This window comes from Dermacentor variabilis, chromosome 11 (genome assembly GCF_050947875.1).
Source record: "Dermacentor variabilis isolate Ectoservices chromosome 11, ASM5094787v1, whole genome shotgun sequence".
Taxonomy (NCBI): domain Eukaryota; kingdom Metazoa; phylum Arthropoda; class Arachnida; order Ixodida; family Ixodidae; genus Dermacentor; species Dermacentor variabilis.
Window position 1 is genome coordinate 47159834 of NC_134578.1, and position 236179 is coordinate 47396012.

At 45.8% G+C, this 236179-nt stretch overlaps 11 protein-coding genes and 1 non-coding gene across 14 annotated transcripts; 8 read left to right on the forward strand and 4 right to left on the reverse strand.

The window, feature by feature from the left end:
- Positions 1-13870: 13870 nt before the first annotated feature.
- On the reverse strand, positions 13871-20259 carry LOC142563237 (phosphate-regulating neutral endopeptidase PHEX-like). The gene is made up of 3 exons (XM_075673789.1): positions 20053-20259; positions 17829-18102; positions 13871-15693 (listed from the first exon to the last, which is right to left on the reverse strand). Exons 1-3 carry the CDS (start codon positions 20257-20259, stop codon positions 13871-13873), a joined length of 2304 nt encoding a protein of 767 aa, XP_075529904.1.
- Positions 20260-25234: 4975 nt separating this feature from the next.
- Positions 25235-25306, forward strand: TRNAA-CGC (transfer RNA alanine (anticodon CGC)). The gene has a single exon. It is a non-coding gene; the product is annotated as a tRNA-Ala (tRNA).
- A 1736-nt stretch (positions 25307-27042) lies between these two features.
- Positions 27043-86402, forward strand: LOC142563914 (gamma-tubulin complex component 2-like). Its single transcript, XM_075674619.1, has 23 exons — positions 27043-27159; positions 28028-28068; positions 33887-34117; positions 35078-35186; positions 36944-37038; positions 37535-37609; positions 39989-40070; positions 42752-42829; positions 43819-44027; positions 49518-49579; positions 52706-52748; positions 53055-53126; positions 55750-55811; positions 58338-58450; positions 62042-62195; positions 63500-63679; positions 65968-66029; positions 67242-67336; positions 69383-69453; positions 75019-75184; positions 75985-76128; positions 78513-78664; positions 83826-86402. The coding sequence occupies exons 2-23, from the start codon at positions 28033-28035 to the stop codon at positions 83863-83865; spliced, it is 2331 nt and encodes a 776-aa protein (XP_075530734.1). The 5' UTR covers positions 27043-27159; positions 28028-28032; the 3' UTR covers positions 83866-86402.
- Positions 86403-95393: 8991 nt separating this feature from the next.
- On the reverse strand, positions 95394-117396 carry LOC142563917 (fibronectin-like). Of its 3 annotated transcripts, XM_075674633.1 has the most exons (7): positions 117195-117396; positions 113875-113957; positions 111465-111685; positions 108052-108348; positions 102548-103819; positions 99112-100137; positions 95394-96688 (listed from the first exon to the last, which is right to left on the reverse strand). In XM_075674633.1, exons 1-7 carry the CDS (start codon positions 117270-117272, stop codon positions 96351-96353), a joined length of 3315 nt encoding a protein of 1104 aa, XP_075530748.1. In that variant the 5' UTR covers positions 117273-117396; the 3' UTR covers positions 95394-96350. The 3 variants fall into 3 exon arrangements, with proteins under 3 accessions (XP_075530748.1, XP_075530749.1, XP_075530750.1); XM_075674634.1 differs by lacking the exon at positions 108052-108348 and having other exon boundaries at positions 117195-117395; XM_075674635.1 differs by lacking the exon at positions 111465-111685 and having other exon boundaries at positions 117195-117284.
- Positions 117397-122320: 4924 nt separating this feature from the next.
- On the reverse strand, positions 122321-143589 carry LOC142563918 (uncharacterized). The gene is made up of 6 exons (XM_075674636.1): positions 143218-143589; positions 136969-137073; positions 135040-135159; positions 133793-133974; positions 127164-127239; positions 122321-125996 (listed from the first exon to the last, which is right to left on the reverse strand). The coding sequence occupies exons 1-6, from the start codon at positions 143528-143530 to the stop codon at positions 123913-123915; spliced, it is 2880 nt and encodes a 959-aa protein (XP_075530751.1). The 5' UTR covers positions 143531-143589; the 3' UTR covers positions 122321-123912.
- A 5367-nt stretch (positions 143590-148956) lies between these two features.
- On the reverse strand, positions 148957-168285 carry LOC142563920 (uncharacterized). The gene is made up of 6 exons (XM_075674645.1): positions 167894-168285; positions 164744-164848; positions 163957-164076; positions 157683-157864; positions 155024-155096; positions 148957-151692 (listed from the first exon to the last, which is right to left on the reverse strand). The coding sequence occupies exons 1-6, from the start codon at positions 168198-168200 to the stop codon at positions 149609-149611; spliced, it is 2871 nt and encodes a 956-aa protein (XP_075530760.1). The 5' UTR covers positions 168201-168285; the 3' UTR covers positions 148957-149608.
- Positions 168286-170597: 2312 nt separating this feature from the next.
- Positions 170598-171674, forward strand: LOC142563238 (dnaJ protein homolog 1-like). The gene has a single exon (XM_075673790.1). The coding sequence runs from the start codon at positions 170598-170600 to the stop codon at positions 171672-171674; it is 1077 nt and encodes a 358-aa protein (XP_075529905.1).
- A 15661-nt stretch (positions 171675-187335) lies between these two features.
- On the forward strand, positions 187336-189535 carry LOC142563923 (uncharacterized). Its single transcript, XM_075674651.1, has 2 exons — positions 187336-187400; positions 188807-189535. The coding sequence occupies exons 1-2, from the start codon at positions 187395-187397 to the stop codon at positions 189491-189493; spliced, it is 693 nt and encodes a 230-aa protein (XP_075530766.1). The 5' UTR covers positions 187336-187394; the 3' UTR covers positions 189494-189535.
- Positions 189536-200784: 11249 nt separating this feature from the next.
- On the forward strand, positions 200785-202585 carry LOC142563924 (uncharacterized). Its single transcript, XM_075674652.1, has 2 exons — positions 200785-200850; positions 201921-202585. The coding sequence occupies exons 1-2, from the start codon at positions 200846-200848 to the stop codon at positions 202552-202554; spliced, it is 639 nt and encodes a 212-aa protein (XP_075530767.1). The 5' UTR covers positions 200785-200845; the 3' UTR covers positions 202555-202585.
- Positions 202586-208617: 6032 nt separating this feature from the next.
- LOC142564909 (uncharacterized) lies at positions 208618-210122 on the forward strand. The gene is made up of 2 exons (XM_075676110.1): positions 208618-208701; positions 209459-210122. The coding sequence occupies exons 1-2, from the start codon at positions 208696-208698 to the stop codon at positions 210089-210091; spliced, it is 639 nt and encodes a 212-aa protein (XP_075532225.1). The 5' UTR covers positions 208618-208695; the 3' UTR covers positions 210092-210122.
- A 5824-nt stretch (positions 210123-215946) lies between these two features.
- On the forward strand, positions 215947-217517 carry LOC142563925 (uncharacterized). Its single transcript, XM_075674653.1, has 2 exons — positions 215947-216054; positions 216826-217517. Exons 1-2 carry the CDS (start codon positions 216049-216051, stop codon positions 217480-217482), a joined length of 663 nt encoding a protein of 220 aa, XP_075530768.1. The 5' UTR covers positions 215947-216048; the 3' UTR covers positions 217483-217517.
- Positions 217518-223742: 6225 nt separating this feature from the next.
- On the forward strand, positions 223743-227672 carry LOC142563926 (uncharacterized). Its single transcript, XM_075674655.1, has 3 exons — positions 223743-223862; positions 226000-226836; positions 227569-227672. Exons 1-2 carry the CDS (start codon positions 223857-223859, stop codon positions 226828-226830), a joined length of 837 nt encoding a protein of 278 aa, XP_075530770.1. The 5' UTR covers positions 223743-223856; the 3' UTR covers positions 226831-226836; positions 227569-227672.
- The last annotated feature ends 8507 nt before the right edge of the window (positions 227673-236179 follow it).

Below are 236179 nucleotides of genomic sequence, written 5' to 3' on the forward strand. Positions count from 1 at the left end.
GCTTTATTATCCTTAATTTGGTTTCAAAAGGTCAAACACCCTGCTTTTAATGCCGTAATGCTTTTGCTAACCAAGCAGCGCAATCGCTAAAGTTAGGCATTGTAATGCCGACGCGCTTTTTTTTACCACTCCGTCGACAATCAGTCACTCAAAGATGAAAGTGATAACAGCCACCCGCTTATCAAACTAAGGTTCTCACATTGTGAAACATTATGTCACTTACCATGACTGCTTGCATAATCCCCTTCGTTATCAGTCTCGATGATGCTTGAGTTCGGCCAAGAATTATTTCTGCGACGACCAAGGGTCGTCGTGGCACTTCTCTTGCGTGCGGACGCACTGCGATTGGCACAGCCTTGATTTCCAAGGCCACTAGCACCCTCCTGTGGCAGCTCCTCCTAAAACATGGTTTGCTATTTCAATAGGGGATAGTGAAAATATATTGTCATCTGCCAACACTGGCTGTGCGTCCGCCATCTTCCTCGAGGCGCGGTTGCGAACCACCCACATGTTATGCGGCCCAGAGGTGCTCGGCGATTGTCGCCGTGTGGCGATTTAGGACTATAAAATCACCACAGTCGCCATCATCGACCAGCATTTAATTATGAACGGACTCCATTTTGCACTCTTGAATTAGCTAAATACGCACTAAGCTACGCCCGCTCGTTTTTTTTTCCCTCTTTGGATATATCCGTCCTGACGACATTCTCAAGAAACGTACTGCTTCGAAACCGAAACTTTTGCCGAACTTCTTTTCAAGGTGATGTGCGCCTTCAAATCTAAGTACCCTGCACAATTGCCCGCACGCTCTCGACTCGTCGACTGAAGCCTCCAAAGCAACTTTGGATCAGTGATGTTTCACCGATTGGCGCGAAATTTAAAAAAAGAAGAAAAGCTATGTCCTTCATTCCCGGCTTCAGTAATCGGCGCTTTTTCGCTATACGCATAAAAGTACACCTTTCGAAGAATGATCCACACGTCCAAACTTATTTGGTACTGCCATTTCTTGTCTATTTAAGGTTCTATCACTCCGAGACCAACCTGAACAGTCAGGTCGTTCCCATCCTCTGCTGGCCATTTTCTACGCATAGGCATGCCCGCGGGAGTAATACGTCGGTACCGTAACGAGAATCAGTAGAACATGCCAGTCGTTCGGAGCACGTTGAAACCGAAATCATTGTTTGAGCTTGTTTAAGTATTTTAGGACATTGTATGGCACAAAACAGAGGAGACCGCAAAAATAAACTAGAGGGCAGGCGCCTACTACGTACTCAGCACCAGGAGCAGAGATTCCAATATGAAAAACGGTTTGTGACCACATCCACCTTTTCTGGTCACGTACCAACTAGCGCCCCAAGTGGCCGCGGTACGAAGCTAGCGCGTTTTCAATGGAACGAGCGGGTTTCTCATGAATAATTAAAAGTGCAGTTCGATTATTGAAAAAGGCAGGTGACGAACATGTTCTTGAAGACAATCCACACGAGACAATTGCATGATCACCAATTCAGTGATCATGCTGTGGAAAATGAGAATTTTGTTGCCAGAGCGATGAAGTATTGTGCAATGAAAACATATGAAAACGACAAAAATTCGTACTCGATTTCCGAGACGTAAACAGTACCTGTGATGAAACTATGGCTGCTATCGTAATAGCCGCTACAGCGTATGTAGTCCGGAGATAGCCTTCGATTGATGCCTATCTCGACTCTAAAGATACGGCGTAATACTGTTCCCAAACTCGATTTTTGACACACAGTCGCGCAAATCCACGTGGTATTTTTATAAACCCAAACGTATCATTGTGGAAACATAGGAAGCCGTGGCTGAGTGGTTTAATCGCACGCACCTATCGTCCCCTGTCATGCTGGCAGCGGTTCAATAGCTTGCTCCGCGATGTTTTTTTTAAGCCACATAGGACTTAGTTCCACATTCTCCTACTAGGTGGCAGCAATACAAACCTCAAGATTTGGTTTCCGTGTTTCTTTGATCTCTTGAAATATATTTCCTATTTTTTTCTTCCTAAAAGGTAGAAATATGTTGCTCAATTGTTAAGTCATCACTTTTATAATCGGATTTTATTACTTGCCCAACATAACAAGCATGCGCCAGGGGCGTAGCCATGGGGGGGGTTTATGGGGCTTCCCAGCCCCTCCCCCACCCCGAAATTTTCTCGGGCTGCCATGCATTGCTGTCCAAAACAACCCCCGGTGTCAGAAATCACTCTTGATTTTGTCTAGAATGTGTTTTTTCACGCTCGAAAAGACATTTCGACTCGAACATTGCGAATTCGGGCTGGCTGGAACGCACATGCACCGCGAGTCACATAATGCTCACATAAGTCACATAATCTGAGCCCAAAGTTTCGAGGGAGTACTGATGGCGAGCGAGCTCATCGCGGCATCTCGCGGAGGCCGCGGAATCTACGGAGCACATGGATTTCAATTCCGAAACTTTATGGGTATAAAGTTCTCATAAACTTTCGATGCGGAAGGTGCACTGACATTTCCAAGGTGGTCCTTTAGATTTTCAATTCCGGAACTTTGTGCGTTTAATGTTCCGTCGAACATTTGACGACAAAGGTGCACTGACTTTTCTAAAGTGCTATATAGGATCATACAACGAGACAAGCCAAATCAACACACTATCAGACACGTTGACAAAACGCCCACCGATGTCTGATGAGACCAAGCGGTGGGGTGGTTCATTTGTGCCGTCATGTTGCACTACAGAACATCGAGATTTTTTTTACCAGCGCCAAAACATCCATGGCAAGACGCTAAAGCAAGCACAGATGACTAGGTTCTTATTTATTTTCCGACGTTTATTTGCGAGGACACATTAAGCGTCTTCAATTTTCTTGTTATCGCTACCCGCGGGCTGCCAGAGCCCGCCAGAGCGCATGCGTTTTTCTCGTGTTGGCCCGACCACCGCACGGCGTTCGTTTTCCTCTGGCCGAGTGAATTTTCTCCTGGCAGAGTTTTGGACGCTTTCTGATTAGTAGACGAGAAAAAGAAACGATGGTCACTCGCCGCCATCACTGTGGGAACTCGACAGATTGCAACGCATTCACTTGATTGCAACTTCTACGGGAAGTCTTGTCTCGCAGGTGTGGGATACCGGTGCCCCCCCTCCACAAAAGAAAAGACATTGTCGTGTCACTGAATTGTCTCATGATGAAAATTCGATGTGTGTGTGTGCGTGTGCGTGTGCGTGTGTGCGTGTGCGTGTGTGCGTGTGCGTGTGCGTGTGCGCGTGGTGCATGCGTGCGTGTGCGCGTGGTGCATGCGTGCGTGTGCGCGTGGTGCATGCGTGCGTGTGCGCGTGAGAGAGAGAGAGCGAGCATTTCCTTGGTTACACCTACTCTCAGGGACGTATGGGATATATAAGTTACTTAAATTCATATTTCAATCTACGAGACAAGAACGAATGACAGTACATTTATATCAATATCTCCTTCTGAAAGCGAAATCAACGCAAAAAAAAAAAGAAAGCGCCTGAGATTTCGTCACGATGGCAACGTCACCATCGGCACGGCTCCGTGAGCCAGCTACATAGCTGTTCACTCTCGTTGTATTCCTTGCCTCGGCGGCGGCGCATTGCCTTGGTGCCAGCGACGCGCTAGATCTGCGCCATCATTGCGTCATTCATCGCTTCTGCGACCAAGCAAGATTTCGGCTCCACACGTTCACTGCTATATCGCCATGAAACTTAACTACTTCCCTTCGAAAAGAGGAATAAAAAATTGAAAGCCGACTGGCCGCAAGGATCGTGCTCACGGAGCCATACTATTGATCACAACATCACAAAAGGGCAAGTGCGGTCAGGTTGACCTTGCAGACGCCTTTTCTGCGTCAGTTATATGCTTTCAGAGAGCGTTTAATTGCAAACTACTTTTTCGGGTAGCTCTTACAGAAGCATGTCTAATCAAAATTCCTTCGCTCGGCTAGATAACCTCGAGGACGAGCTCCAATGCTTTAGCCTTCTAATATCAATTAGTGAAAAGTTAATTACCCCAATTCCGTTAATTACGAACACAACTTCTCAACTTACTGCGTATCTAAAGGTTACCAATCTGAACACTCGAATGATAAAGTGATGCCACTATTACTTGTATCGGTTTAATAGTTTTATTTGGTGCAGTTAAAAGCAGCCGGCATACTGATTGTGTACTAGGCTTCTTATAAAGCAAGTGTAAAAGCTTGGACAGGTTTTCTTGGCGCAAATCAAGTTCATGAACTTGATTTGCACATGCGCTCAAGAACGGATGTGCCCGACCATGTACACTCGCCCAAATCTTTAACTGGTGTGCGGGAGCGGCGACTTTTCCGTGCGTCAGCGCCGTTTGACGGGGCGAGGCTGGAAACAGTCTGAGGCTAAGCGCATGCGGACAAAGCGCGCTCAGCTGGGCCCATCGTCTACTAGGCTGTTTCCAGCCTCGCCGCGTCATACGGCGCTGACGCCAGGAAAACGCCCGGAAAAGTCGCCGCTCCCGCACACCAGTTAAAGATTTGGGCGACTGTACTTCCGCCTTTACAATCAATTCTCCTACATTGAATAAGAAGCGCCTCAGTTCTACGGTATATTACACAAGGTGTGCGAGAACATTGTTCGCGCTCCCGATAAGATTTCTCAGTGGAGCTGGCATCAGGCTCAATTTCCTGGCGTGATTAGGAAAAAGAGCAGCTGCCTGTGGGAAAGCGTTAGATATATTTTCAGTACTTTGTAACACATGGAGCAGCGCGGACATGTACTTTAGAACAAATAGTACTGAAGCACTCGGATGACGGTTTCGCTGCATATAGTTTGGCTGTCTAACGTTAAAGGCTACAGAAGAAAATACTGTGATTTTGAGACATTTAATGCTGACATACGTGCAGTCAAGTGAAATATGAGCTGCGACACAGTGCCCGTTGTGGAACTGACTCCTAGACTACAGGGCTACATTGAACCATGCAATTCTGGTTTGATAAATAACAGTAATCGGAAAGTGTTTAGCTCTTGCATTTTTGGTATCTCAGTGCATCTGTGCAGTCTTGGGAGCCCTTTTTACCACGAGCACTATGTTTCAACTAAAATTTAAAGCAACCGTGCATTAGGTTTCTTTTTGGTTCTGGAGGCGGGGGGGGGGGGGGGGGAGCTTTTATTTGCGCCTAACCACTGTTTCAAGTCATCGGTAAACTCAAGAGGTGCCTGCATGTAACATTCAAAATGTTGTCAAGGATTCAATAGCGAAAGAGCATTATCTAAATAAATTGCGCACGTGAGGCGAATGCGTGCACATTCTCTATCACATTTGAGCGCCCGAGATAAACTGCAAGAAGTCAGGAGCTTGCAGATGGGCTCAAGAAGATAAAATGACTTTTTGAGCATCATGGTCAGGATGCCGTGCTATGTTTTCAACATCTATCAAAAATTCCCCAACGTATGAACAGAGGCCGACAAAAATGCGGGCATCGTGGGAAAGGTGAAACCGATGGAAATCTCAGTACAAAACTAACTTACATATAAAGATAAAGATAAAACACCATGATGTACGTTGGCAGGGTGGCCAAATTTCGGGGATAAAAATTTGGCTGTTGAAGTAGTTCAGCTGAAACCCGACGGTACGATGTAAGGCGAGAATATCAGCAAGTGTTCAAGAGAGGTCCAGTAGGGTCCTATGGCCGACGCCAGCACCCTCGCAACTGTCGGATGACTACACATATAAGCGAGTGGCTTAGTCGTCAGTCTTATAGCCCGATTCCTTATAGGGTGAAGCAGGGGTCTAAAATGTGGGACGCGGACTCCGTCACTCTATGGTGTCATTCCTCGAAGGCTGATACCGATTTTCGCGCAACGAGGATACGAACAAATTCTCTCGTGTGCCGACTGTCACCTTCCTCGAACCGCCAGCATTCCTTCATGATGTCATCGACAGTCGCTTAATTCCTGAATGCAAGTAAGTATAAAGGGCTGTGCGCGAGGCCTTTGAGTACGTGGGCATCCTTTTTGGCGTTTGATAACTCCTAGTCTCCATTGAAGCTATATTGTAAAGGTAGAACGGCAACATGGTAGACAATATGGAGAACAGACAAATCCTGCATGTATTACTGCATAATAATCTTAAATAGTGGTCATCTGTCAAGTACATGAATAACCATGACAGGGTTGTGCTTTGACAATGCAGTATGTAACTGCAAGTAATGTATATATATCATGCTCAATGGTTTACCTGGCCCGTTGACCAGTAAATGTGACATGATATTGTGAGCAGCTTCGGCCATAGCATGTTAATAGATGACGACAAAGAAACAGTTAGCACAATTATTGTGTCACACTTTTCGCCCCAAGGTGCAAAACCTAGTTGCTCACGCGTACATCATAATACATACGCATATAGTTCCTGTATTTTCAGCTGCTGTGGTACACAACGGCGTGTCTCATAAACGTTCCGCGACGTTGAGAAACATTTAGCTCGCGCCTCCTATTTTAATACACGGACAGTGAGAAATTGTTTTCCTCGAGAACCGCCGCATCAAGTTTGATTAGGCTTGTTGCATATAAAAGAAAAATGTTCAATACGGTTAGTGTTGGTTGCAATCTTTTTAAGTCGTCAATCTTTTATAAAAATTGGCAGAAGTATATATTCAGAAAACGAAACTAACATCAAAAATATATCGGAACTTCGTCAAATGCACCTAAAAGAACATCAAAAGCGAACAAAGTTGATATCGCGTGCATAACCGTCAAAAATAACACTAATTTGTGGGTAGAACTTTTATATTTGGGGTTTTACGTGCCAAAACCACTTTCTGATTATGAGGCACGCCGTAGTGGAGGACTCCGGAAATTTTGACCACCTGGGGTTCTTTAACGTGCACCTAAATCTAAGCACACGGGTGTTTTCGCATTTCGCCCCCATCGAAATGCGGCCGCCGTGGCCGGGATTCGACCCCGCGACCTCGTGCTCAGCAGCCCAACACCATAGCCACTGAGCAACCACGGCGGGTTGGTAGAACTTTTGTGAAACCCTTGTAAACAAAGCTAAATATTCACGTAAGATTTATATCGACATATCAAATTTGTCCGCTTTCCATGCTCTCATGGATGTAGTTTACAAAACTGCGATATCTATTCTAGGTGCTGAGCTGCGTATTTGTAAGCTTCGTGCTTTATTTTTTTGGAAGCTTACCAATTTTTGAAAATTCCTTTTAAAACATTCAGAACTAATTCGAAATTCTGCTTCCAGCGTTCACCAGAATTTAACACCTTCTTGCAAATGCAACACACTTCATTAAAATCAGCCCAGTGGTTATCTCAGAAAATTATTTCTACATTTTACATGTATTGAAATAGGCGACATCGGAGTAAGGCCCCAGCTGAAGCTGCCGCGAAGTGATTTCGACGATTATCCTACACCGTTGAGGCCACAGCATTAAAAAAAAGAAAAAAAAAGACCGTGGCTGCTTTTCGGGAAGTCTCTGAAAAGCCTGTAATTAATCGCCGCTGGGTTTGCCTCGTCGCGGCTAAACGTTCTTAGGATGACAAGTAATTTCCAGCGGACGAGCGGCCACTCTTAACAACACTGATTAAGATCGGCGGTACAAGCTTTGTGGTGAAGTTCCATGCTCAGGGACAGCTCTTAATTCTGTTATTTTTCTTTCGTTGATGTCCTCACTCCGTCACCATGGGAAGTTTGAAAAGTTTAAGGCCAATACGCCACGTGGTGGCACCCCCGCGAACTAAACCCTGATGACCAGAAAAGCTGGATACGAGGGCAATTGTGATGCATTGCTAAAAGCACTGGTGTCATAAGAAGGTTACTAACACCACATTTCCCGGCATAAAGTTGATAGAGAAAGGGCTTAAAAGCCCATTGCTTCAAGGATGAAAGGATAAATAATGCACATTCTAACATGACGTCTGTGTTCAATATCGATAGTGAACTCTGATAGTACCCACATAATGTTTTTTTACGCTCTTCGTAAGAGCAGGTGTGAGCCAATCGTGATGTAGGCCATAGAAACGAAGCATCTGAGTAATAGCGAAGAAATCTGCTGATCAAAGACACTTGCGAATAAAAGCTCAGTGACGGTGTCGTCAGACGATGCATATAAATAGCGAGGTTTAAGTCCTGGAAACAAACCATTGCATTTTTTTTTCTTTCGACCTTCTTCCATTATTCCATTTGCTTGAACAGCCACCACGTTGCCGTTATCGCTGGAATCGGCCACTCGGCGCGATGGGCGGTGTGACAAGAACAGAGCGCAACGTCTTAAAATAATTGTTCTGCACTTAGAAAATATTGCCAACCACGCAACTGTTGGCTACAGTTATGCCGAACGTCTTGTTGCAAGAAAAGCTGGCAGTTGTTGCCTGTCAATATCGTGCATGTTGTTTGTTTTACGCCACTTAATATCACGAAAGGTGAATCAAGTTGACCATGCGCACAACCCTATAGCGCCACCAGAAAACCGCGATACAGGACTTGCACATTTCTTTTTATGTTGTCATCCACTTTTTTCATCGTATCCGTCGTAAAAGGTTGGAAGCGCTACAAGCACTACCAGCGAGTCATTTAACCTTAGGCACAGCACCGGTTCGCCCGTTCGATGTGCAGTCAAGATGCATTAGGTGCTGGAGATGTTCGAATGCTGTGGCCTTGAATTGAGAACGACGCGCCATTCCAGAAATGCCCCTACGGTACAACACCCGCATGGCGTAATTATGTGCAGATGAGTTCATGGCACTTGGCCCATGGCGGGTGACAACAGTGGTGGAGCTTTACCATCGTTATCACCGGCTTCGTAAGTGGTTCATAAGGATGTAATAAAATCAAGTGTATCCTAACCTGGTTTAAAAAACCAAGTTCAAGAAAGCAAAAGCACACAATCAGCAATAAGAGCGCTAGTAATCAACATACCATGCAACACAGCAGGACTAGAATGAAAATACAAATGAACATTACAGGGCCCCAACAAGCGTGAAGCCCTCACAATTGCACTGACAAAAATAAGTTAATTCTATGATCTTACCGGTCAGAACCACGATATGATCATGAGGCACGCCATAGTACATTACTTCTAATTTTTAGCACCTCAGGTTCTTTAACTTGCACCCAATGAACGTTTCACGGGCTCTCTTATTAGCTCCAATCAAAATGCAGCCGCCGCGGCCAGGATAAGATCCCGCGCCTTCGGGCATAGCAGCGCAACGCCTCAGCCGCTACGCAACCACGGTGGGTACCAAGATAAGTCCCCTCGTAGAAACGTTGCCTGTAACCGGATGCTTCTACTTTCAACCAATTTAGCGCCCTAAACTTTTTATCTGTGAATCATGTTTGTTGAATACATGAGCACAATACACGGTGACACAGTAAAGAGAACACTTTCTGTTGCCATAGGTTCGTAGCTCTAGCATATATAGGAGACAAAAAAATAAGCCTGAAAGCCTCCCCTTGCTACTCCAACTGCAAAAACGCTTACTTCTGCGGCCACAGCCCTCACCTTTAGGCGAGCTCGCAAAGTCCCAAACCAAGAGTTCAACTTTGCTGCTGCCTGGCTGTCCTCACCGCCGCACGGCACATGATCATCGCTTCCTTTCACACTCTTCTTCGGTGGCTCACCGGCTGAAGTAGACCGCTTGCGGGTGCGCTTAGCTTTCCCGAGCTCTTCAGCACCCTGCATGCTTCCAGCTATGCTCCTCTGCTTCGAGCACGAAGCCGACGAAGCGCCGGCATGTGCCTCAGACCAGTATTCGGCTCAGCTTGATGCGTAATGAAGACTAGGGCAAATAGCGACGCTTGTGCGCATGCGTGCAAAGCCGAGTTTCTGTCGGGGTGAACCGCAAACTTTAGTTTGACACTGGGCTTGGCAGATATTTGTTGCTTTGGGCCGCGTGAGAAAAGTTGGCACCTAAAAAAAAAGTGCACTATCGTATCAAGACGGCAAGTTGGGCCAGTTGGTTTGGATTCATAGTAAGGTTCGTTACAGTGCAACACAAGACAAGGACAAAACAAGGTATAAAACGACGACACAGCGTCGTGTCGTCGTTTTATACCTTCTTTTGTCCTTGTCTTGTGTTGCGCTGTAACGAACCTTACTATGAAGCGCACTTTCGTGGTTTGCGATTTTCTTTCGTCGTTGAAAGCTCAGTTGAAAGCACCCCCAGGAAGGGGGCGCCGGCCCTCTCGGACCCGCGGAAGTAGCGAGGGACCAAGACCTCGAGGAACACAACGCACGAAACTGACGTAGTGGCCGCGTCACGGTAAAAGCTTCTCCTCTGCGTGGAGGGAGGCGAGCCTAGCCGATTCTGCAGGCATTTTCAATAAAGTTGTTCTCTCTCTCTCTCTTTCTGAAAGCTCAGTAGTACTGCCAATCCGGTGCTTCCCTACGGGACTTTACAAACGAAAATACTGTTGAACTCGTATGGGTCCCTGCCCATTCGGGGAATCAAGGGAATGCGGAGGCGCACTGCAGGTAAGACCGAGGTCTAATCAACCGGGAGGTGTGCCCCTCAGACTCGGATCCCATGGATGAGGCACTGACGACATACCACGAGTTAACAAACTACTACAAGTAAAAAAGGCGAATCTACCCGCCTCCAAACGCAAGCCTCACGCGAGCGCAAGCCTCGATCCTGCGTCGAATGCAAACTAAGTCGTTCCCCAGCCCACATTGGCTGGCCATAATTGTCAACGGGCAATGTAACCCAATATGTCAAATCTGCACAAATCAAACATTGGCTTACAAAATCACATTCTTTGGGGGTGCGAGGGCTTACCCCCTCCAAGGTCGCTCCTGCCAGCTTCTTCACAACATACGTGAGAGGAGCTGCTCAGAATGCCGGATAAAAAACTACAAAAAGCCCTCGTTGCCTGGGCCGAAAGGGTCGCTCCTCGTGAGGGGCCATCCTAGGACTCGGGCCGGCCAGATCCTAACTGAGCAGAATCGCAATGAAGTTGTTACTACCACCCCCTAAATACACACAAGCGCGCGCGCACGTGAACCGTAAATTTCGTGCACGCTAGAGAACCACAGGTGGCCCATATTAATCCGGAGTTCACCTCTATGGCGTGCCTAATAATATTATCGTAGTTTTGTCATGTGAAACCCCAGAATTCATTATTCTTGTGCTTGTATGCAAAAAGCAGCAATTAGTACAAAAATTTTTGAGCAAGCGTTTCCTCTTTACTGACCTCTGAAGTCCCGTTGATGCAAAAGTAAATGTCCAGCGAGTTCTTGACACTGAGTGGAATGACACCATGTACCCCTTGCCCCACATAAGGAAAGACATCCAAAATCTGACCGTTGCTGACGACCAGATAATGTGGGGCTTATTTGCGTAGTGGAAATTTGTTCAGACCTTGCTGCAAATTTAGACTTTTTTAAAACAAAAGAAGCGTCGTAAGATGTAGCTGCGTCATGGCTGCGTCGACATACAGAGTACACGGCGCTTGACACGCCTCGGGAAAACAGTGTTGAAAGAGAGAGAAACATAAGAAAGGGAAAAGACTGGGAGGTTAACCATAAAGCGTTTCCAATTCTTTATGGTGAAAGAAAGTGTTACAAGATGGCGCTACCAACGTTGTTCCTTCTTTCTACTAAATTTTTTGCAATATATGTGTACTAACGCAGTGCATAGATATTTCAACACCTCAGAATAGACCTCTACAGATGGCATTTTTAGATATTAAGAGAACTTACGACGCCGTAGACAGGGAATTTTTATGCGATATTCTCAAGCACGAAGGCATAGATAACGATTTCGTGGAGCTACTTAGAGAAATATGTAGAGATAACCGAGTACGAATCGAATGGGAAGGCCGAAAATGTAATGAAGTGGTGTGAATTCACCAAGCACTGAAGCAAGTATGTCCTTTGTCTGCATCTTGTCCACGCTTTATGTGAAGGGCATGGAAATATGAATGGAATGCAGGGAATTAAGGTTTGATTTATCTTACACGCGTAATGAGGAAAAAGGGCAACAGAAGATACGTGGGCTGGTGTATGCGGACGAAATTGTGCTACGAGCAGAGATTCAAGGAACTCGCGGAAACTTCCGAAGTGGATATGCAGCGACGAATGTAGCACTTAAGTTTAGCACAGAGAAATCGGGAAGTGACATCTATAGATGAAGAGACGAGTAATGACGTGGTATCAGTTTAACAGGACGTCGTACCCACAGTAAACACCATCAAAAACCTGGACGCATACATTAATGAATGAAAGACTTACTCAACCACCCATCAAGATAATCTGAAAATAAATGGGAAGTGGAATGCAGCAGTAATGAAACACACAGCACATTGGGGCTACACTAAATACGAGGTGGTGCGAGGAACTTGCAAAAGCGCAATGGCGTCAGCGCTGAAGTTCACAAATGAAATACTCTGCTTTAAATCAGAAAGCTTGTCGGGGTTGGAGACTAAGCTGAGGTTGGTGAGGCGACTGGTTTCGGGCCTCACGGGAAAACCACAAAAGAGGTAGTGCAAGCTGATATGGGTTGGGCTTATTTTGAAGTCAAAGAAGTTTAGAGCAAAATTAGTTTTGAAGAAGGACTCAGTAACATGGATAAAAAAATGGCTGGCTAAAGTGTGCAAATGTTTGTACCTCTAAAGCGTGGTCACAGAATCGAGGAAGACGTCGAGAGAAGAAAGAAGACGGCAACCAATGACAGAATAATTGAAAGTGTAGGCAACCAAAAAGTCACAAAAAATAAATTGGGAGGAACAGGGACGGTAAACTGGTGCAATGGATGGAAAACAAAAAAAATTATGAAGATTTACAAAAACATTAAGAGGAAACACGGGAAATCAAGTCTGTATATGAGGCCCGATCTGACTGCCTGATTACGAAAACATACTGGAGCAAATATGCGCCACAAGATGAGGTATGTGTGTGTGCTGCAAAGAAAACCCGGAAACGACTTAGTCGTCACATCATAATGGAGTGCCAAGATTTTCATCCAGCGAGACCCGTAGGGAATGTCTCCCTTCCAGGAGCACAGGGATTCAAAGGAAATTGGAGGATTAACTGATAAGCAGTGGAAATAAGCATGAAACGATTACAGTATAGGTGAGAAAAGAAACCAGGGTCGACACTGATAAAACTGGAATCGCTGCAAGCGTTGGTAATGGTAAAATATTGTTAGAAGTTTTAAATACGAAAGTTAAGGTCGAGATCAGATAGGCAAAAGGCGATAGATGTAGTAAATAATGAATAAACACTGAATAAATCAAGCAGACCAAGGGGGGGGAGGGCAACTATTTGACTCCGCCCCGTTTCAAAGGAGATTACAACAAACAACAATATCATCATCTTCTTCGATTCGTGTTTTGGGTGTTCGAGTCCTATCTGTAATGCAATGTGCTTTTTCTCCATGTTCATCCGAAAATGGTTGCCAAAGGTACGACACAAAAAAATTCCGTAGGTGCGCGTTTGTAAATATTTAATATTGCGTAGCTTCATGTACATTGGTCATTTTTCAGATAGATGTCCTATGTCCTTCACAGGAGAACAAACATACGCACTGAATGGGAAAATTCCGTACAAGTCAACCTCAGCTCTCAAGACACCGCAAAAAAATGTATTTTTGTCAGGTCGACACATATGTCATTCACTAATACCGGCGTTAGTAGGTGCTGCTGCACAAAGAAACCCTGGCACAAAATTAAATACGTATACCTTTCTATTCAACAAAATAATTCCATAAGAATACTATTATCTTTCTAAGCGCTCATTCTCATGGACCAAAGCGCGCTAATACCAATGTTCGGGTGCCCGATGCACTAAGGCTGGTTCACGCTTTCTCGGATTTACTGTCATTCTAAACATCTTGGAGGCTCGGGTATACAGTTAGCTTATATTGAGTGCTTGAAGAACTGAGAAACTTACTGTTCTTCACATGAATTCACCGAGCGCATAGGACTTTCCGCTGGACATTCAAAGCTGTCTGCGAACGGCTTGAAGAGGCTTAACGGGAAATTGCACCACGAAGCCGCGCTGAAACCCGTAGCACCGACGTCACTGTCAGACTCCCTACTACACCCGATAAAGCAGAGCGTAATGAACAGCAGCTGTTGAGCCGAGTACAGCTTCAAGCTCGTGCTGAACTCCGGAAGTCCAATATTGGAAAGCTGCGCGTCCATAAGAGGCGCGAGGCTTGCCCACGCAACGTAGAGCGCAGACTTGTCTGCCTCTGACGTCAACCTTGTGGCGTTGTAGCGGCGCTCAAACTCACCGACCAGACACTCGATAGTCCTTTCCTGTGTGCTTCTCTCTATGCGAGTAAGCATATCGCTGTCTACCTTTCGGCCCGCCAGGTCCAAAGCTGACGCGACCTGCCGAGCTACGATGGACCCCACGGTTCCGTAGTTTATGCTCTCGTAAGCGGCGTCGGGAAACACGCGTTCCGACATGTACACGTCGGGAACGACCAGACGGAAAGGCCCGTGCTGGAAGCCGACCTGACGCCAAGGAGATCCGATCCATCCGACATTGGTCCGGCCTAGTTCATCGGTGTGTGGCCGTCTGAACCGAACCCAGATGTCGTTCGGCAAGTTCTTCGAGTTCTCTAGGAAAAAGGTGCTCATCATAGGGAACTCTTCGTCCATAGCTTCCGCTTCTCGTTGCATCCCTTCAAAGACGAGCGGCGCTTCGGCAATCTTCTTGGTGACCTCGACCCTCGAGCGCGCGGTCAGCCAGCCCGCGCTCCTCAGCCGGTCTTTGCTGGAAGCCACCACGACGCCGGCGACATCTCTCGCCTTACTGACGCGGTGTTTCTCGAACAGGTACGCATTGGTGAGAGCTGCTGGGACGGCAGCGTCTGCCAGCTGATAGCAGAAGATCCTCTGACGCTTCCGGCCTGCGACAGAGGCTGCGTTGTATATAATCTTCGCCAGATCGGCGCTCGCGAAGCGTCCGATGACCTGGACGATCGTCAGGCCGATGAAGCTTAGAACCTCCTCCCTCGGTTTCTCTCCAATGATCCTGGTAAGGGCCTTCAAGTAAGCCGGCTTTTCTACTTCCACTGGCGTAGTGCTCATGACGCGTTCGCCTTGTCGAGCGTGCGCTGCCACGACGCGCATCCAACGGTCACCGGAGACATCCGGAGTCGCTTCGGCGGCGAACTCGTACACGCTCGTGTAAGATGTCCTCCGGGACTGGCGGCTGTGCGGTTCCAGTTCGCTAAGAGCGTCGCGTTGAAATCGAGCGAGAGCCCTGCACCATCTGGTGCGGTTGGGCGAGTCTCTCTCGCCGTCGGTTTGATCTGCCCCTTTGTTGAGTGCAGCGTGCAGTTCGCAGATGTAGCGGTCGTGGTCGCCCCGCGACCGGTATTCCGTGAAAAGCGCGGGAAAGTCCAAGCCCGCCGATGAGTCGAGGAACGAGAGCTCGCGCTCGTCAGAGGCTTGCTGCGCGTAGAAGGCGTAGAAGAACACCGGACATCGCCACTGGAATGACAGGTCTAGGAGCACCCCTAGAGGGTCGGTGCTGGTGTTGATGTCGGGCCAAGGTGAACCCATTACTATGTCCAGGAAGGCTCTAAATGAACCCGTTCCGTGCACTCCCTTGGCGAGGCAGCTTTGGTATAGCATGGTGGCCTTCTGCGAGCGGTTCTGGTCTTTCGCGGGTATTTTTGCGGCTGTTGCGCGCTCTATGACGACGTTTTGGACGGCCAGCATCGCGTCTTCCAAGAAGGTACGACCTCCGGCTTCTGGAGAACAAATGCATTTATGTTACAGATGCGAGCTAGCTATTGTCTTTCATGATGTAGAACGTCCCAAACGAACTACGAAATTGTGAATATAATCCAAGTGACCTGCTCTGGCCTGATGAAAATTAGTAGGGCCGTCGGAATTGTCTCGAGCTGGTCGATTAGTTGTGTTTACTCGGAAAACGCAATGTTTGTCGGTAAACATCCTGCTTTGTTTTGAAAGAGCCCTTCATGCACCAAGGCTTCGACTACTCTGAACAAAAGGACATTGGGCGATGCAATAAACATCGTAGTCGTTGCTGCTTTGATTTCTGCCGTTTTGTGAACGATTCATTCTAAAATATGGCAGCAATTATTTTCTCATGACTCAATACATCAAGATCACAAAGTTTAACAGTGCGTAGCAACACATGGTCTATGAAAAACGTGTTAGTAATTATTTTTCCCAACTGCAATCTGGCATTCCTTATCATGCACCTAAATTGTAATACATGAGCGTTTTCACATTTTTGTTCTCATAAAAATGCGGCTGCCATGGGCGATAATTGAAACCGCAACTTCATGCTGCACAGCAAATATCACAGCCATTAGCCGCGTTTACATAGATACGATAGAAGTGTATCGTATTTTTTTTTATTGTATCGCATATACTCATACGCCACCCTTTCTACGAATGGGCATTTTGTTCTATAGCAAACTAATGCCACCTATAGGATCATTTCAATGCTTGCGCTCTTTCTTCCGATAAGCCTGCTTGTTCTGTCGCGTTGTGAAATGCACAATCGTATGAGGGATGTTACAGACGATGGCACCCCAATAATAGCTATCAGAAACCAAGCAATGTCTTGCAAGATCCGGTAACCATGTAGGACCTGTTTCCCAATAGCCAACGCGCAGGTATGTCTCAAGGAGGGGCGGTGTGAGATGGTTGTCTTGGCGAGGCTGCAGCTGCTTGAAGTCATGCTCCTTCGTAACCTTTTTCCTTCATCTATGCACGGTGCGTAACGTGGCAATGCCATAGCCATACAGCCATCATGGGCAATTTATTTCTACCTACTGCCCTGTGCAAACGGTTTAAGGAACGGAGGGAATCATTCGATTGCGAGTTTTATTCCTGACGTTTTTCACGTGAAACATCGTTAATATTGGTCAGAGGGAGTCGCTTGCTAAAACCGAATCTAATGAAAACATGCTATAGCATTATCACTTCTATCTTCGCAACTGTACTGCCCGCGTGTCTTACACTGTTACCCTTGTGTAGAGGAAGAAACACCCTTAACTCGATTAGGCATGCGTCGCACGCACATATGACGCTGTTGTCGAGCCACTCATGATGTAATCGCCGCCAAATGTAGCCTCTCGCTCGACGTTAAGAGAGACATAACACGGCAGTAGGTTTGGCGATACGCGCGGGAGCAGTCGCGTTTGAGAAAGCTCCCTCAACCATTGTGAAAGTGAAACCCATTAAACTCAAACCAGTGCTCATCAGGAGTTATAAGGCCTATATACAAGTATGCAATTTTCCGCACAAATTTCACGTTTGCTCGGTTATGGCACACCCGCGTTCGACACGCAGGATCCAAAAGAGTTAATTTCTTTGCCAGAAATCCTCTGAAAGACAAACGGGCCTACTACGAATAAGGAGGGAGCACGATTGCAAAGTTATACCGTACGACGCCCACTAGCTGTAACGTAGGTTATGCACGTAAGCTTTTAAAGGCGCGAATAAAAGTAGCTTGTGCATTTTAGTTACGTCATTTCTGTACCCTACGTGCTCATACACCCTCTACAGCACGCACAGGACACTTGGCGTACCTAGCTGTGGCTGCGTCCCTGATACAGTCTACACCGTTTTCTACCTCACTGCATCGTCCCAAGGCGGTATCCCAGTGGCTATGAAGTTGCGCTCCTGAATTCGATGACGAAAATTCGATTATCCCGCCCACGTGGCAGCCGCATTTCGATGAGGTCCAAACGCAAGAGCGTTCTTGTATTAAGAAGTATGGGCTCGCTAAATACCGCCAGTTTGTCGAAATTAAGCCGGTATCCCCCACTTAGGCGTGCGCCATAATGACGTCGTAGTTGTGGCACTTAATACCTCAGAATTTCATTCTATAACGGCGTCTTGCACCCACCGGGCTTCCAGCGAGAACAGACGAACGCATGGAAGTCTTGGCATGGGTCAAGCGTGGTGTCCATGGAAGCCTCGAGGAGGTCCACGTACCGGCGACACGACAGCGTCCAGCAGGGCTCCCTGGTGATCCGGGCCGTGTGCGGCCCAGTCAGCAGCAAGGTGAACACCACTAGAAGGACACTCACGGTGACTGCTGACAGCAGCAGCATACCAATCGTCCTGAGCCGCTGGTCGTGGCGACGACCATGCTGCTCCCAGGGGATAAACGGCGGAGTCTGTGGTGGAAGAAATGATTGAGCTGGATGGTCACCACGATTACGGTCATTACAGTCAGCAGCTTATTTACATCTGCTGCTGGACGAAGGCCTCGCCTGGCGATTTTCCGTGAACTCATTTGCACCTGCAGCTGACACTATCTCGTGCCTGCGAATTTCCTCATTTCGTCATCACACTCCCTATCTCTCAGACGTCCCCAGCGTGCCTGTTCTCTCGGCACCGACTCTGTAACTTCACTAAACCATCGGTTACCTGCCCTAGGCATCACACAGCCTGCACAACTTTGTTCTCTTAATGTCAAACAAAATGTCGGTTAAACCTGTTTACTCTGAAGTCCAGACTTCTGTCTTGATGTCTCCTGATGCCTAACGTTGTTCGTTTCGTCGCTCGTTGCGCGGTCTAACTTCTCACGCTTCTCTGTTAACCATCAAGTCTTTGCCCCGTACATTAGTACCGATAGAATGCAGTTATTGTACTATTTTCTTCTCAAAGATGGCGGTGATTTACCGGTCATGACTTGGTAATGCCTGCTGCATGTGCTTTATATGTGCACTGGTGACTATTAATTCGTGAAGCACCTGTTCGTATGTATTGGATTCAAGCATTCCCCTGATTTTATTACACCTAGTCTTAATAAATAATCCGGAAAATGCAGATAGCAATCTAATGGGCCCATAATTGTTCACTTCGACGTGTCTCTCTTTGCAGATTGATACGTGATGTTGCATTCTTCCAATTCATTATACTCCGTTCCACACATAGCAGTCAATACTGTGGAAGCTAAGCGAGAAGTTCGGTCAAGAAAAGTTACCATGCTTTGGAAATGTCCGGAGGACCCGCCTCCTCCGAAACTAGGTCAGCTCCTCACTTACGAGTAGCGGGGGGGGGGGGGGCGTGCTGCTTAACTCCGACCCGCCAGTACAACTCCGGGCCGTCAAGCGGGCCAAAGAGGTCACCGAGAGCCAGGGGCTTCCGGCCACCTAGTGCGACCAACAACCCACCGTCTCCCAACCATCTGCCGATGAATGAAGTTTTCCATCCATATCATTCCGCGCGTTCCGGAATCTCCCTAGCCTGCTCCGCGTTGACTGCTATGTATGGAACGGTGTGTATATGGTACACTAGAAGTCTTGAGACGTTGCAAATGCCTGTCGGTTTCGTTTCTCAGGAGGCGCATGAGTCGCAACGCCATGACGCAAAAGTTGATAACGTGAGAGCAGGGCATTAAGACGTTTTTGGCACTCCCACCTGCTTTCTTGGTCGCCTGTAACGCTGTAACTCGTTGTTGGGCCCGATGCAGCAGCACGCTAGGTGTCAGCCAGCCTCGTTGGTCACCTGAACGTATACGTCCCCGGCGTCCCGCTCCCACCTGACTACCTTCTGCCTCTGATGTCGGGACTCGTACAACTCCTCAGATGCGAAACAGAAACGGGCTGTGGAAAAGCTATTATACCAAAATATTTATTGCGCTCTGAGGCGTTAAAGAACATTTCGTGTGGTTTCGAGGTCATACATCTTTGTCTAACGCAAAACAAATAATAGTAGGAGATATCATAAAAGTATCATCTCAGCAGCGACATAAACACTGGTTGCAAGCAATATTTATGACAACTCATATTGCTTTATTTGGTTTAGCACTTTATATAAGATCAATTGCACCGACGTCGCCGTAGCCGCCATCTTGGAGACATAGGTTGGAGGACCAGCACGGCGAGAAACTACGTCTGCTGGCGGCTCGCGAGGTAATATTGCCGTGGTTCTGGCAGAGACGCCAGCAGCATTCCAACTGCGTATCTATCACAGTAAAGCGGGTTACCCGGCGTTGTGAATGTACGGTGTGCCGATGTCAACCGAGCCGCCATGTCACAGGACCAGCATGGTGAGAAGCTTCGTCCTTGATGTCACATGATAGCTCTGTAAATAAGGCGCGTGATCACGTACATACTCACGGCGGTTATGGGCTCTTCGATGATCGGATAGGAGTAGGGAGAGTCGGTGCTACTTTGGGGCATCGAGCTCTTCCTTGGGCAAATGACCTCGCGCGGAGGCGAACTTGGAGAGACGGTAGCCGGCGTCATTTTTCCTGGCATAGGGCACTGATGCTCAGAGGGGCGCCCATCCGTCTTCACGAGCTTCTTCTTCTTCTCGTACACCATGAATGGCGTTCGCCCACAACGGCGGATTGTCCAACAAGAGCGTGTGTTTCTAATGAATATAAAAATTTGGAGTACGCTTAAGCTTTGTATTTAAGAGCGGAACGCCACAACGTTATCGGGCCCTGTTCGCCATTAATTTCACATAGTTACCTAATTTATAACTAGGATATTCATAATTCGTCATGTACGCATAAGTACATGTCTCTAACACACTTCATTAAATTAAAGACAACAACCCACTCACTAGCTCCCCTAATAGTATTTACACCTATAGCGTTTGCAGCCACAAGTACAGCGGGAAAACTGGTCGGTGTTTTAGTTTCCGCGTAACACAATGATGTTTTCTCGTATATTCAAAGTGCATTCCGATGCTGTCATGCTTCTAGGTTGTGTGTATGTCGTGATTTACGAATTTTCTGACGCAGTTTACTTTTAGAAATTCAATTGTTTCAGTAACGCATATGCGCCAAGCGGAGGGACTGCGTGGTCCGGGATGCGGGGTTCGGAATGACTTTCCTCTGACGGACGTAGCCACCGACATCGACACCGGATTTTCAGCGACACAAGGCCCTTAACGCTATCGCAGTAATAACCAAATAAATATCATAATATTAGGCAAGTACTGACATGACATTTGCGTTATATGAGGACCCTGAACCTGTAAGCCCTTGAAAAAATATGGGTGAGCTTTGAGGGCCCTAAATAATTTTTTATCAAAGACTTCCTTCGAATAAGACTTGATTTCGTTTCGCACGATGTGTACGAGGCGTGTCGTCGGGATGAACAATGCGGTAACGGGTGCGAGCAGGAGATCACAACGTTTTGCCACCTATGCTGCTACTCATTAAGCGATCCGATTTATAACGGACTGCCGAGTGGGCCGGAACGAGTGTTATAATATCGCGATGACCTGTTCCCATGTGAGTCTCGGAATCTGGAACCGAGACCTGGGTCTCGGTTACAGATTCCATAGCTACGTCAGCTCTTTCCTAACGGACAGGAAGGCCAAGCTTCGCATTGGGGACTTCCGCTCCAACGATGTGCCCCTCGGAGGGCGGGGAACTCCTCAGGGCGCCGTCATCTCACCCACACTGTTTAACATCTGTATGATTGGTCTTTCCGAGAGACTGGCGCGCGTAGAGGGCTTCAAGCACACCATATACGCCGACGACATCACCTTATGGGGCTCCGGCAGCTGCAAGGCCAGAGTCGAAGAATCCATGCAGGAGGCGATCGACGTGATCGAGGAGTATCTCCGTCCCACCGGACTTCGATGCTCCCCCGCCAAGTCGGAGCTTCTGCTTTACAGAAAAGAGAAGGGAGGCAGACCCAAAGATTGGAAGCCAGTCTCCAAAAGCAGCATCATTCTTCGCACTTGTGATAAGGGGGGGGGGGGGGGTGATACCCAGGGTCGACGTTATTCGGGTCCTGGGCATGTTTGTCGAATTCAACGGCGGGAACGGAACGGCTCTCCGCAAGATCATCGCAAAGACGGACAACGCTTTCCGCCTCGTTCGCAGAATAGCAAACCGGCACCGAGGAATGCAGGAAAACAACCTCCTCAGGCTTATCAATGCCTTCGTACTATGTCACTTTACGTACCCAATTTCTGTGCACGACTGGCTCAGAGCGGAGCGAGACAAGTTCAACGCTCTCATACGCAAAGTGGTCAAGAGGGCTCTCGGGCTACCCATCAGGACACATACCGAGGATCTCCTCAAGCTGGGGGTGCATAACACTGCCGAGGAGATTACCGAAGCCCAAGAACGCGCACGACTCACTCGCCTGAGCACCACAGCGGCAGGTAATCACATCCTCGAAGAGCTGGGTTACCAACCTGCGGGATTCCCGATGGACAGTAGTCCGATCCCTAGGTGCATTCGAGACAAGTTCGAAGTGGCCCCTGTGCCCCAAAACGTCCGTCCCGTCCATAAAGAGGGCAGACGCAAGGCCAGAGCAGCAGCCATCCTCAAACACATCAAGCAACGAGACATTAGAGCAAGCTTCGTCGACGCCGCGGAGTACAGCGATGGGAAGACCTTTGTCATCGTTGTAGTCGACTCCAGCGGCAAGATATCCAATAGCGCCTCCATTCGCACTTCAGACCCCGAAGTCGCCGAGCAAGCCGCCATCGCCCTCGCCCTGCTAGACGGTCGTGGGTCTGAGATATATAGCCATTCCAAAACGGCAGTTAGAGCTTTTCAGAAGGGTTGCATCGCCAAGCAAGCTCCTCGTCTTCTTAGCAGCTCGAGTCGATATGCTCTCACGCATCGTTCAATCCACTGGTTTCCCGCTCACGTAGGGTCGGTCGAGGGTGCTCCCCCGAACCTCAATGAGTCTGCCCACAAGGCTGCGCATGACCTCACCGACCGCGCTTCCTCTGCAAGAAGCACCGACTCCCCTCCTCCCTACGGCCACAGGGACGCTCCCGCTACTCACAACGAGATTATTAAATTCTTCTACATGTCTAGAAGGGTCTTTCCACCCCCTCACCCCAAGTTGAATAGTGCTCAAGCCGTTTCGCTTAGGCTTCTGCATACCAGCACGTATCCGTGTCTGTCCGTTCTCCACGAGGCTTACCCGGACGTGTATCGCGACGACGCCTGCCCCTCCTGCGGGCAGACCTCCGCTCTAGCGCACATGCTCTGGGAGTGCGGGTCGACATACCCCAAGTTCACCAAGGAGGAGTGGGACTCACTTCTGCGTAGCCCCGCTCCAGAAAAGCAAATCCTGGCTGTCCGGCGTGCCCGCGACCGGGCCGGTGGGCTAGACCTGCCGGTCCCGACGTGGGACTACCCGGGTGCGCGACGAGTTCGCGTCCTCGCCGGATCTGCAATAAATTTCTTCATTCACTCACTCACTCATTCCCACGTGAGCACCCTCGGAGTCATGACGTCACAGCAAAGTGGCTTCCTGGCAAAGGGAAACAAAATAATTGAGTCGCCATCTTCGCCCTGTGATAGTGAATGTCCAGCGACGCTGTCGTAAAACCGCCACTACAATTGCTGAGAGGGCTATGCAATGCCTAATTTATGGTTCGGATGCTTGTTTTCGGCCTGTTCTTTATTGAAACGTACGCTGTTCGGTACGTCATTGTATACGAGATTCCAATTAATGTATGCACTGTTCGCTTAACTTTGTTGAGTGCTTGTAGCCTCACCTTACGAGGGGATGAGCCATTGCTCATGATGATAGATGCTTGTTTTGAGCTTATTCTTTATTGAAACGTGCGCTGTCCTGTGGTTAGTATGCGTGATTGCAATTAAAGTATGCACTGTTCGCTTAACTTTGTTGAGTGCTTGTAGCGTCGCATTACGAGGGGATGAGCCATTGCTGATGATGATAGTTGCTTGTTTTGAGCTTGTTCTTTATTGAAACGTGCGCTGTCCTGTGGTTAGTATGCGTGATTCCAATTAATGTATGCACTGTTCGCTTAACTTTGTTGAGTGCTTGTAGCCTCGCATTACGAAGGGATGAGCCATTGTATTTTTGCTTGCTTAGGAGGGTGTATGAACCATTGCTGCTGATGATAATTTCTGTTCACGATCGGATACGAAAAATACCGACCACCAGGACGATAACAGCTTCACTGTAAAATGATTCTTATGAGAGCTATTATAATAAATAATCCCTTAGGGTACCCTGAGGGTTCCTAGTACTTTTATGAAGTTTTTGGTGAAGTACGTAGTGCGAGCACTTAGCAAGTTTGAAAGTTTGGGCATCATTGTAGAATATTTTAATTTAGCCCTAAACTTCACACTCCAAATGCTGCACTTGCCGTCTTTGACATTACTGAGACACCCCGGCACAGCGCCAAAGTTGTTGACGTCGTTTAACGATGCGTAACTGATAAGTTAATGTAACTGATACGAAATATTCTTAAAGAGACACTCCGGATTTTTTTCGGTCATACCAGGTTACAGGTAATTTTATGTTCCTGAGACTCTCCTGTGACATGTCTCATTGTGGAATTTCCCCGCAAATTCGAAATTAATTTCAAATAAACCAAAAATTGCAAAAACAAAACGATTAGCTGACCGAGTAATCGAGTGAATGCTTCGTGTAGCGTGAAGTGCCGTGCGACTAGCCGCGCCGCGTTCTTTTATTGCCACAGCAATTAAGTGGACACTCCAGGCGCATTTCTGCCGTCGTTGTCGCCGTGATGTTTCTTATAAGATCCAAGGACGATAACATCGTCGCCACACGCCGAGTGCTGTATGTGTAAGTGACAGCGTGCGAGGACGGGCAGACAATGGCGACCCAACCTCGCGCGCGCAAGGCACCGTATGGAGGGGATGGACCGGGGGGGGGGCGCTTTGAATGAATGAATGTTTGATGTTTAATGGCGCAAGGGCGAGGCATGGCCAATGAGCGCCATGCTAGTGTTAATGAGTTTGCAGTGGACTGACGGGTTCTGTGAAGTTAATGTGACGTGGCTGTAAAGGGGCCTAAAAGAGTTGATCTAAATTGCATAAAATCTACGTGTCATAAAATTACGGCAATGACTAATGACGTGTACGATGAACATTAAAATGCATTGCGAAAGAGTTATACAATATACAAAATAACCCGCCGTGGTTGCTCAGTGGCTATGGTGTTGGGCTGCTGAGCACGAGGTCGCGGGATCGAATCCCGGCCACGGCGGCCGCATTTCGATGGGGGCGAAATGCGAAAACACCCGTGTACTTAAATTTAGGTGCACGTTAAAAAACCCCAGGTGGTCAAAATTTCCGGAGTCCTCCACTACGGCGTGCCTCACAATCAGAAAGTGGTTTTGGCATGTTAAACCTCATAATTTTTGATATACAAAATATGCGAGATGCTAAAGTTGGCTATAGAGCACTACTGCTTCACCACAGCCCTTGAAAGACAAGGGCCTAGAGGTATGTGCGTTTTACTACAGCGGCTGTTGCGTATGGCGCGGCCGCGTGGGCGCCATCTTGAAAGGGATCTGTGATGAGTACAGAGTCTAGATGCCGTGGTGGCTCAGTTGGTAGAGCGTCGCACGCGCAATGCGAAGACGTGTGATCGTTCCCCACCTGCGGCAAGTAGTCTATTCACCCACTTCCATTGCCATGAATTTATCATTTCTTTAATCGAACTTATACGAACAAGTATAATTTCCCCTATGTTGTCTATGGTGTCATTGTTTGTCGGCTTCTTATGATATGATTAATAAAAATCGGGTCCCTCGATTAACCCTTTTCTTATCGATCATATATATATATATTGTAGCGAAGAGGAGGGACGCTATAGTGAGCCATGCAGTGCTTTCTAGTGGGTCAGTCTCTCAAGCGCTGTTGCCCGGGAATACGCCGCTCGAGCTGGTATATACAGGGTGTTCAAGCTAACTTTAGGCAGAGTTTAAAAATATGCCGATGCACTATAAGACGACGCGACTAAATGCATGTTGCTCACTTTTGTATTAGTGCGTCACGCTGTTTTTTATTTTGTTAAATTAGATAATTAGTCAAGATTAATTAACGAACTTCTGAAGCAACGAAGCTAGGAAGAAAATTCCAATTGGAAAGTTACAGAGTGGTTTGCAAAACATTCGAATAAACAGTTTGCGTCTTTCTATTAAGTATTAGTGTTTTTCAGCTTACTGCGGATGGGAAATACAAAAGGAAAACACCACATGACATGCCCGCTAGCGCGTCGTTATTTCACTGCTCCCAAGCGTTCCGCGCACTAACGAATATTGCATTTAGCCGGGTGTGCTGCCGTTGCGTCTGCTTATCGCTATCATGAACCGCCGCGAGGCAAGTAAATCGCTGGCGTAATCACACAGCCAACGCCTTCGTCGCTGCCCTGCCGCCTTTTAAGCGGCAGCATGCCCTATCAGATGCTATGTTCGTTTATACGCGGACAGTTAATTTGGGAGCGCTGCAATCACGGCGCGCAAGCGGGTATATGTCAAGTGGTATTTTTTGTATTTCGCGGACATCAGCACTAAGCTGAAAAACACTAATACTTGATATATAGAAAGTTAGAAACTGTCTAATCGGACGTTTTTCAACGCTCTCTACAACTTAATTCCTAATTGGAAATTTTTGCCTAACTTCATTGCTTCAGAAGTTGGGTATTTAATCATGACTAATTATTTATTTACACAAAATACGAAAGATAGCGTGACAAACTGCATACAAAAGTGACCAACATGCATTTGGTCGCATCGTCTTAGAGTGCATTGGCATATCTTTATGGCTTAAATTAGCTGAAACACCCTGTACGCATAAATGTAAGCCAAGTCTTGTTTAATCTAAATGGCAAATTTTATAGTTTGTACTCCCTGCTTAGAATAAACACCTAGAGCTCTGGGTCTATGCCCCCATACATAACATTCCAGCTGTATACCGGACTCTCGGATTTTCGTTCCATTCCAATTCCATTCCAGGTGTTTGAAAATGTAGTGTGTTGCCGGAATCTTTCCAAGTTGCCGCTCCACAACTCTGTCAAGTATATCGCTCTAACATTGACAGAAATTTAAACTGAACTCCGCAAGCTAGACCGTGAGTTCATCCTGGGATGCCTTTTCAATATCCACTTCATCCCGAAAATTTTCTGACCAATTGCCAAAGTTCCTGCATGCCTGGTCCTTCTCAATATGGCGGCCGTACATTGCTCCATTCTAGTGAGTGCTTTTTCTCTTCGCACTTTGTACAATAATGTCAAAACTTTTTATGTATTGCGCAATAAATATTTGAAAAGTTTATTATATTCTAATTGTAGTTATAGCTATATTTTTTTAAATGTCGAGATATACGTCACTGCGGCTTGCCGATGAAAGGTTGGTTGTTTCTTATTTTTCATCCTCGCCCGTTACGGCTCCAGCGCGATCAATATGAACGTTTAGCGCGTGTAAGAATTTCAACGTCTGTGCTCCGAACAAATTTAACGGTGAGTTATCTGTCGTAACTCGTTTAAGCACCGCTCCAGCACTTCACTTTGGCCAGAACGGCCCTGAGTAACACGTTCGGAATCGCTAGACGTAGTTCACTCCGACTGCGCGATCGTCCTCAGCGATGTCCCGTAACGCGCGCCTATGTTGTCATTTTTACCGCGGTATCAAATTGCGTTCTCTGGCTCTTCCGTCGTAATTGGGGTTCAAGGACCCTCCGCCCTAGACTTCTGTGTGCTGTCACTTGTCGAGCACAGCAGTTGAGAAGCTTAAATGCACATCGACACGGTCGGAGCGCAATGCTGTCGCAGCCGTACGGTGTCGGAAATTTTGATCCTCATTGATGCCGCCCACCAACTTTCTCGCGTGTCGGGAGCGCTTTTCTAAAGCTTTGCTGTGCGTCTGAACTGCCCACTTTTGACATTCGAGTGACCTGCCAGCCTCCGTCCTATGTCGACAGTTTACGGTTCGTGCGTCTCGAAGCTTGGCGTTGTGTCTCCCCATATGCGCGATGTTTAGGTTTCGGAGGCACCGATGATGTTTACTGTCTCATTTCTTCGGCGGAGACTCAAACTAGTACCCAGCCCGTTGCAGTTTTCGCTGAATATGTGTTTCATCGATGCTCATTGTAGTACAGGATGTAGCAAGCACTGTTCACGGGACGGTAGGCGGCGGCTTATGCATTCTTCATTGTGTTGCTTCCGCTCATTCGTGCATGTGCCGCAATTAGCAACCGCCTGCACGTTGGAGTCTAGAGACTGTAGCCAAGGGCTAACCGGACTTTGATATATGCGAGATTGAATAACTCGTGACTGCTTAATTGTTAGCGCTGAAGTTGGTGACATTGGTGTTTTTGTCTGTCCTTAGCGGACATGAGCCAACCAGTGGAATCGGCAAACCGAAATGGGGTGAGTGGACGATTTTTGAAATTTTGTGTTCAACCTATTGTACTTTAAGGCAGCAGATGGCCGGAGGTCCTTGCGCAGACGTGAAACTAATGAGCTTGTTTGTAGGTCGCTCTGGCCGCCACCCTAAACGCGTTTCCGCGTTTAAATTATTGATCCTGCTGTCGGACGGCTCGCCTTTTATGCTACTTTGAATCAAACGGTGCTTCGCTTGCTTAGACGGTCTAAATTCGTGCTGGTCTATGTGAATTCTCGTCTTCAATTCACCTCGCGTCACCCCATCTCTGTATGTCACCTTCGTAGACCACATTTGTCGTACCTCGCTGTTACGCTTTCACATGCTTAAACATTGGCAGCTGTTTGTATGTACTGTTGCTTATGGAATTTGAGCGTACTTGCAGCTTACATTTTTTAATTCTTTGTAAAATCATGCTAGTTTAGTTTCATACCTCACACATTACCCAATCTTATTCTATATCTGCAAATCACATGTGTGAAGTTAAAGAATCTCGGCACTATTCCTGATATTTGCTATCTGCACAAGCATTGACTTCTCGCAGCTTGTCACCAAGCTAATACCAGTTTTCCATAATGTTTACCAATTGAGGCTCATTCTATGATATTACGAATGTTTTGTCAAGGTTTACAAAAAAAAAAGATGTTTTGCTTCTCAATTGTACCCTTGTCAGTCTTGTTTTTGTGAAAGGACACCAGAGGGGTTCCTACTTGGAGAGGTTTATCTAGACTTATTTCTGAAGCAGGCGAAATAGGGAACAAAAGAGTTGATGAAAAAGTCATTGTCAGCCGAAAACAGTGTGTTGCTAGTCGGTTTGTGCTGTTACAACTTTTCTTTTGCCAGTGTTCTGCGTCTAAATGTAAATCATTGTTAATACTTTGTATTATCTGTCTCACAGAATGTGTGTGCTCAAGACAATCTTAAAAAAGTATGCTTGTACTCCCGTCTCCGCCCCCCTTCTGGTGTTGTTTCTTTGGTATTGTTATGATTTTTAAAGTTTTGCAGGTTGTGCCTATGTACAATGTCTGAGTATGCTCACGTGTTGGCAGTATAGAAAGACAAAGGCTAAGTTATTCCTGGCAGGGCATAATATGGTCTGCATGCAGATTGTCACACGACTTAGTTGTAAGTTGGTGTTAGAGTAAATGGTAGCGACATTTTTAATGACTCCTTCGTTACACAGATAATGGCGTCATAACAGTACTTGTCCTCTACATCAGGAGTAAGACAAAAAGGGAAGCACCGACTCCAATACAGCAACATGACACTCCAGTAGTCCTAGGAGCATATTTCGTGCTGAAAGATTTGGAACATTACAGAATACAGAGTTTTAGCTCATCTGTATTTGTATTCCTCGCGGAATACCAGATTGCCAAAGATGTGGACAGTATTGAAGGGCAATGTGGAGCTGAAAGGTAAACTATTGAACCAACATTTCCAATTCAGTTTGTCACTTTAGGAAAACTATCATATTAAATACAAGGGTGAATCAGAAAGTCATTGCCATTATATTTTATTAGTCAAAATAATGAACATGGAGGTAATTCTACATACCCATGCTATTCTATGTACCTTGCACTATTTCTCCACATAGTCCCCACCCCGGTTCAGATATTTTTCCCATTGCAGCAGTAAATTTGAGGTGCCCCTGTCGTCAGTTAGCAATGCACATGACCACGTTAAAAGAACTCCAGGTGGTCTAAATTATTTTGGAGTCCCCTACTACAGTGTGCCTCATAATCTGATTGTGGTTTTGGCACGGAAAACTCCATAATTTAATTTAAGCTTAACCCTGACACTTCTCAATGCGACGCACATTTCCCCATGTGTGGGCTGCATTTCCCTGTAGATTTCGATAGGCATTGGTCCCTTGCTCCATAGAATATGCATCACACTTCGTTGCGCATACGCTGTAGATCTGTGAAGCACAACCGTCATATTCAACTACTGACAGCAGCGCCTTGCTGAAGAGCTGCTGGCGTATAAGAGCTGGCCAGTCCAAGAAAGGTGCACTGCTGGGATTGGATATGTTGACTTTGCATTTACAGCCATAATTAGGCTAAAAAAACATAGGGGCAAGGTCTTTCTGACTCGCCGTTGTATTATAAATCTAGATAAAATTTTTCTGAATAAGTATCTTCTGGGCAAACTATACTGCAGGATACAGCCAACTTCTTGTAGTTTCACGCTTGCTTCTGTAGAAACCGCATCACTTGAAAATTAAGTTTTTGTTGTTACTTTTATCCAGAAATCTGTACTTTTTTCTCAGTAGAAGCAATTTAAGAATTAAAGAAGTCCCTAGTCTTATTCCTTACAAGTTTTCAGCCAGAAACAATTTTACAAACAGTTTTCAGCCTTGCATTTTTTCTGACGATAGTTTTGCTAAACGTGCAAGCTGAGAAAAAAATAGATTCAAATATTACAAAACATGCCAAAACAATGAAACTACAAGGAAAAAAAAAAAGCTCACTTCCTTTTCTTCTATTGTGCGGAGTTTGGACTCCTGCGCCAATTGCGCCATTTCAATACAAACGCAAATTCCTACGCCAAACACCGACCAAAAATCGACCAAAATTGGGCCACGCTGTGCCTAGCATAATTTTTGCACTTATAACACGGGACTTCTCGGTGCTTCCAGCAAGTGGCCGGCGTGTGCACGACTACTCTCAGCTGTCGGAACGGCCAGGGAAGCGGTATTTAGAGTGTATTCGAATACGGTTGAGGGAGCTGAGCGGCGCCGTACTCCGTAGCTGAGGCGCAAAACAACGAAAAGTAGGTTGAGGGTGCTTGCGAGCGAAGTAGATGTTAGGGAGGCATGCACTGCAGCGGGCTAAGCGGGCAGGCGTCTCTGTCACCATGGCCGGTGTAACGTAAAAATGTTCCAATCTGTTTTTATGTCCAGATGGATGAGTCTTGATCTGTTTTGACCTACCATGAAGGGCTAGTGGCTGATTTGGAACAAAAAGCAGATTGCAATAATTTTATGTTAGGCCTAAAAATTCAGCCTTAGGTGCTTTGGTACACTCTGAAGCAAAATTACACCCTTTTGCCACACAACTGTAATCATCATCTGTCTTGTGTGCATTTCCTTTCTTTAACGCGGCGAGCCCGGTACTTTCCTGTGATGAACGGCATGCGTGTTGTCAGCATGACATAGCATTCCCGACAGGAATGTAGCGGGTGCGGCGTCTTCAAGACAGGAAACGCAAGCAAGGCAGATGACGATTATTGTTGTGTGGCAGAGATGCGCCCCAAAGGGTGTAACTTTGCCTGAGAGTTTATCACCCTGGTCCATTATGTAGAAATTATCTTCAATAAAACGCAGTGGTTCATAACTTTGTCTTCGCTGTGCGGTCTATTGGTGAAGCACATTTCTAGGCACTTCACCCACACTGTTGAGACATTAAAGAGAAATGTACATATCTATGAAAAATTTTTTGTGCTACCTTTCGAAATTTTTTACTCATTATTGCAGAATGCATGTTTTTTGTGATTGATGGCACTAATTAAATATCTACAGGCACTATTACCAAATTTTGCATGCACTGGACGGTTTCAGTATCAGGGTAATCTGCTTCAAAATTCAGCTTAAGTCGTTGCTTAAGACAGTTGCAGTACAGCGCTCATGTCACTTTGTTCTGTTTCGTCATAGTTGCAAAGTGTGCTGCCATATTCCATTGTTGCTCTAAAATTCAGATTGGCCTGCTTCAAACTGCGGCAAAATGAAATTTTATCTGCTCCAAATTGCTCCAAAATGAAATTTAGTCTCCTACAAGCTGCACCAAAATGCAATTTTGTCTGCTCCAGACAGCTCCAAAATGCCATTTTACTTGCTCCAAGAATTGCTCCAAAATGACTTTGGGCAGTCCCACCCCTGATTGTGCAGGCAATAACCAATCTTGGCGAGGAGCTTCTTTAAATGCTTAGATATTCAAAACAAATCAGCCAAACGTCAAAACAAGATCGCAAGTCAGCCTCTAGAGTCTGTGGAGAAGTACGTTTACCTAAGTCAACTAATCCAGGGAACCCTGACCATGAGAACGAAATTCGCAGAAGAATAAAAATGGGTTGGGTAGCATACGGCATACATTGCGAGCTCCTGACTGGGAGCTTTCGGTTATCATTGAAAGGGAAAGTATACAATCAGTGCATTTTACCGGTGCTGACATACGGCACAGAGACTTGGAGGCTGAGAAAGAAGCTTGAGAACAAGTTAAGGACCGCGCAAACAGCGATGGAAGGAAGAATGCTAGGCATAACTTTAAGAGACAGAAAGAGAGCGGTTTGGATCAGAGAGCAAACGGGTATAGATGATATTCTAATAGGCATTAAGAGAAAAAAAAATTGCACTGGGCAGATCATGTAATGCGCAGACAAGATAACCGTTGGACCATTAGGGTGACAGAATGGGTACCAAGAGAAGGAAGAGAAGGGAAGCGCAGTAGAGGACGGCAGAAGACTAGATGGTGCGACGAAATTAGGAAATTTGGGGGTGCCAGTTGGAATCGGTTGGTGCAGGAGAAAGGTAATTGGAGATCGCAGGGAGAGGCCTTCGTCCTGTAGTGGACATGAATACGCCGATGATGATGATGATGATGATGATGATGATGATATGAAAAAGATATTCGTATTTCTGACAAAAATTTTGATTTTGGCCCTTCATCTCCCCATAGCAACAATGGTAGTAGCATTCTATGACGCTTTGTCACACCACGATGCGTTACAAAAGATTTTTGTTTTTCATCAACGTCCCTATTGAAGAAAAATAACAAATACTGCATCTTAACCATTACATTTCTGCCATTGCTTTATGTCAGTAGCCAAGTAGAACGTGGCTGGTGACTTTAATGTTAGTTCTCGGTTCTCTCTGGTTAAACTCTGTGTAACATGATGGCGCCATCAACATAGCTGCTCTCATATGTGTCTTCTATAGCCCAGTATTCTGTGAAGCTTGAGCATGTACGAACAAATTAGAACTTTCTAATATAACTGGAGTGAGAGACAGTGATGGAGAAGTAGACATAACTTAATATCTACGCCCTATCATTGACTATCGCTCCTCGGCCATCACTACCTGGAATATCCACTCATTTAATAAACACTCAAAGGGTCGAGATTAGAATAAGGGCCCTCTAAAGCAGAACTTTTGTTTCTTCATTAACAGAAGTAGCTGTTCCCTTGCTTTCCTTTTGCAGCAATTTTTTTTGTGGCTTGTTGCAATAACTTGTCACCATGGTTATGTAGCAGCTATAGTAACGATGTCTTGCTTGAATGCAGGTCGTGAATCAAATTTCAGTGTAAAAATGTTTGGAAGAATCTGCTTCACGAGAGCTTTAAACTCTTTTTGTAAACTTGAAATAAACGGTCTATTTGCATAGCAGAGTTAGTGTCCCTTTCTATTTCACTGCAGGCTAGTTTCATTGTTTATGACGGGGATGTGTACTTTCGCTTCTGCTAAAATCGGTCTGAGGACTTGAAGTCACCTATTGGTGTACCTTTAAAATGGCTTTCACTGCAACAGTATTTTTACAATGTCAAATGTTGAAACAATCTTTGCAGTGGTATCCTTCCAGGAAAGACAGGCGACACCAGGCGCAACACTGGTGTTTCCCCTTTTCCTGCTCTGTTCCAACTAATGACAGTTGCAACCAGTCATTCAGGGCTGGTTGCAGACGTTTAGCCAAAAACTCAGTACCCCAAACTGGAACTGGACAAGAAAAAAAAATGTTTTCTTATGTATTATACCTGTAGGCAACACTCGTTTATTAAGAGTCGAGAACTATTTCTTTTTCTTTTTCTGCACAGACCAGTCATAGGAGAAGTGTGCAGGCAGACGGGAAGCAGCACAGAAGTGACATGGCGCAGCAGGCACGCGTGCGGCAGCGGAAGGAACCTCCAGCCCTGAAGAATGCAGCAGCGTCTGTCTTTGCAGAGCCCAAACTTCCCAATTTCTCGGGTATCACCATAAGGAGCAAGAGGGAGTTCCCAGAGAAGCTCGATGACCTCAAGCACGAGTTGCTCTGCGATGGTAGCAAGGTTGGTTTATGCTCTCTGCCCGGTAATTTGTTAATCGAAAACAGCAATGTGCAGTGAAATTGCTGATTGACTAAATTTGTTACAGTATTGTTCTCTAGAGAGAGGGAAAGCAGTGTAGATGTCCGATTGGGTACCCTGCACAAATTAAAAAGGGATGAGAGATTTAGAGAAAGGAAGAAGGCAAACACAAAACTGAGAGGGTTCACGTGCACAGTTGTAGACACTGTCCTTGCCCGACAAGTTGGAATGCCCAATCTTCTCAAGGTAAAGACGAAGACACTTGTGAAGTAAAAAAAAAGGCATAGACAACAGTGCTTGTCCTTTCCCTGACAAGAAAGGTGAACCTCGTTGTCCTTGCCTTTACCATTTCTCTTGTTCTTGCCTAACAAAAAGTCAGAGTGTCCAGAACTCTCAGGGCAGAGAGGACAGTACAGGTGAAGACAAGAACGAAGACGACAACACTTATTTTTTGCTGACAAAGACAAGTTTTCACCGTTGTCTACTCTCTTGTCCTTGCATGATCAGTCTGAGGGCTCGGACTTGTTGGGCAGACAGGAATGAAAACACTGGTGCAGGCAAGAATAAAGTTAACAGGACTTTTATTTTCTCTAGTAAATAAGACAAAGCCCATTGACTTCACATTTGTCTGACAAGTCAGGGTGCCCTGATGAAGGCAAGTTCCTTTCTCAGTATGTTGGCTCCATGCCAACAACATCTTGTGACCCCTCTTTCTTCTTTGAAAACGAAGAACAAAGAAATGTTTGCATTTTAGTGTGATTTCAAAGTAGTGCTGGAAAGTTCCTTTCTCAGTATGTTGGCTCCATGCCAACATCTTGTGACCCCTCTTTCTTCTTTGAAAACGAAGAACAAAGAAATGTTTGCATTTTAGTGTGATTTCAAAGTAGTGCTGGAACTGTTGGTAGTGACACCTGCCGTTTTTCTTCCTGCTTGCATGTGAAGGGTGACAGGCAGAAGAAAGTCGCACCAAGCTCGGTGTCACGGCCTGCTTCGTTGACATCGCTGACATCTTTTGCTCCGTCTGCAGGAATGAACCGCCAGACCAAGTCGGGTGAGCTTTCGGCATTACACACACGTCTGTAACCACCACATTCAGCCAGTCCTGGAGGGGCTGTAATCTTGTCCGAAGCTTAGCCTAAAGAAGGTGTGCTCAATCTGTGGGAAGCTAAATTAAGGGTTCCGGACCTATTGAGTTTTATAGTGAACTTGCTTCAGGAAACCTTGTGTCAGAATAGACCCTACTGCATGTCCCGCTTGTTTTAGCCTTTCTTATCTCGTTAATTTTTGCGGGACTTTTGGGACAGTTAGTATTAGAGCGTACTTAGGTGACTGCTGATCCGGTTAACATTCAAGGGATACTAAAGAGAAGCATTAAGTCAGTTTAAACTGATGGAGCCTTCTTTCAAAACTGTGTTACTGTTAACTCCGTGATAGAATATATTGATAATTACATGAGAGAATGAAGGGCAAAGTTAAGTTTTCTTAATTTAGTTCAGAAACGCTAGCACTGTGGGACATCACGGATTTCTTAGTATTTTTACATGTCAGGGACATTGGGATTCAGTGAAGCGTCATAAAACTTGCTAACTTCAATCTCTGGCTCCATTAAAATATAATGCAGTCAATCTTTACCTGTAAAAAATTAACTAGTCCCACGCAGTCGCAATCAACACTTGTGTCATTGTGAACTGGTACGGCGAATTCAGGGCAACTTTGCTACCCATCTCGTTCTTGCTTTCTTACTGGCTTACTGAGCTACCCTCACAATAGCACCCCTTTCGCATGGGAAGGTTTAGTGACTTTCAATATGTCAATGACATTTACCGTGCACTGCTACACAACAAGACAACAAAAGATAATGTAATTTGCAGATGATAGTAATCGCGATGCATCGAAGCCTAGAAGGCACAGAAAAAGTTAATGTATGTACCAGATGTTCTTAAATACAGTCAAACCTTGTTATAACAGGATAACGTATGTAACGAAGTAATTATGGCTCCCCCTTCAACTTCATTATCACAAAGTTTTAGCGTACATACATTTCTAATCAAAATTATGGTATACCATGACGGTACGCATCCACAAAACTTGTATTATGTTTTTGCACTTAGGATATGGAGCTGAACGTGGCCGACAATGCTCTTGACAATTTTCGTGGGTACAGGAATACTCAAACTTCTGGGAACAGTCAAGTCGAATATTTTGTTTTGGAATATAACAAAACACCCACAGATGAAAACAGGTTAATTGCTATAATGAATTACTTCCTTCTTTTTTTGTTTGATCCCATTTTTCGGTAAGAGTGCGCATTGAACACAATAACATGCTCAAATTTCGAAATGTGAATTACATTTTAAATCTTCCCGTGTGACAGGGAAGAGTGGCATTCGTGTTACTATAGAAGGTTAATTTACTACAGTAATACAGCTTAAACAATTTTTCTTCTTAGTGTCTCTAAAGGAAAGTGTAGTTGAAAGATTGGGTATGTATATAAAGCAGATGTCTACTAAAGTGGCAGTATGTGTTTTAAGTGAAGGCAAATGCAATTAAGATGACAGAAGCATAGATGAAGTGAAGAGATTAGGTAATGTAACATTATGGATGCATTCAGGTTGTCAGTGTGCAACAGATGATTAAAGAAGAACAGATTAAGGAAAGGAATTGCTACAAAATGGTAGCTTGTGCTTACCGCTTCAGACATACAGTCCATAAACAAAATTTGCAGTTTCTTTTTTTTCTAATGTCTGTTTCGTGTGAGTTTATCTCAAGATGTTGCTCTTTACTTTCTGTCCGTTTCCGTACCTGCAGTTGCTGTGGAACCAGTTACCTTTGGTCTGTTTGTGGACGACTCGAAGGTGTCCTGGGACTTCGTTCCTTATCCTCGGTCATCAAGGGACCCGAAGGTTGGTTGCAGATGCCCACATCTGTTTCTGTCACGCACTTTTGCACCACTTATTTCTGGCTTAAAGGGCTCAAGTTTTGTGAAGGTACTCAAGGTGCTGATGTGATCGGCCAAGTAGTAACTAGGAGTTGGTGTCAGCAGTTCATTGCTTTGGAGCTCATTTCTTCATGTCCTAGACATGCAGGAGCATCTTCATTATTTCGCGGTGAGGCCATTCTGTTTACCTGCACAGGAGGACGCTTAAGCACAAACCAGCACACAGCTTTGTTATTGAGATCATATGTAAAAAGTGCAGATGCTATCCTTAGGCCAACTGCTGAACTTAATTGAATGGAACTTGCTGCGTTTCAAAAGCAGGCGAAATTTCCACCTTAGGAGTTGTTAGAATTCAATTGGGACCAATAGTAACAAGCTGCTGTGTGTAATGAACACCTCGGTTTAATTATGCCTTCAATGTTGGGAGCATGGTGTTGCTTAGTGGTTTTCCTTTGTTCCAGACTGAACCCATCGGCGCTCTACCTCTGTCAACGCAAGAGTACAAGCTACTCGAAGACCTGATCTATGTCATGCTGGTATGCGCACCCTTTCGTACTCTGCACACTTTTTCGTAAGGATTGTCACTTGGTGTTTGTATCAGTGAAGAACAGTGCACTTTGGCAATACTAGAACGAAAAAGAAATATGTAAAAAAAAGAGCTTGAACACTTCTTGGACATGCTAAATCAACCGGCTGAACTGCTAGGCAATGCAGTAAAGGCTCGTTATGTCGAAGTTGGGGGAGCCAGAATTACTTAGTTATATTCATTATTACACCTACTGCATTATGAATCTCTATTGGGACTTCAAGGGGAATTTTGCTTACTTTGCTCTATCCATTGTTTAGCTATACGGTCGACTCGCATTGCAACGGACCCTGATAATCCGTGTCCGATACGGATCATGTCCATTTTATCCGAAGTCCGTAATATCCGAAACGCCTTACTTCCGAAACTTTCGTTGCGATGTCTAACAACTTCGTTGCAAAGAGTGAGTGACGAATGTACAAAGTAAAAGCAAAAAAAAAAAAAGAAAGGTCGCAGTTTCGCCCGAAAGGCGAAGCATTGTTTGCGATAGCAAATTAAGCAGAATAAGCACGGCACCAACAGCAAGCGAATTGGCCTTCGTGCTGTCTTTCGCTTCAACGCGAACCAAACAGAAAGCACAGCACATATGAAAGTTTCGGCACTGGGCACACTGTTGCCACATCGCAAATCATTTTCAAGATACTGTGTTGACACTGAAAAAGTATGTTTTATATGCCTGATTTGAAAAAAGAATTCAGCTAATTTCGTCGGCTTAGCCAATAGTCCATTGTAGCGCAGTCTGTTAAAAGCGAACTTTGTTGCAATAAAAAAATAGGCAGAACAAAGTAAGGCTCAAACATGGTCCGTTATATCCGAAATTCTGTTGTACGCAGGTCCGTTGTAATGAGCGTAGACTGTATTCTGTTTCGTTATAAAATGAGGTTGGACTGTACTACTGTGAATGCCTGGCTTGTACATACTGTGAATTCTATATCATTAGTGTTCACAAATGTTCTTGCGCCTTAACTAGTTAAGTAGTCAAGTCACATACATAGTAAAACATGAAGTTATTAAGCAAATACAGTCGACTTTTGTTAAACCGTGACGGGACCAACGTAATTGGTCAAATTATCCAGCTGATTGAATTCAACAAGAAACTGGCAAAACACCAAAACACATCGCTGATTCATTTAATAGTATTTTCCTTACTCTAATGTGACTCTAAATCAAACGCTCACCCACTTTCTGTGTGTTCAACATAGAAATGACACTAGGGCTCCCAAGCAAAGCTTAAATCTGATATGCAGCCAATTTTTTAGTCTCAAAAATGTAGCATGCCTCTGATTTTGGCAGTTGGAAAAAAATGAAACCAGCTCACATTATCTTTACAGGATAGATTTATTTATATATAATGGTCCGTTATCGTAACTCTCAAAATGCACTTTATCGCTGTCTATAAACCACATGTCATCCGTGCAGTCATTGCGCATCTAATATTGTGCATTTCTCATTTCTCAAATGACTCTGCAACAATTGCAAATGCGACAGTGGCCCATACCTATACTAACCGCTTCTCTAGATCGTCTAGATTGACTGTAATTTCTGTAGCGAGGTCATCTTTTATCTGTAGCAACAACATGACAGTTGTTGAGATATGAGATTTTGCAGTGATGCCTTCCGCCCAATTCTATGCCATTCTTATCATCTACCATTCATGGCCGGCTGGTCCATTGATAAGGTGCGCAAAGCGTCACCCTGAGCACTGACGAAGTGCGAAAAGTGTGAAAAGGAATAGTGTAGGAGGCTAGAAAATCTTTGCCACGGAATGTTTAGGCCAAAGTTATGTGCATGCAGCATCGCATTGACAAACTTGGGCCGTATTCTTGGACAATTGCTTTTGAAGATACTTTCATTTTCGCAATGTTTCATGTGACAAGCACCGGACATGTCGACAAAGGGTATCGTTTCAGCATTGCATTAAGATAGCATGCTCGGCCCTGTGCCAAGAATGCAGTCGCTCGTAGACGCCGACGTGTCTTCGGCTAATCCCACAAAATTGAAGGTATCCCCCAAAGTGGCAATCCAAGAATTCGGCACTCCTTTCTTTGGCCACTTGTATACTAAAGTCACTTCTTTTTGTACAAACCTAGCATTTCGGACTTCAGGTTATCCGGACCTTTTGACATTTCCCGTCAAGTCCGAATTATCGGTCTACCACTGTAGTTGGTGCTTAATATTCAATTCATATTCGAAACTTCAAATATTTGCCCCCCATTTTCTAAACTGATTTAGTGTTTCTGTTTAGTGTCTATTTAGGATGACCGGCAGTGTTAAATGCGACATGACCTTTTCTCTTTTCTTGTGCTACCTGCCACATTGGCTCTGCAAGGGCGTCGATGCGATCTACATCCGGTCTCAACCGCTGCAGAACCCTCACGCAGAGCGAACATTTACGATCGACGAATCAGCAGGTGAGTCCCTTTACAACATTGAACTGGTGGCCACGCGCTCGTTATCTAGTAGTTCTTTTGAAGACGGGGGCTCATTTATCTTAAGAATCTTTAGTTTTAGCCCATTTAATTAATTTACCTTTATCTTGCTTCTATCCTCTTCAGGTGCTGCTTGCACAATAGTACTCACAGCATGCCTGCCAACTTCTATGCACTTATCGTCAAAGGCCCGATTCTTAGAACTTGTTTGCGATCGTTATAAAGACACAGCGTAAAGGTTTTGTTATTTGTATCCCATTTCGAGTAAGTTATTTCAGAGAAATACATACATGGTCAGTGACCGAATTTAGAGTGGCCCAGTTTTTTTTTACCCTCTTAATTACATTTGCCGACCGTTTATTCGGACCTCACGGGGACTGTGAAAATGTCCGAATAAACAGATGCCCGAAAAAGCAGATTAAGGAAAAATAAAGAAAGAAATCCTTTATTTTCACGCACTTATTCGCGCTCGGCAGTAGGCTTGAAGAAATCGTGAGTGCGCCGTTGCACGCTGTTCTGTTTACGCGCAATCAGATAAGCCTGAATCTCGGAGAGGGTTGTACGGTCACTATAGGCGGCTTAAAGCATAGTCACTGCTTGTACACGCTCCGCATGCGACGGCAGTGTAGCACATGGTGCGTCATCTTCCGACTCAGAGTCATCGTCCGGGGGTGCAGCAGAAACCTGACGAATGATCTCGCAGTCGTTGAGTTCTGCGCATGTCAGTACAGCAGTGTCAGCACCTGTGAAACTGTCAAATGAGACGGTGTCCGGAATCGCAATGCAACCGATGCACAGGTCTCCACAGAACATTTTCAGTGTCAGTAGAGAGCACATCGGAAGGCGACAAATCCTAGGCCTCCTGGCACCTGCTTGCCGGCTTGCGCCAGCGCAGTCTGCGTGGGCACTGTCAGCGCCATTAGACACTTGAGGCGATGTTTCCGTATGCCGCTTTGGATCACCGCAACCTCGACACAGCACACAAAGCAAACACTACCACGACGACAGTCATACAAACGAAAAACGTACCCTACTCGCAGCGTCGTGCACGAAAAAACAAACAAATCAGCTGCTGGATTGTCTTGACATGGCTTACTAAGCTGAGACCCTAACTGCTGTAGCTACGAACCAGGCAGAAACGATGATGAGTGGGGATTTCCAGTAGCGCCACTTCGTGGGGAAGCAAGGAGGCTCTGTTAAAAAAAATATGGCACTCAGCTTGTCGAATCATGCACCGTTCAGAGTCGTTGCATGGTGCTCTCGATCGAGTTGGCTCAAGGAGTGTCCAAAAAATCAGACAAGAGGTTGCAACGTGTCCGAACTTTCGGCAGTTGTTATACATTATGGTCTATGGGGAGAATGGCGGTGCCGTGAAGCAGACCGAATAATCGAGCATGTCCGAATTTTTGGAGTCTGGAAAATCAGTCGGCAACTGTATTCAGAATCACCTGCATTGCTGTCACCCACTACACATACAGTGATAGCGGAAATTTCAGCTGCCATTACATAAATATCTTAGAGGGACACTAAAGGCAAACACTAAGTCGATGTGGACTGCTTAAATACCATTCGAGATACCTCGCAACACTTGTTTCATGCATATAAAATAAGGTCCTGAGGTATGCGACTCAGCCCGCAGCGCGCTGAGTCGCGTACCTCAGGACCTTATTATAGTTTTGCATCCATCCATCCATCCATTTACGAGAAAATTGCATCTAAAGTGTCGGAATACCTTTATCGCAATTCAAATTATCCTGCCACTCAACCAGGCCAGTGATGATATTGGATATGCCATCAACGTCCTTTGCTGCCGTCGGTGAGTAAAAAGACGCCAGACAGACAGTGGTACAGTTTCTTTTTTGCACAAAATGCAGATGCGTAGCCATGGAAAAACCGAGCCAAGACAGAGCAGTGAATTTGTCACTGCAGCTTCTTTTAGTCAAATGGCGTGGATCATTCGGGCATCCCGCGACCACACATGAAAGCGGGATTCTCTGCTACTTGCAGTTTGTGCGAGTTTCGCAAGCCAGCAAAACCAGCGCGGCACTGCGCAATAATGAAACTACTGAAACATGAAAGCCTGGACGGCGCAGACTCAAGCTAATATGAAACCTATCAACTGTCCACGTTGTTATCGAGGTTAAAGCCAATGTTTTCTTCTTTCTAAAATTGAGGTAGAACTGGACAAGTAGCATTTTCTTTCGTCTCATAATGCAATATGATGTTTCTATAATGAGTGGTTGAGTACTAGTGACAGAATATAAATGAAAAGTGCCTACGTCTTCGGATAAGTACTTGAATGTCGATAATATTGACGTCTTAGAAATTCTCGAGCACTAATCTTTCACTTTAGCTTGACTTACTATTTGCCTTCAGTGTCCCTTTAAATAAAAACTGTCGTGAGACCCGCAAATCATTCTGACAGTAATTATAGGGCAGAGAGCCTATCTATAGTTGAAAGAGCTTATGCTTGGGTATGTTGGTGATCCATAGCAAATTTTCTAGCTCACAAAAAGCGACGCAGGACTGAAAGGAACACTGTGTCCGTGTCGTTCTTTTGGATCTTGTGTCTCTTTTCGAGTGCTCAAAAATTTACTGTTGACAGTGTTTTTACCAAAAAAAGCTTAAATTTGTCTTGTTCTGTTTTTTTCTTTTCATCGCAGACCCTTCGCTGAAAGAGATGGTGAAGAAAATTCTTCCTCTTTGTAGCCACTACTCAACAGTTGTTCGGTTCATAGAAGGTGAGAATTTCCCGAGGTTGTACTTAAACCACGATATAAGAGTCTCAAAAATTGATGTTTTGTTTTATTGAAATTTGACCTTGTATGCAAATAAGCACAGCCGCCAAAAGATTTTTCTTTTGTGGAAGTGGCTGTAAAATGTTCCGAAGCATCGGGTAGTTAGAAAAAACAGAATTTCAACGAGAAAGAAATGTAATTTTGTTGAATTCGAGAGTTGGGGTGATAAAAGGCAGTTTTGTGCCACCTCGACGATATCTTTGCAGCGGAAGTACGCAGCGAAGCTTTCGTGTCCTTTCCACCATCGTGGCAGCTGAGTGAAGGTAGAGGGGAATGAACACTTTTGCTTCAGCGTGTCTCCGAAACTCCTCATTACGCAACCTCTACCACTAAATTCACTGGAAGACAGGACACCACAGATGCAGTTTCTGTTTCGAATCAGGTTGTAATATTGCTCAGACAGCTTTTGGAACAATTTTCGCTAAACAAGGCCCCAGTTACAATCTGGTAAATACGGTAAAGTAATTGTTTTTTCGTCGCAGGGGTTACTGGTGGTCGTCCAATACAGTTAAACATCGTTACAATGAATTAAAAAACATTATTGGAAGTTTTTACCTCTGAGTGGCCTATTAGAGAGACTAACCTCTCTCAAACGTGCCCAAGCTCCTACATTTTTTTTTGCGCATTTGCTTTGTTTCTCTGCTATTTCTTCCATCTTTTTGTACCCCTTGCCCTTGCCCCAGTGCAGCAAATTAAACCAGAAGCTCTTCCAGTTAACCTCCCTGCCTTTCCCATCTCATTCCTCTCTTCTCTATAACGAATTAGCACCTGACATGACAGTACCTTCATTATATGCAATATTGGTTATAAAGATAAATTTGCTATGTTCCAGTATCAATGAGAAACACTTTTGATTTCCTTTATTATCTCCATCAATTCAATGTATCCGTATTTGTTATATTGTAGCTGAACAATGTGCTTATCTCCTTCAGAAAAGCAGGTGCACGGCCAGGGCATGGTGAACCAGGCACTGGCCGCAGCCATGCGGGAGCTGCTGGACGACTACCTGGTCCTGGTCACCCAGCTGGAGCACAAGCTGGTCAACCAGGGGGCGTTGACCCTGCCCAAGGCTTGGTTCTACGTCCAGCCTTCCCTGGCCTACATGGACGTGCTGGCCACGTGTGCGCAGGCCGTCTGGGCGGTGAGCGTCTTGGGCCTTAGTCTCTGCTATGGTCGGGCACATTTGGACGCCACTTCGGTAGCTGCAGCACGATTGTCGCAGCCATGTTGGTGCCGTGGCGTCGTCGTCGTAAGCTTGCCTAATGGCCACTGCATCGTGAAGGCTTCTCGTGGTGATTGCCTGTTGTCTCCTGGTCTTGCACCAGCTGGTTCCATCTTATGACGACAAATTTCCTCATATTATTCCACCTCCTAGTTCTCTGCTCTTCTCCGCTATACATTCCTTCTTCTGGGTTGCAATCTTGTACGCGTTCCAAAATCAAACGGAGGCGGTCTGTTCCTTACGTAATGAAATAGGCGGTCCGTTCGTTGCGTTCACCCGATAGCAGACGACACGGAATGATTGACAGCAGATATCACGTCACAATTGACGTCATGGTGTTCGTCACGGTTCAAATTGACGAATCGTATGAGGCTCGGTGGAACGGACCGCCTCCGTTCTATTTTGGAATGCGTACAAGATCGCACCCCTGGTGCCCATTCTGCAACCCTTAATAGGCCGGTTATCTGCCCCGTGCATTACATGGCCTGACCAGCTTCGCTTCTTCCTCTATATCTCCGCTAGAGCATCAGCTGTCACTCTGTCAAGGCTACACTGCAGTTTTGCCTTCTCTTAGTGTCACGGCTGTGATTCATCATTTAAATTTTGTTGTAATGTAGAGTATGTGAAAAATAGAAAACAAAAGAAGGTTTGGCTATAAAATAAAAAGAAGCGAAGCATGTGGGCATGCAATGAATGCGTTGTTCCAATGAGGCTGGTTTGTGCTGAAAGTGTGCCTGCACCCAGAGCCTGACCATGATAATAATGTGCAGTATAAACGACCACTGCAGTCGCAACTGGTAACATGTGCTTTGGCAGCGCTTACCACGTGTGAGGGGTATATTAGAACCTATCGCTCAACTCATTCGTACCAGTCGGATGGCACATTTCTACCATGGTACATCAGTATAAGAAACATGGATGTGCAGTTAATCCTCGATATAACAAACTTCAGTATAATGAAATTCTCGATATAACAAAGCATTTAACTTACTATAACTTCTGGTCCATAGAACACCGTGTATTTCGAACCTCAATTTAGTGAAGTGCGTTCATGCACGGGTTGAATATACAGTGGAACCCCATTCATACGTTTTTCACCGGACCGGGGGAAAAAAACGTAACAGCCGGGAAAATGCAACAGCGAGGAAAACTTCGAAAATGAATGAAAAAAAGTGCAGCTTCAACTATAGACAATTTATTTCCACAGAGTGCACTTAGGACCTAAAAAAAAGTCCAGAATTGTGGCTTGCCGTTTCTTTCGCTCGCTAGAAATCACCACACGTTTCTCAATAGCCTGGAAGGCCGCATTGCTGTCAGCGTCGCTGTGAGGTGCGACGTACCTGCGGAGGAGGTCCAGAGCCGCGACGGCTTCTCCAAAGCTACGATTTGGCAACTCCCCGGCATCATGCGGCTCATGCATCGCAGTCTGCGACTTCACTCGCGACCGAGATCCCAACGATCTCGGCAATGCTCTGACACTCTGACGTCACGACGACAACATCCACGGCGACGTAGTCGTCGTATGTGACCGCCATTTTGGCTTTTGCGAGTTTTGGCCGGGCTTGGCTATGGAACTGGCTGCAAGAAGGCGCACGCCAGTTCGATGGCAGCCTCTCGAACTGGCGTGCGGCTTCTTGCAGCCAGTTCCATAGCCAAGCCCTGCCAAAACTCGTCAAAAGCCAAAATGGCGGTTGGAGCGCGTTGCCTACTTTAGCCCAGGCGGTTTCGGGGGGCTAAGTTGCGACTTATCATGCGGGAACGTTTTCACAGCTACGACGTAACAGCGGGGTTCCTTATACATTGGATCCTATGGAAGCTATGCCGGGACCGGATGAAAATGACGTAGCTGCCGGGAAAACGCAGTAGTGAGGAACGTAACAGCGGGGTTCTACTGTAATGATGTTTCACTGCTGCCACGAAGGAATGCCGAGACAATGAATGGAAGCTGCCACAGATGCAGATGGTCGAATAGTTCAATCACATGCTGCAATTTGCAAACCACTTTAAAATCGCAGTGTCTGCCTAGATTGACTTGTCGCCAACGTAGGATAAGTCGTTTAAAGGGACACTGAAGCGAAACAATAAATCAGTTTAGACTGATGAAGCATTGTTTGAGAACCTTGCAGGCAGTCATTTAAAAAAAATTGTTTGATTATTAGATGAGAAAATGAAGGTCCAAGTAACAGTATTTGAATTTCGCACCGAAACCCCAGCGCCGTTATGTCAGCGTGACGTCAAGGATTCCAAAGTATGTTTTCACATTTGGGCCGCATTGGCTGAATAAAGGTTCCCGAGACTTGCCATGCTTAATACAGTGAAACCTCATTAAACCGTAGTTGGCCGGAGCTCGGGAAAGGTACGTACTAAACGGTAGTACTGTTTAACCGAATAGCATGAGATCGCCCACTTACCTGTCGAAAACGGAACTCAGAGAGAGTGTGATGAAAGGGGAAAAAACATGCAGTATTTATTCACTTCGCGCGACAAAAGCGTTATTTTCGTTTGATGCCGCGGCGGCCTAGCACGCCGACGACAGCGGCCTCAAACTTACTGAAGCTGCGTGCCAGCTTTTCAGCCAGCCCCCTCTTCTCGGCAAGCACTCGCATCGGAGATTCCTCGTTGGCGTTACGTATTCACCGCGCACGTGCGCAGTAGTGCTGCAGAAGTCCCGGGGGCGCCTTTTTCATTACGGGTGCCGGAGTTTGGAATAATTTTCATTTGGAATAGAGTTACGTTATCGCGTCCCTATTGTCGTCGCGACGATTGCATTCACGAGGCTGACGCAATGCGCAGCTTATGCCACTGTCGGGCCTGAATCGCCCGTGCTATCGCTTTCCGTGTCGTCCTCGTCACTGTGGCTAGTCGACACTTCGGCAACAACAGACGCAACAATGGTGAAAAGTCGAACCTCGTAGCCTACATATCTTCGCGGTCGCAGCAGCGCTGCCTAGCAACTTCTTCGCATTCCAAATGCCACACACTGTAGTCAACAGCAGATCCCTGTTGCGTGTCAGCGCCGACTTCTTCGTGTCACGTTCGATAGCACGGGCGATGTCTAATTTTTCTTCTATGCTGAGCACCGGCGTCTTTTTTATCCAAGCTTCGGAACGACGCGAGTCCTCACTTGCACGATGCCATAACGCTCTCTGGCACCGCGTCGAAATGATGTTGATGTTGATGTGGCTTCACGCGCAAACACACAGGGCGCTTGGAGGCCGTTGTTCCGATCTTTGAGGCGTGTTGTTCTGCCGGGCCGCCCGGTGGAGACGGCGCAGCGCCGTGTTTGCGCGACGAAAAGTTCAAACGCTACGTTTTAACCGATGCGTACGCAGTAAGCCGGTACGGTTTATGCGGATACGAAACACATTATGTTCAATGGCCGCTGAGTCGGGGATTTGACTTTACGACTTTTAAAACGAAACTACTGTTTAAGCGGGTACGGTTTAACGAGGCTTTACTGTATTTGGTTCCTTTAGAACACAATGTAGTCAATCTGTACCGCTATATATAATTAGTAGGCCCTAGAAAATGCCATCAAAATACAAGACGTCACAGCCCCCAGGTGCGGCAACTTAAGTAGGCGTTGCCACCCATATTTCGTTATTGCGATTTTTCTGGTCTTATCGTTGTAAAAGTGGTGTTTTTGATGTTGTAGAATGGTAATTTACTGATGCAGAAGAAATCATTTTTCACTTTAGTGTCCCTTTAAACGGCATATTATAACAAACATGCAGGGCAGGATCACACACAACTTACAGTACAAACTGCGCTGGTGGCAGCACAGCGCATATCCATAAAGGCTGGTCTGCTTCCGCATTGTGCTCAGTTCTACCTTATCCTGGTAAACATGCGCAACGAGCACTTCGACGTGCATGAGGTGCACCGCGGTCCCACGGTCAGGGGACATTCGCTTTTAGGGTTATTTTATGGATGAGTATACAGTCAACATCTTATGTTTCAGGCTCCCCAAGGGCCACAGAAATGGTTGCTTAGTGGCTATGGTGTCAGGCTGCCAAGCACGAGGTCATGGAATCGAATCTTGGCCATGGCAGCCCCATTTCGATGGCGGCAAAATGTGAAAACACCTGTGTACTTAGGTTTAGGTGTACCTTAAAGAACTCTAGGTGGTCCAAATTTACAGACTCCCTCACTACAGCGTGCCTCATAATCAGAAAGTGGTTTTGGCACGTAACCCCCCCCCTTTTTTTGAAGGGCCACAAAGACACCTGAAAAGTCAGGCAATCTGAAAAAAAATGAATGCATGACTTTGAATGCTTCCAAGGGCTCAGATTGCCCCAGGTACATCCGAAATAGCTCTGAAGGCTTGCCAGTAGTTGCACATTTTAGGTTTATCGGTGTTTGTGCTGTGAAAGGAGGTAGTAGGTGCACACATGTATATTTGAGGAATACATACCGTGTCCCATAACAGTTGCCTCTTTGTAATCTTGGTATGCTTCACCGCAATACTTCGCTTATGCTTCGCCGCGTAACGTTGGTATATTGAGGTGAAGCTGTCTTTGGGGAAACAGCATTATGCAACATCAAGTGCTTTGTGAGCTTCGAAGCCATTGGCGAGAATTACAAAGACAACGTCAGCACCATTGCTGACAGCGGCGAATTCTTTGAATGAAAAAGACTGTACCGAACAGCAAAAAGCTTGGTAGCGAACGTCGAAGCAGGTAGGCCTAGCGTTGCCGCAGTGATGGCTACAGCTGCCAGCAAATCTGCGTGCAAGAGCAGCTGTGCAAGGTGATGAGGTAATCAAAATGACGGAAATAGTGGCTTCGACAATGCCGACCGGTGCTCATGGCAAAAAGTCAAGAAAATTGGACAGCAAAGGCGTCTATTTCTCGCCAATTGACTCTATGGGGTACATGGTGGTTTGGCAAAGGCATCCGAATTATCAGGCCTGTCCGAAAAATTTGGCATCTGGAAAATTGGTCGTTGTGTACATCTAAGAGCATTCAGCAGTGCGAGATTCACGGCACTCGTGCCCAGAATCTGTAAACTTTTGTGCGTTAGACATGGTCTTCGAGAAACGAATCAATAAATTTCCACAATTTGTGATCTCAGGAAATTGTCAGAGACTTGCAGAGTTTTCAGAAAAGGTTCAGATAGGCACATTTTATATTACATATTATCGACATATCAAACTTTGTCGTTATCCTCTTCGAGTTTGCTATATCCAGTATCAACTGCATGCAATAATTTGTTTTGTCAAGGTCGTTTAATTGTGCTTTCTAGTCATGTGCATGTTGTCACCAGCTCACTGCTGTTGCATATAGAATGTTGCGTTTCGATCCATGTGGCCATGAAAAAAAAAGTAGAAAGCTCTTGGGCGTTAAGCCTTTTAACGACGAGTGACTCTCCAGCCCTGCATGCTCTAAAGCCTGGCAAATTCTTTTTCAGAGGCAGTGTTATGGAGGCAAGACCCTGGGTACGTTGCACAAGCAAGCCACGTCATTGACTGGGTGAGCCTCTGTTTATTATTTTTAAAAATTTTTCTTGACCTATAGTTGCCACTAGACTGGCAATGCCTAAGGCCTTACATTTGAAGAATGAACCGTATATGGCTGCATGCATATGCGTCGCACATAAAGCATTCAGTGACAGCACGTTTTTCAAAAGACTAATGTCACTGTGTTTGTTAGCTTCTTAAAATGCATGGACCATTCGTTGGGCTTACTGAACGGTACCATGACAATCCTTAACAGGCCACACCTGCTGGCTGATTCTAATATGCATTGAGGTTATTTTTTGTAAAATACAGTCGCCACATAGAAGAGGACGAATTCTGCTAGTTTTTTCACGTACCTGCTGCGGGAGCTCTGTTGCTGTGGTGCTGCACTGCTGAACACCACATTGCGAATTTGATCCCAGCCATGGCTGGCAGCTGCATTTCAGTGATGGCGGAATGCAAAAGAAATGGTCACGTACCATGCATTTGGGCGCACGTGAAAAAATCCCAGGGTGTCAAAATGAATCCAGAGATCCCTACTGTGTTATGCCTTGAAATCAGATTGGGGTTCTGGCATGTAAAACCCCAGAATTCAATTAATGAACTTTCAACACCAGGGGAAATCAAGTTCTGGTGTTTGGAACTGTCTCGTGTGCACGCACTAAGGAACCACATGCATGTGCCGTGTGTGAAACAAGAGAAACAATTAAAAAGACACTGTTAGACCACGGTACCAATGCACTGGCAGATGCACTAGCCAAAAGAATGAATGCAGTGAATATGAATGTTCATTGGCTGGAATTCTGCCCAGGAGGCAGAATGCAGCACCTAGATGACAACTGGTTTAATACCTTCACTGCCAAGAAAATGCTCCACAGATCACTCTCCTGTGATGTGATCTCCGTCAACAATGGGGCAGCCATCTTAGCCTTGACGCTGCTTCCTTCAGATTTGCAGCTACATGTTGCTACTAGCTTTTCTTTCTTTTAACCACAAGGACGAGTCCAGCCAACTATCGGACGAGTAGTGCATGTAACTTGCCTAGCTAACATGGCAACTGTGCGGTGTTGGGACAGCCCCCGCTTAAAGAAGCGGCAGAGAGAATGGTGGTGCGTTTGTTTCATCACATATCAAATGCCTGCAGTACACTTCCAGTGGTACTAAGTCACACATGCTTAGTGTTATAGGGTTGGCTGTGATACGTAGTGCTCTGGCTGCTTTGTCACAGCATGGTCTTGCAGGCTTGCATTGGTGATTATGTTCCCCTCACGCCTTCATTCATTTCCGATACTCACTGATATGAGCATCCCAGCACCCGCGCCGAAGCTGGAATCATTAGTAGACTCGCTTCAGCACTTACCAGAAAGCTGGAACCTAAGGCGCAGATATGGTATAACACAGACATGCACCCTGTGTGGCATAGTTAGGCCACACCGACGAATATTTGACGGTGTGAAGTCTATCATCTGGCGCTTGTCAGCATGACCAGCAGCATTCGGCGTGCTTTGGCACAGCTGGTGCAGGAATAGAACATGTATGTTCAAGCCAGAGCCTCAGGCCAGAGCCTCTAGACCAGAGTGCATTGTGCGCTAGCTCAGCTGGGTGGCGGCATGCTGCCCTACAGCTTGGGTGCACTGAAGAGAGTGTGCCAATTTGTGCCTTCGCCAAATATTGAAGTGCTCACTCGCCACGCACATTTGTACATGGATTGCGGCAGTAGCTAATCACCGCCCTGCTGCCGACCACTTTCAACATGCTGAACCATGCGAGGGTCAAATTTTAGGTGACCCTGGTGTTGCTGGCATGATGTGTATTGTACAGTTAAACGTCGATATAACGAACTTCATTAAAACAACATTATCAACGTAACGAAGTATTTTTTCATAACCTTTTGTCAATAGAACACCATGTATTTAGAACCTCAATATAACGAATTGCGTTTGTGTGCGATTTCAACATAATGAAATTTTGCTGCCTCAAAGGAATGCCGAGATAATAAATTGAAACTTCCATGGATACAAATGGTCAAATGACTGAATTACAAGCGACTGCTTGCAAATGCACCTCTCAAATCACGCGCTGCGTGACAAGGATGACCGCTGAATTGGAGCCGCATCGTGTTGCCATATAAAGTCCAAGGACGATAAAATCGATCGCGTCCCGTGCACTGTGTGCTTTAGTTGCGTGTGAAGGTGTGCGGGGGTGAGACAAGAAAGCATAGCTTTCCCGCGCAAGCAATGGGAAAGAGGTGGAGGGGAGCAAGCTTGAAGTAATGCGATCAAGCGCATACGAGAGGGCGGGATGGGGAGGGGGTGTAAGTTTGTGCGCGTCTCGATTTCTGGTACACGTTTTTGCCGTAAGAAGACGGCTTGATGTAAGAAGACAGATGCCATGCCGTCTCATCCTGCCCACTCTTTGCACATGCGGCAGATTACCTCTAAAGCAGGGTGCGCTGCTGTGTACACCATCAGCCGCCCTTACAGCCAGGCACAGCCAAGGCTAATACATGCACCAGAAATCGAGACGTTTTGTATCGGGAGATTGTGTAATCTCGAGTTTCAGTGACCCATTGGAGCGAGAGGCAGACAAAGCATTCACTGCCCACTGCCGGCGCTTTTCATGATAGCGTCGTCCATGGGTCCACCTGCTGCCCTGAAAGGGTAAAAAGAAGGCTTCTGTTGAAAAGAGGGTGTTCGAAAAAAAAAAAAAGTGACTTACTGCTCCGCTTGTGAGCTCCGCACATAAGTGAAAAATTTGGCTCAGATGTTCGCATCAGCGTATGCTATCCATGGAATGCGTTTTTCCACTGAGCCCAAAAGGTGTTTCTGGGCCCCTTTTAGCAATCAGCCTGTACATTAGACTCTATGGAGATTAGGTCAGGGATTCATTACAGCTTCATTTTAAGTGCGTACATATCCACAATGTTTTACACCACTTGAGGTTTGTGCTGTTTAGTTTTGTGCAATCCTTTAACAGCCTCCCAAACTTGCAATTTTTGAAGTCTCTCCCTCTCTGCTAAGCATAAGTCACTGCGATTCTCAGTGAAAAGGTTGAACATTAACAAAGCAGTGGCTGACTAATAGTCTTATAAGCAGATTGACTGACAGCCTTGAATATGTCCCTTTCAATTTACTCACAGTGACACCAAAGCAAGGGACATCTGCCTGTTCCTTGCGAAAGCGGTGAGTGGTCGTATGCAGAAATTTCATTTTCTTTTTAATTTAAAAAAGATGATGTACTTGGAAACCCTGTCTGAGCTCTTTAATAAGGGAGACATCAAAAGCGAAGTGCAAAAATCCGACAAAATGAATGTTAATGAGGGATGTTCTAGTGAACTTTCTCAACGGCTTCTTAAGTGAAATGTTCTATATTTCAGTGAAATGACTTAAAGTGTAATTCAATGCAGCATTTGGAAACAGCATTGGTTGGACAATATCGTATTGTGCAATAACAATATTTTGCCTTTGCTTTCTTTCTTCTACCTTCAGGCATCTGTACCATATTTCAACATGCTGGAAAGTTGGGTATACAGAGGGTGCATAAATGACCCATTCAAGGAGGTTGGTCATATTCTTCCCTATCTATTTCTGTTCTTGTTCTTTTTTTTTTCTGTAGTTTTAATTGAAACTTTCTGCCCACACATTCTTCATTAATTGCGAATATGCAGTGCTTGTTAAACAATTCACATATTTTATTCTCAAGGAGAAAAATTGGATGGCTTTGGCGTGTTGAAAATTTTTACTGCCAAAACAGAAAGGATAGAAAGTACTGGAAGTTCAAATTATAGAATACCTTTTTTTTTTACTATTATGCAGCTCTAAAAAGAAGCATTTCTTTCTCTTGTTTTATCAGTACAACCGTAAAATTACATTGTCATGCTCATCATGAGTCGCTTTTCTCATGCCTGATATTTCTCTTGAATTAAAGGGACACTAAAGGTTACTATTAAGTCAACGTGGACTGTTGAAATACCATCACAGAAACCTCGAAACGCTTGTTTCGTGCCAAGGAGAGACTTATTTTAAGAGAAAATGCGTTCTGAAGCGTCCGCGTACCTCTAGCGCAATTCAAATCGCCCGCCCTCCGATCGAGGAGTACTGACATCATGGTCTCATAGTGACGTTGCGCCATCGTTGAGTAGAACAGCGTCCGCAGACGGCGCTACGGCTTTTCTGCGCAAAACGCGAATGCGCGGCCAGAAACAGAGCCAAGACAGAGCCGACAGCAGAGCGAAAGCGGGAGTATGGTGGCTAGCGGAAGGAGAAACGAATTACGTCGCACATTACGTCCCACGGCACACGGAGAGTCCGTTTTCGTTAAACTATAGGCTGCGGCGAGCTCGCAGCGTGGTCGGCGTGGTCTATGAGAAGCGACGAGGCTTTTCGCACTCGCAACAGGGCATAAAAATGTGCGAATTGACGCAAAACTCGGCCTAGAAACGTGCTTCGCCACAGCCACGGCTCAATACGACCCAAGCTGGCACGACCCAGATGTCGTTTCCCGCACCGCCACCAGGCGCCGCTACTATACCTCAAACTCCAGCGCAAGGCGCCCATAAGCTGGTACTTCATTCTATGACGCTAACTTCGACGCTCCTCGCAATGGACCCTGACACCGACAGATTGGCTCGCGATGGTGGGCTCAACTTCAGCGATTTGAGCACCGACGAGCGCGACCTGCTGCTGAGGGCTCGCACTGCCGGCGTCGTTGCGTACTACGACGGCGGCCTCGACACCGGCTCTCCGGAGCGGGAAAGCAACGAGGGCTTCCCACGACATCACATGGACGTGGCATTCTCGCTGCTTGTTCCAAATGAAAGTTTTGCGAGCCAGCAGAACCCTCACAGCACGACGCGATAACGAAACTACTGAAACTCCAAAGCGTGCGCGGCGCAGAGTCGAGCGCGCAGAGTCGAGCGAAAACGAAACCTTTCGAACACCCATATTACTGAAGGGTAACGTCAAGATTGTTATTTTTTCTTAGAATCGAATAGACGTAGACAAGTAGCATTTTTTTCCGTCTTATAATCGAATGAAATGATATTTTTTAATACGAGTAGTTGAGTATTAGTAACACAAATTAGGAGGAGTCCTTTCGTCATCGGGCTAGTACCGGAATGTCGCTGGGGGGTCTCAAATCGTGTCATGCATTTACCTCAATTTCTCGGTTACTAAAGCTCTGTTCGCGATTATTTTGACTCCTTAGACGTTCTAGAACATTGCTCTACCACTTTAACTTGAGTTTCTGGTAACCTTTAGTGTCCCTTTAAAGCAGCTGACTTGGAACGGTCTACACAGAAAACCACTGAGCTGTTTCAGGTCCTTGTGTTACAGCGTTTGAACAGTGCACTTGTTCTTGGTTTGTCAGTTATCACCTCTCGTGATCTCGGAAATTGTGCGTAAGCTCTCTTTCTGAGGTGTATCGAATACATCACCAAGAGTGGGCTCTTCATTTCTGTGCAATTTCTTACAAATGAAGTTATGAACATAATTCGTTTGCACTTCTGTGTCTCATCTTGCCTCTTCTGAAGAAAGCAGACAAAGTATTGTGCCTCGGGTCTTGTCTCCTTGCTCTCTTGCCTCGCAGGTCACAGAGCACGGTACACTGTCAAATGTTTTATAGTGAAGCTGTCAGGCGGCAGTTGCAGAGTGCTTTTCATGCAGTGGCCAGCGTAGGTCGGCGGTGTGCGATGCTGTAGCCTACGTAGAATGTGAGAGGAGAGCCATTAACACAGCCTGTGTTGCAGCCTTGAACTGGTTGTATGATGAGGCTGACAAATTGTGCTGCCGGCATCGGTGTGGCTGGCGCAGAATACAGGAACGTGCTTTCGTTACAATGGAGAATAGTAAAAGTACTGAGCTTGAATGTAGTGAAGCATTTGCAAAGACTCTGGTAAAGTCTTTGGTTGATTTCGGACAGTGTCAAGCCAGGACCTTAGTTCTCCAGAAGGATGTGCGAGCTCACTTTTTCGCTGTTCTTCATGTGCAAGTTTCTTGGATCAGCACGCATCGGCAAGGGGCTTTTTCCTTTAGTCATGGGGACCGGATCAGCGCAGAGTGCGACTGAGATGGCTCATTGTTGCTAAGGAAGTGAATCATTTTGGGACAGTTGTGTTGCTGAACAACAGTGAAATATGACGCCGCGTTCCACTCTTTCTTTTTCTTCCTCCTCTCCCACACTCAGTTCCTGGTGGGAGACAAGAGCCAGGTGAAAAAAGAGGACATGTCCGTCGACAACATGGACAAGTATCCTTGCATTGTTTTCGCCAGTCTCCCTCGCCTTTTTTGAACCGGAGCGCCAGTAGCACACCAGAAGTGCTCCAGAAGTGCTGTGACAAAGCACGTTCTGGGACATGTATAGGGGGCACTCCTGTTTGCCCTCTGTTGAAGCTTATTGCAGCGCAACCATGTACAGTAAAATGTCAGTATAACGAACTTTAGGGGACCTCAGCAAAGTGTTTGTTATTCTCAAAAGTGATTATAGTGAAAGTCCTAAAATTAACCATTCCGTGTGGCAATTTCCATAGATTTCGCTTCCACGCTCTCCTGGAACACCGTATAGTAACCGTAGCACATGCAAAAGAGATGCCATCAAGCCCACGAACAAGAAACTCCATGTCGCCTCCAAAGCTCAATGCTCTCTTTTTATTTTTTCACGTTGCTTGTCATGGACACTGCAACTGTCTTGCTACCTGAACTATTGCAAAGTGCAAGCGTATGTAAATGACCCCATTTGCAAAGCCCAAGCCATGTGGTGTCCTTTGCGAGCATGGAGGTTAATTTCTCCATGCACACAGAAAGGTGAAAGAAGGAAGATGCGCAGCTTCGTTTCTTGGTGACACCTGTCTCGGCGGAGCATGCGCTTGGAACACCTGATGCGTCATTGCCTCCACAACAAAAAAAGCCGCCGTCCGGCCCTCGCCGTCACAGTATTTCCAAGCCCATGCACCACGCCTCCCTAGGATGAGGCTTCAATGTGTCGCTAGGTCGTGTGTGTTATCTTCCCTGCGAGCCTATCGCTCTGGTTGCCGTGAAAGATACACTGAAATCCAAGAATCTTCAGACTTGAGTATATGTCTTCGTAGTACTGAGGCGTTATTGACATGACACAGTAATCGAATAACGATTGTTATTCTGAAAAGTTCGGTATTCTGAAGTTTGCAGCGCTGAAATATTTTTACATTTAAAGTATAAGTATTCAGCCACGTATTTCAGAGTTTGTTAACCTGGTGGTCGTAGTAACGAGGCTTCACTATAGTACAAGAAGAAAGGTGCATTTTATTGGATGGAGGGCTGTAAAACTAATGATACACACTTTGTAAGTGTAAGCATAAGCCGGCACCATTTTTAAAGATGACGATATTGCAAAGGACAAACCTTCCCTATTTCTGTTGTTTCTTTTACTTCTTTAACAAATACAATAGAAAGCAGAGCTACTTAGTAAGAATTTGTTACATAAATATGCGACCAAAAAACACACGGGGGAGTTAGGATTTGAAGCCCGAGTCTCGGCTGAAAAACTGTAGCATAACGGAAAAAAAGTGTTCAGAACTCCATCTGCCTGATTGCCGTAAGGACGGCAACACACGCATGGACACAGGCATTCTGTCTCAAGTGAAGATATCAGTTCAACCGTGACAACTTATTGTGGAATGTAATTAAAAGTTGACTTACACACATGCTCCATTGTTTATGCACTCAATTCAACATGTGTGACAATGTTTACGTATACCACGTTATTAGCTATACAGTTTACTTCCACCAATTTGACCTTGACGGTACCGAGGAAACTGAATAATTTGTCTGTTGGGTCGAATTAAACAAGATGCAGAAGAAATGCCTTGACTCACTGCTTATTCATTTGGCAGTACTTGTCCGATTCTAACACACCCCTAAATGGAATGTACGCCCACTTTCTATGTGTCCAAAGTAGAAAACTAATGTAGAACTGGCATTAAAGCTCCTAAACGAAGTAGAAATCTAACGCATATTTGAGTTTTAGCCAGAAAAATTGGTAAGGGTAAAGTATGTGTTGCACAATGGCGATCGGTTTCCTAAAAGTCGACGTTGCTATGACACAGCCGTGTTATCTGGTAAAGCATACGAGTGCTGCAAATGTGGTTTTGGTTTCTTATCTGATTGCACTGCGCAGGAACTCTTCAGCCCAACTTTCTTGAAATATGTGAAGGCGTATGTTAGGATAAAGTAAGTACCATTATCCAACATTGTGACATTGCTAGAAAATCTTCCTAGGGCAGGCCGAAAATGGGTCGTTTTCAACAAGAGATGACGTGTGCGTTGTATTCACTGTTTCCTTAGCTCTACTGAGACATGCTGCTACTAAAGGGGCGTAGTAGCCATAGGGGTCAGGTGTGTGCGTGGTGTCTGGTAAAATTTGGAATATATGGCGAAGGCCAATTTTAGGATAGAAATAACGAAAGCTTTTGCCCATAGAAATGCATGGGCACGGGCCACAACCTTTCACCGCGATGGAATGGGATGGAATAGACTGGAAAATTGAATTAATGGAAGTCTACTATATTGAGACTCAAACAAATCCACCTTCTGTTCTCTGTCAAAATGTTTTAGTCATTGTGGAGCTTCAGTATTGTGGTATGCTGACCATCCGTCGATGGGAACAGATTTCTGAAGTTTCATTATGTTCATAAATAATGCCTATTCGATTTCCTTATTTTTGAAATTTGTGTTGCTTAGAAACCACTTGCTTCACTTTTTATCTGTATAGCTTCCTTGACCTGTATGTCATGACAGCTACTGGAACAGCCGGTATGCATTGCGCTCAGAGATGATTCCAGGCTTCCTGCGGTCGCTAAAGGACCGCATCCTCATAACGGGCAAATACCAGAACGTCATCCTCCAGTGTGGTAAGTTCTTGAGCAAGCAAGAGGTCCTTCTTGGAACGTTCAAGCAGGACGTTCAAAGAAGGACCTATGTTCAAATGTTCAAAAATATGTTCAAGTCTTACATATTTGCCTGTTGCCTGCTGAGCTATACTGGGACCATCTGTGACAGAGTTTCCTGCAATAATTACTAGGGGTAGGCTAACATTGGAAGTTTCAAACCGAATACAGTCAATGTCTGATTTTGTTGCAATAGCAATAATATGGACACTCCAGGCAAATTTCTGTTGTTTGTATCATTGTGATGTTCCATTAAAGTCCAAGATCAATAAAATCGTCACCATGTGCTGTATGTGCGATTGAAAGCATGTGAGGGTGAGGTGATTATGGTGGCTCAATCTGGCGCGCACAAGAGAGGAAAGCCGGGGAGAAGCATGCCATCTTCCATCGTGCACAAGGCACCAGGGAAGGGAAGGGGAGGAGGACGGCATTCTAATCCGGCAGCGGCTGGCTGTATATGGTGCAGTCACGCTTAACCACATCGGCCCTATCTTAAAAGCGATCTGTGATGGGGACAGAGTGCGCTGTGTGCTGATAGCTTCGAGTGCTCTGTGTTCTTGCCGCTTAGGTCACGTTGAAGTGAGAGGCAGCACTAAGGTCAATTCGCTCACTGCTGCTGCCGCACTTCCTCGCTCACGCATTTTGACAGCGAGTGTGCGCGGTCATAGAGTGAGATTTATTCATATTTTCTTCTGCACGGGTCACCGTGATTGTTAATTTAATTAGTAAGCTAATGTTTACAGGTTTATACGGTCGATAAAATTACCATCTTTACATCGTATAACTGTTTACTAATCTGCTATCTCAATCGATGCTTTGCCTTTCAAGCGAAACTGACTTTTGAGGACTCCATAGGGGCCATAAAATGTCCTCTAAAAGTTGAGCAGTCCGAAAAAATGAATGCCTGCCTCTTACTGTCCCTAAGGGCTCAAATGGACACAGGTACTTCCAAAATAGCCCTGAAGGTATGCCAGTACACTTATTGGGCATAGTTGTGCTCATAACATGAGATGGTGGGTGCACACGTGTGTAATTAAGTAATATATACTGTGTACTGTGACAATTGCCCCTGTGCCACTCTTGATATGCTTCGCCGCAATACTTCGCTTATGCTTCTCCGTGTGACATTTTTGTATTGAGGTGAAGCTGGCTTTTCGGAAATGGCATTATGCAACGTGCCATGCTTTCCGAGCTTTAAAGCCATTAGCGAGGATTACAAAGGTGGAGTTGGCACCATTGCTAACTCTGGCGAATTGTTTTAATGAAAAACATGGCACCGAATATCAAGAACTTTGGTAGCGAACGTCGAAGTAGCCAGGCCTAGCGTGGCATTGTTGGTCACTACGGCTGCCAATGAATCTGCTTGCGACAGTGCCGACAGTGAGATAACCAAAATGGCACCAGTGGTGGCTTTGATTAATGCCGTTTGGACCTGTGGTCATGGCAAAAACTTCTAAAAGTCGAACGGTGAAGGTTTTTGCGTCCGGATTTACTTAATGAATTATGTCACAGTACCGCGAAGGCATCTGAATTGTCGGGCATGTCTGAAACATTGGGCATCTATAAAATCAGTTGTTGACTGTACGTGGTAGTTTATGGACTAGCAGTTATAAAAAGTGAAATACTTCACTGTTAGACTTTTATTACATTGAAGTTTATTCTATCTATGTTTAACTTACATTTGTGTTTACACTCATTCACTGACTCCTCAGCTCACCTGATGCAGACCCTGTCAATAAAGGGGCTGCTTTAGGGTCACCATTTTGTTTAATATTAGTGTCTGCGACCAGAGATATGGTTTCATCCTGTGTCGACGGTATCTTCACAGTGACAGTATGAACTAAATCCTGCGACACTTTTGCATACACTCCATCCCCGCTGCTGATCATGCTGCCAGCCTTTGCCTGCAACACTCCTGTAAAGTCCACTTACCAGTTTCATCACCCATTAGCCTCTCCATCTGGGAGGCAAGGTTCTGGTGCCTGGCCTGACAAGTGTTTGCTTGCAGGAAACATTTGCATGCTAATCTCTACACTGTTTTACATGCGCGTACATGAATGTGTAGAAACATGGAAACCACCGAACTGAATCACCGAAAACAAAACTTGTGGGATGCACAGAACTCAGATGCAGACTTTGCTCTCCAGTGATTGTGGTGTGGCAGCACAAAATTTATGAAGGTAATTTGTCACCAAAAGTGACAAACAATCACAGGGCAAATGTTTAGAGCCAGCATTTATCTCTGGAAATATTGTGGGACTCAAAAAACAGTGAGATTATCTTCAGATAATCTTAGAATTAATTTCATCCCTTGTGTGTCAGATGTTGTTTTCGAAATAAAAAATTTAAATTTCTGCAAATGAATGAGAAAGAAATATGGGAGAAATGAGGGTAAATTTCTCTGCAAAATTTTTTCACTATATGTCAAGCCCCTTAGTTATGAATTTTGCTCATTTCTCAACTCTCAATGACCCATGCATATTAGCCCAGTTGCCATGACATTGCACTGCTGGGCTACAGGTTGCAGGTCCAATCCTGGCTGCTGTGAACGCATTCCGATAGTGGCAGAATGCAAAAATGCTTGTGTAATGTGCATATTTCGAGCCCCTACACTATGGCCTGCCTCATAATCAGATTGTGGTTTTGGCACATGAAGCCCAAGAATTTAATTAAACTGGCATTGATGAGTATGTGAATAATAGCCATACTCATCAGGACTGTTTACAACATGAGGAGTCCTTAGTCGGCAGGCATCCAGAGATGCAGCATCGACGCCTAATCCCAGCTTGACACAACATGCGAACATTTGCGATACTTTAGGGAAGTGTAGAGATTCGCGACACCAAGTCTGCAGAAGTTATGCATTTAGATTTTCTGAAACCACAGTTTCTTGTACTAGTTACAGGGTGTCTACCAACTGGTAAAACCGGGAATTCTCATGGATTTTGAGTAGTCCAGAAAAACTGAGGGAAAACTCGGAATTTGTGCCTCTATAAGGAAAAATCAGCTGTAATTTTATTGAAAGAGTCGAAAGTCGCGGTAATGCTGGCTCGAGTAACAAACGAAAATGAGAAGAGCTCGGAAGATGGGGACTCGTACGGCACTGCTCTAGCATCATGTATGTTTTTCTTTCTTCAAAAATCAGTGCTGTGTGTGTCATTACGTGTCCCTGTGTATGGTCCTGCACTCATTTTTTCATGCATTACGAACTTGCACAAGACTCCACCTTTGTCAGCCCTTGTCAGCTTTCCTGAAACACATGAAACAGTTGAATCTTGATTTCAACTAGCTGATGTCTTACTGATAGTGTAGCTTGTAATTATGGGTTGGTAGCAGCGTGGCTAGCCATGCACCACCATTTATTTCATTGCACCTAAATTCTCATTGTCATGACTGCTAGGCAACTTTAATGAGAACAGTCAGGGAAAGACCTGCAAATATCAGGGAATTTGGAAATGCCAGTGTAGTAGACACCCTGCAACAGTCGCGTCCTCGCGGTGAACATATTCCCTATTTCAGCCGGGAGTATTTATGAGTAGTTGTTGTCCCCTGTAGGCCAGAGGCCGGCATCATGCTCGGGTGACGGCCGGCTGTGCTACTCGCTCGACGAACGCGAGTACACCGAGAAGATTGACACCGTGTACCACAAGGCAAGCCGCATGCTCCTCAACCTGCTCATGGACAAAGTGGACCTCATGGGACGCCTCAGGTGGGTGGCAATGTCCGCCCTTCTAATTGCTTAACTTTGTTGCTGCTGCATTGAGAGGCTTAGGAACAAGCCTGCACATGTAATGTAGCGTGCATAAAGCAGTGGGGCCATGACACTACCTCTTGCATCTTTATAATTTTTTGTCACGCTCTATCTTGTTTTTCCAGCCTTAGTGCAGCACAAAAGTAAAAAGTAGGAGCTTTCTAACTCATTGACTGCCAGCATCCAAACCATTTGTTTCTTGCCTAATGCATACATTAAGTACTTAATACTCGAAATGCAAAAATGCTTGTGTTCCATGTTTTGAGTGCATGTTAAATAACCCCAAATGGCCATTTGTGACCTTTTCAATGATCTATACCTTTCTGTGCACCCTTAACTGTTTTACTGCCATTTTCTTTCCCCAACTACTCCGTACACCTTGCCGGATTTCCTTTTTTTTATTTTGCATCTTGGTTTAACAAAAATTTCATGCTAAATTGATGAGCTGGTTCATCATCACTTTTGTCGGAGCTAATACAACAGTTCATAAGTTCTTGCCTCTATGAAAGCACAGGCAGACATGCCAAGCTGACTAGACTGCAGCGCTTCCTTATGAAGCAAGAGAGCACTGAGACGTGTTCCTTTCAGATGCCTGCTGTCAGAAATTTAACCTAGGAGTTGTGGGTGTTTAGCTGACCTCTCCATAGATGGCACCAGCGGCATTCTTAAAATTTTTTTTTAGTGATTTGCTTCCGGAGTAGCAGGAGAGTGTGAGTGTTATCTTGGGAGAGGCAGTAACAGATTTAATTTGATGTGGGTGTAAAATTTCCACTGACCTCCTTTCATTCACTCAGTTCAATTCAATTCATGTACTTATCATTCATACATGAATTTTTACAAAAAATTGTAGGACCAGTAGCCAAAGGCCAGTGGAGGCCCATAATCAATACACGTATAGTAGCAGCTACAAAAAAACATGTACAAGCCTAGTGCTTGGTGAAATAACCGTGTTAAAGCATGCAATTACACAAAATCAACAGTATTATTCTACATTCATATCCATGTATATAAGCACCGATACACAATTTTCATATGCAACTTTGTATACAATTGTTTAAGCACAATCAACTGTTATAACCTGTGAAGTAAACCGACTAAAAATTGAATCGCACAACTTTAGATAAATACAGCTTTTTAATAGAAAACTGAAAATGATTTGCCATTGTTTACCCCAAGAGATACTGAATTTCAGGTTTTGGTACCATGGAACTGAATCTGTCGTTGACCGTATGTGGTACAAGAAACTGGGCAACCTTCTGCAGGTCGGTGAAGCATTTCTTCCTGATGGACCAGGGTGACTTTGTGGTCCAGTTCATGGACATGGCGGAGGAGGAGCTCGGCCAGAACATCGATGACATTGTGCCCACCCGCCTGGAGCTGCTACTGCAGCTGGCAGTCTCCACCAGCTCGGTTGGCAACGACCGGTACAAGGACTGTGTCAAGTGGGTTGGCAGCTCTGGGTCTTGCCTCAGTCGTTGCATGGTGCATGTTGCCATTACTCTGTCAAGCTATTATGGGCATACTTTGAAACCAGAATGCAAGCCCATTAGACCTGATTGTATTTAATCCTCGTTGCATGTCCTTTTGATATGATCATGCATGGCAGAGAATAGTGGGTGAGCTTCTTTTGATTTTCAGACAATATGGATGATAGTGTTTTTATGTTATGCTTTCTTTTTACATTCCTTTTTTATTTTCCCTTTTTGAACTGCTGTATCAAAGAGATTTCGCTGTATTTGAGAATGTGGCACCAGTGCATAAAAGTGGATTTACGAGTCTTAGTGAGCTGCTTGCAAAACTACTCCACTTGCTTGATGGAGGTTTTTCCTCCTTTTACTTCTTACTATTATTTTGTCTGGATTTCTGAGGTACCATCTATAAAGTGGTAATTTCATGCATATTCTTGCAAGCTTGAGTTACTTTGCATGGGTAACTTTTTTGTGACTTGACGATCCACTCATTTGTATCTGTACTCTTTTTTCGAGCGAGAAGTGTGATAGATAAGACCTTATCGCACTTGGACTTCATGCCAAACATGATGTGGTTCCTCTTAGGCGGTCACTCTTGGTTAGGCACTGCGCAGTTGGAGAGGTGCATCTGCAGGCATTCACTTATAATTCAACCATTCGACCATCTCCTTCGGCAGAAATTTCCATTTATTGTCTTGGTATCGTTTTGCGGTGGCAATGAATTTTTTATATTGATATCGTTGTACATACACTTCATTATTATAATATTATTATATTATATCCAAATAGAGTCAACACCCGATTTTTGGAACACCTTTGGCTGTGCAAATGTCTGAAAAATCGGGCGGTCTGAAAAAAATGAATGCGTGCCTTTTACTGCCTCCAAGGGCTCAAATTGCCACAGGCACATCTTAAATAGCACTGAAGACCTTCCAGTACACTTATCAGGCCTAGTGGTGCCTGTACTGTGACAGGAGACGACGGCTGCATGCTTGTATAATTAAGGAATAAATGCAATGTCCCGTGACAATTGCCCCTTCCCACTCTTAGTATGTTTCACCAAAATACTTCATGTATGCTTCACCACTTACTGCTGTATTGAGGCAAAGCTGGCTTTAAAAACCGGTATTATGCTATGTGTCGTGCTTTTGGAGCTTCGAAGCCATTGGTGAAGATTTCAAAGGTGGAGTCGGTGCTATAGCTGACAGTGGCAGATTCTTTCAATGAAAAACACAGCACCAAATTGCAAGAACCTTGGTTGCGAATGTCAAAGCAGTTAGGCCTAGCATTGTCGCAGTGGTGGCTACAGCTGCCGACGGATCTGTGTGCGAGAGCACCTGTTCAAGGTGGTGAGATAATCAACATGGCAGCAGTGGTGGCTTCGATAATGCCATTTCAGACCTGCAGTCATGGTGAAAAATATGGAAAATCGGGTGGCGCAGGATTTTTGATCTGAAATTTTAGACGTCAGTATACATTGACTCTAAGGGGGGTATGTGGCAATGCCGCGAAAGTGTCCAAATTATTGGGCATGTCCGAAAAATCGGGCATCCCGAAAATCAGTCATTGATTGTACATGGTGTTCTGTGGAAAAGAAGTTATAAACAGTAAACTACTACTTTATGCCCTTCAGTCACAGCGTACACATTTGTGGACGTGGCTTACTTTTGCCATTTCTGTGCAGTGGCTGCAAGAAATAGACAGCGAACATTAGCCTTTGAGTAAATTGAACATTCTGCTTTCTTAAAGTACGAGCATTTCACTTCTGAGTGAGATGTACCACTTCAGACGGCCGCTTTGGTGAGGGCACTGCAGTGTTTGACGGGACGTTTGTAGTGTGGCGTTTTGGTAGTAATTGCGAGAGTTCTTTTTTTTTCCTCGTTGTTATACTTGCACCCAATAATTAACCTGTGCATGTAATTAAAGTCGGTGATTCAATATTCTTAATGAAGAATTGTAGCATGACTGACTGTGCAATAAATGAATACTTAATTACTATGTAATTATGATGGGTCAGTATATATAATGCACAGTCATTCTCCTACCATGACTTACTTTCTATGGAGTCTCGAGCACCTTGGTGTAAATTGTATAAACTTCACACATTTATCGACAGACAATCGTAATTCATGACTGAAGGGGTTATATGAGAATTTTATTATGTTCAATTTTATTACATCGATGCTTAACTGTACACTTATGTCAAAACGTACTGAGATGAGCACACGGGTGTTGTCTGCAAGTGCAAACTTGTCATGCAGGCACCAGATCTTGGAGTGCAACCTCGCCTCCCAGATGGAGAAGCTGATGGGTGACGAACCTGGTAAGTGAACTTCACAGGAGTTTACGGGCTCCGCCAGTTAGTTCCCACCGGAAACCCGTAATTGTTGAGGTGTGACGGCAAAGGTTAACAGTGCAATAACATTAGGAGATAGTGAGCAGCGTAGACCAAAGATCAAAAACAGGCAGAATGGTGGTCTGTGCTTGGGGACCACCATTTTCTAGTCCTGAAAGCGAAGCAGAGAGGCCTTTGCACAAGCATTGCACTGCCAAGTCTGAGCAAGTTCGGTGTAACCATCAGATTTTTCTGGCTTTGTGTGGCTTGCTTACTTTCACAAATGCGGCCCCAGAGAAATCTGTGATTCTCACTCACCATTTACGTCGTCCTTTCTGACAGCAGCTTGTAGTTTACCTGAAGTTTGTGCGTCACCATGTGTGACCATGTCACGATGTGTGGTGAAGCTGCCCTTCTGCTTTTTGAAAGATAAACGAAGCATGAAACGCACATATACAAAAACTAAAATGAACAAAAGAGAACTGAAAAATAAAGTAAGCGATAAAATCTCTGTGCGGAGTTGCAAATGTCACACCGAGTTATTCCTTGTGTTCTGGCTGCTTGGGACCCGCTAGCTCTGAGGATACCACTGGTTTCGAGATACGCGCTATCAAACTCGCAGTAAAAATTCATTGTTTTTCTACTTACTTTCTCAAGAAAACAGTTTCATGCATTGAAGCACAAAAGTAACTGAAACACCAATGTATTTCGTCACACATATTGAAATTAATCTTTCAAAACTGGTGTCACCGTGAGAATTTGTTGCAACTGAGTACTTTTTGCACACTCGCTGTCATTCATAAATTGCAGTGTGTGCTGTAATGTAGTTAAATAAAAGTTGATTAGAGATTGGTTGTTAATTAGGCAAATATGCATTCTGATTCATCATAGCAGTAATGTCTGCCTCATCACGTAATTTAGTTTGAGGTTTAGAATTGAGCAATCAGCCACATGTGATTTTTAAAAATTTAGTGCAAGGAAAAAAACCTGGTATTTCATACACAATAACGTCTTGCAGCAAAGGTCCAGTCAGAAGAGCCTTCTGAGACTAGTCTAACACATAAGAAGCATTGTTGCTTTTATTAATGCTCTTAATTTTGAGAAGTTATAATTTTTGCTTCTACGACCGGTAATGTGCATGCTGTACCCATCAAGGTTAATCTGGTGGTGATGATGCTACTCTCGTTGTTTCTCTCGCAGACAAAAATGCCCAGACACGTGTGGTTGTTGGCCATGAGGCATTCACGCTCAACTATGACGTCGAGTGGCCCCTCAACCTTGTCCTCACTAGCACCGTAAGCACTGAGCTTTTGCCAGTCATACTTACCTTGTATATTCGATTGTAAGCCGGTCACGATTATAAGGTGAAGGTGCATTTGGGAGACTCCAAAAATAAAAGTTACCGACGATTACGATACTCTGTAGCTCGAAATTTGAGCGCAGCTCTATACATGTTTTCATTTCGAGATACATTGGCAGGCGCAGTCAATCTGTGTCATGCGACCCGTTGTGAATGGAGCGAAATGCGGCGCGACTGCCTCGCCAATCTGGAGGACATGAGAGCCAGTGTGTGGGTGACGCATAGGTGCGATTCACAGCAGCTGCTGCTGACAGACCTCCCAGATGATGTGTGCTACCCTGGCATCATTTCGCAGCCACTGTCGCCGCGCTACGCTTCTCACTCTTTTGCTGTACCCTCCTCCACTTTCTTCCTCATGGTTCTCCTGCACCCTCTTCTTCCGTTTTTGTCCTCCCGTCATTCGTCCCCCACTGCCACCGCTCTCCGCTGGAACGGGTGCATAAGAGCTGCAGTCTAGAAGAGTTGAGGCAATATAGAGTAGCTGCTGTATTATTCAGGCTCGGTGGGGATTGCCCAAAATACCAAATAATCTTCATTTCCCAGAGTAATTGATGCAGGTTACATTTGAATTTAGCCTTGAGGTGTGACTTCAGAGCAACACGAATTTCACCTTGTGGTGTGGCTTCATCGCAGCGCACTGCTGCCTTAAAGCCACACCTGTGTAAGGCAGAACTCGTATTGCCATGAAGCCACACCTAAAGGATAAATTTGCATGTAATCCATGCCTTGCCATTCCTGTGAAATTGTCCAAATTCTCAGTGCAAGCTGTACGCTCAAAAATACAGTTCTGCCGAAGTTTATTAGTTGCTACAATTTGCACTGCTGTCTCAAGTCTGGATCACTGAAAATTCAGCACTGCTGCTGCCAATTATGAACCTCACATCATCTATCTATCAACCTCGCATATAAGGCAGGGGGGCACCTTGAGGCTAAGGGTTCTGGAGGAAAAAACGTCACCTTATATTCAAATAAATACGGTAGTTGCCTCATAGTGGCAGGCTCTGTTGCCAACTTTGAATAGCTGCACAGTGAAGTGCTCCCAAGCCAAATGCTTATGTTCCACCCCATTTTTCTCTTTTTACTGTGACAGAAGTTATCGAAACGCTCCAGTCAAAATTTCGGTATCAGGTTCGCCTGAGGTTCTGTGTGCAATCCAAGCACGATAAGATAGTGCCCAGCACGCCATATGCTGTGGGTGTGAGGGAAGGAAGGAGTGCGAGGATTTGCCAAGAAGGATATGGTGACTTGATGTGGTGCCATCCTCCTGCACGCCTGATATGGGAGGTCCTCTGATGAAGTGCTGACAAGGTTGAAAAGGGAGGGTGTAGAGGTTGCTGTATCGTGATCAGGCATATACCAGGGGGACAGGTGGGCATGCATCTTCTCCAGCTTGGTCGTGGCTGCGCATGGCTGTCATGGCAGTCATGGCAGCTGAGGGCACACACGGCCCATACACGAGGACCCTTGCAGACCCGTATCTTGGGCGCCATGTCTTGGGTGTAATCTGCTGCGGGTGCAATGTTTGGGCAAGCCGATATGGCTGGTCGCTCAGTGTGTGTGCTGTCTTCCTACTTGCCTAGTGTTGGAGGTCGCATAATCTCTATTTCCGGGAACACATTCAAGTGGTAGGCAACACAAAGTGTTCACTCCACGAGGCCATCGTTTTTCGTCATGCCACTGTTTTGACAGAGAGAGTGTTCCCGGTCATTTAGTCAGATCTGTTCATATTTGCATTTGTGCTTGACACAATGTTTATTAATTTAATTGGTAAAACCATGCTGGTTAATTTAATTAGTTAGCAAATTCTTGCTGCGATTTATATAGCCGATAAAACTACAAACCTTACTTTGTGTAGTTCCTTGTTGTCTATTGCTATCAATGCTTCATCTTTCATGTGAAACTGCAACTTTTTCATTTAGAAGCTACCATTGCATGCCACCTTGACTTGTCTTTAATGTGTGCTATGTATTTTGTTCTTTAGAGCCTGGGTTGCTACCAGATGGTCTTTAGGTATCTCTTCTACCTCACACACGTCGAGCGCATGCTCTCCAAGTGAGTCTCACATCTGTCTTTTGCTCACTTGTGTGCTCATCGCCGTGTATAGGCATGCTGTGAACATTTGAACTATCAAGAAGTGTATGTTATTGTGGCCGATTACAGCTGTTATCATATGGCATGTGAAATGTGCGTGGAGTGGTAATAGTGGCAGCATTCAAATGTGTCTGCTGCTTTAGTTTCAACTCTTTCGTTACCACAAGAAAATGGTCCTTTTTATAGGTCTCGGGAAAACATTATTTACCACTACAAATAACATTCCAGCACACATTGCAGCATAGCATGTCATGCATAATGAAATGCTCTTTCCAAAACCATATGTTGCCAAACAAAAAAGTTTATTAGGTAAAACATAAAAATTCTAGAAAGTGCCATTTTTGCTACCAGTTGATAAAAACAACAATAAAGATATATGATATCTACAAAAACAATAATATAAAAAGAAATTCAGAATATACATTTTAAAGATAAGTAACCCAGGAATAGTGCCTCAAAATATAGATACAGTCAACGACTGAATTTTCGGACGCCCAAATTTTCGGACATGCCTGATATTTCGGACGTCTTCGCGGCACAGCCACGAGCCCCATAGAATCAATGTATAAGGACATCTGAAGTTTCGGACGCTCGAACCCCCCGCCGTCCGATTTTCCGGACTTTTTGACGCGACGGAAGGTGCTTTGGCTCCTCGCGCAGCGCCCTTGCACAGGAAATCGACTTGCAGCCGAAGCATATCACCGCTTTGAACCACAACTAGCCGAATCTAGCCGTCACACACCGATTTGGTCTGGCCACGCTGGCTATGTTCATCGCCGCACTTCTGCCTCCGGCGGAGTTTCCGGAGCGGCGCCATTTCGTTTGTTTGCGCCGGACGCGTTTTGGCTAGCTGGGCTAGCGTGGCTGTGCTGTTGTGTCAAGTGTGTTCTGCGACGCTAAGCCTAGGTGCTTCGACGCTCGTCAGCGAACTCCACTGTTCGCAACTTCAGGATTTCGCTTGCCTTCGATGGCCCCCACTCCGTCTTCGTCGTCCTCGCCGATGGCATCGAAGTGCGGAAAGCAGTACCGTCGGTTAACGATGGAGAAGAAAGCCGCCGTTATTAAGCAAGTCGTGAGCGGCCGATCGCAGGCTGACGTGTGCAAGGAGTTCGGCATCGGCTCCGCTCTGCTGGGGTTTCCATATCCGCGAAAATAACTTTTGAACAGTTTGTTGACGCTGACAACGTGCTCGACTTCTGCGCAGAACTGACTGACGAGGAAATAGTCCGTCAGGTTGTGGTGGATTCAGAAGACTCCGATGTTGAAAATGAGGAGCCAATGCCTGCGCCGCCTACAAGCGCCGAGTTGATGCGAGCGCTGTTGACTCTTTCATCGGTGTACAGTGCTGACATGACCCTTGCTCAGATCGAGGCGAATATGATCGCATGCAACCGGAACGCCGTCCAAACAACAATCGACAAGTTCTTCAAGCCACTGCAGCAATAACACCGGCTGCCCGACGATGCACATGTACATAATAAACTGGCAGTCGGCTACATAGTTTTTGAACACCTCTTTTTATAGCCACTTCACTGATGCTTTGGCAGGGTTTCGGAAGCCTGGTAATTCGCCCTTTACCTCTAGATCCGAGAAAAAAAGAAAAAAAGTGCGTTTTTTGCATGCATTCATTTTTTCGGACTGCCCGAATTTTCAGACGTTTTCACGTTCCCTAGAGGGTCCGAAAAATCGGTCGTTGACTGTACTCAGTACACCGCTGTTCTTCGGATACAAAAAGGAAACTAAGACCAGTTCATCACTTATGCCATGTGGTGAAGCAGCTCCTAGATTTTATGAAGCATGAGTGCACTCCGCACTTTTCCCACAATACGTCTGCTTTTGTTCAGCTTTGCGGTCCTCGTAACACATTTTGCAGTTCTGCCTTTTCGGCATCTTCTGAGGATGGTCCGATGAGAAGTCCAAGGAACGTACTTCACCAGTTCGTCTAGAGTCATGCACCTCTTCTAGGACCAATCGCTGTCAGCGTAGCTGGGCAACTACAAGATTACGCAGCCAAGCATATCTGTTTTCATTTTTTGCAGATGGTCTTTATTACCTCTGCAGAGAAGAATAGTAGAAAAATCCCACGCCATTGTAAACTGTCTTGCGCTGATCCGTAGTGCTCGGCTGAGATGTGGTACGGGCGGCCTTCTTGGCATGAATGGAAGTTTCATTGCTGCTAATGGCAGCACATCATAACCAAGCAAAGTATGCACCCTGAAGATAATCAGTAGAGCTGTCAGGTTGTGCAAGAATATCAGAAGATAGGTGCGCACAAGGAAGGAGAGCACTCAATGCCGTAAAGGAAACTTGCCAGTGAACAGCTGCAGATGCCCCATGCTGACTCAAAACATCGTCACCATCAGAGCTTGAATCTGCTTGCCGTCATTTTTGGAATCGTAACTCGAGTCCTCATCACTAAATTCAAGTGCGGGAGCAGCGTAGCTTTGAGCACGACCCTTTTCTCGCGATGACAGCCGTGCGCGATGATGCCATTGGAGCGACTTTCGATAACTGCGCAGTGACACCGGCAGTGCCCCTTGCCTGGATTTTGCGAGAGAAGCAAAGCCGAAACTCTTGAAAACTTATTGAAAATGCCAGATCCGCTTGTTGGACATGCGGTGGACCTTCAGAAATACGCTTTCTTCGCAGGAGCAGCTGTACACAATCCTGTTTCGTTTTTTAAAGCAATCCAGCCACCTGTTCAATGCCTGAAAGTCGTCGATGCCCAGATGCAATGCCACAACGTCCGCCTTCTCTTTTAGAATGGTACTGTCAATGTTGATCGCACAGCTCCATGCTTAATGCAGCCACTGGACGAGAACTTTTTCTAACTTCTCATGCCGTCCTTCTTTTGCCACTTTCCGCTTGAGCCCGAACTTGTTGGCATTCTGCAATATCACCGCTTTGTTCGTCAGGATCTTCTTAAGCGAAGATTCGGGTATCTTAAGGTCCTGGCCAATGCTGGCTTTTGTGGCTCCATGCTGCTTTTCCGCTTCCTCGATAATATTTAGCTTATCGCCGAGCGGCAGAACTGTCTGCTTTCGGGACATTGTACGTCGCGTTGCTCCACACAACTCAAAACCTCCGCTGAACGCTGGTCGCTAGGATTACAACGAAAAACGTGCGATAAACCTAGGCCTCTCTGCGCCACCTTGTCAGCGATCTGCTGCTGGGAAACTGGAAGGAGAGAAACGCTTCCCCAATGCGACAAAAGGTGACGCCGCCGAGAAGAGAAGGAGAAAGTGATTGTGCAGAAGGTGCTATTTCAGCACAGTGAGCGTCGCGGGTGGCTGCTGGTGGGGGAGAAAGAAACGAACGATGAGACGAGGCAAGGAAGAAAGCTGCGCCGGAGTGAACCGGTTGTACAGTGTCAAGCACTCCTCATGCAAAGAGACGAAGCAAGGAAAGAAACTTGCGACACTTTTCTTTCGTCTGCCATTCCGTCCCACGTTTCGCGAGGGTCGTCATGTAATGCGGGTCAGGTGTAAAATTGCGTCGGATAACCGGGGTTTTAAATGAATTGCTTCTATGGGGACTTCGCTGGGACTGCGCTAATCCGTTGTAAAACCCGGGTCGTCGCAAAATCGGGGGATGTATAACCAGGGTTCCACTGTATTATCATGAATTCTTCATCCAGAGCAATGGCCTTCAAGAACGAAGATAACATGCCGAACCATAAATAATGGAGGTGACAGGCAGGTGCGGTGACGGTACTACTTTGGCTAGGTGGTTAGTTTGTGACGCTGTTGTTAGTAATGAACTGATACAAACTTGCCCAATTCACTGCCTTCCCAAATGAAACCAATATGAAGTTGGTGTTGTCTTGTAGTCTTGTAGATTGTGAAATCTGTGTCTTTGTGCTGTTAGTTGAAGTTGCCTTGGCATAGGTGCTGAAGAAGCACTCGATACTGTATAATAACTTTTTCGTGGGCGAGTTGGTGTTTGCTAAACGGCATGGCATTGTAGCAAAAAAAAAACAGAAAAGGAAAAATGTAAGTAACATTCTTCCTCTTCCGATTTTTTTTTTCGCTACAGTACCAACTCGTCCCGGCCACGGCGGCCGCATTTCGATGGCGGCGAAATGCGAAAACACCCGTGTGCTTAGATTTAGGTGCACGTTAAAGAACCCCAGGTGGTCAAAATTTCCGGAGTCCTCCACTACGGCGTGCCTCATAATCAGAAAGTGGTTTTGGCACGTAAAACCCCAAATATTATTATTATATTACAGTACCAACTCGATACTGTGCTTGTGCTTGCCGTGCATCCTTGTTTGCTTTGCAAGTGAATAACTTTCTTTGCCTTTTCGCCTGTTTTGTGGTTGGTTGGTCGTTGCATTCGACAAGGATATTGTTCATACTATTACATTGGCAATAATCGACGATGGTATCTGCAAAATTTTTTGCCTGTGTTGATTTTCACCAGATTATCACTTTTGTGAAGTCGTAAGATGCAATTGCACATGCCTGCCATCTTTTACGATTTTATCGTAAAATTCTCAATTTTTACTGTTTATGATTGTTATATTGACACAAATATTTTAAGACTTCTTCATTTGCATATGGTTTAGAGCAGAGCAAATTTTAAAAAAGGCAAATATAATGGCTGAGGGAATTTTTCTGGCCCAATTTTTCGGTCTTGCGATTATACAGACCAACCCACGAGGTAGTGACATCAAATACTAGAACCACTGCATGATGGAAACCAAATATTTGACAGCTGTTACGTGAATATTTTATTATGAACTTAATAAGCATTTATGCTTGTCTGTGGCACAGATCATTGCTACTGCGACGATGTAGAGGAAAGTGCCTGTTCACAGCATCCATACAAAACTAAGTCTGAGTCTTTAATGAAACTGTCAACATATTGAATAATCCAACAGTCATTACTATTTTTCACCAAATTTTAGTATTTTCTTGCTTCCACGTAGTGCTTTCTGAATTCTAAGGTTTGTGGTATGTTTACAGATCACAAGATGCCCTTACAGAATGCAAAATTTGTTGAACATTGTTGCTCATTCTGAAGTGAAAGAAATGTTTCCTGATGAGGAGCAGTATGCTTGGGCGATCAGTTTTGGTGATAGTTTCACTATCAAGTGATCTCCCAAAACTGTGCCCATGAGAGCCAATGAGAGCGTTTGCCCAACCTTTTTCGCAAGTGCCCAGTGCAAATGCTCATAAAATCTTGTGAAAGTGAAAATTATCTCCAAAAGTGATCACCTGAAAAGTGATCATCTGAGAATACTGTTCTAGATTGTTCACACATCAGAAATAGTTTGTAAATTCACGAATCTACGCAAGCACCAGCTAATAATCTAGGAAGTGTGACGAGACATATTGGTGGATGAAACGGACCAATTGGAGCAGCATGGACAACCAGCGGTTGAGCTCCCTGCCGTCATTGTGATTTGACTGTCTGCTCTTATGAGCACAAGTTGAAGCAGTAAAAATTTAGCTTCTTAAGTCACACTTTCCAAAGTGTTTCAGTTCCTCGTCACCATAGTAGACTAATACAGTCACTCTTCAGGGTTTGGGTTCGAGACAAGGCCGCCAAGCAGCGGTCGGCGGCATACCCTGTCGTCGCGTTCGGGCTGCGCCAGCGAATGATGCACTTTGTCAAGAACCTGCAGTACTTTGTCACCGTCGAGGTCATCGAACCCAGCTGGCATGTGTTCCAGGACCGAATGCAGAAGGTCTGGGCCCTCCTTTTTCTGTTTTGACTGGGCAACCATGAATTAGGTCGTTTGTGCATATTGTAAGGAACCGCTTTATTAATGTGGCAGCATTAAGGAGCTCATGTCGCAGAAAAGCCGGTGTCGGCGTCAGCGGCGTTGACCGTGAGCGATAAATCCCGTAAGGCACTTTTTTAGCCGAGCTCGTGCTTCTACCACGAGGATCAAACTGTGCTGCTGGTGATGATATATACAGATAAAGAAGATGTACAATGGATGATGATATGGGGCGATGATGAAGCTGAAAGTCAGGCATCTGTTGCGCTCACAATATGTAAGAGGCATTATGTTAGACATAACGTTAAAAGACAGGAAGAGAGTGGTGTGGATTAGAGTGCAAATAGGTGTAGCTGATATTTTAGTTGACATTAAGAGGAAGAAATAAAATGGAGCGGACCATGTAACATGTAAGGCAGATGACCGGTGGGCCACTAGAGTTACAGAATGAGTGCCAAGGTAAGGGAAGAGAAACCGAGGACTGCAGAGGCTTGGTTTGATGATGAAATTTGCAGGCATAACTTGGAATCGTCTAGCGCAGTTGGAGATCGCTGGTATGAATGTATAAAAATATAAGTTTACCATTTATGAATAATGAAGAGCACATTGCATCATGGGACATACTCTGTCACTGTATTTTCGCAGCAGCAGCATGAAACATGCCTTGTGCTTAATCATTTTCTTTCCAACAAAAGCTCCGTTATCAGTAAAAGTGACACTTTGGACACATCATCGCATTGTCTTTTGCTTTGGCCCCCCCACAGGTCCAGACGATAGATGAAGTGCTTGAGCAGCACATGGACCTGACAGAATCGTTTGTCAGCATGTGCATGCTGACCAACAAGGAGGTCTTCAAGCTCATCCACGACACTCTGCAGCAGTGCCTTCAGTTTACCTCCTTCATGCTGGTCAGTCCGACACCTTTACTGGGGCCCGCATTTGCATGCCTGAGTTGGCAGATAAATGGTTTCGAACAATGAACACATAGGTACTGAGTGGGAGACCGTAGCAAGATGAGGACTGACAGAAACTTGCCAGCCTTGCTTACGGCTGCATGGTAGATCGTTTCTGTGGAAATCTGCAGCCGGTAAAAAAGTTTCATGAACCGTCCCAGAAAGGTAATTGCCCCGGAAAGGTGTTCTGGAAAGTCAGGCACCCCAGAAAGGGATTCTGGAGAGGCGATCACCCTGAAATGGTGTCCCAGTGAGCACCCGACAAAAGTGGCACGGAAAGGCAATTGCCCAAGAAAGGTGACCGCCCCAGTAAGGTGTTGGTTCTGAACTTGATCCCTTGATCAGGTCGGACATCTCACTCGAGAAAGTTTCGTTCTGTGAAACCCATATTGCGTTTTTTTTTATAACTTCGTGCTACTGTCAGATGGATTGCATTTCTTGTCTTCCAATAAAACATCTTGTACTTTGCAGATTTCTGTAGAACTGATCTGCCATAATCAGATGTGCCTCCAAGTTACCGTCAAACAAAAAATGGATAATATGTTAGAAAAGGGTGTGTGACTAGGGTATAATGAAGCATACGAGTCCTTTCATGTAATGCAATACAGTCAACAACCAATAATTAGGTCGCTAAAAACCCTTCGCCTTCCCATTTTCCGGACTTTTTGCCATGACCGCAGGTGTGAAACGGCATCAATCGAAGCCACTTTTACCGCTATTTTAATTATATTGCAGCCTCAAACCAGCATTCTCGCACGCAGAACTGCTGGCATCCGTAGCCACCACCATGGCAACGCTAGGCCTACTTGCTTCGATGTTCGCTACAAAGCTGCTTGCTATTTGCTGCCATGTGCTTAGAATGCAGCTCTGAGCGCCCATTCCTGCAGTGAGCGTTGGCGTCCCTCGTAACCGAGCGAATAAGCACAATGAAGGATGAAAGACTGCGAGAGTGAAGAGAGCATGGGGAGGAAAGAGAAGGAGGGTGCAGTGGAACCATGAGGCAGAAAGCAGGAGAGAAGGGTATGGCAAAAGCTTGAGAAGAAAACCATAGTGTCATGCAAGATGGGCTCCGTGGCGACTTGGCTACAAGATAGTGCCAGAGCAGTGCATAGTCTGTTCACTGATGACACAACCGATACCATATATAGAAACAAGGCACTGCACGAGCGGAGGTCTCTGCAGCGGCTGCTGTGAATCGTGTCCGCGTGTCACCCATACGCTGCCTCGTGATCTCCCAATTAGCAAGGCAGTCGCACCACTTTGTTTGCAATGTGCTGCATGAGATGGATTGTCTGCACCAGCCAATACATTGTGAAATGAAAACACGTACAGAGCTGCGCTCAAATTCAGCATTAGGGAGTATCGTAATCGTCGGCGAATTTTTCATTGAAAGAATTCACTGCTGTCAGCTATGGTGCTGACTCCACCTTTGTAATCCTCGCCAATGGTTTCTTCGTGCAAAAAGCATGGCACATTGCATATGCCACTTCTCAAAAGTCAGCTTCGCCGCAACATAACGGTGTTAAGCGGTGAAGCTTACGCAACGTTTTGTGTAAGCTTCACTGTATTGCTTCACATATTGCAGTTTATATGCCAGGTCTCAAAAGTCAGCTTCGCTGCAATATAATGGTGTTAAGCGGTGAAGCTTACACATTGTATCCTTAAGCTTCACTGTAGTGCTTCACATATTGCAATGTAGAGCAAGAGTGGGAAGGGGCAATTGTCATGGACACAGTATGCATTCCTTAATTAAATAGGCATGCACCTGCCATCTCCAGTTACATTACGAACACTAATACACCTAATAGCTATACTAGCAGGCCTTCAGAGCTGTTTTGGACTTGCCTGTGGCGATTTGAGCCCTTTGGTGTGGTAAAAGTCATGCATTCATTTTTTTGGACTGCCTGATCTTTCTGACACTCTCGCAGCCCCTAGGGAGTCCGAAAAGTCAGATGTTGACTGTACCTTGACAACAAATACCACCTTTTCTTCCTGAAAAATGCAAGTAATTGATTTCGGTATATAAATTTGTTTACATGCTGTAATCTACAGCTGGAATGTCAGTTGCATTTTAAATTTCATGCAGATTATGGTATTGAGTTTGCAAAATTCTGTGCCATGTTTGGTACATGACCACTGTGTTACAAATTTCAGTGCATATTTGGATGTTTCATCTATTCTCTAGTTGGTCAATAAGCGCAGTGTGCTTAGGGCCTTCATTTTAATGCTGTCTGTAGCAAAAGTAGTTTTGAAACGAAAAGATGATTGATTGATTGATTGATTGCTTACTTTACTCGTCTGTGTGAGACCTCGTCCTTCTTCCTCTCTTTCTTTTGTAGAGCGACACTAAAGTGGATAACTTTGAGGAGCAAGTGAACCAGTTCCAGCACAGCTTCCACATCCATCTGAGCTCACTACGCAAGAAGCTGCTGGAAGATGGTGCATCATCACACTCCACCCACGAGATAAACCTCGCCGAAATGCTTCATCGGTAAGTCAACAAAAAGTGCCGTGAATTGTCTCAATCACTACAAAAGCTGGTGCTTCGCTGGCTTTGCATGCAGAAACAAAGTTCAGCTTTTCAAAAGCGTAATAATGCTTTTCAAAGCCGTAAAGCTTACGTAAACCGTAAGCTTATCATCCGTAATAATGCAGTGCTTTGTGATGGACGTGCGCCGTACTTTGGACGACACTGAAAAACAGTCCACAAATTCATTCACGAGACTCAGTAGACGTTCTTTCTGATGGTCTGGCAGAGCAGCGTTAACATGAATCCGTTCTTTTAGGCTCGGTAACTCAGATTGCTGAGACGATGCAATGTCTAATGTGGTAATGTCAGTAGCATCAATAATTTTGCGAAGAAACGCGATTGTCGTTCCTCGCGGTACATGCTGGTACTCGTTGCTAAAGTTTGTTAGCAAAACGGCTGAACATTTGTTTCGCACCTGAAGAAGCCCTCTGGCTATGGAAATGTGGCGCTGAAGAAGCAGAGGGAGGTTTGTCTCCGCAATTCCTTCGGCCTCGTCCTCCATGTCGCATAGGACAAGGGTAAGCACGGTGCTCTTGGGTGGCAACGTGACGTGATCGTCAGCTGCGTGAAGCGCGACGTCATGGTCGTCATTACTGTTCACTGTGGCTTGCGTAGTAGCGAAGCAGACTCTGGACTCTTGCAGGTCGATGAAAGCACCGTTCGCCTGAAGGAAGTTCATGCTGAGTAAAAGGTCCTTTGAACATTCAGGAAGAATGACGAAGTCGCCGATGTACGTGAAGCTCTGAATGTTGACTCGTGCCGTGCACCGGCTCATTGGAGTTATAGGGCCCTCCTGCAGTACAAATCTGATTCCTGGTCCATTGCGTCGAAACTTTGTTAAGTATACGCGCAAGATTCTGGCTCATAACAGACGTGTCCGCACCCGTGTTGATTAATGCCGTGACTTCGTGGTCATATATGGTAACTGGTACGTCGCAAAATACTGACACCGAACTACAGTCGAACCCGGCTATATCGAACTCGCAAAAAAACGCCTATCAGTTCGATATAGAGCATAATTCGATATAAGCCTGCTAAATAATTGGATGTCATAAAAGCACATACCATTTATAAAATCACTTTATTGATGAAACTAGCTTAGTTTCGCACGAAATAGTCCTGCATTTTCTTCTGCTTGGGCGATTTTGCTGTGTGCGAGGCACGCACTTCCCCACGTTGTCTAAGGAGTCGGAGCAGCTGAGGCCGCAACATTCCGCATTCGCGCTGAAGCACCGGACTAGTGCGAGCGCACCAATCACTTCGGAGGATGTGGGCCAAAGACGGTCGTTGCTTTCCTCGTAGTGCCCATTTTCACTTGTGCTCATTTTCACTTGTGCTCGGCACGATGTCGGCAATGTAGTCTTCGTTTCCGGGCTCTCCCGTGGTCGCGACACCATCATTTGCGCTCACAAACTCGTCCACCGTTGATTCGTCAACAGCTTCCGGAAAATCTGACAGCTCGCTCCAAACTTCGGCAACAACGACAACGGCTTCGTCGCATTAATCAGAATTCACAGTCATCACCGAGCACGCGGAAGTCGGTACGGCTGAAGCTATTTTGGATGAACCACTCGTACACGGCCGTGCGTACGCGTCGGGCGCCACGGGCACTACGGGCACCGGGTCACGAGTTAGGCCGCTTCAGCCCTAATTTCCCCCTTCAAGATCGTGCCGAGAGTGCACCTCGGAATCTTGTACGTTGCGGGGACATTCTACTTGTCACCGCGTTCGACCCGGTTTATGATTTCGAGCTTCACGACGAAAGGCGAATTCTGCCGCTTCATCACGGCAACACTCCGGGAGAAGGCGCACACAATGAATCAGATAAGCAGCGAGACAACTCGCACTTACGCCATCTTGCACGACGAGGGCACAAGAGCTTCTGATTGGCTGTCTGAGCAAGCGCTACCGCGCTGCGGGCGGGCGGGCCAGGATCATTTTTTGTAGGGGGGTGTCGGCGGCTCCGAGGTAGCGCGGTCACGTAGGGAGAGCGGTTGGATGGAGCCGCGCCGCCGGGTTTTCCCGTCACCACGAGGGAAAGCCAACTTCCCGGGGCACTTTCCGCCGCTTGACGTTCGATATATCGGGAGTCGCTACTAGTTTTGTTCGATGTATGCGTAATTTTTGCTATATATACTCATTGTAACTATACCGTGTCAAGAAATTGTTCGATATATGGCATAATTCGATGTAAACGGGTTCGATATAGTCGGGTTCGACTGTACGCTGCTTTCTCTGCATCTCAATTACGTCATATCATGGTCGTCGTAGTGGAGGATCTTCAGCGTTCGCAGCATCATCGACGTCACCTCCGCAGGTCGCTAGACTCAGTTTTCCCGGGAGGCAGGGCTGGGTGAGCGACGCCTTGTTGCGCTCGGCATGAAGACGGGGCTGGAAGACCTGTAACGGGCAGGTGACGGTGTCGGGGGTCACGGAATCGTGGGCCAAACGAGCTCCTGGTGACCGCGAGGTAGGCTTCAATCTCCAAGGGGCGTTCACCATTGCACGGGCACGGCTCATTCCGTGAAAATCCACGGAGCCCAGCTCGGCGGTAAGGACACGCCCTGTAGAGGTGGTCGGCTTCACCGCAATGAAAACACAAGAGCCTCTGGTCTGCAGTGCGCCATACGTCACTCTTGCGGGGTGCTCATGTTTCAGACATGAATGGTGTGCGGCTAGTTCTGAAGTCGCCAGTTGCTTGTTCAACGGCGCGCACACCATGAAAGTCCGGGACGTCGCGCGCATCGTGAAAAGTCGGAGACAACGAATTTCTTGCAGCTTCCGCATACGACATGCAAGACATGCGAGACATGCGAGAACCATGCCGATAATGCCATTTTGCAAGGCGGCAAAACAGAGACAAAGAATTCACGTTCAAAACGACACCAAGATGGCGCAGGTAGGCCGCATGGGCCGGGAATGGCGCGCACGCGACATTTGACTCCGTTTCGGCATTTGTGCGCATTTTGTAGGCCGCAGTGGCCTCAGTAGTCGCGTTTTTTTTTTAGTTTGTGGTTGAATTAGGTGCTGATAATTACAGAACAGGTAGTTTATGAGACGTAGAACCCAAAAATATTGTTTTTTCAAAAATCGACTTTTTCACGATTTTTCATTTTTCCAGGGCCACGTCCCCCCCTTAAATTCTTAGAGCATCCTCGATGCGGAGGATGCCGCTGAGATAATTGTTTTGCATAGCACATGCCTCCAGGTCCTTGTGTTTCAAGGGGTCTAAGGAGGCAGTAGTGCTCTGGCTAATTTTATAATCCGATATATTTTATACATCGTATCTTTCTTTTGAAATGCATAATAATGTTCATAGTACACATCATCGCCATAATCTTATACAGATTTTACGCACTTTAGAGCAACTATTTTTAAGGCCCCTTTACAGCCACTTCACACCTATTTCATAGAACTCATAACTAGACTGCGAACGCATTACCACGGGCATGGCGCTCTTTTGCCATACTTGGCCCTTGCGCCATTAAACATCAAACATTCATTCATTCATTTGGGTCTGAGACGACCACAAACATAGGGATCGGCCGCGCTATTGCCATGTCCGCGTAGCGCCTGTTTCGACACATAGAGATTATGGCGAGTGGAAACTTCCAGTCCAGACTCGCGAGGTGCAAAGAGCCGAGCAGATGATGCGAGCACCGGACCAGTGGTGAACTGCGCTGGAGTCACGTGGCGGCCGCGGCCAATGAGACTCCGGCATGGCCTTCAATCATTTGCCTTTTGTATGCTTGTTTCTGTATGGAGCAGGTAGCTGAAGCGGCATATCTGAAGACGGAGAAATGCACTTTCCAATGAGACCAAGATGGTGGTGCTCGGTTGTGCTTTTCCGGAGATATTGTGGCTTGAAGAATGCCGTTTTTTCTTTATTTCCTTGAAATTTTTCACCATCTTGGCTGATAAAACAAATTTCTTAGAGCACTTCTACATGGTTTACAGTGATGAGATTTCGGAATCGGATAGAAAAAGAGAATGCAAATTGAAAATGTGATTTTCAAAAATTCGCTTTTTGGGGCATTTTTCACCATGCGAAAGCCACGTCCCCTCTTAAATAAGGTAAGCTTATACTTTTAATTGGTACCTACCCTTAATTGTCCTATGGCTTTCATATAGGCAGGGCAAGAGCAATTACCGTAAGAACCAGAATGTAAGTAGTTAAAAAGAAAGATTTGGGGAAAAGTGCCTCTTCTTACAATGTGATCTTTGTCACAATTTCACTTATCATTTGGCCACTATGGGACCGTAGGGAAGTTGCGGGAAACATGTTTCCATTTTCGTTGCCAAAGGGAACACACGAATGTCACAAACTGCACTAGCCAGCAAACCCGAGGACACACCTACAGGCCAGGCCGGCAGCAGTGATTGCCATGCCTGCACCTCGGGTATTCACTGTGTATCGTTCACTGCCCACTGACAGTGCCTTTAAGAAGTTCTACATAACAAAGCCTTAAACGTCACCAATGATGATGTGCTGTTGGACGCCTGAAGTGACTGGTAGCCATCCCTGGATGAAAATTCTGGCAGTTTAGAGAAGTTACACGTTGGATTTTAATCTCCTGTGATGAAAGACCGAATTGGCCAAATAAATGTGCCTTGTAGTTTGCTGTAATGCAGAATAGATACATTGCTGTTGTCTTCACCTTAAGGCAAGGAATCGATCTGTGTTACGATTTATATGGTATGGCTTTCCCAAGATTCTCGCACATCTTGACATCACAGACACCACTGATAGAAATAGGGCTGTAACTGCAGTCGTCGGTACTTCTTGGTATAAATGAATTTGAGTAAACGATGTGGCATAAGAGCACGTACTAAATGTTCTGTTGATCGTTACGAGGTGACATGCACAATGTATGCATAGCCATACTAGTACTGCCAAATGTCAACATTAACATTGTCCAGTGTAAATCCATTGTGGCCCCATGTTTGCCCAACAGCGACCCTGCTGCTTGTGTTGCTGGTGTGTCAACTGTTGGACATCTACTTGGATGAAATATTTCAAAAATGGAGGCGTGGCCATGACACAAATCGTAGCACCAGTCTAGTCAATGATGGCCAAATCAGTTGTATATCTTTTCTTACCCAGTTGCATGGTTATGTGCAGGATCGATTTCAACCGATTCTACTCAAGTACTCCCGAGTAACTGAAAAGCACCTAGAGGAACCTTGGCAATCCCACAAGCAACTTGTCCAGCTGGCTGCCGTGCGACCAAAGGAGTGGCTTCCACACTTTCAGCACAAGCTTTCTGTACAAGTGTGTGCGCCATGCCAACTTTCTGTTGTGCGATAACTGCTACTTACTGCCGTTAGCTTGCAACCTCAAATTGGCAAGTTGCCAATTCTGTGTTTGTCACTTTTGTTGTGGCTTGCAAGTTGAGAATGCCGTCTGTGCATGGCATGTTGCCGTATCTGTGGGAGTGGGAACTCTTGGCTGTGAGCTGCAACAGTTGAAGCACTCGTTGAAATGATTGCAGCGTCTGGCTCATCGAAACTGGTGTTGAAAAGGAGTTGAGAAGATGTGAACCCTGTGGGTTATGGTAATGAAGCCAAACGGCATGCTAAGTGGCCGAGATTAACTAGCGATTGTGTCACTAGGGGACGCGTTACATATTACGCTTCTCTGGCGATGCGCGTTTTTGTTTGCCAAGGTGTTAGTACAACATAGTTTGTTGTTCTCCGATGCCAGTGACCTCTTGTCACGATTTTGTTTGTTGATGGCGTACACTGGTAATAGGAAAAATGTTGGCTGCATGCCAACTGGCATCCAGTGTGACGAGGAGTGATCGTGACATAGCGTGAACGCTGGTGCACCCATATTTACCATTGCGGAAATAAGTATGCCTTTTGCGTTGCATTTATTATTTTTTTTTATCCTGCTGGGCATGCAACTTCACAGCAATGTTAGTCAGGAGGTTTGATGTTTGTTTTCTGTATTTCTGCGTTAAGCCTAACTGGTGTCGTCGTATTGTGAACATTGAAGTGCCATTTGAAGGAAGCAGCACCAGCTGTGTTACGTAGACTTGTTGACTGATTGAATCTCAATTTTGAGGCATACAATGTCTTGCTCTTGATTTGTTCATTCCAATACGAGTTCATTTAAAGGAAATGAGTCATTTTAGAAAACTGATTTTGGGTGTTCGTTGTGTTCCTGCGTTGCTTTAGAATTGAGTAGTTTGCCTTTTTCTTGTTTTTATATGTTAATGCTCAGTAGTGCTGAGGTCTTAACTAGGTTTTAAAATCAATCCTTTTGCACTCATATACTTGTGCTTCCTTCTGCACTTGCTACATCGTTACCCTAATAGCGCAGTCAATGCCAGCAGTCACTAGCACCAAAGAAAGGAAGTTATTTTATCAGTTGCCTTTTAATTTTTTGTGTGTTATTAACCGCTGGTGGACTTGTTCATTCTGCTCATGTCGTATTCCATTTGTAGCTCTCACCTATCTTATTTTCTCGTTCTGCACAGGTGATACAAAAAAAGCTGTCTGAGGCAGAAAGCACAACTACGTCTCTTCAGAGGGACTGCTTCAAAGAGGTGGACATTTCTTCTAGAACAAATCACAGTGTCCACTTAGCTAATTGAGAGACCTGAGAGAATTTCCTGCAGCTGCAGTGGAAATATTGCAGTGGAGTTGCAGTGCATGAGTGCTTGTCTACCATGTTTTGGGTGCACATGAAAGCTTAACTGGTGCTCAAATTAATCTGAGGGTTTCCACTACACTGTGTCTCATAACTAACATTTTGCTATGGGTGCATTGGAACCCAGCAATCGATCATTCAAACAAGCCAGGTGATGGCAAATGTGTGAATTTATGAGTAATTCCAAGGATAGCATCATTTTCGGGATATCAATCTTCAGTATATGCTACAAAATCATTGGCATTCTATTTAGCCGTGTCCCGCAGTGTGTGACAGAGGCTTTTTAGGAAGGAAAACGTCCAGTGCAATGACAGCTTACCTTGTAGCTCGTCTTGGGGACTCCAGCAGCAAGATTAAAGTTAAAGTGAGAAACTGTAGAGTAAGTAGGTGAACATTGCAATTTTTCATCAAGTAATGTCTGCAACATTAGGGAATATTGTTTGGTACCATCTGGCAATGCCTGGCTTGACCAGTTACAATGAACACGCAGTCCTGTTGCACATTGGTTCGTGTCACTTCAGTGAGCATATGCAAAGCATGAGAAAATACTGTGGTTGACAAAAAAAAAGTGCATTTCCTTGTGTGTTCAGGCTGCACATTCCTTGTGGTTTCTACAACTCGAACAGGTGAAATCATGCCATCTTCCATGGGCCATCTTCCATTTGAAAAAAATTTGTTTGGAATAGAAAAGAATCGGCAGTATGTTGTCGACAAAACATCACTCTGTTATCTGCACGAAATCAAACAGTATTACTGTTTGTTGCCCTTTCCCCTGTTTAGGCATGTTGTCTTTCTTGCATCTCAACGTGTGCCATCTCGACCAATTATCTTCAGGTCGGCTGCTCTGGTAGAGGCAGGCAGTCTGTTCTCTAGTGATACGTTTTAGTGGGCATTTGATGCGTACGCCATGCATTTGATCTCGTTGTCCCTTGGGCAGAGTCGGAACCGTTTCAAGGAACTTGCACTGCGTGGTATTCGAAGTGGGCATTGTTGAATGTACAGCTCATTGCGATCCCTTTGTTATAATAAAGATACTGCAAGGATTGTCTTTCTCTTTATTTTAATGAAAGTGTTTTTGTGTCTTGACATCCTTAGATGTCTTAGTGGTGGAGAGGAGGATAGCGCGAGGAGGAGTGCAGCGCCAAGAGGTAGGTGAGAGGGGAGATAGTAACGGTTGCTTGCTTGGCTAGTTGGCTCATTGCAATTTATGTAACTGAATGAAAAAAATTAGAAAGGGACGACAATAGAGACAGAGTGAAAAGAGCGCTCTTTTCACTCCATCATCGTCCCTTAATTGTTCGCCTTGTTATATAAGCAAATAGTAACATTGACCAGTTGGAGCAGATGGTGGTCACTCTACCAGTTGAGCAAACTATTGCCCTTTTCATTCATCATATTTATTGCTGAAAGCTTAATCACTTGTACAAGGAGCAATACCTGATAAGCAAACCAGTGACGAAACTCGCCATATGTGTAAGCTATACCGTTATTAACATTGACGGGCCCGCACAAGTGGTGTCATTGAACACATTCTTTGTACTACTTCCAAGCGAAATTATTCCTTTAGAATGCTTACCTTGTACTAGAAAGATGGCAAGAATATGAGCTGCTAATAAAGAGTACCAATCGAATCTCGCCTTTATCATATACATTTTATTTCTTTGTTGGTGGTCAGCCATTTGAGCAAAGTGCGGCATAACCTGGAGGCAGCATAACGAAATTGTTGGGCTAGCTGATGCTGTTGCTTTTGCAGTGACATAGTTTATTGTGTTCAAAAAACAATTTCAACGGAAAAAAATGGCCAAGATAGCTGAAATCTAGTGCTCTGTCTTGTCCTCTCTCCTTTTTCGGTTTTTTTGCTCTAAAAACTGTTGCAGGAAAACCAGAAGGTTAACAATTATGGCAGTGCGGGGCTGATTAAAGGGTCCCTGAAAGGGTTTAGACTAGCTTTGTAGACGCATAGAGTAAAGCTACTGTAAAACATTCATGCTCAATTTAATGGAAGTGTCTCGTATTAAGAGCTGCGGACAGTTTCAAGTTGCCTACACCCTAGCCATGCTTTTCCTCCTCAACTCTTTGCCGGGTGATCGGGGTTCAAGTCTGCCTCTGTCATAATAGGTCTATTCAATTCAGCCAAGGTTCTTACGCCTCTGCACTCATCCACGGTGTGTCGCACTTAAACCTTTGACTCCTCAAGGTGCAGAAGCGCCCCCTGCACTCTCGCCCTCGATTGCATGAGGTGCGAGGTTAGTTGCCACGGTGCAGTGCACCTGTGAACCTTGCTGCAACGAGGTGCAGCCACGGGAACCACCAATGGAACCACCATTGCCGACGCATTGCAAACAATGGTAATGGCTATGTTTGTGGCCATTGACGGCAGCCTGATGCAGTTATTCCCCATTCTAGATGAACTTGGTGTGATCGTCTTTAAAGGAGATGCCTCGCTTTACACTACAACAGGTAATGTTGCCAGTATCCTCTGTAAACGTAATAGCACGGTTGTATACATGCAAAGTGGCGACATTTCTTCCCTTCTTTTTGCAGATCAAAGAAGGGTGATAGTCCCTTGCATGCAGAGTGGTTTTGCCACCGATGCAGCGCAGGCAGAGCCGCCTGGAGCTGCACCTTCGCGTTGCGGAGACACCACACCGCCGATGCCATCGACTAGTGAAGCTGCTGCCGTGCGCATGTCAGCCATGCAATGTCCACAATGCGATTACGAAGAAGCTTTGTGGAGCGGCTGAAGGATAGAGTTCCTCATTGAAAATTACAAGGAGCACTTAGGCTGCATTGGGAAAAAGCGGGGACTAATGTGAGACTTAGCACTCGATTCGTTTGTGTTTGCTTTGCATTTTGTGTTGTTCTGCATGCAGGAAAACCAGCTGATGCTCCTTTTAACAGACTCATTGAGCGATGAGTTTGGGTGCTCCATCACTGTCCTTCAATTTACCAACAACTGGATATCACTCAAGAGAGCGTACAAGTTCGCGGCAACAATAGGAAATCTGGCAGTGCAGCTGTTGAGGGCAGTTTTGGGGGGTAAGTTTGCAGTGCAGTTTTTATTTAATTCATGGTCTCGTATGCCAGTGCATAGTTCAGCTAGCACTTAACGTCTGTGTTGTACATGATACACATGCACTGAAAGAACGTCTTATTCACAGCATTTACATGAAATTAGTAACAAAACTGGCAGTTTCCAGGCTTAAGGAGTCCCTTAAATACTTTATACTGAAGCATTAAAAAATTGGAGGATGCTTAAGCTTCGCCTTCAAGAGTGGAACGCGATAGCGTTATCGCACCCCGTTCGCACCGCCCACTCATTCGCTCGGCATGCTCTTGACGAGACGAAGGGGAGGAGTGGGCGAGCGGTGCGCCACGGTGTCGGGCAGCGCCGTACATTGCGAGGAGGGGTTTTCTGTGTTTGCTGCAAGATGGCTCTGCGTGTGCGCCAAGCGCAGAAGAAATGTAGCAAAAACTTACTTTGCTACTCGTTTAACTGTGGCTTCTGTAATTTACATGCTCATAATTACCGATATACATCGCAGTATAACTTTCTACGGCACGTTTCTAAGGCAACACCGCATTCACTAGAGGCGCTTTTGTCCCACTTTGAACCATTGAACTCATGGCTCAGTGGTAGCGTCTCCGTCTCACACTCCGGTGACCCTGGTTTGATTCCCACCCAGCCAATCTTGCAAGTTTTTATTTAGCAATTGCCTTCCGGGATTTTTCGCCGCCGATGCCGACAACGCCGGCTTTTCTGCGACACAAGCTCCTTAACACTGTCGCGTTAAAAATGCCTGAGCATGCAATGTTAACAAGTATCGGCTTCAGAGAATAGCTTACTCTAGTAGTGCATCCCTGTCCATCACTCAATTCACAGGAAATTGTACCGCTGTCGTAGGCAGTTATGCTCTCTGCAAGCCATGTGAAATTTGCCTAAGTAATTTTTTTGACGCCAATGTTTCTCACTCCTGTCCCTGTTTGCACTGGGATAAGTATAAGTGCATAAAAAGAAATTAAAGAGCAGAAACGTCGTTTCTCTGTTTTTGCTACAATGTGCCAAGCTTTACTTGTGGAAATGCACCAGTTGTGCCACCAGTCATGTGGCACCACCTGCACGTTTTCGTTTTCGGTGCCGTGCGCCTTTTCTGAATTGAACAAACTTAATGCGAAGCCGTGAAGTGCTTTTGGTGTTTTGGAGCCAGCGCGCAGTGTTGATCCTCGCGAAGAGCTATCTAAGCGTGCAGTGCAAGCATTCTGTCGCAACGCCGAGGTGTCCGGCGTTCCGATAAACGAAGACGAGCTGGGCATTTTTCCGGATGCATAATGTGAGCGGCCTGCACAGTGCAGCCACCTGCAAGCACAGGGCTCGACCAGCCATACACAGATAGTATTCCTGTAACCAATTGTAAAACGTTTTAACCATTTAGGAACTGTTCACGATTAGCAGAACACACAAGCAAAGACACACAGAGATTCGGTTTGCAAGTTTTATTATTTCTCTAAACTTTAATTCGGCTGTTGAAGGAACAGATCAAGCAAATAACTGCTGTTGCCTTGAATAATTCTCAAAGTCACGTGAAGCTGAGTGACGTCGCAGCACGGTGAACTATGTCGGCGCACTTGCGCGATCGACATAGACTCTCTGGCTGGGAGTGTGGTACCCCCGAGGAGAGAGGCACAGGTCATTTCATTTGGAATTTCAGCTCTTTTCATGGCACATATCGGCATAATACAATAAAGGTACAATGGTTAGTGCGCTTTGTCAGTTCAATATTGCCAGGCCTGGTGACAGGCCCTTTAAAGGCATTTGCAATGAAATTTCAGTTTGGCTAAATGACTTGAGTACCCAACCTTGAACACGCTGTCGGGTTGGTGTCTAATTGTCATTAACAGCTTTTAAATAGCACTTATAGCAAACGATGCGTGCACCTAGTGGTATATTCGTGGTTTACGGAAATGATGCATATTCCAGGCCATGGCCACCGAGATTTTGATTGCATCACGGGCATAGCCCGATCTCGAAAGTCATGCCAAGGAGTCCTCTGGTTCTCTAGCTTGGAGCGGTAATGGCGACTTTATTTTTTTCTTAATTTCGGTACTTGCATTTGAAAAGTAATATTTTGCATGTAGACTGCCCTATATTAAGGCTACCTAAAACGGCTTTTTGCAGGAACATCGTGTTCCTGCGTTTCGAGCTGTCCATTAATTCACATGGATTTTCCTACAAAAATCACTATAGGGAGCTGCAGCGCTGTGATCGGTCAGCTACGTTGGGAATTGTGGGCAGAATATGCGTTTTCTAACTTCTGCGCTTGATGTTGCTTCAGACGTTCTTGTGGTGCTAATTATTACACTTTATACATTTCTAAACTTTCAATCAGTCATAGCTTTCTGAATAAGCGTAGGCAATAACTCTGTGAACATGCATAATCATTGCAATTCGGTTTATTGCGCAATATATTTTGTTCAGAATGATCATTTGCAAATTTACAAAGCTCTTTAAAACCGGAAGGACGAAGCTTATACAAAGCCACATACTATGCATAATTCATATTCTGGCGGAACAGCCAAGCAGCTCCTGTAGGGACTGAGTGGGTGTGTTCCAGTTCTGACTAGCCATGAAGACAGTCTGCTAGCTTTGACTGCTAGGAAGACAGCTTCTAGCCAAATAATGGAACGCATCTATAGAAGACGCCTCGGCATATTCACGCTACCTCGAGTCTACAAGAAAAAAACTACTAGGGAAACATTTATTGTCGATTTATTTTAACACTACATGTGCGGAACCAAAAAAAAAAGCAACCCCTGTGGCGCGAGGAGTACGCGCCGAGAGAGTGTTAGAAAAATTACCGACGATTACGTTACTTCCTAATGCGAAATTTGAGCGCAGCAAATAAGCTGTTTCACCTTTTCGATAGATTGAGGCAAAGAAATCGAGCAACACATGTATGCACTATCACAGAATTTTTTTTTTATTTTTCACACGTATTCCTTTAACAAAGACTCCACTAGGTAAGCTTCTGCTTCGGCGGCACGCACCTCTGGATTCTGACGGCGACGGCGCTGGGCCTCTGCTCTGGCAGCTCGTTTAGCAGCAGCAGCAGCAGACGGAGGACTTCCATCGGTCGTCTCGCTCATGGCTCAGAAAGAACTGGCAGATAATTTCGCAGTGGCGAACGGCAGCGGCAATTTCGGCTCGGGCGGTGCACATATACAGATCCGCCGCCACCGATCTGGCTCTCTGATTGCCACCGCACAGGGCGAACGGCAGTGGCAATTTCGGCTCGGGCGGTGCACATATACAGATCCGCCGCCACCGATCTGGCTCTCTGATTGCCACCGCACAGGGGTTGCATTGGAGGAGGAGCGAAGAAAGGAATTAAGTTCGAGCCGGCGCTTTGACAACCGGAGACTCGCAGGAAGAGGGGGGAGGGGGGCGGCGTGTACACCCAGCGGCAAACGATGGGGGCAGAAGCGCGCGCAGCAAGCGGACAACACGATAAAGGGAGGAGGGAAGAGATAGCAGCGACTGACTGATGCCGCTGACGCCGATAGTGAGTCAACCCCAGCTGCGGAGTTGGTTTCAGGGACAACGCCGCCGATGCCGACACAAACAATATGATACCCTCGCTTCCGCAGCGCTAAGAACCAGGTCTAGCCGTGGGAAGGTGGTCACGTATTCGTCGACGTGCCGGGGCCTACGTGAAATAACCGGCGCGTCGGCAACTGAAGAGCACCCTATCCGCCACACAAGAACAGGGGGGGGGGAACCCTTTCCTCCTCTTTCTGCATGGCGGCGACGGTGTTCTATGCAGTCACGTTATCTTGACTCTCTAGCGGCGTCAGCGGCATCCAGCGGTATCAGTCGGTCGCTGCTAGCGCTGGGGGGATGAAAGGGGGGCGGAGCTGGTTACGAGGCCGACGACAACGCCGACGACGACGCGAAACCCAGGAACGGACGCCAAAGAGCTGCGCTCTAAAAAGACGTAGCTTGTGCTGAGCGTATAAGTGTGGCGACGTTTATGGCGCGCTTGCGATAGGGTGGCTAGATGGAGGAAGTGAGAGCAACGGTGGCTGCGGAGTGCTGCAAGCAATCATGACAGCAGCGGCGGCGCTGTAGTCGCCAGAAAGATCGCTCCCCGGGCGCGGAGGCACGGCGGTTGGTGCCACAGGTTTCGAAGCGGGCGTTTTTTGCTGACAATTAGCGGTCGCATATTTGACATAACTAGCGTTAAGCTAATGCATATCATACCTTGTTAGTAGAGAAGACAGTAAATGACTAGCAGCTATCCTCTGATGAGTGGTCTTCAAGTGTTAAAGATGCATTCACTTTTGGGCACGTCATGGCCGGCACACAGATTTTTCGCTGGTCTCGGTCGCACGCGTTCTACGTGCCTTCCCGAATCGTCGGGAGTGAAGAAAAAAAATATATTTCACCTAATGCGAAGAATATTATGCTAGTGGTGGTGGGTGAAGAAAGCTGCTCCGATAGGCTCGCAGTGAGGGGTTCCTTAGGTCATATAATACTGCGACGCTCTGCATCCAGTTCGTCAAATTGGTCAATAGCAATATATGATACTTTAGATTCCACATAGGAGTTAAGTAAACAAACTTATTTTAGTCGCCAATGTGGTGAACGAAAATGATGGCACACACACATACCACATATATATATATATATATATATAAAAGAAGCCTGGTGTTGACACCCAAGTAAAAAGAAGTGTCCTTATTTGACGTTTCGGCCGTGGGCCCGGCCTTCGTCGGAGCCAAAATTTAGGTTACACGCCGCAGTTACAGATATCGCATTTTCTCTCTTTCCTTGTCTTGCCTTGTTCTCCGTTTGAACAAGAAAATGCAATCGTGTTAGCGCGAGAAGCTTTATCACATTATTGGTGACTATCTCGCTGTGTTCGCAGCAGCCGACCAAGTCTAAAGGTAAACTAGCTGGTTTCGTCTTCTATGTTTCCAGAATAGGAGAGGAGGCATGCTACGCTTTTCTCGCTGAAAAAAAAAATGGGTGCACACTAGATTTCTACTTTGGACACAGAAAGTGGGTGTGTGTTCTCAGCAGCCGAACAAGTTTAACTTGTTCCCTTCCAAAGAGGACACATCAAAGCACGCTCTCACTTGTTGCCGTTGCTTTTTGGTGAGACTGGAGAGCTTAATCTTCAGGCTTGAAGCTGATATCGAAGCGTTGATTTCCTTCATCCTCTCGAGCTCAGTACTCAAGCTATTTACTTTGGTCTTCTCTCGACGTAGCTGTATGTTGCGCTTCACAAGCTTTCTAGCGGCACTGGCACTTGGCCTCGTAACTCTTTTTCTTCTATAGGAGGCTTGATTTAACAACAGCTTGCGCAGATACTTGCATTGCACACACGGTTTGTCATATTGTGATACGCCGAAGCATTTTATGCTGTGCAACTTGTTGCTATGCTCGCGCCATTTTGTTCTCCCGGAGGTCGAAGAAAGAAAGCTTTTTCCGAAGCCTGAACATGCGCTGTTTCGTTTGCCTCGTGGAGTATACTCTCGACGTCTTTAACATCATACACTTCAGTTTTTTTATGCACACTCCTTGCACGAACACGGAGCAATGGTAGCAAAGAAACTTCCGCAGAACACAAAACTAATTTTCTAAAAGACACACTGTTCCCATCTCTGGCAAGTACATTAAGCGCTATTGTTTAGGGCGCTTACGCGACAAGGCAACGTGGCCAAAACACGGATGGCTACTTCTCACCATTGAGAAAGTCCAGTTCTTCCACACTACACGTGTGAGCATCTGATGGGCTGTTCATATCAATGTCGCCGTTGGTGACGCTTATCGATAAAGAGGCCTCGGGCGAAGAGTTGTCGCTCTTCTTTTCTTTTTTTCTCAAGCACGTCTCCATTTGATGTCCTTAATCTTCGCTTCGCAGGCAATTTCTTTGAGAGGTAGGCTGGCGTGTTTGGAAAAATTGTCGGTACCGCGCCTTTAGCCAGGCAAGGACGGCCGTGAGGTATCTCCACAAGCTCTTCATTCACTACGTGGCTGTAGGTACAGATTACAAACTGGGGTGCGAAGTAGAGCTGTGCACGGGCTCGGGCCATTTAGAGATTCTCTTACTCGGGCTTGGGCCGGGCCCGCGCCGGGACCGGGCCAGGCTGCCACGCCGGGCCCGGGCGAAGGAAGCCACATACCGAAATCTTGCTCTTCTTGCTAAGAGGCTATTAGCCATTCCGGCCACCAGTTCAAGCAGTGAAGGAAACTTCAGCGCTGCCGGATTCATAATGCAGGAGCGCCGCATTTGCCTTGACCCTTCATCAATGGACAACTTGTTTTTACACAATAACTTTGAATAATTCTGTGCGCTCGCTGCATCTGTATATATTCACGATTTTGTCATATTCAACATTATAAGAGTTCAACAGTTGTCAGAGTTGAACAAGAGTTGTCAGAGTTCAACATTATAAGGTCAATTATAAATAAACTGATTTTCCTGATATTGTTTCTTTTTGTGCCGGCGTCGCCTTATTGCAGGTTGGGCGGGCCCGGGCCGGGCCTTGACCCGGCCTAAGGCCGAGCCGAGCGCGGGCTCAGAATTGCTGCCCGTGCACAGCTCTACACTCCAAGAACAGTTTACACCCTTTGGCTTGCCCCTTCTGCCACACAAAGATAATCGTCATCTGCCTTGATGCGTTTCCCTTCTTTATCGCTGCAAGCCCGGAACTTTCCAGTGACGAACGGCACGCGCGTTATCAGAAGGGGCACTCCAAAGGGTGTAAACTGTTCTATGCTGATAACGCGCGTGCCATTCGTTACTGGAAAGTTCTGGGCTCGCAGCGATAAAGAAAGGAAACGCATCAAGGCAGATGATTATTTTTTTTGTGGCAGAAGGGGCAAGCCAAAGGGTGTAAACTGTTCTTAAGAGTGTAGTGCGAAGTGAAGCGCGCGGATCTTCGAGGTCCTGTCTAAGGCCTTGTCTGCACGGGCACGGACCGCTGCCACGCTTTAAGTGCGTCATCGTCGTCAGGCACCGAGAAAAGGAATTTTCTGCTTTTCTAGCAGAAACGTAGCCAGTTGTGCAGCCCGGCGCAAAACAGTGCGTCTGTCGTTTCATGCGACCGGCCATTGCTTCAATTACGGCATGGAAAAGTGTAAAGATATTGTCACCACAGGGAGGCACAACTGCACCACGTGAATATGAACAGAAACGAGCGTGGAGCCAAAAAAATAACTGAACAGAACCATGCAAGCCGAGCGCACTGGCTAGCTCGGGCAGGAGTCAATGTACAGCGGGGGCATCTTAGCATCGACGCGCGCGCCACCACTCGGCATCATGAATCACTGCAACACGTGCCGCTCACTCCGACGGCTGCGTTGCTCCCACCTCCCCCTTCTAGCCACAGCACAGGCGATTTTCCTGCCGAGCTTCCAAGCATTCTGCGCGGCCGCCATCTTGTTTTGATGAAAAAGTAACCTGCATCGTTCTTGACTTCGCTGCCATCTTCGGTGAACTGCCATTGTCGGCATGGTCAGAATTTAACATGATTTCATATGGCACCTATCTGTTTTAATTTATTATTAAATTATGGGGTTTTAGGTGCCAAAAACACTTTCTGATTATGAGGCACGCCGTAGTGGAGGACCCCTGATATTTTGACCACCCGGGGTTCTTTAACGTGCACCTAAGTCTAAGTACACGGATGTTTTCACATTTCGCCCCCATCGAAATATGGCCGCCGTGGCCGGGATTTGATCCCGCGACCTCTGTTTTAATTTCTCTCTTGTTCAGCCGTCTACATCAAGTGTACTGGAACACGGCGATTAGCTCCAGAGTTCTGTCTAGATAATTTTCGTTGTAGAAAACGTGTAACGCGTCGAAAATACAGAGACAAAAGACACAAAATATGGCACCAAGGAGCTATCGTGTATTTGTTTCCGCTGTGCTACACGTTCAAAATGAGTTGTAAGACTCGCCACTGCGCCATGCTAATGCGGCTGGACTACATTGATGAATGTTCCGTGGTGTTCGCATATTCTTTCTTCGGAAGCGTGAAGCGGACCCTGACTTTGTCGCCGTCCAGGGGCTCCCCGATGTACACGGTGTAAGCGCGCACGGATACCGTGCACGGTACTCCCGGGCTGAAGTGCGGGACCCTGAGCTCGGTCTTGTCCGCGTTGACTGCAACTACTGTGCTGTTGGCCCTGACGTGACCGTTGACGCAGGTGACGCTTACTTCGTAGCCTGATCGGGGCCCGTTCCACGATTCCGGCGGAAGCCAGGTCACGTAGTGCTCCCCTCGGCGTTCCACCACAGACACGTTCCTAGGCTTGCTCGGAGCTGGAAATACAGAGAGGGGTGGGGGTTTCAAAATAAATTGCCGGAATCTCGTTTATTTTAAAGTAACAGCTCTGCCAGCTGTTCCAACTAGCACTGTGCTAGTATTAAAGAAAGAAAAAGGCAAGACTTTTGTGCGGATGCAACAAGCTGTATATGGATGGTTTGCATTGACGCTATCGTCGCCGTCTTGTCCATCGCCATCTTTTCAACTACAACTGCAACAACACAACGCAGGTTCGGTTCGGTTAGGTTAGGTTAGATTAAATAGATGCGTCTAACTTATGCATGAAGGTGGTGGTGTCGCTACCGTGTGTTGTTACTACCGTTGTTGTTACTACTATTGAGGTCCCATTATGGGACCTGAATGCTTGGAAAGGATTGTTTCTCCCGAACTCTAGGGCGTCCTCACCAAATAGGTAAAGCCTTAATAATAGGCGCTTTGGAATTCCACAAGCGAAATTGATGTCGTGGGAGCGGCCCAGAACCTCTTGTCCAAGGTTATGTGCCCACAGGGTTCGACGTCATTTCCGTGGTGTGGGCTCCCTGGAATATTTCGTCACAAAAGCATAGTGTAGGGCTGTAGGATGCTTGTGCCCATTTGTATAACCAGCGGGTAACAAATGGTAGTGGCGTTTTAAGCCGATGACCTCCCGCAGCCGAGGAGGACACTCGGGCACGAGGATGCGGCCACTTGGTCGTTTTTGCAGCCAGTCGTATACTCCGCGTTTCCAAACGCACTCTTCCGCGCTGGAGCCGCGCATGCGCTGTTGAGCGGGACCACTAGACAACCGTGTCGGCGGCGTCGTGAGTGTGCCTCGAGGCATGCATGCTTTAATTTGCCATTGCAGTAAAATGCTGTAGTTACATCGGCGTATACGGTTCTGCTTTGTTTATAAAGTTCCATCCTTAGAGCTGGGATAGAGCACTGCAGAATCCCGGGCCTGCTCAGAAGCCCTAGCTTCAACGAGTCTGGGCCGGGCCAGTGCGTACAGTCGTGGTCCGGACTTCAAACTGCAGGCTGGGGCTAGGCCTGGGCCGGAAAATTCAGTCCGTGGAGTGCTCTATGTTGGGACGCCTGGTATAAGTGGATTTTAGCACAAATATGTGTCCGCTCCATATCGTTGTCATAGAAAAGGCGCGCGAAAGAAAGAAAACGTGTCTTTTTCGAAATTGAGGCACACGCTATTGATTGAGGCGCAAAGCGCTTGGCATTGACTAGAATATAAATGGGTGGCGAAGTGGTCGAAAATCTAAGGGGTTTGCACATACTATTGTCAGCAACTATAAGTCAGCAAAAAGTATTAAAACGTTCATCTATATGCATGCAAAATATTTGGGACACTTAGATTGAGCGCTAGGGCGGTTTGGGGATCAAGTGGTTGGCAGAGGCAGGAGGCGCAGACTCAATGTTGGTATTCCGCATGGCTCAGCAATGTGGCAAGGGAACAGCACCTCAATACAAATACATATATGTTCGCGCTCATATGGCGCTTACTGGAGAGCCATTACGGTTAGTGTCGCAATAGTGCGACAGTGCGAGGTAATGTCCGGAAGAGTATAAGAAGGAAGGTGCTATGCACACAAATATGTCGGAATGGCACTGCTGAGAAAGTCAGTAGATCTGAGTGCAGAAAACGGATCGCTGGGGAAGAGAGCCAGAAAAGCTGCTGCACGAAGAGCTCAAGAATGATTGGCGCCATCGCTCAATGAATACATATTTCAAAATTATTTCCAGCAGGATCAAAACATGGACAAACGTAGGGGTGTTTTGTTTTCTGCATGTCATTTTTTCATATTAGAAAAAAAAAAGCTTGTAGGGCCCGGACACGTGCAAAGGACATGCGGATCTATATTTAGTTTAGCCGACTTCGTAAGCACGAAAATGTGTATTCTGGAAAATCCGCTACGTTGTGTGATAGGTAGGCCATCCGTTAACTGGGCTTGGGGACCAGCAACTGTCGTTCAAGGAACATGACCTGAATAAGTACTCGACTCCGGGAGCAACGGTAAATGCTCGACACCTGGCTGTGGCCTGGGCCGCGTGCACTCAGGCTGACAATGAGAAGTCCGGGTGCAATGTGGACGTACTTGACAACTACAACCATAAGGTCACGGTCAAGTGAGGTGGCTATACTTACTGCTCGATGCAAAGCTGTAGGCTATTCATTAACTTTGCTCCTCATTGCGGCAAGTCTTTGGAATTAGTAATAAAAAGATTATCTTAGTGTATTCTTGAAGCACTTCAAGCGCACTCAGAAGCACTCTGAATTGCCCGAAAACTGCCCTTTCGTAGATCCTTGCAGCTCCCGGGAGGGCACCTTTCGAGCAGTACTGAGTGTTCCTAATTAGTTCAAAGAAAAGCACTTCAATTTGTACTTAGAAAACACGGGAATTTGTGTTGAACTCGATATATTTCTACTTACGTTCTGGTAACGTTTTGAAGACTTTACTGGCGCTGTCACCCACTATGGCCACTCCGCTGCCTATTACACCCGGAGTCACAGTGATGGTGTAATTTCTCCACGGCTTCAGGTCAAGCAGGTCGATAACGACGTCGCTCGTGGACACGTTCCGTACGACCACATCACGTTCCATGGAATTAGCACCGGTAGTCTGTTTCTCCTTTGCAGTGTCATATTGTCTAAGAGACTGTTCAGTAGAAACAGCCTCCTCATCGTATTCAGGGTGCATGGTGACAACTACACCGTAATAGCCGCCGTCGACTCCATCAAGTTCAGTCACCTTGGGCCATGAGGCGTGGGCCGAGGTTCCAGTTACCTCCGCCACGGTTACCTCTTCGACGCCGGGTATCCGAGGCGTGCAGCTTCGACTGCTTGCCAGGCTAGCGTCACCCTCGAAGACGCCGCTTGACATCTTGATAACCGGTCTTACCGTCGCGAACAAAGCCGCGAACGTTTTGACTCCCGAGAAGATGACGTACGAGCGTCCGCCGAGTACTGTCTCATTGCGACAGTTGTCACCAACGACTTCGGAACCGATACATAGCATGACGTGGTACTCAAGCTGAACTGGTGCCCGCGATGTAGTGTCCTTCACTTTCCACGTCACAGATACATCGCACAGAGAAGGTGTGCAGTTGTCGTTTTTTAGAGCGACGCCAGACACACGTACGAGACCTTCGGGATAGGTTGTAGCGGTCGCGATCGCCGATTGGTGGCGCCACGTAATATTCCTTCTTTCGCAGACGGCCACCACCTGGACTGCGTAAGTGATGTATGGCTCTAGTCCATCGATGGTGATTTCGTTATTGTGAGTAAATATAGTAAATTTCTTTACGTTAGGTGTGCTGGCCTCGTGGGAACTGGATATCCACCAGGTAATTTCGTACAATTTCACGTTGTTGTCTTCAGACTTTGTGTTCCAGGAAGCTCGGAGTTCTGTAGAGCTCGCTACTGCCACCGTTAGGCTGAGGAAGTCTTCCACAGGTTCTGAAAAGTGTAATGATGTCTGAATGTAGCCGATAGCTCCCACTTTCATGAGCGCGAACTCAGACAGTTCACTAGATTATACACTTCATGCAGAATGATTTGCCTTTTTATAGAGCTGTCCCTTAGGCTATATAGACTCTATAGAGAAAAATTCAGTGGCGTTGCGCTGCTAAGCACGAGGTCATGGGTTCAATACCCGGTAGTGGCGGCCACACTTAGATGGGGTGACACGCAAAAATACCCATGTACTGTGCATTGCGTGCACGTTAGAGAGCCCCAGGTGGCAAACATTATTCCTGAGTCCACTACGTCACGCCTTATAATCGTGGTTGTAGCACGTGAAAGCCCAGACTTTTTTTTCGGATATAAGTTGAAGGCGAGACTCTCCTTTAATCTATAGTTCTCCTGAGTTATCCGAACGGGATTTGCAAAAAAATTATATGCACATTATACGATAAAAGCTGCGCGTAACGTCATAAATCCAGAGGGTAACGAAGACAACATGTAAACACACAAAACGCCTATAGATATTCTATTGACTTAACAAAGCTTTTGTGTAGACTTTCTAATAATATGCACTTTATAGATGGAATTTGAAACGTGTGCTCACAAAGCTTATTATGGATATCGAAATTGTTCTAGCGAGTTTATCGTTAAGGTAAAATGTCTATGTATATTATTCATAAACAGTCGCACAGCCAAAAAAAAAAGAAAGAGTGGGCGTCACAGTTCGCGCGAACTCCTTGTTCATTTTATCCTCGCCTGGCGATGCCCACCGCAACATTGCTACCCTCTGCCTATTCACCTTGGCAATATCTGTTAACTGTGTCGTAAGTGCCATAACTATTATACAGCACTATAGAACTGAAAATTCATCAGGAAGGACATAATTATTTTTATATCTGCAAGTTAACGACCGTCGACCCAGCAAGCTGCCTACAAATCAGCACGGAAGTTTTTGAAAATATTGTATGCCTGCGGCTGGCGTCATCATGTCGGGAAGTCCTGCCAAATTGTTTTCAATTCTTTACTTATTTATGGAATGAATTAATGCATTTTTTCTGTTCCTGTCGCTTCACATAGTTGAGCGAAAGTCAAACGTGTTACATATCAGCAAACTTCATGATGGAAACAGTAGGCTTTAATGTTTCTCGGCTATATAGCAAAATTTGTGTGTTCATAAAATGAATCGCACTTTCAGGGAGCGTCCCTTAGTGTTATGAATTCTGTGCATTGCTCTTTGTTTCAAAGAGGACGCCACTTGACAGCATTATTGTCATGCCGTACGTTGGTCAGTATTTGTGCGTTGTAAAGCTTAAACAGTAATGGTAACGAGCCTTTATATATGATAACAGTAACATAACATAGCGTTGAAGCTCGCGCTGTGAACGTTCTTCTGCAAACGCATAAGCGTTGCGCCCAAGAAGTGCAAATGGGCGATTTATTTGCATACACTTGGATATGTTGGCAACTATTTGCTGGCTTTTCGTCGGCTTCTCCAGAAGCAGTAAATTGTCCAGTGATAAAAGAAAGATAGCGTAAAGCGATATGAAAAAAACCTTCCGGCAACAAAGGGCAATCTTAAATGTGCCTGAAAAGTCACTACAGCAAAGAAAACAGCAATGATTCCGACACATTCTGAATTTTTTGCGAATACGCATGCATCACTCAATCAATTCAATCGAATAATGCAAGAATAAGAGCGCAAGGGCATACGCATAAGGTTAATAGAGAGATACAATGTCACTTTTAGCAAATAAGGTTATTGAAGCTTTCAGAGCTGACCGCTGTTAAATGATGCGTTATTCCTTGGCCCAAGGAACATTCCTAAGCTAAAAGGACGATTATGAAGGATCGTGATTGTTTCGAAAACACTTCTGTGTGTTCAAACGTAGGACAGCTTATCAGGACGTGTTCTGCGTTCTTCCATGAATGGCCGCACGTGCGACAAGGCTTAGCGGAACGGCGTATTGTGTGCTCTTGCCCCCGTAATCCAAATTCGCGTAAGATTTGTTTTCCAGAAAATTTTAGATAGTTCGATCCTGTCCGAATGTTTTATGAGCGAACTCTTATGCCGTCATAGGTTGCTGCTTTTCCAAATAAGTAAATGACTTATTCTTCATGTAACCATTTCTTAATGTTATTCCTAATGTTAACGTATGGAACTAGGAGAGGAACCGCAGGTTAAGGCTCCGGATTCACGTTAGCTACCAGAAGTTCTACCTTAACCACAAAAGTCTGAACACAATAGCATTTTTATTCCGAAACCATGGGAACACGGCCGACGAGGGCGGGAACCGAAACGGGAATCTCGGCCATATATTCAGCAGGACAGCACCGTAACCAGCGAGTAAATGAGCAGGGTCAAGGGAAAAAAACACCAGTATGCGTGGCCTCTAAACAGACTCACCTCTTGGCAGAGTCTCGAACTCCAGCGTAGCGTTTCCGACGCACTGCTGTCGCTGACCCCAGCTTAGACAAGCGGCGATGGCCACTGTGTAGTTCTCTTGCGGTTCGAGACCATCGAAAGTCTTTTTCGTACCGTCTACGATCGCCCGCACCACGGACCTTGGCGTCGGACGGAAAAGCGTCACGTGGTACAGCACCGCGTTATCCCCAAGTTCCGCTGGGTTCAGCCAGCTGATTATCACGCGGCTGCCGCTCAACTCCGCGTGCAGCGAATCGCTCAGCGAAGGTACGTTAGGCACCGGAGCTGTAAGATAGAAAACCGCCGGTTTTGATTCGTCTGTTGTACCGTGAACTTCGTCGACGATATTCCGGACTTCCACTGCATACCCGCAGACGTACTGCAGTCCGGCTAAGACGGCCTTGCCAGCCGTGGCTGGAACCGCTACATTGCGACACTCTTTCTGGTTCCTGCCGGAGTCTTCGTTGCACGAGGGGCATACTTTCACGGAATAACGAATTGCGGACGACCTTTCTCTGGCGAAGCTCCTAACGTACCAGGTTACAGACACCAAGGCGGTGGCGTTCGAGGACCTCTGGACCTCGGCTCGGACTCCTTCCGGTGTCCGGTACGGGGCGCTCGGTGGGGTTTTGAAGTTGGCGATCGTAGGTTTCCCTTCTTCGCTTACGTTTCCGCCATGGCTGCGGGCAAGTGCTCTCACTTCGACCCGATACCAGCAGAGGTATTCGAGTCTGGCGAAGACGGCCTTGCCGGCGCACGCCTTTACTGACGCGCTGCGGCATTTCGTTGGCTGCGCCTCCTTTTCGACGGTGCACATTGGACACAGCTTTACCGTGTATCTCTGAACCGGCGAGTCCTGTCCGCAGTGGAGCGAAGCGTTCCACGTTATGGAGGCGAGAGGACCTGTCACGGACCTTCGGGATTCGACGCGAACGTCCTCCGGTTCCTCCAGCAGTTGGGGCCGCGCGCTTTCCTTCTGCAGGGACGTGTCTGTGGTGTCCGCTTCCCGAACAGTGGACAGGTTAACGTGGTAGGTGGCGCCGGGTTCGAGGTTGTTGATGACGACGCTCGTTGAAGTAGCCGGCAGGGTCTGGTTGCGCGTTGGAACTCCATCAGCACCGGTTTGGTTCGCCTTCCACCAACTAACGATATAGCTGTCAAACCGCCTGGAGTTCGGGTCCGGTTCGGGCCAGGTAACCAGGAGCGTGGAACTTTTGATCCTCTCGATCAGAAAGGAAATATTAATGGATCCGTCTGTGGCAAGCAGAAAAATAAAGCAGGATATCATATTTAAAAACGTGGAGAAGTAGTGATCAGCATCAGCCAAGTTACAATAGCTGAACCATCAACATTTACGGAAATCTCAGCTGAAAGCTGATATGTTCGTATACTGGAGAAACGTTTCCTTTTTTGCGCTTTCAAATGGATGACTCAGCTGTTTCGTGTGTTTCTATAATTTTTAAGTTTTGCAGAATTTTTCAAAATCGACAATTGTAGTCTTGCTGAATTATTCAAAGGGGTGGGCATGAACGAGAAATTGAGGCACATATTCAAATAATTTTAAAGAATCATGAAATCACGGCAGATGTTGTGATTTGCCAATTGTAGCCGGTGAGTTTGCAAGGTGTATATACTTAGAAAGAATTTTCAGGATGACACTAGTTTCAAATATTCATTGCCAAAGTGTGCGATAATATACATAGGCGTTCCAGTTACTTTTGTGCTTCACTGCATGAAATAGCGTTTTCTTAAAAAAAGGAAGTGCCACAACAGTGCATTTCTACCTCCAGTCTGATGGCGCACATCTCGGAACCTGCGCCTTCCTCAGAATTTCTTCCAAGTGGATATGCTTTGCAGGCGCACCGGCCACGATTCGTAAATTGCAATGTGCCGTCAAGTAATAAGTTCGTGAATTTTCGTCAATTAGTCGATTATGTGTTTCCATTTCTCGTGCAAGTACTGTCCACCTTTTTGAACATTCAGCTCAACGACTAGGATTACGCTATCTGCCACAGGCAGTTTTAAAAATTCCTGTGAAGTTAATTAAGCTACATTTGAGTGCATTGAAGATGTAAGGCAGATATCGCATGCATGCCACTGCACATGCTTGCTCTCAATCAAAAAGTCACAAAAACGCTAATACAATTAATCGGTTGTGAATATCATCAATTGGGAACATACGATCGAATTTGCTCGCGCTTAAATCTAATTCCTCCCTAGCTACGCTTGTTTGCGTAATAGCATTCCTCTACGAATTCCCGAAGACCTTAATATTGGTGTGTTGTGCTGTATATAGAGGTCGTTTAACGCATGCGCAAAAGCGTACATTCGAACTCCTAGAAGTACAGCGCACAAGCTCGAGTCTACAATTTCTTCATCCAAATTCACCAATTTCACGGAACAATAATTACAACTCACGCATACTGCACAATTAAGTGGCAAGTTTAAAAGCATTCAGTATTTGGGGATTGTTATTCTCTCAGACTATCATCAGTGTCGAGACGTTAGTCCCCAAAATGCGCTGCGAAATTTGTTGATTTTCGACACGTGAAAACTTTCCATTCCCTCTGAAGAAGACGAACTCTATCGAAGGCAGTGATCAGACAGAGGAGCTGACAAACTAGAAAATCGTGCATGGAGCATCCATGGTTAGCAGAATTGGATCACTTGATCTGCATAAATTGTATCGTACATGACAAATACAGTAGCTGACAAACGGTGTCTGTATTTGTCTTGTATTACGTATTTCGTTGTTGACACTTTTCAGAGATTGCCTGTACCAGATATGAATTCCCTAATGCCCGAGCTTGATTACTCGAAGGGGTAAACATCATTTGCAGCACAAATCTGAAAGCGTAAATGATTTATTAAAAAAGCTTAGGTAGTTAACTGCTAACTAATTATTTAATAATACACAGTGCAACTTACTAATTGAAGGCGGGGACGTGTCGGAGCACATCCATTTGTAAATAATTTTTAAAACTAGCACCAGCTGTGAGATAGGCGTCGTGAAAGTAGCGGTAAAATGCACTATTGTTCTAGCTACTTTTCTTTTTTTACGAAAAGCTTTCTTGCGCATTCTAGGATAAATTTAACTGGGATAACAGTGCATTAACAATGCATTTCGTCGCACAATTTTGCAAGGTTTACCTCGAAACGGCTGTCATTCTCAGCACGCCTTCTGAGTGAATAGAGACTTTTAGCGTGTCTGGTATTCCGGCAAGTGCGGGCGGTTTGCCGGATAGCGGGGGCGTAAACGTGAGCGGCCAGATTGGTGGCGCCAGCTGGTAGTGCAAAGCTCAACCACACAAACACAGAGCTAATTACTATATTCTGCTTAGCTGCTGGTGTAAATATTCGACAGTAGCGTAATCGCGTTCACAATTACGCCGCTACCAAAAATTTGCACCACCAGCGAAGCAGGATATAGTGGGTTACTGCAGTTTTAGCTCTGTGTTTGTCTGGTTGAACTCTACGCTACCAGGCGGCTGCAGCGATCTAGCTACGCCCCCGCAAATCCGGTAATCCGCCCAAACCGCTCCCGTTTGCCGGAAAAGCGGACAGGCAAGGTCTCTAATATACCTTGCGAACTCGCCGATTGCAATTTCTGCGTTGCAATATGTGCACTTTAAGTAACTATAGGTTAAAATTGAAATAGTGAAATTTCGTTTATTTGTCAGTTATGTCCAGTAGTCGGGCACGTAAGCGGGGCGTCACGGATTTCAACGCAGTATTTTTCGTGTTTTGGGGCCGTCGCGACTGAGTAAACGTTCTCGGAACTTTCCAAACTCAGTACCCGGCGTAGGTCTCGGCACACTCCCGAACGCACTGACACGTACAGTCAACAGCAAAAGTTTACGGGATACGGTTTCACCTTCAAATGTGAATTGCTGCTGCACTATTAAGGCATGACACTTCGTATTTAATCATTCACTGTGTAGGTAGCGAAGCCTACTACATGCTGGAACATTTAATTCGAGGCTGTGTGACCACACCTCTTGAGAATTCAGCTTCTTGGTTGACCCCGCGTCCCGTAAACTTTCGCGGTTGACTGTACTCTGCCCACGTTCCTTTTGCGAGCGTGAGACGGCGCTTTGTGAGGGAGGAAACGCGTGAACGGGACCAAGTGCCGGTTTGCACGAGTAAGAATAGAGAAGTTTAGCTTGTCCGGTATTCCGGTAAAACGCAGGCGGACGGGGCGGAGCCGTAAACGTGAGCGCTCTAAGGTGCCTCGATCTTCGCTGCTCCGAGCTTCGCTACTACGGCGGGAGGCGGCGCTGACATCGAGGCACCCTAGAGTGGTCTGCATGGTGCAGCCACCTGGTGGCGCAGTGCACAAGCAGACAGAAACGGCTAATATTGCAGTAACCAATGTATTTTTCTTTGTTGCGGGTGTAAATTTTTGGCAGCAACACGATTACGCCAGTGCCGAAGATTTACACCAGTAGCGAAGAAGAATACGCACGGTTAATGCAATATTAGCTGTTTCTGTCTGTTTGAGCACTGCGCCACCAGGTGGCTGCACCATGCAGACCGCTCACGTTTACGCTTCCGCCTACGTTTTACCAGAATACCGGACAAGCTAAACCTCTTTAATGAAAGGAAGTGACGCTGGTTTTGAGTGGATACGACTACGAGAGGTAGCGGGCGGGGGATGGCGACACTTCGGTGATTAAGTGGAAGTGATCATATGTGTGAGTGGGTGCCGGTGAGCGTGTATGGCGGCACTATGAACTGCCATTTGGCGCTGGTGAGTATGAGCGGGTCATGAGTATGCGAAAGTGAGCGTCTTAACAAGCGTGTTCCTTTGGGCTGGTTTGTAATATCTTCACTGATTATACCGGCGCGTACGAGTCCCACAAAAAATGTTGGCGAGTGTGCACGAGTGGGCGTCCACTTGTCTTTTCAACCTTGTCTGGTTTTTCTTTAGAACACTGTGTGGTCCACGTTTACTGCTAAAAAGAATTATGTAGGCCGAGCTGACGCCATCAAAATCCGAGGTCGGAACCATTTCCACAGTAGCATTTCTACGTTGGCGCTTTTCATCATTAGTTCAGGTTGTCAGGTTCCGGTAAAGGGGTCTTTTGTTGAACCGTCAACAGTCGGCGTCAAAGCTGCGTTGGCTTGTGGATAGGCGCTGATAAATGGAGGGGGGGGGCATTGCCTCGTGGTAAACGTCGAACTAATGCCCTTAGCCGTGTTGAGACGTAACAATGTTCGTAACTTATGTTCCCCATGGCAGTGGCAAGGCTCCATCTCCGGACGTCGGCTACAGCGACGTTCCTTGTTGTACTACTGTTGAATCATCTCGAGTGGCCACCATCATCGCGTGAATGTCTCTGTTGTTTGTATTACTCCAGCCCAAATAATTTTCTCTGCAGTGTCATTTCAGAACCCGCAGAGTATAACTTGTTTAGCTTCGCAGTACTTCCGCCTGCACAATTATTTTTTTTTGTTACAATTTTACGGGAACAGGAAAGACTCACGTGTTTCCACGCTATAGACAACGAGCGAGACTTCGGTGCTGTATTGCTTCTCGCCGCTCGAACGCTGTACGGTGAACCCGCTCAGGTACAGTGTGTACTGGATGTCGGTCTCGACTCCGGTGAGATTCAGAGAGCCCTCGTGCCAGCCGTGCATGATCTGTTCGCTGTCGTTGCAATAAGACGAGCGGCACCAGCGGCTGCTGTAGCCGGCCAGCCACTCCTGCATCCGCGCTGGCACCCGCCACTTGATGGCCAGCGACGAAGAATGGCGCCTGGCGGTGATGCTTTCGTACGGCACTGCGAAGCGACGTGTGTTACAAGATTCGAGCGGACGCAGGAGAAACGAGTGTTCGAATGCGAAACGAAAGGGGCTAGCGTTAAGAGGTACAAACATCGTTAGCAGTAGTAGTGTTACTATAAATAAAGCGCAAAATAAAGAACGGTACCGACAGATGGAGTAGCACACTGTGGTATAGAAGCTAATGAACAGAAATAACGGGCCTCAGAAAGGCTGGCCCAGGTTTCGGCAGGTCGACCTATCTTTGTAGTAGTACCTTTGTTTTCATTAAAGGGTGCAGGAGGCGTAAAGGCCGTGACAATTGTAATTTTCACGCATTTTATTAGACACCTATGTAAAGCCTTCGTAACACGTCGTGGAAGCTACATTCAAGCGGTGATATTCACAATTACAGTGGCTCCAATTCCCAAGAACATGCACCCCGAGTACAACAAGGAAAAGCGCAAAGCACGCGCACAGCGTAGTCAATCGATGTACTCTAATAACCCTATAGGTACTATACGTACTACACGGACGTAGCTGCATATGCAGAGGCGACCGGGCAGCGCTATCAAAAGAGGTACGCCCTGGCAGTCGTGAACGCGATCTGCCAGCAGCAGATAATGACCGCGTCGGCCACGGCGGGATCCCCCACCTCGGCCGAAATGTTAGCTGTGGCGATCGCCCTCGCTCACCCAGAGCGTTCGCAAAGGGACTCGGTTTTGGTCACGGACTCCCGGGAGACATGTCGCATGTGTCTCAAGGGGCACGTGACTGCGGCTAGCCTCGCGATAATTCCCTAACATTTCAACCACCGTCATCGCCTACTCTGGTGCCCGGGTCACGAGGGGGATACAAGGGAGCCAACAGGCTATAACGCGTTAGCTCGAGGAAGTACCAACCGAGCGACGGCGTCCTCTTCTCACCCCAACCACTCGCACTATCCCTCCCGAAACCCCATCATTTTAAATGCAAGAGACATCCTCGCTCATCAGCGCGGAGTCTGCAGAAAATACCCGCCGCCTCACCGAAAACTTAGCGGGGAAGAGGCCGCCGATTGGCGCAAAATACAGACCGGAGTATTGCCCGCTCTAAAATTGCTTAATGCTAAACTCGCTATAGGGCCAACTGCCTTTGGTGCGGGGGCATACCCACCATAATGCATGTAACCTGGGAGTGCACTATGCGCCCTCCTAGGCCAAATAACATTGTCGCATTGAAGCAGTGGGAGGCATAGCTCGCCCTTTCCGACTTGGGAGGACAAAAGTACTTAATTAGCCAGGTCAGGCAAGCGGCAGAGGCCAATGGGACCCTGGACTGGGGGGCTCCGACCAACCCCTCCTTAAAATCTCGTCCTGTCAAAGTTTTATATATATATATATATATATATATATATATATATATATATATGAAGAAAACGAGTACGACGTACGTTGGGGGGGGATATAAGCACAGTATATTTGACTGGCGTTTCGGTTGGTGGACCAACCTTTGTCAAAACAGCGTGTTCTCCTGCATTGCGACTATATTGTCCCATCATTTACCTGGTGCCAAACGTGAACATAAAGAATTAATATTAAAGTTATAATCCTAAGAAATATGACGATTGTCGTAAGAAATACAGTGCCAGTTAGTAATAATGCTAAGAGTTACTAAGACATTAGAATGGATTAGAGGGGATACGCATGATAAAATATATTTGAAATTTAGAGGAAGAAATCTGGTATATAGATTCCACGTAATGTGTACTTCAGATAACCGGTGGTCTATTAGACTTGAAGAATGATTGCCAGGAGAAGCGAAGATGAATCGGGCTAGATTAGATATGGTTATATGGACTGGATACCAAGCTGCTGTTATATAAATCACTAATCCGTCCTGTTGACTACGCATCTGTCGTTTGGAACCCTTATAAGCAGTTAGAGATTAACAGGCTGGAAGCAATTCAGAAAAAAAGCTGTAATATTTATGTCACCGTTGTGATCGTGACTTTTCGCCTCCTTCTGCAGTTATTTCCTTGAATTTAATTTCGCTCTATTCACGTCGCCGCATAGCATCGTTATATTTCTTGCACAGCACTGTCAAATCTTCTGTTAGACATTCAAAAACAACTATATACTAACCTCGCGCGAGAGTCATCGACGAGTCGACATCACAAGTTGAACTTGATCCCCTCCTTTGCACACACTAATATGTTTAAATTAAGCTTTTTCCCTTCTTCCATTGCAGGCTGGAGTTCCTTACCTGGGTCTATTCACTCATGATCACCCAGAACTTTTGTGTCTGCCATCCAAGATGAATGGTCCTCGCTCGTCACCCTCATCGTTGTACCGTGCTTTTCTGTGTATAATTTTTATCTAACGGATAAAAATTATACACAGAAAGGTACGGTACAACGATGATCCACTGCTGCTATTGCCGTTATTGCGCGGAAGTATGTACGAATAAATAAATAAATTACGTGGGCTGACGAGATGATAAAATTTCTAGGAATAGGATGAATCGGTTTTTCTGTCTTTTTGACGCAGCCACTCGTATTTCATACATAAGACGATTTCACAGATTGGCTATACTGTATCTAAACGACAGAGAACTAAAAAATAACTGTCACTCAGTCTAAAATTTTGTTTCAATTGACCACGCATGTCACGCAGAAATCATGCACAAAGGTGGGGTGCCTTCGTGCGAAAATAATAATTCGCATTTCTCTCATTACAATCACCAGAATGCACGAACCATATTCATAGCTCATTCTGATATTCACAGCCCAATCTCATATTCATAGTATTCTTCACAGTTAATTTTACTTGCTTGTTTTCAACTACAAAAAACTTACTGTGCATTTAAAATACGTATATTAATATGGTTAGATTATTTGTATTATGTTAACATTTGATGTGCTTCATATTGTAAATCTGTTATCTTCATAAGTACCAACATCGACTGTAATTCCGGCATGTTCGGTTTCTTTTATGCGTTTGTAAAATTGCAGAAGGAACGTCGCATGCCGCCAATGTAACGGTCTTCAGGGACCCAGTCAAGCTGCCTAGAGCGGTTTTTAGCCCTGAAGACCATCCAAATTTTCTGGATAAATAAAGATTCATTGATTCAAAGGGCCTGCAGACACGGTCTATACCTGCCGGTAAGGTGTAGACGCTCCTGCAGACGGAGGGCGAGAACTCGGACGGCGAGCACTGCGCCTGCACGCAGACGGTGTGGGTGTAGTAGCTCATCAGGTTACGCTGGGTGCTGGTTCGACCAGTGACGCCCGCTCTGCAAGCCGCGGGCGTGGAGTTTGCCGAACAGGTTTCCGCGTAGACACCAGGAAACACGCAGACGCAGTGCAAGCGGTTGGGCCTGCGTCACAGCGCGCGAACACGCGTTCGCGCACTTTCTTCAGCTCCCCGGTCACGGTTGTGTCATCATCATCATCATCAGCCTGGTTACGCCCACTGCAGGGCAAAGGCCCCTCCCGCACTTCTCCAACAACCCCGGTCGTGTGTAGGATCTTGTGAAACTCGTTGATTGATTGGATTGATTGATTGATTGATTGATTGATTGATTGATTGATTATGCCCAGTGACCCGAAACAACGCATGCGTTACGAGAGACACGTTAGTGGAAGGCTACCAGGTAACCTCAGCCCCCTGGGGTTGTTTGACGTGCGCCCAGTACCTAGTGGAAGAAGGAGTTCGCATGTCACGGACCCATTCAAATACGCTACGAAATCACACCCGCGATCTCGTTGTCAGTATTGTGACACTACCGGCCGTGGTTGCTCAGTGGCTATGGTGTTGGGCTGCTGAGCACGAGGTCGTGGAATCGAATCCCGGTCATGCACGGCGGCCGCATTTCGATGGGGGCGAAATGCGAAAACACCCGTCTACTTAGATTTAGGCGCACGTTAAAGAACCCCAGGTGGTCGAAATTTCCGGAGTCCCCCACTACGGCGTGCCTCATAATCAGAAAGTGGTCTTGGCACGTAAAACCCGATAATTTTTAGTATTTTAATAACACTGGCCAACAGCCACTGAGCAGCGGTGATGGGATGCCTTTAATTGTCGCTATTAAAACGTGTTATAATGCCTTCTAGTAATTTCTCATGCATTGCGTGTTTCCTTTTGTTCATACATGTAGTCTAGATTCACTATAGGCAATCAGAAACTATTAGTTCTGTGCGAATACTGTGAGAGAAATATGGGGTTCGTTACGTGTGCTGAGACATCTGATTCGGAATTAGCTTTGAACCCGGTTAGACGAAATTCCACGAAGAGCCGGCCTTCTAAAGAGACGAATAAAAAAGACGAAGGCGATTCATGCTATGATTGCATAGAGAGTTCGGGCTTTGTTTTCATTTAGCATGCCTAAAAGCTAACAACACTAATACGCGTACGCGACAAACCGCCTCATGGTTCGTACCTCGTTTTCGAACGAACTACAATTTACAAGCACTTCATTTCAACTTGCCATCCATTTTGAATAAATTTCCAGAAACAACGACCGCTACACACCGACAATTGTGCCAACAGTTTGTATGCATGTCGTGAACAATAGTTTTCACGTTGCGGTTATTGGAATTACATATTTATGCCTTATTTTAATACTGCTCTGACCTTGTTTGCCTAAGTAGGTATCGGTCTCTCTCATCAACTATTTCGCGATATGTTTCTTGAATTTCTATTCTTGTATTCTTCATAGTTAATTGTACTTGCTTACCTTCAACTAAAAAGACTTACTGTTTTCATATTGCAAGTTCAGTGTTGAAGTCTGTTTCGTAATATGGATTAAAAGTTCTATGCTCTAAAACGGTGATTGGTTGGCGTGCTTTACCGTTTGTAATGTACGTATTGCAAAACGCAAGGGCAACACTCAGAAATGTTTCTTTTTTTTTTAACTTTGCGCTTGCGCGTTCAGTCGACTTTGGATTGCTTCAGCGAATTTTTTTTTTCTGCCAGGTTACACAGTATGCTCTCCTGCTTTTGTGAATACGGTTTGCCCGTGTTCGTGTTTGCAATTTAGGCAATATGCGCGTTATACATGTGCGCTATGCGTGAGCCACTCGCTCCCGTAATGCTCATGTATACTCATTCCTAATTACGTAATATTATGTCACGAAACATTGAAATAACTCGCCGCGGTAGCTCAGTGAATACGGCATTATGCTGCTGAGCGCGAAGTCGCATGCTGGATTGCTGACCCCGGCAGCTCCATTTAGAAGGCGAAATGCAAAAAAAAAAAAAGAAGGAGAACGCTCGTGTAGTACATAGATTTTAGAGCACGTTAAGGAACGCCAGGTTGTCCAAATCGTTCCGGAGACCTCAACTACCGCGCGGATCATAGCCCTAGGGTTGCTGTCCCAACGTTATACCCTCTCATTCAATCACAATCAATCAATCAATCAATAAATTAATCAATCAATCAATCAATCAGATTGAAAGTGCCTTTGATACAGCGATCCTGTAAGTACCGCCAGCAAGGATGTTTTGCCAGTGCATGTGGTATCTGGCAAAATACCAGTAAATCAATGAAAATCAGCGAATACTCACTCTGTCGTATTCCATCCGAACGTGATGGAGTCGTGCAGTATTTTGAGCAGCTCAATATCCGTAGGTGCAGGACAGCGGACAGCCTGCGGATGTGACGAAGAAAATTAAACAGTCGGAACAAAAGCGCAGTGAAAAAAGGGGAGGAAAGGAGATAAAGAGTGGAAGGGAAACTGCGCTCACCAACGTATGCGAAACAGTGCTTACCATGCATATGATCAGGAGCACTAGATCTATGCTCAGGGAAATACTGCACACGAATAAGTTCGAACGTCTCCGGGTGCTACCGCAATATAGTGCTTTTTTTTCACTGTGGTAGAAGTTGCGGGTTTCTTACATTCTTCTACAGTTGCATGAAGGGCAACACTTGGACTCTGCTCAAATAGCGACTCCTAAAGTAGTAAAAATTTGAACGTCTCCTGTTGCTACGTGCAATATGGTTTTCATGTTTAGAAGAAAAAAAAATCTTACTAGTCCTCAGACCGATGGTATCACTCCAGCAGTATACACACTCCATGATCTGTACATGGCCACACAAACACAAACACGCATCTCGTGCACTGCATGTAGTTTTACAAAACACGGACAACAGATTAAGACTAGTAATTAGATTGCTTGGATTAGACTCAACGTTACAAAGAAAGATCACCGCTAAGACTAGGGACCCGCCGTGGTAGCGCCGTGGCGTAGTGGCCGTGGTGTTGCGCTACTCAGCTGGAGGTCGTGGTATCTAATTGAGGTAGCGGTGGTCGCATTTCGATGGGGGTGAAATGAAAAAGAAAAAAAAAACCGCCCATGCACCATGCATTGGTTGCACGCTAAAGAACCCCCGATAGGCAGACCATGATAAAGAACTCAATTTTATTAATCGATATTCGCACGTGCCTTAGATGCATGCTGTTTTTATACCTCATCCCGACACGCGCGAAGCGTTTGCTTTCTATATATGTATTTTTCCATATGTGCATTAAGCATCAGTTGTGAGTGAGCGCGGGTGGTGTGTGTCTCTTTCTCTAACGTCTTTCGTGTTTTTAGCGCTCTATGTGTTTATTAATATGTGTCACCATGTTTTATGTGTTAATATGTGTTACCAACTATCCCACCTATGAATCCTTTTGCAATGTGTTCCGGAGTCCCTCGCTACCGCGTACCTCATAATCAAGTCGTGATTTCGGCACGTAAAACCCCCCAAAAAATACTAACACGAGGGGCGAAGAAAGAAGCGGGCAACACAGCGCCAGAGTCGTGCACTTGTTTCTTCGTCCCTTGTCTTAAAGCTGAGTTTTGTTCGTAATCCTGAGACAAGAGATTTCCACAAGTTTGACTTTCAAAGACAACGGTATGAACAAAAGTAATGACGTGGGTGCAACAACATGCACAAATTATACGTCGTATAGGTGTGCACGCCTGCGCAGTGGGCATGCAGGAAACACGTGGGTTTGTCCAGGCACAAGTGCTCGATGGAAAGTTCGTGAGTGGCACATGTATGTATGTATGTATGTATGTATGTATGTATGTATGTATGTATGTATGTATGTATGTATGTATGTATGTATGTATGTATGTACGTACGTACGTACGTACGTACGTACGTACGTACGTATGTATGTATGTATGTATGTATGTATGTATGTATGTATGTATGTATGTATGTATGTATGTATGTATGTATGTATGTATGTGTAAGTCAATGTATTCTGGAAGTGAAGGAGTGTGCTGGACTAGGCTGCTTGGTACATGACAGGAACAAGCAGCGCTTGGACGTCCTCAAAGCTTGACCTCGAAGCCTTGTTTCGAACCCAATTGAGGTTATCGCAGCGGGCACGTGTATAATGGGATATGCAGCAGTCAGGAAAGGAGTTGCCCGATTTCGCTTGCGTTTGCATAGACCCGTGAAGTCGATAAGATTATGCAGGTGATATCAAATTGTTGCACAAAGAGGGAAATTCCTGCGGCCTTCGAACAATGCCGTTTATTCAGCCTGTGGGTCGCAAACAATGAGCTCTCGTAGCTGGACCGGTAGCTTTTCATAACTTCGATCTTTCACTAGTCTACGGGTGAACAGATAAAGCAAGCACTATGTACCTTTATTATTTATGCGTCGCAATAGGTAAGTGTTTCTTTCTCGGCGACGAAAGGTAGAAAAAGTAATAAATTCATCGGCGAGTCCATTTGTTACTTGTGTTACATGACGTTGCTGTAGGGTGAACTAACTTTTATTCTATAGCCGCTTTATAGTCGATCTGCGGATGCCGTAGCATATCAAGCGTGCAGAAAGAGGAAAGAAGGCAAGGGCAGGGAAGTGAACCAAATTGCAGCTTCCTAACTTGCACCAGGGAAAAGAAATACAGGAACGAAAATAAAGAAAGGAGAGAGAAAGATGCACGAGCACGTGAACAAAGTGGGGCTGGCCATAACGCTTGCGATCGACCTCTGAGGCCATTTCGACCCTGCGACGCATGGAACGACTGTCCGAAAAATCATTGAATATAAGAATGGTCTATGTCCTGGTCGGTTTAACAAAGTTCATATAATGTTGCGTTCGATGGCGACGAAGTAAGCGTGAAGTGTTCGTATGAGTGCTAAAGAATTTTACCCCGGGTGAAAATCACGCGTACCTGATTGACCCGTAAATTCCGCTGACTTCCATGCGCAAGAACATAAACCAAATTGTATTTGATGTAGCCGTCACAAGTTTAGACGTGAAGTAAAGGCATCCACCGCGGTGGCTTAGCGGGCTACATGGTGTTGCGCTGCTAAGCACGAGGTCGCGCGATCAAATCCCGGCCCTTGCGACCGCATATATCGATGGGGGTGAAATGCAAAAACACCCGTGTTCCGTACATTAGAGGCATGTTAAAGATCTCCTGGTGGTCAAAATTATTCCGGAGTCCACGACTACGGTGTGCCTCGTAATCAAATCGTGGTTTTGGCTCGCAAAACCACAGAATTCAACTAAACGCAGACTGGTTGTCAAGAGGAATGACTACCTTGTTGCAAACTATTCCAGTGCTTCGGGCCCGAAAAATAAATATTGGGACACATAAAAATGTGCAGATACGTAGAGAGAGACAAGTTTTGACAATCTTCAGAACGTTTACAACAATCTGCAGCAGGTTACTTGCACCTGGAAACTGTCCAACGCCAAATATATGAGGAATTTCAGGTGATCATGGTTGGTTCTGTTTGTGATAACAAGCTAAATTGATTACCCCAATAAAAAAAAAGAAATCAGTCGCGATTAGAATTGCATTGGATAACGGGAAAGCTGTTCAATCGCCCATCCTAATGTGCTGTATAGTAGATGAACGAAATGAACTCACATGCGCGACCTGGATGGTGGCTGAAATGAAGACGACGGTCACGAAGCAAACGGCGGTTATTTTTCTGGGCGACGCCATGGTCCCTTGATATCAAAGAGAAGGCCTTGAATTGAGCGAAAATAAAATTGTCACCGAATCGATATTCGCATCGACATATCTTTTCCACGTACGCCCTTTAGCCGACGTCAAAGTCTGAAAAGGACGAACCTGCACTCTGCTTATATGTGCGCCTCCCGTGAGCCGGCAAGGGGTTTATCTTTTGCCCTGTCGTTGGTGCGAGATAAAGTGTCAAGTGTGTCGGCTCAATGACAATGACGCAAAGTACTCTTGCGAAAAAGCATTTCTTTCCAATCAGCGCACTACGTGCATGAAGTTGGCAGCTGCGGCGCTTGTTAAAACTCAAATGTTTCAATTTACATGGCTGCACTGCTGTCCAAATGAAAGGAATAGGAAAGGTTGTGACATTACGGGCGAAAGTGTATGGGGACCTAGGCGTACTAAGTACCCTTCTCCGTGAATGTAACCGGTTTTAAGTATTGAGCACCGTGCATGTACTGTTCGGATAGACAGAGAAAAGTGCGATGCATTGTAACTTCAGTGGAAGAAATAGTGCTGCGGAACAGTACTTGCGAGGACAAAGAGGTGAGCTGGGTGAAGACGACGACGACGACGATTAGAAGCTAGCGCGGGCTATTGGAGGCTAGCGCGGGCTATTGCCTCTTGGCCAAGTGCGGCGTATTGCCTTGTGAATATACTTGTATATAGCTTTTTGCTACGCCCAAATACAACTGGGAGAAGGAAGGATGAAAAGCTTTTCCATGGAAAACATTTTCATCCTTTGTTCGCACGGTTGTATTTAGGTTTTAAGCTTGAAGTATGCCTAGGCTAGATGTTAAGCCGCTACAACGTGGAAATATAGAAGTGTGAAGAAGATGGGGCGTTGCGTTAATAAAAGAAGGTTCCGTTAGCATGGTCAAAAAGTCCAGGGAGGTCTTGAAGGTCACTTGGCAGCCTCTGTAAAAACTGTTAGTGCGTTCCTGAGTTCAGATGGTAAGCAACCCCTCATCGAAGTACTAGCCAGTCGAGAAGAGAGATCATAGAAGTGAGCAAAACAAAGCACTTAGGGTTACTGTTCTATTGCTCAACCTGCCGATGAAATAAACGCTTTATGAGGCACTGATCTTGGGAACCGGGCCAAATCAGGTTTTGTTCCGATAACTCTTCTAGCTCCCACATTGAAACACAATAGCGATGCGTTTACAAAGCTGATATCAGAGAAATGCATCTTCATCAGCCAAGCTCATTTTTGTGACGAGATCTGGGACTCGCTTTTCGTACATGTCAAGCCATGGCTTCACTTTGAATAGGCGCTGATGATTGGGTCACATTGGCGTAGAAACTTTTCATCTCTGCAGTGAAGCAGGCATTACGTGGGCTTGTGGTTTGCTTGCGATGAACGGCACCAGACAGCGCACGAAATGCGCAACACATTCTGACGTCACACGCTTATGTGTCGAGAGGGCCAGGCCATTAGAAAAAGGCCAAAATATTACACGGCACAGTACATTTGCTCATTTCACAATACATTTGAGGTTTACTTTCAACCACAAATACGATTTAATAATGTTGAATGGTACTTTAAGAGGAAGCTTTAGCTCGCGCCCAACTCCGACGCGGCCTATTCAAATACATGTAAAACGCAAAAACGTTTTCATGAGATAACCCTTGGACCGATTTTGATGAAATTTGTTGCATTTGAAAGAGAAAGTTAAATTCTAGTGACTGTTGGAAGCGGAATTTCGATTTAGGGCTTGAATTTTCCTAAAGCGATTTTCAAATATTTGACCGTTTGAAAAAAATAGAAGCACGAAGTTTACAAATTGATAGCTATGCATCAAGAACTGATATCGCGGTTCTGTAAACGGCATCCATTAGATCATTCAAAGCGGACAAATTCAATATGTCATTTTACATCTTACATGAATTTGTTACGTTGGTTACAACGGTTTTACAAAAGTTGTATTTCCCTATCATTAAATTTTTTTTATATTCATGTGTAACATATCAATTTTGTCCGCTATGGATGTACTTTTAGATGCAATTCACAGAATTGTATTATAATCTTTAGTGGTTGAGTTACAGAGTTGTAAACTTGATAGTTTCGTTTTTTGAAAATTTTTGATTTTCGCCAATTATTAATAAAAGATTGACGACCTAACTCAAAAATTCGAAACCAACAGTCACTAGATTTTAAGTTTTTCTTTTAAATGCAACAAACCTCGTCAAATTTGGTGCAGTGGTTGCCGAGAAAAACGAATTCTCCTTTTACATGTATTTAGATAGGAGCACTCGAGCTAAAGCTTCCTCTTAAGCATGACCTATTAAAGCCATTAAGGGATCCATGAGCGACGTAATGACCCAGCTCTTTTTTGTGTGTGGGTTAAGCAACGTGGTCGCGGAGTATCACATCCGTGCATTTTTTTTGCTTGCAACGAAATTAATGTGCAGTGAGCAGCGAAGAACGACCTTGAGCATTGCTTAGGTAAACATTATTAGGTTCCGTGACTGGGGTTGCTAGGTCATGTGAACAGATACACTGCAATGGAGCTGCCTAGGCGAAGTCATTGGCTCGGGGCTTGTACATGTTGTACAGGAGAAATTGTACAAGTAACAATAGACAGGCGAATTATTAACGCACTATATGTTTTTAATAATAGGTACGGTTTACACAAAGAAAGCAAATGGGTGGAGAGTCCAGAATGACTTCGAATAAAATGAGAAAACTTCTGATGAATCCAGTCGTAACTGTGGTGCCTTTTAAACATCGTTGAGTACGCGTCTTTCTTTTTGGTTAAGTTGGCAGAGACGCTATCTTCTCCGAAAAAAGACTAGAAGGGAGAAGACGAAGCGCGCTTCCAATTGTTCAATCATGCGCTCGCGTACCCTTAAGGTGCAATGTAAATAAACAAAGAAATTCTATATTTGTATGTTTCCTTTAATGTGAGACGTTAAGAACGTTTTGTAGAACGCAGTAACACTATGATTCGCTTTTTTTTGCGAGATGAGGAAAGACAACGAGGAGGAGCGCCTCATGCGTGGTTGACACCAAGGATGGATGGATGGATGGATGGATGGATGGATGCAAAACTTTAATGAAGGTCCTGAGGTACGCGACTGAGCGCACTGCGGAGGCTAAAAAATCCTCATTGGTTGGCACTTGGGTACATTTAAGGCTTCATTTCCTCCTCGAAAAGGCTGTGAGGTTCACTGCCTTGCATAGACTAGCGTGCGCCGTTGACCGCTATATATAGAAGCGTGTTGACAGGGTGGCATGACGCGCCATCGCCGTGCCAGTCTCTGGTCACAGCACTGCAAGTCTTCGTTGAGTTTGCCGCTCCGATCACCAGCTCCTTGCGGTCCCTGCCATGGTGTAATGCTGCGACCGAAGCTTTCCCTACCTTACTTATCTACCTTGCCTCTCTCTATCCTTTTCTGTATCCTTCCCTCTCTCCCTCCTCCTAGGCTATCAGCCGTGCTACCATAAGGGAAGCAGAAAACAGTCTGATTCCTTTATTATGAATCACTAATATATTGCGCTGTGCGGTAATGCTTTTAGAAGGTTTCGGAATATCACCCGCTATAAAGCCGCTCGACGGCAGTCTGGTATTCAAATCTACCCACGGCCTGTTGGCCAAATAACTGGGCCCCGAATTGCTTATATCACTGGTTAGCCCTGGACTGGGGTTGGCACCTCCACGAATTTGGCTAGACTGCTTCAGATTTGTTGTCAAAATGTGCTAAATTCCAATTAGTGACCCCTTCGTGACGACGACGTGCCCAGGATTCTGGAGCCGTACAAACAAAGAGCAAGATCTTGCATACCGAGACCTTACAGCGCGGGTGCGGTGCGCGTATCTCGAATAATGTGCGGAGATAGCAGCCGTGCGGAGCTCCTTTGTTCTGTCTTTATCGTCTGTGTACTTACGCAGAATCAGGCCGGTTCCTTATGCCAGCTTCTTTGCCACTTTAGCAAGATTTGATGCATCTGCAGTAATACAATTGCTGCCAAACACCCACGCACAGACGCGCCGAGCAAACCACATGCCTGGACCCTCCCGCTCACACACGCACACACACGGACGCGTGCACGCGGACACCTCCCCCCCCCCCCCCCACACACACACGGTTTATCAGCAACGCTGTATTCGAGCGTTCGCAGAAAAGTATATTGGTAGAAGATAAAAAAAAGGCATGTGAAAGATGCAATGGCTGCGCAATATGAAACCTCAAGGGTATGACGCAGTATTTAAGATAGCTAACATCCCAGGCGAATATTGCTGTAATAAACAAGAACACTGAGAGCACAAAAAGAGTGCGTGCACACTTAATGAACTCGTGCTACGCTTTCGCTTACCCCCACAATTTTCAACTGAGACTTGGCAACCATGGAGAGTATATTTGTATTTTCGCACATCAACGCTTAAGATTTTTTTACAAAGCGAGGTACGTTGATGAACTCTATTCGAAGAGCAATTTAAAGCGTGCTGTGAACCCCTTTTATTATGAATTCAAGCAATATAACGATGTTATTGATCTGCTTTCCCTCCCTGTTTCTCACACTCGTATTTTTGTATTTTGTGTGCATGAGTATATAACTCTGTTTACGCTCCCTAAAGCTTAGCCTAGACATTTATTGAACTTCGCTTTACTTATCTTGTGAATGCCTGTATTGATATTTATATTGTTTACTCCTGTTGAAACACTTGCTTTGTGTCCCCCCTTACCCAATGCCCTGAAATGGGCTTGTAAAGTATTTTAAATAAAAATAAAAAATGAAAAACAGGCCGTCTTTCGGTGCGATAAAATGACAGCGCACAATTTTACTGGTCACGTTTTCATATCTGTGTTTGGGACAGAACGTGCCAGGCGAAGCCAATCTCAAGATCACGCGGCGACGCTGCACTAGCCAGTTATTCAACTGAGGCAGGAATGAGGAACTTCAGAAATCCATCTCAAGTTTACCAAACCGTACAACGCAAGTACGTGTTAGCGGACAATTCGTGCTCTCTCTCGGCGGTTATTTCTGAGTAGTCATGAAAGACACCATTTTCCGTGCTCCCCAGTTATATATATTATACTGAAATACCTAGGAAATGGTGTCGCTCTGTCTCTAAACAAGCGCTGTAACAGTTTTAGAGAATTTGATATATACAAAGAAAGCTTTTCAAATGAAACAAAGTGTTTGATTTGAAAGCATTTTTTTTTTACAAAGATCGAAGTGAAAGTACGCAATTTTGAAATGTTTTGAGGCGTACGTGTTCAGTTTTGGAACAAGGTTCTTTCCATAAACTTTTCCTGATAGGAACAAATGCGAAATTTCAAGCGATGTCTCAGTATAAGTCAACGTTTTTACATGTGGTTCTGTACAGTTATTACCGTGTCATTGCTTGTGAAACCATTACTTGTCAAAATGTTGGCTCCAGTCCGAGACATCGCTTGTTTGGCCATTGTTGGTCACTCGAAGTCTCAATCTACATGTAACTTTATCTCTTGTTTGCCTGCAAGTTCGGCCTCTATCCATTTACCTTCAAGATTTACATTAACATTATGGTGGCCTTTGCGCTATCAGAGCTCTTTGACCATGGTCCAAGCATACTTGCTACCGAGAACGGTCTGTTGTCTAAGCGGCTGATACAATACCATGCAGAACAAACCCTTTATATATAGTCTAAAGAGGCACAAAATGCACTGCAATAGTTTCATCGCATTTGAGCTTGCGACGATACTTGAGGGAACATTCATCTGCGGTCAGACAGAAGCGGCTCAGTGGCTAGGCAGGATTTTGTCCGCTATAGTATGAGTACGCATCTACCAGAGCTTTTGCAGTTGAATGCTTTGCAATTGTCCATGCATAAGAAGCTCCAGGGCTCTAGCAAAATTAAAAAAAATATTTCAGGCGTGTTCACTACTTGGATATTACAGTGCGCCTTGCTAACCTCATTCTTTTACTGAAAGAAGATAGAGTGGAATGAGAAAGCTTCAGGGCTTGTATTTGATGTTCATAAATTATGGAAATTCTGTATTGGTCAGAAAACAATCAATGTCTGGCTGTTTTATAAAAATGAGTTTAGTATACCTAAAGCCTGAGCATGCGCTTTATCTTCCAATCGCGCCAAGCATATCAACGTTTTAACGTCGTGCGAGTACAGTGGGGCGCACGATGCGATCTGCGTAGCGCTGGACACAGAAATTAGCTCAGTGGGCTAATAAACACTCTAATGAAAGCACCTAAAACACGTTCTGTGAAAGCTGTAGCCTAAACGGCAAAATAGGCAAAAAACATTATCGCGCGAATAGAAATGACTATTCATAATGTACAAAACAATGAACCCAAATTCACTAATATACAGCAGTTACAGGATATTATACAAGAGGAAAACAAATATAACGCACAATCCACTAAACAGTCCCCAAAGCCTCTGTGCTTTTGAGGTAAAGCGCTGAAGAAGCGCTCTGTGCAGATATCGCATTGGCGACATTTGCCTCAATGTTTCATCGTAAAACATAACTCCCAATTATAGTCCACATACTCAGTCTGTAATTCCCGATCTACGGCTTCGAGAATGCACTGATCGCCTTTCTTTTCCATGGCTTGACGTTGTAGTTGTCCTTGTAGACAAAGAAGCGCGATCACAATGCCGCCACATTCGGCTGCTCCTTACGCTATGCCCAGGAAAAGAAAACACTGTCGCAGGTTCTGCGTCGCAGAGCTGGGGCACTGAAAAGCGCTGGCGAACTCGACCATGTTGAGAAGCGGCACGAGGCAGAGAAGCCGAGACTCCTGACCCGCGTTCTCGGCGCTGCACGTGAGGAGGCAGAACCGGCGAAAGAAGGTGCGGTGCGCGTTCGCCCAGATGTCAGCGTAGCCCAGTTCCGGTACGGTTCCCGAGTACCGGTTCTTCATGGTGTCATGCGCGATCCGGACGGCGCGGGCCCAGGCGAACAGTTCCAGACCCTGTCGGACGGTCAGGTTGGCAGCGTTCATGAGAGAGGCCGAGCTCGCGGAACGCTGGACGCAGTCGACGAACTCCTTCACGTTCAGGTTGTACCAAGACTCGCCGATCCTGGCGGAAGGCAGGCCGGCTTCGAATATCGCCTTGGAGAGGAGCACGCCGACTGTGCCCATGTCAAACTCGAGCGGAACGTTGCTCGAGTACAACAGCGGTGGTCGCTGCATCGCCGGAGGGAGCAGGACGGCCTTCAGCAGGCGAGAGTAAGTCGCCTTGTGGGCGAAAAGGGATTCGCCGATGAGCACTTCTTCGAGAGACGGCGGGTCCTGCAGACGCCTCGTCGCTTCCAGTGCTTTCAGGGACGTGTAGAAGCTGGCAAAGTCGGTGCCATACTGGACGCTACTTAACGCGGAAGCGTTGACCATCGACGTTGGGAACGCAGATGAGTAGCCATACTGCGCTATCAGCGTGACGTCCTCTAGGGCTGTTAGGACACCCTCCTTGTCCGCTTCGTCGAGGCCAGCATCCAGTAGGTGCTCCGACGACATGCTCCGGACGCTGGCAAATATGGGCCACGCGCGCGACTTGGCCGGCAGCAAGGCTTGCGTCATGTTCAGGAACACGCCGAGCCAGCCGTGGATCATGACGTCTTGGCTGGCGGCCATGCATATCACCTCGGCTTCTTCGGGCTTATCGTACAGGAATTTGTTTCTGTAGTAGAATCGGCCAACCTCCATCGCGATGTGAAAGAAAATGTAGATCAGTCCGATTCTGCGGTTCTTCGCGAGCAACTCGACGGCTGCTTTGACGTGGCTCAGTTCTTGGCACATCACCGGCGTTTGTTCGTTGATTGTAGTATCGCCGGTCACCATAGAGTTGACGAATTGCACCCAAAGCTGAGGCTGTACTTCTTCCAAAATTATGGCAAAGTACGACGCGTTGACCGTTTCCGCTGTCGGCAAGTCCACTCCACTAAGCGCTGTTTTTCTGTCGTACCTGAGTAGCTCCGAAACTGTTGCGTTGACTTCCGATTTGCGTATGCCGGATCCCTGGATCTTACTCGCTTCTTCGAGCGCTTCCGTGAAGAATTCCACCAGCGCCGAACTGTGTCCAGGATCCTCTAGTTTCTCGGCCAGCGTCTGGCCTCGGGAGACGTACAGGGCGACTTCGCTATCGCTGTGCCTGATCAGCCTGACCTTGAATAGCGTAGAGATCCCGCGCTCTAGGGAGAGCTGGACGATTCGCCTCAGGGCCTCCGCTGTACTGCGGAGCTGGAGAACGTCGCTGTCTCTTCGGTACTCCCGGACGAGCCGCTGCGCGGCATCCTTGTGCGTCGAGGCTACGACGAAGCTGCCGCACGCGGCATGGAAGCGCACCATAAGAGCCTCAGCGCGGGCTGACGCATCGCCGATTTCGCCGGTTGGCTCAACGCCTTTCCGAAGGAGCGTCGCGTAGAGTTCTTCGATCACTTCCCGAGCTGCCACTTTGGTCAGGGTGGCCCCGTCGATGTTGCCGATGTGCCACCGGCGACAGACGTGCCGGTAGAAGTCGGTGCACGGGTCGATGGCCGAGTCGAGCAGCGAGTCCAGGTAGCCGTAGGCATCGCGACACTCGTCACTGCCGCAGTCGTCCTGCTGGTGACGCTTGGGATCCGAGGACCAGAACATGACGGCCAGGGCGACGATGGTCAACGCTACTAGGGCGCCGAAGCTGCCGTAGAAGGCGGGGAAGCGCGATACCTTCTCGGTGATGGAGGTGAGCGGGATGAACTCTCGCAGTGTGGTGCCCCCAACTGCGAGCGGTGTATAAGAAAGGGGATGGTAGGAACAAAGTAAATATACCTGATGGTGAAGCTTCCATAGAAGCTTAAAGCCCATGTGTTCAAAACATGGCCGTTCATCGGCGGTTCATGGGGCTTAGCGCCATTGGTACGAGCAAGGAACACTTCCGTCGGAAGAAAAAAACAATGTGATGCTATATCCGTTAAAAACAGAAGTGGCGTCATTTTGTTCTCAAAGGCGTGAAATGTGTTTTGGTGGTCTGCCATTAGAGCTGCATATTTAAGTGCCCCGCCATTCGACTTGATGGGTGTTTCGAGGTTTCAACGCAGAAACCGATGCAAGAAAACCTCAGCCGTACGTGTGTTGAAATCGCACCCCTGAACAGAACATACTTTCTTTGGAGGCCAGCTAAAGCTTTAGGTGTAGAGTGCTGTTTCTATTGTCGGACGCCAAGCCCGTTGGCCTGTGCAACCGCACGAAAGCAACTAAAGTAAGCAATTATCTGGCGGTCGTAACTCACTACTTTTGACTGAACATGTTGAGACATGATGAAGCTACCCTCGTCACCAAATTCAGACAAACGTAGACAAGCAAACGAGCACAACGTGTTAAGGGGGCGTATTTTAACAGGTGAACTTTACGAGCGCACCTTTATGAACACTTCGAGAGCTACATTGCTTTGCAAGCGATAGCGGCGTCGACGCCCCGTCTTACGAGGGGCCCTAAAATATGTATTTATTCTAATATTTGGGGTTTTACGTGCCGAAACCACGATCTGGTCATGAGGCACGGCGTAGTGGGTGACACCGGAAATTTGGACCACCTGGGGTTCTTTAACGTACACCTATATCTAAGTACGCGGCTGTTTTCGCATTTTGACTCCATCAAAATGCGGCCGCCGTGGCCGGCATTCGATACCGCGACCTCGTGCCTCGCAGCCCAGCACCATAGTCACTAAAATGCGGCCGCCGTGGCCGGCATTCGATACCGCGACCTCGTGCCTGGCAGCCCAGCACCAGAGTCACTAAAATGCGGCCGCTGTGGCCGGCATTCGATACCGCGACCTCGTGCCTGGCAGCCTAGCACCATAGTCACTAAGCAACCGGGGCTGGTCACGTTAATCATAATTCCGACTTCGCGAATGCTCACACCTATGACAACACACCGGTAATACTCACAGCGAACAAATCCTTTCTGCGGCGTCTGGTACGAGTCTCGGATGGTGGACGGCGACGACACCAGCTGCGTTCCGAGCTGCGTTAGTTCATTGAGCAGCGCATGCATGAGAATGTGTTATAACTCAGATATCTAAGCCATCTCGCTACCGTGCGATGCCTAGCGTAATCGAACGCTGGCGCCAGCTGTCATGGCCACCACAGGGGTATTTGCCGGTGGGGGCGGGGGGAGGGGCAGAAGGGGCAATTCCCACTTTCTCACTGTCAGGAGTGGAAGAGAAAAGTAGGCGATCTACCTACCCCCTCCTCCCCCGCCCCTTGCCGTACACACACTTTCAGAAGCGGGTACTGCCGGCTGCACACTGAAAAATCCAACAACAAAACAACAGCTGAGGCAAAGTTGTCTTTAGGAAGAGCGCCCCATTAGTATGCTATTTTACTACGTATTCATTGCTGAGGCAGCGAAGATCGTCTTTCCGGTCTCGCCGCCACGCGCTGTAACAGATCGCACTCGGTCGGCCGAGGTACGGGCCGCCTGCGAGACGCGCCTTGTCTTTGTTAGGGTTGTATAAGCGAACTGTTATTGAAAACACAAAAAAAACTGCTTTGGTTTTTCTCACTCAGCGGTTTGCAATCAATGTGGCCGTTATGACAGTTTTGTCGCAAGACCTAGCGATTTCCTTGTTAGCTTTGGCTAGAAAGTTTTCTTTTTAGCGAGTTCGAAGTGAGGAAAGTTGCTGCAAAAATGGCCTCCTAGAATGAAGTAAATTATTCAAGAGCTACATGCAAGTGGCAGAAACTCCCTTATGATGCATAGGCACCGCGACTACGGTGAAGCAACGGTTTTGTCCTCATATTGGTAGTCGTTACATTTTAACTGGGCTTCTTGGCGCAGTGATCAGTCCCAGAATTCATAATTCGCTCACGAATTTGACGTTTTTTCTTTCTTAATTTTTTAAAAGGCCGGCTTGAATGAGGTGAATCACTGCGGCTTGCGCAGTATCACTAAACGCTTTTCGATTGGTGGACGTTCGCCAGCGTAGCAGTAAGTTAATTTACCGTAACTAATTGGAATAAATTTTATGTTCAGATCTGTAAGACAGAACGTGAATAAGACTGATTGACTATATAGAAATACGAAGATACCGCAGCGCCTGAGCTCGTTAATGCGAATCTGAACAAACTCCTTCCCTTTGTCACTACTTTCCTACTAGCCAATACTTCACGGCGGCTTTCAAGTAGATCAAGCGTGGAAGTGTAGTATTTGACCTGTAAAAAGCTCAAGTAATTGTCATTGCCGTGTTCATAACATGCCGCGAAGAATTTAGTTCTCCTTTCACAAAAGCCAATGACCAGAAATGTTGAGGGATAATTAGGCTATATAAGCGCTTTTCCGTGCTATGAAAACTAGGTTTTTTGTGTGCTTTTGAATATCGTTGTATTCGTAACCTTACAACCTCAAAGTAAACGCAGAATATAAGTTGTCACATGCGTTACGTAGACATATTGGTAACACAACAACACGGATTTAGAAAATGATATTCAACATCTACTCAGCCAATTGAAACCTTTCTGATAACGCATCAGCAGTTAAAAATGTTAACCAAAGTGACGCAATTTGTATGGATTTCCGCAGAGTATTCCACAATGTTTCCCACAACAGGCTGTTTATGAATTAAGTGATACCCTCAAAAATACACATTTGATAACCTAGTTGTCGGGCTACCTAAGAAGCCGGCAGGAATATGCTATTTACAAAGACTGCTCTTCAGAACGACTTTCAGTAGACTCCAGCGTCCCTCAGGGATCTTAGCTTGGGCTACGTTTATTTATCATATTCATCATTGATAAAGTAACATACATTTCAGTTAAAATTATATTGTGCGCTGATTGTGCCTTTTACTCGGAGGTCAAAAGTGCTTCTGGCAAACACAAGCTATCTACTTGCAGAAGGTTGTGGAATGATGTCAGTTACAGCAAATAGAAATTAATTTAGATAATACTGTTGTTGCTATTACCGTGAAACCAAATATCTTAGGTATTGTGCAAATAATCTGCTTCTTGTTGAAACAACTATCTTTAAATGCTCAGGACACTGAATCACTAATACCCTTCATCGGTCAAAGCACATTGACCACGTTACACCTAACCCAAACCGAAAATGATTCGCTCTCCCAATAAATGTACTATTATGAGCCCCTGCTGTTCAGATGCTAGCATATAAAATTGTTGCCTTACCAATCGTTGACTATGCTTCTATATTCTGGGATCATTTTACTAATGCTGGTACTGACCAAACAGAGGGGAAAAAAAGGCTGTCTCCCTTACATATAAAATTTTAGACTCTCTTCAATAACAGTGCTTTTCACCAAGACTAATTTACCTGCCATGTCCCAAAGGAATTTTTTACCAGCTTACTAAGGGGCACTACGACACTGATAGATCAAAAGTGAGCTTTTTCTTCATCCGGACATGCCACCAAAAAAAAAGCATAACTTAAGGGACTCCCTTTCGTACACTGGTATATTTCCTCAAGTACTCCTCATTTCGAAGGGTTGTTAAGCAGTGTAACAACCTCACTAAGGATGGCGCTCTCCAATCAATTGATCACTCCCCTGTATCGAAAATAGTGTCGTGAGATCGTGCTCTTCTTTTATTTTGTATGATTTTATTTGTATCTGTATTTGTTACGTTTCTGCAGATCCTGCAACCAGTTTTGTTTTATAGCTCACCCTGCCTAAATTCTCATAGGGATTGCAGTATAAGTAAATAAGTAAATATATATAAATAGAGAAATAAACAAAAGAATAAACAAATAATTATCTGAACAAAGGCCCTCTATGCCGTGTTTCTGAATTCTCTGTATAACCATCTCCTGCACGAACATTATAACAAACGTCTAGGTAAAAGTTTACACGTTAGCTTATACTGTAGTGTTGCAAAACGTGTAAGCTAATTAGAATACACTTGACAGTGTATTTCATTGACTTTTTTGTCTCGATTCAGTGACATGATACAAAAAAAGTGTGGCGACATTAAATTGGAATGATTAATTATATGTGATTGATAACCACGTCTGTCAGTGAAAAAGTAACTCTCACTGATACATTTTCAGCCTCTTTTAAGGCCATATTATTCGTTAATCTCATCTTTCTGTCTCTCTCTCTCTCTCTCTCTCTCTCTCTCTATATATATATATATATATATATATATATATATATATATATATATATATATATATATATATATATATATATCCTAGCTCAAAAAATAGTTGGTACGCCACTGACAGCAGCCATGCTTTTGCCGTACCTGTAACATGTAACAGTGTCGCCATGTGCAGATGGCGATACTATTTTGTTGAAGTATAATCGTCATGTTTTGAGTGGAATCGCTGAAGTGGACGCCAGTTTTGGATTTACTGCGGACGAACCTAGCAAGGAAGGTCCAAAATAGTGGTAACTGGCTGCCAAAATTATACTGTGCACAATCTGAGCGAGAAAGCGGCTTACCGTAAAGTGGCACGCATATCTGGCGCCCCTATTTTGCTACACATGTTATCTACACGCGAATGAAGCAACGTAAATACGCGGTGGCGGTGACAGAGCAGCACAACCCGACAGAGCTGTTTGTGGACGCGCACAAGTAGTTCGATAAACGTTTCATGCAGGACGAGTTTCGTTCGCTTTGCAGTGTGTATGATGACTGGTTTCGGTCTGACGTACATCCTGCGTCGGAGAACATATACAGTTTACTCTTGAAGTTTTTACTTGCGATTGGGCTAGTTGGTGCATATCTAACAGCAAAGAACTTTAGCGCCAAGAGCACAATCACGGAAAGGGAAAGACATGGGATAGGGCGAGTGCGTTCCTGTCTTAAGCGCTTGTCTTTTATCTCTTACCTTTTCCGTCATAACGCGTTTCACGTTAAAGTTCTTTACTTTTGTATAGGTTATATTGAGCGAGGCGCTGTTTTCAAATAAGATTGGTGCCAGACTTGCTTGTTGGCAATACTTCTACACTATATATTTTTTTTCTATATATAGCAGGGCTATAACGGCCGTGAAAAAGTAGGTACACGAATGCAAATTTTGCATAGGTAAAGCAAACTTTTTTCCGTAGTTTCATTATTATCAAAAATTCTTGATCAAGAAACACGATTACATCGAACGCTATTCAGAAACAAGTCGCCATTTCACCCGACAGAGGAAGCAGTGTCAGCGATAGCGATATATTAGACTATCGCACGACGTAAGGCTACTACATTTATCGACACTAAAAACTGTATTCAATAACACTAACTCAACACGTGTAGCGCGATGGCCGCTGAAAGACACACAGGAACAGCGTTCACTCGACCACCCCGACCAATCACGGCCACAAACATTGGCATGATGAGAAGCGCAGGCAGCAAGGACCGCGCGCGGTCTTTCGAAAAGCGAACACTTCCGTGCTGCTCTGACTGTTCGAACTGTACCTTGTGCGTGCCGTCGAAACACAGTCACTTCACGTGATCTCTGACATCGAGCAAGCAGTGAAACAGGATACACCCAACAGTCTTCTCGGTTCGCCCTCGCAGGCTCGCCCTGACACCCGTAGCAGACCACGTGATGATTGAGCTTCCCTAGGAAAATTACTAGAGGAAACGCTGTAGTGCTGCGATCTTCCAGCTGCCTGGGGAATGATGGGTATTACGCAGATTTGTGTGATCATTGTGTTTGTGGCTTGAAACTTTCATATGGCATTATGTTTTATTTTTAAACCAAAATTCTAAGCAATCACAGTTTTCTAAGTAAGACAGGGTGGAAAGACTCTGCCGACATGCATAATCATTTCGAAGTATATTGTTATAACGCGATATCTTGTTCAAGATGATCATGTTGCAAAGTCACAATGCCGTCTGAAGCCAAAAAGGGGCAAACCCTAGGAAAATCTATGCACTACGAACAGCAAACCACGCATATCTCTGCCATGTCTAAGTTTGCACCGATCTCTGCTAGACATTACAAACAGACATGTCTCTGCCATAAAAATCTAGAATGTCTAGAATATGTTGCTTTAACTTTCTAAAGAGATGGCCTATGGATTTTATTACATGACCTCTCATATATGCTGTAACAACTTGATATTTGCATGATTTACCAATCCACACATGCACAGTTGTTTTCCAAGAGCCATTATTTTCCACTTTCTCCATGACAGAATGATGTTTTCTCATTTGTTCGAATTAAATTTTGAAATTATGTGTAGATCTACACTGCATATCTTCTGGTACAATTTACCTTTAACGCTTTCGTTAATTCTATATGGCACTTGTGTTTGGTGAGTGGTGGAAGAATGAGTACGTTCCGCTTTCTCGAGCGCGTACATAAGCAAACACATGTGCACACGATGTACCTCTTCATGCTGTCTAGGCGTTCTGCCCGCTGCATCTATCGCAAAGCGTCTGCTGCGAACGTAATAGTCATTGCAGCAAACGTTTTGCAAAAGCCCCTGATAAGCCGGGCAAACACGCATGTCCGTGGCAGTCACCGCACGTGACCTATGAAATGTAAATCTGACATGTCTGCCCTCTAAGGAAAACCTATATTACGTTTCACACATCTGGGTGTGACATACAGGCAATATTTCTCCAGCATGTTATGGGCGGCCGTTGGTCGCTTGTAGAAAATGTGGTTCTTTTGTTGAATTGAGAAAACAGAACGTCTCATGAATTTGTTTTAGATAAAATGAACATTTCATGGATGTTAGTGGAACTTATGTGGTTTACTGGGCGAATCGTTTTCATACTGGCTGAACCGCCTTGCTTGACGCTTCCGTAGACCTAGCTAACGAGTTTCCTTTAGTAATTATTTATATGTAACTTTGCGCAAGTTACCCCTGACAGAATGCACATGAGCTGCCTATGCGCTTATGGCCACGCCGGCCGCGCATGCGCCGTCGTATATGGGACAGCACGGCGACGGCACGCGTAGCCCTCCAGTGTACGTGCCAGTTGCTATCGCAATGAACCAATGGTGTCACAACACGCAACGCTGTAAGGCAAGCTGCCCCAGTATGCGGTTGCTGACGGAAAAGAGTGCACTTGCTGGTGTTAACAAGGCGTAAGGTTGACGGCTTCCCTCACTGTGGTTAGCTCTTAATGTGTTAGAAAACCATGCGTATTGTAGGGCCGTTGTATTTTCGGGTGTTCATGATGTAGTAGATGGGTGAATTTTAACATTGAAGTAATTGTTATGTCTGAGAGAAATTGCCAGTTTGCCTTTGCTAACGGATTTGAGAAGCTAGACATCCTTGAATACTGGAACATTTATTTAAGTGCCAAGGGCGCAAAGCCCCGTCAAAATGGTAGCGTCAACATTGTTTTCATGAGCGTGGACATCACGAAAGCTTTGTTTTAACACAGACTCTCACAATGCGCTGCATCCATCTAAGTTTTTATTGTTGTCCCATCGAGAAGGAATGAACGTCACGAGAATAATTTACATTGGGACACGCAATTGTTTTTATCGAACTTCGAAAAACGTATTCACGAGAGAACGCTGCCTTGCGCTGTTCTCCACAACCTTCGTCAGTCGGTAAGGAAGTCGGGAAGGTTCAACGGCTACGCTCTGGAATGTAACTTCCGCTCACCCTGGAACACAGGGCTTTATCGAAGGCCCAGACGGCATTCGGCGATGGCAGAGCGTTGTCCACGCTGAGCGTCGCGCCTGTGAGTGGTGCTTGACTGACATCGGTACAAGATGGTGGGAGCACGTCTCTGTTGGCGTTCCGGTCACCGGGTGTCTGCCCCCTGTCCACCCTCGTTTTAGGGTCTGTGAAGGAAGCGATAGCCTTGGATGAGGATGCGTTTACAAGCTCAAAATTAGTCGCCTAACACTGTTGAATGGTAGCTCGAACTAAGCATCCTCGGGAACGTTCGCAGCTCAAGTAATCGTCACAAACACAGACCCTGTGGACATGCTAGAAATGGGAGCGTATATCACCTGTGTAAGCGCCAGTTTATTTTAAAGTGTCAACTGTTGATAACACATCCACACATTTGTCGTCACTTCGGACTTCAGTATGGGCTCGTTCTTTAACCATCCGCCCAGGTGGATGAATAGGTGTGTTTACGCTAAGGCCACGATTTGCGTTATACATTCCTACAAGGAATTCTCGTAGGTCTGGCATCTTTTTCTTTTTGTTCATCTTTACGGATGATAGATGAATATGCTAACATGAACTAATCCACTGGTACGAACTTCACGACAAGACTGGGCACAAGGAAAGAAAGGGCCCAAAAAAAGATGATGGACAGTGAAATAAACATGGGCGCTTCACCGTTTGTCGACCTTATTGCGCTGTTTCTATCGCCTTCCAAACATGCACCAACTTCGCTCATTCTTCCACAATAAAATAAGCACAACTGAGGAGCTGAGTGTTACAACTGAGGTCGTCCTAAACTGAAAAATTCTTATACGGTCAAAGTCCCATGTTGCAAACGCGGCTCATATATAGGAGTATAGATATTTGAGCCACATTTTGCCATTTCGTTTCCCATTTCCTGCGCAACTTTTCGCTCCCTAGTAGATTCATATGCCTACACTCATATGTTCTGTTTCTTTCCTTCTTTTTTGTTACTTTCTATTCTTTTAAGCTTTTCGCAAAAATGGATTTGTACCAACTTACACAGCTGTGAACCCTCTTAATGAACCGATTCGCCAAGATGAAACTGCCTTTTACAACAATGTTAATTTTTTTAAGGGTGAGACAGAGAATCGAACCGCGGGCAGCACATGGAGGATGCGTTGACTGAAAGTTATCGGAAACTTTTCAAAAACAAGACTGCTGCATTAACCGTCTGTTTAATGAAAAATATAAAGTGTTCCAGTTCACACCTGCGGAAGGCGCTGGAAGGTTACCGCTACCTGGTGGCCCTGAGTCGTGGTTTGCTGCAGGACTGTTGCTCAGTGATGGTCTCGTCGGCGGACTGGGCCGAGCGTGCCGTAAGACAGCAACTGCAACAAGTCCACGAAATAAAGAAAGGAGCCATCACAGCAACATTAAGTCAACAGAAACTGAAGCCTAGCAAAGCATAGAAGAAATTTACTATGGTTTTAATAGAAGTAAATGTAGAAATAATAAATGAACGGGAAAAGGATTAAAAATTTGGCAGAATTAACCCATCTCACGACGACTGTCGACGGTAGAAGAAGCCACAAAACGCATTGCAAGCGTCCAAACGAGTTATGCCTGAGGCGTGTTCCACAGCGGGACTCTTCTTTCGCACTTTCCTGAGAGCACTCGGCGCCATCCATCCCTGCCTCCGCGAAATCTGGGATGGCATCTGAAATCCATGGCACACTTGACCTCGAGCACTCCCTTACACCTTTCAACCGCCAGCTGTGCGAGCTGAGGAAACGCATCCACACGGCAATTGGGCTCCGCTCTCGAGCTCCTTTCTTGACGCACTGCGACATCTAGTGGCGCTGCCGAGAATTCGTCGCGTGGCCTCCGAGACTAGAAACGCGGCGCGCCGGCGCCTGCGAACGCCGACAATTGCCTCCTCGCTTGCCGCACACTCAGAGGCACATAATCATTGCCCCGAGTTGGTGAGACGTTCATTCAAGAGCCGCGCATGGCCAGTGCATTCATGGCGCAGCTAGCTAACGCGTTGGCGTGAAAGGCGTTCATTGAAAAGCGGCCCCTACCCAATGCATTTCTGGCACAGCCTGCTAATTCGCCGGGTTGCTGTCCTTATAGGGAAACCTAGTGGCGTGGGTTGTAATCAATAACGGATAAATTTAAGACATTTTTTTTTCGTCAATGTACGGCGGCACATTCCCAAAGGCACATACCTAGTTACCCAAGTTGGCGTCAATTACGTTGATTCAAGAAGGGCACATACCTACTGCCACATACCCAGTGACCGAGTTGGCACCAATGAATTTCATTAAAGACCATCAAAGACCGAGTGACTCAAGCCCAGTGCTGGAAGTCGCCGTCAGAGAGTTTTTTCGAAGCGCAGTGGTTATCCAGACCCTCATCTACAGTGATCCATCTCGGCGTGAAAGGGCTTCGTTGAAGAGAGGCACGTATGTACGCATTGGCACACACTTAGTGATAAAAGTTGATCCGATTGTTCATTTTTAAGCCCAGCTACCTTAGAATAAGAGCCCTTTGCGCTAACCATTCGACCACGGTCTAACCAATGACAAAGGTAGGCGGGAAAGCGGTTAAATATAAAACGTATCTGTATGTATAGATATATAGCCACTGGATAGTGCGTGAAGTACCTAAGAATGCTACCGCATTAATAGTTCGAAGTACAACTTGCCCCTGGTGGGAACCGAAGCCTTGTCTTCTTCATTACGTGTTCGATGCTGTGTCAAACGAGTTTTGGAGGCGGCTGTCCTCCGTCAACTTTCTTTATCTGTGTATGTGTGCTAAGGTGTGAAATAGGAGCGGTAGCCATCGCCACTGAACGTCATCGGGACTGACGTGGCGCTATTTAGCCGGTGGCTTATAGGAATTACGTAAATTATGCTCTGGAGCTGCAGTCAGTGGGAAGCAGACGAACTTTTCTTACGGTAAGACGACTTTTTTTCGCTAGTAACTGACGGCAGGTGAGATCGTAGGGGAGTGGGTCATAGCGGAGAACTCCTTGGGCCCTGTCGCAGACGTCGGGGAAGGCATAGTGTAGAATCGGATTGTGCGGGAAGGTCCAATATGGCGATGCATTTACTAGAGTTATCGGCTGCCGTTAGAACGCATACTGCCACATTAGTTTACCGCTTCATAAAAATCTCTGGCTTTCCCGTTCTTACCTTTCGGCGATGTTTCTGGGATACTACGACTTGGTGGCCGGGAGTCATCCTTGGGTGCAGTACCGCTACCCGGTGAGCTTGATGTCCTGGGATTGGATCCAGCGTCTGCAAAGAGAGCATCTGCAATGCGTCAGAATTTTAATTTCGCATATAAATTCCACGTAATATGAAGGGATATGCGCCTCTGCTGCGTCTTCTCTAAAAAGAAAATAAAGATGTCGCAGAAGGCGTGCTATTCCAACTGTTACGACGCTATGCTCGAGCTTTTGCTATGGCGGCTTACACTTGTGACAATATTCACTTCTGGCGTTCTGCACTGTTGCAAATTGTTGACTGGCGAGCTAAACGAGAACACCTAGTCTTTACGGAAGAATGATCGAGTGTAATAACCCAGAGAACAGTTGATTCAATTTGAATTAATTTGAATTAACATCATCACGTGCTCACACTCGTTCTTTCCCAGAACTTCAATCGATCGAAGCAGCTTACCTGCATCGCTAGTAAGCTTCATTTACTTCACTCTTTTTAAAAAAGCATTGACTAAAATCCCGTCACAATATCAACTGTAATACGTTGGAGCACCTTAGTTTAGAGAATTGCTTGTATTCTTACAGTATATTCCTGTTAGTTCATTAAGTTGCTCCGTTGTTCGATAGTCCTTCTGGCTTTTCTTTACCTACCGTCACTTTTTTATGCCTTCTATGTATTCTTTTAGTGTGAATTCATATATTCAACATAGTATCTTTATTTCTGTATTGTATCTTCACTTCTGTAATGCAGTACTATGGATCCTTCAGGGTAACACCAATAAACTTAAATAAATAATTAGATTCCGCAAAGGCGGCGTTGTGTGTTTCTTCCCTGACTATTACACTGTCAGGAAGTTCCAAATGCTGAAACAATTCATTCGCCAAGGCGGACCTGCTTATTATTGACAACTTCCACTTCCTTTACGGTTTGCTACATAATCGCAAATCTTGACCTAGGATCACTGAGTAGAGATGGAGACCACTGTGCCGTTTTCACGGAAGGTGATCGGTTATGGTTATAAAAGCGTGCCACACGGTTCGGTTATACTTCACGGAAAAAATACCCTGGTTCTTAGGACCCACTTATGATGAATGACTAGTCCGAAATCATTCCCAAAGCAAACACAGTTCATTCATGATCCACTACAGCCAATTGAGTGGAGCGTGACGGTGCGTTAATTTGGCCTCGTCACTTTTGCAGCCAAACGTATAGTGTGCAACTTTGGAGACCTTATAACCCTACAAGCGCGAGTTGAGCATGCGCCTCGATACATTGACAGCATGACGGTGGCGGTGCCCTTCTACTCTGCTGCCGCACGTGTTGCATGCTCTTTCTCGACTGTTTGCCTGCCGCCGAGAATGGATACTCGATTACCATGCAGCAAGCCAGGGTTCGATTGATCGGAGGGACTATATTTTCTCACGTGAGGACGGTACCAAGGCAATATAATTAGACCAAACTGTGTAGACTGGCATACATGTGTCCACGGATTTAAAATTCCACAAAGCTTACGTGGTATGTTCCTTCTCTGCGCCCTGTGCTGTAACCAAGTTCAATTTTCTAAGATGATTAATTCGGCTAGATGAAGTCGCGTACGGGTGACAAAGCCCAATCCCGTTGTGCTTTGCGACAGAAGTGGGAGGCTTTATTAAGGGTTACTTTGGTAGAAAGGCTACTGCAACGCGTTCACCGAATACGGTCGGCTACTGTGATAAGGCGTTCGGCCACATTAATAGGCCATGCTTAATGATAGGAAAATGAATCGTCGCAGTTCACACCTGATGGTGGCGTTCGGGGGCCACTGCAATTCGGCAGCCGGGAGTGATTCGTCGGTGAGGGACCGCTACCCTGGGATGTCCCTGACCCCGCGTTGGATCGAGCGTCCGCAATGCGTTAGATTGCGTCCACTATAATCCCGCTGTCGTCCTTCGGAACAGTGCCGTGAGACACGGTAGTAAAATGACTTTCTGCGCTTTCTACAATCACAAATGAGAATTTCACAACGGCAGATTACAACTGCTTTAACGCAACGGTTCGCCTTCTGATGTGGCGTGCCGCTGGAGGCAGATCGCTATCAAAAGTGTGCAAACCGGCGTCTTTCGAAAAAAAAAAAACTAACTTACCTGTGGCCTCGGCACCTAACCTGTAACTGAAGACTCGAGTTGACAGTTGGAATTGCAAGCATTACAGTGCATTCGTCAGTTTCAGATTGTCGCTTGCAAATAACTTCTTTTTCGCAAAATATTCCGTGCGCGTAATTTTGATCTCAGGTTTGCGTTCACTTCATGGTGTTTGACAGCAATATCCGTTACGGGTTCAACCCTCTGGTCGTTTTGATGTGCGGTGGCCTTCAGATAAAGCGCAACAGAAATGTCGGCAGATCCACGCAAGACATGTGGATCGCTTATAAGTGAAGCTTTTTTTATACCTACTGTAGTCTCTTGCATCATCCATCTTGTGTAGCCCAACTTTCCGCACTCCAATGTGTTCTCTGGTTTAATTTTATTAAAGGTGTCCTGAAAGACCTATTGAATGTAGTAAGAAAACTTTTACGATCTGTTAACGAGGCTCCTGTGAACGTGTGAGCCAAATATACCATATTGCACAGCATGCAGGAGAGAATTTACGATCTCGTGCCAAAACAGGTCGAAAATCGGTTGCTCTTGCTTCCGCGATGTCGTCATGCAGCGTCATCGCAAGCATCTAGGCATATAGCAGCTATTGACTGATTTCGTGATTGCCGACAGCATTCTCAGTAACACAATTATTGCACATTTGAGGTAAATAAAATTAAGATATATCAGTTAGCGATCACAAAAAAGAAAAATCTTTTCATCTTTGTACTATACGGGTCTGAGCACAACAGTTGAGTGAAAGTTGAGATGCTGTATCTGCTGTTCATGGCCACCGAATTCTGAAGCGTAGCGCAAATACGGTGGCCAACACAGGGTTCCGTCACGAGTCGACTACGTGTTCAACCTTTGGGCACATAGAGAGAGAGAGAAATCCTACAAGAGCGGACACTCCCATAGAGCCCAGCGGCCGAATCGACCGCACCGAGTCGCCGGCATTAACTCCTGTACCACAATTCCTGTTTCGGGCGCGTGCGTTTTAAACGCTGGCTGGAACGCGCTACACCAGCTGCGCTGATCGGCGCAGCATTTGTATTTTAAAGCGAAAGCTTTACTGGCCGCGAACTTGCGATTTCGCCGTGGCCGTGCTCCGAGGAGGCACATGACGTCACCTCGCGTTCCTCGTCGTTGCGTTCGCCTCCAGTCGCTTCGCCAGCTCCGACGTATGCCTGATAACATGTCGGAGGATTTAAACGGAGAGCTCACGTGCGCCGCAACCACAGTTGAGGCGGCAGTATGGACGGCGACACTTCTGATAAGCAGGAGGAGGCCTGGAATCGACATCGGAACGAGATGAAGAGAAAACGAATCGCCCTGGAAACAGAGGAACAGCGGACCGAACGACTGGCTAAACGCCGCAACATAGCTAGACAACCAGACTAACCTGGACTTGCAATCAAGATTAACCAAGACCAACCATGCTATCTATGCCTTAGCTTTCGCTGCGTATATCCTGGCATATATCCGAGCTAAGCCACTGCCAATTTTTTTTTTAGTTCTAGTGCTCGACCGTGCGCGGTCTTGGGGCGGAATCGTTTTATTGTTTAGTAAAAATGACTGTGAACTATCTTGACCAGCCTCCATTGAATTTGTGCCATCTGCAATTTCAGAAATTAAACTCAAGATACCTTGCGAAATGAGGAAATGTTTATTTTGCTCTGTATAAATGTGCGTTCTGGGTTTTTTGCGCAGGCATACAACGTTGTAGTAGTACCAGGCAAGTTGCAGTAGTTCTGTACAATGCTCCACTGGATGACATCAGCTGAAAACCGTAAATTGCAAGCATAAGCCATTTTGGTATTTAGACCTTGTAGCAATACTGCGTGTAGAGGCAAAAGCAGTGCGAAAGTAGTGAATGGGCTGCATTACCCACAAAAGCGACTCGCTTTTACATACATGGCGTAGAAAGTACCGGACTCATCCCAAACAATACTATACAATGTTAACAAGGCTTTCCCCCATTCCGGGGCATTTACTAGCACAAATACATGGCGACTGGCGTGTTCCCGACAGATCTTGGTCTCAGCCGACGCGAAGGTACGCTACGTGCACAGCGGTAGCCACAAGACAGGCACTCAGCCGGACCATGCTAGACGCTAGCACAGGGCCTTCTACTCACACTCAAGTCAAATGCGTGGGTGCAAAGCCCGTTTTAAGTCGTTCAGAAGACAGAATTTTCGATAAGTATGGACAGCTGGGCTATTTGGTTGTGATTATATAGCATTATGAAACATCGTTCCAGCGCACAAATGAACAAGGACGAGAATTTTCGAGTTTCAAGTTCCTGGTTTTTGAACTCCTCGGCATTATCTTTTGCGCGTTCTGCCGGCGTAAGCAACAGACTCCCGTGTTATCACTCTTGGCACTCCGTCGCGTTTTCGACGAGCGTGAGCATTGATAGAAGGTATGCGTTGTAGCGGGGCCATAAAAAGCGTCACAAACTTGTCCCACAAAGATTTAATACACATGCAACTAACTTTGTCACCTCGGCCGATCTGCGTTTCGCTAACTGCGTCACAACGCCAGGCGCGGCAAGCGTGCCTGAAGAGTATCCCAAGAAGTGACGAAATTCATTACAATAACGTTAAGGGTCAGAGCAAGCGTCACCAACTGGTGCCAATAAAGTGCAGTATACACGAAACTAACTGCGACGTACGGTCAAGTTGCTTTTCGCTGACTGCGTCACAGAGCCGGGTGCGACGAGTGTGCCCAAAAACTACCTAAATAAGTTACAATAATGTTGGGGCCCATAGAAAGCGTCGCAAACATCTCCGAGCACGAGTCATTAATTTAATTTAACTGCGCCAGGACGGCCGAGCTGTTCTTGCGTCGAAGGTCTCGGAACGTGCCGTAAGCTTTAATTGCTCACAAAATTTCTCACTTTGCCTTTGTCCAATAGTGCAGTCTTGCCGTGTCGAAGGGAAGAAGGAACGCAAGAATACGCCGGGAGCCCAACAAAGCACACTACGTTAAAAAAAGAGAGACGGGTTGCCGAACAGGCGAACTTCACATGCGCTGCCGGCCTCTTCGCTTCACTGGTGTGTCTGGCACATGGCACACGCATCTGACGCGTCTTGTGTGGTGTAGTAGCTTGTCGCTTGGTGACGCAAGAAAAATAAGTCGCTAAGTATAAGTTCATTTATACACAAGACTTTTTCAGTTTTCAGCGCGAGGGACTACAACAGAATCAAACGATCTCTAATAACTTCACAACACATTATTTTTTTTTGCTGTTTGCGGCAGCTAACGGACGGCATTAATACTAGCGTGGCGCATTTCCTGTTGGCAGTTTTCGCTGAGTGTCCCCTCTTGTCTAAGTTCTTTCTCCGTGCTTTGGGCGTGGCCGACGGGGCATTGCTCCCTTGCTCCGCCTTGCCGTCTTCTTGTGTAGCTTCCGGCGCGCTAGGGGTACTGGAAGGATTAATAAAGCCGCTGATCGGTCTGATAACCACGTTTAACTTCGCTTGTGCTTGAAGTATTGGAAACATTTTTCTATTTTGCGGCTGGAGATCGTGAAGCGACGTAAATTATTCGTGATTTCATTACATAATTACGTATATAAATATTTCAGGACACCTTTACCTTCTTTCTTCACACTCAGCTGCTTTGAATGCAGAGCTCGCTCTTTTCCGCTTGTTGTGCTTGTCTGTTCCGGCCCGCCTACTGAGTGAAACATACCCATTCTGGGGGATGCACCAAGAATTTTCGCTTAACCAGTGGTACATTCCCAGTTGCACATGCAAAGTGACCCAGGGCGTCTATCTGGGCACATACCTACTGGCACATACTGAGGGCGCCGAAATTTATAAACGGCAGGTCGCCAACGGCCAGGAATCGCAAATGGTGGAGATGAGACAAAGAATAAAGCTTCGCTTTATTCAGCTAGACTCAGACTTCTAGACTCAGACAGCTAGACTCAGCTAGACTCAGACAGCTAGACTCAAAAATCTCAGCTAGACAAAGAATAAAGCTTCGCTTTATTCTTTGTCTAGCTGAGATTTTTTGTCTGGCTGATATTTATTCTAGCTGAGAGGCCTCCGCACGTGGTAACCCCGGAGGCCTCTCAGCAAAAGGTAGCACGACATACCTGAACTTAGCACGTCAGTGTCTCGCCCACGAGCCGTAGACTCCGGAGAGCTGGTGGCAACGTGGTCCCTGACTCTCGCCATCGCCGACGACGGCTCCTGGAGGTGTGACTGACCAGAGGCCAGTTCATCGGCTCTGGCTCCGGTGTCGTATTGACGGGCGTTGGCCTTGGGCCAGTGCCGCGATGAGTGGCGGCGTGAGGGTGCCCTTTTCTGGCGGTGCTGGTCCGTTCTGCTGGAAATGGACTTGGTCATCTGGCTTTCTCCGTCTGCATTTTGCAGAGACTTTTCCTTGGATTCCGTAGGCTCCATCATCCTGGCAAGAATCGCTTCCTTGCTTGCCTTTTGTTCTGTATTACGGCACAGCAATGTCGGCCAGGTTGTTGTTGTTGTTGTTGTTGTTGTCCTGAGTGGCCGTGGCACATACCCACAGTGGGGGATTGGCCAAGAATCGGGCGGTTTAATTAGGTGCCTAAATAATAATGATAACAAGGGAGTTAACAATTTGGGCGTGTGAGTTTAAAAGTAAACGTTTTGTGTTTGGAGAAAAAGGAAATACTCAGATGAAAACCGGGTATAAGATAATAATAATATTAACACTAATAGTTAATAAAAGATAAGAAATAAAAGAAAGCTATGGTTGGGAGGGAGAACGATCAATCTAACATGGAAATCGCTTGGTTTCAATTAGGTAATTTTGGATCGCCAAGCAAACATTTCTGTTGCTGAACCCAACAATGGAGGCTCCAAAAGATAGGATCACTGGCACTGATAAAGTTAGACCAATAGAGCGAAGCGGGATTTCGAGTAGTCGTTTTCTTATAATAGAAAAACGTCTGCAAGACAACAAGAAATGGTCGATTGTCTCCGCTTCGCCGCAGAATGAGCATAATGGTGAGGGGACCAGACCAGACCTGTGGAGGTAGAAGTTCAATGCAGGTATACGGCAGCGCAGCTTTGTTATGGACACTTCAATTTTCCGTGTTCGGCAAAAATCCCTGTTCCAAGGGTGCAGGAGATGTCCGTAATCCACAGAGTTAGTAATTGCGGAGCCTGATAGTGACTGTATAATGATACTCCTGCGAAATCTAGCTGCAGTAACATAAGCAGTCAAAGGGCAGCAAGGAAGAATCGGGCCACTTATTGATGCCTTGGCTAGAGAGTCTGCAATTTCATTAATGATTAGTCCTTTATGGCCAGGCACCCAAATCAAACGCACGCTTCTCAAGTAACCAGGTACCAATGATTGAAATGTCCTCATTACGCGAGAATCACTAGAAGCAGTAAGGGAGGAGCACAATGATAAAGAATCAGTGACTATCACGGCTGACGTAATTGATGGTCCTAATTTGCGTAATGCCAGCACCACGGCCATGAATTCGGCTAAAAAAATCGGTATGAAATCTGGCAGCCGAAGAGAAAATGTCCAATCGAGAATCGGGGAAAATATTCCTACACCTGACTTTTCTTCACATTGTGAAGGAACGCAGTAGTAAGTTCTTCTTCCTCTTCTTTCTGGTGACAGTCGAGCGCGTGAAGCACGCCCAGTCTGTCGATGATGATAGCAAAAGTATAGCGCGTAATCGTTGAAGAAGTTTGACCATGAGTCCGGTGGCGAGGGTAAAACTCCCATTCATGAATTATGCATTTAAAGGTCGATAAGTGAAACGAAGAGAAGCAAAAAAATAAAGAGTATAAGATTCAGCAGTCGGACGCGGATGGATTTTTACGTAGCGTGGTTGGTGATTTGGTTAGTTGGTAGGAAGGAAGTAAGAAGTGGAGAAGGAAAGGCAGGGAGGTTAACCAGTTTAGCTTAACCGGTTTGCTACCCTACACATGGTAGCGGGATGGGGGGATGAAAGATGGGGAAGGGAGAGAGAGAGAGAGAGAGAGCACATAGCACAGCACACACATATCGTCCGTTAGTCCATCACTCTGGCGTGGTACGTGATATCACTGTCACAGTCGCTTGTCCAATCCCGTCTCTTTCAAAAACCGAAGTAGTCCCTTCATCGCCTTCAACTGCGATGTCTTTTGTCGGCGGCATGTGAAAATCGTGTCGAGGGACAATGTTCTAGTGTCAAGGTGCGCTAGAACGGATGCCAGGTACTGTCGCTGAACATTATTTGGAGATTTAGCAACCTCTTAGTAGGATGAAAAGCTCTAGAGCACAGTGTCCAGAGCTGATTCGGTTCCCGAGGTTAGAACACACTAAATTTGGTTAACATTTTTATTACTTTATTTTAGCTTCCGAAGTTTCGAGCGCGATGTTACAAGCCGCCGAGATATCTAGATAGTTAGGTCATAAGTATTTAATGCAGAATAGAAAAGACTGTGTGGAGTTCTGTGCCTGACAAGGAATTACTTCAAACGTTTACGGCATGCTTACTGAGTGGCATGGCCGGCCGTCGACGAGCTTGTATTGAGCAATGTGGAAATCCTGCTAGAGAGCTTCAGGATAAGGCCGGTCAGTGACAGTCTCTGACTAAAAAACCTGATATCCTCACTGCCTGTGGGACTCGGCGCGCTCTATCGGCCTTATTGTGTCTAAGTCTCTAGTCACACATGGATTGGTGTTGGCAACCGCCACTCATTTGGCTAGACTGTGCCAAATGTTGGGTTACAAAAATGCCAAAATTATCAATTAGAGACCACCCTGTCGTGACAACGATGTACCCGTGATTCTGGGGCCATGGTGAGAGAAAGATAAGGATATCCCATGTCGAGGCCTCACAGCGCGGTTGCTGTGCGCGTATCTTGAAAAATATGCGCAGCTAGCAGGCTCGCGAAGTACCTTTGTCTTGCTGAATCTTTTTTTATCTTCTTCTCTCATTAGACAGCACCAGGCTGCTTCATGCAGGAGTAAGCAGTGCCTTGTTGTTTTGCAGTAATGGTAGCAGTGCTATAGAGTAAAGATGGGAATGGGCGTAGTGGTAATCTTGACAGCACGCCGCCACCCATAGCGCTGTTGCAACAACATTGAAATCAGTCGCTATGCTGTTTCTCTTATATACGAAAGGCTGGGGAAAGTCACTTCACACGTCGCAACCTGCGTTGACGCGGCACCTTGCGCAACAGTACTCATTACGGGGAAACGTTTCGAGACGCGCTACGTGCTTCGCGTTGTTATCAGGAGCGCCTTATCGTCATTTATGTGGTTCGTATGATGTGTTTGTTATTTATTGAAACGTATGCTATTCCGTACGTAGTATGCGTGACTCCAAAGATTGTATGCACCGTTCGCTTCACTTTTCTGAATGCGTGGAGCCTCTGCCTTACGGGTGTACGAGCCACTGCTCCTGGCCCTGAACTGCCACCGGGATCGGCCCACATTTTTGCTGATGGACGTGGACACGAGAAATGGCGACCAACTACGGGCGAACAGCTGCGCTTGAAAACTGCTTATCAAGAACCCTTGCCCTGAAATACCAGTGAAACAGAGGTGCTCTGCCTCTAAGCAAGCACTCCTAACAGCAGCAGCAGCAGCAGAGAAATTCGCTAGATGCAAAGAAAAAAGTTTCAAATAAAGGAAAGTGTCAATGAAGACACTCAGATGTTTTTACAAAAATGGCGAAATTATGCAACTTTTAGATATTCAAATGTTACATTTTTATTTTTGGGACGAATAGTATTTACATTTCCATAAACTGCGCCTGATAGGCAACCTAAATGCGTCATTCGAAATAAATGGGAATGTAACGGTTGTCTGTCAAGCGATGATTCAATAGGGCGTCAACGTTTTTACATGGGCGCTTGCACACCAAGTGCTTTTTGTTTGCTTGGCAAAACACTGCTTGTCAAGAGAAAGAGAGAGAATGAACATTTTTATTGGGTGAATGCAGCTTCGGAGAGGTGTCCTCATTCCACAATGCCTTGAGCTCGGGCCGCGTCCTGGGCCCTCGTAATCAGCCGTTGCAGATCCTCGAGGTCGGAGCTGGCCAATGCTCTCTCCTAAAGCTCGTTAGTGGGGTAAGGGTTCGGAGGATTTAATGGTGCCGCTCTGCAACCCCCTACTATGTGCTTGAGGGACACGGGCTCTGTTCAGAAGCGGCATTGCGGAGAGAATTGTGTAGGGGCTATGAGGTGATTTCTGGTAAGGTGGGGGAATGTGCTAACCTGTAGAGCTCGGAGGAATCGCTCCTGTTCTCTAGGTAGCGACTTGTGTGGGGCTGCATATGTTCTGCGGGTTAGCTTGTAGTGTTGTGTGATGTCTTGGTATGAGATTAAAGGGTGCATGCGCTCGGGTTCCGATTCCTCGGCGTCGGCTCGGTGGGTCAGATCTCGAGCCACGTGGTTGGCGACCTCGTTGCCAGGAATGCCTCGACGAGCTGGCGCCCAGATGATCATGAATGATCTCGTTGGCGGCTTTTGACTGATGATCCGAAGCGTAGTGGTATGAATTCTGCCGCTAGCAAAGTTGCGGCACGCCTGTTGGGAGTCGGTCACTATGACTTCAACCTCTGTTTGGGAGAGCGCGAGGACTATGGCCGCTTCCTCGACTTGGAGGGGATTGTCTCGTGTGAGCGAAATGCTGCACCCATGTCCTTTGTTGACGACTACGGTGGCTGTTGTGGCTGCGCGTCTGGGCTAAGAAGCCGCAGCCGTGTAGGCTGTAGAGGATAATGTCCCGTATCGCTTGTGTATGGCCAGGGCGCGGGCCTCCCTTCGCTCTGCGTGGTGCACTGGGTGCATATTGCGAGATAGAGGATGTACGGTGATGTTGCTCCGGATGGCATGGGGTAAGCTCACAGTCTGAGGCGGCGGATGGCTCAGAGGGGCAGAGAGCCCCAGGCGTAAGAGAATGGACCTCCCCGCTTCCGTAACCGCCAGCCTTGTTCGTTGACTGGATAAATATGCCTCGATCAGCTCCTCGGCCGTGTTGTGCACACCTAGTCGTAGTAGGCGTTCTGTGGACGTACTGATCGGCAGGCCCATCACCTGCTTATATGCCTTTCTGATCATTGTGTTGATTTTCTTGAGCTCCGTCGCGTTGAGTAGTGCGTATGGAATAGCGTTAGTTATTCGAGACACGACGAAGTCTTGGACAAGCCGAAGCGTGTCCGCCTCCCCCATGCCTCTTGTCTTGGTTGTTATTCGCCGGATCATGTCAAACATTGCCTCAAGTCTGATACATCAAGCTTGTTGGTCACTTCAAGGATCAATGTTCTTGTCAGCATCACTCTTGCTTGCTTTCAAGTTTGACCTCTGCTCAGTTGCCTTCAAGAAGCGCATTAGCGCTTTAGTGGCCTTGTGCGCGCTATAGAGTTCTTCAGCGACTGTTCCAACATATTTGCTGCCGAGAACGGTTTGCTGTCCAAGCGGCTGAGAATATAGTAGGCAAGGCATGTCGTTGCGAGCCTAAGGATGCACAGAATGCGCTGCAGTAGTGTCATCGCATCCGAGCTCATGACTATGCGCGAGTGAACGTTCATCCGCGGGTAGATAACAGCGGTTTAATGTGACAACGTATAATTTTGTCCACTACAATACACACTCACATATACCCGGTCCACAGTTCGATGCTTTGCAAGTTTCAGTTAATCTGTAAAAAACTTTTAAGGCTCTAATAAAATAAAAAAAAATTGTCGAGCATGCTCACTTGATCGATATTATAGTGCGGCTTGTCGCCCGCCTTCTTGTTCAGAAAAAAGACAAACCAGAATCTCACGACGTCAGAGATTTTGTTTTATGGTAACAACATTATAGATATACTGTACCAGCTGGACAGCAGACAGACTGGCGAAGTGCACGATCAGAGCCCTACTATGTGTAATACATTATGCCCTATAAGAAGGGAGCTCGTTATACCTAATGCGCGCGCATGTGCTTTATCTGCCAATCATGTGCCGATCAGCCCCATCAGTGAGCAGTTCATACGATGGCAGTCTTACGAGTACTCTGGAGCGCACGACATTATCCGCATGGTACTGGACATAGAAATTAGTCCGGCGATATTGAAAATCGCTGTAGTGAAAGCGCCTAAAACACAGTTCGGCAATGTTGTGTCTCCTAGACGGCAAAAGAGAGAAAAAAATTACTCTCGTGAAAAAAAAATTGCTGTTCATGAAAACAAACAAAAGAATGAAAATAAGTTCACTAATACGTTGCATGTACAGCACATTATACACGACAAAAATTAAGATAGCCTACAGTTCAATACAAAAAGTCGCCAAAGCGACTGTGCTTTCGAGATGACTCGCTTAAAAAGCGCTCTATGCAGGCGCCACAGTACTGCCGTTTGTCGCCATTGTTTCAAAATAAAGCATTATTCTGAGGGATTTCCGATTTGTAATTCTGATGATGCACTGATCGTTCTTTTTTCGATAGTTCGACATTCTAGTTAAACCCTTCAGCAAAAGGTGCGATCACAATGTCTTCGCATCCCACTCGCCCTTATAATATGCCCAAGAAAAAAAAGCACGGTCGCATGTTCAGCAACGCAGAGCTGGGGCAGTCAAAAGCGCTGGTGAACTCGACCATGTGGAGAAGCGGCACGAGGCAGCGAAGCCGAGACTCCTGACCCGCGTTCTCGGCGCTGCACGTGAGGAGACAGAACCGGCGAAAGAACGTGCGTTGCGCGTTCGCCCAGATGCCCGCGTAGCCCTGGTCCGCTCCGATTCCCGTGTACCTGTCCTTCATGATGTCATGCGCGATCCGGACGGCCCGGGCCCACGCGAACAGTTCCAGACCCTCTCGGACCGTCAGGTTGGCCGCGTTCGCGACGGAGGCCGAGCTCGTGGAACGCTGGACGCAGTCGACGAACTCCTTCACGTTCATGTTGTACCAGGACTCGCCGATCTTGGCGGGAGGCAGGCCAGCGGTGAACACTGCCTTGGAGAGGAGCACGCCGACTGTGCCCATGTCAAACTCGAGCGGAACCTTGGTCGAGTACAGCAGTGGCGGTCGCTGCATCGCCGGCGGGAGCAGGATGGCGTTCAGCAGGCGAGAGTAGGTCGCCTTGTGGCCGAATAGGGATTCGCTGACGAGCACGTCTTCGAGGGAAGGCGGGTCCTGCAGACGCCTCGCCGCTTCCAGTGTTTTCATAGACGTGTAGTAGCTGGCGAAGTCGGTGTCATAATGGACTAGACTTGCAATGGAAGCGTTTGCTGTCGAGGTTGGGAACGAAGACGAGTAGCCATATTGCGCGATGAGGGTTACGTCCTCCAGGGCAGTTCGGACGCCTTCTTTGTCCGCTTCGTTCAAGCCGGCGTCCAGTAGGCGTGCCGACGACATGCTCCGGACGCTGGCGAAGATAGGCCCGGCGCGCGAATTTGCCGGCAGCAAGTTTTGTGTCATGTTCAGGAACACGCTGAGCGAACCATGGCCCATGACGTCTTCACTGGCAGCCATGCACATAACCTCGGCTTCTCCGGGCATGTCGTAGAGAAACTTGTTCCTGTAGTAAAATCGGCCAACCTCCATCGCGATGTGAAAGAAAATGTAGATCAGGCCGATTCTGCGATTTTTTGCGAGCAAGTCAACGGCTGCCGTAACGAGGCTCAGTTCTTGGCACATGACAGGCGTCTGTTCATTAATTATAGTATCGGCAGTCAGCATTGAGTTGACGAACTGTAGCCAAAGCTGAGGCTCCGCTTCGTGCAAAAGAACGGCGAAATACGACGCGTTGACCGTTTCCGCTGTCGGCAAGCCCGGCCCCCTAAGCGCTGTTTTTGTGTCGTACCTGAGTAGCTCCGAAACTGTTGCGTTGACTTCCGACTTGCGTATGCCGGATCCCTGGATCTTACTCGCTTCTTCGAGCGCTTCCTTGAAGAATTCCACAAGCGCGGAACTGTGCCCAGGATCGGCCAGTTTCTCGGCCAGCGTCTGGCCCCGGGAGACGTACAGGGCGACTTCACTGTCGCTGTGCCTAATCAGCCTGACCTTGAAGAGCGTAGAGATGCCGCGCGCGAGGGAAAGCTGGATGATTCGCCTCAGGGCCTCCGCTGTACTTCGGAGTCGGAGAACGTCGCTGTCGTTTCGGTACTCCCGGACGAGCCACTGTGCGGCATCCTTGTGCGTCGAGGCTGTGATGAAGCTGCCGCACCGAGCATGGAAGCGCCCCAGAAGAGCCTCAGCGCGGGCTGACGCGTCGTCGCTTTCGGCAGGTGACACAACACTCTTCCGAAGGAGCGTCGCGTGGAGTTCGTCGATCACTTGCCGAGCAGCCACCTGGGCCAAGGTGGCGCCGTCGATGTTGCCGATGTGCCACCGGCGACAGACGTGCCGGTAGAAGTCGGTGCACGGGTCGATGGCCGAGTCGAGCAGCGACTCCAGGTAGCCGTAGGCATCGCGACACTCGTCACTGCCGCACTCGTCCTGCTGGTGACGCTTGGGATCCGAGGACCAGAGCATGACGAACAGGGCGACAATGCCCAACGCTGCTAGGGCGCCGAAGCTGCCGTAGAAGGCGGGCGAGTGTGCTATCTTCTCAGTGATCGTGGTGAGCGGGATGAACTCTCGCAGCGTGGTGCCTCCGACTGCGACAGGTAGATAACGAAGGGACAGTTAAGAGTACGATCTGATTGGTTCACTTCGCGCGCAGTGTTTAAACTAGCATTAAGCCTGGGTAATTGAGCAGCTCTATTGTAAATTAAGTTATTCCTTTCTGGGGGGCGTTGCCAGCAGTACGAGCGTCTCTGCCTACGCTATCAACCAGATTACGTGGGTGTGATTAGTAGATGATGAAGGAAATCGAGCGAAAGTTGATCGTTTCTTTACTACAGCCCGGACATTGCTTTTTCGGCTTGTCATTTTTTTGTTAAATGTAGGTTCAAACCATCGGAATTCTTCCCAAAGCCGTATACTCCGCCTTTTCTTTCTGACGTTCCTCCAAGGTGACCCAACACTTCACCTTGCACCCGACGGACTCGGCGCAGTGTAGCTAGCTTAAGTTTAATTCATGCGCATTTTTTCGAATAATTACTCACGCGCACACATTTCCCTCCGTTGAGTCTGCGTAACTCCGTTCGCTTCTGCAACATGAAGATTTGTAATCGGCAGTTTAAAATAATTTTTAACAGTTTCTTCGTTTTTACGTACCAATACCAGTATGAGATTGAGGCATGCCATGATGAGGTAGTCTCGGGATAATTTTTTTTACCAGCTGGGTTCATTTACCGTGCACCCAATGTATAGTACGCGAGCGTATCGGCATTTAGTCCCCATCGAAATGCGTTCGCCGGATTCGGGATGCGAAACACCTCGTCGGCTTAGCAGCCCAACGCCAAAGCCACTACGTCACCGCGGTGGGTCGTCGGCAGTCGCTCTTTAGTGTCGCACCCGTTATTATTTCGGACGAGCCTGTGCTGAGCGCAGAGAGTGCACCGATGGAAAACGCTAAAACCTGCCATGACATGGTCACTTGTTGGGCCGACTTTATGAGTATAGTTTTATGTTGGTACTTCCCCTTCAAGTTGTTTCCTTCCTCCATGTACGATGGCTACCGTCCCTTTCCTAGGGAGGAATAAATGTGGGACACAAAGGAGGGGGTTAGTGCCCCTGTATATGGCTCCAGACCGATTTTCAGGAATATATACAGCCATGTAGATTCATAAAGAATGGAAAATAAAAGGTCTATTAGCTTACTCGCAGTATTATATAAATAGTTACCAAAATAATCTCCAATAGTATAGGGGCAACACTGAACTTTAGTCAACCAAGGGAACAGGCTGGCTTTAGGAAAAGATTCTCTACAATGGATCACATCCATGGTAATAAAGCTATTGAGAAATCCGCAAAATACAATAAGCCTCTCTATATGGCTTTCATAGATTACGAAAAGGCATTTGATTCAATAGAGATACCAGCAGTCATAGAAGCATTGCGTAATCAAGGAGTACAGACTGCCCACGTAGGTACCTTGGAAGATATCTACAGAAATTCCACAGCCAGCTTAATTCTGCACAAGTAGAAAGATACCTATAAAGAAAGGAGTCAGACAAGGAGACACAATCTTTTCAAAGCTATTCACTGCGTGCTTGGAAGAAATATTCAAGCTATTAAACTGGGAAGGTTTAGGCGTAAGGTTCGACGGCGTATACCTCAGCAACCTTCGGTTTGCCGATCACATTGTTCTATTCAGCAACGCTGCGGACGAGTTGCAACAAATGATTGAGGACCTTAACAGAGAGAGTGTAAGAGTGGGGCTGAAGATTAATATGCAGAAGACAAAGATAATGATAAATAACCGGGTAAGGGAACAAGAATTCAGGATCGCCAGTCAGCCTCTAGAGTGTGAAGGAGTACGTTTACCTAGGTCAACTAATCACAGGGAACCCTGACCATGAGAAAGAAATTCACAGAAGAATAAAAATTGGTTGCATCGCATACAGCAGACATCGTGAACTCCTGACTGGAAGCTTATCGTTATCATTGAAAAGGAAGGTATACAATCAGTGCACTTTTCCGGTGATGGCATATGGGGCAGAGACTTGGAGACTGACAAAGAAGCTTGAGAGCAAGTTAAGGACTACGCAAAGAGCGATGGAACGAAGAACCCTAAGCATAACTTGAAGAGACAGAAAGAGCGGTTTGGATCAAGAGCAAACGGGTATAGACGACGTTCTAATTGTCATGAAGAGAAAAAATGGCGTTGGGCAGGTCATGTAATGCGTAGAGTAGATAACCGTTAGACCATTAGGGTGACACAATGGGTACCAAGAGAAGGGAAGCGCAGTAGAGGACGACAGAGAACTAGGTTGTGAGACAAAATTAGGAAATTTGCGGGTGCTAGTTGGAATCGGCTGGCGCAGGACAGGGGTAATTGGAGATCCCGGGGAGATCCAATTTATGTCCACTGCCTTCGTCCTGCAGTGGACATAAAATAGGCTGATGATGTTGATGATAATGCGATTCATACAGCTATATATCCTGCCAAACATACATATGCAACCATATACAAGTTATATAGCGAGCTATATGGAGGAACCCACTAGAAAGCGCTGGAGAGGACAACCCACTATACCGTTCCAATCCTCCTGTGCAAACTAAATTGTGGGGTTTTACCTGCCAAAATCACGATCTGATCATGAGGTATGCCGTAGTGGGGGACTCCGGATTAATTTTGACCACTTGGGGTTCCTGAATGGATCCCCAATGCACGAGACAGGGCGTTTTTGGATGTTATAATCATCATTAACCGCAGCAACTTGCGCTGCAAATTTCTAATATCATCACCCGGCCTAGGTCTCTGCCGTCATCGACGGCACTTCTGTCCTCTTGGCATCCATTCTGTGACGCTAAAGGTCCGCGGGTTATCCACCTTACGCATTACATGACCTGCCCAGTTCTATTTCTTTCTCGTAATGTGAACTGGAATATTGTCTGTCCCCGTGTGCTCTCTGATCCACACCACTCTCTTCCTTTCTCTTAAGGTCTTAACGCCTAAAATTTTTCGTTCCATCGCTCCTTGCGCGGTGCTTACCTTGTTTTCTAGTTTTCGTGTTAACCTACAAGTTTCTGGCCAATATGTTAGCACCGGTAGATTGCAATGATTGTACACTTATTTTCAACGAAAGTCATGATGATCACATACAGAAGCACTAAAGGCCGTAAACGTCATGGGGCACGTGCTGGCACTTTTGAGAACTGGACAAGAATAGACGGGGCCTTTGAGATCTGATCAGCACGTGTGGGCTTTGCGCTACGTACAGCATCTCGAAGTACGTATGATATGAAATTGGCATTGTAATGAAAACATGCGCATGTAGTGAGCAAGTAAAAGTTAAATATATATACAACACCACGCCATTCTTAAATTCGACCCCGGCAATGCTCACGCGCGTATGACGACAAGTCCGTAATACTTACAGCGAACAAATCCTTTGGGTGGTGACCGGTTCGATTCCCTCATAGTGGACGGCGATGGCATCATTTGCTCCATCTGCGTTCATCCATTGAGCGGCGAATTATAACTAAGAGATCTATGTCAGCCATCGCACTACCGCCCGATGCCTAGTGTGACAAAGCTGTGGCGCCAGCTGTCACGGCTACGGTGCTTTTGTCACGCTTTTGTCGTACCTGTGACAGATGGTGATAACATTTCGTTGCTGTAAAATCGTAATGTTTTGAGTTGCATCGCTACAGAGGACCCCAGCTTTCGATTTACTGCGGACAAAACTAGTAAGCACTGCCAAAAATCGAGGTATATCTCGCTGCGAAAACCAACCTTAGTGCAGCATGTGAGCGTAAATGAGCCAGCAGCTTAGCATAAAGCGCCATGTATATCCGGCGCTCCTAGTTTGCAACAATGTTATCTACACGTGATTGGAGCAACGCCAATACGTGGTAGCGGTGGCAGGCCAGAGGAACCCGACAGTGTTGTTTTGTGGATGCGCACAAGTAGTTCGGTAAATATTTCTTGCAGCGCGAGTTTGGTTCGCTGGGAAGCTTGTACGATAGTGTGCGGTTTCTGCCAGCAAGGAATTTTAGCGCCAAGAGCACTATCACGGTAAGGAAAGGGCATAGGACCGGACGAGCGCGTTCCTGTCTGAAGCGCTCGTCATGGCGTATCTATATGCCTATCCGTGCGACAAGGGTTCTTTACTGTTGTACAATTTATGTGGGCGTAGGCGTTTCTTACAGGCGAATTTTGTGCCAAACTTCGTCATCAGTACTACTTGCTCACTATAATTTCTTTTATATTTAGCAGGCCTATAACGACCCACGGAGAAGTGGGTAGAGGAGTAGAAATTACGCATAAATAATGCAAATTTTTCCGTATCTTCATATTATTAAAAATTTTGATGAACAAACCTGCACAGATTAAATGGTGTTCAGAAACAAGTCCTGGTTTTTCCCGAAAGGCGAAGCAGTGACAGCAGTAGGAACGTATTTGATTATTACACGGCGTGAGGCTCGTAAACTTATTAACAATATAAGATCAGGTAACAACACTTGCTGAACACGTTTGGCGCAACGCCCACTGAGGGACACACATGAACAGCGTTCACTCTATCATCGCGACCAACCGCGGTCACATGCATTGGCATGATGAAGAGCGCAGCTACCGGGGAGCACGCGCGTGTCTCCGAAAGCGAACGTTTCCGCGCTGTCATTCCTTTCACCGTTTGAACTGCGCCGTATACATCATGATCATCATCATCAGCCTGGTTACGCCCACTGCAGGGCAAAGGCCTCTGCCATACTTCTCCAACAACCCCGGTCATGTACTAATTGTGGCCATGCCATGCCTGCAAACTTCATAATATGAACCTGGCAACGTTTAACGCTAGAACGTTATTAGTGAGGCGAGTCTAGCAGTGCTATTGGAGGAATTAGAGGTCAGTAAATGGGATATAATAGGGCTCAGTGAAGTTAGGAGGCCGAAAGAAGCCTATACAGTGCTAAAAAGCGGGCACATCCTGTGCTACCGGGGCTTAGCGCCGTATACACGCCTTCGAAACTAGGCACCTCATGTGACATCTAAGGACGAGCATGCGGGAAAACAGCGTGCGCCCGGTGAACTTCTCGGCACGCCCTAGCTTGCTCGCCCTGGCACCCGCAGCAGATCACGTGATGATTGAACTTCCCCACGAAAACTACTAGAGGGAACACTGCGGTGCTGCGTTCGTTCAGCTACCATGACAATGATGGGTAGTACATGTATTTGTCTGATATTTCAGTGTGTGGTTTCAAACTTTCATATCGCATTACGATTTATCGTTAAAATTTTTCAACAATAACGGTTTTCTATGTACGGGAAGGCAATAAAGCTCTGTCGACATGCCTATTCATTATAGCGCAACACCTTGTTCCAAATCATCATATTGCAAAGTCACAATGTCGTGCGAATCCAGGAGGAAGCATACTTTAAGTAATATATAGACTAAACCCAGTAAAGCACAAACGTGTCTGCAATGTCAAAGTCCAAGATCGATGTTTGCTAGATATTACAAGCGGGTACGTATTTGCCAGAGAAATCTAGAACGCTGAGGTATCTTGCAGAAACTTGTCATATAAAGCTTATTGCAATTCACACATACATAGTTGTCGTCCCAGAGGCCTCATTTACTAGTTTCCTTATGACAAAATAATGTTTTCTGATTTTTCTAATTACAATTCAAAATTATGCGTGCTGCTACGTTGCGTATTTTCTCGTACAATTTAATTTTAAAGCTTTCGGTAATTCAACATGCCAGTTGCACCTAGCGGAAAGTCTAGAAGGCCTGGATATTGCGCTTCCTCTAATGCCCTTATAAGCGCATGCGTGTGCACACGATGTTTCTGTTCTTCCAGTGTTGTCGCTCTGCCCATTTAAATGTCTGCGGAAATGTCTATTGAAATGTCTATACGGAAAATTTATATTAAGCTTCAACTATCCAGGTGTGACGTGCGGGCAACAGTTGTTCGGCGTGATCTGCATGGCTGTTTATCGGTTGTGGAAAACATCGCCTTCCAGTAAAATGGATCAAACAGGAGGTCCCATGGATGTGTCCTTAGGTCAAGCTTAGCTGTTGTTCTCGCTCACCCGGAAATTCGGGGCTTTATTGAAGGCCCAGATGGCTCTCGGCGATGGCAGAGCGTTGTCCACGCAGAGTGCCGCCGCTGTCACTCGTGCTTGACTGAAATCGGTACAAGATGATTGGCACATGTCTTTGGTGGTATCCCGGTTCTCCGTCGTCTGCACCGGGACCGCCCTCGCTTGAGGGTCTGTGAAGAAAGCGATATCCCTAGACGAGGCTGCGTGTGCAAGCTCGAAATTCGTCGTTACATATGACCATGATGAGTAAAGAAATCTGGGGAAATTCTCAAATGAAAGGCCGTAGGTGGTTTACAACGAGAGCAACGTCAACGACGATAACGAGAATGAATCGGTAAAAGCAGATAAATAATGATTTCAAGAGGACAAGGACGTCGATGACGCCGCGGTGACCGTACGACGATGATGGACGGAAGACGGCAGCTGTACGGTATGAACACTGCACGATTACTAGTACATTTTTTATATGTACAGTCTTTATGTGAGTTCTACCCCTGGCCAGGAAAAATAAAAGTGATAATAATGATAGTGCTCATACTTGCAAGAGACACCAGAAGGAAGTACCGTTGCGAGCAGTCACTGCATAAAAGGGTTTATTGTATGCAGTGCCCGTGGAAGAGAAAAAAGCAGGCCATTAAACTGGATGAAGCGCGAAGCTGCTTCGGAAAACATATGTTTACTTCAGAAGGAAAGCCGCGCAGTTTGAAAAAAGTATTTTCTGAATCCGTAGATTGAACCAACGAGCACCATATTTTCGAAGCAGTTGCTTTAACTACTCAACTAATCAGAATTTTCTCTTGACCTACCATGTGTCTGCCTCGTGGTTAGATAAGTTGGTCAAGCAACAGTCTCGTAAAAACCGTAGTACCTGCTTCGACCTCCAGACAAATGTGTCTTTTTCTTTCTTCAACTGAGATGATATAGGTGCGCCAAAACACGATTGGCGCACCTATAGAAACGTAGATCGGCCTTTCTGATGCATCATTTTCTTGTTTGTACCTTTTATATAGATGTGTGCTACTCCGTCCTCCAAAATGAAGAAGGGGGCCCTTCTTCATTTTGCATTGATTGTAATCAAACACATCATCTACGAGTATAGCCCTGCAATCAATGCTTAATTTGCCCTGCCAGAGAGATGCGTTGGCTGCTGCAAATGCGCGAACACGGGTCACGTAATGTCGCGTTCTACGCCATCGGAATGGCAGGGCGGGTCCCTCCTGTGAACGCCGATAAGGTCCTTTTGTAAACTCGCTTGAATATCTGATATCGCCCAATTTCTTTCTTTCTTTCCTTCTTTCTTTCTTTCTTTCTTTCTTTCTTTCTTTCTTTCTTTCTTTCTTTCTTTCTTTCTTTCTTTCTTTCTTTCTTTCCTTCTTTGAAGCAGCTCACGCAGATTAATTTGTACCAACTCGCCCAGGTCGTAAACCTGTTAATAAACCAATGGGCTGAGTTAAAGTTGGTTCTCACAGCTATCGGTTTAATTCTTTTTTTTCGGGTGAGGCAGAGAATCGGAAGACAGGCAGATATATTGAGAATGCATTGATTGAAAGCGTTAAGAAACGACAATGCCTCATTGTTCGGTTATTGATGGAAAATAAGAAGTGTTCCTGTTCGCACCAGAGGGTGGCGCGGGAGGGTTGCCACCACCTGCTGGCCGTGAGTCGCGATCTGCTGAAGGACTGCTACTAGGTAGTAGCGTCATCTGCGGACTGGAGCCAGCGGACTGTAAGGCAGCGACTGCAACAAGTCCAGGAAATAAAGAACGAGCCATCGCAGCCATACTAAGTCCATAGAAAATGAAGCGTAGAAAGTCACAAGTGAAATTTATTGCGGTTTCAATTGACATGTAAAAATGATAAGGAAACTGGAAAATGAAAATCGTCGAAAGGACAACTTGCCGCTGGTGAGATCCGAACCCGTGTCTTTCTCATTAGGTGCGCGATTCTCTGCAAATCTAAATGCGGTGGCAGCTGTCTTCCGCCAACTTTCTGTAGTATTCGTGCTCGTACACTAGTGTGTCAACTCAGAGCGTAAACCAGCGCCACTGAAAAATATCGGAACGAATGCGGCCCAAACTTTCAGCCGCTGGCTTCTAGGAATAAGGGACATGAACAAACAGTCTGCCCTCTAGAGGCAGGAAACGATGTCTAGGCGACCTTTCCTTTTTACGGTAATGCGGCATTTTTCACGAGTAACTGACGACACATGAGATCATAGTGAAGGACTTCTCTTGCGGTTTAGCTGATTTAGCGGGAGGCATAGTGGAGAACTGGATCGGGCAGAAAAGACCGTGACGATGCCCTCACCAAAGTGCTCAGCTGCCTTTAGAACGCATGCTGTCACACTAGTTTACTACTTGAAAACCTCTAGCGTTCCTATTCGCACCTTTCGGTGGTGTTTCTGGGATACTACGACTTGGCGGCGGGGGGACATCCTTGGGTTCACAACTGCTACGCGGTGAGCTGGTTGCCTCGGGACTGGATCCAGCGTCTGCAAAAAGAGCGTCAGCAGTACGTCGGAAATGTTATTTTGTGTGAAACTGACACGTAATATGAAGCGAAGGGGGCGTTAGCTGTGGGCTCTATTAAACTTGAGATAACCATGTACCAAAAGACATTCCGTTCCAACTGCTATGACGCAATGGTGGAGCACTTTCTATCGTGGTTTACACTCGTGACAATAAAACATTCACTTCCCACGTTCACTACGATTGCAAACTGTTCCCGAGGGTGCGGGATCGAAACCCGGCCGCGGCGGTCGCATTTAGATGGGGGAAAAATGCAAAAAACGCCTTTGTACCGTGCATTGGGTGCACGTTAAAGAAGCCCAGCTGGTCAAAATTAATCCGGAGTTCCTCACTACGGCGTGCCTCATAATCACAGCCTGGTTTTTGCACATGCACAAACCCGAGAATTTAATTTATTTGCAAATTGTTCACTGGTTAGCTGGACGAGAACACCGAGAGTTTACGGAAGAACGTTGGAGTGTAATACCATGGAGAATAATTAGGATTTGCTTGGATAGGAGTGTATTAACATCATCACGTGCTCACAATCATTCTTTCCCAGAATTGGAATGGAGCGGAATAACTTACCTGCATCGTCAGTGAGAATCATTTGCCTCATTCTTTTTTAAAAACGCCGTGACTAATATTAATTGCCATAGTGTGAATGCATTGAAATGCCTTTGTCCAAAACATTGCTTGTTTGTAGTGTATTTTTGTTTACTCATTAAATTGCTTCGTTGTGCCATATTCCTTTTGGTTTTGTTTCTGAACAGTCCCACTCTTTTTCTGTGCCTTTTATGTATTCTTTCACTGCGCATTTCGGTTTTCATTGCATTTCTATATTTATATTGCATTTTCACACCTCCCTTCAGTAGTTTACTACTCTGTTTCATGGAGGGCAGCACAAATAAAAGTAAACAAGCTACAACATTTCACAGAGCATATGCGGCGTATTTATTGTCTGCCTAATAGACTCTAAGAAAGCTCAAGTTCAATATTTTGAAATGATCCATTCGCCGAGAGAGACCTGTTAACGAATGACAACTTACACTTCCTTCAAGGTTTGCGAAATAATCGGAAAGCTTGACTGAAGACGGCAGAGTAAATGGAAGCCGGTGATCGGCTACAGTTATAAAACGCTCTAACAAACTAATCGTTCAAACTTCATGAAAAAACATATCTCGTTTTCAAAACCCGTGTTGGATGAATGTCTAGTCATACGAATGCATTCGCAAAGCGAACGTAGATCATTAAATTTCCACTACAGAAAATTGAGTGAAGCCTTACGGTGCGTCCGTTTGGCTTCGTCGATTTTGTAGCCAAAGGTACCACGCGCCTTCGGAAATGACTAGCGCAAAAGTGGACACGGGACATAAAAAAGGCGACAAGGGCAATCGCTTGTCCTTGTCGCATTTTGAGTGTGCAGTGTCCACTTTTGCGCTAGTCACTTCAGCATGGAATACAAACTAGCCCGGTGTCACAATTTTGGAAACCTTCTAACATTACACGGGCGAGCTGCGTATTCGCGCCGCTATGTTAACGCCATGATGGTTGCAGCGCTGTTCTATTATGCGGCCTCATGTACTCCGCACCCTTTTTCAACTGTTTGTGTGCCGCGGAGGATAAGTACTTGCTTACCATGCGGAAATCCCTGGATCGAATCGCTGGAGGGACTGTATTTTCACACGCGGTCAAATCATCGAGGACACAAAGCCGGCCAAAAGGAGTACGGTAGCGAAAGATATGTTCACAGATTCAAAATTTTGCATCGCTTATGTGCTAAGTTCCTTCTCTGCCTGTTAGGCTGCAACCTTCAAAATGTTAAAATGATTCATTCGCCTACATAAAGTTGCATGTCGGTGATAAAGCTAACTTCCTTTGTGGTTTGTGACAAAAAAAAATGAGAGGCTTTAATACGGGTCACATTTTAGATTGCAACGCGTTGCTCGAAGGTGATTGGCTAATTTGATAAGAAGTTCCGTCAAACGAAATGGCTATACTGAATGATTAGAAAAGTAATCGTTGCATTTTGCAACTGGCGGTGACATACGAGGGCTTCCGCGATTCGGCAGCTGGGAGTGGTTCCTCGGGGAAGGACCGCTACCCGGAGACGTCGCTGACTCCACATTTGATCCAGAGTCGACAATGCACCATGATGCGTCCACTATAGTCCTACTGTCGTCATTCAGGATAATGTCGTAACGCATGGTTGTAAAATGGCTTTCACTGCGATTTCTACGTCTTAGAACAAGTGAGAGCTACACAATGAAACATTACAACTGCGTTGATGCAACAGTTCACCTCCAGCTGTGGCGTGATGCTGGAGGTACAACATTATCAAGAGTATGCAGTGTAGGTGTCTTGCGAGAAAGAAATAATACAAACTTCCTTGTTGCCTTGGCATGTAACCTGAAACTGAAGCTACGATTCCGACTAAGCATTGCAAGCATTTTAGTGCATTCAACGGTTTCTGATTGCCCGTTGCCAAGAATTTTTTTTCTGCAAAATATTTGTTACACATACTCTTGATCTCGTGTTTGCGTTTGCTTTATAGCCGTTTACAGCAATATCTGTTACGGGATCCCTGCTCTCGTCGTTTTAGTGCGAGGTGGTGTCCACCGACGACCATTGCTGGACTCCCACAATGATTTGCAATAAAATTACGAAGAATGAAAAATTATCATTGTGGTGCGAGTACTCTATCTTACGACTAATACATTGGCGGTCCAGGATTCCATCTGTCAGCCACTCTGCCGACGCTACAGAGGAGGAGCATGCTGATCTCCGAGACTTCGATCGTGCACGTTGTGCCATGATAGGCTAACGCCGGCTCAATGTTTATCTGATGCATATATTTGCACCTTGTTCTTGTCCCCACGAGCATCCGCACCTTCTACGTGTTCTAAGAGATCGCCTTAAAAGTTGCTGAGGCGATCCTAAATTCATGTTTCTTCTTCTGTGTGTAATGACAATGATTGAGTGGATCTTTTTCGTCTTTATTAGTATCGTTCTTCTATACTCTCGTATTCTTCCCAGTACATTGGTGTGTGCTTACGTGTTCTTTTCTTGATGGATAGCGTGATGCCTATTACAGGCTTAACCAACATATACGTTCGGGAAAAGGCGAAAAGATTTAGCAGTAACCTCCGTGTTCATGAATGCGCCTGAGCTTGTAGCCACGACTTGGCTTGGTCAAATCCGGCACAAGATAATGCCTGACGTACGGTCTGGACGTACCCCCAGGTAGATGAATATGCTTAAGTATCCACTGGTATGAACTTCGCAACAAGACTATACACAAGGAAGAAATCAGACGAGCGCAGAGTTACAACTGAGGCTCTGTGAAAGCGAAATAGCCTTATAGCATACAGGCACAGTGATATGTTGCAAGCTGGCCTCCTAGGTAGACATGTATATCTTTGAGCCGCATTCTATCACTTCGCCTGTTCAATATAAGGCCATTTTCTAAGCTCATTTGTATATCGGATCTCACCTGTACGCTTCTTTATTTGCTTTCAAGCTGTTAACACAGATGAATTTGTGCCAACTCGTCCAGCTGTTAAACCTGGCAATCAAACAGTTTGCTGAGATGAAGCTGCTTCTTAGATCAAGATTTTTTTTACATGTAAGGCAGAGAATCGGATGACAGGCAAATACACTGAGACTACGTTGACTGAAAGCGATCGGCAACTGTTAAAAAATTTTGGCCACATTATTTGGCTACTTATTGAAAGTATGAAGTATTCCTGTTCGCACCTGTGGGTGATGCTGGAGGGTTACCGCCACCTGGTGGCCGCGATTTGCGCTCTGCTGCAGGACTGCTCTTAGGTGACGGCCTCGCCTGCGGACTGGATCCAGCGTGCTGTGAGGCAGCGACTGCAACAAGTCCCGTAGATAACGAAAAGAAGGGGCCGTCACGGCTATGCTAAGCCAACAGAAAATGAAGCCTCGCAAATCATAGCTGAAATTTATGGCGGTTTTAATAGCAATGCGCAAATGATAAGGACACGGGAAAACGAAAATGGCCGAAAGGACAACTTGCAGCAGGTGGGAGCCGAACCCACGACATTGCGTGTTCGATGCTGTCCCACTCGAGCTATGGTGGCGGCTATCCCGCGTCATCTATCTTTACCATTTGCGCATGCGTACTGAAGTGTCAATAGAGAGTGTTAGCCATCGCCACTGAAAGTCATCGGGGCGGATGTGGCTCAAACTGTTAGCCGCTGGCTTCTAGTAATTACGGACAAATAACAACCAGTGCGCTCTGAAGCGGCAGTCAACGGGAAGCAGGCAATCTTTTCTTACGGTAAGACATTTCTTTTCGCGAGTAACTGACTAAAGAAGATATTGCAGGTTATGTGGATCATAGAGGAAAACTTCTCTTGCAGTGTCGCTCACCTAGCGGAGGGCATGGTGGAGAATCGGATTGTGCGGTAAGGTCCCATGCCGATGCATTCACTAGAGTGGCGTCTGCTACCGTTAGAACTCATGCTTCTTCATTAGTTCACCACAACATGAAAATCTCGCACGTTCCTGTTCGTACCTTTCGGTGGTGTTTCGGGGATACTACGACTTGGAGGCCGGGAGACGTCCTCGGATGTAGGGCCGCTGCCCGGTGAGCTGGTTGTCCGAGGACTGGATACAGCGCCTGTAGTACGTCATAAATTTCATTCCGCGTAAAGATGCCACGTAATATGAAGCCTAATATGCGGGTCTGTGCTGCGCCTTCTTTGAAAAGAAAAAGATATCGCAGAAGGCGTGCTATTCCAACTGTCATGACGCAGTGCTCGAACTTTTGCTATGGCGGCTTACACTTGTCACAATGAAACATTCACTTCCCATGTTCTGTACTGTTGAAAATTGTTGACTGGCGAGCTAAACGAGAACACCAACAAGAACGGCTGAAAGTAATTCCCCGCAGAAGAGTAGCGATTTGAATTGAATTATTTCGAATTAACGTCACGTGCTCACAATTGTCGCTTCCTACAAGTTCAATAGACTGGAATAACTTACCCGCATCATTAGTCAGCATGATTTATTCATTCTCTTTAAAAACGCAGTGTCTAACATTAAATAGCGCACTATCAAAATAAATGCATTAAATACTTTAGTCTAGAACATTGCTTGATTTGTCAGAATTGATTTTTTGTTTTCTCATTAAATTGCTCGATTGATTTTTGTTTTCTCATTAAATTGCTCCCTTGTGCAATATCTCTTTTCGCTGTTTTTTAACTGTCACGAGTTTTATTTTTCTGTTGTATTTTTACCCCTTCCATAATTAATGTACTATTATGTCACATGAGGTAAAGTTGAAGTAAATATGAACGATTATGTAAATTTGACAATGTCTGCATGACGTGTTCCTTCTAACACACTTATCACCCAATTTCGCGATCATCTGCGCTTCAGATATTTCACGAATGAGCGCAGAGGATCGCGAAATTGGGTGATAAGTGTGTTAGCTTCCCGTCTCTGGCTCTCACAGAAAAAGAACTAAGTTTCTTGGAGGCGGCATCACATGACTCGTAACTATGTTATATGAATTCGCACTTCCTTTTTCTTGTAAGCGCGTGCGCGGTCTACACTGTTTCCCATGTATAAAATCGATTCAGTGGCACAATAAACTTAGTTGAAAGTTTGCGCTTGGTGTGTTGTCTTCTCTCACGTCCGTGTCGTTTTTATTTTTTGTCGCGCAATATCATTTAACTAATAGATTACCAACTTGCCCAGAATGCTGCTCTCAACTGTTGGTTGTTGCGAAATTTTAATTTTGTTTCAGTATTCAAACATAGCGAATCGTTCATCTTTACAGCGAGGCTGTTAAAGGCCACATTCCCCACAGTCGTGTCCGCGTGTAGAAAAATATTCCAATGATAGTGCAATGCTGGACCGACCCGCGGTGGAGGTGACGCAGGCGTTAAGCACTCCCCATAAGTGAGGCCATCCCAAGGCTAGTGCAATGCTGGACCAACCCGTCGCGGAGGTGAGGCCGGCTTTAAGCACTCCCCATACGTAGGCCGACCTCGAAGATAGTGAAATGCTGGGCCGACCCGCGGCGGAGGTGCAGTTCGCCATTAAGAGGCCCACATACACAGCTTCGCTGGTCATCCTTCTTGACAGAGTGGACAGGCGCTGAGTTTTTAACAATGTATAGTGTCTATTATTCTATTCGCACTCGAATATTTGTCCACTATTAGTATAGACTACTGGAGTGTGGCAGCAGCATTACCGAAGTGGTTAGCTATATCTCAATGCCATTTCAAGTGAGGCCACAATTATGTAAATGCCTGCAAATAACAGAAATGAACTGATGAAATCAATGTATGGGTGTTTTTTTTTTTGCAATCAAAGACAGGAGGAATGGTAAAAGAAATATTTAGTCCACTCTGATACGCAGACTAGACCGCTACTACGTTTATGGCTGAAACAATAACGAAGCTATAGTTTTAAGGAAGCACATAAGCCAAAGTCGCTCCTACATCCCCCTCTTAGCCCAATCTTCAAATACAAAACAATAATAACGGCGCGTCCACGCAAATACGTGTGGATTGGCTATAAGTGAAATTTTATATCTACGGAAGGTGTCTTAAATTTATTGAACCTATGTAGTCCAACTTTACTTACTCAATGCGTTCTTTGATTTAATTTCATTAAAGAGCTCTGAAAGACTTATTGAACATAGTAAAAAAAAAACGTTTGTGATCTGTTAAGGAGGTTCCTGGGAACGTGTGAGCCAAATATTGTTGCACTGCATGAAGCAGGCAAGTTACGATGTCGTGTCAAAAGCTGTAAAATGTCGCTTGCTATCGCTTCCGCAAGCTTTTTATGCAGTGTCAGTGCAAACAGCTGGACCTGTAACAGCTATTGGCTGATTTCGTGACAGGGATAGCATGCTCAGTCATACAATTATTGGACACTTGAAGTAAATCAATTAAAAATATATGAGTTTGCGATTTCAAAAAGACAGAAAAAAAAATCATTTCATTTGCTCTAAACACGACAGTTGCGTGATGCTGTGTCGGCTACGCAAGGTCTGCACGATGAAAATTGTAGCGTAGATGCCAAGGCCACCGCATGGGGCCGCCACGAGCCCTGCCGCGTTCAATCAGCGGGGCATCAGTGTCCCTGTATATGCTATGCGGGAGCATATACAGGGACATTACGGGGCATTGCTCCCTCGCGCCCCCTTGCCGTCTCCGCTGTGTAGCTGCCAGCATGCTTGTGCATGTGAAAGGAGGAAAACGCTAATCGATCGAATAACTGCTTCTAATCTCGCTTCTGCTAGAAGGACCTAAAATATTTTTGCGGCTGGAGATTCATGAGGCAGCGTAATTTAACGCTGGTGTTATTCTATATGAAAGCGTTTCAAGGTCCCTTCAATTTCTGTCTGTACACTCGGCTGCTTTGGATGCCGAATTCATTGAATATTGTGTTGCCCAATTCATTTGATGCCGTCTGTATTCTTTGTCTATTCGGGCCCCTACCCAATGACACGTACTCATTCTGGGAGATTGGCCAAGTATTTTCACATACCCAGTGGCGCATACACAGGGCCTCAGATTTGATTATCGGCCGGTCACCAGCAGCCAGCACCCGCATAGGGGGTTGGAGAGGGGGTGGTAAGCCAAAGAAAGCTTCACTTCAAAACCGTGGTAATGCCGGAGGACGTTTAGGAGAGGGCAGCCCGACATACCCGAACCTGGCACGTCACTGTCTCGCCCATGAGCCGTGAAGTCCGGAGAGCCGGTGGCAACGTGCTCCGTGACGCTCATCATCGCCGGTGAAGGCGCCTGGAGGGGTGGCTGAGCCGAGGCCAGTTCATTGGCTCTGGCTCCGGTGTCGTGCTGACGGGCGTTAGCCTTTGGCCAGTGTCGCGATAAGTGACGTCGTGGAGCTGCTCTGTTACGACGGCGCCGGTCCGTTTTGCTTAAACTGGACTTGACCGTTTGGCTTTCTTCATCGGCGTTTTGCAGAGACTTCTTGGTCTCAGTAGGCTCCATATTTCTCGTCAGAATTGCTTCCTTGCTTGCTTCTTTTCCGTATTAGACCACACCACTGTCGGCCAGGAACGCAGCAGGCAGTTCTTCTTCCTCTTCTTCCTGGTGGCAGTGGAGCGCGTGAAGCATGCCCAGCCGGACGATGATGATAGCAAAACCATGGTGCATACTCACTGATGAGGATAGACTATGAACCCGGTGGCGCTGAACAAACGCGTTCATGAAACTGGCATTTAAAGCCCCATAAATAAATGAGGAGAAGCAGAAATAAACAGTACGATTGAGCAGTCGGACGCCGATGAACTTAGCAGGGTCGCTGTTTGGGTTAGTTGATTGATCTTAGTCATTTCTCAGTAGGATTAAAGAAAGTAATTGTGAATCTTAATTAAAAGAAGTTGACGGCCATTTATCGAGAGAAGAACAACGCACATACCCCATGGTGGGTATCTGTCACTAACGTTTAGGCTTTACATATACATCTGCGACGCTGCTCCACAAAGTGCTGAGGGATAGATCACTACCACATAACCGGCAAATCCACACAAATGGTGCTGGTGCTCCTGCAGTACGGCCATGAATCTGGGGTTCTCCATCATAGATGAGGGTATTCGTACTGGCGGATTTCAAGCGACACTCTTCCATCCCCTAACCCTTCTCCCTTTTCGCCAGTAATTTGCACGACCGAGCCATCTATGCCGAAATAAAATGCTCCTTCCATTGATCCCTCTAAAATAATTAATAAATTAGGGAAAGAGTACAGAAAGTACACAAATAAAAGGGCAATAATGTTGACAATTTTGACGACGGAAGTCCCAAAGGAAGTTTTTTTCTGACATGGCAGACTTTTCTCAAGGTGGGCGCGGCAGGCCAAACTTCCGCAGAGGAATTTCCTACACCATTCAACTACTAGGAAACAGGAGCTATGACAAGCCGGTGAGAAACAGTGAGGGAGGAGCAGTGAGTGAGAAACGGTGAGTGAGTTGGCGAGCTCTTAAAGCGATTAGCATTCCTAGGGCATTTCAAGCGCTGTTGGGGGCGGCATGGCGCTAGCCGTCAACTGGTTTTGAAACCGAAACACAAAGTGCCAGAATAATGTAGTGTCTCGACAGGGCTACCGGACGCGGTACCTACTGCGTGAGGCGTAACGGCCGGGCGCAAAGCGCCTCAGAAAAGAGACGATGACTGAACACTTGGGTCAGCTGGAATTCCTGACACTCCCTGACAACTTAGTGAACATTCTTGAATGTCAATGCCCAGAGCAACGAAATGTCCTCAGTTTCCTCCAGGAGATCTTGTCCGAGGGTGTAACTCGCGAAAGCCTGCTCCTAAATACTCAGGTCCCTTCAAAATTTACCGCAGCATAGGTCGCAATACTTTCCAGCATGGAAATAGCAAACGTTGGAATGCGTCCAAACTGCTGAAATATCCAGCGCAAGATTCTCTTGGAAACTTAAGTGAAACGAGTCATTCCAGTGACTACCCATCCCTTGATGATGTTTTCCCCCCTTCGGGTTTCTACTAGTATGAGATTTCTTGCAGCATAAACGCGCATTGCACGCATCTCCAGGTTTCACTTCGCTATACGAATTCGTTCTTTATGCCAAAAAAAAAGAAAGAAAAATTTCCCATGATAGCTAGGTTTTATGGCATTCTCCCAGGAGGTATTTCTTACATATCGAGCAGCATAAACGTGTAGTACGCCTTCGTCCTCATGATAGAAACAGCATACAGTTACAAGTGACAAGGCTGTACTCACGTACCCTAATGAAGTTGTACTTACTCACTCACGTGATTCCCAGCGGCTGCGACCTCGCCAGCGCAAACAAGGATCCTGTCATTTAGATTCCAGAATTGCACTGGATCGCGTCGTTTCTTTGTTGCACATGACCATATTGAGGCTACAACAACAAAAACGGGTACTGGGTGAGGTGGTTTTTCTTGGACTTTTATTTCACTTAGTCCGACTGCTCATTTGGCGCACTATTCCTCGTTTCTCGGGTTTTCTTGTTTTCGTTTCTGCTCGTTTATTAAGAATCTCCGATTGATGCTACCTGCAGCCGTCCCATTCCAGGGAGTAGTCCATTCCTCGTAGTGCGCGCCCGCCAATTAATGCATATCATCATCATCGTCATCATGACGAAGCGCAACTGCGGTGCTTACAGGAAGCGAGTTTTCGAAGTAAGTAGATAATACTTAATAGAAATGGTATCTTGCCAATATTGGTGCCTTTCTACAATGAACAACTCTCACGTTTTCGTCGCAAGAGACGCCAATTGTGACGACATGGCACGCGGACATCGCCATCACTTCAACAGACAATTATGGCACCCCGAAATTCCAGTTCGTTGAAGAAGAAGCAGAAGGGTGCCGAGCGTCTCCTCGCGCCAAGGTCTAAACAACATGGCCAAGAACTATTACAATATACTCGGCATTAGCAAGACCGCTAGCGATGAAGAAATCAAGAAAGCCTATCGGAAGCTGGCGCTCAAGTACCACCCGGACAAGAACAATTCCTCGGAGGCGGAAGAACGGTTCAAGGAAATCAACGAAGCCTACGAGGTACTCAGCGACAAGCGGAAACGACAAGTCCACGACTCGATCATTGAGGGCCATTTCCACGGAAACAGCGGCGACAGCGGGCAAGCCAGCAGCACATACAGCTTCTCCTGCAGCAACTACAACAGCAACGTAGGAGGCTGGCAGAACAGCGCGCCCTTCGGCACCACATTCTACGCAAGCAATGGGACAACGTTTCAGCCATACGTCCACGCCGGTGGAATCTACTGGCAGAACTTGGGACCAGCAGGCTTTTTCGCTCGGCCTTTCGCCACCGGAAGCAAGACGGCGTTTTACTTCCAGTCCACAGCGCAACAAAGCGGCGAACCCCGGCAACCTAGACCTCAGGCGTCGGGGTCCGGTTTGTCCGAAGCATCTAGGGAAACCTCTTCCAGCAGGAAACCATTTTCTGGAACGCCGGACGTGGACAAGAAGGATGCAGCCATAGAGCGGGATCTCTACGTCACCCTGGAGGAGCTTCTTCGTGGTAGCACCAGGAAGTTCAAGGTCACGAGAACAGTAAGAAGTCCTGATGGCAGCGAGCAGCGCCAGGAGAAAGTCCTCTCGGTTTCAGTGAAGCCCGGCATGGCAGCGGGAACCAAGATAACGTTCGAGCGCGAAGGAGACCAGGTGCCTGGACGCGTGCCAGCGGACATCGTGTTTGTAGTACGCGACCAAGTACACCCGCTGTTCAAGAGAGCCGGAGTGGACATTCATTACACGGCGAAGGTGACCGCTCAGCAGGGTAAGTGGCGAGCAAAAGTGGACGTGCCTACGCTGACGAAGGGCAAGATTTCCCTTTCGCTCACGGAAGCCGTCAAGTCGGGCGACGTCTGGCGCATCGTGGGTGAGGGGCTGCCTTATCCAGTTGACCCGAGGCAGCGCGGTGACCTTGTCGTCACCTTCAACGTCCAGTCGTAGGCCGGTCGCAGCGGGCACGGAAACAACTTTCTGGTGCTTAAATTATAGAATCGAAGCAGAGGACATTCTAGAACGTTGTTTTGAAATCGCGTTTGGCGAAACTGCGACTTGATAAACAAATATATTATTTTTCTTTGTATTCGGAGGGTGTAAGGATGTATGCGTAGACAAGATTAGGCGTAAATAATTTATTCTTGCGTGTTAGCTGATGCCGCGGCTTCTTTAGACTGCGATAATAAGTACCCTAGCTCCAAAGTAGGCAGCAAAATTAAAAGCGATTGTTTCACATTGTACTCTGGTCTTTCATGTAGTGAGCTATCGCTGCAACGTCTCGGCGCTGACTCTAAGACGCGCTCACTTCTTATTGTACAACACTCAAATAACTACTTATTCTTCCAATGTACCCAGGTATAGTCGAGAATTTTGAAATTTAGAAATAGGCGCAAAATTTATTGCATTCGTGAATCTTAGCAACTACAAATGTCTTATGCTTTCGTGTACTATGACGAAAGCAGCTTGAAGTGGAGTAGTATAGATGTCGATCAATAGAAGATGTCGTAGGTTCTTGCTGTAAGTCAACTAACGTTTTGTGGCCGAATGACGGGCTAGCCTAAAACTGCTTATTTATTTCAAAGTACCTTACAGGCCGCAAGGGGAGCATTGAGTAACGGTGGCGTCGTTGAACAAATGACAAGAGAAAACCGATATATGAGCACTAAAAAATGTGACAGCTAGAAATGTTTATAATGACCACGTGCTTGCAAAACAATGTTACAAATAAAAACGCTAAATCAATGCAAAGAGTTGTCAGAAAAGAAATGAAAAGTACAGTACACGGTAGCATAAAAAGCGACGTATCACTCGCGCAAAATAACACACATAGCACGAGCACATAAACGAAATTGAAACAATAACAAATAAAAAAGAAGACATGACACATATGTGACACGTATTATATGACCTGGTCCTGATTTTCTTTTCGTGTTGTCGCAGGTAAATCTGCATTAAGTAAAGTTTGACAATGCACATCAAAGCCAACATAAGCTGAAGAAGCACGCTTGCTATTGGAAAGCGTATATTCTAAAAGTTACCAAGGAAAATGACAATATTTACTGATGCTATGTTGCTCTCAGTATGTTGTGTTCAATGGCGGCCGTTAGGGTTCGTCCCGACCCGTCGCAAATACCATTATATATATATATATATATATATATATATATATATATATATATATATATATATATATATATATATATATATATATATATATATACAGGGTGTCCCACCTAACTTTATTCAGAGGTTCAAACATGCAACTGCCACGTAGCTGGACTGAACAAAAGTAATGTTGTTTGCCATTGCTTGGCAATACTCAAGCTATCTTTTTTCATTCCGCCTAATTAAATAATTAGTCTCCATTAATTAATCAAGTTCTCGAATGTTATAGTTAAATGAAAAGTGTGAATAGGAAAATTGTAGAGCGACATAAATAACTCCCGATACAGCTTTCTGTTGCTCAATACGTGCTGCATAAAAGAATTTTTTCGCCCAGCGAGAAAAATGCACGCAAAATTGCCGCGCGACTGACCGCTCGAGGCACTTTGCGTGCATCCCCCGTCTATCCCTAGGAGTGTTAACCAGCGCCACCACTCACGAACCTTCGCGGCGGATGTGGAACGACCTTTCCACTGCAGGCGTCACGAGTACGTCATCTATTTGTTTGGCGGCAAGTGGTCAATAAGCCCACACATGCTACATGAGGGCATCAATGTTGGTGGATTGGGGACTCTCGTCATGTAATGAACGAGAAGACAGGGAATCTAATGACAAGACGCCAAGGACAACATGGAGGAAATTACTTTCACTTACTGAGTGTGTAAAATAAATGATAATGGAATTGAAAGTTGGTGGCAAAAACTGGCAGTCGCTAAGCTCGGCTATACCAGGATATACGTAGCGAAAGCTAAGGCATAGCTTGGTTAGCCTTGGTTAATCTTTATTGCAAGTCCAGGTTAGCCTGGTTGTCTAGCTGTGTTGCGGCGTTTAGCCAGTCGTTCGGCGCGTTCGTCTGTTTTCTGGGCGATTCGTTTCCTCTTCATCTCGTTCCGATGTAGATTCCAGGCCTCCTCCTGCTTATCAGAATTGTCGCCTTCCATACTGCCGCCTCAACTGTGGTTGCGGCGCCCGTGAGCCCTCCTTTTCAATCCTCCGACATGTTATCAGGCATGCGACGCAGCTGGCGAAGTGAGCGGAGGCGAGCGCAACGACGAGGAACGCGGTGTGGCGCCATACCAAACGGCGGTTGCGGAAAGGCACGGCGCTGCGCAGCTGCGGAAGACCTGTGGCTCGGTGCTACTAGAGGCTAGTGGTCACTACTGCATGCGCAGTAGTGACTAGGGAGCGAGAGAGAGAGAAATATCCGTAGCGAGGCGCGCGTTGAGATGTCATGTTCCTCCTCGCAGCACCGCCACGGCGAAATCGCAAGTTCGCGTCCAGTAAAGCTTTCGATTTAAAACAATTGGCCGCAGGTGGGCTATGAATTCACGTCTTCGCATTGCGCGTGCGATGCTCTTAACAACTGAGCGACCGCGGCGAAGTTTTCCATTCAATTTCCTGGGGTACTTATGTTTTACTATTAGAACTAACCCTGGTAGTGTCATTCAGTGCCACCACTCACGAACCTCGTCGTCGGAACTGGTACATCCTTTCCACCGCAGGCGACACCAGTACGTGATCTATTTGGTAGTCGAGCAAGCAGGGGGCAATGACCCCCACGGCGAGGCAAACTGGATTTCCGAGGTGCGGGGACAACGAAGTGACGGATGTTCGATACAGGTGCTACAACTTATGCAACGCTGCCACTGTGGGTGCTCGGCCATGACAACGTCCCTCATAGCTAGTGCCTTCCTTTGGGACGTGCAACGCCATGGTTCGAGTTCTGATAACATTCAAGCACCACACAGCATTACACGGTGGAACGACAAACGGCACCTAAATATTCTCACTGCGAGAAATATACGCCTGCAAGCGTACAATTTCTTTATTAAAGGGAAGGTTTACACGCCTTTCTTTCTCATGGTTTGGGGCTTCTGGTTGGTCAAGTTTCCGCCGCGTGAAATTGCCCTGCCCCAGACACTGTGCGTTAACAAAGTGGGCCGATCCCGGAGCTGTGGGTAAAGGTGGGCTGATCCCTGTTATATGGCTGATCAGTTGATGCAGTATTAACCGAGCCGTCACGCGGGTAGGCACGTGACCGGTGTGCCGCGAAACGTGGTGCAGAAGATGAAGACTTCCTGACGCGTACTTGGGACATTAAAGAGAATTTTGCGATGCATCGCGCGTCTCCTTGGGCACCATTTACTCGGAAGGCTTGACGAAAGCACCGAGAAAAAAAGAACGTTGATTCCAACAAACGCGTTGTACCTGCCGTAATTTATTTTTTCAGCAAAAGACAAAGCCAGTGGTCACAGCATTCTTGTTTTTTTTTTATTCGGAAGGTTGCCTTTAGGCATAACACAGCAGTGCGCAGTCCTCAAGCGACAAACGAGCAGATAAGGAGTCGGAGTAACGCGAAACACAAAAGCGAAAGCAAAGCGCGAAACGAGCAAAGGGGGAAATCCTTCTTTCCCACGGCTGCAGATCTCTTGTCCGGACACGGCCGCGTCCGACTCACGTACGCGCGAGCGCATCCGCGGAGACTTGTTGCGCGCTGCACCGACCGCCTGTTTCCTGGCGTCGGAGCTACGGACGGTGTCGACGGGCTAAGGGGGCGGTTTCCTGTCAGCGAGGGAAAGAACCTGTCGAACCACCGGAAGCAAAGGGGATTGCCAAGGGCGCGAGTACGTAGGGGATTTTACCGCCTCTAATGGATGCTAAGGAATTTTGTGAGTCTGCGGCCCAGCAAAGTTCTCAAAAGCGGGGTTTTAAAGCCAGCGCGAAGTAAAGGCAGAGTTGTAGACATCAACAAGCAACACAGTGCTTTTCTGCGTTTTTTTTTTATTTTTCGCCAGAGTTGGAAATTTTAGAGTTTGGTTTTATGGCGGTACTTCATCGTTTTGTTGCACGTAGGGTACTACCTGCATTATTTGTGCATATATTCGCGTTTGATGCCTGCGTGAAATGTCTTAAACAGCGTTTGTTGTTACTTGGTCTCTTTGAACTAACAAATGAATAAATGCACACAAAATACATTCAGGGTAACTGTGAAGAAGTGAGTGGCTCACAATATACTCGTTAGCCTAGACGAAGCTAATCAAACATAGCGATGTCCTTATATAACATTGTGCTTTTCGTACAGCTTCTTCCGTAGCTTCAATAATAACAAATGTTGGTACAGACCACAGCATAGTGAATCAAAGAAACACTACTCAAACAACTAAACATTAGATAACAGATATTCTCACCACGAACAAGCTCCAAGCCTTATTTATATTTCAAAAGAACAAAAGTGTGTCTATAGCATTTTATTTATAATAAGCCGGCTTGTTTTCTTGTTCTTTTTGCAACATGAGCGCAGTCGAGACTCCATATATTGTTAAATGGCCTAGTTCCGATTTGCACCTGCCAAATGTTATTTTTACACATATAGGGAGAAACGTGGCAATGAGCCTTTCTTGCCCGCCTCCGGCTGCGTGCAGGTGTGCTCACACTTTAAATACTGTTCGCTTCGCTCCACTAGATTCACATGAGGAGAAGCCAACAAATGAGGACACCCAGAACAACATACGGAAATTGCCTGTAGTTAATAATTGAATTAAAGTAATGAGAAATAGTGGAAATCTTGGTGGATGTAGAAACACCTGAACTACCACGGCGCCGTTCTTCCATGCACTTTCTGGGGTATCTATGTTATATATATATATAATGAAGAAAAAGACAGTACAACGTACTTTGGATTTGCACAGTGTATTTTACAACACTGCAGCTGGTGGACCAGCCTTTCTAAAGTAACATGTACATGCCTTTGGGTTTCCTTATAAACACGCTATACATGAGATAGCATTGTGCGCAATAATGAAAACGAGATAGACGACGTAAAAATAGCGATAGGCGGATACTTGTTACCTCACGAAGGCTGGTCCACTAGCCGAAACGTTGTAAAATACACTGTGCAAATCCAACGTATGTCTCTCTTTTTTTTCATTATACATATGTATATGACTATGAGAAACGCGACAAGATAATCAAAGCAAGGGCGTAAATTAAAATAATTTAAATGAAAAAGAGGTTCTGTTGACCGTTTAGTTCGGTAAAGTTTTTTTTTACATTTCAAAGGTAGCCTGAGGAATTTCTCTCTCTCCCTCTCAATATATATATATATATATATATATATATATATATATATATATATATATATATATATATATATATATATATATATATATATATATATGTGTGTGTGTGTGTGTGTGTGTGTGTGTGTGTGTGTGTGTGTGTTTTAGCAATTTGAACTTAGTGTATTCTACTGATGCAAAACTTACATTTCCTTCTTTCACGTAGCTCAGTGGTACATTGGTAACCGAATCACTCTCTACTAGGTTTACGGCGACTGGTGATTTTGCCCTATGTAAGTGCGTTGACTCGAAGGTTCCAGAATTTAAATTGTATGTTTAACGAGCCTAGAAGCTCTCACAACAAGCGAGGAGATATTCACACGGGACACATGCGCATATCTACTGTTTGAACAGCGCGTATCTGTACTGTTTGTGTTCCTCTTGTCTCATCTTCTGCACTGTTCGCCACGTTGAACAAAAAAACCAACTGGTTCACCTCGGAGCTCTCCTGGGCCGTCTGCTCATGAGTCAGCACGTGATTTTACAAGTATTCTAAAGAGCTCAAAACATTCAGTGCTAACCGACATCGTACACCTACCCGTACAGTACTCAGTGCCTAAAAATTAACAGGGGAAGGGAGAGAGTACGACGTTGGCAGACGGGACTAAGGCTGATTTAACGCCGGGCGGGTCGTGAAACCACGTTTAAGCTGAGAGATAACGTCTTTACTTTTCGCGATTGGATTCCATCGGTGCTGGGAGCATTGGGCCGGCTGCGACGAGCGCCCGACTCGTAGAAGCGAATCTCTGTCGTTTGCTGCCTTGTTAGTGTTTGCACTTGACCGTCTCACGTCAGCTTTGAGTCGGGTATAAAGGGCGGACCACCGAGCGACTGAGATCCAGTCACACACAACAGTCTATCCACCCGCCTAAGGAGTCCTTCGTCTATTGTTCAGCGAGGAGTTCGGTAGAGAATGAGAATGACCGCAGCAATGAAGGTAAGATCACTTTAGAGGGTAAAAGGGTAATCTCCCTACGGAGGAGGGATTGTTATAACTATTTGATTTTGCTTTCTGTTTTTCAAATAATGCAACAAAGCCCACAGTCGAGCAACAAATTTCAGTAAAAACAAAAGAAGAGGAGGTTCTAAGAAACTTGGTTCTTATGATTGGCGTAGCATTCTGTCTAAAACCGTGATAAACAGCTTAACTCGGGGATCTCTGTTACATGAATCGCGCATTTAACTGGACGACAATATCAGAACAATTTAAAGAAGCGTGCACTTTAATTCTATATGTGGCCCGGGAGGTTAAAGAAATTTAGGGACCTTCTGAATTCTTAATATGCATGTGGTAAATACGGGATATGCGTCATAAAATACTGGATTTTCTTTCAGATTTTGGATTTAATTGCACAATCTTAAGGAATGATTCCCGGCTAACTTGAATTGATATTGAATAAATCCACTTTTACATTCAAATGATTCAACTTAGCTTTTGATTGTCTCAAGATGGTTAATTCTCTCAAATTGGTCACACGCGCGTGAAAATGAATGTTACTTTTTATATAACATAGGCACCTAGCCGTGATACGCCTGTTATACGGCTCAAGGAGGCGTAGGTCGTGTATTCCAGAGCTGCACTGTGATCATTTAAAAGTTGATATCTCTTATAAGCCACCGACACAATATTGCACAGCCGCACATACACTGACCTGCAAGGTTACTTTGCATGCATTTCTGAAACCGTAGTTTTCAAATTAGAATGTCTTAATATTACGTATCATCTTCAATGTTACATCTGTGATAGCCGCGTTTAGGCCGCTAAAGGACAAACATTGGTCGCAAGAAGCACCAGTCAGTCTGTGTAATGCATATTATGAGCGACAGGCCGAATGACTTCACCTTCAGCAAACTATTGCACCCCTTATCGTTCACTCTGGTGGCCAAGTGGTTGGCATGACGAGTTATGACAACTGCACATTTGGTGGTTCTCTTCAACGGTATTGTCCATCCCAGCGTTACTGAATAACCTTCATTCCTTTCTACCAAACGCAGTGCTTCGTGGCCGTCATAGTCTCCTCTCTCGTGGCCTGCGGGGCCTTTGCCAGGGAGGAAAAGGTTGAAGGGCGCACAAGACTTCTAGGCAGTGGTCTCGGAGTAGGCGGCTACGGCCCTCTTGTTAGACCCAGTTATGTCGGCGCTGGTCTCAGAGGTGCAGGTTACGGCGCTGCTGGCCTCGGTGGCTACGGTGGAGCTGTTCTCGCCCGCCCTGCTGTGGGTGGCGCTGGCCTCGTTCGCACTGGTGGTCTTGGATATGGCCGTCCCGGTTACGGCGGACTCGGCTATGGTGGCGGCCTCGGCTATGGTGGTGGCTACCAATCAGGCTACGGCGCTCTGGCCGGCGGTCACCAGGGAGGATATCAAAGTGGCGCTGCAGGCTACAACCACGGATCCGCGGGTTTCGCTGGTGGTGCGGCCAACAGGCACGTCAACGCCTACAAAAACAACCGCGGCTACAGCCACACCTCGGGATTTTCGACCTCTAGCGGCAATGCATTTGGCTCCGGACACAGGCACGGCTCGGCTGGATTCGGAAGCGGAACTGCTGGTCACAGAGGAGGATACGGACAATCTTCGTTCGGGCACCATGCCGGTGCTGGCATCGGCGGAGGATACCTCGGCTAATAGGGAGCTGTCAATAAAATGTGGCCTTTCTTTTTATATAGAGAGCGTTTTTTGGGGGGACCGTCGTGCAAATGAGGTACGTCTGTTTGTGTCTCTGCCTAACCTTCCTCGGCTAACCTCGTTTCTGTCAACTTGGGAACTTGGGTCACCCGGTAGTCCATGCTTTAAGGGGTAGAGCATCAAGCTGCTGGGCTGAGGGAACCGCATTGGAAACCAACAGTTTTTTTTTTCAATTCAATTCTTTATTCAACATCGTCATGAGGATGTTGGGTGCATCGACAAAAAGCCAGAGGAAAGGCTTGACAGAGGTCGACGCACCCTACAATGACTTGGCAACAGTATCGCAGTGTATCATACAGCATGTGTAAAGCATACGCAATAACAACATTGACACAAATGAAACGGTATTTGAACATTACAGGCAAAAACAAAAGCAAGCACAAAGCACTATGACATAAGTGTCAGCAGTACATAAATTAACATCAATTCACAGCGCGTTATTTAACGTCTGTGGAAGAATGTATCTAAGCATTTGGCGACCATAATTCGTTCGTGTTTTAGGCACAAACCACGTGAAGCCAGTGCGGGTAGCATACTTAAGTTCCTTGCATTTCAACATTGCCAAGTCTAACATGAATGTATTATTCTGTCTTGAGTCGCAGAGTACGTGACAGCTGGCTATATGGCGCTCTTCAATAAACCTCTTTAAACGCCAACTTGGGTCACCGGATGTGGGGTGTGTGGTGTCTCTCAGCGATCATCTTTGCCGACAACTTGGGTTCACTGGGTATGTGCCAGTTTTCAATGGCAAAAAAAGCAATTATTTAAAATTTTTCTGGTGCGGGGCCGATCAAGCCCACGTCATATGTATTCAGCCAGTCTTGCCTAAATATGTGTTCATACACGTAACACGCGCAGACTTCGCGTCGGCGATCCGCGTCCAGAGGGATCCGCGATGGAAGAGTCTAGCTGCGTAGACGCCTCGTAGATGACGTGCTCAGGTGGTAGCATTATGGTGCGTCGCTTCGTTGGTTCAATGCTAATCGCGTTAACGTCGAAGTTCATCGTGAGTTGCGTTCCGTCGGATTTATTTTTCTTGGAAATTTGCTTCTCGTGGCCGAGGGGGGTAGGGGGGCTCTCTCGGTTTCGTTATTGGCTGTTTTGCGCGAAAAAAACACCACGTTTATCAAAATTAGGCAATGCACCAAAAACAAAAGAGGAAGGCTGGCGAACGCTCTTTCTTTCGTTTTAACTCGAGCTTTGCTAGGCGGGCGCACAAGGAAAAATTGACATTTTTGGCTCAGCTTTCCACACCGGAAATGCCGGTGTTCTTTGTTTATTTGTTTTATTTTTATAAGAGAATCACCGCGGGTTTGACGAGGCTGCTGGGTCGGTCAGTATCTCAGTGCATGTATTTGTAAATACATGTACTAAAGTTATGTGTGCGCGGAATGAAATTACCGGAGAATGGACTTATTAAATGGGCGTTTTTTATACGCACATTTATTACAAGAAGGATATGAACAGAACGAATGCGGTATTTATTCAGAGGAGTTGCTGTGCGAGGCCTAGATACTTTGCCGCCAATAACTTAAGCTCGAAAGACTAACACATATTTGTTCGTGATTTTTATGACAGCATTGTAGGCAATAGCTTCCAAGCAAAGTTTTGGAGGCAGTCACATCATAGGCAGTCGGCATCATAGTCCCTGCATTGAGCATCGAAGTTTGACGATGAGTCCATCGAATTAGGGGTGATTTTCGAGAATTGAGCAAAAACGGAGCTCTGATAAAACGTGACTCTCTCCAAATTTGTCCTGTAAACAATTTCTGCCAAGGCCGTAATAAAAAAGAAGGTGATTTTTGTGAAATTCGCGGTGCACCAGTGGCAATGCACCAAAAACACAAGACGAACGCTATTGAGCGTTATGTTCGTGTAACTCGCCAAACAAAAATCCGCTGTCATATAGCTACATATTAGGGTCTTCACCATTATAAGAAGTAAGTTGCTATAAATATCTTGGCGTAACACTCACTCCAAACCCCTCTTGGAATCTTCATATTGATAACGTTTGTTCATCCGCCTTCCGCAAGCTTTGTGTCCTTAAACGTGAACTTAAAACTGCTTCCATTAATATTAAGCTGCTCTGCTAAGCTGCTCTTGTGTGGCCAAGACTGGAATATGCGTGCATTATATGGGATCCTCACACTAAGCGCAGCATTGATTGTCTTGAACGTATTCAGAAAAAGGCCGTTAGGTTTATTTTTAATAAATTTTGAGCATTAGACTCACCTTCTGATTTAATGCAAACAAATGGCAGTCCCCTATTACAGGCACGAAGGCAAAAATTTAGATAAGAGCTTCTTTCCCAACTCTTGGAAAACAAACTAGCACTAGATGCATCAACATATTTGCCAACCTTAACTAGCAGGCCCACCAGACACCACAGCGAAAACGCGCTAGCCCCATATTTTTCTCGTGCATACCTATTCAAGTTTTCTTATTTCCCGACAGCCGTTAGTGAATGGAACTGCCTTATCAAAGCAAGTGATTGTCAAGCCGTTACTGAAGTTTCTCCATAAGGAGGGCCTCTACGTTTTAGTTAAACAGATATTTATGGCGCTGGGTAGGTCACATGAAAAAAGAAGTCTGCTCATGTATGTCTGTGCGCGCGGGACACAATGTTTGCTTAGTTGTAAGCGAAGGCCTAGTGCGCTTAACATGGCTTACAAAACTACAAACTTTACTTCGTTAATTGTCTAATACCTTTCTATTGCTCTGAATGCTAGCATATCGAACGACACTGCGACTTTCTTGCCCAGAAGCACAGCTTTCAAGCAAAAAAAAAAGCATTTTTTTTGCAAAATATACAAATAAACAGGAAAGAATTTTCAGACATCACCAATATAATATACATTACTAGTCGATGTCACGCTCTATTAATGCCATTTAAAATAGATTGGACGCTAATCTTTATCACTGGCCAACACGCCGCAAAAGCATGCATCCATGTATTCGCCGTTACGCTTAGTCATCACCAACATCATGGTCCAATTGTCTCGTATTTAATTTGTTCCGCGTGGCCGCCAGTCAGTCTTTCCCTTCACATGAGGGGGTGACAAGGGCCATGACTTTCATTACCTCCCACAACCACAGCGTTAAGGGACGCGAGTAGTCGTATAAAAGAGTACACAGACGCTGCTTAATGTCTGTGTGCTCCTTTATATTCATAATCCCGTCTCCTAGCTACTAGTTTCTGTGATCACGAACCCACTGTATCCCCCAAGTCAATTATTTGCTAATTACGTCGTTACAACGGCGGTGCTTGCTCACCGCCCGCTCTGACTCACGTCAGTGGTCTTTGTCAGCTGTCTTACGTTCTCGCAACCCATCATTCATATTTTGCAAACAATGCTTCAGACGTTTCGTGTGAAATTACCGTCGTTCTACGCCTGACGCCACCTCACTTCTTATTTTGTTTTCTGTTACTGATACCTTCCATTGACAAAAGCACGAGCCATCTATCTCGCCCACGGAGGGTGCAACTCTCGCACTTGCGTCGCAATCCAGGAAATGTGGGACGTATTGCGGCACATATGATAGCAGCCGCCGGCGAAGGGAGCGGCGAGCACAATCGTCAGGCAGATTACGCGTATTGTAGAGTACCTTGCAAGGAAAGCGAAACGGCGCGTGCGGGTGGGACAAATGAATAATAACAAAGATACGCGAGTCGAGACGTCTTCGTGCAGTGAGAAAATGGGTAAGCACTTGACGTCACTTGTCAAGTACCGGCGACTACACGAGGAGGGTGATTGAGGTTTATATCCTCAGGATGCATTTTTTTTATAAATTATGGCTTACGCTATTGCGCGAAGTCACAAAGTCGGGAGGCGAACTTTTGCAAAATGTGCGCCGGAGGTGCATCTTCGGTGCATTCAAAATTTTATCGATGCACCTATTATTTTTCAGCTGTTTTCGTTACTCGACCAACACGTGTTCCATTCGTTTAGTTTTGCTAATTTACATTGAAATATTATGCACTTTGCTATGTATTTTCTGCGCTATTTGTAGCCTATATTATTATTATTTTTGCTTTCACGCCAGCATTGGCGGCAGAAGCATATTTCTTCATTATTATTATTTATTCATATTTCACGAATAAGTACTGTGAGGTTAGCTTATAGCCTGTGGCTACGGATACCGTATGAATTTAAATAATTTTTATGCAATGATTATGCCATTTGATAAAAGCCAATCGACCGACCGACCGACCGAGCGACCGAGCGACTGATCGACTGACTGACTGACCAACCGACCGACTGTCTGGCTGACTGACTGGCGGCTGACTGACAATGGCGAATGGAGAGAAGCGACCGGGTGCTGCCTCCTCCCTCGGAGACATGCCTGTACTTCAGTGCATAGAAAAGTGGGCCTGCACTTAACATCCCCGTCCCTCCCCACCTGCACCTCTTTCTTGACGCTACGCTGGATGCGCTGGTTGATGAATTTGAAGATGAAGTTTATTCAGAGGCAAAACCTAGGTACATAAATGTAATATATAGACGAGAGTCCCAAATTAATGATATTGAAAACGGGACCCTCGGTTAGTAACTACAACAGAATTGTAAAATAGTTGGCAGCATAACCATGGATAGCATAATAATATATTAGTTGCAAGAAAAGCAAATGATAACGAAAGAAAAAAGAAGGGATTAATTATTATACAAATAACCATACGGACTGAGTCTGACAGGAAAACGTGTTGTCTGTGCGAAGCATCACTTATGGCACGGCATAGCCAATCAAGTGAACGAATAAAATATTGCGAGACAAGCAGAAGTCTCAAATGAAGTGTTGAGCAGTTTGCTGAATATCTAAATTTTTCTTAGTGCGCATAAAAGTTTGGCCTAGGCATTAGGACACTCTCTTTTAATGAAAACTTCGGTTTTTTTTACGCTCTAACTGGTGAGTAAGTACGAGAAATACCAAATTTTCACGTCGAACGGTTGAACTGACTTCTTCCAGACTGTCTTGGAAAACATTTGTCTTCAACTCTATGGAAAGGCTTTCCCTCCTTATTTCTTTCACTACTTAAAGTAGGCATCTTGCTTAAAGTTTAAAGCTCAGCGATTTATCGATTACTTCTGAAACAATGCTTTGTGGCATTTTATAATGAAAACATTTATCCATGGTTCAAGGCACGTGAGTCAAATAAATAGACCTTGATTTCCTAAATTCCTTGATTTCTTTGATTTTTTAGCGTGGATATTTGGCGATCGTCTGGCAAATTTTTCGTGGCTAATTTAACAACCTTTTTGTTATTGCAGCCACTTAAATAGCCGTGAAGGAATCAGTGACATAGAGAATCCAGTAACCTGCCCATGTAGTTACTATCAATTGAACACACATTAAGCCATTGGTATTCAGCGCTGTTGTGTGTCAATTATTTCTCCTTGTTCACTGCGCTGTTTTTTCACCAGCAATAAATGTTGGTCATTAGCACCTCAAAATTTATTTTACCTATAAAATTTATAGTTTGTCCGCATCGTTTCTTTTGCGCGCCTAGAGGGTGCATTGTAGGCCATGGAGTTTATAAGCCCTTATGAGGTGACCAAGTAGCGTTTAATCATATTCCGCTAAACGTAGCCGTGTTATGATTCCAGCTATATCTTAAAGAAATGTTGAAGGCAATAACTTTAGCATAGGTGCTCTTCTGCGTCTTCAGCCAGCTTTACCTAAAACGCACAAATTACCTCGCGAGCCTAACCAAAATTTCAGTTGGCCAGTTTACAAAGTTTCACGAATTGTGTTTTGAATGTTTTATGTTACTATAAAGCACTAGTTGTGTAATGTAAGCCTGTCACTGATAAATGCCTAGCCGCTTTTTTTCGTCATGCTCGGTCACGAACACGTTTTCAGATGTTTTCCCCCCAAGAAAGTGTCAGTTTTGCCCGAAAGGCGAAGCATCGATTCCAATAGAAAATTAGTGGACAGCTATGCGAAGTAAGGATAACTTGTAGAGGCGAGTATTTACGAGTTGTATGAACTTGTAAACATAGGCATACTAACTAAATAAACTAGCATGGTGTCACTCGCGTACAAGCCAACATGAACACATCTCATTCGATGACCATGGGAGCTCCTTGTCAAAGCGTTGCAGTAAGGAAACGCGGCAGCAGCAGCGAGTTAATTGACCATCGTGCAGCCGCTCGCATAAACGCGAACTACGCCGCAAAAACACAGCGCAGCGCTCACTCTACCCGTTGCAGATGGTTTTCAAGATACAGCGGTCCGGCAAGGTGGGCATGGCCCCCCGGGCCACCCGCAGTACAACACGCTGTCACTCCCTGCCCTCTGCGAAGCCTTGCGCGCGACGGAAGGCGGCGTGCTTCCTCCCGGCTTTCCGCCGTTGCGTGCGCAATATTGAACCACAATCACCGGCTCACCCTCGCACGCTTTTACTCACACATACAGCATACGGTGCGCAGCGACGATTTTACCTCCCTAGGAGTTTATACAAAACCTCGCGGGGACGCCAACGCCGACGGCAGAAATGCGCCTAGAGTGTGTATATAATTGCTATTGCAATAAAGTCTTCCATTACCTGCTATAATTTCTATGTAGTTCTGCGATAGATAAGAAGGGTAATTGAGAGAGTAATGAGTTGCAAATGATATCATCCGCCCACTGTATTTTACTCATCGCAGGCAACTCAGACGACTTTGGAACGGCCAACAACCTTCTGATATTTCCTTTTCGGTCGCTGTTACACGCATTAATGCTACATGCATCATACACCTGACTGCTTGAAGCAACTGCAGGCAATGCGGTGAGTTGTTGCGCTACCTGCTATAATTTCTATGTAGTTCTGCGATAGATAAGAAGGGTAATTGAGAGAGTAATGAGTTGCAAATGATATCATCCGCCCACTGTATTTTACTCATCGCAGGCAACTCAGACGACTTTGGAACGGCCAACAACCTTCTGATATTTCCTTTTCGGTCGCTGTTACACGCATTAATGCTACATGCATCATACACCTGACTGCTTGAAGCAACTGCAGGCAATGCGGTGAGTTGTTGCGCTTTCGAGCACGTTCGTTGTCTTGCAGGTATATGTTTGAAACATTTCCCGAGAATGGGAAAAGAGACCCAAGAACACGGGACTGATATGTCACTCAAAAAAAAAGAAAGAGATGAGCACATTTCCTTAGTTCTCAAGCCCAACCCGCCCACCTTGTAATTTCTAACTCGGTCGGAACGTTTATGGAAGATGCAGGACGCGAGTTTCAAATACACGGAAGAGCTCGAAATCTCTATAGTGCTACCGGACATCCGATAAGCACACATTCTACACCTAGAGCTTTCAAAAATGTCGTGCGTAGCGGGGAGAGGGGAAGTGTCGGATGGACTGCATAGGTTTGTAGCCGGGGGGAGAGCGAATAGTATAACGCAGGGCGGAAATGGCGTACGTTTCGCAGAACGCAGAAGGTCGCGTAGTTTCCTCAGACGGATTTAGGTGCATAGATGACGACTTGGACTTCTTGCGCCTGAATTCTTTCGGGGCTGGGAGCTTCAGGCCGACGATGATGAACTCGTGGAAACAAATTTCCGTCATATCCTGTTTTATGATTGTGTTTTCACTTAGCAGCCTGGCGCCATGTTCGAGTCGGGTATAAAAGGCAGGCCGCTTAGCTACAGATTCTGTGTTAACGATCGATCCTACCTCTTAAGGAGCCCTGTGTCCGCGGTCCACCGTAGCAATGAAGGTGAGGTTATTTCTGCCTGTTATTACAGTAAGATAGTTAGTTCAGAACGTTTATTGTTAGCGTATTTCTTAGATTTTAGCGAATATTCAAGAGAACGTACTCTGTTATGTTCTTAAGGTAATGTCGTTCAGAGCTAATTGGTTTTTGGTGCTCTTATCCCTTTATAAGAAACGCAACAATGAACAGTTATTCAAGAAATTGTCACGAATAACGCGCATAAATCTGCAAAACAGGAAATGTATACACAAAGCAGACTTCGAAAGTTGATTATATACTGGATAAAATACAACATTAAATTCCGGTGTTTTTTATTGCCGTAGTATAAGTTAGGAAACGCAGGAAATTCCAATCCAGGCTCCATGTCGAGTCAACGGAAATATTCGGCTCATTTTTTTTTTCACAACCCATGATCCTTAACCGTCTGAAGCCAACTGCAAGCAAGCAATACATTTTCTATAAATAACCCGCATATGCCTGAAAATAATTGCGCTAATCTTCTAAATATCTGAAAACTATTCCGACACCAAATGCTGTTTCATTTTATTATGAAATGTTTCCTTTACGCTTGTTACAATGTATTGTTAGTTAGAATAAAGTGGTATTCAGTCTATACTTCGTTATCCTGACAATAACAGGTGATTTCTCACTCAAATCCTCAGGAAACAAATAATTGCCACACCTTTAACACGTGGCCAAGATAGTGAAAGCTAAAGACATCTGCTCATTTAAAATCACCGTGAGGGTTGAAACGTTTGTTTAAAGCACCGTCGTTCAAAGACAAGAGGAACATTGGATGGAGATAAAACAAAATGGGAAGAGTTGACGCATTGTGTCTCGGTCTCAAGACTTGTCGGTCGCCGACGACGAAGTTTGCCCCTCCTTCCAAAGAGGCCCTCACCTTTAAAATTCCTTCCCAAAGCCGGGAACGAACCAGTGATCTTGAGATTGCACGCTTCATTGAATGAATTATCAAGAACACCCATCATGCTGCTGAATTAGGGTCAGTTGCATGCGCCGCGTTTCTACGCTGTAGTTATTCAAAATGAAGTATGACATTGATGGCCCAGCGGTCCAGTAATGCGCGGCACTGTCGAGGTCCCACGTCGTAGCAGTGTAATATTGCGCATGCTTTTCAATATCCTAAAAAGTGTTGGAGACGTTGAAAGGACTGTTAACGACATAGATGCTTACCCACGACCTCCAGTTGGTACGTGTACAACATATAAGCCAGAAAATAGTGAAGAGACTTCACTTTCTTCAATGAATCCCTTATCGATCCCACTGTAGACTCCAAGAGGCTGAAATAGTGAGCCAATGTTACGGTTGTGGATAAATGACTTGACTTCATCGCTACTGTCCTGTCCAATTATACTTAACGACCTGGCATTACATTCCTCCATACGCAGTGCTTCGTCGCCATTACTGTCTGTGCCCTCGTGGCCTGCGGTGTCTTCGCCAAGGAAGAAGCCAAGAAGGAGGAGGTTGAAGGGCGCGGAGGTCTGCTGGGCGGTGGGCTTGGAGTCGGCGGCTACGGCGCCGGCGTGGGACCTGGTCTCGTCGGCGGTGGTCTCGGAGGTGCAGGTATCGGAGCAGCTGGACTCGGCGCCTATGACGGAGCCGGTCTCGCTGGCCCGGCTGTTGCTGGAACTGGTCTAATTGGAACCGGTGGTCTCGGATACGGTGGTCTCGGATATGGTCGTCTTGGCTATGGTGGTCTCGGCTATGGTGGTCTCGGCAATGGTGGTCTCGGCTATGGTGGCGGTCTCGGCTACGGTGGTGGCTACCAATCCGGCTACGGCTCGTCGGCCGGCGGCCACCAGGGAGGATACCAGGGTGGTGCTGCTGGGCACAACCAGGGATCCACGGGCTTCGCCGGCGGTGCCTCTACGAGGAACGTGAACGCCTACAACAACAACCAGGGCTATAGCCACACTTCGGGATTCTCGGCCTCTGACAGCAAGACCTTTGGCTCCGGACACAACCAGGGCTCGGCTGGATTTGGAAAGGGAGCTGCTGGTCACCAGGGAGGATACGGACAGTCATCGTTCGGACACAACACTGGTTCCGGCTTCGGTGGAGGGTACCTCGGCTAAAAGTGTCACACACGTTGGAATAAAACTTGTTTTTCCAATACATTCGTTGTGCTTTGTGTCGCGGTCCAAAACGGAAATAACGGGACTAGCTTTTTTTTTTAAGTTAAGCAATGCACCAAGCACAATTATAAATATGACTATCCAAGTGCTGTTCTATGAACTTGTACTCAAGGTTAGCTGGGGTATTCAAAACCTTACACGTACCTAATCTTCCTACACCGACAGCATCGGTCTCATCTATAATGCAAGTTTACTTGCACATACATTGTGCTTCACATATGGTAGCGCTATACTGGTCTCGCTTGACTGATCTTTAGTATTTTTGCACTGTGTCAGCCAAAAGGATCGATGCGACTAACAGTTCTCAAGACATATAAAGTAGCCCCAAATCTCTGAACAGAACTTATTAAGCCTGCTAGCGTGCCGTTAAGTAGGAAGGAAAGTAAAGGGATCTATAGTGCACGTATACAACTACAATTTTCTTTCTTATATTTCCTTTTCCAGGGCACGCGCAAGTCATTATTTCAAGAGGTCGATCTTTCATTCATAAGTGGGTGTTACTGCACTGCAAGTTTTCAAATCCCATATTGATCAGGCTTGCAACAATAAATTTAGAGCAGGGTCCTTTTATAACCGCATCGGATCTTAGCGCCCGAAATAATGCACTTTTGGCTCAAATGTAACCCGGAACGTTTACGTGAATGTTAATACTGTTCTTCTGACTTTCGGAAAACTCCAGGTCGAACGCAGTCACTTAGCTGAGAAAATTCACTATTATTCAGCTACGACCAGACGTTGCGGGCTTGTATACCACTCTGGCAACGTACTCTGACAATTTTACTAATGTCATTTTCGTGATTGGTAGTTTTCGGGAGCGTTTTCTGTAAGCTCAGAATCCATCGGCATACCATATCCAGAGACATCTTCATCTTTAGACTTCGCGTATTGTGGAATTGTTTTGTTTTCTCTTTTTCGGCTGTATAGGTGGTTTTTAAAGGCTCATTTTAACCAACATTATTTATAATGCATAAAAAAGTTGCTTTTTCTTAAATTTTGCTGAAAGCAGCAAATTAGACGCGCTCTGCGCTAAACCTTAAAATTTTAATAGCTGGAGCGATTTCGCAGACAGTGTTTCTTCAGCTGTATTAACCATGCAAAAACGGAGTTTGATGATAAGACAGCGCAACGCAAGCAATAAAAAAGTTGCGAGGCAATTCAAGTTGCAGTCGATGTCGACAAAAACCAAAGTATTCCTGAGCGAGTTGGGGTGGTAATGGAGTGTATGAAACGTAATTTTTTCTGAGAGGCCCACAGCTCAAACGACGGCGTCTCTAAACGCCAGCTGTCACGACGCAGGAATGCGACGACGCTTCCCTCGCCGTTGGTACTACTGGCACTACCATCGGCAAAGTGGAACAACCGGTACCATATGTAGGGGATTGGCGCGCATTTTAAAATTGCACCATCTCCGGGATCAGCCGCCGAAAAAAGCTAGAAACATGCCCTACACGAGAAAGAGGGGAAGGGGTAACTCTCCAAGTCTCGCTTTAAATTTTGAAAATGTCTTAGTAGGTAACAAAATTATATAGAGAAGTCATATAATACAAATTTTGGTACTTGTCAATCTCAGACTTTACATATAACGTTTGCAATTACCTTGACTCCAACCACAAAGAAAAAGAGACCTAACTAGAACATATATTGATGTTCTAGCCACTAAGAACGGCAAGCACATCACGAAAGCATGCGTTGCCCGTTACTGTAGGGCATTACACTGTCGCGTTGAACATTAAAACAGAAAAAGAAACACTCCGAAAAACACTCCTTCTTGGTTTAGTCGATGCAACTGTGAGCCGGTGTTTTCCTCGCAGGTGAGCTCTCATAAGCGACCATATGTTCCGTTACATTGCTAGGTGACGACGCTCACTCTGTCCCCGTTCTGATTTTGGCTCATACTGCTCCGTAGTCTATTCTGATGCGACAGCGTGAAGGGCCACGTGTCGCGAAAATTCGGCGTCGGCGTCCGGCGCCAACCGTCTTGTGAGCGAAAAATCATTCCGAACAACGCATACCGAACCATAAAGGTCCTCAACGTGGCGAAGGGGCCTCACTGAAGTAATGGAATTTCTCAAAGTAAAAGGCGTCAGACGAATTGTAAAGTACGGCTTACACACAACCTACAGACGTGATAGCGTCGGATTGTAATTTCAATATGCGAGAAAAAATAATTCTGTTGCGCGGTCTCCGAGCCACCATACAAGTGCTTACAGAGCAGCTTAATGACGCGAAACAGCAGATTCAAAGCCTTAAAGCTCCCAAACAAGCACCACCCCAAGAGACAAACGTAAAAGTAAGCACAGCCAAACGCAAACCCCCTCCGCTCCCTGAGACGGAAGAAGAGAGTCACGCACCGCAAGACACCCTAGGCGAAATTCTGCGCCTCACGCGAGAGAACCTAGAAAGTATTCGTACCCTAGCAAACCGTGTAGAGGTGGTCGAAAACAAAGTCGCCATAAAATTTAAAAACAAAGCTAGTCAGCCACAACAGATGGACACGACGACGCACCCTTCACCACCAATAAATCCCCCGCAAAACCATCATGGCTAACACGACACGGGATACCTTAGAAATTTGGCAGTGGAATTGCGCTAGCTACGCGAAACGCAAATCCTCGCTGCAACAGTACCTCAAAATTCAACCCAAAAAGCCGCACGTAATACTATTACAAGAAACTCTATGCGAAACCCTCACGCTCGCAGGGTACAGCCCCATCTCCCAAAGAGGAGGGGACGCCAGGAGAGGCATCGCCACGCTCGTTAATAGAAAATTCGCGCACATCGTTCATAACGTCCTACCGGAAAACAGTCGCATCGAGGCGATCCTAATCGAGCTTGTACCTAACCGACTCTTAAAACAAAGCATTTTTGTACTAAACGTCTACAGCTCCCCCACGCACTACAAACAATCCTTCCACGCGATCCTTACTAAAGTCACATCATTGGCACGAAACTCACCGCTCATTATCGCAGGTGACTTCAACGCTCCCCACCCGTCGTGGGGTTACCCCATAATCAAGCCGAGCGGCAACAACCTCTCGCGCGCAATAGACGACCTGTCCCTCACCCTGGTGACGGACCACAGGTTTCCCACCAGATTGGGTACGTCGACGCGACGCGACACTACGCCGGACCTCACGTTACTCCGCAATATAGACAACTATACTTGGACGAATAGGCAAGAGAACCTGGGCAGCGATCACTTCGTCATACGCACAGAAATACCAAACACGACCGCCCCACCCCGATCTTTCACCCTCACAGACTGGGACACCTTCCGTAGGTTACGGAAGGAAGACACGAACACGTACGACTCCTTCGCGGAACTCCTCTCTGCGATAAAGGGCGACGTAACTAGAGCCACGAAAACCATACAAACGGAACTGGAAGTCCCAAGGGTTGACCCTCACCTCGCTCACTTACTCGAGGCCAAGGCCTCGATACTTACGCGATGGAGAAAGCAACGTCTAAACAGACGACTGCGCAAACGCATCGCGAACCTCAACCAAGACATCGACCAATACTGTACGGAACTCACACGACTCCAATGGCACGAACTCTGTTCGGCGGTCGACGGCCGCATGCGGACCGGAGGTAAGTGGAACCTCCTGAAACGCATGTTAGACGACAGCCAAACGAAGGATAATCAAAGCCACGCGCTAGACCGACTTTTACACTCACATAAAGAGAAAGGGGGAACGGAGGAGTCTTTCGTGGAAGAAATTGCCAAACGATACCTTCCATTAGGCGACGCTCACCCCAACGATTACCCGAGCATAAAGTGCGAATCCACTCCCGAGCTAGACGCTGCCTTCACGGAAGCAGAAGTCCGAGAGGCGCTACACAACCTAAACAGCAGGTCGGCCTCAGGACCGGACGGGGTAACCAACCGCATGTTACGTAACTTAGACGACCAATCCATTACATTGCTCACGAAAGATATCAACCACGTGTGGGAAACAGGAGAGGTACCAACGCAATGGCGCATTGCCACGGTGGTCCTCATTCCCAAACCCGGCAAACCCCTTAACCTGGACGACTTACGACCCATCTCTCTTACTTCATGCGTGGGTAAAGTGGCGGAGCACGTCATTCACAACCGAGTGTCACGCTACATTGAGGAACACGAACTCCTCCCATACAACATGGTAGGGTTTCGACCCCACCTATCCACTCAGGATGTTATGTTACTCCTAAAGAGACAGATCTTCGACGTTAAAACAAGAGACGTTCGAGGCATCCTCGCCCTCGATCTCACGAAAGCATTCGATACCGTCTCGCATCGCTTCGTACTGGAGTCTGTTGCAGGCCTCGGCCTCGGCCAGAGATTTCAGGGGTACGTACGCTCCTTCCTGAAAGACAGAGAAGCCCGACTGCGAGTCTTAGAACTAAAGTCGGACCCTTACACGCTGGGCTCCGTCGGAACACCTCAAGGCTCAGTCATCTCTCCATTACTATTTAATATAGTGATGAAGGGACTCGCAGACAAACTACGAGACATCCCGAACGTAAACTGCGCTTTATACGCAGATGACATCACCATTTGGAGCCCGGGAGGCTCCTTGGCAGACATGGAGCAGGCATTACAGTCTGCCCTAGATGCCACGGAAGACTACCTACTAGACACAGGCATGAAACTATCCTCCAAGAAATCGGAACTCTTACTATTTCGCAAGTCTTGCCAAGGAGTCCGCTACCTAACACCTCTAGACGAACTTCCGATAGCACTACACACAAGAGACGGACAACAGATTCCGCGAGTCGACCACATACGCATTCTTGGGCTTCTAATCGAAGCCACCGGATGCCACGGACACACTATCAAACATTTAACCGCCAAAACCGAAAACATGATCAGACTCATCCACAGAGTCTCGGGGCGCAGAAAGGGTCTCTGCGAGGATAACCTTTTGCGCGTATACCACGCATTCCTTATGAGCCACATTAATTACGTCGCCTCTGCCCACACCTGGACGAAAATAGAAAAGACGAAACTAAACACACTCATTCGCATGAGCATCAAACAGGTCTTGGGCATTCCACAAAGAGCAAGTACATCAAAGGTTGACCAGCTAGGCATGCACAACAACATCGACGAAGTGATCGAGGCTCAGACTATGGCGCAAATACTACGCCTATCCTCGTCCAAAGCCGGTAGACTAATCCTAAACGAAGCTAATATCTCCCCATCTCCCTATTTCGAGCATGCGATTACCCTACCGAGTGAAATTAGAGACAACTACAAGGTCTCACCATTTCCTAGAAACGTCCACCCACAACACAACGTGGGCAGGCGCCGGGCCCGCGCCCGCGCGATTCTCGATCGCTCCGAGGCGGATCGTGACGCCACCGCATTTGTGGATGCGGCCCAGTACGGCAACACATCCACTTTCGCGATAGCAGTCGTGGACGGTAACGGAACCTTACGATCATCCGCATCGGTTAAAACGACCACCAGCGCTAAAGCAGAACAGATAGCCGTAGCCATCGCTATGGCAGACCCCACATTTACTCATGTCCTCACGGACTCGCGTGCCGCAATTCGGGCCTACGAAAGCGGCAACGTATGTAAAGAAGTGGCGCACATACTACTAGCGAGCTCAAAGGAGAGCAAACGACACCTCTCCTGGTTCCCCGCTCACATGGGGAAAGACATTCACCCGCGGAAACCAAACCTCAATGAAACGGCCCACGACCGTGCGCGAGAACTTGCCCGCCGCGACGGTCCTACGGCCTCAGAGGGGCTGGACATTCAGTTTAATGACCCGCTACTCACTTATCACGAAATCGCCTCATACTATCGAAAAGGCAGAATGAAATATCCGCTCCCGCACTCCAAACTCGAACGCGCGCAGGCGGCCGCGTTTCGAATGCTACAAACGGACTCGTATCCTTCACGAGGCCTACTGAGTCACTATAACTCAGACATCCCGGCAAATTGCCCAGACTGCCAAGAACTCTATTGCTCACTCTCGCACATGCTATGGCAATGTACCGCGTTACCAAAGGGCCCTCTCTCTAGTGAGCCCGAATGGGAAGCAGCCCTCAAAAGCCCGGACCTCAAACTCCAGCTCAAGGCCGTCCAGAGGGCCCAAGAACTGGCGGAGCGTCACCACGTTCCCGTCCCGACTTGGGCGTCGCCTACGGTTTCGGCCCGAGGAGCTCCCCGCATGGGATCTCTAACGGCTTGAAACTCCTCAGGACCTCACTGAAGTTCTTGACTGACTGACTGACTGTTGCGCGGAAAATCCAACGCAAATCACTTTTCCAGCGTTTCTACCATTAATTAAACGGCGCGCCCTATTGGGCTGCTTGCAACAACACCATCCAGATTGCTCTCACCTCTGCGTAACCATGGCAGCGTCGCGCGAAGGCGAAGGTGGAGAAAAAAAAAAAGCTGCAGTTGCCCGGAAGCTTGACAAGCCGTCAGGGATCTTTGAATGCTATCGCATCGCATTCTTTTATTTTTGCATTCTAAATTTTTATTTCTTGCTTTTACGGGTATACTCCCTGCCTCCCCCCCCCCCTTCTCTTGAGTAAAGACCATTTGGGAGGTTTCGTAGAAAACCAATTTACGTCTTAAAGCTACACCTCGGCTACGGGAGACACTGTGATAAGAGGACTTCGGATGAAGTTTTGCCACACTGGCTAAGGTGTTTTGTCACTCTGGACAGAGGGCCGCTCTTTTCGCTTATGGAAGGCATCCGCTTAATCTATGACTCAATAAACGTTAAACCCACCGTGGTTGCTCAGTGGCTATGGTGTTGGGCTGCTGAGCACGAGGTCGCGGGATCGAATCCCAGCCACGGCAGCCGCGTTTCGATGGCGGCGAAATGAAAACAACACCCCCGTACTTAGATTTAGGTGCACGTTAAAGGACCCCAGGTGGGCGAAATTTCCGGAGTCCTCCACTCCGGCTTGCCTCCTAATCAGAAAGTGGTTTTGGCACGTAAAACCCCATAATTTTTAAGTTTTGCCACTCGGGGTTTAGGAGCGTGCAGTCAACATAAGTGCATTGGCGTTAGGCAGATATATTCCCTCTATAACGGGGTCACCGTAACCGCCAACACGCGTTTTAAGGACGGTCGTCCCTGGTCGTGCTGAAATGTTTCTTCATTCATACACTTTGTTCTTTTAATAATTTATTTTCTAATAAAGACGTTTCATCATTTACTCAGTTACGACGACTTACCAGTTAATGCACCTATGTTTGGCTAACGTTGATTTGTCGCTAGTGGTGACGAAGTGCTCCACCGCTGAAATGATCACTGTTGCCAGACTACCGTTTTTTTAACATGATATATTTGTATTGGGAAACACTACTACTACTACTACTACTACTACTACTACTAATAATAATAATAATAATAATAATAATAATAATAGTGATAATAACAACAACATTAAACTGCAAGTCATGTCTTCGTGCGCCACGGCTTCATAGAAGAGTGAGTTTCTCCGTACCTTAATTTTAATTTTGAATAAAGCAAGAAAGCTACTCTTGATTATACACATGCACATTTTGCGCAAAACGTGTAGCTAGCACACTATACGGATTATAATAAGCAAGTGGCAGCTTATGGATTCATAAAAAATTATTTTCGAAAGAAGTGTCGTTTCATACATCTATTCACTACGAAAGGCTATTAAAACAAATAAATAAAAGAAAAGCGATAACATTGCCACTGTACACAGTTTTTTTAGTAAGGCGCCACCACAAATAACAGGGAATTAAGTTTACCACGAAGACTGACACTCATGCTGGCACACATGTACTCTACGTAAAAACAACGTAACCTTGAGCGTTGTATCTGTGTCTATTTCCAGTTTTCCGCCGGCGGATGCGGCCCATCCAGCGCCACTGAGGGCCACGGCGGCGGAAGCACATCCTTCTTTCTTTCCCTCGGTGCTCCGCGTGTATAACATGACGGCTAATACACTTGAAAAGTGAAATCTCGACTGGCGCAATGCCACGTGCAGCCGGCAGCACAGAATAGGACAAGCTCACTCGTGCTTTCGATTGTATCAACTTTAAGTTCGTTTTTTATTGCTACCTCCATTCATGGAAGGTCGAGCCAACCTTCTCACCCGGGTGGCCATGCATGGCATGGCCAAAATTGGGTCGCCATGCTCGGAGTTCGAGAGTTATTGCACTGGAGAGAAGCATAGCACGCTCACAACATTATGAAGCCAGCAGATACGAAGCCAAGGAAAGCACAGGGAAAGTAATTTGTTGCTTTCACTTAAATGTAGAAGGGATCAGGTAAAGTGTGATGAAAATGGACGAGAAACAAGTGGCTACCGGCGGGAGCCGCACCCACGCCCTCTGCAGAGCGCGTGCGTTGCTCTACCAGTGGAGCTACGGCCACGGCTGTTGCCGCTGCCATGTTTTTGGGTACCCGTGTGTGCGTAAAGATGGCACCCTGAGAGTATTAGCAAGCGCCACTTATGGCCATCGCGGCGGACGTGGCACGCCTTTTTTCGATCACTCACGTCACGTTGCACGTGAAAGTCTGGAGCATGCAGGCGGCCAATAAATTTACATGCTACCCGAAGGCATCGACCGTGCTTTAAGTGGAGACCTTCTCTGTGCATTGAGTTAGAAGAAAAGGGTGAGCCGATGGGGCCCCAATTTCTGTTACTCTCAACAATATGAAGCCAACAGACAACGAAGCCCAGGAAAACATAGCGAAAATTCTTTGGTGCTCTAAAGTCTATATGACAGGGCACAGATAAATGAAAGCTGAAGAAAAAAAAAACAACTTGTTCCCATTGGGGGCTGAACCCACAAGAATCGCCGAAGCTCAGCAGTAGAGCATCACACGCGTGATGCGGTAGGTGCCCCACACCTTGGTTGCTCCCCCCCCCCTCATTTTTTTTTTCATCTGGTTCAAAAGCCTGCAACGTGCCTTCCGCGGCAGCTCTCAATGAAGCGAAACGAAGCATACGAGTGGAGACTCGTAAATAAGGATTTGAGAGTGTGACGTCTTTATACCGTATGCAAGAAGTTAAAGTTTACCCGAGTTCGGGGCATTCAACAGACGTCGGCGCCCCACGCGCAGAAGAATCACCGAAGGCCATATTGCGCTTTGAAAGCTGGTGATTCGGCGCACGAATATACAGCGCATGAAGGCGCAAGCAAGGAAATAAGGCCATCTGTCAGTACATTTTTTTCCAGTTTATCCCCCCTGCTAATATTCCATGTTTAGGAGCAGTGCGCCAACTATTATACTGCGAGCGAATTTCTCTTGGCTTATATGGGTACGATGTAGTGACCCCGAAGACGCGGTGACATTACCACTGTGGATTAACTATGAGAGAATGCAACTTTTCATTTTTTGTGACCTCACTATGGCCCAGAATACAAGACGGCGCATTATCGAGAATGATAGTTACCAGCGCAATCGTCGGTCCTTGATCGAAATTTCAGTTTTCATGGCGGCTTAGTATTTATACTTTCGTCACGGCGTAGTCTAGGGTAACTGCCGCGCTCGCGTAGATTCCACGTTGTACACGTTTCGTGTCGTACATGAAATCTTACGAGGTGCAGCCATCTCGTTGTGCGCATTTCCAACAACGGTTGCCGAGTTCGGGTTATTGTGATGCTCGTGTTGGGCGCGGGAGCTTTATATAACATGACGGGAGCGTCTTGCGACGATGAAATTCCGGGGAAAAGATGGCCGCCAAAACGCGTAATACAGCGGACGCATGCCAGTATTATCAGGGTCTAATTAAATATGGCTTAGTTCTTGCACGAAGCTTCGCTGCGGGACATCATGCGAACCAAACTGTACGCCAGAGAGAGAATAGTCACGTGTCACAAGTTTTATTACTGCAGCCACATGCAGAATACATCCCATACCATTATTTCCCACAGCGCATGAGATACGACTAGTGTTTTTCGTATAATTTCTCGCACCCAAACATAGCCTGAAAGGCCCACCTTTCATTAAACAGAATATTCACTGATTCGTGTTGCACTTATACATACAGAACACCGCAAGAATATATCCTAACTATAGCGTGTAAACAAGGATCCAGAAGCTGACTTACAAAGCTTTTAACCTTTGTCATTTCGCACCTCATTGATGGGCTGTTCTTGTTAAAAATATAGCCAACATCACGAATAGCGAGCGCTAGCTCTTGCGAACCTTTCAAGCATGAAAAAAAGCCCTTTTGTAATATGGGCCCAAATTTATTCCAAGGCATTTTTCAACTAGTTTGAAACTTTAGAGTTGTAATTCCTGCGTGCATTGTCCATATCCTTACTTACGTTATTATAGCGATTATTGTAGTCTTTAGAAAAAGAAAACACGCACGCAGGGCAGGTATGCTTTTCGAAGAAGGATGCGCATCTCTCATGCGCGTACTCAAGTGAAGCAACAACAAACTAGCTTCACTTCGAAATCAAACTGCGCTTGTTCAAAAATTAAAATACACTTTCCAAATACAGAGCTACGCAAGTGAATTCTATGTTTATCAATACTTGAGGAGTGAAAAGAAGACAAAAAATCTGCTGCAGCAGATCTTCACTTTGCTGCCAGGCCTTCATGCTCGAGCTATAGTGAGTGAACTGGTTGTTACACCAAACATCCCGAAAAGTGCTCGCAAGTAAAATTACGTCACCTCGAAAAACAGGATCGGCATATCGAATAGTCTGTGGCAGGAAAATTTTTATAAATAATGGAAAGATATATTCGCTCAAGATAAGCCAGAAACAACTCTAGAAAACAAGACAAATAGCATTAGAACTATTTTACACAAGTATTTATATAAATTTGTTGTTAGACAGATGATTAAAATGCATGTTGCGACTGCAGAGCTTACTCAGGACCCGAGTGCGTGTCCTGACGAGTTGGAAGCCTCGAGTGCTACCGGAAGCCCCATACCAGCCCGTTCGACACTGAAAGCTGAAAGAGTAACAGACAAGGAGTGAGGGGAAATTCCGTGCGCTGGAGAGCTTCTCAACTGTGGACGATCAACACTACACTGTTTGGCGGAAGAGACGTCAGTTTTTTTTTTAAGAAGACCGAGTCGATCGCTGAACGATAACGCCCCAAATTCTCACTATTGGATTTATTACGTGTTGCAGCGAAATGACAACGACAGCGATCGAGTGGTAGAAACGTTCTTTCGCGTGGTTTCCTGTTTTGTATTTGCGATTCCACTTAGAAGACAGTCAGTAGTCTTTAGCCGGGTATAAAAAGGGAACGACAGAGTCTCAGTCACTGCAAGCGGTCGATCCTACATTCCAGGCAGCCCTGTGCCCGTAGTTCAACCAGTCTCGCAGCAACGATGAAGGTAATATTATCCTTACTTTGTAATACGGTAATATCGCTAATGCGAAATAATTATTTTAACTATATTGCTCTAGTTTACCAGATAACGAAATAAAATACTTTCTTTAAGTAGACTACGTGATTAAGCATATTGGCTTCTGAAAAACTTTCTGCCTAATCTTGTGACGGTAATACAAAAGAAAATTGTTATACAAAAGAAAGCTCTTGCGACATGTCACATGCCGCATAACTAGGAAGCAAACAATACCAACGCAGCCTAACTAATTATGATATATAAAAGAAAAAATGTTGCATAACCTCGAAATATTTTTGCCAACTCTAAAAATGACTCTCGTGCGGTGTACTGTTTTGGTTTTACGTATGAAGCTATTTTTGTATTTTTTCTTTCACTTTAGACGTTTGTAAAATACATCCTTAGCTCACTTGAACTGACGTTCCACAAGCATCTTTTTATCCCCACATTCACAGCTTACTTCTTTCAAAGCCTCTCGAAATAACTAATTCTCAAAATCTCGGCGCACGGGTTGACAGGGAAAGCGTGAATGCTCAGCAATTTTCTGGTTTAAGGTTGTTATGAGTAACACCGCGTTAAAACATTGTCAATGCTGGCCAGCGGTGAAATCAACTAGGGGTAGTTGCGTCCCGCTGCTACATAGTCATTAAAAATGAAAGACAAAGTCTGTTGGCTGTCAACATAGTTATGCACAGTAGCACTCAAACTGAACTACAAAGCGATTGTGTCGAGCTTGCACATCACGGCACTTCTGTTCATGCATCATTTTCACTTTCTCGTGACTTATGTAAGAGCTGCATCAAATGCACGAAACGTAAAAGTAAAAGTAAAAGCAATTTATAGTTGGTCCGAATATTTTATTCAATAACAGGAATACTGGAGTACTTTACCGTAATAGTCGAAGCAACGTCCTTATCGGTCGCACTGTAGAGGCTGTGATTAGTTTCCTATGCCAAAATTGTAATTGCACATATACAAGAATATGTACAAGTAATCTTCAACGCACCTGTCCTTACCACCATTCTTTAAACGTCCTCATTTCTCTCTTTAAAACGCTGTTCTTCGTTGCCGCCGCTATCTGCGCCCTCATAACCTGCGGAGCCTTCGCCGAGGAAGCCGCCAAGAAGGAAAAGGTCGAAGGTCGCGGAGGACTTCTGGGCGGTGGTCTTGGAGTCAGCAGCTACGGCGCTGGCCTGGGTCCCGGTCTCGTCGGCGGTGGTCTCGGAGGTGCAGGTATCGGAGCAGCGGGACTCGGCGGCTACGGCGGAGCTGGTCTCGCTGGCCCCGCAGTGCGTGGCGCCGGCCTCATTGGCACCGGTGGTCTCGGTCTTGGCACCGGAGGACTCGGCTATGGTGGTGGTCTCGGCTATGGTGGCGGCCACGAGTCTGGCTATGGCTCTTCAGCCGGCGGCCACCAGGGAGGATTCCAGGGAGATGCAGCGGGGCACAACCAGGGAACCGCGGGTTTCGGTGGCGGCGCTGCCAATAGAAACGTGAATGCCTACAACAACAACCGGGGGTACAGCCACACCTCAGGATTCTCGTCCTCTGACGGCAAGACCTTCGGCTCCGGACAAAACCAGGGCTCCACTGGATTTGGAAAGGGAGCTGCCGGTAACCAGGGAGGATATGGACAGTCATCTTTCGGGCAAAATGCCGGTTCTGGTTTTGGTGGAGGATACCTCGGCTAAAAGTGCAGTCAATAAAACTGCTTTTAATACACTCGTCGTTCTCTTTACTGCTGTTTGAAACGATAGAAATAGATTCAGGTTCCCCGAATCACGCAACGTGTCATCCCACACACACAGATACAAAAGGATGACGAGTGGAACTTTTATTTTGATTTGAACTGCAGCTTTCTTCTGAGCGCACCGAAAGGAAACTTGCGTGGTTGAAAAGACTTTCGAATACCGACAGCGCTGGCCTCCCTGTAATGTAAACGTTTATTGCTCGGGCATTGGGACTGACAGTGTTCACGCAAGGGATGTCTCAGGCTGGAATCAAAGTTTCTACATAGCGACTTGTTTTCGTCAGCTTTAAACATCCTTTTTTGGAAGATGGTTGATAAATTGCAGTATTTGTCTGTCTGTGACCCTGTCATACAAAGGAGTTATGCCTTACCTCTACCTGCCGCGCCGGTATTGACAGCCTTTGAACTGTTTTCCAATGTGCCGGACAAATGCTCAGATATAAGGGTTGTACCTGCAAGTATATTCTTTTCTTTCAAGTGTTTCGCCCGAATCGTTAAGGCTCGAAAATGTGCCGAGCTGCGATGTCTGAATAAGAAGAAGAGATGAATCTATGGTCTAGTTGTGGCACTCCTATCTTCATTATTTTCAAGGTCATGCGTGGAAATTCATCATAATCATGGTAGCTCACCATAAGAGATACTTTGGTATTATTAGCTGCGGCGCTAAATATGTTGTTGACGTCTCTCGAACGCGCTAGCGCAAACGAATTTTAGGTAGTAGCCTACAGATATAAGAGAAGCGGTTCTCCACGCGGAAGAGACTGTAAAACTATGAATGTCGTCGCCGAGACTGAGCATTCAGTTAGCCTTTATGAAAGCTCATAACACTTTGCCTTGCTGTAGTTATGCTGACTACATCGATCCAACTCTTCCCGCACTATCGTAGTGTTTTAGTAACAGTTTGCTATGCTGAGCGTCCTTACAGCTACCGTTCTGAACAAGAATGTTTATTCCGAACAGTTCAGCGCAAACCCTCGAGGTAGAGCAAAGTTCCTGAAAGAGAAAATTGTCAGCCGCCCGACAGTGGTGCGATCCTACAAGACAATCCATATTAATTTACCTGAAACAAATAAACTTCGAACATCAAATTAGAAGCAGGAAATTTCAATCCCCGGACCATCGCAAATTTCCTGTCACCTTTGTACCTTATAGCCACAGTCGGGGGAGTGACCGTTTTCTTTTTCATGAACCTTCCTCGACCTCGCCGGTTTATGCAGAACTTATTCGACATGTTCAGTGTTCCTGTACTTTTATTTGTCCATTATTTCGGCCTCGTTGTGCTATCCGTAGCCTGCAGGTTAACTGATAGGGTAGAGCGATCGGAAGGCCCTTGTTCTCGTGCTGAGCCCCGGACCAAAAGAAATGTTTATCAACTATGAAGCTCCATGGAAATCAGCATGCACTAGCTCATGCCATCCGGGTGCTTCTGGAACAACACTCCTGACCTTTTTTCGAGTCAGTGCTCCTACAATATAATGCTACCATTCAACCCCACTGTCTATATCCTCTCACCTACCCGCCGCCGCACAAGACTCTGGATGGCGGAGAAGCAGTGGTGCGGAAACAATTACCGACAAACACGTATCTCCACCTAGGCATACTACCACCTAGGCCATTCACTCCACATTATATTACAAGAAATGCCCCCGGTGTAATAAGTGCGCCTCATTCTATCACCTCATGTGAGCTTGCCCCAGCGTGCAGACAGTTCCGAAGATGCCCAACCTTACACCTGAGCCGTGGCAGGCCGTGCTGGTGAGGTCGGACCTGAACGACTAACGTCGTTACGATAGCTGACACGACGGGCCTGAAGCAGAGCAAAGGCCACATGATTCCTGGACAGAGGGCCGCTCTTCTCGCAGACGGAAGCCATCAGCTTAATCTATGACTCAATATAGGTTTTACCTTTCCTCTTCATTTCTGTGGAACACTGGTTGCTTTCCTTTTTAGTTTCGTGCTGGTGTTTGGCGGATGACAACTTCCCTTTTCACGAATGTTTAACTGCATGAACGAAAGAGAAGCTTTTGTCTGAATTTCGCATTACTACAAGTTCAGTGTAGGCTAAACGAAAATCTTTTAAAACTGCGTTGTATTTACAGACATGGAACATGCACGAGTACTTTAGCATTTCGCAAACATCAGATAAAGACTTTCTCAATAACAAAGTAGCCAACAACGAGTTTTCTTGAGGTTCTGCTTATATATTCTGTAATCGTAGTAATTAGGCGTTGCACAGACATAATTTATATTAGAGTTAATGCTAATCATTATGATATACCAACACAACAAAAGAGTATGGCGTAATATACCCGCCTTTACAATCGGTCCTTCAAACACTTCACCGACACGACGCAGAAGTTCGTGCCCAGAGGCTCTCCACATTTATTTAATTGTAGTAATGGTGAACCGTTGTTTTTCCTTACTCGGGACGCTGATACGGCTCTGTGACTTCCGCGACATCATTGCGTAGCGGCTTTCGCGCGCCACCCGATCCATTCTTATCTTCCTCTTTTGTATATTTTCCCCCTTCTTTTAACAAGCACTTTTTGGGAAACTTCGTGTACAACAAACACCGTCTTACGTCCAAAAGCTGCACACTCACTACTCTAGGTACGCGGTAAAGCGGGACTTCAAAATAAGTTTGGCCAGTCTGATTTTCCAAACGTGCACCTGATGAAAGTCCGTTGGCGTTTGTGCACTCAGCTGATATCAGTACGCGCGCCAGTGGCCACGGCCATGTCCAGTCGCAACGATGCTTTGTTCGCTTTTGTGTGCCCTTCAATCACGGCGACTGAGCAATTAATTCAACTGCTGTTGGTCATTGAGGATTAGTCCCCTGTGGCGACTCCTTGATTGTTAATGTTTGCAGTTATAGGGTCACTACTGAGAAAACATGGTCACCATGGTTTATGATTTTGTTTTATTTTGCTTCCGTTTGCGGCCTATTGTTTAGTGTTGTTGATCTCTAGCTCCGCCGATTGCTAATTGCTCAGAAGGTGCAATCATCGAAGAGGTCACACTGCTCTTTTTGTGCCATGATCGATTCATGTTATTCAAGCTTGTAACAATAACAATTAACCATAAGTCGTCGACATCACTTTACACATGTTCAATTCCGAGTGAGATTCTCAAGCAGCTTCAACCTTTTCCTTGGTCACCTGTGGTAACACACGGGTCACATAAACTTCAAACTTCAATGCGTGGCCACCCAAGGAAGTGAGCGGCCAACAATACCTAATTGGCCTAATGCATGGACAACTGGTTCTTTCGAACGCGCAGATTTTAATTTTCTTGCTTGTTGCGAAACCGCCTTCTATTCTTAAAAGGGTGAGACGAACATCTCGCACGTGTGATACAATCCGCGCTCTTGCATTGCGCACCGGGAAGTGAAAAAACGAATTGCAACGCGTTTGATCGCCGGAGGCAAAGGTAGCGGCGAGCAGAATTACCAAGCAGGCTAGGTGGCTTCTGCCGCAACGCGCAGTAAAGGGGGTAAATATGGAGGTGGAACGAATAGGGCATTCTTTAGAAGGATCGACATTTGGGCGAGTTGGTACTGGTTGAACATCTTGAAGGGGCAGCGCGAAAAAACGACGACAGAAGGCAGGAACAGAAGGCAGAAGGCAGAAGGCAGACAGCGCTGTCCTGTGTGTTCCTGCCTTCTGTCGTCGTTTTTTCGCGCTGCCCCTTCAAGGGCATTCTTATTTAAACACTCGCGAGCTTGAAGCGTTCGCGCGAGAACAAACTGCGTTCCCCTCCTGTCGCGATACAGCCGCACATGACGCCATTTTCGGACACGTGCCAAGCACGGCGTCTTTAGAGGTAGGAACGGATGATGTAATTATCGAAATATAGCTTGATGTTTGCGTGAAGTACATTTTACGGGAAGTGGCGCGAAATAAGGTGTGCGGCAGCGAGTATATAGTCGCGTATCGAAATGAAAAAAAAAAGGAACAAACCTGGAGCTTCAAGTGCGGCGCAATTTGGCGAGCGCCTACAATTGTATTTCGTATGCGTTGCAATTTGGCAACAAGGCCTATCGGAGCCCCCTAAAAGACGTACCAAACTTCGAATTTCCCCACCGCAATCGATCAGAAAGGACGACAACAAAAGTCACTTCTTCACAAATAACCGACAGATTCGAGGCCCAGTGAGCTTACCTAAGAAACACTCGGTCTTCTTCTGTGTTCAACGCCTCACAGAAGTCTCGCAACTTGTATAAGTACTTCCTACAATTACGTCTTGTCTGTTGCTCGGTTTATCCTTGCATTGGTCGTTAAACGTTTGACTCGCCATTGGTAACTTATTTTACTGTTGTGCGCGGTTCATGTTACGTGAGTAAACTATGCGGAGCGTGCCCTCTTAAACTTATCTGCACAGATGTTCGACAATAGCATGAAAATTTTCTGATCGCTGTTCAGAAAGAAAAAAAATTATATTGCTGGCCGGGAAATCGCACAGTGAATAAATGCATAAATAATTCTTTGAGACGCACAGTCGCTGACTATCAACATTAGGGTGCTTTTTTCTATTAAAACGAAAATAAAAAGAGAAACGTAGTAGGTTTATTGGACTATAAAGCAAGGGTTATCATATGCGCTAAATTTATTTTGATGTTTATTTCTCGTGCGCTGCATGTTAACCATAACAAGTCACACTACAGCTTGTACATAACTTGATTGAAAAGATTTTACACATTCTACGCATTACTCTTACTGCGAAGTACTGTGATTCTCGTACTCCAAGTAGTCTTCCACAGAAATCTAATGGATAAGCAGACCTTTATTTCAATAAGTTTTAAGGTAAAAATATAATTTACACCAGCGGTCCTAACAAAATTTATAAGGTAATACCTGTAATAGCTCTTTTCTAGATCTTCAAAGAGATCACATGAATACACACACGATGACTTGCAAGACGAATTACAGTTACAATAACTTCGTAAAAGAATTCGATTTATCACCTTTGAAATACCTTGCTTCATCAATCTGAAAAATTTATTTGCGCAAATGAAGCTTCTAGCTATCGAACTGTACCCATTTTCAGTAGGCATAACCATATATGATATGTTTCGAGAATTTATTCCATTATATGTAAATTGAAATTCCATGTGGCTTGGTGTTACAGTAAGAAGTACTGTTTAGAGATAATATAAGGTGTCGAAATGTTGGTCATTCAATAACCTTCCTTCTTCCTTAGCGTAAAGAATTTAGGTGACATTGAAATACTCTAAGAAACTTTTCATGTTATTTCTATTATGCTGTCCGGGAGCACAACGCTAAATAAATATTACCCTGGAATAATTCAGGCTGCCCAAGACTGTTAGCGCAGACTACGGTAGGTTGTTTAAAAGGATGAATCTTTATAACGTTTAACCGGGAAAATGCGCCCAAGCGATGGAAGCAGGGACATAAACTGAGGAAAGATTACCGTCTCCATTGTTTGACTACCCCATCTGTTCTGTTCACGTCTTTTTCGCATCTTGATCGGCACTGTCCGCCATGTTGAAATAGAACCAACCAACCTCGCTTCAAAATCTCTTGAAGCGTTTTTCTTTACCACGAATCAGGGCACGGTTTTCAGATACACAAAAAAGTTCGAGACCTTGAAAGCCAGCGGACATCGGAAAGTTACCCATTCCGCACCCGAGGCATGAAAGCGTAAAAAAATATAAAAAATAGAACAGGGGAGAATTAGGTAGACCAGAAAGGATAATAGCCGGGGAACGCTAAATACTAAAACGTTGGGCGGAAGCAACGCAAGTTTCGCAGAACACAGCGTAGAGCACTGAGACACGTTTAGGTTAAGGGATGACGTCTTCGATTTGGTGCGAGTGGATTCCATCAGTGCTGGTGACATCCGCCCGACGAGGGCCGTCGACTCGTAGAAGCAATTCCCCATCATATACTGTTTTTTGTTTGTGTTTGTACTTTCCACTGCGGCGCCCGGTTTGAGTCGAGTATATAAGAGAACCACTCAGCCAAAGAGATTCAGTCACTGCCAACGATTGCTCCTAACACCTAAGGAGCCCTCTGCCCTTCTTCAGCTTCAAGTTCGGCACAGGACGAGAATCTCACCAAAGATGAAGGTAACCCTGTTTCTTCGGCATAGCATAGTAGTGACCTTTACTGCGAGGGGTTATTGTAATTATATTTTGGTATTAAATATATCACAAATATACTCACTTTTAAGGAACAAATATTAAAGTAGCAGAGCAGTTGCTGGCAAAGGTGTTGTCTAAGAATATTAGTGCCTTCATTTCAAACATTTGCAACTACCTAAAAAAATCTTTCGGAAGCAAATTTACGATTATTAGTACACATACTATAAACATAAAAGCGTATAAACTGAAATTCAATAACCATGTAATATGCTGCTCTAAATGCACTGGCTATCCTTGAACATATTGTTTCGATAATATTCTCAAGTCATGCGGAAAATTGTGACAATTTACTGCATTACAGTTACAATGAATGTTCTTTTCTAATTTGCAAAATGCCTATGGCCGATTTGTAGACTCATTTTAGCCATACCTAAAGCCATGTTCAGCAAACACTTTGTGTCCATCTTCAAAGATGACTTTTGAAACACCTAACAAAACAATTCATTGCCAGCAATTTCGAGAGCACGTTGCCGTGTACTACACTGATGAATCATCAAGACTGACTATCTCTCCACTCTACTATAAAGAATAGTTGATGCGCAACGCATGCGCACCGCTCTTCGCAAACGCCGTGGCTAACATGCATAGTTCTGAAAACCTCCACTACATTTAGGGGTTGTTTTCAATTCAATCCTTGTGCCCACTTCACTTAACGACTTTTATTACTTTATTCTAAATGCAGTTCTTTATTGCCGCCGCTGTCTGCGCCCTCATGACCTGCGGAGCGTTCGCCGAGGAAGCCGCCAAGAATGAAAAGGTTGAAGGTCGCGGAGGACTTCTGGGCGGTGGTCTTGGAGTCGGCGGCTACGGCGGTGGCGTGGGTCCCGGTCTCGTCGGCGGTGGTCTCGGAGGTGCAGGCATCGGAGCAGCTGGACTCGGCAGCTACGGCGGAGCAGGTCTCGCTGGCCCGGCAGTGGGTGGCGCCGGCCTCATTGGCACCGGTGGTCTCGGTCTTGGCACCGGAGGACTCGGCTATGGTGGCGGTCTCGGCTATGGTGGCGGCCACCAGTCTGGCTATGGCTCTTCAGCCGGCGGCCACCAGGGAGGATTCCAGGGAGGTGCAGCGGGGCACAACCAGGGAACCGCGGGTTTCGGTGGCGGTGCTGCCAATAGAAACGTGAATGCCTACAACAACAACCGGGGGTACAGCCACACTTCGGGATTCTCGTCCTCTGACGGCAAGACCTTCGGCTCCGGACAAAACCAGGGCTCCACTGGATTTGGAAAGGGAGCTGCCGGTAACCAGGGAGGATACGGACAGTCATCTTTCGGGCAAAATGCCGGTTCTGGCTTTGGTGGAGGATACCTTGGCTAAATGCGCAGTCAATAAAACTGTTTTTAATACACTCGTCGTTCACTTTACTGCTGTTTGAAACGATAGAAATAGATTCAGGTTCCCCGAATCACGCATCATGCCATCCCACACACACAGATACAAAAGGATGACGAGTGGAACTTTTCTTTTTTTATTTGAACTGTAGCTTTCCTCAGAGAGCTCCAAAAGGAAAGATACATGGTTTAGAGGACTTTAGAATACCCACCGTGCTGATCCCTCTGCAATGTAAATGTTTGTTGGTCGAGCGCTGGGATCGATAGTGGTCATGCAACGAATGTCTCAGGCTGGATCCAATGTTTCGACATGAGGACTTGTTCTCATCAGATTTAAACATTCATTTTTAGAACATGGTTGCTCGATTCCAGCTTTTTATGTCTATAGACCTGTCTTGCACAGGAATTGCGTCTTACCTCTATCTGTTACACCGGTCTTGATAGCCTTTGAATGGTTTTACAATGTGCCGGACAGAAGCTCATATATAAGCGTCGTCCCTGAAAATATATTCTATTCTTTCAGGTGTTTTGCCTGGATCAGTACGGCTAGAAAACGGACCGAGCTGCGATGTCTAAAGAAAAAAGAATAGATGAATGTAAGGTACAGTTATGGCATGCCCATCTTGATTATTTTCTAGGTCAAGCTTGGCAATTCATCATAAACATAGTTCACCATGAGGCATACTTCGGTATTAGTAGACCATGCAGGGCTAAATATGTTTTTGATGTCTCTCGAACGCGCTACCGCGAATGAATTTTAGGTAGTAGCCTACCGATACAAGAGAAGCGGTACCTCAGGCGGAAGAGACTGCAATACTGTGAATGTTGCTGCCGAAACTGAACATTTCAGTTAGCCTTTAAGCATGCTGATAGCACTTTATCTAACTGTATCTATGTACCCTATATCCATTCAACTCTTCCCGTAAAATAGTAGCGTTTTGGTAACACTTTGCCAATGTTGAGTGTTTCTACAGCTGCCGTTATGAACAAGAATGTTTATTCGGAAACTGTTCAGCGCAAATCCTCCAACTAGAGACGAATTCCTGAAAGAGGAAATTGTCAATCGCCCGACTGTGGTGCAATGCTGCAAGAAAATTGATAATAATTTACCTGAAACAAACAAACTTCGAACCCCTAATTAGGAGCAAGAAATTTCAATCACCAGACCAGCAAAAAGTTCCTGTCAGGTTTCTACCTTTAAGCCACAGTCTTGTGGATGACCGTTTTCTTTTTCATGAACCTTCCTCGACCTTGCGGGTGTCTGCAGAGCTTATTCGACATGTTCAGTGCTCCTGTACTTTTAATTGTCCATTATTTAGGCCTCGCTGTGCTGTCTACTAGTCTGCAGGTTACCTGAGATAGCAGAGTGACCGAAATGCTCTTTGGTGTCGTCCTGACCCCCGGACCAAGAGAAATGTTTAATCAACTGTGAAGCTTCATGTAAATCAGCGTGCACTACAATGCACTTCAATCAGCGTGTTCAAGGCATGCGGGCGCTTCAAGGACAAGACTCCGGACCGTTCTTCGAGTCAGTGCTCCTACAGTAGAATGCTACCATGCAACACCGCCTTTTCAATCCTCGCAACTACCCGCCGCCGCACAAGCCTCTGGGTGGCGGAGAAGTAGTGGTGTGGAGACAACTACCGACAAACACGTATCCCCACTCAGGCGCATTACACGCCGTGCACCCCACATTATATTACCTGAAATGCCCCCTATGTAACAAGTACGCTTCAATGTATCGCCTCACGTTAGCTTGCCGCAGCGTACAGACAGTCTCTAAGATGCCCAACCTTACACCTGAGCAGTGGTAGGCAGTGCTGACGAGGTCGGACCTGAATGACTAACGATAGCTGACTCAACGGGCCTTAAGTACAACAAAGGCTGCGGGCTTCATGAACAGAGGGCTGCTCTTCTCGGAGACGGAAAACATCCGCTTAATCTATGACTCAATAAATGTTATTTCCTTTCCTCCTCATTTCTGAGGAACACGTGTTGCTTTCCTTTGTTGTTTCGTGTTGGGGTTGGGTGGATGACAATTTTAACAGCGTGAAAAAAAGAAAAGCTTTTTTCTGAATCCTAAAGCTTGCCACTAAAGCTTGTCATTACTACAAGTTAAGTGTAGGCTAAACACAGACTTTTAGAGATGTGTTGTATTTACACACATGGAACATGCACGAGTACTTTAACATTTCGGCAACTTAGCTATCAGATAAAGATTTTCTCAATAGCAAAGTAGCCAACAACAAGTTTTCTTGAGGTTCGGCCCGTATATTCTGTAACAGTAGCAATTGGGCGTTGTACAGACGCAATTCATATTAGATTGAATGTCAATCATTGTGACATACCAACACAACACAAGAGCGTGTTTCAAAATATCCACCTTTGCAATCGGTCCTTAAAAAACTTCCACGCTACAACGCAGAAGCTCGTTCCCGGAGGCTCTCCGCGTTCATTTCATTGTAGCAACAGTGAGACGGTGTTTTTCCTTACTTGGGACGGTGATACGCGTCTGTGACTTCCGCCGCGTCATTGCGTAGCGACCTTCGCTTCCTGCCCGATCCATTCTAATCTGCCTCCTTTGTATATTTGCCCTCCCTTCTTTTAACAAGCACTCCTTTGGTAAATTTCCTCTACAAGAAACACCCTCTTACGTCCAAAAGCTGCACACTCGCTACTAGGTATGCCGTAAAACAGGACTTCAAAATAAGTTTGGCCAGTCTGATTTTCCAAACGTGCACCTGATGAAAGTCCGTTGGCGTTTGTGCACTCAGCTAATATCAGGACGCGCGCTAGTGGCCACGGCCGTGTCCAGTCGCAACGATGCTTTGTTTCGCTTTTGTGTGCCCTTCAATCACGGCGACTGAGCAATTTATGAAACTGCTGTTGGTCATTGAGGATTAGTCCCCTGTGGCGACTCCTTGATTGCTGATGTTTGTAGTTATAGTGCCACTACTGAGAAAATGGTCACCATGGTTTATGATTTTGTTTTATTTTGCTTCCGTTAGCGGTCTATTGTTTCGGGTTCCCCATCTCGAGCTCGGTTGATTGCTAATTGCTCGCAGGCTGCAATCATCGACAAAGTCACACTGCTCTTTTTATGCCACTATGGATTCATGTTTTTCAAGCTTATAACAATAAAAATTCAACATAGGTTGCCGTCATTACTTTACACGTGTTCATTTCCGAGTGAGATTCTCAAGCAGCTTCAACCTTTTCCTTGGTCACCCGTTGTAACATACGGGGCAAATAAACTTCGATCTTCAATGCGTGGTATCCCAACGCAGTGAGCGGCCAACAATACCTAATTGGCCTAGGCATGGACAACTGGTTCTTTCGAACGCGCAGATTTTAATTTTCTTTCTTGTTCCGGAAAGTACCTTCTATTCCTAAAAGGGTGAGACGAACTTCTCGCATGAGTGATACAATCCGCGCTCTTGCGCTACGCACCGGGAAGTGAAAAAAAAAAACGAATTGCAACGCGTTTGATCGCCGGGGGCAAAGGCTGCGGCGAGCAGAATTACCAAGCAGGCTAGGTGGCTTCTGTCGCAGTGCACAGTAAAGGGGTTAAATATGGAGGTGGAACGAACAGGGCATTGTTATTTAAACACTCGCGAGCTTGAAGTCATCGTGGGCGAACCAACTGCATTCCCGTCCTGTCACGATGCAGCTGCACTTGGCGTCATTTTGGGACACGCGCCAAGCACGGCGTCTGTAAAGAAAGGTTACGGATGATGTAATAATCGAAATGTAGCTTGGGGTTTGCGGGTAGCGGCTCGAAGCAAGGTGTGCGGCAGGGAGTACAGCCGCGTATCAAAATAAAAAAAACATAAAAAAAACATCAGGTACTGCGCAATTTGGCAATCATCTTCATTTGTATTTCGTACGCGTTTCAATTTGGCAGCAAAGCCTATCTGTGCCCCTTAAAAGACGTACCCCACTTCGAATTTTCCCAGCGCAATCGGTCAGAAAGGACGACCAGAAAAGTCACTTTTTCACACACAACCGACAGCTTCGCGGCCCAGTGATCTCACCTTGGACACATCCGGCCTTCGCCTCTGTTCAACGCCTCACCCAATTCTAGTAACAACTATTACGAGTACGTCTAACGATTATGACCCGTCTATTGCTCGGTTTATCCTTGCGTTGCTCGTTAACCGGTTGACGCGCCATTGGTAAATTAAGTGGTAGCCCGTGGTTCATGTTACGTGAGTAAACTATGCGGAGCCGGCCCTCTTAACCTATCTGCACAGATGGTCGACAACAGTATGATAATTTTGTGATCACTGATTACAAAAATATAATGGTGCTGGTGAGGAAACTGCACGGTGAATAAATATATAAATAATACTGTGAGACGCACAGTTGCTGACTAGAAACTTTGGGTTCATTTTTTTCATTGAAATGAAAATAAAGAAAATAAACGCAGTAGGTTTATTGTGACTATGAAGTAAGGGTTATTATAGGCGATAATTTCTTTTTGATGTTTATTTCTCGTGCGCTGATTGTTCGCCATAACCAGTCACCCACCTTGACACTACAGCTTGTACGTAACTTGACTAGAAAATTTGTAGACACACTACGCATTACTTTTACTGTGCAGTGTAGTGATTTTCGTACTTCAAGTTGTCGTCCACAGAAACCTAATGGATCAGCAGACCTTTATTTCGAGAAGTTTTACGGTAAAAATGTAATTCACACCAGCAGAGCTAACAAAATATAAAGGTATTAAATTTAATAGCTCTTTCCTAAGTCTTCAAAGAGATCACATGAATACACACACTATGACTTCCAAGACGAATTACAGTTACAATAACCTCTTAAAAACATTTGATTTCTCACCTTTGAAAGCATTGCATTACCACAAAAGATTTAATTGCACAAATGAATCTTCTAGCGATAGAACAATACCCATGTCTCGTAGGCATAACCATATATGACATATTTTGAGAATTTTTGCACTTAAGTTTATCATTGAAATTCCATGCAGCTTGATGGTAGAATAAGAAGTACTGTTTAGGGATAAAATAGTGTTTCGAAATATAGGTCATTCACTAACCTTTTTTTCTCCTTAGCGCAAAGAATTTACGTGACATTGGAATAGCGTCAGAAACTTTTCATCTTATTCCTTTCATGCTGTCCGAGAGCACAACGCTAAATAAATCCTACCCCGGAATATTTCAGGCTGCCGCAGTAAGCTTTAAGGTAGGTTGTCTAAAATGCTGAAAAATTGTAACGTTCAACCGGGCAAATGTGCGCAAGCGACGTAAGGAGAGACATATACTGAGGAAAGATGATTAACATCTCTATTGTTTGACTACCCCATCTTTCATGCTCGTGTCTATTTTGCATATTGGTCTGCACTGTCCACCATGTTGAAAGAGATTCAGCCAGCCTCCCTACAAAATCTCTTGAAGCGTTTTTTTTTCACGAATCAGTGCACGATTTTCAGATACACTAAGAAGCTTCAGACCTTGAACGCTAGCGGACATCCGACAGTTACCCGTTCCACACCCGAGGCATACAAACATAAAGAAAGGACGGGGACACGGGAGAATTAGGTACGCCGGCCAAGATGATAGCCGGGGAACGCTAAATACTACAACATTGGGCGGAAGGAAGGTAAGTTTCGCAGAACACAGCGTGGAAAACTGAGATACATTTAGGTTCAGTGATGACGCCTTCGACTTAATGCGAGTGGATTCCTTCGGTGCTTGCGGCAGGAGGCTGACGACGATGGTCGACTCGTAGAAGCGATTCTGCGTCATATCCTGTTTTGTGTTTGTGTTTTCACTTAGCACTGCCGCGCCCGCTGTGGAGCGGGTATAAATAAAGAACCACTCATTGGCGGAGATTCACTGCCAACGATTGATTCTACCACCTAAGGAGCCCTCTGCCTTTCTTCAGCTCCAAGTTCGGTACAGGACGAGGATCTCACCAACAATGAAGGTAAGTCTGTTTCTCTGGCATAGCATTGTAGTGACGTTTCAGGGAAGAGATTATTGTACTCATATTTCGGTATCAGCGAATACCGCAAGAATACTCCCGCTTAAAGGGAAAAAATTTTATGAAGGAGAGCAGTTCCTTTATAGCTTTATAAGAATGTGAGTGCCTTTATTTCAAACATTCGCGAAATCTGCAAAAAAAAATCTTTCGAAAAAAAAAAAGGATTATTATACACCTACTGTGCACATAGAAAGCGCATACACCGAAGTTCAATAACCATCAAATATGCTGCTATAAATGCCCTGGCTATCCTCGAACATATTGTTTCCATAATATTCTCTAGTCATGCAGCCTGTTACAATTTACTGCATTACAATTAGTGTGAATGTTTTTTTCTAATTTGCAAAATACCTATGGCAATTTTGTAGACACATTTCAACCATACCTAGAGCCATGCTCAGCAAAGATTTTATGCTCATATTCAAAGCTCGCTTTTCAAACACCTCACAACATAGTTCATTGCCTCCAATCCTACACAATAAAACTATGGAAGGAAAAGTGTTTCCCGCTTTGGGAGCGCATTGCGGTGTGCTACACTGATGAAGCACCAAGTATGCTTATCGCTCTGCTATAAAGAATAGTTGGTGTTCCCCGCGAACGCCTTGGTTAATAGGCATAGTTATCAAAATCTCCATTACATTTACAGGTTGTTTTCAAATCAATTCTTGTGCCCAATTTCATTTAACCACCTTTATTACTTTATTCCAAATGCAGTTCTTTGTTGCCGCCGCTGTCTACGCCCTCATGACCTGTGGAGCCTTCGCCGAGGAATCCGCCAAGAAGGAAAAGGTCGAAGGTCGCGGAGGACTCCTGGGCGGTGGTCTTGGAGTCGGCGGCTACGGCGCTGGCGTGGGTCCCGGTCTCCTCGGCGGTGGTCTCGGAGGTGCAGGTATCGGTGCAGCTGGACTCGGTGGCTACGGCGGAGCTGGTTTCGCCGGCCCAGCAGTGGCCGGAACCGGTCTCATCGGAACCGGTGGTCTGGGATACGGCGGTCTTGGATACGGCCGCCTTGGTTACGGTGGACTCGGCTACGGCGGCGGTCTCGGCTACGGTGGCGGCTACCAGTCCGGCTACGGTTCTTCAGCCGGTGGACAACAGGGAGGATTCCAAGGTGGTGCAGCTGGGCACAACCAGGGATCAGCTGGTTTCGCTGGCGGTGTTGCCAACAGGCACGTCAACGCTTACAACAACAACCAGGGCTATAGCCACACCTCGGGATTCTCGGCCTCTGACGGCAAGACCTTCGGCTCCGGACACAACCAGGGCTCGGCTGGATTTGGAAAGGGAGCTGCCGGTCACCAAGGAGGATACGGACAATCGTCGTTCGGACAAAACGCTGGTTCCGGCTTCGGTGGAGGATACCTCGGCTAAAAGATACAGTCAATAAAATTTGTTTTTAAAGAGAATCCTTCTTTCCATCTTGCTGGCTGCTATCTTTTGCTGTCTTGTCGAGTATACAACTTGGACCACTGGGTATGCTCCCGCATAGACAACTTATTGGGTCACTGGGTAAGTGCAACTGGCCGTCTGCTACAAGGCATGTGTTTGCAAAGACGACCTGGGGCACTGAGCATGCGCAACTTTGTATGGGGCACTGGGTATGTGGGCATTCTTGGCAAAAAAAGATCCCCAGAATGTTTATGTGCGTCCGGGCAAGTAGCTGAACAGACAGGCCGAATAAGAACAATTCAAGAAGTCGGAAACAGAATATTGAAGATATCAGCTCCAGACAAGGTGACGAAATCGCCATCGAAATCGACTGAGTGTGAAGAAAGCAACTAAGTTTGAGAAATCAGACCAGAGCGCTCATTGAGCAAGGACCGCTGAGCTTAAATTGAGTAAGGAGAAGTCGTAAAATTTTTGTAAATATAAACAAACTTCATTTATAAGCAATTACGAAATATGCATGGCTCCGGCAATCTTTTTTTTTAAATACCTTCCTCAATTGTGTTAGTTATTCAGGTTGTAAACGCAGAAATTGGATACGATTCCCAAAATAATGAAGTACTACAAGCACAACGAAAAGAGCGATGATTGGCTTTCTAGGCTTTGAACTCAACCTTAACTAGTAGGGCAACCTAACTATAAACATGGTTTATTTATCTCTGGATCACAGCAAGTTCTACTCTCTCTCTAAAAAAAAAGATAAATAAAAACTAACTAAACCATGCTTACATTTTTTGCAAGTTTCAGTCTTTCAGAATAGGCCATCTGCACTTCGTGAAGGATGCCGGATTGTACGAACGCTTTTGACAGCCGAAATTCGTAATAATCATAGGGCCAATGAAACCGTTGACACTACTGGCAAGGAAGGAGATGGATGCAATAAGAAGGAAAGCGTTCTGATAATGCTGAAGCGCCGGGTAGAGTCGATGCGTGTGATTCTCTGTTGTCTACAGAATGCGGTCGCTAAAAGTGCCCAGCATGTGCTCTCCGTACTGAAGCCGCTTATCGATGCTTTTTACAGCTTGTAAAGCTTTCGCTTGGCGCCTGTGTTGCTCACGCAGGAGTGGCCGACACACCAACTTCGCCTTAGCGCCTTTATCTCTAGGTTCACATGAACTAGTGACTGCAGACAAGATACGGAACCCGGTAGTGGCTTCATGGATGAGAGTTCTGAATGTTTATCGTCAGAATGTTGAACTTGTTTTCACTGTGGCGCACCTCTCGTTCAATGTCATCATCATCCCTCATCAAACATTTATGTGCCCGTTCCCCCGCCCCCTGTGCAGAGTAGCAGGGTAGAGTACGCTAGCTCAGGCCGACTTCTCTGACTTCTTTCAAATAAATTGTCACTCTTTTTGTCGTGTATTTCTGAATCCTAACACTCCTCTCTTCAATGCCTTCGGGCCTTGAGGGTATAAGCGTTTGATTTGATTACATAGCGAAAAAGGTATCATTGGAAGTTTAAAATTTCAGTGTGTATTTTGATCGTTAATAATTTGGGGTCTGGTACTTAAGCAATGTATGAGAATCTCCCGTGTGCCAACCATGAAGTCACGTATTCATACCTTGACAAGCAGCTCTGTGGAGAAAGCCTGTAGCACTTGCTTTTTTTGTGTTAAACAGTAAGCGGCTTCTACGTTATTTTCTTAGTTGTAAATATTCAAGAAATTGAGTAGAAGGCACAGATGTCAGACGTCTTTTGTTAATCCTGACTCAAGATGATAATGCTTCCAAGCCTAGGTGCCTGATGCGTTTCCTATCCATGCCCAGATAAGTAATGCTTTTTATGCTGTAATATAAATTTGGTTTTACCTCACGGTAGTATGTCTACCACAAAAAAAAACTGTTAATGCGCGCATGCGATTCATACCCACTAGAGGTAAAATCATTTCTGGAATGCAATGCCGCAGGCATGAGGCAACGTGTCGTACTGGCCACTAACTGTTTATTGGTTAATAGCTAGGTGCGTGTTGCCAGACTGATATTTCTTGAGGCGGCAGTAGGATAATCTTGTAGAAGTTGCATAACGATTGTTACCATCCTTGGCGAGTTCAGAATTCGTTTGGGGTTCATGTCCTCCACCACCCCTCCAGAAAAAAGAAGAAGAAAACTCAATGCCCTAATAACCATCTCTCCGCGCTTGAAGAAATCCTTCCCTTAGAGTGGCAGTGGCTCTAACAGTAGCTCCTCCAGTGTTCCAGCAGCACTCCGAACTTCTCGACCATGTACTACATCAAATCACAGGCGAACTCGCCTAGTTGAGTGACGACGAAGACCGTTTACTGCATAAAGCAGGTGGTGGTGGCAGTCGGGGAGTTGTTACAGGCTGTTTTAGCCTGGCGGATGAGGCCAGAAATTGCTACGCTAGTAACACGCCTTTCTGGACATACAATTTATCACCAACTCTCTCAAAGTCTGCTGTCTTTAAGAAGCGCAAAAATAAGGCGTAATGCTTATTTTCAGATGAACTGCGGAGCGAAACAATATAATACTTGGCTCCGTAAGAAGAACTTCCCACATGATCGTGAATAAAATAGGTCTCTTCAAGGATGGTTGAGGAAAGTGCCCTTCTTCAAAGTGTCTTCTTGTCAAACTTTTTTTTTCACCTACATTCCACCCCTCCACCGCACAGCACCTCGAATATGCGCCATAAAAACCACGTAGCCTCGAGTTACACACAGGCAGGGCAGCAACAATGCGCTTGACGAACGAAAAGCCCCCTCCTCCCCCCCCCCAACCCAGAGTTAAGGCTCTTTCAGGACAATGAAGCAATGAAGCAAAGTGAAGGCCAGACAGATGGAAGCAGAAAAATGTAGTGGTGAGGTTAATCAGAAAACAGTCGCGTTTAATACAGGAGGAAGGTGGTTAAAAAAGATGGGAATGGAGAGCGATGAGCAGTGAATGAGAAAATGGCGCACAAAATTCTTAGGCGCACCACGACACTGTAACAGTCTAGCTCGCAGACCCGCTGACCATATGAAGATAACTATGGGACATAACCACTGACTATAAAAAGAAAAGAAAATCAGGAGCTGCCAGTTCACCACCCGCATGTATGCGTATTCCCTTTGAAGGGCAGTTCCGAGTGCATTGTTTTTACCGGTCACTGAGTAAAATATCCAGGTGATGTCGAACGACGAGACGTGACTGTTGTACTAAGCGCACACGTGCTTAGAACAACACGCTTTGTACACGTGTTCTACCATGGTGCGTCATGGTATGTATGTCAACGAGTGTGAGTGCGTGCGTGTCGTTAGCATCAAAGAAAACCATTTTTATTGAAGGAAATCGGCACCAGTGGTGACACAACCCGGTTAAAGTAAAACCTGACAGTTGCCGGCTTTGAGATCTGTGATCACTCGTTCTACGGTTTGACTGACCAGATCCGGCAATTTTCTGCCCAGGCCCGCCCCTAAGATGTATTGCCCAAAATTTAGAAAAATGGAACGCTCCCAATAAAAATCTCGTTCGTATAATATGCTCCACTCCGGGCAGAAAAAATTGGAAAACAGGGCAGCAGAAAGTTAGGTTGTGCCCACTACTTTCATTGAAATCGTCGTGACATATTAATGTATTGCATTCTTTTGCCGTGCTTTTTAGGAAGCAAAGTCAGCGCACAAGGCGTTGTGAATGTACAAGGAATCTTAATTGACGCACCCTTCATTATCACGCTGGTCAGTCTTCGGTCTTTTGCCTTATCTGATGTGTAACCTCCTCTGATAAATAGGCAAAGACGCCTTAGTTTCCCGATGACGTTGCGGTAGGATTACACATAAAAGGCCTTGATCACACGGAAACCGCGTCGTGCCGGTGTCGTTCAAATACATTTCGCGCAGCATGAGCGGCTGCATGTTGTATCGGTAGACGTCAGCGTTCGTTCGTATGTCGTCACGCCTCTCAAGTTTCGCATCAATACACTTTGAGACGAAGGCTATTGCGAAAGCCACGTATTTTTACACGTGGCAATTATCTCATTCACTTGAATATTAGAACCAATTTTTTTTCTGAAGAAAGGTTTGTGTGACTGTTGGGGGAGGTGTCATTACGGGAAGAAAATGTTTCGACAGATTTTCGCGGATGGTTCGTGCCGGCTCGTCCCCTGTGGAACCGAGCGTCGCTCGAGCACGTAGCTATAGCGACGCATCGCAAGAGTAGCTTTGGATTTACGCGGTCGGTGAGAACGGGTTAAGGGGCTAATGCACTGACCATTCAGAGCCAAAAGTAAAAAAGGCGCCTACTCTTTACCATCAGCGACGACTGGTGTTGACCTGCGTGACGCCAAGGGAGACGACGCACTGAGCGGTGAAATGAAATCACATCATACGTGGTCCATTCTTTCGTTTGTAAAACAAACACAAACAAAAGTAATTTCTTAAGGTCAAATGTGTGCGTGTGTGTGCGTTTCCCGTATGGCAAATTAAAACAATTCAAAAAGTGTTATTTCTACATAGCGATAACCTTGACATTGCTAATGTGCATATACTACGTAAAACCGTCGTATGGGATTGTTTGAGCATATTCTGTTGATTAGGTGTACCTTTATTAAACCCACGCACAGTGATGTTCTACACTAGACCAAACATTAAAGAAGCGCGATTGTGGCTTCTGTGGAACACTTTCTAAGATTGAGTTCTGGGGTTTCACATGCCAAAACTATGATATGATTACAAGACACGCTGTAGTGGGGGACTCCGTTTATTTTGACCATCTACGATTCTTTTACGTGCACCCAATGCATGGTACACGGCCATTTATGCATGTCGCATTAATATAATATTCTTGATAGACCGCCATTAAAGCGTTTGAAAGAAAACTCCATGGATATTCCTACAGGAAACGCTTAATGAAACAAGTTACACTGCACGTGTGATTTCGTATAGATGCCATATGAAGGTTCTTATTTTGTAATATATTAATTAGTATACATCAACATAAGAGAGCGACCTGGAACATGGTGAAAGCAGTCAATTCACAATCGTTTGCAGAAGTCCAGTTTAGAAGTAACGTTCTTAGGAAACATACGAGAAAGGGTGAAGTGAACATTTAAAAAAAATTTCATCAACTTACTTGTAGCACAAATCTCCAGCCTTTCATTCTTACGACATTGCTACATTAGTTTCATTCAGCATTTGAGTGTCACACAAATAGCTATAACACAATAAAAGCTAAATTAGAACTGCCGCTTATCATGCAGTGTTAATGAAGCAGCCGTAGAATTTAACGAGACCTATATCTCAATCCAGAGTTTGCGGTAGCTGTGCCTTCTAGACAGAGAGCTCTGCTAAAGTACTATTCTACTGCAGCCGGTAAAGGCATCAAACGGTATTGCATGTCAAGTGTATTACATTTATTCCGCATAGCCCTGCATTCGTACTCTTGGCTAGCACTCAAAATTAAATCGCCACATCCTCTAGCACAAGTTCTTTGCAATGTGATCACACTCCTGTCTTTCCAACTGACAAAATCAGAAGCGTTGGGCATGAAATTTAAAAATTGATATAATCACGAATTGTGGGATTTAATGTGCCGATGCTGCACAGCGTGTTACGGGGGACGGAATAGTGAGGAACTTCGAATTAATTTTTTACCACACGAATTTGTTTGAAGCGCGCTCACAGCACGAGCACGTGACCGTTTCCTGCCTTCCGCGCCCACCGAAACGTGGTCGCCGCACCCGGCACCGAACACTTGACCTTGCACTCCGCGGCGTGACGCCATAACCACGGAGCTAGCGCGTTGTGAAGTTTCGCTTCCTTGGACAATCCTGACATAATTTCCTCTGTTCGCGAGAATTAAGACGGGGTTTTGCACGGACCATTTCTCAAATACTTTCGCGTACGTGTGAGGGTTCCTCTGGGATCTCGCATATCCGATATGTGCGACAGTTCACCATGATTCTGAAACAAAAAAAAAGAAACATAAAATTAAGAAAGCCCGGGAAGAGTCTCGTGCGGAAGTCTCACGAAGATTCTTGGAACGTCTCGCCAGGCCACCGTTTTCGAAACGACGAGGTACGCGTAGCGTAACCTCCGTTCGCGGCGTTCTTGCAAACAGGGAGGTTAATTACGAGAAGGACCTACTTCAAGAAAGGTGTTGCAACGGCATTTCCTTTAAACCTACGGTGCTGTGCTTTGTTTTGAGTTCTAGAGGTGACGCTTCCGTCCCATCGGGTTATAAAACGAGAGCCACTTCTACGGGCGGAGTATTCAGTCCCCGCCCAGCATCGTTGGTTCAGGACTATAGTCGACTCCCCACACACGAGGTGCAGATTCAGTTGAACACGACATAATCTGCAGAAAATGAAGGTGAGCCTCCATCAGCGGCCTGTGGTAGTGCTGGCCTACTTTCTGTGTGAATGTGGACAGCAGCTTGATTCGTTTTCTCGATCTTTATTTATTTCGCCCTGCGTTAGCTTCGCGTATTTTTTGTTCTTTATAAATTGCTAATGATGTTTGTTGCTTGTGCTACGTTTTGTGCTATACGGACAAATACCCCTCTTCCTTATACAGTGCTTTGTGATGATATAAGTAAAGCACCAGTAAATAAATAATATATTTAGCAATATAATTCACAGTAGCTAACGTCTCGTCGTAGTAATGTATGCGATAAATTCCCCTTATTTGCTTCCTCTTGGACAGAAGGTTTCACCAAGTTGCACAATTACGTAATTTGTGGTTGAAGCATGTTCTGCAGAGCCTGGCCTATTTTCTGTCTCTCGTCTGAAGATGCTGCACCGACACCGATGTATCGAGGTAGAGTGGCAAAGGTTAATGCATATGGTGAGGCAATACGTTTCCTCCAAAAGTAGTTGGAAAAGGCTGTCCCAGAAACAGTGAAATTCTCATTATTAACCACTTTCGGTCAATGGATTATGAAGGTTGGAGTAACTATCCTTTCGTCTTGGTGGAACTCAATTCCAGTGCAAAACGCGTAATACAATTATATCTACTGAACAGAAATGCCTATAGGCTGCCAATGTCGAAATCAATCTTCAAAGCACTGGAATGCGCATATCAGGGAATGTGTCGATAAAAGTGCGACACATTCATGAAATATTGCAGTGCAAAAAATACTTCTGAAATACAATTCCGAATGAGGGGCGTTTGAATGTTACTGACCCGCTATAAACACAATCAAGGCGCTAAAGAGAAATAGTTATTGAGTTCCCACCACAGATTCAACATTTATTCAAAACCTTGTTTTCGTTAATTACGTTTTAGTACCTTCAATAATAAAAGAGAAACGAAGGCGAAATTTTCATTTTCAATTTTTCTCAGAAACCCCACTTTACCTTACTGTGACGTCACGGATTTCATGGTATCTTTTTCGTCTTTTGGGTCATTGCGGTTAAGGGAAAGCTTCGGAAATTTTAGGTCCATCTTGAAGTCCACCCGTACAGATGGAACCTTAACTTGGCGCCTGCAGAGACCGTCGAATCAATGTCGTCATGCTGAATGATGCGCTAACTTCACGGCGGCGTTGACCCACGTGTGTCGTCCTCGCGTATTTAGTAGCTTACCAGACCTCTTCGCGCGACAAGGGCGTATAATTCTGTGCGCGTTGTAAAAGGGCAATTTGCTAACACTACTCCAATTTTTTTTTATCGCTAGTGTCACTTTAACGTTTGTAATTCATCGATCACGCACATGACTCACCCTAAAGCCATGAGCGGTAACTTACCGATAAGTTACAAAAGAAACATATGCAAACAGTGCATTTCACTTGTATTGATGTGACTACAAATTGTAAGGGCAAAAGAGAAAGGTGCTGCCTAAAGTTGACAACATGCGTAAGAGAGCAAACTCAAGTGCCTGCTATTCTAGTGGAGATTTATGTAAACAAGTGGAGTTGAAAAAAGAATGTATTCGACAGAGAGGATATCCACTAGTCTATACACTGAAAAAATGTTTATGCCCTTGAGGGTGTTTTCTTGTCGCACTAGCCTTACAAAATTTTATAGAGGACGACAACGGAGCTCTAACTAGACGTGCGATGACGAAATACTTAATTGAAAAATATGTAATCATTCTTACAGCCTTGGGCGCACACACATATCCGACAGGAGAATTTCATATCTCTCACTGTGAAATTCTATTGTCGGATATTGGTCGGATATTATCGGATGTATATGTCGGATATTATAGCGCAACAAGAAAACACCCCTACAACGCAAACATTTTTACAGTGTAAGTGTCACGTATAATGGATGTAAAGGGAAGGGAAAGGCTGTCTACGACATCAAGAAATTTAGGTGAAGTGGCGGGGATATGAAATTTGAAGTTATATAAGAGAATATTAAGCTGACGCAACACAGATATATAAGTTGATGTGAGAGGCCTTCACCTCCCACTGACTATAAACTAAGATGATTATGAAGACGATGATAGCGATGATAATAATGACGATGATGATAACCATCATTCTCCCTTATTCCAAACGCAGTGCTTTTCTGTGGCTGTCATATGCGCCCTTGTGGCCTGCAGCGTCTTCGCTGAGGAAGCCGCCAAGAAAGACAAGGACATCGAAGGTCGCGGAGGCATTCTAGGCGGCGGTCTAGGCGGTGGTCTAGGCGGTGGTCTAGGTAGTGGTCTTGGAGCCGGTGGGTACGGCGCTGGTGTGGGACCCGGCCTAGTCGGCGCGGGTCTCGGAGGCGCTGGACTTGGCGGGCTTGGTGTAGCTGGCGGCGCTGGCTATGGCGGAGTTGGTCTTGCTGGCCCTGCAGTTGCCAATACTGGACTCGTCGGAACCGGTGGCCTCGGATACGGAGCTGGTCTCGGATCTGGTGGTCTCGGATACGGTGGTCTCGGATACGGTGGTCTCGGATACGGTGGTCTCGGATACGGTGGTCATAGATACGGTCGTCTCGGCTACGGCGGCGTCGGATACGGAAGCGGTCTCGGAATCGGCCGTCTCGGGTACGGCGGTCTTGGCTATGGAAGCGGCCTCGGCTACGGTGGTGGCTACCAGTCTGGCTACGGCTCTTCTGCTGGGGGTCAGCAGGGAGGATACCAGGGTGGAGCTAGTGGATTGAACCAAGGTTCCGCCGGCTTCGCTGGTGGTGCTTCTACCAGCAACGTGAACGCCTACAACAACAAGCAGGGTTACAATCACGCTTCAGGCTATTCAGCGAGTGACAGCAAGAGCTTCGGCTCCGGACAGAAGCAGGGCTCTGCTGGATTCGGAAGCAACGCTGGCGGACTCCAGGGAGGATACGGACAGCAGTCGTTCGGGCACAACGCCGGCTCTGGCTTCGGCGGAGGATACCTCGGATAGAGATGGGTACGTGCCCGAGCTGTATCAACATAGTACATACATACATACATACATACATACATACATACATACATACATACATACATACATACATACATACATACATACATACATACATACATACATACATACATACATACATACATACATACATACATACATACATACATACATACATACATACATACATACATACATACATACATACATACATACATACATACATACATACATACACGTAAAGAAAGAAACAAAGAAAGAAAGGAAATAATCCTCATCCACTCGGATTGAGCAGCCAGGAAAGTAACATCCCGGACTTGGACGAATTTTCCTTCGACTGCGAGGCTTTCTTTCCGGGGAACCCGCACGGAGCTCCTTTGTAGCTTCATGCTACGATTTAGGTAGATGACAATGCTTGTCTTTCGTACATACATATGTACAGTGCTCACCTGTGCAAAAGAACCTGACTCAAACAAAAGGGTGATTGCAGTACGCATCAGATAGAATACGTATCCAGGTTTATGATATTCTATACTTGCAATCAAGAACATGAAGTTGAGCTGGACAGGTCGTGTAATGCTTAGACCAGAAAGAAAAGTCATAGTGAAGTTACACTCTTATGGACACAGTAGTTGTTCAATTAGCAATATACACAAGCTTGTCTCCGACGATTGTAGAGCAGTAGGCTACCTTCCGGCAGTGATTATTCTAATGGCACTGTTTTTCTTGTCTTTCCAGACTGAATCTGCGCCCTTTTTTCCAGCCCGGCTTCGGAGATATTGTGGTCACAAATGGTCTCTGGCAGCTTTGAAGAAATCAATAAAATTTGCTCCTGCACAACACATTGCTCAAATCTATTCTCTTCATTGCATGAAGTTCCGAGGGCATATAGGGAACGCACAATGTAAATGTAAGTCATTTTATTAGACATTCACTTTCGCAAAAAGCAATAAAATTGGGAAAATTTCTGCTGAATACATTTTCCTTGGATTTTGTGCTGCCAAAAAACAATACTCGGCCAAGGACTTCAAAGGTGCTTTTGAATGACCACTGAATCATCCTTCAAGTGTGCCGCTAGCTTTTTATGAGCGTCAGAGGTATGGCATAAATTGATATAACTTTTGCTGAAGCACGCAATATCGCATTAAAATTGTTTGCACCCTTAAGATTGCTTGTTTGTCCCAAGGCAAACCCCCTGACCCTTAAGGCTGCCAAATAATTTTTGTACACGACAATATGCGCAAATTACAGAGAAGCTGTAGTTGAAAACTTTCTAATTGTCCTCACCACTTAGCTGATACCGAGATATCTGGCACTAGATCTTGGCATCAATAGCTACCAAAGTTAATTTCATGAAGTTTTAGTTCAGGCTGCAAAAATGAAACTGTGGTTTTAGATGCCAAAACAACGATGTGATTATGAGATACGTCATACAGGGAGCCTATGGATAAATTTTGACCACCTGGTGCTCTACAACGGGCGTCTAATGCACGGTACACGGGCGTTTTCATTTTTGCCCTCCGGTGAAATGCCACCGCCACGGCCGGGATTCGAACCCACGCCCTCGACCTTAGCGCCAAAGCCACTACGCCACCATGACAGGTAGTATCGTTGGTAGCAGTTATCGTCATATTTACTTGCAGGGAAAGCTTGCCAAAAAGCTTCATTTGTCGTCACGAACGTTCAGGACTTAGCCCTTAAATATGTTACCCCCTCCCCCCTCATTTACGACTTGGACCGATCCTGAAGACGGTTCAATGTCGCGCTGCTTCTACATAGCGTTAGCCACTACTAAGAAGATGACAGGGATGTGGGTTGATCCAGAAGGCGGGTGATGTCTCAAAGTGCTAGATTTTATGAGGGAAGAATGGGAGAAAGTGGCACGTGACGCACGGACCAATCGTCTCAAGGGGCAATTTGGCTTTGGCTCATTCGCGCGAGTGCGGCCTAGTGGTTAGCGCATCGGGCTACTGTGCTGCGATACCGAGGTTTAATCTCACCATCGAACGCTCAAATTTTGTTGTATTGAAGAAACCTCAAAGACGGCGACTCAGGAACCTACCTACCTGCGGCAAAGTGCCTGGGATGAGCAAAAGAAAGCTTGGCTTTAGGAAGCACCCCTAAGCGCGCATCTTTTTCTCTTGTGTGGCTTCAAAGAAGAGAAATTGGCCTATATGTCTTTTCTGTCAATCTTCTTGCATGGTATACACTAAATGCTTCTTAACCCTGCAGTAGTTAGACGTGTTACGTATGACGCAAGAAAAACGCAGTTGTAAATCTCTCCAGTGCTATGTGTATTCGGAATGTACGCATGAAAGCCAAATGAATCCTGTCCCGTAGGATTAGTGCACCATTCGCAGAAAAATCGAAAAATATTCTAAAATGAAAGCGGGGGGGGGGGGGGCGGGTGATTTTGATATCACCAGCCATTAGCATTCAAACTATTCTGTGAAAACGGCGGTCGCCAAACCCACAAATCCATGTGAAAACTTACGTGGTGAGGTGTCACCTGTACGATGGTATAGGACTGGTCCTACCTGCTCGAAGCAGCTTGAGAAGAATGCGTCTGTTATTGCAGAAGAGATTGCACAGACGGATGCTCCGATAACTTGCTACTCAAAGCAAGTTTGTCCGTTTCGAACTAAAAGTGGCTGATCAGGAACTGGATCTATTTAACATGGTCAATAAAAAAACGAGAGATGCCCCTTGATATCACCGTGGCACGAGACGGTGACTATAATCTGGTGGCGAGATTTTTTTATTAAGAAGACGGCAACGACTATACTGTAGTCAGTAACAACGTAAAAATACAATAGCGATGCCACTAACCTACTGAAATATGTCAGTCAGGAAGGGAATTTGGTCTCAAGTTGGCATTTCTTGGAACACATTGTTTGCAGCCCGGAGGACCCCAAGGGAAAGTGCAGTGCTGCTATTTTTTTCTCTCTGGTGGAGCTCTATCACTGAATTCTTACCTCGTCACCCAATACAGGTTCCTTAGAGTAATTAAAGCATTATTAAAAGCCTAGTGGGACGAGTGTGTGCGTATTATGATGTTATTTGAAGAACATTTGTTATCTGAAAAAGTTGCAATACAAACCTACGCCTGTGCTGACCACAGATCTTATGGGCGGTTGGTGTCCGAAGACAACTTTTTAAGGGCCACCCCACCCATTCTAGTCATCATGACGAAGCGCGCATTCCGTCCTTGAAGGATGGGCAATTACCCGACGACGCGGCATGAATGGTCACATGAGGCTCCTATGAATGTATGCCGTCCACAGTTTCCCGCTCTTTCTCCGCGTACAGTGATCATATCACAGCCCTCGGCACCGCATCAAGGCCGGTTTCTTACTTCTCTTCGCAAGATCGTATCACTGCCCCACATCGCATCTATTGCAAGAGGACAACGGAAGCTCGTTCATTTTACTAGTCGGAGCGTTGTCGTGATGGCGGGGTATTTATTCGGATATGTAATTGTTTGTAAAATCTATGTTATAAATAAATGAATGAAAATAAAAAGTTCAGAACTATTGAATACATTTCTTGTTTCATGATCCCTGTATTAATTGCTGTTTAGCAGAAACAGCGACCGAAATGTGGACGAATTGAAGAAAGTTTTGGGCGCCATGGTTTTTCAAAAGAAGCCTGGATCACATGTCCTGTCGCCTTTTTTTGTGTCCGTTGTTTTGCGCTAAACGAAATATTTATGTAAGCCTTCATATCTTCGGCATGCGAATTTTCGCTCAGCGTAACATGGTGAGTAGCAGGAATATATTTAGGAAAGTAAATCTTAAAAAAAAACGTAGACATGAAAAACTCAAAGCAGTTAAACTAACATAGATAGGTACGAATTGGCCCAAACAGCAAGACCCGACATTGCCTTGCTTAGAATAATTAAATGCGTCAGCAAATTGCATGCTAGGCCAATTCCTTCTTGTTATTGTCTGTGTTTGTGGGTCCTTTCCTTATATAAGAGATGGACTTAACAGTCAGAATTACGGCCTATCATAACAGTCCCCTTTATAAATGCAAGTCAAACTAAAGTTTACGTAATTAATATGGGCCATGGATTGATTTGTTTTTCAACGTCAGGCCTTCTAGTATCGCTTACATACCTTCAAGCTATGAGGAAATGCGGGAAGTCCAGCTTCATTATCACTCGCTTTGAAGGTGCACAAGGAATTTAAATAACAAAGCCTGTTATAACATAGCATTTTTTTTTTATTCATATGATATAAGGAGATGTTGGCGCGCAATTTAAGGCGCCGGCTACTCCTTATCTCTTGGGTGGTTCCGTCATACATCATTCAGGGTGCACGGTTACATATCAAATAGTCTTTTTCACACAAGCACACCTATGGCTCCACACCTACGTAGTCAAAAGTCTCAAAAGTACAAACGATACTGTCGCCTAATAACACTGTCGCCTAATAACACTTAGCACACTATGTCTCCACACCTATGTAGTCGAAAGTCTCAATAGTACAAACGATACTGTCGCCTAATAGCACATTTTCTAGTCAGCGGGTCAGCGGGTACATACAATATACATGGCAAATGTCTTCACACTTATGTAGTCGAAAGTCTCAAAAGTACAATCGATACTGTCGCCTAATAACACGTTGTCTAGTGAGCGGGTGGTATATACATCGTGTTAAAATATTAGCACATACAGTCGCAACAAAGCAGTCAACATAATTCCCAAACTGATGGATATATAGAGTGACATTCAAATGAACAGAACAATGAAAGCACTAATAACGTCCAACGATGCCACTGTCTTTAAAAAAAAGTCTTTAGTGCTTTTAAAGCGCTCTTCTGCAAGGCCGTTGTTGGCCAAGGGCCCAAAAGTTTCCTTAAACTGAAAGGTCTGCGGTCTAATTTACTTAGCGCTGATTTAAGTCGGCATCTTGGTGTGTCGTGATGTGGGCAATCTAGAAGGAGGTGATATATATCTTCATCTACAAATCCACAATCACATTCGGGGGTTTCCGCTCGGCCAATTCTGTGTAAGAAATGCTTTGTGTAGGCAGTGCCTAGCCGTAATCGATGAATAAGCGTTTCCATAGTTCTATCTAATGACAATGAAAATTTGAATTCAATAAATGGATCAATATGATATAAGTCAGAACTCTTAGAATTTTGGTCAAACCAAGTGTTTCTAGACATGTTGACAGACGTTGTCCTTATAATGCAGCGTAATTCATTTTTTGATATTGGGAGCGGAGCCGTATCATCTTTCAGGTGCGCTTGTCGTGCTGCTTCATAGGCTGCTGTGTTGCCAGGAATGTTGCAATGCCCTGGTATCCACTGGAGTGCTATTGCATGTTTCGCTTCGCTTGCCTTTGTGAGGTTTTTAAGTGTTTCATAAATTATACTGTCGCTGAATGCTTTCCCCTTTGTGCTGCAGAGTGATGTTAGAGCCGCCTGTGAATCGCTGAAAATCACCCATTTTTGCGCTTCTGTTACTGACAATATAAATTTTACCGCGCATAGGATTGCGAACAGTTCAGCCGTTGTGGACGAAGTCGCACGAGATAACTTAAATGATTCTTGTTTGTTGAGGTGCGGTATAATGAATGATGAAGTTGAAGAGGTTGCTGTACTGGAGCCGTCTGTATAGACGTGTGTGTATCCTGAATACCGCATATATATCTGGTATAGTGCGAGTTGTTGAGCAGCTTGAATGAACATGTCTCTTTTGCTGAATATTCCTTCTACTGACAATTCGATTTTTGGAACTGTAAGCAGCCATGGAGGATATTCGATGTCTGAGTTCCAAAATTCATTTCCTGGCAATATGTGAAGATTTTTTTGAATTTCTATATGAACATAACTTCTATCTCGTTTCATTATGTCTAGAGCCAATGGGTGGTTTTTATGCTGGGTTTGAAGACGGAAATAATGCCGGCATGTTTCTGTAGTTCGCATAACTGGAAATGGTGATTGGCGAGCCTCAGCTATTACAAGAGAACTCGAAGTCGCTCGTGGAACTCCTAGACATAGGCGTAGTCCTCTAGCTAAAAGTCTTTGAAGTCTCTCTTCTGACGTGTGGGAAAGTCCGTGTAAGATGGGCGCGGAATATGCAATTTTTTGTCGTATTAATGCATTGTAAACAGTCAGCATGGACGATACTGATCCGCCCCATGATGTGCCTGCAAGTCTGCGAAGTACAGTCACTGTGGCATTGACCTCGTTTTCGAGTTTTTTTAAGTGGGGTGCCCAGGATAGCTGCCTATCAAGTATTACGCCAAGAAATCGATGCTGTGTGACAATCATTAGAGGGTGTCCTTCCAGATTAAGAGTGAAATTTTTTAACTGCCTCCGAGTGAAGGGCAATACAGCAGTCTTTGCGTGTGATAGTACCATTCCTCTTTCTCTCAAAAATTGGTTGATGATATTTATGCCGTCTTGCAATGTTATCTGGAGTAGTTGAGCATTAGATTCAGATGTCCAAATACACACATCATCTGCATACAGAGAAAACTTTAACTTTGATGGCAGTCTTCGTGTTAAATCAGCCATGACGCAGTTAAAAAGGAAGGGGCTGAGTACGCTTCCCTGTGGTACTCCCTGTTTGACGAGATGTTCAGCACTCTTTCCTTCACCCGTCTGAACAAATATTTTGCGACCTGATAGAAATTCAGAAATCCATCGCAAGGACCTGCCAGACAGACCAAGTTCCAACATGCTTAGCAAAACATGAACGTGACTAACAGTGTCAAATGCCCTCTTGATGTCTAGGAATACTGCTATAGTCATGTTTCCACATGCACGCTCGTGCTCCACACAGGTTACTATATCTAATATTGCATCCATTGTGCATCTATGTTTTCTAAAACCTACTAAGTAGTTGGACAACACATTCGTTTCATTACACCACCATTGAAGTCGCGCGTCAATCATTTTCTCCATTACTTTGCATAAACAACTTGTCAAACTAATGGCGCGGAAGGATTCAAGGCACAAGGGCGTCTTACCAGGTTTTAAAATTGGTATGATCCGAGCGACTTTCCAAGAGTCAGGTACAGTTTCCTCTATCCATAAGTTATTATAGATGTCTAAGAGCGCATTTGTACCTGTCAGTCCGAGGTTTCTTAGCATATTGTACGTAATGCCGTCCGGCATTGTTTCATTACAACAACAACCACTGTTGAAAGTTAGCCGCGACAATTTCCTGTTGTGCGATTGAGAGTACTGAAAATCAAGCGCTAGCAATGCTGTAATCAACACGAAATAAATGCGTTAAGCCTACTTTGCCTTGCTGCATCTTTCACTTTCTCCAGGTCATGACGTGCTCGCGATGCGCAAATGCCACAACGCTCCTTACAGCAAGCAGATCAAGTCAACAACACGGTCAGAAGTGCTACCTTTACCAACACTTTACACCACAATTTACAAAGACATTTGTTTTAGTTTTTTGCGCACTGTCATTTCAATCCATCTCTCGTGATACCCCATCTGATTGCGTTCAGTCTTGCATATTTTAGGGTGATTGTTCTCATCTTCTTTGTTTTATATCGGACGTCGCGCAATATTTTTCTGCACATTTGATATGGGAGGCTTTCTTTCTCCTAACCTTGGCAATTTTTTTTTCTTATTCAAGGCTTGTTTATATAGAAAAGCCGTTTTTCCATATCTAGCTGTAATTGATCAACAGGCTGACGTTAGATGTTAATATCATGAACCTTCAAACACTTAGTTCGCTAATTTGCAGATGGCCACCAGTTATTCGTAAATATTTAGGTCTTATTGTTGTTTTGAAGCTGAATTCGGTCAGCTCTCAAAATATGCCCGTCTAGAAGCAATTATAAAATTATCATCACACTGAATGCACACAACTTTGACGCTTACGCGATAGCTTTATTTAGCGCGGGGAGCAGCAGGGGAAGGGAGAAGTCATGCTATTGCTTTTCGCCGCTATATTATAGGGTATAAACGTTTGGGCCGTGGAAATACTCAAGCAGCTTTTTAGTTAGTGAACGTGCTCTAAGCATTGGCAGCCTTTCGATTCTGTTGTTTCAGCGTAATTGTGGTCTTTAACGTAGCTCGAACAAGAGAACATTGTCCGCGGAGTTAAAACAAAAAATTATTTATGTATTCACAGGCATCACAGGCTCCAACTGGGATACTATGAAAGCGGGTGGGAAGGTGCAGCGGCAATGTATCATTACAAGAGAAGCAATAGACATTATGCGAAACGAATCACATGTGCGTTGCAATCGGATGATCGGGAAAATTCAGAAAACAACAGTTATAAAGCGGTTATCAAGGGCTAGTATAAAATAAGCAATTTGACGAGAACAACAGCAACAAGATCATGAAAATATGGCAGTCAGATCTGAGCAAAATTGCACCGGGGCGGGGATGCTGACAGTGGTGTCAGGAAGACCGTTCCACAATTCTTTATCATCTGGAAGTGCTGATGAAAATAAGGGCTTTTGTGCGTCCAGAGATGCGTTTGAAACATCGGTGATTGCGCATACGACGCCAAGTACGAAGTGGTTGCGAATGCGTTAGGGAAGATGGGCAATTGCAGGAGGTTGTGTTATGAAGTAGGCAACCAAGGGCGATCTTTCCGCGCCAATCCAAAGAAGGAAAGAGTAGATTTGATGCTAGTACTACTCGACTGACGGTTGCAGTTTTTGGAAACGAAACGCACCGCACAGTTTAAGATGGCTTCAAGCGAGTAGGTTAGGTAGTCCTGATGGGCTGTCCAGGTTAACGAAACGAATTATAACTGAGGACGGATGGATGTTTGGTAGGCGAGCTTACGGGTAGAAGAGCTTCCGTTAAGATTACGCTTTAAGCACTCGAGGGCGCGAGACGCTTCTGCAGCAATCTTGTCTATAGGAAGCTACCGGGACATATTTCTTGTTGCATATACACCGGGGCATTTGTGGTATGCGCACGAGGTACTACCGAGTTGTCAAACGAGTATTAGGAAAGCAGAACGTTGTGGCTTACGGGTGAAAGACATAAATTTGCATTTTTCGGTGTTGAGCGACACATGTAAGCACCAGTTGGCTCTTACATTACGGTCAAGTTGAGGAGTGAAATTGTCTGCAGTTGAGTTAACTTTACGTTAGATTACACTGTCACCAGGGAAAAGTCGAATATTAGAAGTTATGCGCAATGCTAGGTTATTAACGTAGACAAGAGATAATAGCGGGCCAAGAGCCTCACCTAGCAGAACGCCAGATGTTACATCACTGAGAGCAGTAGAGACGGAATCAACAACGGTAAACTTAGGACAGAATGAGAGAAAATTCGTCACCAAAAATAAAGTCGATGAATCCAAATTTAGCGAGCAAAATTTAGCTATAATTTTACAGTGTGAAACGCG

Excerpts from the sequence above, each read along its gene's own strand:
- LOC142563917 (XM_075674633.1), bottom strand. The coding sequence starts at position 117,272 with ATGGCGTCGCCCAGAAAAATAACCGCCGTTTGCTTCGTGACCGTCGTC. Across the intron at positions 113,958-117,194 it reads CCACCATCCAGGTCGCGCAT|GCTGTCCGCTGTCCTGCACC; the intron begins GTGAGTTCATTT and ends TCACATCCGCAG. Across the intron at positions 96,689-99,111 it reads CTTCAAAACGTTACCAGAAC|CTCCGAGCAAGCCTAGGAAC; the intron begins GTAAGTAGAAAT and ends CTGTATTTCCAG.
- LOC142563237 (XM_075673789.1), bottom strand. The coding sequence starts at position 20,259 with ATGGTGTACGAGAAGAAGAAGAAGCTCGTGAAGACGGATGGGCGCCCC. Across the intron at positions 18,103-20,052 it reads TCGAAGAGCCCATAACCGCC|ACTCCGCCGTTTATCCCCTG; the intron begins GTGAGTATGTAC and ends CTTCCACCACAG. Across the intron at positions 15,694-17,828 it reads CTGTTCTCGCTGGAAGCCCG|AAGCCGGAGGTCGTACCTTC; the intron begins GTGGGTGCAAGA and ends TTTGTTCTCCAG.
- LOC142563920 (XM_075674645.1), bottom strand. The coding sequence starts at position 168,200 with ATGGAGCCTACTGAGACCAAGAAGTCTCTGCAAAACGCCGATGAAGAA. Across the intron at positions 157,865-163,956 it reads CCCTCCAGCATCACCCACAG|ACCCTCAAGCGAGGGCGGTC; the intron begins GTGCGAACAGGA and ends CTTTCTTCACAG. Across the intron at positions 155,097-157,682 it reads ATAAAGCCCCGAATTTCCGG|ATGGAGCAAATGATGCCATC; the intron begins GTGAGCGAGAAC and ends GGATGAACGCAG.
- LOC142563914 (XM_075674619.1), top strand. The coding sequence starts at position 28,033 with ATGAGCCAACCAGTGGAATCGGCAAACCGAAATGGG. Across the intron at positions 40,071-42,751 it reads TACGATCGACGAATCAGCAG|ACCCTTCGCTGAAAGAGATG; the intron begins GTGAGTCCCTTT and ends TTTTCATCGCAG. Across the intron at positions 55,812-58,337 it reads TCCGTCGACAACATGGACAA|CTACTGGAACAGCCGGTATG; the intron begins GTATCCTTGCAT and ends ATGTCATGACAG.
- LOC142563918 (XM_075674636.1), bottom strand. The coding sequence starts at position 143,530 with ATGATGGAGCCTACGGAATCCAAGGAAAAGTCTCTGCAAAATGCAGAC. Across the intron at positions 135,160-136,968 it reads CCCAGAAACATCGCCGAAAG|TTGCTGTCTTACGGCACGCT; the intron begins GTAAGAACGGGA and ends GACTTGTTGCAG. Across the intron at positions 133,975-135,039 it reads CCTTCCAGCGCCTTCCGCAG|ACCCTAAAACGAGGGTGGAC; the intron begins GTGTGAACTGGA and ends CTTCCTTCACAG.
- LOC142563238 (XM_075673790.1), top strand. The coding sequence starts at position 170,598 with ATGGCCAAGAACTATTACAATATACTCGGCATTAGCAAGACCGCTAGC.